This window comes from Heliconius melpomene, chromosome 19 (assembly GCF_056956725.1).
Source record: "Heliconius melpomene rosina isolate 202511_hmr_F chromosome 19, ASM5695672v1, whole genome shotgun sequence".
Lineage (NCBI taxonomy): Eukaryota > Metazoa > Arthropoda > Insecta > Lepidoptera > Nymphalidae > Heliconius > Heliconius melpomene.
In genome coordinates, this window is record NC_140407.1 from 1672035 (window position 1) to 1920346 (window position 248312).

The window sequence follows — 248312 nt, forward strand, 5'->3', positions numbered from 1 at the left end:
ACTAAATTCGCAAGTATATTCTGAAAGGAGGTTGTATATTGATTTATTTAGAACTTTAATTGTAGAACAAGTCGGCCTAACTAATCTTTTAGATATCAAGCCTGATTTCCACCACAGAGCATTGTGCGTAGAGAAAATTAAATGCTTAATATTTTCATTTCTTTAGCGGCGTTGATTTCTGCCACTCAACACGCAATGCTTTCAGAATTCGATGTAAAGTGAACGAAGTGTCCACAGTCCTGTCCAGTGATGCCTGTCCAGTGATGCCTGTCTATAATTTTATTTTTAAGTATCTTGTAATTTTTTTTATATCTTGTATTTAAGGTTGGGAGTTTCGTCGCCTAGTTTTCGTGTTGAAAAGCGGATATCATGTTTCACGCCAAATATAGAGACTCGTATGAGGGTGAGGACACGAAAATAAATCTTCAACAGAGTGGGAACCCGTTACAGTCACCTGCTTATGCCCCTGCACCACCACTAACCTCAATAGACAAATAAACAATTAAATTGGAAGTGAATTACATTAAACTGAATTAATCAATTTGTCATTTAAAATTTTAATGCTATTACATTCTAGAAACGATAAGTGCTTCAAAGTTCAAACATGTTACATTAATTTAATAATAACATGTTGTAACTGTCGTTATATATTTAAAGCAATGTCGCAGATTCACTTCCCGGTTTTGGAAGTATACACATACACGCTTTTTGTATTGTTAATTAGTTTTTTCTTATATAGAGAATCTACTGGAACAGCTTTTTTTTTTAGTTCGATCCCATGATTAAATGTAAACTATTTTCTCTATTATTTCATACAAAGAGCAGCGTTGAGTTCCGCCATTCAACTCGCAATCTCTCCATTATTTGGCGGGAAGTGGCAGGAGTGGCACAACGCTACGCTTCCCCTGCCTTATGTATGTGATATACTCGTAGCTTGACGCTGTATTTTTTTTATATTCATTTATTCTGAATTTATGTTTTGTACTATTATTTTAATTATAGTAACATTTCCTTCACTTTCATAATTGTTTACAGTTTGCAACGTGAGTTTTTAAAGTTTTTTTTAAATAATGTATTAATTATGTTTTAATAAAGTTACACACCAATTAAAAGCAACACCTACTTGGGCCGGTAGACATTTGGTCAATATCAAAATAGTGTATAATACACATTTTATTATATAATACAAATAAAACGGTTGAAGCCAGTCGCGGTGAAGGGACATAAGTGCGAATGTAAATGTGGTGGGTCGTAGGTTCAATTTCTACTCGAGGAATATTAAATATATCATATATTTAATATTTTCATTCCCTCGCTCTGATAACGGAGTGTCTTAACATTAGGTTCCCAGGTTCCCTCTGCCTACCCTGCTGTGCGAGATATAGCGTGAGGCTAAAAAAATGCTTTGTCCATACAACATTATGTACTAGTTTAAGTCATGATTTGGTTTCTTCTGATTCACGATATAAATAATATCAATACGTAAGATAAGCTTTTAAGATTACTGGTATTTGGAAAATTACTGTTGAAACTTAACTTTTTTTTATTTTTACAACTAGTTTCCCATTTTTCATTCCATTTTCGAAACATTGTGCTTAGCTTTTTTAGTTAAGTAAATCATTAATTCCCTGAAATGAGAATAGAACCCACAGCCGTTTCATCTGCAGTAAGACGCAGCACCGTTGTGCCACGACGACGGCCTCTTTTATTAATTGTGTTATTAACCCTCATTTTATTATTAATTTTACAAAATTTACTTTTCTATTTATGAACATCATTAAGATACAATTGCATAAATCAAGTTAAAAATGTCACATTAAAAACATAAATATTAAGTGAGAGCCAAGTTCAATATTACGCTATACGACTTGATAGTCGATTTTACCGACAAATGAAGTGAGATGTAAATGGGTGCCAAGTTCAATGGTCAGTCATGAAATATATTTCTAACAACATTAATTATTTTATAACAACTTAAATAGTCCTTTCTTTTTATATCTTAGGACTATAAATTGATGTCATAGATCTGACTTAAGTAAATGATCCGAATAGAATTTATTTATTGAAAAATTATAAGAGAATGATAAAAAAAATAATAGTTTCGGTTTTTTCCGTTTGTGGTGGAAAAGTTTTTGTGTTACGAAGATTTTAAAAGGGGCTTCAAATAGTTCGTGTAGTATTACACACGGCGCTGCGTGCCAGTACTGTTTTACTAAAATTGGCTTGACGCGTTACCGCGCGTCTAAGTATCTAACATATATACTATATAGAATTGACAAGGTACGTGGATTCTGTTTACATTTATGTATAATGCCTTATCGTTAAGCATTTTTTCTTTAATAATTTGTTTATGGTGATAGTGGAATTAGTAGTAAATAGTTTAAACTATTATATATTGTATGTATAATTAAGTACATATTTTTTAATATTTTGGTAACTATCATAATGTCTAGGATATATTATATTTGTATGTACTCGTATTTCAAAGGAGACATTAGTTGGATTGTTTCAGATTTGGTTATACCCTATTGAGGGTGAGATAAAAGGTACCTAATCATATCTGAAAAAGGTTACTCTATAGACCGCGACTGATGGAGTTAATTGTTTTCCAAAAATACAGTGTAAACAGCGACAGGTTGTCGGTTCGATTCCCTTTGATTTCTTTGCTCTGGTAGCGAGGCAAAAGCGTGACAAAAGAATGTCTCTAGAATTCGGCGGAAAATGGGGAGTATCACTAGGCTCCCTCTGCCTACCCTGGTACATGCGGGATGCAGAGTGAAGTTGAAAAAAGGAAATGCTTAAAACTTATAATTGTTAGATGCGCTTTCAATGCATACGTCATTATGTATATGCACTTCGGTCATATAAATTGATTAATAGTGTTTGACGTATTAATTGTATTGGGTTTTTTGTACTGTGGGCACCGAGTCACTGATATCAGAGGAAAAAATATTTCATTTATTTTATTCCTGAATACAATTTTTTAAATTATATTTATATATAATAATAATGCATTTACTACCTATTCCTTTTTAGAGCACGGAAGCTTAAAAAAGATTTATTTGTCCAAAAGCACTTTAGATTTAAATTATTTCTACATAGAATGTCAAGGTGTCTAGTTACGCCCAATGTCTGAAGTTTTCAATATAATTATTAAAGTTATATATTTTTTATTATAATGATATATATCATTGGGTCAATGTCTCTTTAATCGTTTTAACATTTGATTTTTGTATAATTTATCTCTTTTTTACCGATCATTCTCCGTTTTTACATTGTTTCTGCCACTGTCATTGTAATACAATGGCAAGGCAAGGGGTGGACTTGCGTATGATCTTTTCTCTCTTATTTAAGAGAATTGCAAAAATATGATTTTCATAATAAAATTCAATACAGAACGGACGGATCAAATTTCTGATAACCACACTAGTTATCCCAAGAATTCCGGCTCCCTCGTATCTACGTTGGCAGATTTTGAAATTCATCACTTTTCACCATTTTCCGTCTAATTTTCCGTAATTCTATTTGAAAGAAATTAGTGATATTTTTATTATTTCAATTTCATCTTAATGAAATATATGTACCTACGTCCTACATATGATATTTCTGTTCCGCCACGGTCACTATATGAAAGGAAAATTTGTTGATACAGATTAGTAGGTAATTAAGTATTACATTAAAATTAAAACGCGTCATGAATGTACGACATAATTATTGCACTATTTTTAAACAATATAGGAAACCTATTTTTTTCTTTTGTACTTTTCGTGTTACATTTTACGTAATTATATGACATTTTAAATTAAAATACATTACAGAGATAACAATCGATTAATAATTTGTCATTGAGACGTACGAAAAATTGATTCGTAAGGCCATCAAAGCGCAGTTGATGGATACTGGTGCAGTGATTGTAGGTTCGATGTAGGTCGCGTGTTCATTATTTTCTTGTTCATGGTGTACCCCGTATATAACAAGATATGCTGTGGAAGCCTCTTGTTAAGACTTTCCGTTGACTCTATTAGACGAAATCGAAACATAATATTATTAATATTTTTATTATTATATTATAGTCATTAATATTTTTTTCTTAGAGACCGTTATCACACGCAACGATTGTGGGATGAATTTCGGCTCGGGGGAATGAATCAATTTTATTGCCTCACTCTGATAACAAGATGAAACGCAGCTTTGAATTCCGTCTCTCATCGTGTAATTTCTCAAACCCATGGCGGTGCGTTTTTTCTGCCTACCCTGCTGTTGCGGGATATAGCGAGATGCTAAAAAATAATATACCTATAAGTCTGTATGTTCTTTTCCTTTATGTGACTGTTCATGTAAAAAAAAATCCGTAGGATTTCCCGAAGTTACACAATAGTGTATAATATATATTAATGATTAACTCATGTATAGCAGTGAAGTGAGGTAAAAAGAATAATCAATCAATTACTATTATTCCACCATAAATTCGTAAAACATTAATGATCCTATATATTATTTCATTAATTCCGACGAGTGGAAATTAAACCATCGCGCTTTCTGTCGCTAGGTCACAAACTCATGAGGCCTCAATTTTCATATTTAACACAATAAAAAGACAAACATTAATTAAAATGTCAATATTAATTAAAAAAATATTTTTTTCATTAGTTTGGTGTAAGAAATTATAGATTGTCACTAATTTTAATTGATCTCTATTGATATTGTTTAAAATGTTATCCTTAAGTAGCTCAAAGTCACAGTTTAATTATAAATTAATTAATTGCTACTATTTTACTTATAAAACTTCATATTTTTTACGGATAAAATTATTAAGTCTAACGTAGCGCAGTGGTATAAGCGAGTGAGTATGAGCTCTACGATTGTAAGTTCAATTCCCACTTGGAGAAATGAATTATTATTTATTTATATTTTCATTTCTTCGCTCTGGTAACAAGGCAAAGTGCGGCATTGATGTTCGCCACTCAACACGCAATGAGTCGAAAATTCGATGGAAAGTGGGGAATGGAATTTTTTACGTATTCGTATATACGGGCTATATGCTTAAACAACAGTCTTGAAACAGTCTTAAGCTGGAAAAATAAATGTTATAAAAAGTAAGTTTTTGTATTTTTAATTTTAAAAGGTTTGTTTTGTCTATTAAGTGTTACATTTCATTATTCTGCAATTTTATTGTTTTGAAGGAGTGTAACTATCAATTAGTCTCTGGTCTTCGGCAGCGAAAGCTCATAATTAAACCTTTTTTTAAAAAATTTAGTTTCAAATTGAAGAAGTGGGAAATATTTTGAAATATTTGTTACATTTTATGAACATAACTAAATATAGAAGATGTATTTCAGAGTTAAATATATTTTAAATAAACAAAATAGAAATAACACAAATAATTAAAATTAAAACTTTATTAACACTAAAAATAACACCCAAACTATCAATAAAAGAAAATCTAACATGATTTTTCAGCACTGTAACAAATATAAAGGCCAAAGAAGTTCTGTGAATGGTACGGGCGACATAACAAAGCTATATAAGTAGATTGAGGCGAGTGTGCAGGCAGTCCGCGCAGTGGCCGTTACCCGTGCATAGACTTGCAGTCGTGAAAAAAAAAAACAATCGCTTGACAGCGCGCTTCGGGGACAAAAGCGCGGGAAAAGTGAAGTGTTTAGTTGTCAGTGTTGCATTTTCGTGTTATTCTTGTGACAATTTTATTGTAAGTTATTTTTGACTTTTTTACGTTATTTTATTACTTTAAGAAAATATATAGATTTAATAGTTAAAAAAAATAAGTTCATATCATAAAAAAATAAATCTGAAATTATTTCACTAAATAGAATATAGATTAAGGAATTATGTAATTAATTAACATATGAAAAAATATTATAAAAAAACAGAAGTTATAGTTGATTATAAAATAAACAGTTAACATACAATTTTAAATTAATGATTTTTTTATTAATACGTAAATTATAATGCAATATGTACAGAAGAAATAAAATGGATTTCCTACATTTTTAAAATAGTAGAATTTCATTGGTAATGTAAGATGCGTTTTTTTTAAATATACGGTGTAGGCCAGCTTTGAGTTGCAGATGCGACTCCGTTTTTAAAAAAAATTGTGAAAAACAATAAATAATTGAAATTTATAAATAGATTTAACAAAACCAAAATCATATAACTATAATTATATTCATCTAAGTTTATATTTAGTATAATTATAGACTACACTTTTCTGAATGGCGTGGCAGTTAAAAGTAACGTAAAGTTTTAAATTGAATATAAACATTTAATTATATACAATATATACTACAAAAAATGTTTAAAAATTTTCAGTATAAATCGAGAAAATTAAAATTAATGAAATTCTTGTACATTAAAATACATGTATGTATAATTTTTGTAATAGTAATATTTGTATATATTTTTATTTATACAAATTTAAATTATTTATAATAATTTAGAATTATTGTACCGTAGCAAATATAAATCTTAATAAATAAAAGCTTTATAATTGTTTTATGCTCTAAGTTTTTTGGGCGGAAGTCAATCAACTTATGAATTCATATGTTAGACACTAAAAACTTTATTGTTGGTACTGAATTTTTAAAATTTAAATTTAAATAATGAAGTGCATTTAATAATGCACTATTACAACATTTGTACGATTCCGAAGTTGTTAATAACATGCAACGACTGTGGGTTCGATCTCCATTCGAAGTTCTTTATTTATATTATAAGAAAATTTCAAAAATTTTACATAATTTTCTAAAAATGGGGGTTTTTTACACATATTTTTAATTTTTACATTTATTTAAAAGTTCCCTCTGCCTACCCTACTACACGCGGTATACAGCTTGAATCTAAAAACCTGGATGCACTATGAAAAGCCAGCCACGTGCGAAGATATATGTATATTATATTTTATAGCATTTTTTGTTTCTTATCTTTGATATCTATCAAAAACTATAACTTATCAAAAACTATACACTTTTTTCGTAATGGACGACAAATTTATTATATTTATTTCATTCAACATTATTTTATAATTAATCTTGAATTTATTGCGATTCTGAATCAATGTCATAGTTGCAATAAAATGTTTTATGTTCTACAAGTTGAAGCTGTAAAGTAGGTAATTGATTTAATTCAGCTTTACTAGTAAAATAAGTATAGTAAGGTCTAGAAGTTGTGGCGCTGAAGTTAGGCTTTCCAAATTTATGACCACTATACCCTCAAGAAGAAAATAATCATTGGTAACAAGTGGCGCAGAGGCACAAGCCTGTGACTGTAACATTCATTTGTTCAATTTGGTACCAAGGCAAAAGTGCGCCTCAACACCCAATGCCTCAAAAATTCGGTGAAAAGTGGGGAACGGAGAGTATTAACACTGGATACTTCCCTGTAAGCACCTGATTAACTTAAACGTTTTAAATTGTCATACAAGGAAAATCCTTATTTCTAACACACTTTAAATATTCGGATATGGTAATTAGCTCTATGAAAACCATCGACGGTCAAATACTTGATAATACTGAGATTTCAATGTTTCGCCGTACAACAAATAAACGTCATGTACGAGTATACAGACGTCAGTGTGTATGTAAATATAGAATGTGTAGATTTTTTTTAAGTCGATACAGAAATTTAACCGGATCCCATAATCAGAACCTAACCAATTTTTCATAAAATTACACTTGAAGTACTATTATTACGTAAGTAGGTACCTACTGTATTATTAATAGCTTCGCCATTTTGCACAAATGTAAATAAAAGAAAGAAAAGAAAAAAAGAGAGCTACATACCTACATATGCTGATAGATATCCATCAATTTATATATTTCTGTCATCTATATATATAAAAGGACTTGTCCTCACTGACTGAGGTAAGACGCACGCACAGCCGTAACTGTCGTGCGTAGAAACGTGAGATTTGGACAGAAGTTTACTTTCGTAATCTGGACATCCACTAAGAAGGGATTTTGAAAAATTTTAACCCTAAAGGGGTGAAATAGGGGTTGAAAGTTAGTATGGAAAAATTTTTAAATCGGCACCGATTCTTATAAAATTTGAAATTCAGACTCTTAAAAGTATTTAATTGAACACGTGTTTCATGGTTTTCTAGAATTCTTTCCCTAAGGATGCAAATAAGGGGTTAAAAGTTTGTTTGGAAAAATCTTTAAATCGCCACCGATTTTTATAAAATTTGAAATTTAGACTCTTAAAAATATTTTATTGAACACATATTTCATGGTTTATTAGAATTCACCCCTAAATACGCAAGTGAAACTGCGCGCGTCCGCTAGTTTTATATATTTCTTTGATATATTTACAAAATCTAATTAATTATTCCGCATTGATAGGTTGCCTTCGAACAAGTGTACTTCTGACTAAGTAAAGAGGTTGCGACCTCACTGAGTTGCCGATTTAGCAGTTCTTGTGATCTTAGATAGCTTTGTGATGTTTAAAACTAGGGTGACCTCGATATTCTTGTCAGGGTTCCGTACTCCAAGGAGGAAACAGGACTCTAATACTAACACTCCGTTGTCCATCTGTCTGCCTGTCTGTCACAAGGCTGTATCTAATAAACCGTAGTAGTTAGAGAGTTCACATTCTTACAGATAATATATTTCTCTTGCCACTATATCAATAAAATTGGAATATAGAATAAAAAAATATTTAAATGGGCCCCCACACAACATACGCTACTTTTTGTTCATTTGTATCGAGAGAGGGAAATAATACTAAAATACTACATTCTCCGTTTTCCTCTCTCCCTCTCAGATCCAAGACTCTGTATATTGATTCGACGAAACTTAAGGCCGTAGCGTAATATAATTTATTATTATTGTTTTTTAGTCATTATCATAATGCATTGTTTAAAAAATATAGTTTAAGTATTTTACCGAAAAAACAAAATCGTGTTAATATGCAATTAATAATTATAATTTATTATAATTAACAAGGAACAACAAAAAAAAAAACTTAAACTCGAAATTCACTTTCCTTTAGCTTTATATACAAATATTTCAAGGCCGCCCGTTTTTAAAAAACCTTAGTGCAGGTAATTTTTTTTGAAGTCAAAATAATTGAAATTCTGTATTTAATAGTTTTTTTATTAGCGTCACGCTTAGTCTCGCACATAGCACCGTAGACAGAGGGGATCTAGGAACCTATTTTACACTAAGTTTTTATTAATTTAGGTATCCATAAAATATAAGGCTTAATAAAAATGATTGTTCTTTAATAGATTTAATATCACAAAAAATATGCAAGGCGAGTCTGTGGCACACTTACAACGGGTCATTAGTTCGGTGCCAAACGTAACTTACTTTAAAGGTTTCTGCTCTGCAACCTTTAGAAACGTTAACAATATATATTTTTCATTAATTACTAGCTTTTACACGCGACTTCTGTAACTGTAACATTTCATATCAATTTATTAATGTTTTAATGTTTTCGCTCTGATACTAAGGCAAAAGCCCGACGTTGGACTGCACCTGATGTAAAATAGTTCTAATATAGAGTTTCTAAGAATTTTATAATTAATATGATGATATTGAAATAACTGTAGTGAATTCCTAATAAATATTAGGTGTGTCATACTCAGTGGGAAAACCATTTAGGTAATATTAAACATTCCATGATGTTTGTACCTAGGTTCATTCCCAGCGCTTTATTGATAAGGAATAATTATAATATAATATTTACACGTACCGACACTGTTATCAGTAACTTCTATATAGGCATATTTTTACATAAGGTAATAAGTAAAGCAAAAATTTTGAGGTCAGTCCCTCGACTGGGAACAGAGTGAGACTGTAAACGCCACAGGTTGTGGGTTCAATTACCACTCGAGGAAATTTAATTTTTAATATTTTAATTTCTTGAGCGGCGTTGAGTTCCATCTCTCAACACGCAATGTCTACAAAATTCAGTGGAAAATGGAAAACACAATGTCTTAACACTAGGTTACCTCTGCTTACCCTGCCGTGGGTGCGATACAGCGTGAGTAGTTTAATTAGGTGAGTAAATTACATAGTAAGTAATTTAATTAGTTTTATCATTATTATATTCATATATACATTTTTACTATATGTAGTTCGACGATCTCATACTAACCTCTATGCTTACAGCATCCGCTTTGGCTAAATCTTCATTGTGTTTATCTTGTAGATAAAACGGATATGACCTTCTTCTTAATTCAATATTAAGTGGACGTCTGCTCGATGAGACAATGTTGGCATAGCATTCGAAATAATTGTAGAGTTCTTACGAAAGCGTCAAAAAATAATGTATTAAACGCCATGCCATCGAAGCGTAGCGGAATACGGTCGTGGCTTCAATTCTCACTCGGAGTACTCGCTCTAAGACATGTCTCGGCGTTTTGTTTTGCCATCCAACACGTAATGTCTCGAAATTTATATAAAATGAGAACACAAGAAGGGCTCTGACGATTATTACGATTGATAGGCAAATAAAACTTTACTAATAAAATAAAGCTGAAGAGTATGCTTTTTTAACGAATTGAAAAATTTTTTTTCTTTTTCTTCTTTTTTAACTATTTCTATTTAATCACCAATCTATACAATTTACCTTATTTTAACGATGATATGTGACGTTATTATGTTTTTTTGGCCATTATTTTTTAACTAATAACATTGCTTAAGGCGAAAAACAAATGTATGTACATATATAATATGCTTTTAGTACTGTACCTTCCTGGCTCAAGTACTTTTTTTATTTTAATTATAAGTATGTAAATCACGAAGTTTCAACAAGTATTAAGGGCGCCATGACAGGTATGTTATTATCGATATTATCATAATAAACTTTGGAATTATGTTAATTTATAAAGGAAAAGGAAGTAAATTGATTTAGAGTAACAAAAGTGTACTGACCCTGTCAATCTTTTAACGTACTTGTAGGGTTTTTTGTAACTATTGGTCCTAATGTACCTTACATATGATGAAATACTTTTGACGTATTACTCATGTATTTGGTTTTTATTACATAATTCATACATGAACTTTTTTATTGTGAATCAAATGCAAAGTATTAACATAATTGAAATGATAAGGAGCAGGTTTTTTTCTTAAGTCTCGTATCTCATTTTGTCAGTCATTTTCATTTCATTTGTATTAAGCTTTTTGGATATTGTTTTTGTTTATGTAAAATGTAGAGAACTTTAATGTAACATAATGTCTTATCAGTATAACATAAAAAATCTGCAGGGTAAGCAGAGAGAACTTTGTTACCCATCATTGAATTAATTAATTTCGTTTAATTTGTTGCAATAATAAATATTTAATATCTGTAAACACTATTAGCCTATGATCGATTGTTATTAAATATTTTTCTTTTGTGCTGTCACAATTGGAGGTCGCTGTTACCTTAACCTGCTATATTTTAAGTACAGTTGCAACGCTAGGTTAAATACGTATATAAAAAATATTATCATTGCGCCTATGGACAGGTTCTGACTGTCAACGGGGTGGTTGTGGGTTCAATTCGTGTACTGGGGGAAAGCATAGAACGAAGTGTTTTGTCACTATGCTCTCGTGGTAACGCAGTATCTTGACAGCGTAAAGCTAAAAAGAAAAAATAAGATTTCCCTACAATTAGACATTTCAAATTTATTCTATGGTAGACCTAGAGTGTAGGTAATATTTACATTAAGTATTTTTCTGTGTAAGAATATTTAGTTAGTAACAACACAAGGTTCCCTCTGCCTACACTACTTTTCTTGCTATATACGAAATATAGCTTGTAAAAAAAGTTAATATAATTTATAATATATAGGGCTATCAATACTTGTTCTTTATGCAATATTATTCATGTTTAGTTATTTTATTCATATATATCTAATATAGAAAGCGAAAATTCGCGCGCGCCTAAAACGTGCGTCTATAAACACGATGGTTGTAGGTTCGATTTGTGGTTCAGCTACGGCACTTATAAGACCTCAAGAATTCTGGTGAAAGTGTTCGGATTCGGAAAAAAGCACATTTCTAGTCCATAGTAAATAACAATTTAAAGTAAAATATATTTCTTAAACACAGTTGCTTATCCTTATCATTATTTGTATATGGAATTTTGAACAAAATTACGCTAAAAATTATTGCTGTGTAAATAGTTATGTTTGTCAGATTTTGGTCGTAATCGTAAAATAGCACCTTAAAAACATAATTTAAGATATACAATATGTTTAAACACTCTCATTTTAACATGATTTCGACATCAATAAAATTATGTCATAACACTAAATTATGTTATTATAAGTAAACAAGTGTTGGTAAATGTATTTTTTGGCCTTTTGGCCTCGGTTTTTTCACTCTTTGTCTAATGTAAACAGATATTTGGTTTTTTTTATTTTATTTATTTCAGCACTATAGACTTTCTTATCTTTTAAATTTATATTTTCATATCTTCGATATGGTGTCGAGACAAATCACGGCGTTGAGTTCCGCGTCTCAACACTCAATGCATCGAGAATTTCGTCGGAAAATGGAAAACGGAGTCTCTTAAAACAAGGTTTCTGCCTTCCCACTGTGTGCGGGATAGAGCGTGAAGCTGATTTTTTAATTTTTATGTATAAAATTAATACTATAAAGTTATAAACCTTGAACTGATATCTATCTCCGGATATGTAAACGGGGACGGAAATCAAAACACACAATGCAAATAATATTTGGACATGTAATTTTCTTCCTTTTGTGACGATTGTCTCCGTAATAAGCATATAATTGACATTAAGTAACGCGTATAAAAGCTACTTGTTTATAATTTTGGTATGTTGTAACGTTAGAGGCACGGGTTCGAATTCCGCTCATATTTTAGTTTATGTTTTCTAAAATAAGTATAACTCAGTATTAACCACAAATAGTTAAAGCTACTATTCCATATTTTTATCCATTAACATACATACGTACACGACGCCTATTATTATTTGTGTTATAAGCGTGGGTTGAATTTTAACAAAATAAAATAAAGCTTCATAAAGCTCTGATATATTTTTTAAAAGGTCAAATATAATAAATGCTTAGTGTCAAATATTATTAATTATTTTCATAGTATCGCCCAAAAATAACTAATTATTTGTACGTATATTAACTGATAAATGTTCTAGAAGCAGTTCTAGAAGCACATGCTCTAGACCGTCATTTTGTTTCTCATACAAACAGTTCAAATCAACCTTGTAGAATTTAATTTAATGAGATTTTTATTAAAATGTAGATAGTTAGATTATAATTTATAGTCTAGGTCTAGACTCCAGTAATATCTAGTTCGTTCGATTAGCTTCAATCACGCTCAACAAGTACAGATAAGTGTGTATTGAAATTCTAATATCATATTCAAAGTAGTAGGTAAACTGAAGGAGGCAGTGAGTTGTTTGTTCAGTAACTAACCCGCTCAGGAAGTATCCCTCAAATAGCAGGGTAGACAGAGGAAACCTAGTGTTAAGACACTCTATTCCCCATATTCCACCGAGTTTTGGAGGCATTGCGTGTTGGGTGGCAGAACTTAATGGCGCTTTGGCCTCGACACCAGATATTAGATACTATACAGCATGAGATACTATATAGGTTTGATAAATAAAAAGGATGCGTTACAAGATTTAGTAATAGACATATTTACAGTCCAGTTAATTTATTTTAACTTATAATATAAGTAAAAAAATCTGAAACTCACTCAATAATTTACTCCTTTGGCTGAAATTATCTTCCGCAGTCATATTTTGTAGAGTCGTTTCTTTGTTTTACTTTTACGTTGTATTCCGCAAATAGCAAGTTTGGCGGAGAGTATCTAGTGCTTAGACACTCCGCCCTTCATATTCCGCCCAATAAGGTAATCAATTAATTAAAAAAAAGAGATATTTAAAAAATTGTAAGCACAAGGAATGAAATATATTACCAATTTACTACATTAATAAAATTAACACCGTTCAGATACTTCATCAAATACTTCAATTAATTAAAAATTTAACTTGACAGGTTTTTGAGTATTTTTTATTTACTTCTCCATGTTATCAAATTACATATTACATCTGTTTTAAGGTTCTGTATATCAAAAGGAAAAACCGAAACTCTGATATGATCACTTTATTAAGAGCATTTATTTCGAGATGGCGTCGATGTGTCCATCTGAAATTAATACCAAGCTCGCATAGAATTAAATCGAACTTCTAAGCATTTAGGCATCAATTAGGTTATTAATGATTTTTATTTGAAATTAGCCGCGTAATCAAAACAAGTTAAGAAAAAAAACACCAAAAACTGAAAACTATTAAACATTTCATAGGAAAAATCATTACAAATTTATAATTGTAGTTCATTTCATATGAAATATGTACTCGTATGTGTGAGTGTGTGTGTGAGTGTATACGTCAGCAAACTTAAGTGTGTCAACTTTTGTAAATTATACTCGATATATATAACATACATTGACATATAATCCTGAAATTTGTACGGAACCCTTATCATGACACACACACACACACACACTAAGACTCCACAAAATATATTCATATTAGTATTATTTATATAGAATCTATAATGTTAGCAGTATGATTTATTTAGAATCTGTAGCAACAATAATAGGCAATAATTTAGTCTACTTGTGTTAGGCTCACCCTAAGGCAAAGAAACGCGAACCTACTAAAGCCTTGTTCTTCAGCCTGTAAGCTGGAAATTTGTTTAGATACAAATAAATAATAACGCTATATTTGTTGGATAATTGAATTTTAACACTGCAATGTAATGTAGAACATTTTTTTATATTAAATGTAATCGAACCCACAACTGACGCGTTTATACTTAATAACTACTTAATAATTACGTTACGTTAATACTTAAGTCCCTGAGCTAAGACGGCCTATAATTTAGAAGGTTAAGGCCTTCAAGATTTATCTATTTGATAGATGTTTCTAGAAGTCTATAAAGAACAATTAATATATTCAAAGTGTGTCCGCTCGTTTTAAACTCAAAATGCGTACAAAACGGTTTTGGCCAAATTTTGTAAGACAATTTATGAGATAGATGTGTTCACGGTGCTGTGGCAAGTGAATATTCGTGAATATGTGCGTGACTGATATGAATATGATACTCGAAGAAATTAATCATTTTATATTTTCATTTCCACTCTCGCTTGCTTTGGAAATGCCTTGAAGGCCTTGAAAATTCTCTGGGGAACGGAGATAGTCAGTAAATTTCCTCAGCAGACCCCGTTATATGCTTGATACAGCGTGAAGCTAAAAAACCAAAAAAATATTTAAGTATAGGATCAAGGTCGATCACCATGTGGCAGGTAGTGTGGTAGCTTCGAGAAGACCTTGCGGCAAAGACCGACAAAAGAACAATCAAAATAAACTATTGCAAAAATATAATGTAATATAATATAGTTAGCATGTAATTTTTTAGATCGTTGCATTTAGTTAGTTGCTCCTTTGTTTTTGTTTTTTTTTTATTTTATATTCATTCAAGGCCAGCTGTGGCGCATGGGCACATTCGTGTGACTGTAAACGCGACTGGTTGTGGGTTCGGTCCCGACGAAATGAAATATTTATTTAAATTTATATTTTCATTTCTTTGTTCTGGTGTCGAGTTAAATTTCGGTGTTGAGTTCCCCCACTCAACTCACATTGCCTCCAGAATTCGGCGGAAAGTGGAAAGCGGAGTGTCTTAATTATAGTCTCTCTTTGCTTACCCTCCGAAATGCCGGATACAGGATGAAAAAATACATTAGAATATCATATAGACTACAATTTATGTAAGAGTTTTGTATAATTTGGCTATAATATAACAAAAACTTTAAGCGGGTGAAGCCTCAGTTAGATTTCTAGAAATTATTAAAAGTATCATTGTTTTTAAATCGAATCATTACTAACCAAAGCAGTTTAATTTTCATGCCTACTTAGTTTAACATGTTAAATTTATTTTAAATAAGAATTAACAAAAGAATTTCATAATTAATGTACAAATTAACATGATTTTAAAGAGCTTTACATAAACTGTAAGTAATTTAATTCAATTTCTAGATGTTGTTTCTCGTATCTTTCTCGTTTCTCGTTGTTAATTGCTGCTTGTCTTGTATGAATATTTAATTATTGATTAAATCTTGTTTTTTTTTATTTACATTCACTTTGAGAAATATTACTTTTGCATTGAAAATGATATATGAATACATTTTTGGGTTAAATTTAAAAGCTAGGTATTTGTAAATACTTTTAACACTAATGTTTATATTTAAATAAATAAATCCAATATAAAAAAATATCTCAATTCTTCTACACCGGTTATTACATCTTCATAATTTTATCTCCCGTCCGATTTTGTTGAGTTAAAAATTAATCTCTCCTCTAACGGAGACTAGACGGAGAGATAATTAAATATATATAATTGATTATATCATCAAAACCAGCGATGTGTGGTAAATGGTGAATGGAATGTTTTAACACTAGGTTCCTTCTTTTTTATTAATAAGTGAATAACTCTGTTTATGTATTCGTTATACTCTTTACATATGAAGTGCAATAAAATTAAAACTATAATATAATTATCAAAATTAAAAGCCGGTCTTATAAAGGTGACTTTAGTATTAACTAATTATAATTCAACTTTTGTAATCTTCGAGTAAATCGTAATGGAAACGTGCACTAAGGACATGCTCGCGCACTAATGTGTTACGAAACAAATGTTTTGGAAAATTTTAGAATTTTAACTATTTTAGTTTTATTGTTTATTTAAAATATATAATACGTTCGTATAATTCGTAGCATAACATTTTTTGAAATTGTTTAGAAATATTTCTTTGATCAAATTCTTTTGATTTAAAAAAACTTATTATAATAACTCTTGTTAAAATAAGAAAAGCTTTATGCTTTTTCCCGCACAACAGGGAAGTCAGAAACGCAATGTTAAAACACTCCGCTAGGCGTAGGGATAAGGAGGTAGGGGGAGGACCCAGGTTCATGTCCATCGGTTCCTCGACAGCAATATATATGTTTACTACCAGAGTAGAAGGAACGAAGTATTAACACATTCCATTGTTTAGTTTTCCTTTACGGTCAAAAGCTGCATCACTACTCTACAACGGCCTTATAATGCTTATCTAATAAAAAGCTAATTAATCGCAATTAAAATATATATATAATATTACTTACTATTTATATTTTTGTTTAACATATTAATTACTAAATAGTCTAAGCGATTTTATCAAATACCTAAATAATATTTAATAGAAACCTAGTAACAGGAATTATGAAATGCACAATTTAAACATGTTTGCACTAAAAATATACATTTTATTTTTTATTAATTTTATTTTATTTGGTTTTAATGTTATAGAGTTATATTTATTTTCAGCTTTTTGTATGCACTTTGTTTCGCTTCCGCCAATGCGGTAATACAAATAGATAAATTTAACCCGTTTTGGTTATTAGAGCATGTCTTTATGTCTGTTAGTTACTTTTTTATATTTACATTTTAACATAGCATTTTTATGATATAAGCCACTAAATAAAATCATAAATAAATATTTCTATTTACTTCAATTATATCAAGTTCAGTTTTACGCTTTGTCTCTGCCCTGCGGGAGAGGTCAATGTAGTGTCAAAATATTCCATCTACCAGTGTCCTCCAGAATACTTCAAAGCCGCGGCTACTATACTTATATAATTAATTAAAATGAAATTAATGGAAATGAACCTGTAACTACTGTTACCCAAGCAATGTTATTGAGGTGTTTACCGAGATCACCTTGAAACCAGTATATATTACGGTCGTCAACCTTACCATTATATATTTTACGTAACTATATTAATCTTCGTAAAGCTAGAAACTTTGCTAAATATACTCGTAACTTTTGAGATTAAATCTACTTCTATTTTAAGTTTTATGATACATAGCTTAAGTACTAAAATGGAATATCAAATAGTATAAATTGGTGATATCCTGAACTATTATCTAGTTGTGTCGGACAAACATTTGTTACGTACATCTTTACATCTAATACTATGACCAAGTGACTGACGGACAACGCACAACCAAAGTAATCAAATAATAATCTAAAAAAATATTGAATAAAAAAGGTTTTTAATTTTTTACGGTTTAGGTATTATATTTAGCAAATTAAGCCCTTTTATATGGTCCCCATTTTAGTTGGGTAAATTGTAATTTCATTGTCATCGGAACCGAAGTCGTAATTCAAATGATGAAATGTCTTAACACTAGGTTCCCTCTACCTACCCTGCTGTGTGCAGGATACAGCGTAAAGCATAAAAAAGGATACAGCAGATAGAGAGAGAGAGAGAGAATAAAAAAAAAAGCTTTTAAATACATACATAATATGTTACTAAGGTTGTTTTTGGCGAGTATTTTATAAGGTGCATCTAAAGTAATATTTTTATAGCTACCGTTCACTTCCGAGAGCCCAAGGCCAAATATTGTTGATAATGTGGGATCTATTCACACACCTCATATGTTAAAGACAGCCGACAGGTCATGGCCTATAGTATTTTTTATATAGGAAATTAAATTAGTTTTGATAATAAATATGACGTAACGGCACAGGAGCAGCTTTGACTCCCGCTTGGGGTAATATTTAATATTTTCTTCCCTCGCTCTGACAACGAGGTGACGTGTGGCGTTGATTTCCGTTGCCACTTATGCAATGCCTCGAGAAAAAGTTCTATTCGTGTAACTTAATTAAAACTATGACATTTAGACTTTATCCCGCATTAAGCATGGTTGGCAGAGAGAACCAAGAAAAAGAGTCATAACACTGTAATTAACTATACATTGCAAGTTAAGTTCCTGTATTAAGAAAAAAGAAAACTTTTTTGTAATATTTTCTATTATATTTAATAAATAATAAGTGTATTTCAATGTCATTTTTTAATGTAAGGACACCAAGGCTACTTTCCAAGTCTCAAAATCAAGTTTGTAAAATATCTACATACAAATATATTATAATACTGTATACATAATAATATGTCAACCGAAGGTTTTTGAAAAGTTATACCTAAACTGTATACAATCGGTCAGACCGTTTAGTCACGTAATAAATAATACAAATATTTTATTTTCTTGATTTTAAATATAAAGCGCGACTGTAAACGCGACGGTTGTGGGTTTGATGGTCACTCGGGAAATGGAATATTAAATATTTTTATTTTGTGGCTCTGGTAACGAGGCAAAACATAGCGTTAAGTTCCGCCATTCAGTGACTCGAGAATTCCCGTTTCCTTCGAAAGTTGCTAGTTTCCCTTTGTGTCTACCCTATTGAAGTGTGACGCTAAAAAATATATTTCGACTTTATCATATATTTTTACACATGTAAAATGTCGTAAATTTTTCATATGTTATATGAAAATTTAAATATTTCATGGATTTCCCCGAGTGGGAATAGAACCTACATCCGTGGCGTCTACAGTCGCACGCTCGTGCCCCTGCGGCCTACAAATTAATTATGTAGTGTAAATATATTCACACAAATACGAGTATTATATACACGTGTTACATTTCGTAAAACAAACTGACATTGGCGATACGTTTGATGCACAGATTGTGTAAAACATCCTTTACCTTGCCGGTTACATAGTAATGCCATTAACTTTATACTACATGTTTTAATTATATATTTCTTTAGGATTGTGGGTACCTTATAATTTTCATCTGTCTGTCCGTAATCCGTATGGCCCAGTCATTTTACTCAGAGACTACGGGAGTCCAGTGCGTGCGGAATACATCGTGAAGCTAATGTTACTGGGACCTGGAAAGCTAATGTTAAGATAATCTCTTCACATTTATGATAGTTCCGTTCCTCGCTTTTCGACGAATGCTCGAGGCATTTCATATTGAGTGGCGGATCTCAACGCCGCGCTTTACCTCATTAGTACCTTAGGGTTTACAGTCACACTCGTGGCTCTGTCTGTCTGTATAATATCTTATTTAAAGTAAAATTGTATGAGAAACTTATAATATTAAGAAGCCTCGAACAACAATCAGTTACTTTGTAAGCTAATAATTACCTAATTATTAGTAAAGTAAATAAGTTCATAGAAAATGTTAGATCTAAACTACAGTATTTAAACGATTGCCCTCAAAAGTATTGAGTAACGCACGAAGGTCGGCCGCTACGTTTCATGAATTTAATGACCACTTACGAAACTTTAAACCTAAGATACATTATCCATCGTCATCTGTTTGTTATGTTAGATTAAAAAAAACATTTGAAATACATTAAATAATATTAACAAAATATTTTTTTGTAATGTTTGTGTTTATTTTCGGATAAAACGGAGTGTTGAGTTCGGCTATTTAAATTTCACTGTCTCCAAAATTAAGTTGATTCTCGCCGCTGACTGCCCACAGCCAAGTAGTGCTTGTAATTGATTTTTACTATTTACTTTAACACTATAGATATAAAGCTATCCATCCCTATAAAGAACAAAGCAACAGACTTCGCTCATATTTGATGAACATAGAGTTTAAAAAATGAATATGGTTCATCTTTTAGAATGAAATTTAATAAATTAATTCTTTAGTAATAATTATAACTTAATGCTTATCATAGCTTAATAAAAGTAATTGTTATTATGAGTTACACTCATAATTCAAATATCACATTAAAACGGTTTCCAAGAGGTGCGGGTTTGGGTCCCGCTAAGTTTTATTTAAATTGTATTTATATGTACCTATAATTGTAGAATACAAACGGGCGAAGCCGCTGGCAGGCAAGTATATAATAAAAATAATTAGTAATAATTGTTAGTGACCTAATATAGAAATCCATTATTATTATATTACTTTAGCTGATATAAATCTATTTCAATTATAAACGTTAAATAGATTGCTTTCATTTGATGCAGTTAACGGTTAATCGACCGTTTTAAATATGCAAGGCTGTACGTACGGGTAAGGCAACTAATTCAGATAATTCATATGAATAAAATATTTAATCAAAAAAATAAAGTTAAGTATGTAGGTAAAAGATATGGTGTACTATCCCAGTCGGGAGTTCCATTATTGTCATTTTCTCAGTGCGATGAGTCACGCGCTTTCTCGAAAATTGGATAGGTACCTCAAAGTTTCGAGAAAGCCTTATTTAACACTTGGTTCCCTCTGCCCACCTTGCTGTGTGCGGGATACAGCGTTAAGCTGATTCCATTTATTTTTATAAAATCACAAATAATGTAAATTACGTGTTTTGCTAGTCATGCATTTTTTACAAAATCTAAAATTTATACCCTTCAATTTAATCAATATCGATCTTTGGATGATTATCTATATATATATATATATAAAATCGAAAGGTCACTCACTCATCACGAAATCTCAGAAACTACAAGTGCTAGGAATCTCAAATTTTGCATAGGAGTTACTTATAGGACGTAGGTGCTCGCTAAGACGGGAATTTGCAATATTCGACTTCTAAGGGGTTGTTTTTGGGGTCGAAAGTTTGTATGAAACTTCGTTACTACAAATGCTAGGAGTCTCAAATTTTGCATAGACGTCACTAGGAAGTAGAGATGGGCGTTATCGTTTTTTTCCGTTAACGGTTATGAAACCGATATATGGTTTTCGTATCGATATCAAAAACGGTTTTCAGATATCGTTTTTTATCGAATTGTCAATAAACGCAAAATCATAATTATAACATTATAATATCATAATAAATATATGTATACATATAAATAAAAACTATAATCAAATGTAAAAAAAACAATATTTAGTAATTAAATTGAAATAATATTAAAATACAAAATCATATCCAAATTTCAACTTTATTCATTTATTTAGAAGTTCGATTTCATAATGACGAATCAATAACTTGTAGATGTAATGTAAGAAAACCGCCGAAACATGAATCTGTTAGTTAGTTAGCTATCGGGTATTCGCTTCATTTCTTTTACACCCGTGAAGAATATACGGATAGAAAGAGAGGTAGCGAATATCAGTTTATCAGATATTCGCCTTATCTCATCTACGCCCGTTCGGAATAAGTTAGTTAGAAAGAGAGGAAGTTAGTTTTAATATAAAATCGTTTGACGTTTCAAAAGTTTTGCGTTATTACGATTTTGTTCAGATCATGTTGAGTTTTAAGTTTTTGTAAAAACGGTTTTCTAAAAACATATATCGATACGTTATGTTTTCCTTCACATATCGGTTTTAAGTTACGTTTTGATATATCGAACTCATCCCTACTAGGAAGTAGTCATGGATACAGAAATTAATAATAACATAGTTCACGCGGGTGAAACCGCGAGCGGGCCGCTAGTTACATATAAATTTATCAAAAAAGTATCTATCTAGTAAGTTCTTAGCCGATTTCTGTAAAAGGTTCTGAATTCGACTGTATTTTTTTTAGTTACCTCACATCCTTCCGACTCGGTGAACCAATTTTGACGATAAACAAAAATTATTAAATAAGTATTTTATAATTTCAAAGAAGGACAGACCTAACACAATATCAAAGAACTAACTTGTTTATTTTATGTGGCACTGATTTTAAAATAATAAAACACTTATTTAATAATTTTTATTTAATTATACAATTCTTATTTCATTATTTTTATTTAGCTAAATCAATATAAGTATTACTTTATGTTAAGTTAATTTATTTTTGCTTTTAACTTTAGCACTTAAAGTCGGTATTTTTTTGTTAAAATTTAATTGATCAACCACACTCAGAGTTCGTATTCAGGTAACGTACCAGATTCAAGTGCAATAGCCTTGGCAGGTGACTGTACGTGTTGGTATACGAGTATGGAGTTACTCGCATTCGCTATAATCAAACGTAATTTAGCTTAAATTAAAATTTGATTATCTACAAAGTAATATAATTATTTGGTGTTAAAATATTTAGCCTTAACAAAACAATGGAAATAGCTAATGATGCTTTTAGTTAAGAAATAATTTGCTATAATAGATGATAGGTGATTATCTTAAACTTTATTACAGTGTCGAATCAGTTATCGTTTTAAAATTAAAAATTATATTCTTTCTAGGTTAGGAAATTATTTTAAAAACAATAAAACAAAAAAAAAACTAAATAAGTAAACCGAGGTGCACAGAGAATATAACTTGACATATTTTTTTGGATTTGAACCCGCTTTTATATAAGCGTTTCAACTTTAAAAATGTCAAACTTGCTATGTTAAGCTTATTCTCACATATCAAATAAACTTAAGAAAGGACGAAGGACCTGTCATTAGTTATCTATACGTATATGTATTAATTAATATCTGGAACAGACTACCTAAAATTTTATAATAGATACCTACTCCTAGTTGGTATCTATTATAAAATTTTACATGACTTTTTTCAGCTTCACGATGTATCCTGCTCCGAGTTGTCTCTGTCTATCCTGTATATAATAGGATAAAACGGAGCCAAAGCGGAAAGCGAAGCGGAGAAAACCTAGAGCGGGGTTAAAACACTTCCGCTTTCCACCGAATTTTCATGTGCCACCGTGTTGAGTGGCGGAACTCAACTCTACGCTTTGCTTCGACACCAGAGCAAAAAAATGAAGCTATATTTCATTTCCTCGAGTGGGAATCAAATCCACAATCGTCACGACGTCGCGACGGCCTCTTGAGATGACAACAATAATTAATAAATTAACATTATGGAAAAAAAAATATGCGAAAATAAAGAAAAGGCTATTATAGACTGCACTGGGTTATTCAACGGCTATAACAATTGACGTAAAAAAAAAGTGTAGCCCAGTCCTATTACATAGCAACCTTCACCCACAAAAATCTAAGAAAAAATTGAGTAATGGCGACGCTTTGTCACGCACGGGCGGTTCCGTAAAATTATTATCTTTATTGTTATTTATTATGTCACTTCAATTAAAATTGCATTTGCGTGAAAATAATTTATGTATATACCTTCGCGTTTACAGTCGCGCCCTGTCCTACTGCGACATGTTGGTCTTAATATTTTTTTTTTGCTTCACGCTGTATCCCGCACACAGCAGGGTAGGCAGATGGAACCTGCGAGCCTAGTGTCAAGAAACTCTATTCCCTCTTTTCATCGATTTTTCAAGGCATGTTAAGTGGCGAGGCTCAACAAAAAAAAATGAAAATATTAAATATTTCATTCTCTCAAATGGGAATCGAACCTACATCGGACATGATAACGCTACGCGCTGGTGTCTCCGCGCCACGACAGCGTAAAATTGATAATTTTAAAAATAACACAATTTCGAAAAAAAACTACCTACTACGCTTACAATTAAAACAAATTATGTAAATTAATTAAAAATGTTTTAAATTAAATGTAACCGATAAGATTTAACATTAATTACTAATGAATATAATGCTTATTATTTAAATTCGTATACATATATGCATTTCTAGTATATTTTTGTAAATGTTATCTTTATTTAGATTTAAATTTTAATTTTTCTACTGTTTAATGATTAATTTAGATAATTCGTAAGTCATAAATTATTTAAATTTTACGATTCGTATCGAAATCAACATATTGGCATAAAAAAGAAATAAAATAACTGACTCATATGCAAAAGAATTCTAAGCAATTTTGATTTTTGATTTCAATTTGTTCAGCTCAGCAGAGTTCAGCCAGGACGGTTTTTGAAAAATGTTTATAGCCCTAAAATAACACTGTTCATAAATGCTGTTATGCGTAGAAGAGAAGCGTCGAACTGTAATAATGATGCATCCATTTCCTTCATTCATGTTATTTGGTTCATTCAATTAATTCCCCGAGTGGGGATGGGAGGAATGAACTAAACTCAAATTCACGCTCTGACAAGACACCAACGCGGCCTTGAGTACGCGGCCGTCGCTCTGGTTTCGGACGGGAAGCGGAGAAGGGAGTGTCTGGTATAAAGCGTGAAACTATAAGAATAAATATAATAATTTATCAAAATATTTTTTTTTATAATGTAAAAATTGAAAACTAATTCTATTATTTATATTCCGTTACGTTACATACGTGTCGTGTGTATGACCTTACTGCGTTGTAATGAAAACGAGAGTCGTACTTGCACTAGGTCAGTAACCGATTACATCATTTTTCACATAAACATGGTAATCTTATACGAGTACGTGATGTTATGGTAGCGCTGGTTAGTCAATCATGTGGAAGTTTCGGTTCAAATCCAAACTTAATTTGGAAGTGTATTTATAAATATATTTCTGATGTTGACTGTCAACGCGACGGTCGTGCGTTAGGCACTCAGAAGGATGAAATATTTTCATGTCTCTGGTGGTATTCAGTTCCACAATTCAACACGCTATATCAGGAAACACTGGGCGGAGAATGGGAAACTCAGTGTGTTACCGCCTGGGTGTTCCTAAAAAGAATTACTTAAAAAAACAATTCTAAAAGTCATCGCCCCTATTCGCTTCGCTCGACAGCTTCCACTTCTCAATTGGGCGGAAAATGAGGAGTGGAGTGCTTTAACACTAAGTTCCCTCTACCTACCCTGCCACTAACTAAATCTAAATCTAACACCTCGTCTATTCTTTGCTTGAAAGAAACCGTAGATATGAAGTGCATTAAATGAGTTTATAGAACTTTAAGCAACCTTGACATTAATTAATAAGAGCATAATATATGCATTGAGGAAACATATTATCTTGTAAATTAATAAGAGATATCTGTTTTTTGTTTGACTATATATTATTCTATTCAGTATAAAATATACACCAAACTATATCGTGCCAACGAACTAAGGTGTAACTTATGTAAAACAAATATTTCTTAAAATAATTCTATAAAACTACTTTCAAGCTATTTTTTTAGTTTTTTGTTAGCTTCTCACAAACAATGTACGAGTATAATTATTATTTTACAGCATTCTTGCATATTCAATACTTTTAAAATCACGCAAATTCATTTTTTAAAACAATTTATAAAGTTCGTGCTTAAGGCGGGAATGTGAATTAATTATTAGGTTTTATAGTAATTCATCAAGGCGTTGTTTATTGAGATTCGAAATAATGAATTATGTATCGTTTCTAGGTTTTATGTTCTGAGAAACAATGCTTTTGATGATTAAAGCCATTGTTACATAGAATAATTGAATATATTAAGGTTTTTGTGGAAAAATATAGGTTTTAATCGACCAATATTATTTTATTAATATCTTTATAATACACAAGTGTTTGTATTTTTAAACTTATAGTGTGAGAGTTCAAACGAAATGATAAATCAAAATGAAAATTTTAAATATATATTTTTTTCTAGACGATAAACGAAGATAAACGCTCTCTGCGTTTATACTTATGTAAATAATTATTCACAGGTCCACAAGATCCGCTGGTTATTTTTTTTTGACATAACAAATGCAAAAAATCGTGATAAAACAAATTACGATATTAAATTACGTTCTATAGTAAATGATGTATTTTCAGAATGTTAACGCTGTTGTGAGTGCGATTCCCACTCGGTGAAATGAAGTATTTAATATTTTCCTTTCTCTGGTATCGAGGCAAGCTCGGAGTTGAATTCCGCCACTCAACACACAATGCCTGCAGAAATCAGCGGAAACTGCAGATATGAACCCACGATGCAGGAAAACCTAGTTTAGGTACCATCAGATGTAAAAAAATTGTAAGCATTTACAATTTTTTTAGTTTTGTTTATAAGTATATTTTTATTATCGTTCTTTAATATAAATTACAGACGTTAAGTAACAAAGAAACCAATTAATTAAAATCAATTTCATTATATTATTTATAGAAATAGGTAACTACTAAATAACATTCATGTAAACAGTTATTTCGTAATCCATTACTCTAAGCAAACCAAGGTTGCGACGCGTCCGTTAGAAGGGGATCGTTCCTCGACCTTACCAAATGTGCCCTTCTAGTTGTGCCTTATCTGGAATTGAATGTGCTTATCATTTAGGGCTATACACCTGTATGTATGTTCATCCAAAATTCAGCGAAAAATAGGGATTGGAGTGTCTTACCACCAGGTTCTCTCTGCCTATTCTGCTGTAAGCGGGTAAAAGAAAACTATCAATAGACTAGAATTAATTGAGGAATCTTCGAACATCGTCATTCTATCTGTCACTGTCACAAAGTAATTTTAATGGATCGATTATTAGATAATTAAGATCTATTTTTTATTAAATAATTAATTGAAACAACTGTTTTAATTGATTCTTCTGCCATTTCTAATGAACTTCTTTTTTTAATGAGAGACACGGTTTTATTAAATGCCGACGCTGGCTCTAATCGCGACGGTTGCGGATTCAATTATCGCTCGGAATTAAATAATATTTTTTGTGAGTTCTTTTATAAAGATGCATATTTTTTTTGTTTTTGAAATTTTAAATCTATATTCTATACTATAGATAATATTATAAAACATTCAAAATTCAAAACCCCCGACGCAAGACTTTCCACAATGTAAACAAACACCTATAAAAGAGTTGACAATCTTCAAATGTCACAATATATTTTCTTCAATATATATCACTAAGCTAAATTTCAAACGAAAAAAGCTATATACAAACCAATTTATCCGTTTCGCAGCTACGATGTAACAGACACAAAAACAAACAAAGACACGCCTAACTTATAACACCCTTTTGTTTTCTTTTTTCGATAATTATGTAGCTATATGTCCACAGAAATTTATATGACAACATAATTCAATAGTTTGCGTGAATTGAAAACTAATACTTTTTCTCCGAACTGCTACTGCTACAATTATTTAAAATTATTTCCAAGTGCTTAATAAAAATGACCTCTAATAAGCTAATTGTCTTGAAATAGAATTAAAGAAATACTATTACAGTGTTGACAGTAAATATAGTATTTTACAGAAGTTACTTTTGTATGATTATATATTTTATACTAATGTATAATAATTAAAGGCGTGTAATGGCATAAATCACTACCAGAGCGAGAAAATGGATTTCCATTGCATTTCCATTTCCTCGCTCATGATTAATAAATGAAAATTTTCATTATCTCAAATGGGAATTGAACCCACAATCTGCCGGCTTACAGTCTTTATTCTCTTTATACCTGATATTTGCTTTTCAAAGTACTCGTAAGTATTTATAATGACGCCACGTTCAAACGAGCTTTGTCTGTAAGCCGCGTTAGTTATATATAATATAAATAATAAGAAATCTATTTCCTGATTATTATAAGAAATAAGCTTTAAAAATTATTACTTCGTATCTAATCTATAATTAAGTATTTTAAGAAAATCTTTTTAATTTATTATTTAGGCTCCTAGATGTAAATCAGTAATAAGTTTAATTTAAATTCTATTTGATCGTCGTGGTGCAGAGGTAAGAAGACAAAGAACAAACACGTAATGTCTCAAAAGTTATGTGTAGCGTGCGGAATGAAGTGTCTTGTTATCATTGGATTCAAGCCGGACTGTTAAATATGAGGCGGTAGCGCAAGTCAAGCAGACGAAGCCGCAAACAAAGCACTAGTTGAGAAAATAAAACAATGAAACCAATTTGCATATTATACTGATTGTAAGTTATTTTAAATTATGTCGTCTTATAAGGAAGTAAACAATGAGATTATGAATTAAAAAGCTATTAAACTAAAATATTGTCAGTATATGGCATAGTCTGGGCGAGGCCGTATCGTGTTGTCGACAGTGTCTAATTGAAAACATGGTAGCGAGTTCGATACCTACGAGGGGAAAAAGAATATCAAATCTCTCAGCAACCTCCTTATGTTTCTAAATACGTAACAAATGTAAAAAAATGTTTTTCTTGTTTGGTAAGACCAATGAAAGTTTTGGGTTAGACTCTGTTTTACGAGTCGTAACGTAGGTTTGGGTTGGCTTTGACTTACATTTACTTACTTTCTTTGACTACTTACTACTTGGATAGGAAAAACTACTTTAGTTTATTTTACAAAGAAAAAGAAAAAAATAAAAGATAAGAAATATTTAGATGTTGCAAGTTATCAGTCAAGTCGATAAAATACACATTTTTGTTATTTATACTTTTTTTTATCTTAAATGATAAAACCATCACTTTGCTAAAGTAAAACATATCTGACTGTAAGCGATGTAGTTGTAAGTTCGATTCCTACTCAGAGCTATGAATTATTTTTAAACATCCGCTTTAACACGACAAAAGGATCAGCATTCAATACTGATACAATATATATCCTTGATATTACAAAAGATCAACGAGTCGCTTTAAGCACATAAGAACAGGATTCAGATAATTCTCTATTTTTATCGTAGCTTGGACATACGTACTTCATCAATTCGTACCTACGTATATAATTGTGACCTATGCGTGAGTTGAGGAAATAATTGAAAACCATTGATTTCAATTATTTTTTCCTTACATTAAAATAATGGACTGAAGGCAGAGCTTAGAGAGATTGCAAACACGGTGGTTGTGGGTTCGATTCCTTCTTGGGGTAACGAAATATACATATAATATTTTAATTACCTCCGCTCTGGTAACGAAGCAAAGGGCGACGTTAATTTCTGCCGCTCAACACGTATTGTCTCAAGAATTCGGCGGAAAATGGTCACCCAAAGTGTTATAATGGAGAATGGAGAGGAGTGTCTAAGCACTAGGTTCCCAGGTTGTGCAGGTGTGTAGGAAATAAATGCGATTTGAAATGCAACCAGTATTAATTATGAGATAGGAAATTGTTGTCAAATGCACCTAGGTATGTGACATTATTGTAAGGACTCGTAGGTCAAATAAGCAAACAATGTAGAAGTTATAGTATTGAATTATTTATAAACTAGCGGGCCCGTGCGGGGCTACGCCCGCTTGAAATGGAAATATTAATATAGAAATTGAAAACTAAAAATTCAGTCAATTCAGTAAAACACTTGTATAAAATACGAGTAACTGTTACGGCAATTAGCAAAAGTACTTTTAATTGATATAACTTTTTTATTTATGAACCGATTGTAATAAAATAAACCCTATATGTTTTCAGAAGCTTGCCAAAATCTAATAGTGAAAACCGCATGAGAGCGAGATTAGCGATAACAAACGCAAAGATAAAAATTTTAAAAATCATTGTTTTGGTTCTATTAGGTTAATAAAGGTTGCCAAAAACATTTTTTTTAAATATCTTCCAAGTACAGTCACCGACCCTCTTACGATTTTATTATAAGTATAGATGTACTAGTTAGTGTGCCACGATCTAAAACGTCTGTAAATGTTAAATATTATAATGCTATATTGGGTATTCTTATATGTTGTATTATAACCCAATATAGCATGTTGAGATGGCAGAAACAACGTAGTTACAAATTATTCTGTTTCTCCGAACCGACAGATTTTCGATTTTTGTTTTGTTTTTAAGCTCTAAATGTCATGCTCAGATTGACTGATGTAAACTGAAATATGTATTTTTTTTACGTTTTGCATATAATAATAAAACCAGTCAACACTGCAGTATATGCCTATTAATAAATGCAATAATAATAAAATGGCAACTTCATTGTTATTACTCATTACAATTATCACTACAAGACATTGCTATCTTAAAGTACATTATACTCTTCTATATAAAAAAACATATTATTTTTTTAGCTTCACACTATATCCTGCACATTACAGTATAGGCAGAATGGAACCTAGTGTTGAGACACTCAGACTGACTCAGACATAAGACAATTACTTTCCCCATTTTCCGCTGAATTCTCGGGTCAGTGCGTGTTGAGTAGCGGATTCCAGGAACTTATAAAATTTTATATTCATAACTGCATTTACTGAATAAATAAACCAAACTTATAATACAAGGATTGAGTTAAATAATTTAAAAATATTAAAAAAATCTACTTATAATAATAGCGAAGTATGTGCGCGCTTTGCTTCCTTTTGTTTTGTCTTGATGATATTTAACTACTGGTTTATTGCATCAGATTGTCTCCCATTCCTAGACTCTAAATAAACTTTTGGAATTTTAAATTAATTATGAAGCTAATCTTATAAAAATGGAGACTGTAATAACATGTTATTGGTGGATAACCAAAAAAAAAACATTTAAATTGTCTCTGGTCAGTTAAATAAAACAATTCTTTGAATAAATTTAAAATATCTAGCACGTAAAATCCTCAAACATAAAAAAATATGGTTTAATATAAACTTTTACTACACTAAGAGACAATCTAACTGTTGTTTATGTAATTAATAAATATCTATAATTTTCAATTTGCTAAATCTGCAATAAAGTCATTGTCAATAAAAATTTTAGGTATGTAATAAATCTTTTAAAAATGACAATTTTTTATCCAAATAATCTTGTTAAACTTAAATGATAAGAATATTATTGAAGGTAATAAATATATTTAACGAGGCACTAAATTCACAGCTTTACACTCTACAATAAATGACTTTGAGCTTTATTTAAAAAGTTGAGAAATATAATTGGTTTTGTATAATTTTCAAGTGTTATTACATACTTAGGTTTCTTTTCTAAATGCTTTATTGAAAATATATAAAAATTTCATCGTTTTCTGAATGTATGGCTTAGCTGGTCATAGCACTTGGACGGTTTCGAATAGGTGTGGATTTAAATTTCGCTAGGTTTTCATTTTTATGTTTTCTGAAAAGTATTTCTTATAATTAGTTCTATTAACAGTAAGGTAGATAGATATTAGTTTTAATGTGACAGCTTTAGAAAATCAAAGTATTCTACCTTTTTTCTTCATTTTTGTGCATATTTTTATTTAATTGCTCAATTGAAAGTCAGCGATTTCAATCATTAATCCGGATGGCGTGGATTCAATTGACAATAGAACAGATTTAACTTAAAACACAAATCAACGGAAGAAACGTGGAAACTTCAAGACTTTCCACCGGACTCTTGAGGCATTGCGTGTTGAGGGACGGAATTTAATACCGTACCTTGCATTACCAGAGCCAGAAAATGAAAATATTTAATATTTGATTCCAACGAGTGGGACTGGAAACCACTACTACGTTCTCAAACTCACTCTCCACGACGGCCACATATCTATATTTATAAATATTGTTTATTTATTTTAATTGCATTATAAACGTACGGAACACTTTTTAACGATTTATATCTGTTATTTATATGACTGCTCTTCGCCCTCGCCCTTCAGTGAACTGCAAAGATTACTTCTTGTAGCACAGATTACAGAAGGTAATTGATCTACTTATGTCACAATCTTGACGTAAGTGAGATGAACCTGAATACCAGATAAAACTGCAACAAACTCAAAATGCTCTTAGTACGAGTCGGACTCGCTCCCGGCATGCGAGTGCTTCCGTACAAATTTTAGGAATGCAGGTCAGCGAGAACTAAAACTTATTAATACTGACAAAATAAATTTTCGGACATATGCACTTAATTTAAAATGTACCTACTACAAATATAAGTTTCTTATTATTTCTATCAATGAAATATTATATACTATCAAGGATATTGCTTGTTGAGTGGCGTAACTTAACACAGCGATGTGTGACAGAGTAGGGAAATAAAAATAATTCGCATGAGTCATAATCGAACCTACATAATCATAAAAAATAAACAATCCGAAATTACAATAGACTTCCATTGAATAACAAAATATCTCTATTTGCATGCGGGTCGCTAGCTAGCTCCATTGTCAGTAAATAGTACCAATTACTTCATCTCGACGGACGGAGGTGCCAACTAAAAATACTTGATCTAATACTGAGTTATTCAACTATGTAATGGAAAACCAATAAGATGATATACATACAGATTTATGTTAAACTAAAGATAGGGATAGGGATGAAATAGGACAGCAATTATTTTGTTATTTTAAGTTTCTCCTGGTATCCCACAATAGCAGGGTAGACAGAGAGAACCTGCGAACTTAGTGCTAAGACACTCCTCATTAAATACTTGCGTTTTCTATTTTCCGCCGAATTCTAAGGGTATTCTGGGTTAAATATTTCTTGAAAATATTTCTTTTATTATATTAGTGCTGGAACAAACCTGTTACATTTACAGTCACATGCTTGAACCCGTAAGCCACGACTAGCCCAGTCTATACTTACTATACTTACTATGTATCTTCATTTTAAAATAATATATAGTCAAAATTACATCATTGTTAAACAATGCGTTAATAAAATTAGATTAAAGGACTAGATCTAAGAAAAGATTACGAGCCAGACGAACAAAAAATGCACAAAAAATCTATTTGGTATTCTTAGCCGTTCGTAGACTCTTTTTATTAAACTAAATATAATCATACACTTAACTGCGTTTCTAGATAAGATGAATATTTAATTGAATTAATACTTTGTTTTGCTTGAATTTAACAAAATTATGGTTATTACTTTATTACATTAAAGTATAAAGAGACATTCATTAAATATGTTCACTTAAGTAGAGTCAGTGACGATTTAAAAAAAACAAGTTTTATTTGTTAACAATTTTCATGATGATGAAATTTGATGTATTTTGATTTATTTATTTCTCTTGTCAACAGGTAAGCAATGGGTTCTATACCACGAGTGTCCGTGGTCTCCGGCAGGCGGGTCCCAGTGCCGGCGGCGCCGCTCACCAAGCATTTGGAACGTATGGGCGCCGCTGACAGAACAGCTTTAATTTACTCAGGTATTTTTTTTTAACATTTTTAATGTATTATTCGACATTTAAAAAAAAATACTCAATTATAAAACATATAAAAATGAGATAACATCATTAATAAGTTGTAACGAGCGTATAAGAATTTCGACCTAGGTCCATGAGAACGTATGGCTTAGTTGGTTAGAGCGCTTGGACGGTTTCTAAAGGGACGCGGGTTCAAATCTTGCTACGTTAAAATTTTTATACGTTTTCTAATTAAGTATTACTCAGGTATTTTACCTTTTGCTTCACGCTATATCTGTATACAGTTGGGAGGGCAGAGGCGACCTCACTAGGTCGTCCTAAGACAGGATAAAAATGAACCAAGTTGGTTTCTTTCGGCTTGACGCTGTATGTACTGTACGTACGAGACGAGTCGAGTGGCTCCCTCTACCTAGAGGGAGCCACTTCCTTTCCCCACTTTTTCAAAAAATAAACCTTAGGCTTTATAAATATCAAAAACTGATGACAACCTTATATCCATCCTCCTTCTTATCCATATTATATCTTCCTCCTCGACATTCATCCTTGATATCCTTTCAAAATTCCTTTACAAACAAGTTGATTGCGAAAATAGGGTTGTATATTATAGCAGTAATAATTTCCTGCTCTCAATTTAAACTGAGGCTAGGTACGTACTTGAACTGAAATAGGTAATAATTATTAGATATATAAATTATTTATTTACCCACGCTAGCCAGGCCAGCTTTGAAGATAATTGAAACATATTATTTAGTTCGATAAAATTTATAGATTTATTATAACTGTTAGATTTCATTAAATGGATTTTACTTTTAATTTTATCAATATTGATTATTGATGTATATAAAATGCAAAGCCCTAAAATCTGTGGAATACTTTTCCACTTTCATTCAATTTTAAGATATTTTATTCATGTACCAAAGCGGAGTATTGAAAATTAATTAAAATACAATCGTTCCACCAAGTGTAGATCGAACCCACTACAATTTTTTATTAGTGTTGTTCTACTAGACCACGCCGGCCTCAAATACATATATATTTTAATAATAAATATAAAATATATACACATATATTTTAAGTAAGTTCCTTTTTATTTACTCAGATGAAACAAGTAATGCACGGGTGAGCTACGCAGAGTTAGACGGCCGCAGCAACGCTATGGCCCGTGCTATAGCTGCGCACGCGCGGCCCACCGGTCCCAATAGTGACCAGGACTATGTTATCGCTGTTTGTATGAAGCCTACACACAAGTAAGTGAAAAACCTATTTTTTTTAGTTTCACGCAGTATCCCGCATGTAGGATAGAAAGAGGGAGCCCATTGCTAAGACATACCACTCCCCATTATAAATATTTCATTTCCTCGAGCGGGTATCGAAGCTACAGTCGCGCTTACAGTCATACGCTTGGTCCCCCTTGCGCCACGATTGGCCTCAATAAAAAAATAATATATTTTCCTTATTATTATGTAAGCCAAATCAATAGGGGCTGGGAACTGCGTTGAAAGCAACTACTGATGGGCCTGTTTCATTTCTCCGCTCTACCAAGACAAAATGTAGCGTATAATTACGATAACGATACTCCAAGAAGTATAACATATTATAATGTCTCTAATTCGTTCGGAAAGGGGAGAACGTAGTGTGAGTGGCGAGACCAGGGTTGTTAACGGCAACGTTCAAAGCTGCGGTTTGTCTGTTAATAAAAATAGAAAATAATTATCAGTTAATAGGTAAATATATATATTTAGTTCGTTAAAATGAATGTTACATTTTGACCATTTTAAAGGTCAGATGATTACTGCAAAAACTTTTATTAAAATATACTTAAGTTTTTTGTAATGTTAATGATAAAACAATTATATTTAGATATTATAGTGTGTCAGGTTATACTTCGTGGGGCATGCCTAATAACACAAGATTCTAATTCCAGGAAAATAAAAGAGTAGAATAATTTTCATAGATTATATACCACCGTTTCTATGACATTAAAAAATTGGGAAAATATATACAGGAATTTTAATTTTTCAACTAAATTCATTGACTAGTATTAGTAACTTACAACCGATATGTTAAGAAAAACATAACATATCGATATTTGTTTTTAGAAACCGTTTTTACAGAAACTTAAAACTCAACATATCTGTGATCTGAACAAAAACGTAATAACGCAAAACTTCTGAAACGTCAAACGGTTTTATATCGAAAGTAACTTCCTCTCTTTCTATGTATTGTATTCCGAACGGGCGTAAATGAGATAAGGCGAATATCTAATAAACTGATATTCGTTACCTCTCTTTCTATCGGTATATTCTTCACGGGTGTAAAAGAAATGAAGCGAATATCCGATAGCTAACTAACTAACAGATTCATATTTTGGCGGTTTTCTTAGTTAGTTACTATTTCTTCGTTATGAAATCGAACTTCTAAATAAATGAATAAGGTAGAAATTTGGATTTAAAATATGATTTTGTATTTTAACATTATTTCAATCTAATTACTAAATATTGTTTTTTTAACTTATGTTTATAGTTTATAAAGCATTTTTTATGTAATACTAATTAAATATATTTATTATTATATTATAATTTTATACTTATGATTGCGCTTATTGACAAGTCGAAAAAAAAAACGATATCTGATAACCGTTATTGATATCGATACGAAAACCATATATCGGTTTCATAACCGTTAGCGGAAAAAAATTATAACGCCCATCTCTATTAAATACTCCATAGCCTCACAGTGTTAAGTCCCTCCAAACAACAGGGAAGGTCTCAACTTCCGGTTAAAAGTGGAGAATGCAGACTGTATTGCTCCGCTATTCAGGGCTTTATCCTGAAGTGAAGCTACTTTTTTCATAATTATCTAATTTTACTTCCTTCACGCTGTATCACGCATATAGCAGGTTACGCATAGGGAACTAATCTTACACTTTTTGCCAAATTCTTGAGTTGTGTGTTGAGATTCGTTACCAAGATGAAGAAAACGAAAATACTGTACATCACACATCACACTTGTGACCACCTCAGTAATATAATATTTTTTAACTATTATTATTCTAATTAAAATACAATTTATTTCAGTACCATAATAACCCTTCTTTCCACCTGGAAAGCGGGAGCAGCGTACGTCCCTATGGAACCAACTTTCCCACAAGGAAGAATAAGCCACATTTTAAAGGACTCTCAACCTTCGTTGGTCATTTATGATGATACAGGTGCGTATTTTACCTAGTGTTTCTCTTTCTCTTGCTTGTGCTTGGCGCTACTCAACACGGCGATGTGTCTGGCTGTCAAACAGAGCAAGGAAATAAAAATAATTCACAAGAGTCAGAATCGAATCTACAACCGTTGCACTTACAGTCAGACTGTATCGTTTATCCTATTTTATATAAAAAATAAAACGTGATATAACTATTTTAGTAATCTATAAATAGTGTTATAGTAATAAACGCCCACCTCATATTATTTATTCTTATTCTTATTTTATTTAATTTTACTTATTTTTATCAACATTATTGAGTTGACATTTGTTTGAGTTTAATAGTTTTGTACTAAGAAATCGTAAGTGGAATATTTGGTTCCTTATAAAAACATATTGAGTCACTGTTCTTTTTGTTTATCGGAGCTTTTAATATGTTCATAGTACCTACTCGTATAAAGTCTGTAGTCATCTATTTAAATGTTACAAAATAATTTGAGTAATTACAATTTTTTTTATTTGTTATGCTTAGATAATTTTTAGGATTCGTGCTCAAAGTCTAAAATGTACGTTAGTCCGTCTATCACCTATATCTCATAACCGTTATAATTAGGCAGTTGAAATATCACGTATACAACAAATATAACAGTATACAGAATGTTTGTGGAGGGAGGGGGTTAATGTATAACAGAGAGACAGACAGAGAGCCTAGTGACTAGACACTATACCCGTGCACCATCCGCTTCTTAAGCGGCGGAACCCCACGCCGCACTTTATTTTCCGGAGCAGGGGAGTAAAAATAATTCGTTCCCCTCAATTGTATAGAACCCAAAACCACCACATTTTGCAGTCAAGCGTTGTAGTATTCAAGTTTACTTTAGAAAAATGAGGCTTTAATATAAATGATTATAGAATTATCCTTAATTAAATGACATATATGCTTAACTACAATGTATATAACAAGAATAATTAATGTATGTGCAATGTACATATGTATGTGGAATAGAAAAAAGATATTATCTACAATTATCATAGCTAGGAAAATATGTCTAGTTTTTCATGGAATAAAGAACTGCGTAAGCTGATTGTCGATCATTTACTTACATATATTATCATAATAAGAATACCTATGTTAACGCAAAAAATGTAGTGTTGCTATATTATTATTTCTTGCTAAGTTAAGTCTGTGGCTTCGCCTGCGTGGACTAAACAAAATTGTTTTATTGTTAAAATAGGGATTTTTTAAAAATATTTCATTGAACATTTTCATTTCTTCGCTCTGTCCCAATTTACAGTGTCTCAAAAATATTAAAGTCAACAATGTCATTTTCTTAGCTTAAGCTAAATAAATGTTGACTATTATTTTCGTTTTTGCTATATTTACATATTTTTAAAAATTATTTATCGTTTTTCATAGCAAATCCAGCAATGTTCAATGGCAGCGGTGTACCAGCTATATCATTTGAGGAGTTGTCCCTAGAAGCCAGTGCTTTACCAGCAGACAGGCCAAACGAGGACGAAGTGCTCGTCAAAACTGATGCAGATACTATTGCCATCGTGTTATATACTTCTGGCAGTACTGGTATACCTAAAGGTGAGTTCATTTTATCTTAAACTAGGAATCCGAATGTATCAAACTTATTCTTATTGTTATATTATAGCCACATTGTACAAAATCATAATATAAATTGCTACTTTGTTAGTCTAGTGTATTTTAAACAGCTAGTGTTTGGTTAATTTCGTATAGGTTTCTATTGTTAATAATCATTGGATTTCCTCAATAGACAGATTTGACGACAGGGAAATGGCTGATAGATACCTCTTCATCAGAATCATATATGAAAATAATTATTTCTAAGTATAGCTATGAGCATTTAGATCGTTTTCCTTGTGTTTAACACACGTATGAAGAAGAATTTCTTCTATGGGCATTCCAGACGACATTCAGTGCGTTTTTAATGAGCAATGAAATTCTTACAGATAATAAAATCTGAATTATAAGGTTTTAATAATTCCTCCATAATATTATGTGTATAATATTTTTCCTCTTTTAAAGATAATATTAAGTAGAACTATATAAGTTGATTGCAATTCAAAAAGAGCTAGAGTTAAGGCACTATGGTCTCCATATACCTCTTTTTTGAGACATTGCTATGATGTGTATCTTGTAACCGGGCCAAGAAATTAAAATAACTCATTCCCCTAATTAGGAATCGAGCCCACAACCGCCGCGATTACAGTCAGACGATGTACCGCTGCGCCTTCTTTATTAAATAATATCCTAATGGTGTTCTTACTTACTTAATTTTTACCTGGATGGTATACAAATAGCTAATAACGTTTCTATTCAGGGATGTCCAGGTGTCATAATAATTTTCATTTAGTGGTTTTTACGTGTATCTCTATGAAAACATAACAGTTTCCAAGCAAACCATACCAAAAAAACTTTAATGACATTATCTTAAGAAAAATCTAAACATCATAAGAATAATGACGCCATAAGCATATTATATTTTTAATCGATTCATACAACAGTACCTTTAAAACATAAGTTATTTCTTAAGAATCCTAGCAATTAGTTAACACTTCTTATTTAGTCTTATTGCCTTATAACGGTTTAATGCTTGCACATGTTCATGTTATTCGTAATTATACATCGATTTACACATTTTATATCGAAGTACTAATAGATAATAAAAGAGTACTTGGAGGCTTTCCTTGTAAATAAAAAAATTACTAGAGTCATGAAGAAGTTATACGAGATGATAATATAAATAGGCGAGGCCACAGGCCAGTCATTGCGCAGTGGTACAAAGTGAGTGAACGCGGCAGGTTGTAGATTCGATTTCTACAAGAGGAAATTCGTTATTAATTCGGCGAAAAGTAGGAACGGATCTTAACACTGGGTCATTATATTAAGGGAACATGATGTATATGTATGTATATTAATAGTTTATAGTAGATCGATATTTGTAAACATTTTTTTAATTAAATGTTTTTAATTAAATGGTAATTTAAAATAATAAATAAATATTAGTATTTAGAAAATAGATTTTGCAAAGATTCAATATTATAGATTCATTATTTTACTTGAAAAATGAGGATGATTTTTTCTGCCCCATGATCTTTAGTTTTCTGCGTGTACTTAATCATAATTTAACAGGTGAACAATTAGAATAAACATTGATTTTAAGATTGACCTTCTATTATATAATATTTTACTTTAAAACATAAGGCAGACCGCGCATTTCATCGTCTATTCTCATTGTCAAACGGAACCGGAATAAAATATTTCAAACGCTGGCAACCCCTGCTTGCGGCAGGAATTTTCCAGGCTACCCTGTTTTATAGTGTTCAGAAAAAAATAAGCTTTAATTTGATATATAATTCATTAAGAAAACACATGAGTGCAAATTATTAACATTTAGTGGCATGTTTAAACCAGGCAACCCTAGACTTGCGGCAGACTGAAAGCTGGCAACCCTTAATTTTCCAATTTCTTATGCGATTATCTTTCAAATGATGTGCGATTCATATAAAAAACGTATGGGTGCAATTTTCTCCAAAAACGAGTTACGAAAAAATGTAATTAAAGGTGATTGCGGCAGGATTCTTCCAGGCAACTCAGGTGTAATCTGTTCTACTAATCATGTATTATTCATTAATATAGGTTTAATTAAGAAAACTGATACCTGCAGGTCTCAACGGTCGGATCTCAGGTCTTAGAAAATGTTTAAAACATAAACGTAGCGAGATTTAAACCCGCGATACCCGCAAGGTATGATCCGTCTGACGCATAAAATGCGATCAAGGCGTGAACGTATAAAACAATAAAGCATAATAATTAAAAACATATAAACATAAAAAATAATGTCGGTCAGTACTAAAAGTATTTTTATTAAGATGAATAATGCTCTACGAGAAGGTCATAGTTATTAATTGCTTCATACAAATTACAAGGTTTACTTTACATTAAACTTCGATATGAATGTTACATCTTTTTTTTAATATTATTTAATGCTATTTCACAATGGACCTTGGTTTTGAAGTAAAGATGAATAACCAGGATATGTAATTATAGTTGGAGATTGATGCGTCTGAATTTATTTTTCTTTTTAGGGTTCCGGACCTAGGTACCTTTTAAGGCAAAAAGGAACCCTTATAAGATCACTTGTTGTCCGTCCGTCTGTCTATGAGTCAAGAGCATTTATCTCAGGAACACTTGGAGATATCTAATTGAAATTCAAACTATATATTTTAGATCTACCGACCTTTGTTTTTCTGAAAAAATCATATTTCTATATTTACTTATAAAAATGACATGGCCTCATATATTGTTAAGGTGTTGAGTTCCGCCACTCAACTTGTTACGTCTGGAAAAATTCGGTGGAAACTGGGGAACGTACCTACTGACTTAACATTAGAAAACTAGGTTCCCCCTGCCTACTCTGTTTCGTACTTTATAGATGTTTGGTGGAATGGTAGGCGGTTCCATACCCTAGAAGAATAGTCTTGTGCCCACCCCAGAAAATTTAAAGCCATAAAATATCAATGCCCATGGAGCTTGGATTGGATTGGATTCCTACAAACAAAATCTATTACATTTACAGTTCTTATGTCTATTTATACAATGGAGATTAAAATTACAAAAAGAACATTACAATTAACTTAATTTCTAAAACATTTTACAGGCGTACGTCTGCCGTATGCAGCGATATGCAATCGTCTCTGGTGGCAGTTCCGTAACTTCCCGTTCTCAGATACTGAGAGTGTATGCGTTTGGAAAACAGCACTGACTTTTGTAGACTCCGTATGTGAAATATGGGGGCCTCTGTTACATGGCAGGACGTTGCTTATACTATCCAGAGAGACCACTAGAGATCCCCAAAAGTTGGTTCGCATTTTGGCTGATTATCAGGTAAAATTTACATTTAATAATATAGAAATAAATAAATCAGGGTGTGGGTTCGAGTTACACTGGAGGAAATTAAATATTTATACTTATATTATTTTAATTTTACTCGCACTGAGTGAATTGAGTTCCACCACTCAGTCCAGAAGTCGGAGGTAACTTAGTAAGGTATATTAACACTAGGTTCCCTCTGCCTACCCTGCGCACATTGTTAAGTAAATAATTACATAACATTTTAAACACAAAAAGTATTTTGATATAAATATCTGTCTCCATTGGAAATCAAACTCACACCTAACTTGTGATCAGTGATTGGTCTGACTTACCTTGTCTAGCTCGTTTATTTGTTATTTTCCGCAATTTTAATTATTTTTATTGTAATAAAGATTCTTTATTATTTTATTTACATTTAATTACTTTACAATTAAAATATTATGATGTATAAATTTTTTATTCACATTATTAAATATACAGTAAATTACTTTATACTACGTATTTGCTTATATGTATGTCATGAATTACATATTTATATAATAACATAGCTACAATACCTTTTATATAGCTTCGCTATTAATCCCATATACCTAAAGCAGGGTACACGGAGGGAACCTAGTTTTAAGAAACTCTGATCCCCACTTCCCTCATAATTTTCGAGGCATTGAACTAATTTAACTACCTATTCATAGTTAAATTAATTATTCTTTTCAGATCAAGCGGTTAGTGCTAGTGCCGACTCTTCTAAAGTCAATATTGATGTATTTATCGTTGAATGTATCTGAAAGGCCCTTACAGCATCTCAAATTGTGGGTTTGCTCCGGAGAAACACTCAGCAAGGAACTGGCAGCGCGATTTTTCCAACATTTTAGTGACCAAAACGGATATAAGTTGGCCAATTTCTATGGAAGTACTGAAGTTATGGGCGATGTGACGTATTTTGTTCTGGAGAAGGCTAGTCAGTTGGAAATGTTCCCAACTATTCCGATTGGTAAGCTAATATATTATTATAATGGAACACAATTGTTATATTTACTACTAATGAGGCATTCTGTAGAGTTCCACCACTCAATATTTATCTCATATCTTGAAAACAGGCGGAGGACGAAGTAAATAAAACAGTACTTACCTACAAAAACTAATAAAACATATTTATTCTAAGGTGCACCGCTAGATAATTGCGCGGTATATCTCTTAGACGAAGAAATGAATCCATCAAGAGAGTCAGAACCGGGTGAGGTGTGGGTGTCCGGACGGAACCTAGCCAGAGGATATGTTGGGGGGCAAGGGGCGGATAAATTTTGTGATAATCCCCATGCTTCTCATCCTGGTGTGTATGGTTTTTTTAGTTCATTTTTACAATTTATTATGTTAATTTATTTAAAAACTTAGAAAATAATTATATTAAATATCTTTATTTCCATACAGATTTCGGTCGCCTGTACCGTACAGGAGATTTCGGTATTTTGCACAAAGGCTTGATCCTATTCGCGGGCAGGACTGACGCGCAAGTGAAGATCAGAGGTCACAGAGTCGATTTGACTGAGGTTGAACGAGCTGTACAGAATATTAATGGCGTGGAAAAAGGTAAAAATATTAAATAAGTTTCCCAAATTAGGGTAGGGTAAGCTTTATTCTAAGATCTTATCGTATTCAAAAGTTATAATCTAATGAATATAGTGAATGAAAATAGCATCTTAAGATCTCTATCAAAATCAACCTATGTAAAAAAAACATTACATAGTCAGTAATTACATCCACATAATAGATCAAAACGTATTTTATACATTGTTACTTATTATTATAATAGGAAAAAACTTGTTAACAGCTGTAGTCCTCTGCTACGGACTAGTGACGGGCAATCCAGAAATACTAGCCTTTGTTACTATAGAAGAAAACGCACGTCTTTCCGGACACCACATCGAGGCCGCTTTGCAGAATTCTCTTACACAATATATGATACCGCAGGTAACAGTTTTCATAATTTAGAAAATAAAAAAATCTAATAATATATTAGTTTGTTCCCATTTTTCTATCAAGAATACGTTTTGAGTAGAGAGAGTGAGTTGAACACTCTACTTTCTCTAAGGGACAGACAGCACTTGGTAGATACCTACTTATAAAATGATTAAATATATGTAAATGTTGAAGTTTAGATATAAGTTATCTTCGTTTCAAAAATTTCCCATAGAACACACTTGTATGGAACAATTGAGCATAAATTATTAAAATTTTTCAGGTAATCGTAATAGACAAGGTTCCGCTCCTCGTCAACGGCAAGGTAGACAGGCAGGGCCTGTTGAAAATGTATGAAAATACTAATAATAATGGTATGCGTATAATATATTTTTTTTATAAAATTTAAAGTTTGAACCTCAGATTAAAATCCCACTTCTTTTGTTAAGTTTTCTAAATAGGTAAGTAAGTATTTTTCTTAAAGTTTGAGAACAGAAATACATATTCTATTTTTTTTCTTATATTTTGTTTGTAAAAAAAGCTTTATATTACACATATTTAACTAACCTATTTAAGTAAAAAAAAATTCATGGTTTTTTTTTGCATTTTAAAGATCAAGCTTTTAAACAAGTACATAAACAAAAGTAATTCTGTGATATTGAGTTTATAAAAGATTTTTTTTATTGTTTATTTTATCAAAACATTTATTACATGAGATTCTCCTATATTATCTTAATAGCAAAATGTTTATATGATATATTGTGGTATAATACTAAAAGGTTTTACGCAATTTAAAATTATTTTATGATACGATTTTGATTCTATTTCTTTTAGCAACCTAATAATTAAAAAAAACTCCGTATCACACTAAGCTCCCAATTTTCAGAACTCAATTCCCCCGATTCAGAATTGAACACACACCTGTCCTGTCTCCAGACGGCTTTACGCTCTTCCCTGTGCTACGACGACCTTATTATAATTTATTCTGTTAATTAACATATTAAGTTGCTCTATACAGATAAAAATCTATAGAAATGACATTTTTTTTAATGTCATAATTAGAATAAAGAGAATAAATTAAAAGAGAGTTTAAATTAATTATCGTAATTTTTATAATTGAATAATAACACTTAATTGAAGCGGGAAACAATGCTTAGATTAAATATTTGCACAGCATAAATTAAAAGCATAAAAAAAGTTTATTTTATAATCATAATCATAGTAACAATTTTTTTACATAATCTTCTGAGAAAATTAATGATTAAAGGAAAACTACTTACTTACTAATTAATGATTAAGGAAACTTTTATATATTAATAAAACATCAAGTTTTATTATATTTTACATTGGCCCTGTAAATTCTAAGTAGTAAATTGAAGGTTAAAAGAAAAATCTTTAAATAACTTTCAATAAACTTTCAGATGATGCAGAAATCCCTCTAGAAATGGACTATACAGGTATAAGCCCAAAAGACCTAGACACAGCTCGAGTGCTGTTCGAAACTGTGGGGGAAGTGCTAGGCAGGTCGGTGCGAGGGGTCATGTCGGTGAGAGTTGGGTTTTACGAACTCGGTGGAAACTCCTTGAACTCTATTTATACTATCACTAGATTGAGGGATAAGGGATATTATATTGGTGAGTATTTGTTTTGTAATAACTTAACTTAGCTTCACGCTTAATTTCCCCCAAGTGAAAATCGAACTCACAACCGCCGTCTCGGAAGCTGTGCCGCAGCGCCACGGCTGGTTGAAATCAAATTATTTGGTTTTATTATTATAACAATGCCATGATTATTAATTTAAATATTTTTTTAGAAATCAGTGACTTCCTTGGTTCAAAGAATCTCGGAGAAGTTTTATCACATCTGACGACACACCCGGAGAACTCTTCTCATAATGAACGTAACAACTTTTCAGTACACTCTATGAGGCAGGATCATAAAGAGAGAGTTATTGAGTGAGTTTTAATATTCTACGTATTAGGGATATCTCATAGGTATCTTATTTTCAAATGCATTTCTTCATTTTTCTTAACATTCCTTTTAAATACTCAAAATAATTAATATTAATATGAATTTAAACATATTTAATATATTGTTATTAAATAATAACCTCTACACAGAATGATAGTATCTTCGTTCTACGAGAAGGCCGAATTGGAACAATTTGTACGGCACGAAATCGAACCCCGGGACTACGCCATGTGCATCGACGCCTGCTGGGAGCCGCTGTTGGCGGCCGACTTGAGTGTTGTTTTGGAAGATCGTGAGTTGTATTTAGATACATAAATATCTTAACACAATAAAAAAAATTAACGAACATTCTATTTAACTTTAAAGTTTACGTTCTATATAAACATTTTAAAAGTTAAAATAAATTACAAAACTAAATCTAAGTAATGAACAATAAATAACTGTTTATCCCAGCGTCCGGGTCTCCCGTAGCGGTCGCCCTGAACTTCGACGCGCGCGACGAGCCCGACATAGCGCTGGGCGGAGGACTCGCTAAGATCATGACTTTCCTGGAGTTTGTTGAAGGGTCCGTGAGGGATGCTGTGTTGCCGGAGGGGAAGGGTGAGTTTACATTGTTTTCGACTTACATATAGAAGGGTAGGCAGAAGGAACCTGGAAACTTACTGTAAAGACATTCCCGTTGCCCAATCTCAAGTGGGAGTCGAACCCACAAACGTCACGTGCGCCATGACGGCCACTATACTCATATATTACCTATCTATATGTATATAGATAAATTATATTGTTAATTACTCTTTCAGGCTCAATCCTCCATTCATTCATGATGGCGACAGATTCCCAACTATCAGCTCAGGACAACGTCTCCGCGATACAAGCGCTCGAACTAGCGACAGAGAGAGTCGCCAGAGAGAGGAGGTTTAAAGGAGTGTTCACTACTAATACCAGTCCTTTGACGCAGGTTAGTTATATTATTTGTTAGTTCGTTTTTAAAATTATCTAACACCGACATGACATATGGAAGAGTTTCTCTATCTCTAGCCGGACTTAATCTGTATAGTCAATTTATTTTATTAAGAAAAATATACACACAAAAAAAGGATGGACGATCAAATTCTATGGACTAATATATTTACATATTATTATATTCATAATTTTTAGCTTCATGCTATATACCGCATATAGGCAGAGACACTTAGGTATCTTGTTACCAGAGCGATGAAACGAAAATTATTTATACAATCGAATGGAATTCGAACCCACTGTCGTCGCATTTATAGTCAAACACAGAGGAACCAATTACAACTTTAAAATAATATAATAAAAAATATTTGAATTTCAACAGCAACTAGGCACGGATGTTCTCGGATTCCAAACATTACTCGACTATCAAATAAACCAATACGTCGATCCTAATGGCGACAGGACTTTTGGCCGCGCTCCCGACGATATGAGGGCGGTCGTCTGTTGGAAGCCAGTTGAATAAAAAAGGATAATATTAATAAGTTATATTACACCGTTAATGATATGCTTAGTTTATACTATATTATAAATTGGTACCTAATTTAAAAAATAATTGATATTTTTTTCTAAACTATAACTTGTGCCTCCAACAATATTTAATCTTTTTTTGTTAAAGTGTCTCATTATTGATTATACTTTTTTTCTGATTGCAAATGTCGTAAAATTATGAGTTTATAGTTATCTATACGTACCTGGATTTGGATCGGCGTTGCTAGATTTTACCTTGGAGAAAAAAGGGATTTTTAAGTAGAAAATCGAGATTCTTTCACTATAGTTATAAAATAACCTTTTGGATTACTCTGTACCTGATCTTACAGTCATGTCTTCAGTCTACAAAATTATTAGAAATTTATAAAATTTAAAGTTTAAATAAGTAGAATAAAAGTTTTCTCTCAGTAGATACGTATAACGTTATAAAATGGGGACGTCCCGCCTAAGTCAGAACGTCTAGCAACACTGATCTAAATCAGCAATATATCTACTTAAATATATTATGCTTCTTATTTCATTACTTAAGTTAAGTTTATTGAAAAGAAATATCTGCAGCATTCTATTTTAGGATAAAAGTATAGTATGAAATAATTTAAGATTTCTTTATTTTTTAAGCTGATAACTGTACAGATTTTTTTATCATTACTTAAGAATTTTTGAGTTAAAATTACAAAACTTATAATAATTGTAGTACAAATTTATGCAATATTTTTAATTTGATTTCAATCAGTTATTTTATACCAGTTAGAATTACCTCATTTATTTCGATTATACGTATATCTAATAATATAATTAAATTTCAATGTAAATGTTTAAGCATTAAAATAAATAAAAAAATAGCAAATTTTACAATGACAACAAATTCTATTTTTTCTATTTAGGTCCGTTCTATGTATTTGTTTACTGCTTTGTTTGTGCTTATAAAGCAAAATACTATTTCAAAATGATATCTACTAATACAAACTATCTGAAAAAAATATTACTCAATAGGAAATAAGCATTTTTTTTTAAATATTTTTATTTTTAAGCTGCACCAAAAACGTACCTATTCATCGTAATACAAATAAAATAAGTTTTTTTGTCAAAACTTTTACACGAGTAAAAGTTTATTGAAATTTTCTTATTATAATTGTGATAATAATAATTCACATTTAACTTATTAATAAGAATTTATTTTAAGTTTTTATGAGAATTGTGATAATCGTTTTTAGTTGTATTTAGTTTTAGTACAAACTAGGATATATTATTTCCAGTATATAAGAACATTTTGGTCAGTTTGATTGAAATTATAAGTTATTCCTAATATTAATAATTATTAAAATAATATAAGGAAAACTTTTATAATCTTATAAACATTCACGAATTAATTTGTACTCAGGCACTTGTCATTTGGAATGTCGGTAATAGACTTAAAGAAAACAAATAATATACAAATATATGTTGTAATATGTACATTATTTATTACAAAATTACATTATGTTTTATACAGGGTGGAATTGTCAGCACCACTTTAAATGATACCACAGTTTTAACTACTCTATAAAAGCCTAATATAATTCAGAAAAAAAATAATTCTCAAAAATGAAAAAGTTATTTTTTCAAACAAAATAAATTATAAAATTATCGTTTTAAAATAAAACGTCGTACGTATGTGTGCGTCACACGAAATACAGGATGGATAAAAATCGTGAAATGAAAAAAAAATTCTACGTCCAAACTGTTGAGGTACTTTGATTAATTTTTTTAGCTCTGGGTTTGAAATATTTTACCCTATATGCAGTTTCAGTAAAAGGAGCGCTGCCTCTTCCATCCTGTATATTATCAATACCTTCTAATTACTACAACCTGCGCACTTTTATTAATTGAATTTTAGTTTCTTGCCGTGTTGCCAGTTTTCAAGATTGTTTTTTGTTTTCTAATAAACAATTGGTAATTTTAATATAAAGAGATTAAAAGTTATTTATAAGAATGTGTATTGTTATTTAGATAAAAAATCTTATTGGAAAAATAACGAATTAACTTAGTCGTTAGTTGTCAGTGAAGATCTCTAGGAATAATTGTTAAATTTCTAGCTTAGGACAAAACATGTAATCTCAGTGTTGTTTGTTTAATAAATGATGAAATTACCTCATATATTTTATTTGTCTTAAATAAAAAAAAAACAAAAATATGGTACATATATTATTCAAGTAAAAATTAATACTTTATTTTATTATTTGATGGCACTTTAAGGGTAGCCATATAAATAAATAAGAACTTTTAACATTTTAATTATTTTATTCAACGACTAAAATACATTTGACTAGAAAATATTTAAATAGTGACAGACTAGAATTTCGCTACAAATTGTTAAGACATGTTAGGGCTTATAATTATATTAGTTAAAGCTAAAAGTACTGCAATAGATAAATGCTCAGAAATTTCATACACACAGAACATCTAAATCATATTATACATCAAAATTTTAACAGAACTCTGTCAAAGAAAGGTACTGTAATTAGCCTTTCTCTTAAATTATATGTTAATTTAATTTTTGTGTTATCAGAAAAAATATTTATACATTTCATAGAAGAATAAGTTTCTTACAGAATATTATAATGGTATCTATGAACAGACGCCATTTTGATTTATTTGAACGCTAAACAAATTGCAACCACCAAGGTGCAAGTCAAACTTTTGGTAAGAAAATATCATTAAATTATATAAAGAATGATGTTACAATGAATTCCTTCCTTCTTGTATAATAAACTACTGTGTGTATTCAATTCAATGGTATTTATAGAGTTTAACATAATTATCTGTGATAGTATTTATATATTTATTATTTGGTTGCCCTTAGTAAATAACATTATGTTAGTTATACTTGAAAGTCAAGTATGTATGTAATAATAACCCTTCAGAACACACATACAATATAGAGACATATTCAAAGAAGATAGACTTGAGTAGAGAATGAAAGTAGTCTAATTTTCTATACTAATTATTTAATCCTATATAGTAAACACGACGATTTTTGTTAGTAGTTTTATATATAATTAAATTAATTACTTATTAATAGTTAAGTAAATCTCCATCGTTATTTAGTAACAAAAGCGTAACTAGAAATGAGTAAAATCATTTGTTTTGCGCGATTTTAGCAATTTTTATATAAATAATACAGTTAAGTAGTTATTCAATTTTTTTTTATTGAATTTTCTAACTCTTATTACTATTGAAACAAAAACATTGCATAACATATTTTAAGTAATATTAAATTTATATAAAATTTTAATTTTCTCAAGTTATAATAAATAACTTATCAAATTATAATAAGTATTAAACTAAAATAAAACTTAAAAACAAATACACCGCGTATTATTTTATTGTATTAGCTCTGAAGCCATTTCAAGTTAAACACAGTATATCAATAAAAAAATCGTTTTATTTAGAGTTAATTTCTAGCGATAAAAACTTAGTTATTTTATAAAAAAAGTTTAACAAAACCAAGTTTTAACGGGTGGTTCGGAACCGTCAGTCTCTTGTCAAATTGGACCAACACCATATTTAGCTAATTCCGAAACATCATCAATTTCAGGCTTAATGTAATTCGTGTCAGTCATTATAGGTACGTAGTCGTCAGTGCCGTCAGTCAAATCTAATATTTTATCGCATATATCATCATATTTGTTTATATTAGCTTGATTTAGCAATTTTAAAGATTCTTCTAATGCTAAATGGGAACGAGGTTCGGGTGTATGTCTGTCTTTGTCACATTTTCTATGGTGTAGGGAGTTTGTTGAATATGGGGGCGGTTGTGGGCGATTGTAGTTTGCAGCTAAATTTGTGGTTGATTTTGGACTGTATGGGCGAGTTAGGCTGTTGTTTGGACTGAAATAAAAGAAATAGTGCATGAGAAAATTTTCACGTTAGAATTATTTTTAAGAAAAAAATCAGTAATTACTAATTTTCTAATTCTCTCTACTTTTTAACGCATATCAAGTAGTAGCAGTAGCAGCAGTAGTACAAAACAGTCTTTGAACATTGAATCCAATTAAATTTATTTTTTATTTACCCTCTGTATTCTACATATAGGGTAAGCAGAAAGATCTAGTGTTAAAACATTTTGCAAAACACATAACGTTTAGTAGCACAAGTCATCACTGTGCTGTCTGTCTTATTGCCACCGAGTTTTGTCTTTTTACCAAAGAGATGAAATGAAACTATTCATCATTAAGCAATTCATTCCGCGAAGCGGGAATCGAACCCCCAACCGTCGAGTTCACAATTAGACATTCTTTTACTGTGACACAATGTCATTGTTTTATATTATATATAAAATTATACAATAAAATACCTAATTCCCAAACTTTTTTGACTGGTGTTATCCGCTTGAGTCTGTTCAGTGTTGCCAGTGCCGTATCTGCAAATTTCTACTTTTGCTACTTTTTGAGTTCTAAAAAGAAATAAATATATATAAATTGGTCTTTCATTTCATTTATTTAATATTATATTAGCCTAAAAATGATTAATATTTCAGTTAATGGGTTTAAAATAAGACATTACTATTCAATTTAAAATATAATTAAAGTAAAATTTCCTTGTGATTGTTCTTAAAATTTAGAAACCCAAAACAAAAAAGTATTATTATTGGTTAATCAATTAAACAATTAAATGTTAGTAAAATATTATCAATGAAATGGACTAGTGTAATAGATAAAAAATATAAAAACGTTAAATATTTTAATTTACCTAAAATATTTTGTAATTGTTAACTCAGTTTAGTAAATTAAAGCTTTTTATCTAATTTAACTGTTATACTGATAGATAATAAACCTTTCCTTATATTTTTAGTGTTTAAACTGTTAATATTATTGGAATTTGAAATTATTTTAAAAGTCAAACCTTCGATTTCTATAATCTTCACAAACATGATATATTTCATCTAAAAACATTTCTGATACTGGATCACGCCTGGAAATGGTGTTTTTTTGCAAATATAATTTTCAGTACATAATTATTAAATACATACCTTATTTATAGTTTTATGTATAAAAGTCATAATTACATGAAATAATTGATAGATAGTATGTGATCAGTTTCAATATTTTATTGGAAATTTAATAATCTGTAAGAAATAAAATCTAGTCTCTTTTTTCGTTTTTTTTTACTCACTGAACATTTTATTTTAAAGTATCTAACAAAACTAATATTATTAGTAATTTTCACAAAGCCCACTTGTCAAAAAGGCCACCAGTCCACTATATCCCTGCAGTCGAGGATTGGGGTATGCTAGTTTGGCAAGTTGAATATACATATTCAGTGTGAAGATTATGCTATAACTTATGGCAACAGTTTACCTAAATCTAGGAATTCCTTAAGAAACTAACCAAGGTAATACTACTAATATGTTACTAACTCTCACCTAGCACACTTAGCACACATGGCGGCAGACAGACCACCAACACACAACAACAACAACAGCACGGGCGCAGCGACAACAGACGCAAGGCGCCGCGTCGCACTCGCGGAGGGGAGAGATCCCCTGTTCGGTGCAGTCCATGCGCCCGCGGCCGGGAGTGGATGGGTGTGCTCGTTATTGGACGGTATGGGTGTTAGGTATTCTATATGTTCTGTTGTACGTGGCTTGTATATTGTGTTGTACTGGAATGAAAAATTATAGAGAAAAAATATTATTGAATACAAAATAGATAATAGTTCCCGAATCCTATGCAGGTAGCGATGCAGCCAGGCAGGTTTGATATTTAGACATTGTAATAATGGATCTGTATAGAGGCTGTCATTGCACAGGGTCACAAACGTTTGGTTATGGGTCAGGCTCCCACTTGAGAAATACATATTTAATATTATTGTTTTTTACCTTGATTTGGTAACGAAACAGTGGGTATTGTATTAATAATACCCACTGTTCTAATTCTATTTAAATTTCGCTTATAGTTAAGTTGGTCAAAGTCAAATATTAAAGAATTCTTATTCAAACAAAATTACTTCAATTTCATTTTATTAATGACACTCTTACCAATTCAAAACTACACCAGTCCAAAGTAAGTCCGGCGTCTCTAAACAATCTTTCAACTGTCGTCCTCTTATACTCTCTAGGACAGCTTGGAAGGCGGGACAATGGCCGAACTTCTTCCCTCAACCTTTTCAATTCTGATGAAAACGGCATTGAAGAGCCAAGACGAATTACCAGACTGAGAAAAAGACGAAAATCAATCAATTTTCACATGAGTCAGTTGCTTTATTTAGTGTTATAATCCATACCTATATTATAAATTCAAAAGTAACTCTGTTTGTCTGTCTGTCTGTCTTTTACGCAATCAGGCCCAAACCGATAATTTAATTGCGATAAAATACTCATACAGAGATACTTGACGGTCTTGGGATGAACATAGGATACTTTTTTTTCTCATATTTATATTTTCGATATATACCAATATATTAAAATACTTATTAATTTGACATGCAATTTATTCCGCCATGTTAATAACAACCGTCGTAGCTAAGCAACGATTTGCAATGATTGTTGTTAGAAAGCGTCGCCCAAAATGAGCTTGCTTAACGCATTTCTCTATTGGAAACTGAATGGAAACTGAAATAAATATTCTTATAGTACAAGCAGGCGTAGCCGCGTTCGGGTCCACTAGTATTTTATAGATTTCGAAGCCTGTCGTGGCGCAGAGGCACAAATATGTGACTGTTAGCGTAACTGCTTGTGGGTTCGAACCCCACTCGAGGGAGTGAAATATTTAATTCTTTCATTTCATTACTCTGATGTCGAGACAAAGAGCGGCGTTGAGTTCCGCCACTCAACACGCAATGCCTCCAAAATTCGGAGGAAAACTGAGAACCTCAGTGTCTTGATATGTATGTTTACATCTTATCTTACCCTTCTCCATCACTAGGTTTTAAAGGTAGTCTGGCACCCAAGTCAATAGCAGAGGCGAGGAACGTCGGGTACAGGTCTTTACTGCTTTCAGTCCATAATTTTGCTCTTAATATGTCTTTAAGGCGTGTCATTCTGGAAGAAAAAATGCCAACATTTTTCCTTATTAACGGCAAGTGTTGAGAATGTCAACAATATTTCTGTTTGAATTTATGTACTACCTTATTTTTTTGGAAAACTTAGTTAACTTGTCGTACCAGCTTGTTAGTTTTGAGAAACACAAAAATTTACTAAGATCTATAAGATTTATTTTTTGATAAGTATATAGTAATAGCTTACACAATATACTCTATATTGTGTAAGCTTATGCAATTTCTGAATAAAGTAATCTTTATGGTAAATGGTAAAATTATCAAAGTTAACAGTACTTAACAATACTTACCTATGCTCGTCCAATAGATCTTCTACATTCAGATTATCGATCTTCAATTCCACTTCATGTGTCGCCATGTTTTCTTTGGGCTCTACAGTCAAAGTTAAAAGTACTCGCCTCGTTTCATAATCCTGCCTGTTTAGGCCTATTACTTCTATCTGAAATAATTATATTTTAATATATTGTTTTGATTCACCTTTACGAAGTATCCGGCACACAGTAGTGTAGACAGAGGCAACTTTCAACCTAGTGTTAAGACACTCCAGTCATCGCGTCCCGCCTAATTATTGAGATATTTAATTTTCACATTTTTCTCATTTATTTATTTATATGTTTATCTGGTTGTTGTACAGAGTGTAAATCGATCGACGGATAAACGGTGGTATATGAGTACGAGGGCCTCAGTACCTATCCACTTCATCCCCATGTATATTCAGAGAACGATTCAGAAGATATTTGGGAACTTATGAATCTTTGGAAAAATATAGGATTTTTCAAGAAATTGGCAAATATTGATAAACTCGATTCAATAAATGAAATACAAACAAACATACTATACATAGAAATTCAAAACATACAAGCAAATGCATGAAAATAGGGCGTTTACGAAAAAACTGAATAGATAACATAAATAAATGAACGAATGAGGGCATTCAAGCCTTGTACCAGAAAATGAACTATTGATCGATTCTTGTTCTTTTAGTATTATAACATATCAAATTACTACTACATTGGACTTCTACACGATTACTTATATTATTGCTATCGGAATTTAATTTACAATTGTGTATTTATAATAATCTGTTCCTGTCTTGTAACTCAATAAATAATAGGCAACAATCCAGCTCAGTCGCGGCGTAGGACTACAAGCGTATTATTGTAAACATGACAGGATATGGGTTTGATTATCCGGTATCAAAATTTAAAATATTTAATATTTTCATTTTCTTGCTCTGATAACGAGCTTTGTCTCGCACGGCGTTGAGTTAGGCCACTCAACAGTCAAGTTTATTAATGGGAACGGGTATCCTTAACATTAGGTTCCCAGGTTCCCTCTGCCTCTCCTATTTTGTGCGGAATACGGCATCAAGCTAAAAAAACGAAATAGCCACGACCACAGCGGCGGCGCCATGGTTAAAAGCTAATGTGAATATAAATAGAAAATACAAACCATTAACCAGCTATATTACTAAAACACTTACAGTGATCGGCGAGGCGGTACCCCTCGGTGGAGTACCAAATATAAATCCTGAATGGTGTCGTCCACTATAGATATACCGAAGCCAAGATGGTAGCTCCGGTTTGCCGATGAGAGACGCGTGGAAACGATATTGCTGATCAAATTCTGTTGAAAATCAAGTATATACAATTATTTATTTTTTTCAGTTTCTAGGCACGAAAACCGCGGGAAAACCGTAAAGTTGTTAAGAAGAATATTATTAAAACCAGATAAATTGTGTAAATCATAATACAGATTAGAAATATCGAGAACATAGGTTCGATGTCGACTCGGGAGTTATTTAATTTATTTACATTTTCCAGTCTGATGAGGCGGAGTGCAATGTTGAACTCCGCCACCTAGGACGTTTTCAGGTATTAAGCTTCATTCATAGATTATTATTAAAATATCTCAAGCTTGTTCTCAAGATCAATCTCACGAGTGGAGAGTAGTTATAAATACGGGGCCTTTGTGTCTGTTCAGAAAGATAACGTTTTCCTACTATAGATCATAAATATAAAAATAAATGAGTGAAAATAAAAAATGCATAGCATATATATATTTAGAGGCATTTTTATTTAAAAATTTTGTGATTTCATAATATACTTATCACTCAGCTCTGAACTTATAAACCTATGAAAAACTATTACGCGTGGGTGGGTCCAACACTGAACTTTATTTTTTGCGTAAAGACAGCTTTTTAATGTCATTGTTAAATATAGCATATAAAGATAAGAGAAGAGAAGAATCTATATATTTTCTTTGCGGTATTTCGGTGAAAAAATGTTTCGCATCGTGTGGGAATCGCATAAAAAACCTAATGAAAATTGTATTTTTTTTTTAAATAAATCCACTACATAATGAACAATAATTTTTCATAAATGAAAATATTCCAAGCAAAAATCGAATCCATAACCATAGCGTTTACAATAAAACAGTCCAAAATCAAACATGTGCGTCATACAATCATATTTATACAAAAATAACATTTTAAATAATAAAGAAAAAGAAACGTTATTAAAACATCACAAACAAAAATCACGTTAATTAGACCCACCTTGATAAGTCCAGTTAAATAAATTAGGACTTATAGGTATTGCGAACATTTCCGTCTCGACCGCATTGTACACGTGACCTAATGACGCTTTTGTAAATAATAACAAACAAAACAATGTCAACGTCATTTCCTGAAACAAATTGAAATTTTATTGAATTATACTATTATTATGCTATTATTATAAATGTGAAAGTTGTGAGGATGGATGGATTTTTGTTCTGTTCCTCACGCAAAATCTACTAAACAAATTTAGATGAGAAAGTATTTGGTTTATATATAGCTTATAAAAATAACACAAAGTACAATTTATGTAAAGATTTTGTATAAATTTGAGCAGTTCTTAGTTGTATTTCCTTTTAAATAATGAATTTGTATAACTAACGTGTATATACTAAATAATCAAAAGGTGTTAAATATAGTGTAGATATTTTATTTATTAGTGATTGCTTACCGGTAGCTGGATGTGGAAAGAAACTGACCTAATTCACAATTATAGTCAAACTATCGATTTCCATGCTAGAATATTACAGTTAAAGATTATACTGTAGATGTAGAGTATAGATGTTAGCTGTAGACAAAATAGCGAGCGCACATGAGCAGAAGATACCGGACTAACAGAGCTGCATTCAATTTGTTTATACTAAAATCATATTCAAAATAATGAACATGAATAGAAATATACTTATAATCATAATTTCGAATAATAATATATAAATAAATTACCGTTTCATACATTTAACATAAAAATCTGTAAGAAATTTATCTTCCGCATACGTTATAAGCTCAATAACGTTGGAATTTCTCGAAACGCAAATTATAAATAAAGCGAAAAAAATACATTCGTCACTAACCTGCGTATTTATTGACAAACGGTTACGATTAACTTCCCACTTATTTACGTTTACGATAAAAATAAGCGAGTACGTCCCTGAACACTGGGCGTGACGTAAAGTAGGAGCGACGTCATTGGTTAGCGACAGACTGTTTTTGTATTGAGTGTTACGTTCCGTTCTACGAGCATAGACTTAATAAATGTTTGCGTAAAAAATATTATTTAAAATGAAATATGTATATTTTTAAACATTCTGAAAACTAAGCTTTAGTTAAATAAATATATCGAAATATTTAATACACCAAAAAACCAGTAAAATAGATTTAAAATAATATTATTGTATACTATGAAGTGTTGTGTAGTTTGGACATAAAACTAAACGTCATCCATTCATTCATTTACAAATGTCATATACTTGAAAGGGCGAGGAGGGCGATTGCGATATCGGACAAAAATTGTTTAAGAGAATAAAATAATATTTATAACCATAATAATGTTATCAGCCGGATTCGCGCGTAGGGCGTTTACACGCCCATTTTGCCGAACCGTTTGAATATAATATCTTAATAAATATTTTTCGGGCGATATTGTTTTCGTTACATTTTCGGGATGTTGAAATTTAAAAAAATGGGTTCGGATAAAGTGCCGTTGTTGCTTGTGACCGCCAACGTAGGATCCATTTTCGAGGACGTAAGTATTGTCTCAATAAATCACGTAATTGTCGCCCTCACTTGCTATGCCTGACATAATATATGCCTACCTACATTATATTAATTAAACGTTGCGCATGTGACACTGGTCTAATTTTGAAACAAGTGTTTTTCATGTCATTGCACGTAAATTGCCATTTGTCACGCTCACTTAGCCAATTCATTTTTCAAACAATTTTATAAAATAGTACATTTTATAAATTTTCTGTTCCTCATTTCCACCATGTCTCACACTCATGCTTTACCTTTAAAAGAGTTGAATTACCAAGAAATATATCTTTATATAATGTGTGTAAAATCCCACTCATATTAACTTCAAAACATTTTTATTAATCACAAGTTCTAGCTGCTGAACAATTTTTTTTTGCTTAAAGTTATTATTAATGCAATCCATGCTACTTATTACTAATATATTAATCAATAATAAAAAGTAGTTCCGGAACTGATAAAATTCACTAAATGATGATATGTAAATGAAAATAATGATCTAATTTCACAAAATATTTTTAATTTAAAAATATTTTATAAATAAAAAAAATGAAACTAATCACTGACCCTTATCACATTATAAAGTAATTTGAATATATTCCCCATAACTATAATTAAATATAATTTACATATTTTATCATACATTCATTGCTTTATTTTAACATAAATTAAATCGCTTCTTTCAAGTAAAGCCTCAAAACTTTGATAACATTACTTTTTTACATAAAAATCTGCCTAATTAATAGATTTATATATAAATATGCCTTTATAATAAATCTTATGTTTTGAATTTTTATTTGTGTATCAATTTTAAGATGTCATAATATATAAACTTTTCAATGCACACCAAATGAAAATAACAAAATTTACAAAAAAATTCTAATAACAATAAGCTAGCTTAGTAAAGTATGAAACATAGTTATTTGTGAGATAAATAAAATCTACTAAACCTACAATTCTTTTAACCTTTTATTATGTTTTTGAATAACTGTTGTTGTGAAAAGTAAACCATTTAAAAAACTTTACATTTTGAATTCTTATATATTTATTTAAATTTCACATTGTATCCCACACATGACGGGTTAGAGCAGAGGAAACAGTGATAAGACACTTTGTTCCCCGCGCACAACTCGTTGTCCAAGTCAATCCGAGTCGGTGGTGAACTTACAACCATCACATTTGGAGTCAGATGCTGTATTATTTTTATAAAACAGTAATAATGTCAAGACTTTATCAACAGTCAATCAAACTTTATACAATGATTCATGCTTACAGGAAAATGAAAATAATTGCTCATATGATAAAAAAATTATACATTTTTTTGTAGTTCAACATCAGATTTTTTCCTTATTATTTTAATAGTTTTGTACTTATTTAAAAACTTTAGAATTCATTTTTGATGCAACTAAATAATTATATTGTGAGAAGTTATAGTATTAGCTGAAATTTAATAAATATTTAATCAACTGGTTGTGGGTTCAATCCCCACTCAAGGTAAGAAAATATTTATTTAAATTTATATTTTCATTTCTTCACTTTGGTGTCGAGGCAAAGCGCGGCGTTAAGGTCCACAACTCTACACGCAATGCCTCCAAAATTCGTGGGAGGGTGTAGAACGAAGTGTCTTAACCCTAGATTCCCTCTGCCTATCCTGCTGTGTGCGGGATACAGCGTGAAGCTGATTTAATTTTAATTGTTAATAAATATTTCATTTCTTCGAGTGGGAATCGAACTCACAACCTGTCGCGTTTACAGTCACTCGCTTGTGCTCCTGAGCCACGACTGGCCTAAGATTTTTTCGTTAAAAATTCTGGCATAATATGAAAGTATTACGAAAAATATATTATTTAACTATTGTTTCAGCCGTCGGTAATGCTACCAATATGGACGTCGGAGTTCCTCCAAGCGGTTTCCCGAATGGATCCCAAGTTTATCGCCTTACATTTGCAAGAAGTCGGCGGCAAGGCGTACGAGAAGTCTATGCAATATGTACAAGACTTTGTACAACGCCTCTGCGATTGCCCAGAGCTGAGACTGTATGACAAGATTAGAATATACCTAGATGAAGATTTTAGTTCGCCGGAGAAATTTACTGTGAGTAATTAATTTTATTAATATAATGGTTGATAAGTTGTTGCCTTCTTAAAGTTAAGTTTTTGGATTTTTTGCAGTAGACAGAAGAAATATTCTAATAATAATGCATACTTCTATATATATTCGACCGTAATATACAATTATTGTGCATTGATTAGTAGATCTTAACGCCGCGCTTCAGGCATAAGAGCAGTGAAAGATATTTAATTCACTTCCCCGGATGCGAATCGAACCCACAGTCATCACGTATACTTGTACAGACAGTCACCGTTGCACTACATCACAATACCTTTACGTTCTATTCTCTTTTTACGTTTATCATTAAATACTGGAATGAAATGTTTAAATATTTGTATATGTGAAATTTGAACCCAAAACGATTACGTACATAGAATTATGACACACAAGAACTACGCTACAAGGGCGTTGATATTTAGTGATGTAATACGATCGACATAAATTTTAATCTTTATAGGTAAATGCTAATTATATTATTAAGTAAAACTACTCTTTAATGGATTTTTATCGCCTTTTCGTATAATTAAGTGGTTATTTTTTTAAGCAATTATTGTAACGTTACTATAGTCTGTGGTTACGAGTGTTAAAATTATGCTTTTCGGCTTAGCTGGGAAAACAGAGAATCTGCTGTTTTGACGATCCGTTCTCTACTCTCAAGCCAATTTCGAAATAGTGGATCGTTAAGTAGCGGTACTCAACGTCGCGCTTTCTCGGAACGGAACGGAACGGCAATGGCGTAGATAATTTTTACGTGAAAAAGTTAAAATAAAAGAGTAAAAGTAAAAGAATAAGAGAGTAAAAGTCCAAATTTTACTTTTATAAATAGTAAAATTTTTGTATTTATATATTTCCCATGTTTGTTTAAAGAAATTTGTCACGAATGTTATCTATTAGGTAATATAATAAAGCCATCATGGCGCAGCGGCACAGCGACTGACTGTAACCGCGACGATAGTGGGTCGATTTCAAATTGGGAGAATAAATTGATTTTCCTTCCTTGCTCTGGTAAGAAGACAAAGCAGAGAGATGGAAGCGCTTGAGAAATTGATGGAAAATGGGAACGCGTTGTTTAATACTAAATTCTCTCTGCCCTAATAATATGCAAAGCTGCTTTCTTTTGTTTTAATATTGTATTAAGCAATACGATTTACGAATGTAAAAATGTATGCAATACTTTATGTATTGTTTGTGGTTTTACTTCCCACAAAAACAAATATTTCCCTCAATTTATGTAATTTGTTCAAAGTGTGTGGGAATTTACGTATGTTGTGTTATTTTAAACCCGATAGCCGAGTTTCCTATTTAAATAAGCAGGCTTGTCTTATTTCTTGTTTAAAGTAAGGCGATTTACGCCTAAAAATATATTTAACATTTTTAGTGATAATGCGTAACAAGTGATATTCCACACTTAGGAATAAAATAACTTTTTTTAGAAAATTAACCGTGAGATTTGAACCAGCGCCTCTTGGAAACCGTCCAAGAGCTCCACCATTAATCCATACCTTCTCATCACGTTACGTCGAAATAACAAACAGTGGATGATTTTGTGAATTTTAGGGTTTCAACCCTTATACTTTATAGGAATAAAATGTGAGACAAAAAGCGTCTCAAATGACACAGTACCTACGTCTAAATGTATGTATATGACGTCATAAAACTTGAATTTACAATTTTTTTCTTTGGAAAAGCGGATAATTTTAACTAATTATAATTATTTTTTGTCTGTTAGCAATATTGTCTTATATACTTTTTTTTAACTGTTTAAAAATAACATGAACGCCGATAAAAATCATAATCTAAAGAAAATTGTTTTTTAAGTGAAAAATATGAATACATAGCCTACATAGGAGAAGAATACATAGCCTACATAGAAATTTTCACCATAACATCTATTTAAAAAATTAAAGTCAGCTTCACGCTGTATCCCGCACACAATAAGGTAGGCAAGTGTTAAGATACTCCGTTCCCCACTTTCCGCCGAATTCTGCTAGAGTTGCGTTAACATCTATTTATAAATAAAAAAATATCATTGATTCCTCTCGAAGCGCACTGCACACCCCAGGCGGGTAAATTAACTGGAACTTTATTATAAATCTCGAAATAGAACGCGTGGTTCGATCAATAATCGTCGGCTTCAATATAGACTAGGCGAGAAACGGAAAGAGCTGTTATACCTATAGGTAGGTACGGCATATGTGCTTTTTAACATTGGAGGCTTGTTTTCTTTTGTATTAGCTTATGTTGCCATAGACATTTTGATAGGAATTTCTGTGGGTAGTTGTTATTTTTAAAAAAAAATCTAATTTTTTTTTACAACTGAAATTAGGCTGAATATTTGAAAAAATCCGGTTGTCATTGCAGAAATCTCGATAAAATTTCAGCCATTTGTAAGATTTGTCCGTCAGACAGACAAACATTTGAAAAAAACAGCTCCAGGAGTCTGTTCCCCATTTTTCATACAATTTTCGGGGCGACAATTTATTTTGAATTTAAATATTGAGTAGGGGAACTCTAGTAGTAGAAGTGTAGCTAAACACGCATTTGCTTGTATCTATGTAACCTCGTGATCTAATAAATGAAATAGTCTACTATTACTATACTATACGTTTTGAGAGTGGATGCCATAGAAATGTTGAAATCCCCACAGACGCGATTAACTTTGACTTAGTATCTCATGTAATGGGATTTAGTACAAAGAAGGTATATATTCGATTTAAGTTCATTATGTTTTCTCACCTCAAGTAATAGGACTTGAGGCCAGCCATTGAGTGATTGTAAACGCGACTGGTTGTGGGTTCGATTCCCACTCGAAGTAATTTTTTTTTATATAAATTTATATTTAAGTAGGTACGTTTGAACGCGACGTTGAATTCTGCCACTCAACACGCAATGCCTAGATGCAGAAGGAAGCTAGTGCTGAGACACTCCGTTCCACACTTTCCGCCGAACGCCTGGACGCATTGTGTGTTTAGTGGCGAAACTCAACGCCGCCCTTTGACTCGACACCAGAGCGAAGAAATGGAAATATTTTTTTTAAATAAATATTTAATTTCCCCGAGTGGGGATCGAACCCTCAAGCAATCGGTTTGCACTTTGTGCCCCTACGCCACGACTGGCCTCTAAAGTTACTAAGTTTAATAATTAATTAATTTTTGTAAATTATTATTATACTATACATGTCTAATATAAGAGTATCTAGATTACCGATTTGTGTAATTCTTAACTGTATGAATCATCCAATCATATTTCTAAGAAAGAGAGAGGCAGTAGGATGTTATATTACCATTTGATTATATTGTAATTATCATTCTACTGGATCATAAATATTTTATTAACATTATTTTATTCCCTCAATAATTGCAAACCGCATATTACCTAGGTATTATAATATTACGTGCTAGCGAGCTAGTGACCCTCTTGCGGCTTCGCCCGTTTGTGCTAAACTATTATTTATTCACTTTATTTTCTAATATATGCAGCAGATTTATAGTGACCAATTTTTTTTCAAAATGCCATTTTTTTTTAATTTTATTAATCGATTATAATTAAAATAGCAAATATTTAATTAAGAAAAGTTTACAAAAATACAATACTGAAAATTGCATTTAAATGGCTCTAGCCTTTTCTGGATTTGCGTTTGGGACACTTTGATAAATACCCCCAAAATACATCGTCCATGTACAGACAGCTATCTGTTACATATTTATTATATATATATATATATATATATATATATATATATATATATATATATATAGATGTATAGACCATGTAGTCGTGGAATGTGGAAAGGAATGCCGCTCAAAGGACCAAATAAATCCGTTATGGATGTATGACGTAAAGCCATTGAACACTCACCTTTAATGGAATTGTGCTAATTTTAATAGTTCTTTACTAAACAATCAAGAAATTATCTTATCGTTGTAAAAGCTACCTTAATACATACCATTAAGGTGCCTTATTGTTATTGATATTTTATGCACATTTATGTCCAAGACGAGTTTTATTGAAAAAAATATATATTGTAGTTAAAAAGGTATCGTAAAATATCATTCACGAAAATGCTAATGTGTCCCCACAATGGACGTCGCCTTGGCGATTGTAATTTGTGAATAATTATATAATTAAACATGTTTTTCTTTTCATTTACGTGTTTTTTTATGTAATATGAAGTTGGTGGAGAATTTAGTGAGAGATTATTGTATATTTCTTATTTCTATGTCTTTTTTTACGCTTCACGCTAAATCCTTCATTCAGGCAGAGGGTACCTAGCGTTAAAACGTTTTTCCAATTTTTCAAATCGTCTTTCTTGCACTTTGTCTACTAACCAGAACGACCTAAAGAAAATTATTCATTCCTCCGAGTAACGATCGAACCCGCAAACGTGGCGTTCACAGTCATTCTCTGTCATACAGTTTTCATATTTTATAAAGCTATATGGGTGCTAATATCGAATTCACTTCATACTTAACTTACAAAGTGTCACTTTTAAGAAATTTCTTTAATCATAATTTATAACCGTGCAATATGAATTGGTTCTGATATTACTTTCACCATACTTTCTCCGCTCTCTCCATAAGAGAAATGTATTTAGGTATCTCCTATATACATACAATAAATAAATAATTTATAATACTTTCTTTTTAGAGGAAACATAGTGTTAAGACACTACGCTCTTCATTTCCCGCCGAGTTTCGGAGGCATCTCAACATCAAAGCCAGAGCCAAGAAAACTAAAATATTAAATATTTCATTCCCTCGAGAGAGAATCGAACCCACAACCTCTCGCGTTTACAGTTGCACGATCAACAGTGATTTGTAAATACGGTACTTGGAACATGTTATACATATGTCATACACTACGAATAGTTATTTCTATTTGACAACGGAGGAAAAATCGCGAGTTAACACTAGTTAAAGATACTAAAATTGAAAATATTTACAATTACATACGAGTACTTTCAACAATGCAACGTTTCAAGGCTTATCCTGGTGTTGTTTACTTTAATCATACGAACAATAACGAGTAAATCATAATATTAATAATAATCACGAATTTGTAGAAACAATTATTATACGATTACGTTTACGCATTACTCAATTGTATATTTTATTTTGTTTATATAAAATTTATTTGTTTTTCTGTTCTATTCGTGTGTGGGCAGGTGAGAACTAAAGCTGTATATTATTATTATTTTTCATCACGCTATCTAACGCACTTAGCAGGGTAGACTCAACACCAGGATAGACCCACCAGGGTGCAGAATTCGGCAGAAAGTGGGGACAGGAAGTGTCTTAAAGGGAACAGTGTATATTAATAGTACGTTCCCGTATTCCTTCAGGATACTGCGTGAACCTAAAAATAATATAAGAAAAAGATGTTAAAGCGGCGTTGAGTTCCGCCCCTCAACTCGCAATTACTTGAAAATTGCGCAGAAAGAGATATTAGATTAAATTATTTAGATTAGCACTAGGCCTGCCTGTCATGCTGTGCGGGTAAAAGCGTGAAACCGTAAAAAATGTTAAAAAAGCACTAACTTATGCCAATTAACTACCTGCTGCAGTATTTTTATTGTCTCTACATTTAAAAAATAATTTCAATATCTCCTTATAAAATATTGTACCAGAAAGATACGGCATTTATTTTTTACAAAGAATATTAAAAACTATATCTAGGTCAGGTTAAAAACGATTTATGTTAAAATGCATAACCTTGAGCTTTGAATTATTAAAGCTTAAGACGTAGCGACATAACGTGAGACTTTTACCAAAAACAATATAAGGTATTATTACAGCTAGGTATTTAAGTAAATGTGTATATAAATTTATTATTTAAATATTAGGGACCCGCTTGCGGCTTCGCCCGCTTGAACTACACTATTATTTTTTTTCCAATCTAAATTAATTTCGTAGTCTAAGAACATTATCATTTTGAACAGCAATTGAAAGCATTGGAAGCTAAAGTTTCAGTCTATTTAATAAAAGATTTATTTTATAGCAATTTTGTCGGAAAAAATAATTCAAACTTATATATTTGTACTTTATTTACGAATGTGAACATTTATTACCTGTCCCTACTTCTTATTGATAATTACAATGATTGAATTGGTACGAAACCCTCGACGATTCCAACTCGCGTTTAGCTATTTTTTTCTGTTATACCACGGAACCTTAATTTTTATGGCAAATAAACGTCAAAAATTGCCAAGAGAGCCGTATTTTGTGTTATATTTCACGAGAGAAGTACTCTTTAATTAAAGTTCATCTATTTATAGTTACTTTACTAAGCACTTGCTTGCTGCTTCTTTAAAAGACATTAAATGTCTTTTAACGTTTTAAATTAAAAAATATATACCTATTCTTCTTTTCATTTTTGTTTGTTAACAGTATTTTTTTGTTTAAATTCATCATCCTCTATTTGAATCTTCAGGTTGTTAAATTTTTGAAAATAAATCTAATGAAATTGATAAAGGTTTATACTTCGCCCTCGAAAATTAAAAGGTTGTTATTCAATTATACGTTAAAACAAAATCTAGATATTATGTTTAAGTTTGCCTTTATAATATTTCGTAATCCGCTTTTGATCATAAACTATACAACTTTTGACTGTAAGCGCAACGATTGTCTCTTCGATTTCCACTTGGGTTAGTAATTATATTTCATTCATATTTATTTCCACGCTCTGACCGGCTAATCGGGGCGCCCAGTTCCGCCACTCAACTCACAAATATCTCGAAAATCCTACGGAAAGTGGGGAACGGAGTGTCTTAACACTATAATTTCTCTTCCTAACCCTAACCGTCACATTCCATTGGCTTCTCAATAAATAAAAATAGAACAACCATATAACACTGTAAAAAGATAAAAAGCTTAATTCATACTTTTCAATTCACATTAAATCGCTAATGACACTAATACGAAAGCTAATAAACATGTAAAGAGGAGCTTAACGCGAACCAATATCGTTATATTAATATCAGATTAGATATCGCGTTGTACGCCACGTACTGTCAAATCGATGGCTATCTTGTGTATTGGCTACTTATTAACGTTTATTTTTTAGTAAGTACGATGTAGGTGTACCTATATTACAGTAGGATTAACAAGTTGTGGCCGCCCTCAAGTTAGGCTTTCACATTTATTTTGCATAGTTCACTCGGGAAGAAAGTAATCAAAAGTAACAAAAATCCTAAAATCAAATCTGCGGAGTTATCTACACCTATCTGTAGGTCACAGCTCGTCGACCTTACTGTACTTAATAATATAATATTAACATATTATTTTTTTCTTTCATTCTAGGCATTGGGCAACATGTACTTCGCGCATTCCACACTGACCGATCTCAAGATATGGGACTTTGAATTAAAATCGTATGTAGATGTCGTTGGCAAGGAGGTAAACAGTGGCAACATAGAAAAAATCACTACTAAGGAAAAGGCGAAATTTCCACAGCATTTCTTTCCCGAGGTAAGCGAGACACGCCCACAAGTAAATTAAATAAAATAAGTTTTAATTTTTTTTTGGCGGGAATCTAGTGTTAAGATACTACGTTCCCATTATGACTCTTTTGTTCCCCCACTTTCCTCCATATTCCGGGGTCTTTGCGTGTTAAGTGGCGGATCTCAACTCGAGTGGGAATCGGGATCTTTACATCTAAAAAAAAATCTTATACAAAATTATTAATTAACCAAATTATTCCAATTTCAGTGTAAATGGTCTCGCAAAGGGTTTCTACGCACTCGCTGGACTATACGCGGCACTGCGGTGGAGTTCATCAACATACATCTGTTTCACGATGCGTCTAATTTACTGGCTCTGGAGCCTTTTCCTTCTGTAAGTATTATTTTTTTATTTTTTTTAGCGTGACGTGTACTCCGCACATAGAAGGACAGGCAGAGGAAATCTAGTGTTAAGACATGTTGTTCCCCATAGTAGTTTTTTATTTATAGGTCAACGAGTAGTGTCCGCCCTAAAGTTATATTAGTTATAGTTATAGATTTTATGACTTTTGTATATTTTACTTCCGAAAGCGCAAAAGCTCAAACCGTCTAACTTCAAGGCGGCCACGACTCGTCGATCGTACTATAGTTAGGAGTACTATAAGTAGTGGTTTTCCTTTTGAAATACAGAAACCCTAGAAAACTAATATAAAATTCTTTCTTTTTTCCCTAAGGTTTATTGTCGTAGTCGTCGTCGAGCGCTACGACACACGCTCCGCCATCTTCATTCAGATGTGAACGCGGCACCGTACTTCATATTTGGTGATTTTAATTTTAGGACCGACACAGGAGGGGTTGTTAAGGTAAATAAATGATTTTTTTTTGACAAAGACACTCTTTTCTCCACTTTTCTTCTCAAATTGCAATTTGCACGTAAACACCTTTATGTGTACGATAAAACAATGTTTTCAGAAAGTGACAGAAGAGCTGACAGCGTGCCGTCTACAAAATGGCGCCAATGTGGACACGTCGAAACTGCAATACAGATCGAAGTCGGACGATCGCGTAGTACTTAGTATCGGCAAGAAGGAGTTCTCTCATGTCGATCACCAGAAGATATTTAGAGAGCCTTGGGTGAGTTATACAAGGCATTAAAGATTTTAGGGAGATATACAGAGAGATTTACATTTATTTAGACACTGATATCCACTAATTAGAGAAGAGACTAAAAAAAAGGAAATAAGTTATATGCCATTCAAGCGTTCCCTTTAACAGGAATCGAACGTACATCCATCGAGTTCATAGTTAGACCCTGTCGAACTGATTCTTTATAACAAGGCTTAAAAAATACAAAATTTACTTTAAATATTTCAGTTACAAAAGTACGATCGTGAATTAGAAGCACTAAGATCTCACCTCTACGAGTTTCCAGTTAAATTTCCACCCACTTACCCGTTCGAGGAAGACGTTCATCTGCCCACACATTACATGAAAACTAGGTAACTCTTATATAATAATAATTATACTCTTAAGTAAGTTATAGACGGCTGCGCAAATTTAATTTTAGCATTTTTATTACTTTTGATTAGAAATTAAAGCCTAACTTGAGGGCGGTCACGAGTCGTCGACCGTACTGTAGTTACCGTTAATGTCACTTTTTTTATGCAGCGGTAAAGATAAATTAAAGGTTCGTTCACTTCGTTCTCCACTTCTCGCATTCAAATATTACCAATTTTTTACCTTTTTTCAATATTTTACCGTGTTTTGTCTACATTTTACTACAGTTTTATCATCTTTTTACCAGATGTCCAGCATGGTGTGACAGAGTGCTACTCTCTCAGTCAGCGAGACTGTTAATACAACAAGCTGACTCTAGGAGCGGAGAGAATAGACATTTGCATAGTTCTAAGTATGTATTTGCTTTTTTTATGGTATTTTTTTATTTTTAATTGTCAAACAGATATTAAGTGTCATTTGATCTAGTAATATTTATTTATTATTATATATTGAACCCTACACATCTTACGACTGTCAATAAAAAAAAATCCAATAAAAAGAAAACGCATGGAAGCGCGCTAACAAAAACAGCCTTGAAAAAGTTCAAAAATACTTTTTGTATTAAATAGTCCATTTACTAATGTACTCAGTTTTACACGTTTTCTAAAAAAGTGTTTTTTTTTCGTATGTAGGAAATCAGTATGTGATTCTGACAGTGGCAGCGGAAGAGTGTCATCATCAGACAGCAGTCCAGCGCGGTCAGCCTCACCGGCCCGGTCTCATACTAATGTATGTATAAATAAGTTATTTAAAATCAAAAAAATATTATATGATTATAGTTGTATATATTTAATGTTATAAAGCTAAAGAGTTTGCTTGGTTAACAATGTTAATCTCAGAAACTTCTGTATTGAATTGAACACGTTGTGGTCAGTCGTGACGCAGGGGTACAAGCGTGCGACTATAAACGCGACAGGGTGTGGGTCCGATTACCACTCAGGAAAATCCGCTCGGATAACCATCCTCCTCGAATTAAAAAAATGTGACGTTAATCGTGTTGATTGACCTCGCTGTGCCTGCGGTCAGAGTTACCTCCCGAGCTTAGCATGTATAAAAAGATCGGATAAATAATGATGGATTTTTTTTTTCTCACATTTTTGATCTTTCATTTATTGTTGTATTCTAATATTGGGGAAAACTGTGAACTGTTAAGTGTAAATTTGTACTTAGAAATAATCATAACACAAAAATGTTGTACTTTATTAAGCCTCCTGCTATCAATGTCTAATATAATCTTTAATTATTAAAAAAAAAAACAGATGAGTCCAAACAAAACACTAGAAAAGAAAAGCAGTATGGCGGAACTCGACGCTCTAAGTGTTCCCGGTATACATGTCAGTAGAAAGAGTATTGCTGACCCGACTAGTTTACAACATGCTATTAGTTCACGGTAAGCTATATTTGTTTTGTTTTAATGTCCTCAGATTGTTTAGCGTTGGCTGTGGGTTTGATTTCAGAGGTAAATTTTGTGTACTAAAAAAATTATTACTTCACTTAACTTTTTATGTTTTTCTTGTTAAAAGCACTGTTTAATAGTTTTATTTATTTAAAGAGTATCCATTGAATATATATTTGTATGCCTTTCCTCAAATATCCAGAATTTAAAAGACGTATATGTTTATATCGGAATGACAGCAAGATTAGGACTACCCTCAGGCATTATGCGGGGTTAGTAACGAAACTAATTAAAGTTTCTAACGCGTAAATGTGACTGCAGCGGCCTCCCAAGCAAAAATATCTTATCGGCTCAAAACTTAGGGGTTAACCCCCAACGAGATGTTTCGTTGAGTTTCCGTATTCATGACTGTTTAGCGTCTATAACAAAATATACTAACCAATTTGGAACCTTTTCAATTTTCCTCTGGACATATTTTAACACTTTTATATATATGAAGTCGGCGAAAATGGAATGCTTTACATTTTTAAATATTAATTAAGAAAAAAAATGTTGTGGATATTATTGTTAGGTGATAGGAATAATAGGAATTCAATATCGCTCTTTGATATATCATATCATATAAGTGAAGATATTTGATTATTACATTATAATTAATTTTTTATATTATTTTCTTCATCTTAATAATATATTTAAATTTGTCACAATGTTCAAAAGGAAACAATCGATTAATAGTCGACTGATAAATTATCAATTATACACTTCCTCTTAAATATTCACTCTCGAATGTTCGACCTTGATAACGTTAACGCCATACAAAAACCGACTAAATATAATTTATTCTATCGAAAAAAGGCCGCTTGTAACAATGTTAGCAACTTTTAGCGCCCCAAATAAATAAAATATTTAATTCCCTTGTGGTTTTATAATCTGTATTACAATATCCTATCCAATATAAATATACACATTTTACAGGTTTAAAAAGAAATTTTTCGGATACAAAAAACAGTAAGTTGTTGGTACGATTGTTGTGACCCTTGACTTGCCCGATAATTATATGATTGACTGAAATCGTTATATTATCTGTGTTTTTATATAAGGAATGGCCACAGACCAAATAAAAATTGAAATAAACATAAGAAATATTTTGGTTTAATTTTTCTTGGAATGTCGATGTTGTTCAGTGTTTAAATAATATATTTTTGTGATTATAATTAAATAAATTGGTAAATTTAATTGGCTCAGGCTATTTTACTGAACTGTTTTATTGCATTTTTTAATCTTTATTTGCTAATGCTGTAAACAAATTAAATAAAAGCGAAATTATTTTAATTGTTTTTGAAAATGTTAACTCTTCTAATTTACATTTTACTTTATTCAGCCAAATAATATTTTAAGTGTTGGCCTTGACTGTTTTATAGTAATGTATTGTACCTAAGTGTTTGAGCATAAATGTGTTTTTGGTTTCCACATACAACTGCCACAAATATGTTACCCCCGTTTCAAACTATACAAAAAAATCAATAATATATTTCAATAATAAGTAAATATAATTTTTCAGAAATTCAGATTCGGAAGTATCGCCAGGTCGTCGTAAGCTTGTTCGGAATCAATCTGAAGGGTCTCCCAAGGGCGGCGAGGCCTCAGCTGAACTGAGAAGGCTAGTGGACGTTCCTACCCGCCGTAGAAGCGAATATGGCGTCATAGGTGACGCGGCTTGTATGGGAGATCACAAGGTATTTTACCAAAACCTACCATTTTTTACAATTAACGCTTAAACAACTTTTGTATTGAACTACGTCGATATACTATCACTGCATGTTGGATTTTACATTGTTAAGATTTCTACCATTTTCTACCAAAATACTATCATTCGAGTAATTTGAGCAGTTGCATTTAATTATTTTTACTTTATACGGTAGTGTTTAATTACGCTGTACATGCTTAGTTCGTTTCTAAGTTAAATTTACACAATATTTATTACGAACACATTCTTTTACCAATCGAGGATATTTTTTTTCTCCACAGCCGATTTATCTCCGTGTGATGCTGCAGAGTGACCGAGGTACCGTACAATGTTGTGAAAGTGTTCCTTGTGCCTTGTGTTCCACAACTAGATTTTACTCACAAAAATTGCCCCGACTACCTACAGACCCTGACTTATACACGAAATCATTGAAATTCACTGAGTATTCATCAAGCCATCCCGATAAATTACTATCCGATGACCATAGACTGAAACGCACTAGAACTGGTTCGTTAAACGAAAAAATGTCTGGCATACCATTCGTTGAAATCACTAGCGCTGATTATTCGAGTTGTGACGGAATATTCGTTAACGATATTGACACATCACTACTCAGCCCCACGCAATGTCTCGATCCTTACACACCTGAAAGTGTAGACTCTCACTCACCTAACGCGGAAGTATCCAATGATTCAGACGATTTCAATGAAATAATCGATTCCACCACCAATATCGATGCCAATAAATTGACAAGAGACAGAAGTGTATCGCCGTCTCAATTGAAATCTAGACTAGATATGTTATTAAGTGGTAAAGAGAAAGTGAAAGATAAAAAAATGCCGGAATTAGAGAGGTTGAACAGCAGAGAGTCTTGCAAGTCGGATGGTACTAAGAGTGGGTTTTGTTGTTTCGCGTTGAAATGCTACGGGTTCTGTAGGAGAAGGGCGCGAAAAGTGAACTGTCAATGTAGTGGCTTCAAATGTTGCACTTCATAATGTTTGGACTTATAAAACGTTTGGCTTTTACTGAATAATAATTGACACTCGAAATTCAAATTTGACTTTTGAAATTTATTCCACTCAAAGTTAACTGTGAATGTAGTGGCTAGAAATGTTGTACTTCATAATTTTTGGACTTTAAAAACATTACTTTTAGCTTTTGCTAAAAAAAATATATTCAAATTTAGAATTTGAGATTTGAAATTTATTCTGACTTGAGGTATTATACTTCATAATATTATAAGGAACTATAAATTACACTTCGGCTTTCGTCGAATTTGACAGTTGAATTCTCATTTCACACATAATTTTGTGATCCAAATTTAAATTTCGAACGACTTAATTTTTATATTTTATATTTTAGTTCCAAAGCATAAGCTTGTATTGTATTTTTCGGAGCACCTAATAATAGTTAGTTCACCAAAATGACGATATGTGTTTTTTGACGCTTACTTAATGTATGACGCATGGATGTTTACTAGAGTATTAATTACAATTAAGCATGCAATATTATACAAATGTAGGTTATTTTAATAATTATTATATATAGGTTGTTCGCCTATTTCATTTTGACTAGTCTAAAGCCGGCTGTTACCGACATTTAACCAATAATGCAATTATAGTACATAATAGGTTTAAGTGTATTAAGCTGTGCTATATATGATGTAACTTTTTAATGTAAATTTGTACCAAATGGTCTTTTAATCTAGTCTTCATGTGCTCAAGAGAATCTTGAATATTGCTGTCTCTTTTCTACACTTGCAATTTTGCTATGTGTGAAAGTGACAGAAAGATTGACAAATACAAAATATTATCGGAATTAAAACTTAAATGGCAATAGATACTTTAATTTTGGTTTATTTTTAGGTTTTTAGCGTTTTAGCTACATTTTTCTTAATACAAAGCTTCGTTTTAATTTTAAGACTGCTATTTTATTGTCATTTTTATTAAAATATGGACTTAGAACTAAATAAAACTGGTAATATTAAACTCAGCATTTATATAAATTATAATAGCGACACAAAAACAAAATTGAAAATATGTACTAATATAGAAACTCTAATTACTTAATCTTAATTAACTTTAAAATAATAACTTGCATATTATTACCTGTTTTAATTTTGTTTTTTGACACTTATATTAGTAGCAATATTTTTTTCTCATAGGATTAAATTTAACACCCTTAAGTTGAAGTTATTAGAAAAAGTTTTAATATTATTAAGTTTTATTCTAAGTCAAAGCACAAAAAAGTATTTATGTAATAAAATTTCATGTCATTGGTGACATTCACTCAAGAAATAAACATTCCTCATTAAAATATTTTTTTATTGCTGTATCCTAAAAAATATATTTGCTTAAATTTTTTACTTATTATAATTTGCAATGTTTTAATTTGTTAAGAGAACATCAAACGCGACTTTTATTTTCTCTAAATCCAATGACATTATATAGAATTTACGTCCTATTAATATTATAAATGTGCAAGTAATGTGTGAGGATGTATGTTTGTTCCACTTTCACACAATAAATACTGAAAATATAGTATTAGTAGGATGTTGCTTTTTGTGTAGTATTTAGTTTTCAATTTAGTTCCAGATGTCACTATATGCTTTGCTTGTAAGTATTTTGTTGTTTTAGTTTTCACTTTGCTTTTGTGCGCTCTTCTTAAGTACTTTTAGATTATAGGGAAATGTGTAATAAATTACTGTTCTGGAATCGATGAAGTTGCAAGAATAATATTTTTTTAATTGCCCTACCGATTACTGATAGATTTTTTTAAATCTATGATTTTTGTATGCGTTGTTTTAAATGTTGTAGTGTTTCCAGAGCAAGATAATGGAAATAATTTTATTTTCCAAGCCAAAATCGGACCCACATCTGTTGCGTTTGCAATCAGAGAGCCGCTGCTTCACGACTCTATTAAACTATCAATTATTAAGTGCATATATTTATTTTAAACTATACACGTGTAACAGTTTTCTTTAATATACATATATTTCAGGTAATTTCCGCCATGAATTTCATTCAGAGACTTCTCCTAAGCACGTGACAACCGACGAGTCTGAGACGGAAGGGGAAACCCCGAACACGCGCTTCATACACTTTAATGCAACACCATACAACAATATATTTAAGGAAACCGACATATGAACAATATTATTTTACGTTCAATAATATTTATAGAACAATTTAACAATATTTAAATAATTATTCTTTTCATTTTAGTCGATAAAAAATATGTATTATTTGATACTTATTAATTTTTAATATCTTATATTATTACTTTCAATTTGTTCATTGAATTTTGAAATTAGTCAAAAAGAGATTTATTAATAGATATGTTATTCTATAGTGAAAAAAACACGAACTTAAATATGAAATGTTAAAATCATGATATTTAAATTTCGACTTCATGCTTCAAATCTAGTCAACTTTAAATCTTAATTCTTAACTAGACATTTCGACCGCTTCTAGTCTTTGTAGCGTAATTTATTAATTCTATTAATAATGTAATATTTAATATTAATAATTTATACTATAATTATCTAAAAAATATTTTTAAATGTAAAAATGACGACGATCAAGTCAGCAACTTCATACAAAAATAATGTTTGGATCTATAAGTTATTTATTATTAAAATTAGATTTTGGTCAATACTTAGCGTTTTGTCATAATAGATAGACGGTCTATGGCAAACTTTAATCTATATTAAATAAATAAAATTTATTAACTCTTATATCATACTAACAATTAATTGAATATTTTAACATAATTAAAAAATGTTTTACATTATTCATTCAAAATATACATATCTTTAGCTTATAGTAAATACTAATACATATTAGCTAAAGCAAACTCACATTTTTTATTACATAAACATTGCTATAAACTCAATTTTCTAAAATAATTTTAATCTTTCTAGAAATAATATTTCTGAAAAATCGAATTTAGTGCAAATTGATTCTTATGGTAATTTTAGCCAGTGTAAATAACACAGGGTAAGTATTTTTAAAGATAACGTACATTAGATTTTAAATAATAATCCCACAAATAACCAATATGTAAATAAATAGAACTATAGATAATATTACAAAAATACTGAAAAATATTTATTTTCGGATTCTATCTCTCTCCTATTATTATAATAGTTTACCCTTTTGGGTAATTTTTAAAATTGACTACAATTGACTACCTTGAGTTCCTAAATAATATCACTTAGACGTAAAAAAACACATTTTTTTTTATGTAGATCTGCCTTATATATATATGTATTCATTAATCCAGTCATTAAATCAAATATCTTTAAAAGACAACCACAATTATATAATTGTATCTAATTTAAATCTTAAATAGCCATAAATTAGCAAATATTTATTATTAATGTAAATAGTATTTTTTTTAATCATAGTAAAATATCATATCATCTCGTAAGTGCTTCTTTTAGTTTTTTAAAAATCATAACAAATAGCTTTCAATACATTTTATATAAAAATTATTATGCAACTAATTACAAATTAAAATTTTGCTTAATTAAATAAATATTATAATAATATTTCACATTTAAAACATATATTATTGTATATTTTGCACGTAAAAAAATATACCAACCAAATTGAGAACCTCTTTTTTGAAGTCGGCTAAAAATATATATTATAACTAGCGACCCCCTTGCGGCTTCGCCCGCTTTTACTACTGGATTATTCATATAATGTATGTTTGCAAAGCACTTAAGATAATGTGAAAATTAATTAAACCCTAATGCAACCCGCATTTTCGTAGTTTCAATAAGGATTTTCCAATTGTTTTACACAGCAAGGATTTTTTAGTAGGTACCGTAATTTTAAATCTGTGCTACTAATCTTTTCAAATACTTATTAAAATATATTTAAATGACTATTTTTAGATAGTTAAATGACATTAAATAATACATTCAACTCGAATTATCCAATACGTGCAAACGCATCTAAATCTTCATTGCTATAAAGGCAGGCGGGTTTTTTTTTTTCGAGCTTGTGGTTGATGCTGAAGAGGGTATTCTGTCCCTGATGAAAAGCAAGCACTACGTGGCTGCCTGTGAGGAAAATTAAATAGAATGCATCGGTCGGGAATTGAACTGAACTCACTCACTGAACCACCGATGCGTGTAAGGCAGGCGGGCGCGGCGGACTCGCTTGTATAAGCATAACGTCGCGAGGCGCGTTTCGCAGCAAGGATTTTTTGATATTGTAACAACTTCTAAAGTACTTATTAAAATGAAAAACAGAAAAGACAGTTTTGATCTACATTAAATGGCCAACGTAACTAATATACTTATTTATATGCTGAGAGTAAGAGATAAGTGAAACTTGACTCGATACAGTTGATGTGTGAACGGCGTGATGTGTCAATAATTAAATGCGTTTTTCTCTAAAACTATTCGCAATTTCGAAATAGTTTAAAAAGCAAATTTTATCTTTGTTTAACGTAGAAATTTAATAAAGTATTTTAAAGGATAAGGATTAATACCATTATGGAAAAATATCCCTCACAATAAAAAATATATTGAAATTACTATTTTTATACAGAAATATGATCACTACACGTTATCCTTAAAAGATAAAAATATGCTCTCGCGGACTTTTTTGTAGATCTTATTAAGAGGAACAATACTCCAGTACATTATTTTCATGTAGTACTTACCATTAAAGCAGCGCATGCGCGAAAGTGTCTCAACGGGTAGGACTTTAGACACATTTATCGTATTTATGTTAATTTACATAAGAATGTACTAATAATAAACTATATATAAACCTTCCCTGAGAAATACTCGACCTAATGGTGAAGACTGCATCCAAATCCGTTGGGTGGTTTAGAAGAAGAAGAGTTAGAAAGTTCAGACAGACACAAAAAGCGACTTTGTTTTATAAGATATAGGATTAAGTAGATAACATTTAAAAACTGACAATTTTCACAATTCTTCTGAGTTTGTTCAGCGTTTACTATTAGCATTATGTAAATAAGCAGTTGTTATTTTGTTTTATTTTCTCTTTATCTAATTTCTATATCTAGCTCTAAGTAATTTATGAAAATTGTATATAAATAAGTAAAAATCGCATTACTCCTGTGTCTCTTTACCGAGTCTCTAAGATACCAAAAATTATAATAGTCGTTTATAGTAGGTAATAAAGTGTTTAAATATTCACTATTCATAGTAATATAGAAGGACATTTTCATCATATTTATTAGTTCAAAATTCTTTTCAGCTTTTAAATATTATAAAAATAGATACTTACGTACACTAAAGAATAATAACAATAACATTATTTAATTCAAACGCTTTGTAGCTTAAAGGATTAGGACTGTTTGAATACGTGGAGACTGGATACACACAAAACAAATTATTAAACGTTGTGCTTGATTGTTAAAAGTTCATGGGTCTTGGAACACCACGCAAGGATTACGGATCTGGGGACTGGCCCCAAATACGGACGAAGACGGTATTTCATATAATCTTTAGAAATATTCAATTAATCACCTTTGCCATAGCAAATTCTAGTTATAATAATATTGGTAGTTGTAAAGTAAAGTAAAAAATAAATAAAAAATGTTTTTCAGCTATAATGACATAGTAAAATAAAGCCGTTTCTTATAAAATATGTTTAATATTTAGATAGTTCAATACTTCATTCCAATAAGAAATTTTTTATTGAGTTATATGTTATATAAAAAATCTAGTACATAAACGTATTACTTAATGATAGAATTAAAAATCACGTGGAATATCGTATTGTTATACGATCATAGTTTTAGGGAAAATTCACACTATAGTGGCAGTCGCGGTCCGTTCTCGGTCGGTCTCAATATTAAAAGAGTTCTTATATAAGAATCAATAAAAGCATTCATACTGTCATTCCGATCCAATCACGCATATAAGAATATTTCTCATACAACAATAAGAGATCGGACCAAAAAGGAATTGTAAATTCCTTCCTTGCCAATCTTAAAACTTTAATATGTAATTATCTACTTAAGTGCTAAAATCAAATATCAATAAATTCACAGTACCTACGGTATAAACATTTTCACTTCTCTTTCTAAATGTTGTTAGATATCTTAAAAATGTTGTAATACTATTAAGGTGAAGTTTGTTTGGCACGCTAATCACACACATTAATTCTATATAAAAAGTAAATAAAATATATAAAGTAATGAAATATAAAGATAATAATAAATACCTTTATTAAAATTACATTCATATAAAACATATTTCTTCTTTAGACATTAGAATCCATGACCCAAGTTTTAATAAGTACCTACATAATAGCAAAGAAATGATTTGTTTATTTATTTAATCTATTTATATTATAAATCAGAAATTTATAATAATTAAAAAAAACCTCATAATTGCATTTAAGTATATAGACAATAGTTGGTATCAATTGTTGGATTTAGATATCTACTTATGCTTATAAAAAATATTTTATATTCGATTTTTTGATGTAGCGAAACTTAAAAGTATATCTAGAAGTCGTTTAGCCAATTAAAATATTCGATAGAAATATTTTTACATAGCTTCGATATCCAAATTGTATAAATAATCAAATTTTAAATATAAAAATATTTTTTTTTACAATTAAAAACAACACAGATACTTACTTACTTACTCAATTATAAAAAAAATCATACAGCGTGAAAATATATGAAAGCCAATTTAATGTGCAGTAAAGTAAAAATCTAGATAGATGTCTATGAAATTAATTATTCATGTTTGTGGTTCCTATAAATAAATACGATTAAATGAATCTACTTAGTTGTTGTCTAATTATTAAACAATGCAAGTTTCGCAATTTCTCTAATATATTTTGCCTTATATTGATCAATTAATATATTCATGTATACTAAAAATGTATATTTTACCAACAATGAAAATTTGTTAAAGCAAAAAAAGCTTTCAAAAAGTATAATACAAATTTGTGCTTTGCCCATTTTTATTTAAAATCTGCGATCGACAAAAAAAAATATAGAAAAAATATAAGTACCAACCTACAAAAGTAATTCGGTTAATTACATCGGATGGAGGCCAGTCGTGGGTTCGATTCATACTCGAGGGAATAAAATATTGAATATTTTCATTTCTTTGCTGTGGTGTCGAGGCAAAACGAGGCGTTGAGCTCCGCTACTCAACACGCAATGCCTCCAGTAGTATGGAAAGTAGAAAACGGAATGTTAACGGAAATGTCGTAAAACTAGGCCTTCTAGGCCTAGATTCTGGAGGCATTCTGTAGTGTCAGCGAAAAGTAGGGAGCGGAGTGTCTTAACACAAAGCTCCTTCTGCCTTCACTGCTGCATGCGGGATAATTATAGCTTATCACTAGCCAAAATTGCAAATTAATTAGTAAATTCATAGAAATAGTGTAAATTCATCACTTTAAAAAGCTTAAATGTTACATTATATGTAATATTATATTAGATATTATTGAATTTTATGTAAGTTACTATGTATTTTTATCTTTCTCTAAAATATGGTCATTAGTTTGGTTTAAATGTGAATGTTATTTTTACAATTAAGATAACTATTTAATTAGTTAAAACATTTTAATGTATTATTTATAAATACTCATTAGTGGTTATTTTCCTTTTACTTAAATGAATTCTTATAACTTGTCGGTGTCTAGTCATTTTATTGTATTGTGATTGATGTGGAAATATAGATAAAATATGTTACGAATATTTGTTTTATTTTCAACCAATACCAATTATTTGAATAAATCTAATTACTGTGAAAAATTCATTAATTCTCATTCTGGTGAGAGGATTTTTTTTTGGCTTTAACCAATCTGCACTCTACAGCATGACAATACATATGCTACTGAACCACAATGATGTCATTATTTTTTTTTAATAAAACAAAGGTTCTAACATGAAATATATGTTATAAAATATCAACAATAATGTTATAAATATATATCAAAATACAAAATATTATTTTAGATTTCGTATTTAAAAATAATTATATACCTATATTATGCATTTGTATAATGGCACATTGTGGATTGTGGATACTCATACTGAGTGATTATGATTATTAATTACAAACAAATGAGCAAGTTTATTGATATAATAATTACAATATAATACTAAATATTATATACTTTTTTTTAAGTATATACAATTAAGTATTTAGATTGTAGTATTGAAATGAGCACAATTATGATCAGTCTTAACTGTTCCATTACAAAGAAATATATATTCAGTTAATTTGTAAATAGTAGAAGTTACTCTACTGTTTAGAGATTTTTTTGGACTAGTTAATTATTTTCTATAACATACTTTCAAGATGTGTTTCAGATTTGGTGTTGTCACATTTAAAAAGGTCCCTTATACATTTCATTTGTCTGCAATTTTGGGTTGCAAGTCCCAGGTACTTTTTTGCTCCTCATCACACATGATGGTCCAGAGATCTGCATATTGGATCCATGGTATGCTAATTAGTTTTTTCTCCAAAGCATTTATCTTATTTAAGTTAAAATTGGTTAAGTATTTATATTTGGGCCATCTAATATATTTTCCATATTATTTAAATCTTAAGACACATATTAAAAGAGGAAACAAAACATATTTACCCTGAATAACAAAATGTTTTAATCATTTTGATAATTAATTTCATGTCATTTAACATAGATTCTCTCAACATTATTTATATTTAACTATATTAGACAAATAATAATATTTTTATTAATTACTTAAGTAATTTGTTGACCAGTAAAACATGTAAATATTACTATAATAATAACTTGCCATTGCCAGAGTGAGATTGCTTCTGACTGTAAACATAATTGTTGTGATTTCAAATCCCACTAGCAGGATTGGGGATGCTGCTAATCCTATGCTTAGTTTTTGAAACCATGTATATAAAATGCTGCATTAGGTGTTACCAGAGCAAAGAATTAAAATAATTCATTGCCTAAATTGGATTCAAACTCGAAACCAACAAGTTTACAATCAGAAACTGTCTCACACCACCACAATGTCCCCAAAACTTCATAAAAATATGTAATACAATCTTAATATAAAAATAATAAAAATTGAAAACATTTTAGCAATCAGTCATCACAACACTTACTAAAACAATCAACACAATCTACATCACAGTTATCACCTCCGCTACCATCAACAATATTATCAGAGTCCTCACAGCAAGAATGTATACAACTGGCGATACATTCAAAACATGAATTGGATAACTCAAAAAGCCAGCATGGTTCTGGACAGCAACAGGTTTCTATAATAATACTATCGATATCTTCAGTATTATCTACTTTCTTTTTATTTTTTTCATCATTTTCCTCCTGTTCTTCTAATGATGCGTCATTAATTCCTGTGTTTACGCCTTCGTTAGTTGGCACGATGTTGTACATTTCATTTGGACGCGGTTGCGACGTTATTGCCGACATTTTTTGCGTATAAATATAATTTCAACACAATTAATCTCATATATAATTCGGTCCAATGTTTTATGTTCATATATCTCTTATCATTCTAACATGGTTGTGTAAACACAGAATGTATATATACAAATTATACGTATTTATAAAACAAATGTACACTTTTTCGATTACAAATAATGCATTTTAGATATTATCCAAACACAACGGCTATTTTGAATTTTAAAATAATTAAAATGAGTTAAAAAAAAGCGCACGACTAAGAGTGAAACTTATTATTTAAGTTTGTTTGAAGTAGACATGGGCGTTACGTAGCGTCACTAGTTTCAGAAACTGCTTACAAGCCAAATCACGGCATAACTAGTTTCGGGCTGTCGTCGAAACTAGTGATTGTGATGATTCGGAGCTACGCGGTGATTGTGAGCTACGCGGTTATTCGAAACTACATACATGTTGCGTTGTGGTTATGTGTCTGTACACATAGCCATTATTTCACATACGTAGTTTCATGAGAGTAAGCAGTAACCACTAATCAAGTTACATCGACACTAGCACAGTTGTATCTCGCTCTATTATAGTACGTACCGCAACAAAAAAGAGACGAGAATAGGCGAATTTGATTGATAAGCTACAAACATCGTACTTTTTTGTATTATACACCCAATGAAACGAAAAAGCGATTCTAAACTGTAAATGCAGAAGTTAAACTATATTATTTATAGTTTTATGAAAATTCCAAGAAAAAACCATATTATTTTTATTAGCTACATTGACACTTATGTAGTTGCATCTTGCTCTATTTTAGTACGTTTCGCAAGAAAAAAAGAGACGACAGTAGTTTAATATGTATGCATTAATGCAATTTGATCGATTATTATTTTATATCGATAATTAAAAAATAAATTCTGCCTCGACACCAGAGCGAAGAAATTAAAATATAAATGTAAATAAATATTTAATTTCCTCGATTGGGGCTCGAACCCGCAACCGTCGCGTTACAGCCACGCCCTTGTGCCGCTGCGCCACGACGGTGGATTTTAACCAATTCCGAGTTTTTTTTGTTTAGCGTGACGTAGCTTTCCTAATGTTTATTATTTATTAAAAGAGGTTCGGTTACAATGGCTTGCGACGTTCACTTCACACTTGTATATCTTAAGCACATTGGGATTTTTTATGCGATCTACTAACACTTTTAAGAATTCCGAGAAACGAGGTTCGCTACAAAAAATTGAGGCGTAAACCCATCACTTAATAGAACTTGTTACATGTTGATAATAAATTAGCGCAAAAATCTGAATTTGATGTTTTTAATGATTCCTTACGTTTGTATAAAGCTCAACAGAAAAAATATTTTATATACGTAATAAAGAATCCATAACTGAGCTTACAATTTTTATAACTTTTTTTAAGATCTTAATTTTGGTTTTGTATTTTGTTATTTTTTTTTGTTTTATGTTTAGCTATATAGCAATAGTGCAGGCTGCTAAAATTAATTACTTTTTAAATGTTTTTAATTTTAAGTCTTTTATGCAAACAAAAATTCTGAAATGGTCAGCGAATAAAGGCTTTATTTATTTATATTCAGTAGTAAAATTTTAAAATTTAATTTTAATTCAAATACTAGATAAATAAATCAACTTCACGCTATTTCCCACACACAGCAGGGTAGGCAGAGGGAACCTAGTGTAACACTCTGTTACACTAGGTTCCCCACTTTCTGCCGAATTCTGGAGGCATTGCGTGTTGAGTGGCAGAACTCAACTCCGCGCTTTACCTCGACACCAGAGCGAAGAAATGAAAATATTAATTTAAATAAATATTTCATCTCCTCGAGTGGGGATTGAACCCATAACCATCTGGTTTTTACCTCAAGTTTGGTCTCAAGTTTCATCCAATTTTAAACCATAATATTTTGCTATTACGTGTCAGTTTCGCGTTTATGTTTTTTTTTTGTATTTTTAAATTTCTTTTTCCATTCTGTAAGTGTAAAATTATTCCCTCTTTTTGAATGTATTTTGTGTGTAAATTTTTTGTTTTCACTTAATTTGGAATTTTAATTTCACTCCGTAATTAAATATATCAATCAGCGAAAAAACTATATAAAATTCTATATATTAAAAATATATAATATAATAAAGTGTGTATAAAAAAATATATAAAAATAATTGTATATAAAATAAATTAATAAATAATTACATTTTAGTAGCAAGATATTGTAATTTAACCTAAAACGTTTTCAATCATAACTATTAAAGTAATCGTATTAAACTTACAACGGCTTATGAAGTATTTGTAACTAGTTACAGAAATAACTAGTTTCTGAAACTAGCTACGCGTAACCCCGAAACTAGTGATCACCGGTTATGCTTAAAAGACGTTACGGCCCATGTCTAGTTTGAAGCACAATTAAAGTTTATTAGTCGAACTTTCAAATTTAAATAAACTTTTATGACTTTAGCTGTCAACGGTGCTGCCAGGGCTGCTACATTTTTTTATATCGCTAATAAAATAGTTTTATTTATATGATAAGCTTAAATTTATTTTTCATACCGATTTGAAATTCCTTATCTTCTAATAATCAACAGCACAAATATTAGCCAGTACAATATACACATTTAAAATTATAAATATATATATAAATTTATTAGCTTTTATAAAATAAATCTTAAGGCTTTCATTTATGTTTATTATTTTGTAAATTAAATTAAAATATAATATAATTAAATGTTTGAAATTGCATTTTTTTATTTACATGAATGTTAAAAGGACTGAAATTTTATAAATAAAACGAAGCAAAAAGAAGCAGAACCATTTTTATTTTTTTTATCAAGTTTTATTTTCTTCATAATAAATAACATTTCTAGGCGATTCTAAGTTACAAGAAATATTAATAAATGCTTATTTATATTGACATTCGTTTTGATCAAATTACAAAACCTACACAAAAACTTTCAAGGCACTAAACACACTAATGTTGGTACTATTTTTTTATAATAACACTAACGATATACATATTTTTGTATTAAAAATTCTTATTATACCAGTGATAAAACAGTATGTTCATTTATCAATTGACTGATAATAAAATTAAGTAAATAAATGTCTCACTATTAATAATATTTCGTCAGCAAAAAGTTAATTAGATTAGCTAAATAATTTGTAAAGCATAATTTTATTTTGTTCACTGCCAAAAAATCTCCAAGATTTTAAAATAAAACTTAACCTGACGGTTTAAATTATAGTTTTATTAAGGTTTTTTGACTGTAATGTAATAAAACAAAGACAATTAGTAAATACGTAAAAAAGGTTTATAATTAAATATTGCTTAAAGAGTATGTTGGAAGATAGGTAAAATAAATTTGGAAGAACATGATTTTAATAATTGGGAGTTTGATAAAGACATGAAATAAATAATCGAATGTTTTTGATAAATATTCAAAGATACTTGATTGAATATTTACATAAAAACTATTCTAGCATTCTATTTGTTCATTAAATCCGAAGAAATTATTTAAATAATTCAATAACAAAGTTTAAACACATATTTTTTGTATTTCATTATTATGAAGTTAAATTTAAATACGTATTTAATTATAGTTCTGGTAAATTGAGCTAAGATTTACTAATTCTTAAAGCTAGCAACACTGGTGTAATACAATTTTATGACAGTAGGTTGTGATGTAAAAAAATAATGTATAAAATGTTACATATAATTTTAATTATAAAACAATTACGATAATTAAAAAATATAATATATAAATCTCCAAGCCAATTTTACAAATTTAAAATTAATAATATTTTTTTAAAGTGTAGACTAAAACGACATTGGTAATTACAGAGTAAAGTAAAGTAAATAGAATTACATTAAATTTATTAGTGTTTTTTTTTGTATTTATTTGTTTTTTCTTTTATAATGAAATTACAAAATATTAATGTTATGTGAATACAAGTCTTTTCCAGTCTTTAAGCGATAAGCTATATTGCTTTATATTTTTGTTTTTTTTTTAAACAGTTCTCATATTATTAAATCAATTAAAAAAATAATACTTCAACTTTCTTTTAAAACATTTACAAAATATTAATTTTATTTAATAAGAGATTTAAATTTTTTTATACAAAAATTAAAGTTTCAACTAGCATAATTCAAAAAGAGCCCTTTTAAATATTAAATACGAAAAAAATATTATTCATCTTTTGGTTGGGACTATCCTTTGCCTTTCTTTTACTACCCACATGAGTTATCTTATCGGGCTTGTATTTTCTTTTATCTTATATGATTAAGGGAATCAAAATTGTCATAGTAATTCACAATAATTTTAATATAAATTTATTTATGTTATGTAAATGCCTTTTTTATTTTAAGCAATAAGGTTTATTGTTTTATAATTGTTGTTTTAATTTAAAGAGCTCTCGTATTCATTTTATAAAAAATATCGATAATTTTTCGAAGACACTGAATACTTTTTTAGAAACTATTAATATTTGAATTATATAATAAAGAAACTAAAAACCTAATTTAATATTAATTATTAATCTTTTGGTTGTGACGGACTATCCTCTGCCTTTCGTTTACTACCCGCATGATGAGTTCTCTTATCGGGCTTGTATTTCTCCCATCTTTTATGATTAAGCGAATCAAAATCGTCACAGTAATTCGCAATATCTTTTAAATAAGTCGATAGATGTAATAATTCCCTATCTCGTTCCCTGTTCAAATGGGCTTGTCTAAATGGTCGTATTTTTAGACCACTCTTTGGATTCATAATGAAATTTCTTCTTATATCGTCAAACATTATTGTGTTTCTTGAACTGTACTGTGGGTACTTACCCCAAATTACGCCGAGTGGTTTTACCTGTTAATAAATATTATTAAACATTAGTTATTAGTTCTATGATTTGTTTTTACCTGTCAATATTTGATTTTTTTATATTATACTTTCTAACCTTTTAATATTTTAATTCCACACTTAGAAAAGAAAAATATTTTGATAGGAAAAGTATAAAAAAATAAATTCGGACGCTGATTAAGACCGTCCATAGACGGTTACCGGGAGGCTCGGCTTCAAATTTTTATGCGTTTTATAAAAAAGTAGAGATTTATATTTTTTTAGCTGTATGTTTTTGTCTGTACGTAGAACATTGAAGTCAGATCCGGGAATTTTTGATGATACATATTCCTTTCGTGACACAATAGATACTTTGTGCATTGAATAATAGACCAAAAAAAAAAAAACTTTATTGCATTATCTAAATATTTTCCATGTTAAGATACTCTTTGCCCCTCTTTCTGCCCTGCTACAAGATATGAAAATAATTAATTCCTACAGTGTGATTTAAATTCACAATCATCAGATTATGTCCCACACAATGGACTCTCTATAATGTATAGTCTAAAAAACTTACATCAATAGTCCCATACTTGGCTGTATGCACAGTGATCATAGCCAGATAGTCCAAATAGAACATAATCTTATAGTCCGGGTGCGTTGAAACACCCAATAATCTCATTTTCTCCTCTATCCACTTCATTCCTGTCGCAGACCATATGACTATGTCGTAGTCCTCGTATGCAGATGTTAGGAACTCGTGGAGGAACGGCCGCATTAACTCGTAACCTGGAAGTTAAAATATAAATAAACAAAAATTAAATAAAATCCAATAACTTCATTCAAAATTAGAGAGAAATTACAGAGGCCGTCGTACCGCATGGCACAAGCGTGCGAATGTAAACACGACTTTTGGGGGTTCGATTTCTATTTGTGGATATTTTATACTTTCATTTCCTCACTCTGGTAACCAGCCAATCAACTATTCAGCACACAATACCTCCAGAATTCAGGGGAAAAAGGGAAACGCAAAAGTCCTTGTAATGGTATGATAAAATGAAAACAATTTTTCACCTACCAGTTTCTGCTACAGATCTATGGTCAAACAGTGTGTAGTCTATGTCTAGTACCAGAAGTTTCTTGCCTGGCCGTGGCTCATTTAATATGTTTATTTTATAATCTTTCACCCTTTTGTTTATTTTTGTTAAATATATCTGCAAGGGAATAATAATGTTTATATAATCTTTACCAATAATACCAAACCCTCCAATAGATGTTACAACAACTAATCATTGAGAGTGAGAAAGTGTGATTCACAATAAACATAGATGAAACAAAAGCAGTGACAAACAGCTCCAAAATAGTAATAAAAGTCAACAATCAAATAGTAAATATGTAGATAAGTATATCTATCTCAGCCAAACAATTTCCCCATACCAACAAATGTCTAAAGAAATACAGAGACGAGTTAACAACAGTTGGTCAGGATATTGGTTGGAGAGATGGGGAATAAAAATACTATAAAAAAATTACTTCCTGATTTTCAACATCAACCTCTTCCTCCTCAATATCTAGATCATTGATAACCTCGTCGCCCACATCTGGTTTTGTTCTGGCACCTTCTATTGCCTCTTCCAAAGAACCCATCATCATTATCTTAAGATTTGGCTTCAGATTCAGATCTGATAAAGTGCAGTTGTCTGTAGCCACTTTACCTGTATTTTTTGTAAGGAAACAATAATTTAAATCTAATCTTAATTTTGCCACTGATAGTAAGATGTCTCTAATTCAGAAACGAACATTTGAATGTCCTATCATTAGATTCTCTCCCCATACTCTGCTATATGAGGGATAAAACTTATGTGGTATTAATAAAAAGGTAGTAAAAAATTGAGGCCAACAAGGTGCAGAGCATCACAGTGTTTGAATGAAAGTTTATTTTATTACTAATGTTAAGTAAATTTATTTTTCTAAGTTCATGTTATACTATGATATTTTTAGTATAAATGAACATTATAATTCATATTAATATATTATTCAATTGTTAGTTACAGTATACACTAATCAATAAAGATATACTAATTTATCTACTTTGTATTTTAAATATACATACTGAATTTGTTTGATTAACGACAATAAACCCTTCAGTTTGTGTTATTGTTTTTATTATTTGAAAAGCAGTTACTTACACGGTGTATTGTTATTTTAAAATAATTCTACTTTGCTCTAATTATTTTCATTGTAATCAAAAACATAGATCTTATATAATTATATTATTAAAAGTTATCGAAAGTATTTAGATTAATTAAAATTATTTACCCTGGAACTTAACATTAAGGAGTTTTTGTCTTTCCGGTCGAACCCCAGTAGCATTTTCGATTGCGATTTTTAGCATTGCTACCGAATCCGATTGCGATAATTCAGGTATTTCATATTCCTTTCCATTCCACTTAACACTCATCTTAATAGGATTGTCGTTTAAATCACACATTTTCCATTAAAATAAAGAAAGAAAATGAGAAGTGTGGACGTATAGAAAGTGGCATGTGACACATAAACAAAGCAAACTAATTTTGACGTTAGGGAATAGGGATGCGCTTTTTACAATTATAGTATCGATTTCTTCCCTTGTTGATAGTGATTTATCGTTAATAATAATTATGAAAGATGTTTATTATTAAATTAAATTTAAAATATTAACATTTGGTCGATTTGATTTATTTTAATCACAAATATTATGTAAATAATTATTACGATTATTTATATCTTTATTGGTATAAAAAATGTTTTTAAATGACAAAAATACCTAAAACACTCTTGTCAACGTAAAAATGAATAACTATATTTAAATTTGAAATATCAAACTTAAAAATACGTAACATAGATATGCAATAAATAAAACTAGTATTTTTATAAATGTATATTAAGAAAAAATACTTCAAATAATATAATGTGGTGTCGTGGGACACGAGGTAGGAACGAAGTTCCTTCGGCTAATGTAGAATCGACACAAATTGCAAAAAGAGTCGTGCTCAATTTTATGTAGGTTTTCTTGATATTTCTCTTAAATTTTGCTGATTAGTTTTTATTTAAGTACAAGAAAGTATTTAGGAAATTCAGTATTTTAGGAAATAATAAATTACTTAAAATAAAAAAACATCGTAATTCAAATTATCAACTAAAAAAAGAAAGAGGGAGAAAGAGAAAGCTATTATACACTACTCGTCTGTGTATGCGACTATCGCGCCTGCGCACGGTTTTATTCCACGCATTTTTTCTTACGGTTTTACTATCACATTTTTTCAGTTCGGTCACGCAGCGAAATCCCTATCCCTTCCAAGCCTGCCAGTAACTTCGTTCCAAAATATTTAACAAATAATAATTATGAGTATATCTATAATTTAAATAAGTTTTATTATTTAGAGAATACAAAACTTAAATGAATAAATAATTAATTTTTAAATGTTATTTGATGTAATGTTCAAATCATAGTTGACATCTAAAACTTTTGTTTTAATTATCTCTTTGTATACGAACGCAGACTTTCGGGGCACTCTTGTTCGATTTAGAGCAGAGAAGTCAACCTCGTACAAACCAAACTTAACACTGAAAAAATAAAAAAAATATATATCTTTTATTAAAAATAAAAAAAAAATATATATTATATATATCTTTAAAAAGGGTATATAAAGTGAAAAAACATGGTTATAAATTACCTTGCCTAATATAAAAAATAAAAAAAAAATCTTACGTGTATCCTCGAAACCATTCAAAGTTATCCATCAAACTGAAAACTGTGTAACCTTTGATATTACACCCTTCTTCAACCGCGTCTAGTAAAGCGTCGAGATAACTTCTTAAATAATGAATTCTGTCATTATCGAATAACCCTCCGGATGTGGACCAGCCGTTTTCTGTTACATACACTATTGGATTATTATATAATTTCTTGATTTCTATTAAAACTTTCCTGAAACCCCATGGTACTTCCTGGAGGAATAAAATTCCAATTAAAAATGAATTCTCAAAAATGAAGATTCTCAAAATATACAAATACACAAAGTTAAGTTAAGAATACCTGTAGCCAAGATGAGTATGCTTGAGGCCAAGAAGAATTTTTGATCAATTGTATATTCGAAGCATAATTATTATTCAAAGTCATATTATATTTGGCCATCTGGATTGTTTTTCGATGTGCTATTTTTGTTGTATATGTATTTAAGCCAAAGAAATCTGATGATCCTCTTATATATTCCACTTCATCTCGAGAAAAACTTGGGAGTAATGATCTGCGAAAGCCTTGCGCTAAGCTTTTGTTACCTATATTATTTTTCAGTTCTTGCGGGAAGTCGCCATCTTTTGAAAAAATTGGACTGATATACATGCCCCACTGTAGAAAGCAAATTTAAAAACGAAAAAGACAATTAATTACGAGATGATACCATAATATAATCAACAATATATTTTAAACTTACATATGCTTGACGAATATAAGATGCCGCTTCTTGATCCTCTTGAGAGTCAGAGGATGGCTCGATCCAAGTAAAACTTAAAGATATGCCGACCGATCCACGTTGTGTACTCCTATAGTGTTCATCATATAAATGATATACTTTAGCGTGGGCAAGCAAAATATTCTTGGCGCAAAGGTACGTAGCGATTGGGCCCATATTTAACAGAGGGGCTTTGCTGCGAGTGCCGTATCCTTCATAGCAAATCTGTTTTGGCTCATTAATAGTGATCCAGTGTTTAACTCTGTCGCCAAAACTATCAAATAGCACCTTGGCGTAATCTTCGAACCAGTCCACAATAGCTGGGTTCGTCCAGCCGCCCAGTTTCTGCAACCCTTCAGGTAAATCCCAGTGATACATTGTAAGAAAGGGAACGATATTATTTTTAAGCATTTCATCTATTAATTTGTTATAATAATTTATGCCAGCTTGGTTTAAGTTATCAATGAATCCATTAGGAAGAATCCTAGGCCACGATACAGAAAAACGATAAAAATCCAAGCCCAATTCTTTCATCATCTCGACATCGCGCTTATATAGGTGGTAAGAGTCAGACGCAACGTCAGCAGTACTGCCGTCGATTACAGCAGAAGGTGAATGCGTAGCAATATCCCATATCGAAGGACCTTTGCCTGAAAAAAATACAGTCGAATTGTTAAGATCCTTTTCTTACAGAAGTCAGTTAAAAAAGTAATTTATTGATTTTGTTCTGAAAATATTTAATATTTCATTTCGTCGAGTGGGAATCGAACCCACAACCTGTCGGGTTTACCGTCACACACTTGCATCTCTTCGTTGCGACTGGCCTTTTATGCAATAATTATTGCAATAATTATTTAGTATTATCTTTTTTATAATGTTTACTATTGTATTCGTATATATAATTATGTTTATTTAGATATAGTAGACTATTGGCATATTTATTATTTAATAATTAAGAAGAAATTTCATATAAAGAGAATAATTATGTTTTTATTACAATTATTACTTTCAAGACTTCTTGAATCAAAGTAAATTGTCCTAAGTAAAACTAATTTCGTTACACTCAGAAATAGATTTCCTTTAACTTTTGTGTAGGTACATAAACGGCCACTACTAGTCTTATCTAATTATTCCAATAAGTTCTGTTTATTTATTAATAAACAAACAGTTAATGACGTATAAGCTTTTAGACAATTATCCTTATTGTGCCATGAAATATAAATAAATAGTCTTAAATACGTTCACATACGAGGGTATGGGAATCGAACCCGTAACCTGTCACGTTTACTGTCACGCGCTTGTGTCCTGACTGGCCTCTATAAGATTGATATGAAAAAATATCAACCAATATAAAAGTCTTACCGTCTTCGTTCCATGCTCCTTCGTTTTGGAAAGCGGCAGTAGAGGCGCCAAATTTAAATCCTTCAGGAAATTTTCTTATAGCATTTTCTGTTGACGCCTTTTTACAGCTTAGTAATAATAAACTATAAATAAAAATAACGACTTACTTTATACAGATCCTTATATATATAGTTGATAATTTGTACTCGTTGCACTACTACTTTTTAACCAGATAAAAGAAAATATTGCAGTATAAAAATTGACCGGATCAAGAATCGAATTCACAATCATCACGTGCGATTAGACACGTTTCGATGGCAACAGTAAGTAGTTCACCATATATAAAAAAAAACTTTTTAAATTCTCATTCTTACCTTAAAATAATACGACCCATTTCTTAAATACAATATAGATTAATAACGATGTGGGTAAACAGTACAATTAATGTTCTAAGTTGCAAAGCATGTTTCAACTTTAGAATTATTATAGTGCAATGGTATTTTCTATTTGGCAGTATTATTTTGCAGAAATTGTCTATGCCTTTGCACTATGAACAAAATCATGTATTGTATGCATGTATTTATGGCTTTAGGCGTGCTTTGTTAATATCACTTTTAATGGAGAACATATTTAGAATCAGATTTTTTATTATTAAAGGTCTGGACAAAGTAGGTATATTAATTTATAAAAATATTGATTAACGTTTATATTTCCAAACATAAACAGATGTTTTGGTAGAGTCTAAGAAACGCGTATTTACGAGTAAATCCATATAGGTATATTGTATGAGAATTATTTTTGCATGTGAATAAATTAACGAACTGTAAAATATCTTAACATCAACAATTTTTTTATATAAGACAATTTAAATAAAAATGTCTACTAACAATAATTTGTTTTCAAATTTTATTCAAAACCATTTTCAATATTTATAGGTTCAATTTGTTTTCATTTTTCTCGATATCTTCGTAAAATTCTTTGGCCTCATAATTCATGTCCAAACGTTTAGACTTAATGATCTGTTTGTAAACGTACGCCGACTTCCTCGGAGTTCTGGGACGGTCGGGATTTGTAAAATCTACTTCGTACAGACCGAATCTCTCACTGTAAAATAAAAATGTAATTAATATTTCATATTTAATTGATAATATATCCAAAATTGGCGTAAGTCGGTTATAATAAATGCCTCTAGGCGCTAAGGGACACAGCAGGGTAGGTAGAGGGAACCCAGTGTTAAGACACTCCGTTCCCCACTTTCTGCTAAATTCTAAAGGCATTGCGTATTGAGTTCTGCCGAACTCAACGCCGCGCTTTGCCGCGACACAAGAGCGAAGAAATCGAAATATAAACGTAAATAAATATTCCACTTCGTCGAATGGGAATCGAACCCACAACCCTCGCATTACAGTCACACCCTCGTGCCTCTGCGCCACTACGACGTCAATAATAATTATTTAAGCTTAAAATAATAACCTATATCCTCTAAGCCATTCAAAGTTATCCATAAGGCTCCAGGCAGTATAACCCTTTATATTGCAACCTTCATTTACAGCATCTAATAAAGCATTCAGATAGTTTCTCAGATATCGTATTCTGTCATCATCTTCGAGACCTCCGGCGGTGGACCAGCCGTTCTCAGTCACATATAATGGTGGATTGTCGTAAAGCTCATTAATTTTTAGCAGAAGTTTGTGAAAGCCCCAGGGTACTTCCTGTGTTATATAGAAATAAATATATTAAATAATTACAAGGCTAGTAAACAAGTTATTTGTTGTTGAACATATATTTTCAATATTGGAGACTTGTATCATATTTAAATTAAAAAAAAGGTAACAATATGTGTTTAATCGTGGAAATTATTACTTTTTTTGTCACATAACTCAATAAGATTTATCTTGCAAGATCGGAAAAATTCTTGCTTGAAGATTATTGATGAAGATTCTCAAAATATATATCCTTGAGGGTTATTGATTCGAAACATATTTAAATTATATTAACTTCTCCATTCCGTCGCGTTGAGTTCTTGCACTCAAAGAGTGGGCGGTGTGTGGTGAGCAGCATATTTTAACACTAAACTTGCCATGTCTATCTTACTATATACAGTAAGCTTTAAAAATATGTTTACTTAATTACCTGTAACCAAGAGGACTCAGCCTGAGGCCAAGCATCATCTTTGACAAGAATAGTACCCATATCATCTCTATACGATGGTACCGCAAACATTCCTTCAATAGACTCGTCTCTGTAAGCTAGTTTCGTTGTATAAGAGTTGAGCCCGAAAAAATCTGAACTACCTCTTATAAAATCTATTTCAGAAGGAGAAAGCTCTGGTAATCTCGATCTGGGAAAACCTTGTTCGAGACTTTTAGCGGCGATATTGTTTTTAAGCTCTTTTGGAAAGTCGCCTTCTTTAGAAAATATAGGATGCGCATACTGACCCCACTGAAATAAATAATTTTTTTAAATAAATATCATTCTGTTAAAATTTAAATCATATTTGGTATATATTAGATGAAGTTTTCATAAATATTTAATTTAGGTAATGATTATAATATTACGAATAACAACTTTATACCCCAATCGCACAGCGTAAAATGTATTATAAATATTCTCACATCAAATTGTATAGCATTAATGGCAGCCTGTTGATCTTCAACCGAATCAGATTTTGGCTCGGACCAAGAACAACTTATTGATATGCCAATCCAGCCACGCTGCTTCTTTCTGTACTGCTCTTCATATAAATGATAAGCTTTAGCATGAGCCAATAAAAGATTCTTAGCACACAGATATTCACCGATTCCCGTCATGTTTAGTAATGGAGCTTTTTGATCAGAGCCATAACCTTCAAAGCAAACTTGTTTCGGTTCATTCATAGTGATCCAATATTTAACTCTATCCCCAAAATTGTGGAATAACACTTTTGCATAATCTGCGAACCAGTCAATAATAGCGGGGTTCGCCCAGCCTCCCAATTTTTGCAGCTCTTCTGGCAAGTCCCAATGGTACATGGTAAGGAAAGGCTGGACGCCTTTTTTGAGCATTTGATTTATTAAATTATTGTAATAATCTATGCCAGCTTGATTAATATTATTGGGTAAACCTTTGGGCATTATTCTAGACCAGGCTACGGAAAATCGATAATAGTCCAAGCCAAGTTCTTTCATCATCTCCACATCACGCTTGTATTGATGATAGGAGTCAGCGGCGACGTCTCCAGAGCTCGAATCGTATATGGGTGATGGTTCTATATGAGTTGCGACATCCCAAATTGACGGACCCTTGCCTGAAAGAATTTAGTTTTAAAAAAAGTTGCCTTAAGACAATTATATAAGAGCTAACTAGAGGTTGTTATGGGGCAGTGAGATTAGTTTATGAGTTTGGACATTCAAACTTTTTTTCATATTTTTTCTCTTACGACAAAGAGCAGAATTGAATTGTAACAGCATAACGTAATTTGGTTCTGTCGACTCTGATATGTATACACTTGTCAAGCGTGAACATTTCACTAATAAAAGAACAAAAATTAAAGCTATTTACTTAATATACAATATTATCTACCTATAAAAGGAATAGAATAACTTACCATCCTCATCCCAGCCACCTTCAATTTGGTAAGCTGCCGTGGAAGCCCCAAACTGGAAGCCTTTGGGAAATTTTCTTCCGGAACTTTCAGTGCATGCATCTCTGCACGCTAACGCCAATATCACACTGAAATTATAATATTTCGATTAAATACACTTAATATCACAATATAAGCTGAAAAGATTTTTCCAATCAGGGGGTATAAGTAATGAAGATACTGTTAGAGACATCAAGTCCACTCGTGGCGCAGGGGCGGTCACTGTAAAAGCAACTGGTTGTGAGGTCGAACCCAACTCGAGGAAATGAAATACTTATTTAATTAATATTTCCATTTCTTAGCTCTGGTGTCGAGGCAAACAATGCTTCCATAATTCGGCGGAAAGAAGGGACGGAGTGTCTTAACACTAAGTTCTCCCTGCCTACTTTGCTGTGTGCGGAATACAGCGTGAAGCTGATTTTTTATTTTTTTCCTAAATACATTTAACTATAAGTTAAAGTTCCTTAAGCTGACCACTGTCACCGGTGTACTGTAACTGATCCGGCACATGTGTGACATTACAATGTCACTATTAGTTATTAAGTACTAACACTATATATTAAGTTTTATTGTATTATTACTAACATATATGGATCGTGTGTTGTCCGAACAATAAACATTTTTTTTTTTATTTTTTTTTTTATTTTTTTTTTTACTGTCACCGCGTTCTAATTTTCATGCTGAAAGGAATGACTGTATTCGTCTACCGGGACAAAATTAAAATGTTGCCAATAATAAACATTAAATACATATTTAAGTTAACAAATAATATAATAAAATAGTATAACGCTTTACTTATACTTTTTACTTGATTTTTTACATTCAATCGAACTATCTATTCTCATAAAAACACTCCACGTGGTTTTACTTTACTATCGTATTAAAAAGCTTTAAGACGCTGATTTTTTTATATTTTTTATCACGTGCAAGATGCTACTTACTGGTCTTGCAAAGATTACGTTTATGCCATATAACGCCCGATGTTAATAATCAATCCTAATCCATAAATTGCAACCATAGATTGAAATAGACAGAGATGGAGGACGGCATGCAGGTTAGTGATTGGATAGACATGTCAAAAAATCCTAGATTGACGTTAACTGGAGATCGGAGATACATTATTAACATTGGGCGTATCATAATAATCTCGCTTATCTCGATTATGTCATTGATAACATACATCTACTTAATAGTGACAGCTACAAATCGATGGATATTGATTGCACACAAAAATGATATAATGTAGGCCGTCGTCAAGGACAGAAACGTATGACTGTGGGAAATCAAAGATCGATAATTTTCATTTCCTTCCTCTGGTACGGACTAACGGGAGCGGAATCGGAATCCAGGTGGATCGGAGTATTTTACCACTAGGGTTCCTTCTGCTGTTGTGTGCGGGTTACATTTTATTTACTAAATATGAATGTTATTTTGTAAATTTTAAATTTTTGCATTTATTCATTACATAAATCCTAATATACTCGTTATTATTAACCTTTCAATTTACTAAGAAAATATAAAAGCTATATATAAATAAAATGTCCTAATTTAGATTACCGCATTTTCCATAGTTCCTACACATTAACCGGCGACCATCTCTGGGCAATTACCTGTGGTTACCCAGAGATGCATCCCGGCTGATGCGTCACAGTAAAAGATTTGTATATTCTGTTAGGGGCCTCTACGTGTTGGACCTGTGTCCCCACGCAAGCCTTCCAAAGGACGGGGTTCTTTTGAACCCGTGATTTATGAAAGAGAAACATAATAATAATAATAATAATAATAATAATTCTTTATTGCTCAAATAGAAAATAAATAAAAATAATACAGTTCATTTAAAGATACACAAATGTGCAATAGCGGCCTTATCATTAAAAGCAATTTCTTACAGGCAACCATAAAAAATCAAGAAATTGATTTTTTTTAAAAATGCAGAAAGGTGTAAAAAGTATTGTTAAAGAAATAAAATAATATATAAAAAATATAAAAGAACCCAATAATTTTATTCTTAAACATACATAAATACGTATTCGTCCTGTCTAAAAGCTTTGTATTCGCCAAAGCTTTTGGACAGGACGAATACGTTTATATACTAGTTAGTTTGTATTAACTTTTCAGGATTTCAATCCTCCAATTCGTGGTACAAACTTCAAATTTCAACACAATACCAAAAGAAAGGCGATCACGGCTCAACGGAACAACATTTAACTGCATAAAGGTTTAGATTAAGGAGTCCGATATACACTCAGGTATTTAAAATTTATTTAAATATCTCCAATTCAGAAGGAACTTTTCCCCGAATGGAATATATTGACGCTGCATTTTCCACCTACCTTGCTATATGGGATAATCGTGAACCAAAAATAATGAAATATGAAAGTAATTATTGGTAGAGTTAAAAAACAACCGAAATATAATTATAATTATATTTTTATTAACTTATTACTTTCTAACAATAATTACATTCATATTTCTATTGGGTATTCTTCATTTCATTCACACATAGATAAAAATAAATAAGAAACGTTACCTGCATAAAAGAATGCGTATCATCATGCTGCCCGGTACCATCAGCACTAACACGAAAACATTCAGCCCACCTGTAGACTACCTGCTGAATCAGCATCCGAGATAAACCAGATAAAAATATAAGACAAATTAAACTCTTGTCAATGAAAATAACATATCATTTTAATTCTGAAAAAGTGTACAGTCATAGTAGATATATGTAAATACGAATTTATAGACAAAATATTAAATAAAAAAATTATAATATTAAAATAATAAAACATATTTTCAAATAAGATCTATATTATACCTACATTAAATGTTAAACAAAATCAGGGGCAATAATATCAAACAAACAAGCTGTACAAAACAGAAAGATAAAATTATATCTATTTTAAGTCTTTATATGTTTTCAATCATCTCTTATTTTCTATATTTCCCCCGTATGTTTACACCTGAAAAAAAAGTTATGCTAGTTATTCGTTCTTTACGTGACCTTCCTCCAGTATCATTGATACCGTGGATCTGTGTTTTCGAAGGCCAGTCGAGGTATCCTCCTGCCTCTCTTACCGTTCACACTATCTCCATAAATATTTATTGCCATTCTTTCATCTTCTATTCTCTCGTTATTGCAAATTCGATCAGTTAAACTAACTTCGCATGTCCTACGAAAAGAATATATCTCCACAGCAAACGTCTTTCTTTTATTTTTCTATTTATTTATTTTATTATCATTATAATGGTAGTAAAGTCATAACGTAAAATATTTGGACAAGAAAATTGAGACACAATGTAGGTACCTACATATATATCGAATTATATATTATGTAATATATCTGGATCTATTTAAGAAAATTGAATATAAGAAATCGGCTTTTTTAGAAAAAAAAAACTGTTAGGTACTAAGAAATATGTGATACACATATAATAAGGTTTAGAAATTTGTAGTTACACATTTAAAGTGCATCTATCAAGAAGTACCACAAAAATATATTTATTGCCCAGACAAAGTCAGGGCGCGGGGCCTTATTAAAATACACAGCGTGATCCCCTAAGTTACGTTTCAGTCTTTGACTATTTGGGTTTTTTTGGTCAAATCGTTATTTACAACATATAACTAAATGATAAATCAATGATAATATTATTATATCACCATCTGTGACGTATTAATATATTTAAAGTTAAAGCTTAAGTCTTAAGGGCATTCGAGAGATCACGCTGACTTGCAAATGGAAAGTCCATCCACCTTAATAAACAAAATATCCACCGTCCACCTTAATACACCTAACAATTTTTAACACGTTACAAAATAAATAAAATAAATCACGCTGTATCCCGCACTCAGCAGGTTAACGTCGCGCCTTTGCCTTTAAACCAGAGCGAAGAAACGAAACGTTCAATAATGCATTTCTCCGAGTGGCAATAGAGTCCACAACGTGTGAAAGTAAAAAAAAAAACAAAATTTTTATATTACATACAGTCTATGTACCTATCAGAAACTGTCTTCCATTTAATTTTCTTTAATAAATTTCTCTATTTTTTCTCTCGTCTCCTTTGGAATAATTCCTTATAACTTTCCTTTCTTCTAATGGACTCCACCAATCATTGGTTGAAGTACTAACATCACATAATTTACTTCTATCAGGGACTATATCTTTATTTGTATCTTTTTTATTGTTTGTGTCAAAATTTTTGTATTTAGCTTTCCTTTTAATATATTCTACAATGCACCAGCTGCAAACTGTTGTATTTGTTTTCGAATCAGTTAATGAAAATTTACTGGATGATAATTTTTCAGAAGATGTTTCAAAGTTAACTTTTTGATCAAATTCTGAAAATAATACACAAATACGATATCGTAGCGCAGTAAAGCAGTAAAAAGTCCTAGATTTCCGGCCAAATTTTTTGTTACTAAAATTTCTGGGATGGGGTGACACGACTATTCTATCTACATATTTTTAATCGTATAGGTATCTACATATTTCTAAAATCACTAGCCATGTATACCTTTGAATTGTTTAAATAACGGATTTACATGCATATCATCTTTTTCATTTGTATCGTAGCTGAGATCCAGACATCCTCCAATACATTGACACGAACTAACAAAAGTCAAATTTTCAATATTTATATTTTTAGACGTTAACAATTCATCCAAAGTTTTTAATATAGCTTACCGCGACTTCTGTAGTGGGAGAGCCATGGCACTTTTGTCCGCTGTAATATAAATCAAAATCATCTAGTATTTCCAATCAATTTTCAATGAAGTTAAATAAAGTAGCCGCACACAGAGGTGTCAATTTTAGTTTTAGCATTAAAATATATATGTCATAAATTCACATTTAAAATTTAATAATTATATCAATGACAAAAAATATTATCAAACCATTTTGATAATCGTACCTGTTTTTTTCTGTTTTCTATTTTTTCTATCATATCTTCTAATAGATAAAACTGATGTGAGCCAAATACAAATTTCCTTCATAAAAGGCAACGGTGTCCTTACGCTGTTAACGAAATATAAAATTACACTTTCGAATAAGAATGTAATCAAAAGAAAATAAAAAAATCTTTAAAAACACTCACGTTTTGTTTTCAATTTTCCTAAATGTTCTATAAGATTGTTCTTTTGAAATATTATCGGAATTAAATCGGAATTTATTGTTTCTATCATAAAATGAATCTATATTCACATTACTCTGAAAAAAAAGTTGCATTATCATAGACCCATAGATTTTCTCGATTGGACTTATGAGAGTGGTTTTTAATAACCATTTAAATTACAATAACACACCTTGTATTCAATTTCATGACTCCCAGATCGTAATTTTGGTAGCTTTTTGGCGTTTTTGTATTGTTTAATAAAATTTTCTTCTGTACATAAATATGTCTTATTATATCTCATTTTCCTACGCTTAAGATTTACTTTATTTGGAACATTTCGACAATAATACAACTTATAAAACTTTCTAATTTTATTAATTTTATATCCCTTAAATTTCCTGTATTTGGCATGTGTAAGTCTTTTTCTAATATATTTTCTTTTATTACTATTATTATCATTATCGATATTATTAGAATTTGTACTAATAGGGCATTTGTTTATTGGTTTGAATTGTTTATACGATCTCTCAGGATTTTTTGCGAAAATTAATTTAATTTGAGATCGTGTTCTCATACGTTTCTTCCCGTGCACAGTAGAAACTTTTATATATTTCTTTCTTAATATTTTGGAATACCTTTCTAAAGGTAACATTCGTTTATATAATAATTTAAATAACCCTCTAAGCGCTAGATTATGTGCCATTCTTTTCTGATGCTTCATTTTAACTTTTTTGCGCACTAAAAAAATCTCTAGGTTTAATACTTTACTACGTGTTTCTTCTTTATCATTAGTCAATTCTGTGTTATTATTAAAATGTGTATCTATTTTCGGTGATTTACTATCATTTGATAATTCACATTGTACATTATACACATTTTTCCGTATATTTTTCTGTAGTTCTTTGAAGCTATATTTATCTCTGTGCTTGGTGTCGCCCTTAAAAATATAAAGAATATACATACTTTTCTAGTTGTTCTATAAAAGATTCAGAACAGTTTCTGAGTGTAAATGTGAAGGTTGCAGGTTCAATTCGACTCAGAGTATTGATTTGCATTCCCTGCAATGGTAAGTATCTTTGATCATATTGCAATTTGAGATGCTTAAATGAACTGATCGAAGAAATGAATGACTTTCAGCAAAGAAATGCATTGCGTCGGTTATGAATTTTGAAATTTTATGAAGTTCCTTAGTTAGTTTAGTTATTGCGGAAGTTAGGAAATATTTCAAAAATAAAATAAAGTTATTGCACCTTCTTGCTCAGGATCTGAATTTAACTCTAAAGTGATCTTGTTAAAAAAAAGAAGAATAATCATTCTAAGAGCCTTGTAATGATTACCCATAAATTACAATATATGGGTTAGGGCGTTTTTATTCAAATAATACGATAGATATAATACTTACATCGATATCTCTAATAGAACCATAAGATAAATTCATAAGTGGTCGATTACAATTTCCGTCTGAGTCATGATGATTTAATAAAGATTGACGTGACGATTCACGTCTTTCACCACTGTCATTTGAATGAGATGAACCTTGGTGTTTATTATCTTTTCTTACGTTTTTCTTATTAATGAGGCTTTCTTTTTCGCTTTCCTGGAATTAATTATATAGTGGTGGGTACTTGCTAACATTTATATGTTAGAAACATAATAAAATTTCATTAAGACTTCTTCTTCTTCTATTTTATTAATGCTTACCTTCATATTAAATCTGTCATGTTTATTATCTTCTTCGTCATCAGTGCCACTATCGGATGAGCCTCTAAAACAATTATTATATTTTTTAACAAAAAAAATCGGCTTCCACCGGATCCCATAGTCAGAACCCAAGCAAACTCTTATCAACCGACTCTTGAAATTTACCTTTTCCAATAAAACAAAATCATCGAAATCTTAATTATTCGTCCAATTGTGGCACACATAGATACTTAATTCAAATTAAGGACTTATGTGATTTTCTCATAGATAACATTGTCAGAAATGGACCAAATTAAAATAGAAAGCACACGGAAAGCAAGCAAAAAAAAAAAAGAAAAACAATAGTAAGATGTAGAGCTTTTATCATACTTTTCCAAGCTGACGTCACTAACGTCTCCATACTCAGCTGGTGACAGGCATATCGTACACAAGCGGCCAATATCTGTGAAGCAACGCACGCAGTACACACCCGCACAATTAAGTGTTTCACAACTGGAAAAAATAAAATATATTAAAAAAAAACAAAAGTGGATACTAGTCTTGGCACAGCGGCACTAAAGTGTGACTGTAAAGGCGACAGGCTGTGGGTTCGAATCCCACTCTCGGAGAAATGAAATATTTAATATTTTCATTTCGTTCGTTCGTTTTCGTATAGAAGCTAAACTTGGCGTTGAATTTGTCTAAAAAATATGGGAATGCGCAATGCAGCATGGAGATAAAAAAAAATAATTTAGACGTTTTGTAAAAAAAATATAAAGGCGTTATAACCTTGTCAGCTTAGTGTCGGTATCAGTTAACTCTTCCAAAGTGTTACATAATAAGCATTGCTTCGTTTTAGTGCTACCAAAAACACGCTTAAAGCACGAGCATCTATAAAAATATATATAGTTTTTTTTAAAAGTTAATTAAAAGCATCTGTGGTAAAATTAAGGTTCTAAAATTTTACTACGCAGTTAGTCAATCTGTCGGTTAATTAGATATTTATAAACCTAATAAATGTCGTCATTATTGTTTTAATATAATTTAGGTATAGGCTGCGAATTCATCCGCTTCATTTTTCATTTAGGCAGCAAAAATGTACTCTGATGAGTAACTTTGTTTTGCATTTTCTTTTAATAATTTAGCTATATGTAACTAATAGTTTATTTAGAAAGTGTAGCACATAAAGCGCTTCGCTAGACAAAACTGAATAAATAAAAATATAATATGAAAATTGGTTTAAGAAAATATTACAAATTTTAAATTCTTGGAAATTGAACCAAAAATATTTGTTTTCTTCTATCAAGTCCTCTTTATAGCGAAGTTCATTATTACCATCGTTAAACATTAATATTGTTCATTTTTCTAACATTTTTTGTTGGTTTTAATTAAAAAAATTAAAACAATAATCAGAAAGGTAGATAGACTACTACATAATACAAATGGAACTAACGGCACAACAGAATTCATCCAATATCGGAATGTGAGGTGCTCTTGATCTGAATACTTGTGTTCGCGGTGAAGCTTCCGACGAGCTAGTTTCATGAAGCTGCCTGGAAAATGGAAGCATCGACTCGATTGTATCTCTTCACGTTGTTGCTTATACTTATAAAGCATAAATAAAGAAAAGATAAGAGAAAGAGACAAACGTGGCACAGGGCCACAGGTAGTGGGTTCGATGCTCACTCGAGGAAATATTTGAATTGTTTCGTTGAGTTCCGCCACTCAACACGCCATGCCTATAGTGTTCAGCGGAAAGTGAGGAACGGAAGTCTCTAAATCGGAATGGAGTGTACCTATTAAAATTAGGTTCCCAGGTTCCGTTTACATACAGCGTGAAGCCAAGAAAGGGATTATAGGATACATCACATATCATACCTCTAGTCCTCAATATATGATTAAAAAGCCACAAAGCTCTTGCTTTAGCTCTATCCGGTTGATAATGTCCCATAATAACATGCCGTAGCCGGAGACCGTACGGCTCGAATAAGGCGAAAAACCATAATAGTATTATTAATATACCTAAAGAGGAAAAGAGAAAAATGCTATATTTTTTAATATATTTTGTTACTAAGATTCCGTTGTCTGTCTGTACGTCGTCGCTAATAAAACCTATAATAGCAACTGTCATAACCAAGCTTAGCATTTATTATGACTTCAAGGACAACCATAAAGGTACCTTAATCGATATACATATTATTTCAATATTGGCTCGCAGAAAAGCTTTTCACGTGTAGAACATGTATATATCCTCAACTATAATGATTATTGTAGTTGAGGGGTTTGTTTCGTTTAAAAATTCTAATCAATGAAAACGATGAAAAATGAAAAATTCTCTCTTAAAGAAAAGATTAGAAAGAAGGAGGAGAAAGGAAAAAGAGGGCCAAAAAGGAACAACAAAGAAGGTTATAGGAATATAGGTCAGTCGTGGTGAGGGCTCTGACCTGGCCTGGCCTGTTATTGTGTATCCGATTCCCATTCGAGGAACTTTACTTTGAGTTTATTAATTTCTTATTGTTTTTTATTTGCTGGTGATTGAAATAAATAAATTATAAAACATATTACCTATATGCATATATCGTTGTAAATCAGGAGGATGAGGTTTGGGCAGGCAAGATGTAGGCGATGGTGTATTAGGCAGCAACGGTAATATTATAGATTCTATTAAAGATCTGATAAAATCAGCAACCATGCCAGAACCAGTCACTTGTATACCGATATTTGAGCGATCAGCTGGAATTTATTTATTGTTTATTTATTTAGGAATTATAATTTAGTTACAAATTAACCAAATCATATTGTATTGTATGGAAAAAATGATTAATTACAAAATATAATTAAAAAAAAAAAAATGTGAACAACATACCATTAATAAAAATCGGTTCACTGACTTGACAGTTACAAAGGACGAAAGAAACGGACATACATACAAACACATGTGTTAAATATATAACCTTTCTTTTGGGCTTCGACGCAATTGGATAAAAACGCATTTAATTCAAAAATAACAATCTCTATTATATCTCAAAATTGTAGGTATTTAGTAAGAGTCAATTACAATGTTAGAAAGCAAAAGAAAATTACTTACATTTTGTTGTTTTCATGTTCCCTTGGTACCTTATCGTTATCAACACCCAGTATAGACTATAATCGGCCACCATGTGAATTAAAAGTTTGAAAGTGGTTATAGCCATGAACACCATGGATCGCGTGAGGTAAACCTTCTCAGACGCCACCAAATTGAACGAAGTGGTCTAAAATTACCATAAATACACACATATACGCTGCAGTTTAAACAGAGGGAACCTTTAAACCTAGTTTTAAGACACTCCGTTCCCATTATGACATTTCCGTTTACCCACTTTCCGCCGAATTTTGGAGGCATTGCGTGATAAGTGGCGGAACTAAACGTCGCGCTTCGTATCTATTATACATGGTGTGACGTTGAGTTCCGCCAATAAGCTAACAATATTTCTGAAATGGATAGAGACTGGACAATGAAGGGATATGTTACAAATTACAATACAGTGAAGACAAATGAAAGTTTTTGTTTCACCTGAAAAGTCAGTATTATAAATAAAAATCGACTTCTAGTGATATCTCACTATCGAATCTCGAATCTACAATCATAATGTGAAATACCAACTACTATGCCATAAAGTTCTTCGACATTTCTATTTCCAAGGAACGAAATCGTAAACAGCATAAATGAATGTATCGAATTTCATTGTCGAAAGCTTCCAGTGGAGCTTCTAACTTTCTGAATGGAAGGTAAAGTTGAGCTTTTAGAAGTTCTAAATTTAAGCTTTTTGCCCCTCGCTCGCTATTTCGATATTCTATATGCAATGTGTTACACAATGGCTCGGACTTCATAGGGCAGTATGCTAAGCGGTCTGTTATTATTTTAATTGGTTCATTTGTATAATTTTTTTAGATGTTAAAAAAAAATTGTTAAGCCATGATGAAATGTATAAATATATATAAAATAAAAAGCTACTACCATAATAGCTTCACGCTGTATCCCGCACACAGCAGGGTAGGAAGAGGGAACCTAGTGTTTACATAGACGACTGCTATAAAAAAAACAAAGTAACTAACACAAATATATTTGGCTTGTTCCCGTTTATTCAATGGTAGCACTGTCTCCCGTCTTTCCCTATACCTCTTGAAATCTAACTCTCGCAGTTCCTTGGTCACGTAGCGGTTGTCGAAACGGGACCTTGTTTCGAACATATGCTGATAATATTTCGCTCTAAAATTAATAAATATCTACTAAATATTCTCATATTTTTTAAAACTTTTTTGAAGTGAATGATTTTTTTTAAATATATAATTTTATATTTTCTTTAGTCTTTACGCAATATTAAATATTTCATTTCCACCGAGTGGGAATCGAGCTCACAACCGTCGTGTTTACAACCTCACACTTGTGCCCTTGTGCACTACGACGGCAACCCCTAAACTCACTAAAACTTATCATCTTATAATAGTAGTTATTTTCGTTGTTTTCTAATACTCTGCTTATTTTCTGTTATATATTCTTCCTTTAATAAGTGGCGAATTCGAATAGCCAACCAACGATGACATCATAATCTCTTACCTAAAAATAATAAGCAACAAAAACAAGCTGGTGACGCAGGAGCTCCAGGACAACCACGTCAGCAGGGGATCAGCCTTCTTCCGTATGTCCGTCACCAGGCCGGCGGCTATCGGACTTGCGTAAGAGTCATTGTTGCTGAATATATGAGTGTGGTGAATATCGATTTCAATGTTTAATGTTTTTTTAATACGAGAGATGAAATTGCGAAGTTCTGAAAGATATATAAAATATTTATGAAAATCACGTGAGGTTTTTACTTAAATTGTAAATTAACTTTTAATTGTTTCGCCCCCTTGGTGAAATGGTAATAATTAAGAGTTCCACCACGGAACATGCAATGCCTTTAGAATTCGGTGGATAATGGGAAACGGAAGGGGTTTAATGGGAACGGTGAGTCTTAAACACTAGTTTCCTTGCGCCTATCTTGCTATGTATGGGATAAAATTTAAACTGAAAACTAATTATATTATTTGAATCGCACTTAATCTTCACAAAACACAACTTGATAACAAATGAGGTAAATTTTGATGTTCGTACATTAGAATTCACTATAAAACTTTTATAAATGAGGCTTCTTTTCTGTACCACTCACTTTTCTATAATAGTTATCTATTATATTAGACTATTCTACCTAGATAAAAAAATTAAAAAACCTTACTTCTCTTCAAAGTAGCAGAAAACGAAGCAGTCGCATAATCGGCGACAACACAAACTGTATCATATCCAACATGTCGACATACACTTTCGGCAACATGCGATTCGTTGAAGAGCCGAGGTATGTCTCCTAATCTTTGCCTACAATTTGAAACACCCTGTAAAATGGCTGACAGGCATCGATCGTGAGGTGTACCAAATTTCCTTTTACAAATTTCAGCTATTTCATTAAGCCAAGTGAAGGATGACTGGATGAAGTCTCCTGAAAGGAACGTTTTTGGTTTTTACGTGACTTTTATTATTTTTTATGTGATAGAGAGTATTGCTATAGTGACTCTTATTTCCGTCGTTCTTTAATTTATGATGAAACTAATGTGGTATATAAAGATTTTTCTAATTATAGGACCCGTAGTTGTAGGTACAGTATGGGTACTATATTAGTAAACAAAATTTTTTATTAAAGAAAAACGAAAATGTAGAGTAAAATTAATGATATACAAGCCGTATATCAAGGTTGCATTTATACATTATTTAGTCATGCAACGTCAATATTACTGGAACTTGCAAATAAAACTATTATGCAATTAATTGTTAATCGATATGCGACAACGAATATGCCGCTGTTCTACTAAAGTTGTACGCGGAAATATGAATGCTGAAAAGCTGAAGAAATATTTACCAAGTTGTTAATAGGAAAAGGGGGATTTTCTCACATTTTTTTTTAACAAAAAATCATTTTATTCTTAGGTAGTAATTAATTGGTGGCCACCGTCCGCAATTTTTTTTAAAAAAAACCTACGTATAACACATTTAGATTTTAGACATGATATACAGATAAGTATAAACTATCAATGAACTATTTACGAATAAATAAACACAAGACACATATCACCTTCACGCTGTATCCCACACACAAGTGGGTAGGCAGAGGGAACCTAGTGTCAAGACACTCGGTTCCCCACTTTCTGCCGAATTTTGGAGGCATTGCTTGTTGAGTAATAATAATTAATGAAATATAGATAAAATACAAACCGATATTGGTAACAATAACACTTATCCTCGATACAATTCTATTCATTTCGTAGGCAACCCGTTTGATCCTATCCATGATCAACTTTATGGGGCGTTTCATGGCGTTGAAAGGTTTTTTCACGCTATCGCTTATTTGTCGAACACTTATTTTTATTTGTTCCTGAGGAGAAATTTTCAATATAAAAACTAATTAAAGAATTTTTAAAGGTATGTTGTGATGCAGTGACACCAGTGTGCCACTGTAAGCGCAACAAGTTGTGGGCTCGATTCTCACTCGAGGAATGGATTCACACAGCATGAAGTTAAAAAAGTTGTAAATATAGTATAAGTTAGGAACTTATTACTTATAACAATTCCAACTAATTTTAATTACATCTGGTAATATAGTGGCTATGATTAAATGAAAAATATTTATAATCCTAACCAAGCAAAATTATAACCTTCAACCGAGATAAAGAGGACCGCTCCATCATTACCTATATATATATATATATATATATATATATATATATATATATATATATATATATATATATATATATATATATATATATATATATATATATATATATATATATATATAAATGGCATGCTTTCAAAAGTTTTTGCCTTCTATATCAAAATCATTTAATAAATTGTAGTTCTAATGCCTTTACTCCCTTTATATTTCTAGATGCTAGGTTTTTTTCATCAGCCTATCGCCGTCCACTGCTGAACGTAGGCCTCCCTCATTAAGCGCCAACCATCCCGGTCTTGGGTTTCTCGCATCCATCCGGTGCCAGCCACCTTCTTTAAATCGTCCGTCCATCGTGCTGCAGGGCGTCCTACACTACGCTTGCCTAAGCGCGGTCTCCACTCTAACACGTATCGGCTCCATCGACCGTCGGTACGTCTGGAGACATGGCCGGCCCAGTTCCACTTCAGCGTGCTGATTCTTCGTGCAATGTCAGTGACTTTGGTTCTCTGGCGAATCGCTTCATTGCGGATTCTATCTGCCAGAGAAACTCTGAGCATTGCGCGTTCCATCGCACGCTGAGCGACCTTGAACTGGTGTACCAGCCCTACGGTGAGTGTCCACGTTTCGATGCTAGGTTTGCAAATATTAAATTTAATATTATTTGGCAAAGTTTTGAGACGCTTACTTATTAAACTGTTAAACTTAGGTCTCAAACGCGCATAGACTTTTATATATGAAATATATATGAAAGAAAATTCTAAGTTGAGACTTGGTTTCGTTTCAGTTTTAATAATATCAAATTCAATAATTTTATAGTTCAATTGAGGTCATCGGAAACTGATGAATAGCGTTTGAGGTTTTGGCATGTGTTCGGTCTAATATTTTTATAGACGGAACAAGGCAAAGCGTACGGGTCACCTGATGGTAAGACCAGAGGAGCTACAGGCGCGTTGCCGGCCTTTAATGTGGAGATAGACGCGGTTTTTTGAAGGTCGCATCGACCTGAAAACACTGCTGCAGGCAGTTATTTCATTCCGAAGTTGGGTGGCGCGTGGAAGGAAGATCCTAGGAACGATCTGCACTCGAGGAAATTACCTATTGTCGCATCCCCCCTTTGGCAAAAAATTCTGACTAAAATTTGACAAATTTTATACTATATTTAATCCTTACTAATTATTATATTTTTTTCGCTAATCTAAATAGTACTTACATTACTTACAAGTAAACCTTACAAATTTTTAATAAATATACATAAGAACTGTGACTCCATCAGGCTTAATACTTTCCTTGAATTGTAAAATAACTTTTGTTCTAACCAGTGGTTAAAAGCACGAACGTTACAAAAACAATGACAAATATACTGTTAATAATTGTAGATAAGATCAAAATATTGTAGTGTAAGGATTGTTTTAATTTTTCTTAAAAGAAAATAATTGAGTACTTAGTTCTAGAAGGAGAAGCCATCATGTCGCCAGTATAAAATAAAATAATTTAAACTTTAAACAAAAGCTAACTATGAGCTTAACTCACTGTGTTTATATAACAGGTTCGAGTAACTTTATACGTGTTGACAGTTTCTACTAAAAGCTTAGGTAAAACAAAACAGGTCACCTAGATAGACCGAGAGGTATTATTATTAGAACTATATTATAGGTAGATACAGGTTAATTTATTGTGCACTTTGGATCTATATGGCTAATATTTTTTATATGTCTACTAACATAATGCCGTAGTGGCGCAGTAGCAGAGCATTAAACGTTATAGTTGTGGGTTCGATTCCCTCAGGGGAATGAGTTATTTTATAAGTTCCTTTTATTGTTCTGGTAACAAGACGAACCGAGGTCTTGAGCTCCACAACTCAACTCGCAATGTCTCGAAAAGTTGGGAACGGATTATCTTAACACTAGGTTAATGCGGAATACAGAAATGAAAATATTTAAAATTTTATCTGTCTCCTGAAATGGATTCGAACCAAAAGTATATACCTAAGCGAATACTAACTCCATCAAGCCAGTCTTAACTGTACCACGATAGCCATTTTACATTCCTATATAGATTGTATGAATATAGATTATATATATAGATAGATAGAAAAGAATATCACAAAAAGCATTATAATATTCTTAACAATAAGTTTAAGCACAGAACAAACCAAAATCGTATATCTTGACAACTCTGTAAATAGATATCATACATTATTGTTTCAATTTTACAGAAAAAGACAAACAAAATAAACAATCTTTATAATAATCTTTAATTATACCTATATTAATATATAAAGACTATTTAAATATTCAAATAATAATAATTATACCTTTAGATGCACGTAGAGTCTAAGAAGTATAGTTTGTTTGCACTGTAGAGCTATCTTATGCTCATTTAAAATTTAATGGGATGAAAGAGACATTTTTACATTTAAAATGTAGAAGTAAAAAGTCTTGATAGTCGACGACGCGACGCCATCGCACGAAATGTAAACATATTTAAATTTTGTACTAATGTAAGGAACAAATTATTATATGCAGTAAAAATAGCGTTATACCTATTTTAATTACAATATTTTGCTTTTTTTATGAGATCTTGTTTTTACAAAAAAAAACTGTATTAATAAAATGTAATTACGTAGTGTCTTAACACTAGGTTTCCTCTACCTAAATCACTTTAGGATATAGCGTGAACATAAAAAACTGCTTTGAATGATAAGTATTTCAATTCAATTCTACTAACTTGACTACAAGCCATGGATTCTGTTAACACTTCAGAGTTCCTCAGCGTGTTAGTGGCGGGGCCGGTGAGGATCAGCACCAGAGCGTAGCACGTGAGGGTGTAGCGTCCGACGCGGGAAAACATTTGCGGTATAAGTAGAAACACTAGGCATCTGAAAATTAAAAGACATATTTATTTTGAAATTTTTAATGACTATCGTAGAATAGTTAAGAAAATCTATAGTTATTTGAACCCAGCGAGGATTTGAACCCACACCCCATGGAAAGCGCTTCAAGTTTCCAGAGTCTGTTTTGGACGGACGGACAAATTCTTATGTTGTATAAATACGTTTTTGTAAACAATTTTTCATTCTTATGCAGTTTAGAAACATATGGAAATAACTTACATATTTTAATGCAAAAAAAGTATATTTTATAAATTTTTCAAGTATTTACCATATATTTAATCATTTTTAACGGGTAATAAATAGTATAACATTATTAGAGTATAAAGTTGGTAAATTATTGAGTCATAAGAAATATGTCGCATAAAGTAAGGTATAACGTGCAAGCGCAATGCTCAATGCTCAATGCGTCCCGTTAATTTACTGCATTTGAGGTCAAGGTTCTGTTCCTGTTGTACTAAATTGTCGCTTAGTGCCGCGATCACGTTCACAGGATATTTTTTTAAGGTCTTTGTTTAAAAAAAATTGTCAAATGAAAGGTCTTATTGCTGCTGAAAAGTCTAGGACTGACTTACTAATGTAATAAAAATGAATATCGCTAAATAGACAAAGAGTGGAATAACATAGAACCACGTGCTTTACACCTACCATAAGAAAACGTTGAATAATATAAAAGAATAAGAATGTATACTCCTAGTATATTTTTACCTTATAACGTAAATTCAGATTTCTTCAAAACAAACGTTTTTACTACGTTCAAAAATTTAAACCTATTACCGACATAATACCTACATATACAAGACATCTCCGAACCACTACATAACGTTACTGATATAACCATTTTATCATAGCCTTAGGTATATTTTATTACACCCGTTGAGAACCTCTACCCTCCCTCTTTGATAGCGTCTGGGCGCATAACAATAAAATTGAACGACGATTTTACTTTTAAGTACCCAGCTTATATGAAAATCGTGAGAACGTTAAAGACGGTATATACATCGATTAAGTGTTTAATAAATAATTCTACAGCTTTTAATCGAGCTATTGTAGTCATCATAGAATTACTTCATGCTATGATATTTATTTTATATGTGTTGTATAATTCAAAATGATAATATTGTTAGATTTCAACAGTTGTTTTTCTCTTTTTTTCATTTGCTGTAGTTAGACGCCAGGGTAGACAGAGAGTACCGGGGAACCTAGTGTTGTGACACTCCGTTCTCATTGAGACACTTTCGTTTCCCACTTTATGGAACTCAGTGTCGCGTTTTGCCAGAGTGAAGAAATAAAAATATAAAATATTTCATCCCCCGAGTGGGTATCGAACCCACAACTGTCGCGTGTACAGTCGCACGCTTGTACCCCTGAGCCACGCCGATATCAAATTTATCTTTATTTGAATTCTAAATTTTGGGCGATTTAATTGTCATTGCGTGCTTAATAGCAAAACTAGGAACTGGGAAGACACAAAAAGAGATACAAACATTCGGAATCGAATGAATGACAATCAAAACGATCAGGCCGTTCTTAGAAATGAGCAAACGACGGCAACATCACCTATATACTCGTACATACATCGGAATCGAATGAATGACAATCAAAACGATCAGGCCGTTCTTAGAAATGAGCAAACGACGGCAACATCACCTATATACTCGTACATACATACATAAGTGTAGTACAACATTTTATATTTTTTAATTATACCTACTATTTCTTTAATCTACTAGTTTAAGTCGCCAAGTTAAGAACTACTTTTAGATTACAAATGGCATTTTACAATCCATTAAACGACGTTTTTAAGTAGCTTAATAGATTTTTTAATTTACCAACTTTTAACCATTTACTGAGCTGAAAACAACACAATATCCCAAGAAATAATCTTAACACGTTTTAAAGGACCCAATTATACCAATGATTTAATAAGAACGAAATTACCTGATTCTCCAACTGAACGCGAGCCCCAGCGTGAGTAACACGCCAATAATAGAACTCATGACCGTTGCATGTAAGTACGATATCGACAATTGGTACACAAAGAATATAAAGCAGAGGTATGTGAGCGCGATGCCGCCGACGAAACCAATTGCGCTTTTTATAAATAAACTTGGAAAGGCATGTTCTGATTTCAGATAAAAATATAGATTAGAAACCGACGAGCCATCGGGAAAAAGTTTTCTTAAACGACCTTTAAAACGTCTTTTAGTGTTGTGCCCGTAAAAACGCCATTTTTCCATCATTGTTTTCCTTGGTATTTCCGTTTTAGATGTCAGTATGGAATTAATTTTTTCATTTTCATATTCCTGTCTGCATTGTTCTATTATTCTCGCTTTCCAAATTGAACTAAAGTACGCCATTCTTATAATAAAAACTATTATGGTAGCATAAAAGCACTTGGGTCGTGTAAATGTTAACGATCGTGGAAGCAAATTTTCCAAGAAAATATGCAGACATTTTCTATTTTGTTATTCATTTCGCGTGTGAGCCTTTCAAGTTATTAATTGTATGTTGGCTGTACTAATCTTTACGGCTTATTTTTTTAAGAGGTTGTTTATAGCCAGTTATTTATTTTTACATATTGAAATATTTCTAGATCTAGTATTTATTTCATTTATCTATTAAAATATCTTTGCGTTAGTTAATGCGAAACATTAATAAATGTATTTAAAAATTTACTTAATGACAAAATCATTTTTATTTAGTCTTAGTAGAAAAAAGAAACATATACAAGCAACAAGCATATACAATAGAATCGAGTTATCTACTGATAAGTGGTACATTAAAAAACAAAATTACATTTTTTGATATATTTGCTCTATTGGAAAATCAGGCGCATGTTTTCCGAAATAAAAATAACACCATGTTTGCTTCTATCATAGTACCTAATATGTAAGAACTACTATAAACTGTTCTATCAATATCCCTGAGTGTTTATTTAACATTGAATAACATGACTTTGTTAAGTTAGTACAGTGAATAGCATCTTTAAATTGAACGCACCCCGAGTTCTAATAAGGATGTCATCTGTTGAGAGAGAAATCACCTGAGAACTATAATAGAGGGGTATTGACCACCAAACAAAAGTTGTTGAATAAATCAATTTAAACATTAAAACAAACGAGCCTATCTAAAGTTCAATGACTGGCTGGAAATTGTCAATATAAAATAATAAAATATGCTCACTCAGCCTGCTTGCGGATCTGCGCAGGGTGTTCATTCATAAAACATGCGCAGAACACTGCATTGCTACAAAATCAACTTCACTCTGTAGACGATCGGGATAGCAATAGGTGATATTAACATTAATATTTAAATTATTAGTGATGCCAATGCGTTAATACGTTCGTTACATGTTTTAGTGAGCAATACTTACAAAAATGTTCAGATGATCTTAACGACGTTTATGCGTGAATATTAGTGTGTGGACCAATTCAGAATCGTTGAAGAAACTGTAAGTGAATTATATATTTTTTATATCTGAATTTATTTTTGTGCGATTGGGATTTACTTAGAATTGTGAATTTTGATGTGATAAATAACATATATATATATAATAAAAGTGAAAATTTTCCTAAAATGTAGCAGTCATGATTTTCCAAAGTGTTTTTAAATTAATATTTCTATTGTCACTAACATTCATTCTGAATTTGCAAAAGAATAAATGTATCTCTTAATTATTTTATAAAAGTTTACATAAATATAGATTTGTACGGTACCCCATTCTTAAATTTATACAACTTCTTAAAATGGCGTGAAAATGAACGCATTATTTTAAATCTGTGATATGTGATCGCGCCTTTTAATTGTCAAAATTACCAGCTGTTTAAGAAATGTGAAGTTATTATTGTTTATACTTATTTGACGGCTTGATTAAGAAATTATTTAGGACTATTTAATTAACATTATGTTAATAGTTTTTATTGTGTGTAGATTTTAAATAAACAATTTTTAGTATGTCTATGTATAATTATTATAAATATTTAAAATATTCACCATTAACAGGTCACTTTAAAAATGTTGTAATTTAATTAAAAAATATAAAAACAATTTATAATTATTGATAAAATAAATATAAATAATTCTATTTATATATATATTATTCTATTTATTATAATTTTGGGTCATAGTTAATGAAGTAAGAGTAATTTTGATAAATAATCTTGTATAAAACAGTTTTGTTATTTTTTACTTATTAAAACTCACTGTCAGAACATGTGAGTTTTCAGTTCAATCCCCTCTTAGGGGAAAGCTGTGTTTAAATTACAAACATAAATTTATGCTTTTTATTTAATGTTGAAAAATGGCAATAACAAGAAGCCTAATAATCAATACATCATTTAATATCAGTTAATGATGCAATGTATCTGTTGTATAAACTGTTGCTTATGTTTTAATTCTATACTGTTTATTTAGTTTGACAATTGAATTTGTTTCAACTTTAGCAATATTTAGAGCTATTATGATTCATAATGCCAAGACAAAAATGTTAGTAATTACAACTCTTGTTTATGTATTCTATATTTTTAAATAATAATAACTTAGAATTTTTTTACTTAATAGGCAGTGTGTCTTGTGAATCGCAGTGAATATGCAATATCACTATGTATATTGCATATTCACTCCGATTCATAAGACACAGTTCCTATTAAGACACTTCCATTTCCCACTTAATATTTTATTACTAAAATTTGAAGATATTAATTATTAGTACTTATTTGCAAAAGATAGCCTAAATACCTTTTTAATTATTTATTTAATGATTATCATAATTATTTTAATGTATTGAAAATAGTAAAAATGGTCTTTCAGTTTGCATTTTTGGATTAATTTTCATATGTGTAATTTGTTGTATTATTTTCTTTTCCTCATTCTGATAACGACAAAGTACCGTTTTATCCACCCAACATGCAATTTCTTGGAAATTGGGCCTAAAATTGGGTGACTTTTAAAAGTTGACAAATTTAAATTTTGTGAGTGACACTTATTTAGAATGAACAACAAAAAATAAAAGTGTTGTGTTTGTGGTTCTGACAGACGGAGAACTAAGTGATTTTATAAGAGTTCCCTGTTTTAGAGGTATGGAACTCTAAAAGTCCGACAGAGTTTATATTATAAATAATTAAACATACTTCTGCAGAAAATGGACAACGAACAGCCACACCAGGAGCTGGTCAAATGCGTGGTAGTGGGCGACACGGCGGTTGGCAAGACGCGCTTGATATGCGCTCGCGCGTGCAACAAGCACGTGTCGCTGTCTCAGCTGATGACCACGCATGTGCCCACCGTGTGGGCGATAGATCAGTATAGAATTTATAAGGATGTGAGTTTGATTGTTTAGAGGATTCGTTATAAATACGTTTTTGCTTGAGTTTAATGTGTGGACAGGTTGATGACAGTAGCGAAAGAGGTATGCAGAGAGTGTGGCGTTTGGCGCTCCGTTCTCTGGATACTCCGCTAGGGATCAAGCGTGAAGCTAATAAATTAACATTGACTTGACAATAATTAAAAGCTATTTAAAATTAAAACTATCATACTGATGTTACCTGCTATCACTGATACTGATGTTACCTGCTAATGTGGTGGTTGAGAGTGCATTCAAAGGAATGTATTTTTTCTGTAATATTTAAGTTTAGATGGTCTGATTTTGCCATATTATCTTAGACAAACCGTAGCTTTGGACCGCGAACTAAAACTTGGAATAGACTGAATATGGATCATAACACTAAACTGTATCTGCTTATATTATGCATAATGCGGATTATACGTAACTAAGAAACATAAGTATTTCTTGTTTACTGTAATATTTGTTGTGTTTCCTAGGGTTTAGAAGCTAACCAACTAATAGCACTGCTCTATCCTTTGCCTTTAGTCAATAGTTGACGAGCATAAACTATTAAGAAAAATTAATATTAAGTGTTTAACAATTTAAACATAGCAACATTTTTGACGCCATGGTGGCGCAGTTAGCTGTGGATTCAATTCCTACTCACGGTAATGAATTAGGTATTTAATATATTAATATGCTCGCTCTAATAGTAATAAGACAAAGTGCCGCGTAGAGTCCCACCGCCCAACATGCAATGTTTTGGAAATTGGACGAAAAGTGGAAAACGGTGTGTCCTACCACTAGATTCCCTCTGCCTTCCTTAATGTATGCGGAATACAGGTTGTAGTTAAGAATAAAATAGTAGTAATAGTATATTAAAATATTATAAGTAATTGTTTCAAGGTGTTAGAACGATCATGGGAGGTCGTAGACGGGGTAAATGTCTCGCTAAGACTGTGGGACACGTTCGGAGATCACGAAAAAGACAGGAGATTTGCATATGGAAGGTAACAGTAATAGTATTTTTTTTTACTAAGATTTAAATGATTTTGTTTAGTTATTTGACTGATTAAACAAGATAAATTTAATTATAATATTTATGGTAATAATATCAATAAGTTACTTAAATAAGTATTAGGATTTTTAGTGATTAAAAAGACTTATATATTTTTTTCTATTTGGTATTTGGTACTCAATAATGTTGTTAAATATAAAGCTTTAGACAAAAGCAACTCAACTTCAACCTGCTCTTTTGGAATCGATTAACATAGAATGATCAATTTCATAAAAAGCCGTCTAAAATACCTTAAGAAAGGGCGAAGTAATCTCATTATTGACGACGACTTCAGTCTGTGGCTCTATCTGAAATTTATTGAAAACAATAAAATTTATTGGTACTAATATTTCATATTAATAATTTGTTATTAATCAACACTAAAAAAATAATTCATATTCATTCTTAAGCCTTAAATATTTTCCAAATAACCACAAATAAGATTTACAATAGCAAATATACAAAAAAGGTGTCCATTATAACACATATTATTATAGATATTATTACATAATTCTATCGTAACCCAGCACTTGTACGGTGTTATTTCAGATCTGACGTCGTGTTGTTGTGTTTCTCGATAACTAATCCTATATCATTGAGGAACTGCGGTGCCATGTGGTATCCTGAAATACGGTAAGTTCTCTCTCTTAACCTATTTTATTAATATATTTCACTTCCGTCAAAGATCTCGGTCTTTTGCTTCCGCGAGGACACTGCTCCGACCGATTATTGATTAATTAATTATTAATATTATAAATGTGAAAGTTTATGAGATGTATTGATGTTTGTTCCACTTCAGGTAAAATCTACCGAACGGATTTAGATTAAATTCTACAGTAATATGGCTTATACAATTACATATAGGCTTCAATTTATGTAAACATTTTGTATAATTTAGCTATAATATAACAATTAGATTAAGCGGGCGAAGCCGCGTTTGAATCACTATTTGTTAATAGTTTAGAATGTTGTGTACGGCTTTGATCGTCGTAGGTTCGATTTATATATCAATTTCATTATACAAACTAGTAAAAGACAAATTTCTTTATATGATTTTATTATGCATCTATGTGTAAATTCTTAGTGCGCCCAACTGTGCATCCTGGTTGAAAATTAATTAAAATCAAACAAAACTTGTCTTGAAAATATTGTTACAATAAAAGACGATTTTTCTAATAGGCAGTCAGATATTCTGTTGCCGGAAACTAGTGCTCAATTTTACATTACAGCATGAAGGATAATGAGCGAAATTACTATCTATATGAGATTTAATATCTTTCACCATTTTTATAGGGTACTTTAGGAATAAGAGTTGTTTGGCCTATCAAACTGCTATATTATATGCCTCCATACTGTTTAAATATACATTATAACATATAAGTCAAACAAACCTACTTAAATTAAAAATATGTCTCAAAAAATATTTTTTTTATTTTTATAGACGATTTTGCCCAAACACACCGATTTTACTTGTGGGATGTAAAAACGATCTCCGTTATATGTACAGAGATGAGACATATTTGAATTATTGTAAAGACAGGAGTCCTTTTATAAGGTAAGACTTAATTTGTGTTTAACATTTACTACTGGAGACTAACTTTTATTACTCGAGAGTATTTATAAACACAATAAAATTTATTTAAAATATGTAATCTTGGAAAACTAACCTAAATTATTTAATAAGTAATGATTTAATTGGTTAAGCATTTTAAAATTTGAGATGCAAATATATTATGAACATATAAGGCAGTACAAAGTGTCTTAATCCCCATTCATTTTATTTAGAAAATGGATTCTTTTTTTTTGGATTTTCTTATGTAGAGTAAATGACTAATTTTGAAAATAAACATTTATTTTCACATCAAAGAGCACCAAGGAAAAGCGACCTAGTAATGCCTGACCAAGGTCGCGCCCTAGCGCACGAGTTCGGTATATATTACTATGAAACATCAGTGTTTACATATTACGGAGTGAATGAAGTATTTGAAAATGCCATACGAGCTGCTTTGATCGCGAGACGACAGCAAAGATTCTGGATGACGAACTTAAAAAGAGTTCAAAGGCCGTTGTTGCAGGTGAATGAAATCATTCATTCATCATTCATCTATTCACTCATCAATTATTTATTAATTCATTTTTCATTCAATCATTCCGTCATTTACTCATTAGTTGTAATGGTTAATATGGTTTTAACGATTTTGCTTATATTACTATAAAGTATCACTATTTCCGTACTATGGATTGAATTAAGTATTTGAAAATGCCATTCGAGCTGCTTTGCTTGTGACAACACAGAAAAGATTCCGGATGACAAATCTAAGACGAGTTCAAAAGCCATCGTTAGTGGCATATAAAATTATTCATTCATCAATCACTAATCAATTAACAATTGTTTTCGTTTTTTATGCATGTATCCTATTATTTATTCATTCGTCTTAAAATGTTGCCACACTTAAAACGAGTCCAAAGTCCATTATTATAGGTGGATAAAATTATTTCACTGATTCATCCATTCACTTATCAATTAATCGTTCGTTCTTCCATTGGTTCATATTAAATTTACTATTAATAAGTTATTCCTTCATATATATTGGGTACATATTTGCATTTTTGTTGTTTAAAGATGCGGCTTTGGCGAAAATAAAAAATACGTATGAAAATGCTTCTTTATAACAAAATGAATAAATAATAATATCGAAGTTATTGTTTTAGGCTCCTTTCCGACCTCCAAGACCTTTAGAACCCGACGTGGTGGTTGCAAATAGTGCTTTATTAGACAACATGGCCGTTTTACTGCGTCAACAGGTAAATAATAAATACATTTAATTAATTAGTTTAATACTAACAGTTGAGACTGTCGCGGCGTAGTGGAATAGTGGCTGACTGAAAACGTGATGGTTTTAGGTTCGATTTCCACTCGAGTGAATGAATTATTTTCTCACTCTGGTTAGAAAACAAAGCGCTGCTGTGCGATTTAGTAATTATATTTCTTTATTACTTCTTATAAGAGTTACATATATATTTTTTAGTATTTCACGGATATGGTTATAATATGCGGCGCCAAAGGTTTCCCCGTGCACAGATTCGTAATGGCGGCCGCGTGCGAGGCGTTCCACAGATTGTTGACAACAGATTGCGTCAGTTTGTCCGCTGAATTGGCTCGAAGTTCCAGTGAGAGTAGTATGGTGAGAATATAATTATTATAATAAGCTTTATTTGAGGCGGTATTTAAGAAGAAATATTTAATATTTTCATTTCTTCTATCTGGAAACGAGGCAAAGGCTATCCTTGTGCTATGCTATCATTATGTTTGGCAACTCAACACACAATGCCTCAATAATTCGGCGGGAAATAGGGAATGGAAGTGTCTTATTGGGGAATGGAATGTCTCAACACATGGTTCCCAGGTTCCCCTCTGGCCTTCTCTGAAAGTAAAACTTCAGACTATGCTGTATCGGAACAAAATAATAGGTAAATTGATCTACACTATCACCCGTTTAGATTTGTCTATTAACTGCCAATTACCCTGTATATATCAGTACATTTTTATTAATTAATAATTTTGAAAGTCCTTATAAAGGAATGTCTGTATAGAGAGATCTAATTTCAATAAAATATTTAAGGTAAGCAGCATGGGGGAGGCGACTGCAGGAGATTTTAATGAAGACACTGAATATCTTATCAGACAAGATCAGGCTAAACAAATGAAGTAAGTAATTATCACTTTATTTTCACCAGCAACTTCGCCCTCTTGTTCAATTGATCGGAATGACTAAGAACAATCAGTAGGTACAGTGGTTTACATAGACACGAAGAATTTTAATAGCCAGTATAGCCTTCTTCGATGGATGGACTCAAAAATATTTTTTGAATTCGAATCGGTCGCGGTAGTTCCTAAGATTAGCTCGTTTAACTAAAGAAACGATTTAGCTTTATAATATTAGTACAGACTTATATATTTAGTTTCAATGTAATTTTAATTTTCAGAGTACTAGATCACATAAAACGCCGCTCTTCATGTCAAATTTTACCACTAAGCGACAGTTGTAAGAAACCGCCGGACTTATACAGAGAAGTCAATCATCCAGCGATTATTTCTATAAGAGTTGTTAAAGTAAGTACTTAATTTATAACAGAATCTAGTTTTGTGATACTTTGTAGGATAATTATATAAGCCTACGTTCGTACGTAAAAAAAATTGAGTTAACATTGTCTTACAAAAGCAGGGACATAAAAAACCAACCCCCGAGTGGCAATCGAACTCTATAATATATATAGGTTTTCAACATAAATATTTCATTTACAGTGTGACAAAATCCAACACGCGACATCAAGAACACAGACTATAGTAACAATGAGTAAGCTAATATCACAAAATGTGATGCAGGAAATTATTAACTTTGCGTACACGGGCGTTATAGATGCAACCGCGTTTAAACAACAGGTGAGTATTTTCTTATATAAGGCTTTATAGCTTATCGTCTTCGCCTATTAAATTTTGGATGTTATTGCGATGTGTGATTTGCATATATTATCTGTGGTGACAGTGACATGTGTCAAATTGACTAGTTATGTGAAATTTAAATTTTCTTTCGAATTTACAGTGTCTATCTATGATCATTGACACTAATACTATTTGTATAATGAATTAAATAATATATAATTGTTAATGTTTCTTAAATATAAAATATTTTGAATATGTAACAATAAAGAATAATTATCAGGGACTTAGCAGTCACTTCCAAATAAACTTCTTTCCATAAAAAAATGCCTGAAGATTAATTAAATATGTTATGTATTACTTCTTTAATCATCAGAGAATTTGACCGCAGTCGTTGCGCAGGGACACAAGCGTGCGACTATAAACGCGATAGGTTGTGGGTTCAATTCCCACTCGAGGCAACGAAATATTTAATATTTTCATTTCTTCGCTCTGGTAATGAGTCAAACGAGGCGCGACGTGCAATGCCTCCAGAATTGGGCGGAAAGTGGAAGTGTCTTAACACTAGGTACAACAGCTTAAAAATATCCAGTATTATAATAAAAGTATTTCCTGAAAAATGTCAAATTCTATTACGCGCACCTGTATTTCAATCATTAATATGATAATCACAATATAATCCAAAACTTAGCTTTATTTATATTTAAATAATATATTATTAATAACTTAAATATCCTTCGCTTCTATATAGCTTCTAGAAGTTTCTAATCTATACCCCTATTGCTATATCTTAATCTATTATTATTATTATTAATATTTTATAATGTAACAATTATAATATTAAATTTAATAAAAAAATATATAATAATAAATGAATAATGTGTTCTGCAGTCCGCTGCGATTGGATTACTACTGGTAAATGTCATACTAATAAATAATTCATAAATCATAATTATTAATTTTCCATCATTATTTTAATTATTATTATTTATTAATGAAACATTTAATATTGTATATAATTTTTTTATATATATATATCGTATTTGCCCACGAAAGCCTTTCTTCATTGCACCTATCTTTTATTATTATTGTTACTAATATGTAATGTTATTTTTTAAATTATTGTAAACTGCGCACGCGCGTTCTATCGATTCATGTTTCATCACTTTTATTGTATATGTAATTATTAATATTTATTGAATTTTTTTAGAATGAATAAATTTGAATCTTTGCCAGAAAATAAAACATATTTTCTTATTTTTATTGCATATTCGAAATAACAATTATAAAACTGAATTGAACTAAACTATTTTTCCTATTTTTTTGTTATGTTTATATGAAACAACTATAACAGTCATTTATTTTTTTGTAGGATTTTTTTTATTATTTTATTAATAACAATATTTTACAGGAAATACGTCAAGCGGCAGAATTACTTGGTTTCCATGAATTGACAAAATTAAGTCAGTTCATACTTGACCAGCATTTGCTCTTCGATAAAGGATTTATGCATCAGTTTCATTCGGTATGTTTTATTTAATTATTTTTAGCATCACACTGTGTCCCGTACATAGCAGAGTAGGCAGAGGGGTCCGTTCCCATTAAGATATTTCTGTTTCCCACTTTCCGCCGAATTTTCGAGGCATTGTGTTACCAAAGCGAGGAATAAACATATTAAATATTTCATTTTCTAGAGTGGGAATTGAACCCACAACCTCGTGTCGCGTTAGCGTCAATAAATAGTGGTATTTTTTACAGCCAGATAGCCAAAAGTATATGTTGGTCTATTTGTCTCTACAGATATTACATCCATAACATCATCGTACGCTCCTATACCTCGTTTTTTTCATAAAAAAAAACTTAAAATAATCCGTCTCTCTTTGCAGCCGTTTCCACAACGCCTGCGCGACATGTACGTGGAACACAACCTTTTCTCGGACGTGACATTCGACCTGGACGACGGCATGCAGCACGCGCACCGCGCCATGCTCATGGCCCGCTGCGACCCCATGAAGCCCATGTTCCAGGGGCACTTCAGGGAGAGCACGTCCCGCGTGGTGAGACTTGTGTACTAGAGTACGGCCGACGGGTCGAGGCCGCCATGAAGTTATATGTGGCCGCGCAGATTTGATTTTAGGATTAATCTTACGTCGCTTGGTCACACCACCTCGACTATACTGTACATGTAGTTTGATTGTTTGTTTTTATTTATTTCAATATAATATCATCTGCTTATAACATGAACTTAAAACTATTATAATATTTTATTTTGCACTCTCATTCTATATCCCGCATATTACAGGTTATGCGTATTTTTAAGATATGTATATGAGTGGCGAAATTCAACGTCGTGCTGTATCTTGTTACCAGAATAAGAAAATGAAAATAATTTGTTCCCCCAACATCGAACACACGACGCCCGAACTATATACTATATATGCAAACAAATATATCCCAAAATGTAAACAAAAATATGAATACATAACCTTTCTTTCAGATATCATTCCCAGGTGTAAAAATGTACGCATTCCACATATTCCTATGCTACATATACTCAGATAAAATATCCGCCGTGGAGCCGAGTAGGTGTTTAGAGCTTCTAGAACTGGCAAATAGACTGTGTATGAACAGACTGGTCAATTTGGTGGAAGCCAGGGTCATCGATACTCTACAGCATCAAGATAGGTGAGAATTTAGGTATTTTTGTTTTCTAGGGTAGGCTTGCAGTGTGGTCTTTTGGAATCGGGCCAAAATATACTTTTTTTACGTTACACTATATCCTCTATATGGCAGAATAGGCAGAGGGAGTGTTAGTGTTAAGACATTTCGTTCTCCACTTTCTGCCCAATTTTCGACAATTACATTATGTGTCGATTAGTGGAACTAAACACCACACTTTGTATGGTTACCAGAACGAGTAAATGACATTATTTTCAGTCCCCCGAGTGGAAATCGATCCCATATTCCTCGTGTTTATAGTCATATATTATTCCTTAGTATCATAAAACAATATGGTATAGAAATAGACGTAAATATCTAAAGTACGAAACATTTTGTGTCTGAACCATTTTCACGTTACATATGTGATACGATCACTAAAGAAAAATATGTAAATTATATTGGATTTTTGTAGATTAAGAGCCTTAATTAAACTTTTCAGACTGGGTGAAGATGACCAAGTTGTAGAGATAGCACTATCGTTGCTGGAACCTGTTAAAGTAAGCATAAAAAACATAAATACTATTTTTTATAGATCGTTACAAAAAAATATTTTATTTATCCTCCTTCTTTATAACTTGGACGCCATTATGGCGTAGAGGTGTACAGGATGAAGACATTTGTATAGATTGTAAACAGGATGGTTGACATGTGATCACATGTGTAAATATATAATCACATGCGCGGATGTGTGAATATGTGTGGATGGGCGATCATATGTGCGGATGTGTTAGCATGAAGGTGCAAAAGAAATGTTCTGCTCATATCTATCGCTAATTTCCTCTTCGTGTTCTAATGCTTTTGTCTATACACAGCTACACAACGCACACAACCTGTCGGAGTGGTGCACGTGGCGGCTGTGCGGCGCCTACGACCGCGTGTGCCGCGCGCGCCACCTCAGTGCCGCCTCGCGCGACTACCTCGCCGACAACCGCTGGCCGCCCGTGTGGTGAGTGCAGGGGGGGGGGGGATATAGCATATAACTCAAGGTGTAAGCGTTCCCAAATTTAATTGTACTTAATAAGATGTGTTTAGGGGGTAAAAGACATTTGGATGTGTGTTTTACATGTTAACAATAAATTAAAGTATTTTATTTTTCTCAGGTATGTTAAAGAATTCGACTACTATCAAAAGTGTGTGACGGAACAAACCAAAGAGCAGAAGGAGATCAGACCTAATACTTCATTGCAAGCGAGCCAGCAAACCGGATGCTTATGTTTTTCTAGTGAGTATTCATCTTTTATATTATTAATCTAAATCTTAAATTAATTTTTAAAAAATTTAAGGAATCCGTTTGAATTAAGGAATGTTTATAATATTTGTAGTTTATCTTTTCCTAATAATAAAAAAGTTCCTCGTACCTATCGTTCCATATCATCATAACTCATTAAAACTTTGCATTTGTCTGAAATTATCTGAAACAAGATTCGGTTGCGGACAGTTCTTTATTTCGGATAACGGATAATTGCGGTTACAGTTTCTTTTGATTTTTAAATAACATTTAAGAAAGGAACACTGATGAAACTTTGTATTAAATATAGCGTCCAAATTCATATTCGATTTTTTGACAAAAGAGTAATATAAAATAAATTATTTTAAACTTAAAAATTAATTGTTGTTATAATGAATATATAATGCTACTTGTCAGGCAAAGTGCGTCGCGAGAGCGTTCCGGCGGACGCGACGACGGCGCTGTGCCGCACCGAGCCGCAGCAGCCGCCGCCGCTCTGACATCTGCCTTACTGGAGGTAATGGCAACATGTATACACACACACACTTAAATTTATAAACTCGCTAAATCAGGCCATTAAAAAAAAATATAAACTCATATATTACAAAAAATAAATGAAAAATGCATAACAACGATACTAATAATACTAATAATATGATACTAATAATACGATACGAGCGCGAGATTCTCTGCGAGATGTTTTCAAAGATGCAGGTATTCTTACAGTTGCTTCCCAATTTATATACTATAATATTCTCTTTGTCCGACAAAATATACATTGGCATAGTAAACATAGTGACAATCATACGATAGAAACGAGAAATAAAGATAAGATTATTACTCCAAGTTTTCGCCTCCAAAAAGTTAATAAATCTTTTATGGGTCTGAGCATACGTGTATATAATAAAATTCTACAGTGTATTCTAGATTTGCCACTTCCAAAATTTAAAATATCAGTAAAAAAAATTCTAACAAGTAAAGCTTATTACACTGTTCAAGAATACTTAGAGGACAAACATGTATGGAATTAATGTCTATTGATTGTAATGCAGAATAGCTGCCAGCTAATGTAACAGATTGTGATTGTACCATTGATTTTGAAAAGAGCAACTGTTGAGTTTCTTGCCGGCTCTTCTCAGCAGAACTGCCTTCCGAACCGGTGGTAGCTTTTTGTTCATATGTTCATTCGACGATTCAAAAGTGCTTATTATAAGTTTATTTGAATAAAGAATATTTTGAATTTGAATTTGAATTATATTAACACAAAAAATATACAACTAGACATGTAAAAATGTACATCTAGAGTTTCGATACTGAATACACAATGTCTCTAAAATTGAACGGTGTGTGAGGAACGGAGTGTCTTTACACTAGGTGCCCTCTACCCACCTGCTGTGTGTAACGTAAAGCTGGAAAAAAAATAATTTAGTGGAATATTATTATATAATTTCAGATCGCTACGATTCGCGGTTCTCCTGCCCGTGTCAATGTGCTTCATGAGTACAATACTGACTATACTCGTACTGTTCCATATTTACACTTGAACGTGTATTTGTAAAGCAATTACATATAAAACATTAACTAACGAGCACAATCTCTTAAATATACTTGTTATTATATGTCCTTGTTTTTGTCACATTCGTTTATTATCTATGGTGTTTTAATTTTATATTTAATCAGTTATGTTATTATACAGTTATGGTTATTTTGTTTTTATTAAAAAAAAATAATAATAGATACTCCTGTTAAACATCCAATATATTTCAATTCATGATATTTATAAAATGCCACCTTTAAAAAGATTCTTTACAGGTTAGCTATATTTATGTATAGATTATATTCCACCATTATTTAATAAACCAATGTGATAAATTGGTTTGGAAATTGTATCCAACAAATGGCGAAAAAAATATGTCTGAGAGCAAGATTGACTCCATATTACGTATATTTTCGATTTTATTACATAAGCTAGTATTATTACATGTTATATATAAATTGTATTTTTTCTACGTATTATAGTTTATTACTTCTGTTTATATATTTTTTTTGTGAATGATAGAAATTGTAATAAAATGATAGAATTGGGCAGTAATTAATAAATCATTTTATTAAGTAAAATTTTAACAAATATTAGCATATTTTACATTTGGATATTTGCATTAGAATTTTTGCTTTATTAATTACTTGCTTATATTTATAATGATAGATAATATTTTCTGCTGGAAGAAAAATTAGTAATGAGTCACACCAACGTTTTTTGTTATTAGCATATCTAAAAAATAGGTAGTTTGAGATGGAGAAAAATGATTTTATTTGTTTTCTTGTTGTGTTTATTTGTTTTCAAAAATGACTGAAATAGTGAACGTTAAAAGACAACCTTCAAGCAAAATACGACCGCGAAAAAAAATATCATTATTTGCACGAGTTCGCGCAATTGCAGTAAAATTTCTAGTAATATTTTTATGTATTGGTGTGACTTACAGTGGGAGTTATTATTATTTTATTAAAACCTGAAATAAAATGGTCATGTAACTTTTTCAATATTTTATATTATATGATGATAAGCTTAACATTATAATATATTGCTTCGTAATAATATGTATGTAATGTTAATTTAAAATGATGTCGTAGTAAGTAATGTGACCGAATTTTAAAATAGTCATGCACTATTTGCTATATGTAATAAATACCTCACGTTCAAACTAAATAATTTATTAAAAAATATTTTCTTTAATAAAAAAATATAAAAGTTACAGTTCAAACAACATTCATATTAAATATGGCTGCATAAGCCTTAATTCTTGCCTATACACAAATAATTTTCTGAAATATTTCGATGGCACTATTTTAAATCTACATTTGTCCCGTATAACGTTATACACTACATAGAAATTAAATTTAAATTGAAACATATTTACACAATTCATATTTTTATATGCCATATTTCATTCATAGATTGTAAATTTGAAATTACATTATGATTAAGTTTAAACATTTAATGAAAATTGTGTAAAATATTGTTTGCCATCTGTATAATAATCTCTTATAATATATATATATTTTTTAAATCAATGTTAATCTCAATATTTATTCTCTGTTATGTATTATTTTTTATATATTTATTTTATTTAAGTAGTACTGTCAAGCTATAAAAATATTTATGATAATAGTTGACTGTCCCATTATTCATTTTAGAATAAAAAAACGCAATACAGTTTAGTATATAAGATTTCTTATATTCAATTTTTACAATAATTATATACTTTTGTATGTGCTTGTACGTTTGAAGTAGATATATTTTGTAAATAAATATATTATTTCCATAAGTTGCTGTAAGCTGTAGCCGAGTAATGCAATGTGTAGTCTGTGATAGGTTAATATCAGATCTGTGATTAGAAAATTGTTAACATTTGGATACCAAAGAATTATTTTTTTAATCTGTGGTAACTAAGCAATATATTAAAAAAATGTCCTTACACAAGGACACGCAGATTAATATCGTCAGATAGACAACAAAATCCTATAAGAGTTCTGTTTTTTTTTCTTTTGGAGTATGATACTATACTAAATAATAACCATGACTAATTAAATTGAAAATTAAATACTTATAAAAATGAATCTTTTTTTATTTTATTATATTGTTAACATGATAGTCTTTAAAAACACAGTTTTTAAAAACGTTTAACTACCACAGATTGAAAATATTCGATGACGCTTGAGATTTGATTGTTAAAGTAATTATAATTTAGTGTATAAATTAGCTTTAAGTATATTATTGAATTATTTCTAAACTATATGTTATATTCTTTCTTGCATAATCGATTAATCGATTTTGACTTACTTTTGGATATTATATACACTTGTGTTCCAGTATTTCTGTTTTCTACACGCACAATGCTAAAATTTATCTATTACACAACTTTTCTTTCTTTTCTCCTATATCTTGAGCAATTATATAAAAAAATAAATACTTTTTACAAATTGTGTGCTGTAGGTGTAGAACGTCAGTAGAGCCGAATATCTAAATGGAATTTATCTATCTTTTATATTATTTAGAACTAGCACACTAAATATGGCGCTGTATATATTTATAAAATATTTCCAATGCTACCACTACTTTAGTAAAGTAGACTATTTTGTAAGTAAATTTATGACTTCTAAGAATTCGAAGTACAAAATCACAATTATCCTCTTTCGCTATAGATTTTTTAAAGCGTTGCACATTCTTAATTTATTGTTTACTTAATAAATAATGGAAATTTCGGTCGTGGCTAAGCGGTACAGAGTCTGACTGAGAACGCGACGGTTGTGAGATCGATTAGTACTCAGAGGAATGCGTTATTTTTATTTCTTCGCTCTGGTAATATGAGAAAGGGCGGCATTACATTCTGTCACTCAATATGCAATGCCTCAAAAATCCCCATGCGTCTGGGGAACAGTGTCTTAAGATTAGGTTCCCTCTGGCTACCTGTTATATGCGCCATACAGCGTGAACCTAAAAAAAAGTATTTTAATCTAAATATATTAATAATGTGCAATGTTTAAATTTACAATTCAATCACCATATAAATGCTGCGTAAAAACAAAAGTCTGTTCTATTTTCTTACACTTTATTGGGTAAAAAAAAATAAAAGTATGATCTCATTGACAGTGCACTGACAATCAGGGTTACTCATTAGGTTCGAGTTAGACGAAACCATATATTTTAAATGAATTTATTATAAACAGCTCAATATTGAATATAAAAAATCGCAATAAATATATCATATTAGCTGTATGTAGATTTATTATTTATTGTATTTTTTGCGTTCTTACTTTAATAAAAAGAAAAACGGAACCTTATTCCTTTATTTTATTATTCCTAAGATGGGAATTCTACTTGAATGATTAATTGAAATATAATTTTCGTGCACATATAACATAACTTAACGTCACTCTGACATTTGAAATTTCCCGCCATTAATGACAAATATTTTATTGATAAAAATATATATTACAATGTATGGTTTCGTTCACAGATTTCGAGTAGAATAGATGTCGTATATTTAATTATCATATTGGTTTAATTATAAAATCCTTTTAACCGTTAAGTATATGACAATATAATTTCTGTACCAAATTAACGGAACCGCCTCAAACTGTAAACAATAAAAGAAAATTATTATCTAATAATTTATTGATTTCAAACAAATTCACAAAAAGACAAATTGTTTGACATATATCAAAATATGAATAATTAAAAAAATATATTTGTGTATTTTTTTATAGCTACTGCCTATCCTGCTATGTGCGGGATACACCGTGAAGCTGATTTTTTTTTATTTTAAAATATAAAGGAACAAAATATATCTTTTAACTATTCAGCACTTAGCTTAAAAACGTTTTTAAACAATGTTCAATGAAAATACGATATCTATGCTACTCTAAATGTGTGATTTCGTTAGGGATTTTAAAAATTGCTTCAATTACTAGTATTAGATTCTGTAAAGGAATTTATTTCAGTGGATAATTAAATGATAGTCGTAAAAAAAAAGAAACACGGCCCTAAGTATTTAGGATGTGTTAGAAAGCACTAGTTCTATATTTTTATAAAACATATATTAAAAAAAGTAGTTGTGGTACTCGAACTTGCGCCTCCCAAAAACCGTCTAAGACGTGGGTTCAACGTGGTGGGACGTGGGACAGGCACGGGTTCAAATTCCGCTACGTCAAAATTTTTAAATGTTTTCTAAAAATATATTTCTATTCTTAGTGTGGAATAAGTTTAAACGATAAAGAGCACTAGTTCTAGTTATTACTTAAGCCCTAGTTGAGCACAAATTGTCCACTGGAATACAAGTTCTATGCTAATTTACTCCTTTAGCCTAGGCGCCCTAGTATTCTAGTGCATAATTAAAGTACCTAACGTATTTTGCCAATATTCACTGTCGGTCAGACAATCTGCCATTTTTTACGTACCCTTAGATTTTAATAAGTGTAATAAATCTATGTGTAATGGATCTTTTTTTGTTTTATTATAAACCATCTTTTTATTTAATAGTGTACCTTTTTCTTTATTAAAATACTAGCGGACCCGGACGCGGCTACGCCTGCTTGAAATATAAGAATATAATTTCTATAGAAATATAATTTCAATAGATGAAATGCTAAAAGTGACTATTATATTTATTTTCATAAGGATGAATATCAAAATGACGCGGTAACGAACGCGGTCGCGTAGCGACGACGGTTGTTATTAACATGGCAGAATAAATTGCATGTCAAATTAGAAAGTATTTTATTTTATTAGTATATATGTGTAATGTAATATTATATAGCCTATAGCACTTCTGAAGAATGCAGCTTTCATACAAAACAAAAACAAAGTAAAACGATCCAGTAGATCCAGAGATCTTAGCGTTCAAACAAACAAACAAACTCTTCCGCTTTATTATATTAGTATAGATTTAAAATTAGAAATTTATTAGAGATCAAAATCGAAATTTTGATTTCACCAAAAGCTGGCAAGTCTAAAATTCTAATAGAATTTCATAAAATTAAGTTTTTGGGATAGCTATTTGTTATATTATACTTGCATGCCATAAATTAAGGTCATTGCAAGCATGATGTTGTGGCCATAATAGAAAGAGCAGAACAGAACAGATGTTGTGAGTTCGATTTCCACTCAAGATAATGATTTATTTTTATTTTTCCACTCTTATATGTTGAAAAGTTGCAATGTAAAGTGCCACTCAGCAATCTATCTATGCTTAATGCAACTTAATTCAAGTTGAGCACATAGCAAAGAAATAAAAGTACAAATATAATTAATGTTGTTTTATTGACAATTCAGGAATGCCTCATAATAAAAATATTTTAGCACAAAACAGTTACAGTTTGTATATTTTAACTTGGCTTGCAATGATCAGTATATTCTTTGATACATCAAATACACTTCCTGGCCAGATACAAGGCAAAAGTATTCAACCTGTATTGTGATTGTTTTGTATTTATGTCAAACAAATTTCCACTTGAGATATAAGATTTATTCATTAATTATATTTTTATTTCCTCCCCAGATTTTTAGTTGATTTCCACCACTCAACATACAATATTTTAAAAACTGAGTGATGTATTCCCCATGCTGTGTCATTAATACTAAGTTCCCTTTCTCTCCAGCTATATGTGAGTGAAAATATAATTAATTAAGAAAGTTTGTAGTATTTGGTCAAGTAGTACATATTCCATATTTAGCTAAATACAATAAAAGCAGCCATATAGTAACTAATTATTCATTGCAAGTCTAGTATAAACTTTTAAATAACCTTGAAGATCATTCTTTTAAGCTTTTACATATTGTATTTTTTATCATTTTTTAAAGTATGTTGTCTTAACTTAAAATTAACTAAGCTACACTATAATGGATGACCCAATAGTTTAATTTCACTTTTAACTTCATCATACAAATCTTTGTAGTCTTCATGTTCTTTGACGAGTACCATGATGCATCCTCTCATGGTGCCCATAGCTGAGCCAATGTCTTTGCGACTTGGTGTGTAACAATATGGTACATCTTTTTCTTCGCAAACTCCTGGTAAATGGCACATGATTTCTATTGGAGATATGTCACCGGCAAACACTACAATGCTAAAAGCAATATAATAATATTTGTTTAGATATATCAGTTTTATTATTGATAATATATATTTTTTAAATATGACTTTTCATAATTATATTTTAAGTCTTTTTTACATAATAACACACTATTTGGAAAGGAATTTGAAGGCCTCAATATGAATTTGATAGTTTTTGTTGTTTGATTTTTTGGAAAGATTAATGAGGCCACATGTTTTTAAAAAGTTTTTTTTTAAAAAGAATAGTTTTATGTTAAATTTTGAATAATTGTCAATCAGACGTATATTTTATTTGATATAACCTCTAAAACTTACCCTTTTTCGCCTAGGCGTAACTGTTTCTGAACAATCTTTAGACCATTCCTGATGTAGTTCTTATGTCCACTGGACTTTTTTATAAGTTTATATATTTTTTTACTAAGCTTCTTGGGTGCCATGGGCTTAGCAATAACACTGCAATGGTCTACTTTGTCATCATAACTTTGAGGCTCTGATTTGATACTGACATCACCCTGTTCCTCTTGTTCTACGGGTTCCTGTTTCACTTTACCCATTTTAACTTTTAATAATATATATTTATTTTAATTTTAATAGTTGTTAGTTGTAAATAAAATCTAACCCCACGTGCAACAGCAAGTAAACAGCGTGCCGTAGCGTTCACAATTTGACGCGCAGTTTGACAAATTTGACATTGACACATGACTTTAGACAAGATGTATTTTTTTTTATCACGCAGAGTCAAAGCTTTTGAGGATAATTTATTAAAGGATTTTTAAACATTACACATTTAAATTAACACACCTATTTTTCAATATTACACATTTTTTTTATATATACAATTAATATTATTACTTAAATTTCTCTTGTCTTTATTTGTTTAAAAACCCTGATCAAAGAAATGTCAATATTAAATTATCAAGACATTACTCTCAACCGTTGTCATGGAAACGTTGTTAAGTCAACAAAAATTGAACGCTCAAATATTGTGCTAATTCATGTTTTAATTTATCTTACGATGTGTTATTGAGTAGGCTAACACAAGACATTTATCTAGTCAGTTATTAAATATGGTGAGTGATTATACTATAATTTTATCTATAAACTAAAGAAATAAATAAAATTACGCAAAAAATTTAATATTTTTAGGGTCTGTTAAGTATTCTTAAGAAATTACGGTCAGGGTCAGAGAGGGAGTTACGTTTACTTTTACTTGGCTTGGACAATGCGGGCAAAACTACGCTACTAAGGCAGCTAGCGGCTGAGGATATATCGCATGTTACTCCGACAGCCGGCTTCAATATAAAATCAGTTCTATCCAACGGTTTCAAATTAAATGTTTGGGATATAGGTGGCCAAAGAAAGATAAGGCCGTACTGGAGGAATTATTTTGAAAACACTGACATTTTGGTATGTTAAAAAATATGTAATATGTTATCTAGAGGTTTTACTATTATTGTAATAAATTAATTTCATATACAGTCATTTTGACTGTTTGAATTTATTTTCCCAAGTTAAGATTGAACCTGCATCCATGGCTTTTATAATCACAATCAGTACCACTGCACTTCTATGGCCTTATAAGTATAAATATAGAATTTAATTAAAACATGCCTTGCATATTAATTTTTTTGAAATACCTATATGAATTTAAAATTTCTTAATATTTTACTTTTTTCGTTTTTATAATTTCAGATATATGTAGTAGATTGTTCGGATCATCATAGACTTGAAGAGACAAGTTTAGAACTGGCAGAACTGCTACAAGATGAGAAGTTACGAGCTGTGCCTTTGTTAGTGTATGCAAATAAACAAGACTTGGCCGCAGGTAATATTTAATAAGCATAAAGAAATTAAATTAACTATATTAAAATTCATTTTCTACTTTTTGTATTGTTTGTGTATTCTTATAATTTTTAATTGTGCTCTCTAAAGTAATTTTTGTTAAAATTTTGTGTGAAATTTTGTGTGTGTAACACTCTTGTACCGAGTGCCACAACAGTGTCCATTTTTACTAAATGTAACATAATTATATAATAGATTATATATATTGATTATTGTTATTAATAAATGGTTATATAATAACAATTATCTGTAATAAATTACAGCTTTACCAGCAAGTGAAGTGGCTCAACACCTCGGCCTCCATTTAATTAGGGATCGCACTTGGCAGATACAGGCCTGTGTGGCCGTTGACGGCACTGGAGTGAAGGTAAAGTTGTCTTGCTTCATGCAATATGCAATAAATAGCAGGCAGAGGAAACCTAGTATTATGACATTCCATTTCCTATGCACCACCCAATTTTAAAGACATTGCTTGTTGATTGGCGAACTCAATGCTGCTGCGCTTATTTTAATTATAAAATGTATGTATGTTTCAAATTATAATTTTTACAAATCAAGGTTAATTTACAATTTTTTTCATGTTTCAGGAAGGCATGGAGTGGGTCTGTAAGAATATTCCTGCTAAGAAATAACACATATAAATCGTAATAATGCTAAAGTATATGAAAATGAACACCAATAAAAAGTGATTAAATTCAAAATTAAAAATACAGTAAATAAATTTAAAAATGCTATTCCATCCAACAATTGTATGGTTAAAATTGAAACTATTAGTTCAGTTTCAATTTTAATATATGATATATTTTGTTCTTTAATATATAATTTATAAAAATATTTTTTATATTGGCAAAAATTACACAAAAAAAAACAAGCAAATTTATAAAAATAAAAAAAAATATAAAGATATTATATTAATTATCCGTATTTAATGTTAATACAACGCACAATCTAGTCTTTAGTTTTTAATTGTATTACAAATTATATTTTGTTCCTGATGGACAATGGATCTCTTTTTTTTGTTATAATTCTTTATAGAATAAAAATTATGCTTTTTAATTTAATTGTTTTATTATTAAAAAATGATCAATATATTTCACTTATTATAACTCACTTTTCATAATTATTTAGAAATTCCTTCCAACTGTAATTATATAAATAAAACGCAATTGCAATATAAATCTCATTTTATTTATTTAAGTCATAAATGCCATATCTAAAACATAATTATATTATAAAATATTTACAAAGTAAAATGAAATTTAGACTTTTAAAAATTATAGAAATGATAGATAAAGTAAAAGATATTGCAAATTAATTGCAGAAATATTTTATTTATAGCACCATATCCAGCAAATAATTTCTAAATAATTAAAATCAGTCATACTTAATTATATATATTTTTTATTTTAATTATGTTGCTAATTAGTTATATGAAGGCATAAGGCTGAACAAACTCTGAAAATGATACTTTAAACTTGTGAAACTTTGAAACTTCATATAGATATTAAAATTTACAAGTTTTAAGCACTAATGTGTTGTATTTCTCTCAGTAAGTAAAAGTTATTAAAAAAAATATTTTATTATTTATCTCGTCTGTGTCTTTCCTCGTCTATATAATATGTATGCTACTTATAATTAGTAGTGTTTTTTAAAGTTATTTTTATTGATTTATAAAACTTATATTTAATTAAAACTCTAATTATTACAACAAAATATTATGCTTTAAGTAAATTAATTTTAATACATTCTTATATTAAATATATAATTTTATATTTAAAACATAATTTCTTTAATACTTTAAGGATTTACCTACTAACGTTTTTTTTACTACTTATTAAATAAAATCATTTTACTATAAAAAAATAGAATTCTAATAAAATGTAATACATATTTTGAATGTTTAAGTACAATCATAGTCCAATTATTTTTTTCTATAAATATTTAAATATTAATAAACTAATATTCTTTTTCTTCTTTTTTACCTTGTCCAAAGAATTTTAAAACATACATATTAAAAATATTATTTTAAAAAATAAAAACTAGCCATAATAGCCAGCAAATAAAAAAAAAGAAATAACCAAACCATACTTATTAATTATTGCATCTACTTAAATTAATAAACCAAATCACAATAAATTATAAGAGATTTTAAAATTAAATATATTTTTATTATAATTCATTGTGGTATACTTCTGTGGTTACTTTTAGTTCGTGTTCGTGGAATGAAGCGCAGTCTGCTGGATATTTGGCCTGGAATAAAGAATTACAGATTTTATTTAGGTTTTTTATTTCACGCTGTATCCCGCATATAGCGGGTTAGGCAGGGGAAACACTAGAACCTGGGAATTTTGGGTTAAAACACTCCTTTAAGACACTTCCGTTACACACTGTAAGTTGTCTTTGGCTACTCTTTTATCTGCGTGAAGTTGTTAGACTTCACTTTTGAACATTTGAAGCCTTTTGCATATATGGAAATACTCAACCCGAAAATTATAAAAAAAAATATATAAACATTAAAACTAACATTAAACTTAACTATCAAATGTTAAAACTATAATAAAACTTAAAGCATAAGAAAAAGATAAAAACAACTTACATCGCAATTAACGTCACTCTGTATAGCATTATATAGATCCCAAAATCCTTTGCCGTGTTGATAGCTTAAGGCGGCTGACGCGGCCAAACTACTTAATTTGGTTAAACCTGCCTTGAAACCTGGAAGACCTGGACGATATAGAAGTTGTCCAAATTGGTTAGAAGATATAGAAATAATTATTATTTTAATTGAAGATATAAAGCATATTATATGATATTTTTGTCGTAATATTTGTTATAGCTTAATCATACATCATAAACTTTGGCTACGTTCGGGTACTAAAAACACATGTAATGAATATACCTTTAAATTCATTAAATGTGTTTTATTTTTTATTTAGCCGAAGCCCGAATTTCTTAAAAATAGGTCTTACATATTTTTAGGGAACGCGGGTTCAAATCTTGCTACATTTCGATGGTTTTTATTTTGTACATGTTTGAAATCAAATATATAGTAATAGAGCAAAACATAGTTAATGTGCCTAACATAAAAAATAGCTTCACATTGTATCCCGCATATAGCAGGGTAGGCAGAGGGAATCTGATGTTGATATACTCAATTTCCCACTTTCCGTCCAATTTTCGAAACATCCCCTAATGGAAATCGAATCCACAACCGTCGCGTTACGACGGGCTCTACAATCTATAGTATCGCTTAAAAAAAGGTATAAACAAAGAAAACCACAACCAACCTTGCTTATCTCCATCATGGTGCCTATTCACCAGACACATCAGATGTTCCATGCAATGTGGGTTCCTCACAGAGTGCTGGTAAGCGCGGTAGACCCTCAGCACGGGCTCTATCAGCTCCAAATTGAGGGTGTCCGTGAGGCGGTCCGCGATGGCGGTGTAGTCGGCGCGGGACGCCAGCTTCATTGAGGCGGCTTTCGCCATTTTTAGTGTTTGCTGTGGAATTTTGTATTTAGGTGTGAGTTATAAGTATTTTGTAATGTGGGAATTGAACCTAAAACCATCGCGTATTGTTTATCATGTGCCAACTCTGTAAGGTGTCGTAGCGCGTTACATTCGTAGCACTTCGTAGCACAGGCTTTATGGTCATCAACTTAATAAACCTTCCATTTTAAACTTGGAATAAATCAGAATTCTATCTAAGCTTCTAATAATGCCCAAAACCGCCAATACGTTCAATATTTATATGGAATTTTTGTTTGAGATTAATATGAGATGCTCGAACAAGAATAAGATAATAATAATATCTGCGAATATTACTTAGTTTGCATTAAAAAAATCACTAAAACTAATATAAAAGAATTAACAGTTAAAATGATTCAAATAATAATTAAATACCTTCATATATTCAATGGCAGGTTTCACATATTCGGAAACGTCTGTGTCCATATCAAAGAATCTTCTAGAAACGTAATTTGCCAATTTCGTTATGGACTTCTCAGGGCTCTTGGTGTCAAAATGCAGGTTTTTGGGCAAACCTTGTGAGTCTAAGAAGCTGTTTACTATAAATTGACCTGATGATACATATCTGAAAGAGATTGTTTCAAATAAATTAACAAACACATACAGTATTTGACTGTAAACGAGTGTGTGTCGGTTCAATTCTTATTTGGAGGAATAAATTATTTTAATTACCCCCCTCGGTACAACTAAGTATTGGTTTTAATAAATAAGGCTAGATATTTTATTAAGCACAAATATCTAATAATAAGTAATTGTTATTATATTCATATATGTATGTATAATAACAAATACTATTATTAGATATAAGTAGATATTATTATAATATTAGCATCTTTCATATTTGTAAACAAGTTACATCGTTGGCATAAAATTACAGTTTAATCCTATTAGGCTACGAATATATATTAAGGTAATATATTCTTCTACTCATGTAGATAAATAGTTTCTAAAAAAAATGTATAACTAAGTGTATCTGTCAGGTTATTTCTTATTTTCAAGTATTTTTCTTGAAGCCAGTATTGGCGCACTAGAACAAGCGTGAGACTGAAGAAGCGACAGGTGTTCAATTCCCACTCAAGGAAATGAAATTATATTAATATTTAATATTTTCATTTATTAATTTCTGCCACTTGACACACAATGCCTCCAGAATTCGGCAAAAAGCGGGGAGTGGAGTGGAGTACGAGACGAGACACGGCGTGAAGCTGAAAGAAAAACTTCTTTTCAAAATATACAAACATCCTACCTTTGATAAACTTCCGGCTTAGCAACATGCACTACGGTTTCCGTCAAATAATTCGCCACCGCCTTAATCCAGTGTCGTCTGAAAGAATGGTTCTCGAAACTCTTGAACATTTGCTCAAAACTTATATTGCCATCAGGACCAACAAAGGCTTTGGTTGCCCGTTTGAGTCCCGACTTTTCCCAAACAGTTCTTCCCAATTCAGAATTAATGAAAATATCCCAGTATAAATGAGCTTTCTCCAAGAAAGGTGGTAGAAAAGACGAATGATCTTTGTGGCTGTCAGCCCGTTTCTGACTTTCCTCATCAGTAAACGAGCTAATCGTATTCATTACTAAGGGCAAAATGCTTGCTGTATTCTTGTTTCCTAAGAACCCTGATGCTAAGCTTAAAAGGCTATCCATATTAAAATCATTCGACTCTGTCTGTCTTTTTTGCCTTTGATTCTGGTTTTGGTTGTTTGCCACCATTTGCTGTGCGAACATAGACACCATGGAACCGACGAGTGATGGATCGATCTTGCCGTCCTGACCACCCAATAAGCTCCCCAAACCTATAAATTGAAATTAATGGTCAATTATCCCGATATTTCGTTTTTATTGCTAAAAAAGGATTTTTATCAATTTATTTCAATTATTAAACCATTTGTTAAATAAACTGCGGGTAATGTTAACTGGTGACAGGTATTTAAAATTGTAATAAAAATATACTTCTTTAGTAAATCTAGAACTAATCATGATCTAGATATATCTATATTTATATTTTTTAGCTTGAACCTTCATTATCCGTTATCGAACCCATATGCGTCGGGTTTAGTGACATGCTGTGCCGCTGCGCAACAGTGGTTTGGAATTCTCAAATAATAATAACTTAATTCAATGTAGCTATTGTTTAATTTGTAAAATTATCATAAAAGGTTCACATCTATCATTAAAATTTCTGATGTGGCAGTGTAACGGTAGCTACTTTCACCAGTTACATGACAAATGCCTTAGTTAATAATAGTGATTTGTTTATGTTCACGCACCAGTTATTTCGCTGTTTTAGTGAAATACATTCTTTACTGAAGTAGATCAGAAAAACATAAAAGATTTAAATTTACAAAGCCTTTTTTGAAATATAAATCACATATATTGAATTTAATAAAACAGGTTCTCGGTTTTCTCACATAGGAGGATAGGCAAAGGAATCCTAGTGTCAAGAAACTCGATATCCCATTTTCCGCCCAATTTTGAAAACTCTTTATCTCGTTAAATTTAAAAAAAATCATGTCCCCGAGTGGAAATCGAACCCAAATCAATCCCATACATAAATAATTAAGATGATACTAAAAGGATATCTTACCAGACAGCATATCCGCAGCTCCTGAGCCATCTTGCCCGAACAACGATCCTATATTTTTACCAGCATCTCCTTGAACGAAGTTGCCCACAACATTCTGGAGGAAGGATCCAGCCAAGTCCATCAGGGGGTCATTGTCATTACTCTCCGTTAATAGGGGTAAAGTGAAAATCTGGCACAACACTAGTACTAGTGCGTAACGCGCCATTTTGTAACTGAAACAAAAAAATATAAATTTTATAGACGTTATGTTGTTTTACTGCTTATTGGAAAATAAGAATGTAAGAATTATTATGGTTTTATTATAGCTTTTTTTAGTGAATTGAAAAACGTAAGGATTATTAAGTTTAGCTAAGCAAGCAAGCTATAATGATCATATTTTAGTCCCGCCTAAAGGATTTGTTCTTATTTTTATAATAAATTTACTTAGTCTTTTCAAATAAAATTTAGGTTCAACCGTCTCCATAACAATTGCCTAGCTCAAAGCTCTGAACCTCAATGTAAAAAAAATATTTTTTTTCAAAAATGTATTGAGATGCCGCTGTCAATATATATATATTTTTCCATAAGGTTCTGTTCTGTTTTGCATAACAAAGAAAAAAGTACATAAATAACGAAAAAAACTAAAAAAAAAAAACAGATTCAGCAGGTTAACATTCTCAGTCGAAGAAATGCCAATTTGTATTATTCCAGCCAGTCTGATTAAGACAAACTGCGGCATTGGGTTACGCCATCAAACACGCAACGGTCCAGAATGGAGTAATTTGTTACTAGGCTCCCTCTGTCAAGCTACCGAAGTGTGGTGGATGCGTGACTATGAAATATTAGCTTTATATTGTTTATTTTTGTTTGGATTATGTAGTAATAAGATATTTTTTTTAATTTAATTTTTTTGTGAAAAAAAGATTTAGAGGCAAGGCGTGGCGCAGGGGCACTAGCGTGCGTAAACGCCACAGGTTCTGGATACGTGTCGCACTCGAGGATATAAAATATTTAATATTTTCATTTCCTCGCTCTGGTAACGAGGCAAAGCGTAGTGTTAAATTCTTCTACTCAACACGCAATGCTTCCAGTATTCGGCGGAAAGTGGCAAGCGGAATTATCTAAATATTAACGGAGTGTCTTAACACTAGGTTCCTAGTTTCCCTTTGCCTCCTTTCCTATGTGTGGTATACAGCGTGAAGTTGAAAAAAATAGATTTTTTGATTATTTCCATTTATATATAGGTAAAATGGGTACGTATGTACTTGTGCATTATAATATTATGTTCAGCTTATCGATTTCCAGTCTATTTCTCTCTGAATCTAAAGATACTTAACCCGATATATGTGTACCGGTAACAACTCTACATTAAAATCGGTACACATCAAACTTATTTCTAACTGTAGAATACTTAAAAAGTAATTAGCTTTACAAAATCGATTAACGAAAAAAGTTAAACGTATTTCTCTTTTAAGACATCAATAACTGTCGAAAACAGGATAAAGAGTCAACTAATTGAAAGTAAAAAGTAAATTCTTTCGGCTCTTTAATTAAACATGAAAATAATTTGAATTTTCTAAAAGGAAAAAAAAATGTCTGAGTATAATATACTTAATTTAGAGAGTAAATTGAAACTGTAATTTTATCTATTTTCATTACTAATAATAATTGATTGACGGAGGCAAAGAGACCCTAGTGTTACTTAAAAAGAACATAATTCATCCCTTGTGAGCGGAACAACTTAAATAAAATTTAAAAAGATAAAAATTATATTCTGGGATAAAACGTGAAGAAAAAGAATAAAAAGATTTCTCTGTTCTTCTTACATGAAAAATGAAGTTTGACCTGTTTTTAACCAATAAAAATCTCTTATTTTTACTGAGTAGATCGATATGGATATTTTTTATTGAATAGGGATGCCAGAGCTGAATTACCTTAATTTACTTTTTACGGTAATTCAGCTCTGGCATCCCTATCCCTTTTTTTTTAAGTTTTCATTATAGTCGTATTATTTTAACAGAAATATAAAGAATATATAACATATTATAAAACACGCTAAAATCATATATTCATAGCACATTCCTTGCAGATGAATAAAAGATGGGTAAGATCTGCTTCACGCTCCAACACTGCTAGCTATGAATTTCGCCACTCGTACATTTTTATCAGTGAAATTTCGATTCCAATGCATGCGCGCTGCAGATATATGAAATGTAGATACAATCTATATTGTCTGTTAAGTGTAAATCAACCTGAGACTGTAAGCTCGACGGCTGTAGGTTCGGTTCTCACTTGGGGGATTTTATTATTTTCATTTTCATGCACTAGTATATACAGAACGTGGCGTGGTGTTTCGCCAACTCAATACAATGAATACAAATCGAAAAAAATATGTTTTCGTCGCTTAAAATTTCGAAGTTCTGTAATGCCGCCTTGTGGAAATAATTTTATTTTATGTAAAGTCAACGACATTTTTTACCAAACAATGGCACACATATATCATCATTATGTATTTAAATGATCTTAAAATTGTTACTTTCTAACAATCATCTTGGTAATAAGTGAAAAAGTAATATCCGACTTTCGCGACCCGTTTAAGGTCGGCTTCACTTTGTAATGAGAATGTCTTCATCATATACGAATGAGTAAGTAAAGGAACAAAATTATATTACGGATGTAATTTAAAATTTTATTATTATAAAATATTACTTAATATTTTATGTCTTTGGTGTCTGTCAATTTAATCAGCAAAATTACATTAAATGACTAGATTTTAACAACGGCTTCGCCTGCATAGTCCAATGTATCTAAGTAGCTAAGACAAGAAAACTTTTGAAGTCGCATTTTCGTTGTTCGTTATTATTGCTTGATATTTTAATTTCTTCGCTCCGGCAATAAGGCAAAAGTGTTGCCTTGAAAAAGTTGGCAGAAAATGGGGCGTTCCCCACACACTTCGTTAAGTGTGTCAACACTACGTTCCATTTTTGGTTGAAGCTGATTTATTTATTTTATTTTATATATCCCAGTTGACCTACATTCTTGAAATTGGTACGGAACCTTCGGTTGGCGAGTCTCACTCGCACTCAACCGGTTTTTTGTTATGTTAAAAAAGTTAAACAGTAAAAATCATATAAAAACAGGAACATCGCCCAAATGTGTAATTTTAAAAGAATCGATTGCAAAATATCGAACATTACACATCGAGTTTTATCTGTCTTATTAATATTTTATCGAACGAACGAGCTACCGGTATTATTTACCGGTTCAACGAGTTCGTGATAGCATCTATCATTTTAATGTTAGTGCCAATGACACCGAAATGCATACATTTTGGGCAAAAAAAATGATAATTTTGTATAATTATCTTTTAATGTATGGAATATTTCACGCCTATAGCTTACCTACATACATATGATTAGTGGGTTCAATTTTAATAAGTTTTTATAATATTATTATATACCTATCTAATATATTTGGTATATGCTATATCTATATATATATATCTGGTCGTGGTTTGTTTTGGTCATAGTGCGGCGTTGAGTTTCGCTACTGAACACGCTTTTCTCTTTCTTTACCTCTCAGAAGTAACTATTTATATTTTTTAATCCAAAAAATATTTACAGCCTATTTCTTTATCTATCAAAAAGACATGAGACATGATTCATAAGATTTCGCAGAATATTTCACAATAAGCTAAAGGAATTTGCCTAAAGAATTCCTTTTATATTCTGTCAGGTAAGTGAAATTACGGTTTCGACATAGATTAGATAGTTTTTTTTCGTTTGAGATGTTTAACGTGAAATATCGATGAATCACATAAAGGAGTGGAATTTTTGCCAAGAACCAAACCAAATAGATAGATATCGGGGACCTAATTCCTTTTATGTAATAGTTTTCTTTTATATAATAAATGTATTTTGATATTTAGTAGTAAATAGCGACCTGCTCGCGGCTTCGCCCGCTTGAAATATATAATTATGAATTTACTAGTCTGCATTATATTACTTTCATTTTCTTATAATGTTTTTTTCTGTATCCTAGAGCCTAGTGGTGAGACACTCTGCTCTCCATTTCCCTCCGAATTCTAGAGGCATTGTTTCTTGAGTGGCGGAACTCAACTCCGCGCTTTATCTCTACACTTGATCGTAGAAATGAAAATATTAAATATTTCCCCTGAGTGGGAACCGAAATCACAATCTGTTCGTTTACAGTCACACTCTTGTGCGCCACGACTGGCCTCATATTATATCATTTTAAAAACAATATAGAAGAGTAGAGTGAACTCTACTTTTTGATAAAGAAGGTTAAATATAAAAAGAAGTCTATTCTCTATACAAGCAGTTACCAAATTATTTAATTTACTAATGCTGTAATAACATAGAGATCAAACTGAACAAACTTCCGAAACAAATTTCAATAAACTGTAGATGAGTAATGATTAGGGCACACAGTGTATAAAACTAAATTAAAAATTAAATTAAATCAGCTTCACGCTGTATAACGCACATAGCAATGTAGGCAGAGGGAACCTCATGTTAAGATTCTCCGTTCTCCACTAAATGATAATATATTTAAAGATAAATATTGAATGTTATTGAAATTAAAGTTGTTTTCAGCTTCACACTCTGTAATCTGCACCAAGAAGGTAACACTAGGTCTCCCCTGGCTACCGTGCTTTGCGCAAGCTTATTTTTGTAGTAATAATTAATATTAATAAGAAATATAATAATAATAATTTGTATAAGGATTAAAAGAGAACGCATAAGTTTTAATAAGAAAAATGTACTAAAGTATAATATTAAAAACAAATTCTCACATAACCAATAATCAAAATTAGCATTTTCATTTAAATTGAATATACTTACAAAAATTACTATACAATTGATAAAATGTAAATTGGTGGGAATTTTCGTAAATGTATACTGTGCCTAACTTCATAGCGGTATAGTGTGACGTCACAGCAGGTAGGTCGTTGCCTTTCCACCTGACCGCTATACCAGGTTACCGTTTTACCGACTTGGGAAAGATGAATAATGTTAGATTGTATGTAATTGAAAGTATATGTTGTTTTTTAAATAACACCTGTAGTGAGGCCATAGCGGCGTAGCGGTTGATTATTTTCAATAGTTGTAGGTTGAATCTCTATTCTAGGAGTTAATATAGTAGATATACATTTCTCCGCTTTGGTAATATAAGGTGTGGTATGGACTAACGTCATTCAAGTTATATTCGTGACATCTTGACGGAAGGTGGGTAAAGGAGTGTCTCGATATTAAATTGTCTTTGACTTGATAGTCAAATGCAGATATAGTGATGCGTACATTTACAAAGATATGCTTTAGTAGAGTATAGCATTATGTAAAATAGGTAAAAGCCGTCGCGGCCCGGTGGCACGGCGTCTGGTGAAAACGTTTGTTATGAGTGTGGGTTCCAACTAGGTTAACCGAATATTTTTCTCGCTTTGGTAACAAGGCGCGGCGTTAATTTCGGGATTAAATAAAAAAAAAATAGCAATAAATATCTTCATCCAATGTAATTACTTTTAAGTAACAGACTGTTCCAGTAATAAACAGAATAATTATAGCAATAAAAAAATAAAAAATAAAATGCACTTTTAATCGCTTTTAAAAGTCATATCAGTCCCGAGTTATTGGCACACTTAAAAACTTATAAAAATGATGACCACGATGATGGTATTAAAGAGGTAAATAAAACGCAAATCAGAGTTTTAAATCGACCTATAAAACTTGTAATTGTAATACATAAATTATTATTTTTCAATTTTATTGTAGAAGCATAAAATAATGACAATATATTGCATTGTTATTACTTTTGGATATGAGAAACTAATTAAAGTGAATAAAGAATGACTAATATAGTACAGTATGTGCCTGGTAACCTAGAAGTTGTCAAGTTTTTTTTTGCTATTTCTCTGTACAAAATAGTTGTATCTAAATTAACTAACAGAGTGATTTATTATAATATTCTCTCTACATACTTCATTAGTGAAGAAAATATAACTCATTCTTGACCAAAACCATTTAATTTTTTTGTGCAAACGATTAAGATTAAAAAATAATACTCCCAAATAACAAAATATTGATAACTAAAGATATGTCATATCTCATAGATAAACTTGTTTTAATTTTAAAATAAATCCGGATATGATAAATCCTTGTACTAAAAGAGCTAAATAATAAAATTAAGTTCTAATTGTGGCTATAAAGTTTTCAGGAAAGATGACAAGACTGAAGACACCATCTCTAGCGATAAAACGTCGACAGTAAAAAACAGATTGAGTGTGATAGTATTAAACAAAATTGTCTATCTAAGTACTTTGTTTATTTACATTTTATAAATGTATTAGCGAAAAATATAGATAATGAGCGTTTTAATGCAATGGTTTTGGGTTCGATTCCTACTTGGAGAATGACTTAATTTCATTACGTCGTTCCGGTAAAATGACAACACGCGGTGCTGAGATCCACTGCTCAACATGCAATGTCTCAAAAATTAGGTGGAAAGAAGGGGGAATCAATTGTTAGACAGCGCAGTGTTGAGTTAAATCACGTAATGGTTTAATTGACCTGATTGTAATAAATGTATGGAATGAGATACAAAAAATATAAAATATGTATAATTAAAGAAATGTCTCCAAGGCGCAATTGGGACGTGTCTAACCGCTACACGCACGCAATGCATTTTATAATTTTCTTCTACAGATGTTTAGGTTACTGTGTAAATATTATATTTTTATATGTACAATACACGTAAGCTATCTATAGTGGAAAATATGAAAAAATAAAACGGAAAACGAACAACTTTCTTTAAGAAATAAAAATGGTAATTTTAAAAATTATACCAGTTTCATATACTTAGTACTTTTTATATACCAATTTACTTACTTGTTGACATGGCAGTTTTACGTATCACATTATCAGTAGTTTTTGAAATATTGGGCAATATTTCAAAAACTATTGAAACAATTTTGATCAACTAGTTGGAGTAAAAAAAAGTTGGTAAAGTTTTTCTTAAGTCCATAGTCCATAAAGCATGTATTTTATAGTTTTTACTTATATGAACTTAAAAAATTAAATAAGCATGTATCCAACTAAGGCCGTCTTGGTGCAGTGCGGCAACGTGTGACCGTATACTCGAAAGTCGTGGATTCCGTCCTATACCGGGGAAATGATTATAATGATATTCATCAATGATAAGCGATATTCGTGAGTGATGTTTGTAATAGGCCACGTTCAATGTTTCGAGAGAATAATGATATTTTGACTACTAATAATTTCTTCTTTGAGTTAAAGTTATAGTTGTGACACAGACACTGATTTTACACTTTCATTTTAATATTTTTTCAATTCGAACCAGTAAGTAAATCAGTAATTAATTATTTATGAATAATGGCGAAATGATTAGTGCTGAACTGGCACGCTCGGAACGCCATAAATAAAGAACAACAACAATGAATAATAGACATAAAAGTTAAACATTTTTTAAATATTTACACGTGTATGTATCTATGAATACAATAGTATGTATATTGGATCATTAAAAATATACTTCTTGGTTTTTAGTACCTGCATACTTCAAATACTCAACTCGTGAAGCATTTGAAACATTCAAGTCCATACTTAATGGTTATTAGTGGATATTCCATTGTTTTTTTATACTTCATATTTTATCAGAATAGTTAAATTATATAGTACATAATAGATTTAAAATATACCTCGCGAAATGTTTAAGTTATTTTTTAGCTTCTACATTCCTTAAATGTAGAGGATAAGAAATAACTACATTCTTTATATGTAGTAGATAAGAAACAAGTAAAATTGTCATAATTAAAATAAAAATTGAGACTTACCCGCAATATTTTCTACTTTTTAGTTTAAATGATTCACAAGCAATGAAAGTCGTAAAAAGTAAGTATTTAGTCTATCATATAAAATAGAAAACTGAGCACAAGTCACGATTCATGCACCGGTACATTTGTACCACGTAATCACTATTTATTTTAACACAAATACTAAATTAAATTATTAAATTAAAACAAAAAAATAATCCAATAAATATAATTATATTTAAATATTACTAAAACATTAAATAAAACAACTAAATATCACTGCATTTAAGTTCAATAGTATAGTAGTAGTTTCAAAAACCGAATATTCTCGCGGCGCGAGCGTTTGTACACGTTAGTATTCTCTCTTCGTGTGAAGTCAACACTGAGCCACTATCTTTATCTCTGTTACTTGTATAGCGTTGTCTTGCTCTTACATTCGTGGCTGTCATGTCCTTGACTTTGATAGAAATAAAGTACCGTTGTTTTTTCTATCTCTTTCTTATATTGTTATAACGGTATATGTTAGAGAGGGATGCATATGTAATTATCGAGTAGGCTTGCTGTCAATGACCGAAGGCTTAAAGGATAAAAATATGAAATTTACTGTTATTTGGAGTCCTTTGACCTGGTTATTTTATTTTTTTTAATGCACTTAAAGCCTATGGTCTGCATTTATATTTCCTTATAAAAAATAATAAAAGAATTCTAATACTCATAAAAGATTTTTGTTATATTAAAACATTTTTACTTTGAAACATTTATTTTATACTACTATGAAAAGAATGAAGAAAAATATTTCCTTTCTTTAATTATTATAACACCTATTTTTCACACCATCTCTTTGCTTTAAACTGTAACTAATGTATATTTAACGACTTAACTATGCTTAGCAAAAAACTATGTTCCTATACGAGTTATATTTCTGTAATGGTCGGTAACTTAAGGTAATTAAGCATTGTCAGTATTATATATTAAAATTAATCAATATTTTCTGCGGCTTTGCTTTAAACATGCTTAAATATTTTAGCTAATGTTTAAGTTAACAGTTATAAATATGTAAGTAATAGTTATGTACATGAGGCCATCGTGGCGCAGCAACACAAGCGTGTGAGTGGTTGTGGCCTTGTGGGTTTATTTTGCTCTATATCTTAAAATATTTTAATTTTAAAATCACAAAAGCCATCAAAATAAACTGATTAAGTCTCATTTTGACAGAATTCGTTTGGAAAAATACTTTAACAAATGTCTAAAATTTAAAGGGAACAAATCGCAATGGACGGAGCAGCTGGTATTTAAAAAGTTAAAGGGACGAGGGACCGCTTTGCTGATATTGTCGCCTACCGGACTGTCTCTTAATTGACAAAATCAAATTAAGTGATGTGACCCACATTTCCATTTTCCAGTTTCCACAGATTAAAATAGGCTGTTCGAATTAAATATTTACGGGATGTTTTGTTCAAAATTTATAAACAAAAATATTTTATTTATAAGTAAAACAAATTTGAGCGAAAATTATGCTGATAATATTATATGAAATAATTGCCGAATCTATTTAAATATAATTATACTAACTTATGAAATGTTCTATACAAAATGACAACTTAATAATACAATATACAGTAGAATATGGCGCATAAAATTTTTATTTCTTGTCTTTAGTTTGGCGGAATGGCGCACAAAGTGTGTCGTAAATGCTTATGTCTTCAACGTTTTGTGGACGTTTTTATTTCCATCATCTTTTTATTTAATGTACTAAAGTATTATTTCTTTTTACTGTTACAATTTTCTTTTTGGGAGAATTCATATTATACTATGGTATGTTATGATTTTTGAAATAAGATGCAAATAAGTAGTTTTATGAATTTAGGGCTTAAACGAAATTGAGGCGATCGCGTTGAAGCGGCACGTCTGACTGTACGCGCGACGGTTGTGGGTTCGATCCCACTCGTGGGGATAAATTACCTCGTTCTAGTAACAATACAAAGTGCGACTTTCAGTTCCAGCATTAAACAGGCAATATCTCTAAAGTTTTTCATGGAACTGAGTTTTTTTATAGTAGGTTTCCTGTAATTACCCTGCTGTAAGCATATGCTGTAAACAGAGTGAGGCAATAAGATAATTAAAACATTTATATAGGCGACAGATTTATATAGGAAACGCTATCCTGAGGTAAGGCACTTCCTCCATTTCTGTAACATTTCTAGATGTTGAGTGGCGGAAATCAACCCCGCTGTTAATCAGAAAGCTTAACTTAAATTTGTATTATTCTTGCATATATAGGTAAATAGACCGTACGTCCCAAAACGAATAGAATTCTTGCAACTGGTAGGTACTTTACATTGATGAAAGTCATCAGTTTTTTTATGGTTTTGTAAACACAATCGAACAATCGATTGAAGTGGTCATTTGGGTGTGCTTATTGTGAAAATGAAGGTGTAGCGAGCGCGTTTTAAGAAATGTTTATTAATAAGGTATATTTCTTTTGTATTGTAGTAATTAATATTAATAAATTGATTCTATAATTCGGCTTCCATTTGACAAAATATTTATATTTAGATAATTTTAGAAGAAATAAAAATAAAGTGGCGCTGAGGCACAGTGTAGGGCTGTAATCGCAACGTCGTGGGTTTGATACTGCCACGCAACACTTGATGCCTTAAAAATTAAGCGGAAGGGGGAAACGGTATCTTAACACTAGGTTCTTTACCTATCCTGCTAGGTGCGGGTTACAGCGTGAAGGTAAAAAAACGCTAATGTGTTTAAGATTATTAAAAATCTTTGCATTTCCATACCTACATATGTCTAAATATTATCATTTAGTTTATTATTGTTATAGGTGCATTTGGTAGAATGTTGCTTATAAACAGTTCAAATCAAGCCGATTAAATATAATGAAGATCATTCAAGTAAGATTTATGAACATACACACACAAAATCACTGTTTTAAATAATCATTCGGGTTGTTTATAACTTTTTTATCAGTTGAGTGGCAGAACTCAACGCCGCGCTCAGTCTCGGCACTAGAGTGAAAAAATAAAAATATTAATAAATAATAATCGAACTCGCAACCTGTCGAGTTTCCAGTCACATGCTTATGCCACTGGGTCATAACGATCTCTTATAATAACTTTATTTAGCTAAATATATTTAAAAACATAATATAATCTGTTTTTCAGATATTATGTATTATACAATTAAGAAACACATTAGTATCATGTTCTCTCGCGATCGGAGAGCATGACCTATCCCAGAAAGGTATCCACATCACAGATTACTGTCCGAAGATAGGTGTTTGTGAGGAAGGCGTGCATGTCATGTGCCTTTATTATAACCCGGTATGTAAATAAAATTCCTTATTCTTATTATTATCTATTATTATTTTAGCTACACGCTGCATCCCCCGGGGTAGTCAGATGGAATGTGGGAACCTAGGAACTACTTATTTATGTAAATAATATAATTAAAATTCTAATGTAAACTAATTTCTTTAAGTAAGATTAAATGTTCACGTTGTATCAGGCACACATCACGGTAGACAGAGGGAACCTAGTGTTAAGACCTAGTCATGGCTAAGGAACATCAAAGAATGGACTGGAATTAAAAACGCCGTAGATTTAATTCATTTGGCTAGGGACTAGGGCTAGGGACCAAGTATGCGAAGTTGACTGCCAACCTTCACTAGTTGGAGAGGCACTTTAAGAAGAAGAAGAAGAAGTGTTAAGACACTGTGTGTGTGCCGCTGTGCCACAAAGGCCTCCATAATACTTCAACATCCTAACCCCATCCTCTAACAGGATCGTGTCATGGGACCTACTTGCCACAGCGTGGTTCACCTCTCAATAACACCAGAATACGCTCAAATATTTCTCAGTGTTATTAATAAGTAAGTTTGTTAATGTATAATTAATATATTAATATTTAAATATTATTTAAGACTTGTGTTATTATATTTGAAATACATTAAAATTCCGTATAAAAAAAAATAAAAAAAAATGTAATTACTGATTATACTTTACAATAATTTTTTATATTTTTCAGCTTCACGCTTTTCCCACATTCAGTAGGAAAGGCAAAAGGAACCTAGTGTTAGGACACTGTGTGAGTGTGTGTATCTTGAAAAATTTAACGTCTAGCAGCGGAACCCAACGCTGTTCGTTGACTACCTTAAAATTTAATCCTTCAAGTGGGAATCGAACCCATAATCACCGGACGTATGCTCCGCGCTTAAAAATGATTATCATGCCTATTTATAACAATGTGTGTATGTTTTGTAGAATTAGAAGTAGAGTAGCTAAAGGCAACATAAAAGGAAAAGATGATGTTCTCTTGCCACAAGGTTACGGGATCTACAAATTGGTGAGTAAAAATATACCACACAATAAAAATATAAGTATGAATTTTAATTATTCTTTTTTCCCTGCTCTTGGAGACAACCGCGGCGTTAAGCTCCTCCACTCAACACTCAATGTCTCAAATATTGGGAAAGTCGAGAACTCAGTTTGTAGAGTGAGACTAATATGTATTTGACATATAGTATTTTGGATTTAAAATTTTAATCACGAAGCGGTAAAGAAATTGAAAAAAAAATGATTTTGATAATTTTTCACGTTAGGGAATGTAACTCCTACAGCTCCCTTGCTGTAAAGGTAACCTTGCTGTAAAAAAAAAGTTTCCTTCCTTGGAAAGTTTAGTGAATTAGAAAGGATTTTTCAAATATTTAACGGAAATGGAAAAAAAGGGGATTTGAAATTTTAGTTTTACTTTTTTTGTAGGAATGGGATGAAGAACTTGCTACGTTTGCACAATTATGGGCGAACCAATGCGTGTTGAAAAGTGATTTATGTCATGCCACAAGTAAGTATTATTTATTTGATTTTATTATTTGCGCTTTAAAAAAAGATGTGGTATTTTAATTTCACAAAGTTTTTAATTTTTTTAATATATCCCGTATATTATATGGTAAGCGGTCTGTGGTTACGGTTAGAAATGTATCCGTTAAAAGTAAAAGTTGTTTCATTTACAATAAATAGTATACTTACTTACATGGATATTAATTTCATAATTATGAGAAAAAAATATGATAAATAATAATATTTCTGGAAAAAACTTAAAAGAAATGCTAAAGTATGATAAAAGTCTGTTCTGGTAATATTTTTGGAAATAATGACTGAAATCACTTCTAAACCCTATATTAAAGTGTATCAAATAAATATTAGGAACATTAGGTATGTCTATACATTATTACTCTCCACAAAACCAATTTTATCACGGACAGAACGGAATAAAAAAAACAAATAATCTATAATCCATATTGTTCTTTCTTAGGAAAGTTCTCCGATCCGGGGCAAACACTGGGCATGATCCGCTTCACGATAGACGATTGGAAACCAATAAATTCGCTGGACTTCTCAAACTCAACCACTTTGACTGCGGATAAAGTGAAATATGCTATTCTAACGGTCCTGGAGGCTTGGTACAATCTGAAGAGCTATATTTCTGAAGACAATATTAGGAAACTTGATAATCCGTAGGTTTTTAAGGTTTTTGTGCTTTTTTTCTTGTAGTTTTAATTTTGTTTCATTTAGTTGTAATCCTCAGAGGTCGTCGTGGCGCAGCGGCAAATCGTCTATGTGTAAACGCGGCGGAAACGGGTTCGAATACATTCGGGATTCGGGAGAATCTATTATTTTCATTTCTTCTGGTAACGAGAGAAGGCGAGACGTTGAGTTCAATATGGGGAATGGAGTGTCTTAACACTAGGTCCCCTCTGCCTTCTCTTCGTTCCTCATGTTCCGTCCACTTCTTTAATTTTCCATCGTCTTCTAACATAGTATCAGAGTGGAAATCGAACGCACAACAACGACGTCAAAGTTGACAACGACGACGACCTCCCAACATTATTAACTTTTAAACATTTACAATGTTTTAATGTATTTTATAATTTGAACATAGGCTTATTTCTTTATTACATACTTTTCACATATTTTTTAAATTTCAATATATTTATTTTTCAGTGTAAACCAATTTCCCTATCTAGTGTACGGTAAAGTGACGCATATAGGCTGCGGCCTCTCGGCCTATAGAGAATACGCATACCACAATGGTAAAGCTGAAGTTAATTATAATGTAATGTATTATTTTTTTTATTTTCTTTTCACTTCGCTTCGCTTCGCTTCACGATGTTTCCCGCATATAGCTGGGTAGGCAGAGGGAACCTGGTGTTATGACACTCCGTTCCTCACTTTCTGCGGATGTTTTGAGGCTTTGTGTGATGATTGGCGGAGGTCAACGCTGTGCTTTACCCTGGTACCAGAGCGAAGAAATGTAAATATATAAATAAGTCATTCATCGTAGGGGGGATCGAATACACAACCGTCACGTTTACAGTCACACACTTGTATCACTTTGTACCACGACGGCCTTAGCGTGTTTTAATTTTATTAGTTGTATTTTAAATAAAATTATATTTAAAATATTTAAAAGTTTTGAAGACAATAACAACCATATTCAATGACACTTATCTAGCATTATATTAGTATATTTATTTATAGTGATCATTGATATCGTTATTATTTAAAGAAAATAGTTTAACTTTTTTTAAGAACATTTTTTTTAACGTTTTAAGAAAATTAAATGTTTTAATTGGTATTTTTAATTAAAACAATACAATAATATAACACTAAATATCTCAAAATAATTTAAATAAAATAATTATTTTAGTCAATACAAATAGTATGTAATTTCTCATCGCGAGCACAAAAAGGCACTTCAGTGTACAACACTGACCCGCCAACGCAACCAGGCTACACTGTCAAATGTGGATGCCCAATCGGATATGATGAGGATGAAGATTGTCTATGCTATAGAAGTGGAAGGAAATTGAACACTGGTAAGTTTTTTGTTTTTTTTTTAGGTTCATTAAGGCAAGTAGGAAAATCAAGACGATGGAAGGCCGAGGGAACGTTAACGTCGCGTGTGGTTTTGTTACCAGAGGGTAAGAAATGAAAATAATTTAGCGAGTTTTTTTATCAACGTTGCGTATTTAGGTACGAAATATAGACTTTCAAAGGCAGACCGCCTAAGACTGAAAAATAAGTAGAAAGTAAGAAAGTGTAAAATAAGACTAAGAAAAAATATCAGTACGATAATATAATTAAGTATTTTATTTTTATAGTATTTACATGTAAAGATAGAAGAGAAAGCAGTAGATGTGAGCCACCTGTGGTGGTTCTACCAATATTCCATGTTGAAAATGCACCTGAAAAGAGGCTCAGGTAATTGTTCCTTGTAATTAACTTATATATTTTTTTCACAACTGTTTTTATAGTAAATAGTTAAGTAACTAGATGAAATATATATATTTAAATTTATATTTCCATTTCTTTGGTCTGATGTCGAGGTAAAAGCGCTGCGTTGAGTTCTGCCACTCAACATGCAATGCCTCCAGAAATCGGCAGAAAGTAGATTACTGAGTTTCTTAACACTAGGTTCCCTCTGCCTACCCTGCTGTGTGCGGGATACAGCGTGAAGCTGATAATAATAAAAATAGCTATTAATAATTAAAATTAAAACATTTAAGCTCCATATACTACTATATACATGGGCTTAAAGGATTTATTGTAAAAGGAAATAAAATAAAATTTTCAAAATTATTGTATCGAAAAAAATCCCTATTTTTGTACAGTGTCTGTGTCGAGTCCCATCATTGACGTTAAGTCAGTCTGTCATGTCAGTTTTTTATTATTTTCCAATATTTACAATGAAGGTGCGAAAATGGTGGACACGGTTAACTCGTATAAATTGATTTAGGACATGGCAAAATTCAAAAAAAGGAATGAAATACCCTAAAAAAACACTTTAATGTTAAATGAGCTATTTCTGTTAAGTTAAAATGATGTCCATGCATAATTCTTTTTTTTAGGACAAAGAAATTAAAATGTACTTGCAACTTTTGTTTTTTTGTAGCATATACTCGTAAAAACGAAATATTCTGTTCTGTTGCTATAGAGGTTGAGCACTCATCATTTTGCCAATGTTATGTAGTATTTTAACACTATAGAAAAAAAGATAATGCTATACAATAGAGAATGCATGGTAAAAAGAGATGCAGTTAAAATACTACCTTCTTAAAAAAAAAACTTTTTTTATTAGCACTACTCTACTATTTCTAGCTCCATGGTTTTAATTAAGTCATTAATTAATGCGTTAGCTGTTAAGTAATTATGACGTAGTGTGAAAATCCCTAATTTTATCAGGACGTCCCTACTAATTTTGTTAACAAATTAATAATGTACATCATAATATTATGATTAAAGCTAACTTTTTTAATGTTACAAATTTTTCCAAGTTTTTTGAGATCAATCGGGGCATTTCGTTTCCTCTGGTGTTGAGGCAAAGCGCGGCGTTGAGTTCAGCCACTCAACACGCAATGCCTCCAGAAAAAATCCTTCTAAGGCCCTCTTTCTTCTTTGACTTTGGTCATGTTTAATTAATAATATTTCAGTGCAATGTCGAGAAAATTTCCTATGGATGTCAGAACAAGGCGTTTTGATGTGAAGCCTAATACGCAACCCTTTAATTATGAGAGAAATCATCGTGCAGAAAATCTCGTAAGCACTTTATTACCTATGCTTTGGTAAAATGCCTGCAATGCCTCTAGAATTTGGCGGAAAGTTGGGAAATGTGGAAAGTGTCATAGATGCGTGTAGTGAGCGTGTAGCTCTTTGCTTTGCTGTTTATGATTAATAATAAGTATGACATAAAACCTTAAAAACGTAAAAAAAAAAAAGATTTATCTTTTAGGACCATTAGAATTTGTTTCTAACTGACAGAGTAAATTTTTTCCTTATTATTTCAGAATCATTTCCCAAAGAAATACAGTATATTTTCCAAACCACGTACATTTGAATTGCCATTACGGAGAACAAAAGTTTTAAATGAAAATCACATACAATACAAAAAAGATGTGGCACCCCGTAAAGATTTCACCGAAGCCCAACGTCTCGCATCTGAATACATAGAAAACAAACGAAACCACTCACTTCATATTGAAAAATCTACTGAAAATCCGAAAACTGAAGGTACTAACTTACCCGATTATTTCAATTACACAAATAAACCTTTAATTGAAGAGAACAAAAAGAATAACTCCGAGGGAAATCTTTTAAGCTTACTAGATAAATTAGAATCACAAATCAAAAATATACACTTTGATAGAAACAATAAAGATATATTTGATAGAAAAATTCGGAAAATATACAATGTTGTTTTAGGAAAATCAAATTTGTTTCAACATAAAGCCAATAGATTTGCAAAAAGCTTCAACGAATCAGACATTGTTGAAAAATATGACAGATTATTAAACAAAAACCATTTACATGGTGAAAATCGCTTAAATTTCAATAAAAAAATATATCAAAATAAAGATTATAATCGAAAAATAAATAAAAATTATAAATATAGAATTACTTATGTAAATGATACAAAATTAAAGCGTAACTTTGATAATAGAAGAAGCAGTAGGAGAATAACTAAAGAGGATGTAATAAGAAAAGATTTATCTAAAAGAAATGACCTTCCTCTAGGTAATGATAGACGAGGGTTTTATGAGAATAAGTTTCTTGATTTGCAAAGAAAAATTGATTTGCAAAAACGCAATCGATATAGACACGGTGTAAGTATTTAAGTTAATGTTTTTTACAATTTTTTTTTAGTTAAGTTAACCAAAATTTTAGTTAACATTGAAGTGCTAGCCTAATGGTTCGTTATTTTCACAACTAAATCTGCTATACACATTTTGATATATAAATATTTTGGTATATGCTAAATATGTTTTCAAAAAGTAAAAAAAATATATTTTACAACGAGTGATACAAGTGACTATAGAATGTGCTCGGAGCTATTAATTGTAAGAGCCTCAACTAAAATAGTTTAATAGTAAGCTCTGAAGAGTTCCAATATTGAGGTCCTGGCTCCATCATCACACCAGATTGTTGATACTTTACTCTTTCATTTAATAATATATTCATGTATGTAGATTAATTTAATTTTAGATGTCCGAAGATAGAAGACTCAGGCCGGTTAGACCAACAAAAATGACAAAAAGTTTTCCTGATAGGAAAACTGAAGCAAAGGAAGTAATTGACACTTTTTACATGCCAGATCGAGCGAGATTTTTACACGGATTTTAGTAATACATAATAATATCACCTTAAGTAATTTTAATTTTGTTTAAGTTTCAAACTTAATTTCTTCTCTTTTGCGCCACGGCTGGCCTCTAATAATAACATAATAATTTTTTTTACAAAATGTCTGTACTCGCTAAAATAATTTGTTTTAAATTATATTACAGACTTACCGAAAACATACTTTTTATTCGATAGATAACAAAGAACACGGCTAATGAGATAATGTTATCACATTATATTAATAAAGTAAATATTTTCGCCAAAAGATGTTTTACTTTAGAATTTTATGGGTTCTAAGAATTGTCTTAATTTATGATAATCCAATTTAACTAGGGCAAATTCGCGATATCGCTTAGATTTTATGAAGTAATCAATATGCATAGCATATAGCAGTAAAATAAAGTATTTCGTTCCACCTCCACTTTCCTCCCAATAACCGAGAAGTTATTAAGTGGCAGAACTCAATGTCTAAGGGTTTCTAAGCAGAGAAGAGAAAAAAAAATCCCCTAGAATCTAGGGCCTAGATCGTTCCTACATATACTGAAAAATAAACAGATAATCTTTTGTCTTGTTATCAATCTACGTCTATTTTAGCATTTCTACGTTTCTAAATATTTAATTGTGATATCTATATAAAAAATTCGTAAGCTACTTAATTTTAAAATTTCGTTATTTGGAGTGTAAAATAAAAGAAAAGATTATTTTTAAGATAAGACCGCATTAACAAATAATAAAGATGTTCCACTTAAGAAACGTATAAAAGGGTAAAACAACTCGTTACCTGAGTATTACTTTGATAAACGCATTAATAATGAAGTTTCTTAACATATTGCTATTTGTATTCATTTGTATTATGCTGGGTGTGACTTCCGCGGATCCAAGATGGAAATTTGGAAAGAAAATTGTAAGTAAATTTGATTTTTAACATTTAAATATGAATTTGATTTTTTATTTTCAAGTGTTAAAAGACTCCGTTCCCCCTTTTCTTTTCCCGCCATTGCGTTTTTTTTTTTTCATTTATTTCACGACCATTAAGTGCTGCGAGTCTTTTTAATCATCAGCAAAAATGTTGTGTAAAAAAAAAACAAAACACTGAGCGAACCTTGTGTTAAAACTCAAAGCTGTCCTTTGTCATATTAATTATCAAAGCCAAAAAAAATAAAATAATAAATTTCTCCGAGCGACGATTGGTGCGTTTTATACGTATTTAAAAAAATATATACTTTCGTGTTTTATTAAATTACAGGAAAAACTAGGGAAGAGGATACGGAATAGCGTCGCTAGTGCTGGTCCAGCAGTCGCTGTAGTGGGACAAGCCGCCTCTATTTATAGGGGAAAATAATTCTTATAATTATTATTATTCATAAGTTTTTTTATACGAATAAGACTTGCAAATATATACTGTAGAATATTTAATATTTTTATTACATAATACTTAACGGGCGTATATATTCATTTTGTATGAAATGAACTGTAGGTACATATAAATTGTAATAATTTTTATCTAAGGAATACATTTAAGTTAGCGTGTTGAGTGGCGGAATTTAACGCGACGTTTTATTAAACCAGAACTGAGAAACGAAAACAATATTCAATAATACTACAAACAGAATTACATATAGATATTTTTTAATTTAATAACATTTGAACCATTAGGTACATTTACAAAACGGAAGTGTTAAAATAACAAGCTGAAATGTTGTTAAACGATTTTTACGGTGGAAACAATGAGATTTCATAATAAATGTAATTTTAGTATTTTCGTTCCTTCTTTTCAAAAATTCTGTGTTAATTTTTTTCAATCAACAGCCTTTTGTTATGAAATATTTTTTTACATTGTTTTAGTTATTTTTTTGGGAAGAAATGAATATTATTTTTTGTTAATATTAAATGAAGTGAAAATGAATTGGGTTTATATAATTTTGTTTGTGAAGCTTTGCCTGCAATGTTTTTACACAAATTGTAAAGACATACAAGTGAGTGAGGTTGTTTAATAATTAATTTTCTTTTTTAAAAGATTATTGAGAAAAACACAAAAAAAATGTTTATTTCTACATTCTCGATTGGCTATCAATAAGTTTAAAAAATACGAGTAGAAATTGAATCCACTATTAGCCTTAAGTGGGTCGGTCGGTGGGCCGCTGCGCCACGGTTACTTAAGATTTACTTACCACAGATTATAAAATAAATTAATCAAGTTATTTGTAGATATTACAGAATTTGCGCACTTTATTATACCGTGATAATAATACGTTAGAAGATCAAAACCTGAGATTACATGAAAGGGTAAGGGCGTTTGTTAAATATATGTATCATTTTCATTAATTTTGTATTGTAAATAAATTGTGTCTGTAACAAATACTATTTATTTTATTTTGCAGTAACAGATTGCAATTGGTAAGAAGTGATACTTGTTTGACTATAAATATGACGGTCGTCAGTTCAATTTCCACTTGGGAATGATTTATTTTCTCTGCCTCGCTCTGGTAACAACACAAAACACGTTTCATTTTCTTTATCAGAACTATTTTTTTATGGGAATTATCAAAATCAAACTATTCTTTTACAAAAACAATTCAATTAGGACTTTAGTTTTAAAAGTTCTAAAAAATTTCAGTAGTGTCAGTCCTAAAGTAAGTTACCCTTAATTAAACATTTACTTACAGGTACCACGTCACTTAGTTTTAACTGTAACTGAAGACACATTGTCACGCGTACTGAAGCTAATTAAACAAAAACACCCAACTTTAAATAAAAGGGATAAAACGTCCAATTTTAACAATGCAACGATGAACAAATTAAAAATTAAATTGAAAAAATATTTCCAACGGAAGAAAACGCGAAAATTAAATTATAAACGTAATATTGGAAAAGATGTTAATAAAGCAATTTTGATGTAATATATTTTTAATTTAAATGCTAGAGGCTTTGTCCCTATTTCGCTTCGCTCGCCAACCCTCGCTTTTTTCGCTTATTGTTATGATAAAAAAAATAAAAAAGTACAATGACGTGGTTTATTTGTATAGTAGAGTATAACCCACACAAAACTGCTTAAATACCTTACATCAGAGCAAAATTTTATAAGTTTCTAATAAGTTATTGCAATTTTCTTCTAAGTACACCAAGATCTCTATCAATATAATACTTAATTTCTTCTTGTTGGTGCGTTGAAGCGTTGAAACCTTATTTGCTTGAATATTGTTCATAACAGGACTTGTATTTGGATAGACAAAGGGAACCTAATGTTAAGATTCTTCGTTCCCCACTTTCTGGCGAATAGAGACTTTGCATGTTAAGTCTTGAATTTTTTTTCCCCCGAAGAATCGAACCCACAATCGATAAAAAAATATTAACAGGAAATTAAAAAACCTTTTATTTATCATTCATTTTAATATGTACAATAATATCTACAGGTTTCCTCTTAATGTCACTTTCTAAGGACCCAGACATTTTAGAATCGTTTTCTCTAAGAGTTGTTTTAATGAATCTCTTATTATCAAGAAATTTTGGGCTCTTTTTTATTTTCTTCTTGTGTTCTTGATTTCTATTTGAATGTTGATTGATTGTGTTTTTATGTGTAATAGTTTTGTGTTTATTTTTGCTTTTCCTTCGTCTATATTGAGGATATTCAACTTTTTCGTTCTCGTAACTGGTAGCTTCAGATTTTAATCTTGAGTTCTGAAAGATATTAGATAAATATTTTACAATTGGCCAGCCGTATTTTGCTTCAAGACTAAAAACTTCTAACGTCTACGTTATGGTCACTATAACCAAAACTAAGTGATTCTATAAATATTATATTATACCTTAAGATGTCTTCTTTCAACGCTGCCAAACATAGATCCTAAAGGTAAAATATCTCCATTTCTGGCTTCCACCTGGAGAGAAGAACATATATTAGAATAAGACAAAAAATTGTAAGATAGGAAATATGTACCTAGATTAAAACCAGCTTATTACACTTAGTAAGAAAAAGCTCTTGGTAAAAGGCACATCAAATTATATATTGTGTTATCATAGAACTCACAATTGTACCATTTTGTGGTTAAAAAAACTTTTTTTATTATCCCTCTCTTATATGGTAGGACTTAGTAGGCAGAGATAACAGCACGTTCAAACTATTGCTAGTGTCTAAGCTACGTTGATGCTTGACTCAAGAGACCGTAATCTATGCCAAGCTTACCAGAGCGACAAAATGAAGAAAATTTTTTCCTCCAAATGGAAATCGAAGCCACATCCATTGCGTTCACAGTTTCAAGCATCACGATGGCTTTAAAACACAAATTGATATAGAAATAAAGAAAAAGACTTACTCTATGTTCTGTAAAGAATATATCCTGTAGAATGACCAGAGCGACCCCATGTATAACCATGTATAGCCTCATAGTCATTTGTAAGTCCAAAACAGTTCCGGCAAGTGAAGTTTGTTTTCTAAACATCTAATAATGGTGATGAAGTCGTAAAACAAAAGTGAAAGTGTTTTACGGCTCCCCCTAGTTTGTTTCTCGTTAACGCGTAAACTTTTTTATTTGCTGTATATTGTTATGTCTTTGTCGATTTGTAAAGAATTATCGGATTTTCTTGTTTGCTATTTAATTTTTGGGTGTATTATATATTTTGTAAAAGTATTTCAACTGTGAAGTAGTAATAGTAAAGTTTAAATTTAATTTATAGCAGCGTAAAAAGTATACATCTGCCGTGAATCTAGAAGCCAGAAGGGCTTTCATTATGTTGCCATACTTAAAAATATAAAATGTCTCCAATATAAAGTTTTTAGCTTCTCTAGGTCTTCATTAGCAAGGTGGTCAAGGAGAATATAGTGTCTGAAAACTTCATTGTTCACGACACATTGCGAGCTGTGTTGCCGTATTTAAATCCGCTAAATTCGTATTCAAAAATCTTAATCATATTCACGATTTTCTTATTGCATGTTTAGTAAATTTTTGACAGAATATTGTGGGTACATAACATAAACAATATTACATGTTCAAAAATTTATTAACGGTATAAAAAAATAATTCATTAAAGTTTTAGACGAAAATTTCACAAAAATTTTAGCTTTTGAGGCCTTCTATGGTTCCACTTAGATTTCAAGTAAATTGAGGAAATTGAGTCAGGCTTGTAATCAGAACCCTGCAATTATAAAATAGATGTGAGTTGTTATATTAACATTTTACACTTATCAGATAAACTATTAGGAAAATTGAGAGGTCCATAGGGAACAAATTTATTCGATTAATGAATTAAGCTTGGATTGAATTAAACTCAGATATATGAATTAAACTTTCAAATGTTTTGTAATATAATATGGGAATTTAATTCCATAATTTTTAAATGAACTGTACGAAATTATTATGTATCTACTCAGTATTAGGACTTCGTTACATTCTAAAATAAATAATTGATGACGTTCTTACATCATTTATGTTATTTCCAAAACGCCGAATTATTTTTACTTTGGGTTTATGTTTGAAATAATTGGTACTGCGTAAAAGTTGATCTCTATTTTTATTTCGGGAAATTGGGATTTCTCTTCTTTTCGTTAAATAAATCATCTTTCTGGCAATTAATGTATTTTGATCGAGTGGTGCTATGCTTAGTATATTATTTTCTTTATTATTTAAATAGTATTTATTTCATCACGGTCTAAACGTAAAAAGATATTATTATACTCATCTATTTTATTGTCATGTTCATTATCTTGTATATTTAGTGCATTAGTCGCGTTAAATTTGTTTGATTTGTTAACGAAATTGCCGTATATATTCTTAATTTTTTTATCGAAAATATCTTTTTCTTTGTAGCCAATGTGAAGGGTTTTTGCTTCTTCTTCTAATTTATTCAGTAAAACCATTAGTCTTCTATCAGAGTCATTCTTAGATATAAATTCAGATTTATTTATTCGATTTTCTGATGGATTTCTCAATAAAGATGTAGAATTCTGGTTTGCCTCGTTTGCTTCGTATTGTTTTATTTCGGTATTATTGTAAAATACTTTTATATCGTCTCTATACATATTATTTATAGGATTTTGATACCTATTATCAAAATAATTATTTAGATACTTACCAGCAAAATCTATACCAGGTTGGAAATTTTTCCTATTTCGAAAATATGAAGAAACAATGTTTTCTATGTTTGAAAAATCTCTTCTTGGCAATACATCTGTTCGAATATCAGGGGAAGGTCTGTTATAACGGGCTCTTTGTCTAGGCAATTCAAAGATGGGTGATTTTGCGAATATGCTTGAATTTGTACGATAAGTCTACAAATAAAAGTAATTATTATTAATCTATATATATAAAATCGAAAGGTCACTCACTCATCACGAAATCTCAGAAACTACATGTCCTAGGAATCTGAAATTTGGCATAGGAGTTACTTATAGGACGTAGGTGCTCGCTAAGACGGGAATTTGCAATATTCGATTTCTAAGGGGTTGTTTTTGGGGTCGAAAGTTTGTATGAAACTTCGTTACTACAAATGCTAGGAGTCTCAAATTTTGCATAAACGTCACTAGGACGTAGTCATGGAGACAGAAATTGATAATAACATAGTTCACGCGGGTGAAACCGCGAGCAGGCCGCTAGTATTATATAAAAGGAGGATATCTTTCAATACTTTTCTCAGTAATATAATAATCAGAGCTCAATGTATAATTTTGATATGCAATGCATAATGTAGCGGCATTTGGCGAGCCAACCCCCCCCCCCATATCCAAAATGTTAGCATAGATATTTACAAAAATACTTTTACCTTAGGCTGAAAGATTGACCGCCTTCGACCCATGTTAAGCTGATATCTCCTAACATCTTTAAAATTTCGCCTGCCATCCATTTCACTAAAACCAATTAACTTTTAAAGATACAGTTTTTTTTACAAAACTTATAGAATACGAAAAGTTTATAAAAAATAATTTTAATATAAAATACCTGGTATTTTTACTTGGTGGCGGTTTGTCTTCCACTGTGAATATAGGTAGAATAACGACGTTTGGCATGCAATTGCCATACTTGCAGTTGCTTGGGTTCATTGAGGGGCTTGAGTTGCTATTTGTTGCTGAAGAAAACAAAATATTATATATAATATATATTCATAGTATTCTTTAGCTAGCGACACAAAAATGGAATTGACACGAAAATTAGTGCCGCCTTCAACCTATAGTTATATAAGGGCGATGATTGTGGTTTCGATAGATATCGAAAAGATTCGAAGAAAATATTTGGTTACAAAAATATTTTCAATTCTTCATTTTCATAGAAGTGTTGCTTCTTTATAATATGTAGTACATTTGTGAACATTAAAAATAAGAATATATATTGTAAGGTATTTTATTTCTATTTCTCAGCTCTGGTAATAAGATAAAGCCCACCGTTGACTTCCGCCATTAAACGTGTATTGCCTCGAAATTCGGGTAGTAGTGGAGTACGGAGTATTTCAACACTGTTTTCCTCTGCCTACTTATAAGTAAAAAAAACTTACATTGTTCTTTCCCATTCTCATAGCATAAACAACTTTCATCTTCATTATATCCCAACGGGCATCCGCACTTCTTACTGTAGTCGTTTCCTGTGGGGGGCTCCATGTTATATATACTTTTTCCTTTCTCTAGACGCGTTGATAGGTTACAGACCACACGTACTGCCTAGATTTATAAAAATGGTCTAAAGCTAGTTAATTAATTAATTTTCTACCTAGCCGAGTGTTAAAGTACTTTAGCACTTTAAAACTAGGCTTCTATAAGCGTGAAGCTATATTTTTTAAATAAATACGATGGATTTGGACAGAGATATCCTATTATTAAAGTCGTTCTGTTTATCAGTTATAACAATTTTAATTTTAGATGGTTTGTTAGATGGCGGAGCCGACCATAGTTACCATCACCTAAGGTAAAATGAAATTTCTCGATTAGAACTTGAACCCACAACCATGAAAGAATTAATGGCCGTTTTAAATAATTTAATTAATACATACATTAACGTTTTTATAAATGCTCAGGGTAATGGCCGTAAACTTGAAGGCGGACACGCCACATCCTATATGTGTAGCAGATCCTTGTATAATCTGGAGAAACGGCGAGTCTCTCACGTAATCGTCCCTGCAACATTATAAGACGAAACACTTTTCAAGTTCAAGTGTTTCACACTAAACACAAGTGCAAGAGCCATAGCGTTGCATTTGGCTTGCAATTTATACAAAACAATTTCTAGGCATATATTAAATTTTAATAAATGCAGGATTATGGGTGAGAAAATTTCGTTTTGTATATTAACTTTTGGAGCGGTCGAAGCTGTGCCTGGGACTTGCAACTGAAAGTGAGCGGCACCGAGCAGTGCCTTAACACTAAGTTTCCTCTATCTTTCCTGGTATGCAACACAATAAAAACTAAATAAATTATGCTTACCATATCTGTCCTCTCAACACCGATTCTAAGTCATTAATTGAATATTTTAGCTTGTACCAAAAATTTAAAGTAGATTCTATTCCGTATTTGACCTTTTCATGACTGAAACCAGTGTAATTGAAGCGGCCTGCCACAGACTGTGGCATCCAGTCCATGGTGAAGAAAGTTGCGCTACGCACTTGTTGTGGGTCGGGAAATCTCTCTGCGAAGAATATGGAGGGTAGTTTACAAAAAAAATCTAACAATAATAATTAGCAGTGGTGGGTTTCTTTAGTAACTTACTTGTTGCTCTACAATTGTCTCCAGCTAAAATACATTGATTGGCCCATATTTGAGCAAACGTCGCTAGTTCTTGGTCCCATTCCTGAAAAATATGTTTAAATTATAACTTAATCTAAAAGTGTGTTTGGTTAAACGCGTTAATCTCAGAAACTAATGATTGAAATTGAAAAATGATTTTTGTGTTATTTATTGACGATGTACGGTCAGATATATCGAGCACTTAGGCGTATGTATCGAATATTTGGAATCAAACTTTTTAAATATTATTTAAGGATACTATATATGTCTTACCAGTTTAAATATACCGTAGCCGCGTGGAAGTGTAATGGTACCCAGTGGTACACCTCTGGCAATTCTACTTCTTATACTGCAAAATAAATAATATAAAAAGAAATACCTATATTTAAATATACTGAAAATTATTATTGAAAAAAAAAAACTAGTACAATAAACAGCTTCAAAGATAGGCAGAGGGAACCCAGTACTAGGACTGGTGGAATTCAACGCCGCGCTTCGACCACTCCGACACCTTCGCCATCAGGACGGGTAAATGAAAGTGCATTAAATATAATCCGGGGATTCCCCCGAGTCGACTTTGGGATACCATCATCATCATCATCATCATCATCAGCCTGTCCTCGTCCACTGCTGGACATAGGCCTCTCCAATGGCACGCCACTGAGCTCGATCTTCAGCTCTTCGCATCCAGCCGCTGCCCGCCACTTTACGAATATCGTCACCCCATCTAGCTGGAGGACGTCCTACATTACGCTTGCCGAGGCGTGGTCTCCACTGTAGAACGCGCTTACTCCAACGGTCATCGGTTCTGCGGCAAATGTGACCAGCCCATTGCCACTTCAGCCTGCTAATCCTTTGGGCTATGTCGATAGCATTGGTTCTCTGTCGGATAACTTCATTTTGAATTCGATCCTTCAGAGATATTCCAAGCATAGCCCTTTCCATAGCACGTTATGACATACGGAGCCGAGACGTGGACACTGACAGTGCGATTGGTCCACCAGCTTAAAGTCGCTCAGCGTGCTATGGAAAGGGCTATGCTTGGGATACCGCCTGATTGTAATCTTTTTTTGAACTCACAACCGTGACGTTACAGATGAGACGGTATCCCACTGTGCCAATGGCTTTAATTACATATAAAAACTTATATTTGTAATTATACTTTGACTTTAAAAAAATATTTACCCATTTATTGTTTTTAATATATATTCTGCATATTCTTTTGTCATGGTTACATTTTTATAATTTAAACAATCGTGTGATATTTCTCGTTTCTGGAAACAATTTTTAAAAATCCGGAAAAATAACAATTTTTAATAAAAAAAACTTACTTCCACCCGCTCTATAGTCAAAACCTCATGAAACTACCCTTGAAGTGTATCCTTTTCAATAACAACAAAAGAATCATAGATATCGGTTGGCGTGCTATTGAAATATTCGTCTGTTATTTATCGAGTCGCAATGCAAATTTAAGACTTATGTAATTTATTTATGGATTACATTGTCAGAAATGGACCAAATCAAAATAAGACCACGCGGGAAGCACTAGCTTGCAAGTAAAAAATCGAAATTGTCGAAATCGCTTCACCCAGTCAAAAGTTCTAAGGTAATGAATATAAAAAAGCAGTCGAATTGATAACCTTCTCCTTACGGAAGTCGGTTAAAAAACATTGAAAATTTAATCATTTTTAACACTTATTTGCGGGATACAGAGTGAAGCTGACACAAAAAATTAACTAAAAAAACCATAAATTTTGTACGTCAAACGATATTCATACATTTTTTGATCTTCGTATGGTAAGCAATTAAGGATTGCCTGCAAGATATCACCAGTAATGTATTAAACTGGCGTCATAAAGCGTTAAATAATATATTTCTTATAACATTCTAAAACTGTTATTTCACTTTTAGGAAAGAAAAATATTTTAGTATTTAAGTATTTATAGAAAGAGCAAATAAAATTATTTAACTGACCGGGTCAAAATGTGTGCACAACACGTGGGTACCTTCTTCACAAGTTCCTATTTTTGGACAATAATCTCTTATGTATAGGCCTTGCTGGTCGCCCACGTCGACCACAACTGAACATTTTACATATAGAAATGTGAACCATATTTGTGTAAACTGAAAAATAATAAACAATAAATATATTGGCCGTTATGGCCCAGGGGCACAATAGTGTGACTGTAACGCGACGGTTGTGGATTCGATCCCCATTCGAATTATTATCTATATATATAAAATCGAAAGGTCACTCACTCATCACGAAATCTCAGAAACTATAAGTGCTAGGAATCTCAAATTTTGCATAGGAGTTACTTATAGGACGTAGGTGCTCACTAAGACGGGAATTTGCAATATTCGACTTCTAAGGGGTTGTTTTTGGGGTCGAAAGTTTGTATGAAACTTCGTTACTACAAATGCTAGGAGTCTCAAATTTTGCATAGACGTCACTAGGACGTAGTCATGGAGACAGAAATTAATAATAACGTAGTTCACGCAGGCGAAGCCGCGGGCGGGCCGCTAGTTTATTAATATTTTCATTTCTTCGCTCTGGCGGTACTCAAGGAAAAAGCCCGGCGAGTTCCGCCACTCATTGGGAAGCGTAGTGTCTTAACACTCGGTTCCTTATTCCTCCCCTTCTGCCTGCGGGATGTATCCTGCACACAGCAGAGCCAAGTAAAAAAATTGCATGTTGGTAGACTTAAAATTCTTCTTTTTTGTTTTTCCGACTGTTATTGATTCCCACTCGGGTAACCAATATTTCAACGTCGTCGCTGTTGAAGGAAGACAAAGCGCGGTGTTGATTACCGCCACTCAAAATTTGAGCGTCAATTGGGAAATGGAATATCTTAAAACCAGGTTCCCTCTACTTACCTTCTATGCAGCAAAATCGTAAAAAAAAATCGTGACAAATATTAACATGTCTCTGCTGTGGTACCCATTAGATATTTTTTATTTAGTTTCACATTATATTCCTCATATAACAGACGGGTGGGAGAAACCTAGTGATAATTCACTCCGTAATAGGATACCGTCCGCACTTATGACTTATTTTCGAGACATTATGCGGATCATTAGAAATCGAACCTCCAATCCATTCATCGCGTTTACAATCAGAAACTGTGCCTTCTACAACCACCACAATTATTTAAAAATATTATTTTAAAATCACCTGAATTATATTCTTCATTATCATTTCATTTTTGCTGTCCAATTATAATCATTCGTTCATATTGACCGTAAAATTCAAACAAATCTCGCAGAAAACTTGATAAGAAAATAAGTGATATTGGAAATTTAGTTTCACGCAAATTGAAAAGTAACAGTTATTAATGCAAGGAATGTTGCAAGCTATTTTACAGAAATATACTTTTGTTTGTATGTTTTAAGGCATTTAGGTAGTTAAAAGAGAGAGAGAGAGAGAAGAAGAGAGAGAGCTTACTGATATTAAGTGTTAGCTTGCATATCTTATCGTTATATTTAGAGAAATAGGCCATATGCCATAGGTATGTAAACATTAGTCTAAAGGAGAACTTTGCTTGTTTTTTTTTAATTATTATAATTTAACTAAATTAATTAATTAAAATAATAGTAAACTGTGAACAAATTCGTAATATAAATAGCTCCTCTGTACTGTGACCATTTGAGAATAATAAATATTTTAAATTTTAATATACGTACTGCTCATGGACTTCAAGACGCAACGTTTAGGAATTTCGAGAAATCTTCTCTAATCCTTATTCTACCCTCCCTTATCTATCTACATGCAAAAAATCAATTTCCGGAGTCCAATAGTTTCGTTTGTACGCTTTCTGTCAATCACTCACTAATTAAAGAGTTGTACACATATTTTACATTTTATTTTTAGAAAATAATCACACAGTGTGTATTTATGTATATCTATAGCAAAATTGAATTTTCAAAGAAACGAAGCTCACTCGAATAAACGCAATTAGTGCTATTTATTAGTTATAACAAGCATTACAATTTAATTGACACTTGAAAACTTTACGGCTGTTTTCACAATATTTTATTATTGAAAAAAAAAATATATATATTTAGACTTATCAACCACGTGTCAAGAGAAGTAAAAATTTAAAATTTTGAAAAATTTTATAGAATTTGCAGTAAAATAAAAGGATTTTTCGAAACAATGATGTTTGAAATGGTGGTTTTAAAAAAGAACTGATTTTACTTTAATTTTATTTGTTGATAGAGTTATCATTTTACTGATTTTGGAGTATTGTCAATATATTTGTACCTCTTAAGAATAATGGGTAAATATTCAACCTTTGTTTATATTTCATTAATGATTTCCTTTCTTAATTTCTCATACTTTTGAAGAAAATTATGCGAAGGTTTAATATACATTATAAAAGGGTTCCTTAGACTGAAATCTGATCCATGAAATGCTAAGATGTTTCTCTTAGATTTCCAAAACAGTGTATGTTGAGTGGCGAAACTCAACGCCGCCCTTCTTCTTGTTACCGGAGAGAACATATAAAAATAATTCGTTCTACCGAGTGGCACACCCCCAAATGTGAGACGCTTTGCCCCTGCGTCCATAGCGTCTTTTTATATCTGTGGACAGTTATAATACTTCGAACGGGCATCGAATCCACAACCATCGCCAACCTCCCTACGCGGTGACGGCTTCTAATATTCAACAAAGGTAGGCGTAATATTATTTATTCATTATACAACCCCGATTGACCCACTGCGTCGTTTGAAGTTCAATGTAAATATTTGTGTATGTCTGAGCTTAGGTGATTTAGTACCCTCGAGGGTGAGCATACTACTTAGTTTGGATTATTTGCGTACTTTAATTTACGTTTATTGGAAAGTATTTGATTGGTTCTGTATTTTTTTTTTTTTTTTATTTATATATAGGTACTATTTATTTGTTTATTTTTATTTATTTTTTAGTATACAGCGTGAAAGTAAAAAAAAATATAATTGTACTTTTATAACATTATCTAAATAAAGTATAGCTATTGATATTCACCAAGCATAATCTATAAAAGAGCAAAAAGGATCCATTTCTTATCTTTTAAAAACTTTCGAAATAGAATTAAAAAAAATATAAATAAGTAGTACGAGTCCTAAAAACGATTAGGCTGCCATTTGATTAGCTCTGCCTAAACAAGCCTGTTTTGTTCTTAGAACTGTAAATATTTACTTTATTCCATATTTCAAATTGCTTACTTCTTGCTTTTACTACTCTAGTGTTAGACTTTTGGCAGTAATGTTTCTTTTATTAATCGTATTTAATGTTTTGTTGAATTTTACTGTAAGAGGTGATTCGGTACAGGTTAAGGTTAGTTACTTGTTCTTAAGATGTATAATATAAAATGTTATACAGACAGATTGATATCGAATTTAAAAATTGGCTGGATAGATTTAGAATAAATATATATAAATGTAAAATCTTTTCTTATATGTCTAAAACCAATTAATACTTACCGTCGTAGTACAGAAGAGTGTTTGTTTGTGTTATGCGATAAATATGAATATGTATCAATTTAAATTATTACCGTTTCCCCGCTCAAGTAAGACAAAGCCCTGCGATGAGTTCTGTTCCAATTGTCTGTTCTCATTAAGACACTAATGTCCCCCTTTTCTCATAAAGAATATTATGTTTTTATCCAGGATACGTCTGCTTACGTCAACGTAGAGAAGAATGTTAAAAAAAATGAAGGCGCGCTAAGTTTTTATGCCGCTATTAATAGTAATACAGTAAGTTTTTGTTATTTTTTTATAGCTGCATCCTGTATTCTTTATATAGCAAGGTAGTCAGACAAAACCTAGTGTTAAGGCACTATATGGTATTGTCTCCAAATTGGTATTATTTTGTTTAAAAAAAAATCAAAAAAATTTTACAAGTTGCTTCATTTTTATTCAGATTATTTGTTTTACTTTCTGCTTCTTTTTTTAAGTTTAAAAAAAGGGAAATATTAAAATAAAGTTACTAATTTTTTTTAATTTAATTTTTATTACTATATAATACTTGTTGGTTTAAGAATATTAACCATGATTAAGCATTTAAAAATACACATTTATCAACTTTAAGTGATATTAAATAGTTTCAATTTAGATTATATTTAATTGAAAAGTTCAGTTGAATTGAGGCCACCATGGCAGTGTTGTGGGTTCCATATCCACTTGGTTGAATAAATTATTCTTATTTCTCTGTTCAGATGAGATGTCGGACGGAAAGTGGAAGCGGCATTTTGAATATGTAGAGTGGCTGCTCTACATATTATGGATTTAAATTTTCTTGAATCATTTAAGATTTACGCATAAATCTCTTTTGTCCGTATTTTTGAATATCGACCACGTTCGCTATCTTCAATACCATTGTAATTATATAAATATTCATTGAGGCATACTAGAGTACAATGGCTACAGTATCTTATGAATAGGCTTTTGAAGATTGGGGTTAAAGGAATTAAATGAGATATTGTAGGGCGTGGTTACTTTGGCTATGTTAGCTAATATTGGCTTATAGTGATTGATGTACCTATATATTTTTTTGTAATTGAATTATGCAATATTTCCATTGCAGTAGGAGTCAGGGAGTGTCTAACACTAAGTTTTCTCTGTCTACATATATTACATCTATATGCGAGATGAAATATTAAAGAAAACAAAAAAAAGCCACAAATTTCTTAGTCGTCTAACTCGTATTAGGTTATTTTTTCTTTCGTCCTCCGTTGTGTAGTAAAACCTGGCTTTAAGCATTTTCCAATTAAGCAAACGAAAAATGTTGTTTTTTTGTGTAAGAATATGTTTATAGTTTTAGGTGATAAATTATGATAGATGTAAATAAAATCAAAATTCATTCTATTTCAGTCACCAACAAATTTAATATATTTCGAAAAAGATGTAAACCAAGTGAAAGTACCAACAAACATATATGAAGAGCACAAAAAGAAGAAAAAAATGAAGAAAGCGCCAAAAAGAACAATACAAAAGATAATAAAGAAAGGGAAGAACAGAAGTAGAAAGATTTACGTTCGTCCCATGACAAGGATACCTACTGTAGCCACTCAAAAATTCGAATTGCAGGACAGCGATGGTAACTATGAAGAGAGTACAACAGAAAGTCACAGACGAAGATATAGGAAATATTCTAAAATACCCAGATATCCTATGCCATTTCAAAAATTTCAAAGGAATTCCTTTATCAGAAATAAAAGAGAGTCTGATAGGAAAAATTTGTATATAATTAATGATTTAGATGAAGTGGAATTTGTTGATAGGGGTGATGATTACGATGTTGTCAAAGCTCATGTTGGCAAATATTGGTAGAAGTGAGAGAGTTGTAAATTGTATTTTGTGAAATTGTATATGTCTTCTAATAAATGCTACGATAATTTTTTGGAGGTTAAAACCTAAAATTGAAGTCCATTCTAATTTAATAATTTGCAAAACATAATGGCTGAAGAGAGCGATTTATTTTATTATTTAGAACTTGTCCATCCTTAGGCAAAATATATAGTATTTTATAAATTAGGTTACTAAAAAAAATATTCACCTTACTCTACTGAGAAAATGTATAAAAAGTAATAGCAGCAATATTGAAGTGTATCTCATCATATTTCTAATTTTCTTTCCTTTCTTGGGCTTAAAAATGAATAGAATATTTTTGGCACTGCCTTTGTATTTATTTAAAAGATAAAGACGCAAAAATATTGTTTTAATTAAAAGACAAATCTCAAATTTATTTTCGTTTATTTAACAAACAATATTTACAATTAAACATTACTTAAGAAGTAAATAATTATTTTTTCAAAAACAAAAAAATATGGCTTATCATTAAGAAAATATTTAAATAAAATAGATTCTATTTACATATGAGTATCACTTATAAAGTTTACACATGTTCGCTAGTACGCGAATATTTAAAAAAAAAAACGTTTTATATATAAACGTCTACTTATTCTATTATTATAAAAATCTTTTATCTTTGTTTTGACTTAGATTTTTTCATTAACTTTAAGAACATAAAATATATTTATTATTAATTATTTAAGTTCTTTTGAATGTGTGGAGCTACGTTAAGCTCCGCCATCCATCATGGGCGGTGCGAGGGGAACAGACTTAACACAAGGTTGCCTCTGCCCACCATGCGGAAAATTTTTTATATTTTGTTTTCAATAATTATGCTGAAAATGAATTTCCACAATTTTCCGCCTGTTTTTATAAACTACATACTAAGGAAAGAAGGAAATAAATAATTTAAATATGTTCCTTCTAGCACTTATAGTGACATTTAAGCAGTTTCCGCTTTTATGTCTTCAGCTCCGTTCTTACTTCTATACTCCCAGCCTTGGTATGCCAGGTCTTGTGGGCTAACATCATGCTCCCTGAATGCAACGCCGTTTGAACCATATTTGTTGTAATGGTTCCCCTGGAAAAATAATTACGTTGAAATTTAATGTTTTTTAAGAATTAAGTATTTTCAATCATGAGAAAATAGGTAGATACTGGCTACCGAAATCCATGCATTCAATGAATGAATTAAAAACCCTAGTTTCGTAATACTAGGTTCCTTCTCCCTACCCTGCAACAAAAACAAGTACTTACAGCATAATTCTCATAGTGTCCATATTGTGATGGTCCATGTCCTTCCCTGTATGGACTCAGTCCGATGCCAGCAGGTGAGTATTGAGGGCCAGAATAGTGATTGGAAGAGAACGGTGATGTCAAGTTAGGCTTACAGAATTTAAAATATCCGATGACACCTGGAAATTAAAACAAATGTGTGATTTCCTGTACATTTTTAAAATGTTTTAAAATTTATATAATTAAGGGTCGCTAAAAAAATATTTAATATTTTGAAGATTGGTTAATTTGCATTTAACTTAATGAATGTTATGTTTTTTATAAATATTTTAAAGTACAATAGTATTTTTTGATAAATAATAATTGAGAGGTAGACGAAAATGTGGAAATTAATCTTAATATCCAGAAATATGTACTTAGTATGTTATATTTTTTGCTTACAATTTTATAGAAAAATATAAATTATAAGTAATGTTCAAATCTGTAAAGTTCACAAATCTCACCTGGCACTATAAGAGCCATAAATCCTAAGAATTTCTTGAAACTAGCAAGCCCAAGTATGAGAGGCAGGAACAACAGTAACTTGAGCTTGAAAAGCTTCAGGATCAACAACATAGGAATTATAAGCTTCTTCAGCTTGTGGCGACCTGTGAATTTGTGAAATATAATTAATTAATATTACAAAGAAAAAGATGTAAAAATACGTATAGGTATTTTATACAACTTTTATATATTTTTTACATTTATGCATTGTCTTACATACAAAAGGGTAGTTGTTGTCAGAACAAGAAAATGAAAATAATTCATTCCCCCGAGTAGATATCATCACATTTTTATGTTATTAAGTTAGACATCAAATTGAAAATGACAGACTTATTAAATGTTTTTTTTTAAAGTTGTTCCATACATAGAAAATAATACTTTTTACTTTTTAGAAAAAGTATAAGAACGCGGAGAAATTTTAACCTGTGCCTCTTGCCACCCTCTGGCCACTAAATCATAAGTTCTTATCAAGTTGCCTCGAAGTTCTTAGACATTACAGCTTATATTTGGCCCACATATTTTTAAGCAAAAATTGAATTAAATACTAACGGAAAGGAGGTGCCTTCTTATCTTCAATGATGTCAACTTCATCAGCGATGTCATCAAGGAACCTTGGAGCGATAATTCCATTCGATGTCACATCATCGTCGAGCTGCATTTCTAGAGCGGTAGATCTTAAAAACCTATGAGAGAAATATAAAATGGTAAATACTTTATAGCTTATAAAAACAGAGTAAGCAGATGAAACCTAGTGTTAAGACACTCTGTTCTCCACTTTCCGCCATTTTTCGAGATATTGAGAGGCTGAACTCGTGGTTTGTCTTGTTACCAGAGTGAAAAACGAATATATTAATTAATTTATTCCCCCGAATGGGAGTCGAACCCACAGCCGTCGCTATGACTGTAATCACTCGCTTGTGCGCCTGCCCCACGGCAGCCTTATATAGAATTATGAATACTTTTAAATATTAAATATTTAGTTGGAGAAAATATATTAAAAATTCGTGAAAATTCAGTGTAAATTCGAGTATATTAAAAATTTTAATATCATTCTACCGAGAATTCAAAAGGCGAAACTCGCTTTCTAAGATTTTAAATTACCAAAAATGTTTCAAGTTATTTTTTCTGTATTTTTCTTTCTCTTATTTCGCTGTGACGGCGGTAAAACATGTATTTGTTTAATTAATATATATCTCTGGTATCAAAAGTTATATGTAAACTAGTGAAATATCACTCAGTTCTACAATTTTTCGTTAAAATTATGAACAATAGAGCACAGTATACCTTTCAATTTTCCTCATGCCATATTTGACTAGGGCATCCCAATCGGAGTCTTCACTTCGTGGCTGAGAGCTGAACTCTGGGGGTTCCCTGGACAAAGCTCTTGCTTGGGATTCCACTTTACGTAGAACAGCGTTGTCAGAAAGTCTGAAAATAAATCGTCATTAACATTTAAATATTTATTGTAATAAAGGTAATTAATTTAGATTTTTAAGTAGAATCTGGTGTCATAGAATCTAGAGTTTAATACTCGATGGTTGTGTATTCGATTACCATTCGGGGGAATAAAAAAATATTTGAATTCTTTAACACTATTGTCGCGTAGTTGTTGCGAGTTCGATACTCATTAAGGGAAATAATTGGGGTATTTATATAGTTTAAATTTTCCCGGTCTAATTAGAAAAAAATATAGGATGAAAATTCTTCTGTTCTCAATATAAATTTTGTTCAATATTTCCAAAATAATATTAACTTACTCGTCAGTTTATTTAATAAGACACACTATTGATTTTTTTCGATTAAAGAAAAGACTTTTCTCCAAATATACTGTTCTCATTCATTTTCTTTATTAAACATATTTTCATGTAAACTTACTGGTAAGCCTGTTTGTCAAAGAAATCGTCGAAAGACCTCAACGCTTGTGCTTTGAAGCAATCTGCGAGGTCGCCATTGATGCATTGCTGAGTAGACTTCTGAATGTACGGGTCCTGGTCTTCTCCTAAGCCTATCCAGTCTAGAAGACCTCTGCCTTGAGCTTGTGGCTGGAATAGAAATAATATTATATTAAAGTTTAGTTTATTTAATTTAAAATTAAAATTAGCTTCGATAAACATTTCGATATTAGTAAAGTAAAAAAAGAAAATATCTAGAAGGTGCTATGGTATTTTAATAAGAAGGAGGTTCTTGGTTCGATGCCCACTCGGGGGAATGAATTATTTTTATTTTCATCCCGAGAAAAAGATTTACTCACAAAATGACTATAACGGAAATCAACTAAGTATCGCATGCTTACCGATCGTCCATGATCTTCATTAAAATTCAAAGATCTTCCATCAGTCTCTTGAGGAGGCTGATCAGGTAACCTGATCCCGCCTTCCCCGTTGGACTGTATCGCGAGGACCGCCGCTATGGCGACCATCAACCATCGGGCTCGGTTAAGCATTTTTATAGCTTAATGTATCCTGGAATTAAAGATTTTTTTTGTTTAATTAAATATATAAATATCTAAATACGATAGTTTAAAGTTCATATTTTAATCAGGTTGAAGGAAGAAGGTTTTATATTAGACATTTTTTTTATGAATGTATCTTTTTTTTTGTTGTCATAGAGTATTTATATAATGAAATGCAAAATAAATAGAGTATGAAGAACAATATGCAAATGACATAGTTGATTGCAGATATATTTTTTTATTTTAACATTTTTTACACGAAAGCTACAGCTTGGGTTGAAAAAGGAGAAACGCAGTATTTTAATACTAAATTCCCTCTGTCTACCCTGCTATATGCGGGATTGATTGTGAAGGCAAAAAATAAGGCACATTTCAAGTACATAAAAATACGAGTGTAGTAAGTATCTACATATTTATGTTTGTTTATATGAAAAATGGAAAAATAACGAGTCTCAAAGACCGTTTCCGTTTCTAAGACTTTTTATTTTAGATTGGTATTGAAAATACACAACAACTGTCCACAAATAGATACGAGTATGCAGTAGCGGTTTCCGACTTTTACTTGGCACTTTCGCGCGTGGCTATCCGTACCTTAGTACTGTACAGTACGAAAAAATCGTTTAAATTTGTGTATTTGATTTTATACTCTATTATGTATAGTTTTAAGAATTATGTTTCTGTGGAGTTATTTATTTTGTTTTTTTTTTATAGCTACACGCTGTTTTCCGCTTCTCACACAGTAGGCAAAGGGAACCTAGTGTTAAGACACTCCGTTCTGCCGTCGGGTTGTGAAACTCAACGCTGTGCTTCGTCTTGTTATAAATGCTAAAAAAAGGAAAATATTTCTATTTCCTGGATTGAAATTGAACCTCAAAATTTGTGTTTACAATTGTGCTGCTTTTAGCTAAAGCCCTTATCCTGCTGTTCTACGACATCCTCATATATTTTTGAGCATTAAATAAACAATTAAGTAATAAAATTATTAAATGTATTAAATAATTAGTATTTTTGATATTATATATTTAGATACCCCTCTGTTCTTCATTTTAAACTTTACATTGGTTGAATGACTTCAACGTGACACTAAGCATATACAAATTGGCAAATTATTTTCAATACAAACATTGCCTCTAAATGGATTCGAACCTACCAATATTAGTCAAGTTACTATAGTAAAAAATGATAATAATTATTACATGGATTTGTATATAATGGAAGAAAAATTACCTTATATTAAAAAATATATTAAAACTAAATCTATTATTATATATTGACCATACCATTTCCAAAATAATATTCCAAAACATATTTTCACAGTAACTTTCAAGTAATTTAGGTTAAGTTTCAAACGACTCGTTCGTGCGAAGGATACGCACCGCGATGGCAGACTGCGCGTGAGTTAGTTGACTACGTAGAGTAAGACCATAGAAGCGATAGTGTGGGAAATTAGCTGTTTTTTGCAATAAATTTATATTTATTTAGTTTTTTGTGGAAGAGGTGATTGTAGGTTCAAACACCAAAGTGGGAAAAGCAACTTTGGGAAATCACAGTACATTTTCTTTTTTTTTGGATTTTTCCCTTTATTTGTAATGTCTTTTGGAAATTTGAATGGAAAAGGCCACGTTTATTACGTGATGACCCTATTTTATTTTGTGAATTTAAGTTTGAAGGAAATCGATTATTTCATATTAAAAAGACTGTATGATTTATTTAAGGTTTCTTATCTTTACCACAGCTCTCTGAAACTAGAGTTGAGTTTCTCATCATTAGATTTTTCGCTAAAGTTTAGATTTTAAAATTTAAAAAAAACAGTTAAGTGCGAAACGGACTCGCCTATCGAGGTTTTATGGTTTATTATTTAATCCTAACAAGATTTTACCCTTTTTTTTAAAGCCACAGAAATGTCTTAAAAGAAACAGAATTTCTTAACATTAGGTACTCAAGTTTCCTCGGCTTACCCTTCTATGTGCGGGATATAGCGTGAAGTTACTAAAAAGATTTTATCCTCTTTTTCCAATAGTATAATGAAAAAAGTTATTTTGTGTAGTACACAAATCAAATCAAATGGCACATCTACAAAATAAATCTTTGACTAATGTTGCGGAAGTGGACTAAAAGCACGAGTCGAATATAAAGTTTGACATCACTTTGGATTGTTCTAATTAAGATGCAAGTTGCATAGGTTTTTGTTTCGTTTATATATAATTTTCTTATTTTATTGACCTTAACCATTAACCCATTGACCCTGATCAGGGTTATAGGGGGCATTCGAGGGTCTTTCTTAGCACTCTTATTTCCATAATTTTATTTATTTTCATACACACATCAGGGTTGGGAACCTAGTGTTAATATATTTCGTTCGTTTTGTACCTACCAGAGCGGAGAAATGAAAATATTAAATATTTCATTTCTTCGAGTGGCAATCGAACCCCCAAATTGTCGTGATCTGCCAACATGATTTTATATAAAAATATACGTTTTCTATTATAACATAACATTAATTTTCTTTATGTAATTAGTTATTTAATCCAGGTGATAAAAAGATTATCATTCAACAGAAAGTAAACATTACGACAGCACTACACTTTTTACTACTAGTTTTTACCATGTTTTGATAAAAAAAAAACTCAACAATATAGAAGCCGTCGTGACACAGTAGGTCAACGAATCACCGTGGGTTCCATTACCACTCGGGAAAAGATTATATAAAGTTCAATTTCAGTTTCCAGCCCTAGGTAAGCTAAGGTAAGCGCAGCGTTGAGTTTCGCCTATCAACACGCAATGTCTTAAATTCGAGCGGAAAGCGGTGAACGGAGTTTTTTTAGCTTTAGGTTCCCTATGCCTACCCCATAATTACGTGGTAAAAGGTGCAAAGCTAAAAGTGTAAATATGAATGGAAGTAATGGTGTCATACGTGATGCAATATACTCTGTAGCCTCTCTAGATAAACGGACTATCCAACACAAGGATCCAAGAATTCTTCAATTCACACAAGTAGTTCATAAGATTGACTCGTTCAACCAAACAAACACTTCAGCATTATAACATTAAGTATAGAATAGATAAACAATCATCTTTCAAAAATCCCGAGTAAAAGTAACTTAAAAGTAAAAAGTTTCTAAGGTTCTTTGTCGGTAGCGTTCGAACTGTTACATTCATAGAATAAGTAATTTTTCAATGTATATGAATAAGATATTTAAATCTTTTAGTTCTTTGTTTTCGGGTGAGGCGTACTGGTGCCGTATGTATGCTAATAACTTAGGTCGTTATACGTGATTTATTTTGTATTTGTACTGTACTGGATTTACTAGGAATTCGAGAAATCAGAAAGATATAAGTAGGTATAAACATTCATAGCATTTAAAATATTACATAAACAAACAAATATTTTAAGTAACCAGTATCAAAAAATAATAGAAATTTATTAAAAAAATAATCTGCTTCACTTTAAGCTTCACGCTGTATTCCTTACACACGTAAGTAGAGGGAACCTCGTGTTAAGACACTCCGTTCTCCATTTTCCGTCGAAATTTGGAGACATTGTATGTTGAGTAGTGGAACTCAACCCCGCGCTTTGCCTCGATACCAGAGTGAAGAATTATTTCTTATAAAGAAAAACATTTCCAAACAATGAGACAAGCGACATACTCTAAAGTAGGCCAGAGGACAATGTTATATGACGCTTATATAATACTGATTCATATATACAGGATAAGCTTTCTCTAGTGCAAGTACCGTTATAGCCTTACACTTCTAAGTAATTGTAGAATATTAATGGATATTAAATATTTAAAGCATTACATTTGAATCAATAGGCTGTAAACGCAACGGTCGTAGGTTCGAATCCAAAACCGTCAATTTATATTTTCATTTAATATTAATTTACAAAGTTTATAGAAGTATTTATGTCTAACACGTTCTAGATTAGATCCATACATACAGCCCTCTTTCTATAATAATTATTATATAAAATTATATTTAAGTAAAAAAAACGAAAAGAAGATAAACATAAATCGTATAAAAATATGGTAAACCTTCAAAACTTATTAAAATTAGGTAGTTAAAGAACTTACCTTTAAAACTTATTGAACAATATCTAGATCACGTCAATGCACTGTACGTTTCAAATGAGAATGAACCCACGTACCGTCGCGCAAGCTTATATAATAACAATATAAGAATTGCATAAACTGCTTCGTTCTGCCTTATGAGAATATTGCTGTCACGTTAGAATTTCTACTTTATTACATTGAGATAGAGTTCAAACTTAATATTTTGTTCCTGGGAGTTTTACGTCAAAATGGATCTTGTTGCATTTGAATTTGATAGCTTAGCTCAAAATAATAAAGTTTAATTTTATGTGTTAAGTTATTTTAGTGAATCAACACCTAAGTAACAGCTGTGTCTGTTGATATAATATGAACTTTACTACATAGAAATAAAGTTTATTATTGCGAATTGAAAATTTAGCAACAAACGCCTTGGATTGAGTTAACGCAACTTTGGGATATCCCAGTTGATGTTTTAAGGCTATGTTAGTGTGGAAACAGTTTTTTATTAATTCATATTAAGATACAATCCAACTGAAATTTAAATAATTTTCCAGCTGTAAATAAGACATAGACATTAAAAAAACTAAATAAATGAACATTCAAAGTTCCAAATATTTGTCTATTGTTTATATTATAGGAGTCACTATTCTACCGGTTTCTTACCTGAGGCGTAATTATTCTTGTCATAATGCTATTTACGTTTTTTCGTAGTTTCATTCAATGCTATAATATATATATATATATATATATATATATATATATATATATATCTCATGCTTTCATCCACAATAATCAAAAGGGAAATCAAGAAATAAAATAATAGTAGGAATACAAAAGAAACAAGTCTATTTATTTATTTTTTTCAGATTCAAGCAGTATTCCGTATATTTTTTAATTTATAATAAAAAGCCGCTTCCACTTAACACATTCGATTATTGTATCCTGGTAAGGTTTTCATAACACGGTACGTTGAAATACGGATGTTCCTGAAACTTTTCGGATTTATTTTGAAATTCATCCTTTGAGATTTGGAAAAAAATATGTAAATTTCACCATTTTTGTATTCAAATTGTGTGGAAAATATGATTTTTATAGAAAAACCGATATAAAGTTTGGACTTCGGTTAGTCCCTAAAGGGTAATTATTGTATGTATTTGAAAAAAGTAAATAAGTTACATCAAAAGTAACTTGAAGTAATATCAAGTATATTCTGAGATAGGTTAGCGCTATAGCTTGCACGGTTAAGGAACTTCTTATACGTTATATAAAAATATTCTTTTCTATAGCTACGTATCAGTAGTTCCTGAGATTAGTGTGTTAAACTAATTAAATTCACACACACACACACACATACTCTTCACGATGTGTATGACAGAGAACCTGGAAACCTAGCGTTAAAACACTCCATTCCTCTTAGGACAGTTCAGTTTTCCACTTTCACCCCTTGTGCCTTCGGGCCACGAAGGCGTCAAATAAAAAATTATATATTTCAAAATACCCCCCCCGAGCTCACACCGTGCTTGTTTAGAGGTAAGTCTACCCTTAACAAGTCAATATTTATACATGTATAATTAAAGTCAAGGGTATTTAAATATACAAGAATTATATTAAAATATTTGTTGTTTGAACCCTGTGTTGTGTTTTGGGTACTAATTAGAATAAGATTTATAATTTGTTGTAAAGATATTATTTATCTATACTAATATTATTGAGGCCAGTCGTGTATAAATACATATTCCAATAAAAAAAAACCTATATTTTTTTGAAACTCAATTAGTAATTCCTAAGATTATCGCGTTTAACCAAGCAAATTCTTTAGCTCTATATTATTTTTATTTTTTTCCACAGAGGGAACCTGGGTACCTAGTGCTCAGATACTTCAAATTCTGAAGGTATTGTGCCCCAGTTTGCCTTGTTACCAGAGCGGGGAAATGAAAATATTAAATATTTTATTCCTCGGAATGGAAAGCGAACCCACGAAAAAAATATATATTTGCATATATTTTGATAGTTATTAGAATTCCTATATTATTTATATGAAGACTACGCATTTCTAATACTGATGAATCATCTAGCTTTTAATTTGACATCTTATTCGAAGCAATCATGACGAACCCGCGTCTTGGTTTAGTTTACTTATCCCTTTATTAAACTGTGAATACCTAACAACGAGAATTCTACTAATGAGACTGTGAGGTTTTAGTACTTAGCTTTGAACGTTTCTGTTATATTATAATATTTACTGAAATTTCTTTAATACAAGCTAAACGGCATTTCTTCGTTTATGTGATTTATTTTTAGGTTCACGCTTTATCCCGTATACAGGACGGTAGGCAGAGGAATGGTAGTGTTAAGACAGTTCATTCTCCACGTAAAAATTGTTAAAAATCTCTGTAATCTAAATACAGCACGTATTCACGCATTTTTCATATTTAATGGATAAGTCAAAGATATTTACTTTTACAATATTCGCGGGGTTAGGGTTTGATCTCGACTGAGGAATTTTTTTTACCGCTCATAGCAGGGTAGACAGAGGGAACCTTGGAACCTAGTGTTAAGACACTTCGTTCACGATTCCGATACTCCTGTTCTCTAAATATTTGTTACTTAATAAATTATCTTTCAATATTTATTATATTGTAAATAATTTACTTATTTATAGTAAAATTTGTCTTATTCAAGAATAATTCCAAGAACAATTAATATCTAACTTTACAACAAATAATTAATTGGCCGCGTCCTAACCAGCTGTCTTCGATCTTTAAGTTTTGGTTATCTACAAATTGTTATCTGGAACTATGATTTATATAAATGTAACTTTAATTTGTTTAATATATACTTTTCATTTATAAATATTAACTTTATTAATTTGAGACTTTCGTGGCGCAGTGGCAAATGGTGTCATCGTAAATGTGTGTTTTGAGTTCGGTTCCACTCGGGAAGAATAAATTATTATTTTTTTTTCCTCTCAAATGCATAAGAATTTAATTTTTAATTAATTATTTTAATTTTCTCATTTATAATAAGACAAATAACTTCGTTGAGTTCTTCGCTACTTCTCACGCAATATCTTGAAAGTGTAGTGGTGTGTGAGGATCGTGTCTTAACACAAGGTTTCCTCTGCTATATGCGGGATACATCGTTAAGTAATACAAAACAAAAATTAAATACGTAACTATGATCATTCATTACAAGCGGAAAAATTATACTGAATACATTGTCGCGGTCTAGTTAAACCAAATCTCGACATTACGTTCCACTACACTTAAAGAAGATTTATTGTTAGCGGATCGAGAAAAGCGATGTTCCTTTTTAGGGTTCCATATTTCAAAAGATGAAACGGAACCTTTATAGAATAAGTTTTAAATATGGGAGGTTTGTTCTACTTTCACCTAACAATTACTGAACGGATTTAGATGAAACTTTACAGTAATATAGCGTATATATGAGAATAACGCATAGGCTATAATTTATGTAAACATTTTGTATAAGTTAGCTTTAACATAACAATACGTTTAATATAACAAAACAATAAAACAACAAAACACTTTATACAAACGTTGTATGCACTTTATACAACGTATGTATGTCGACAGAGATATTATGGTAGTGTAGTGTTATATTTATTTTATAAATTTAATGTATTTTTTATATATTATTTTTTAAAAAATATTAGCATTTTCCACTCCTTCTCTACATAAACTATAACTGAGCCAAATTTGATACTCCTCCATCTGCACCATTTTCAAAAAAAGGAAAACAAAGATTTTGCATTCCGTTTAATAAATAGAGATATATATTATTTATATAACCTTGACAAATGCCTCCAGAACTCATCAGAAAGTGGGCAACGGAGTGTCTTAACACTAGGTTACCTCTGCCTACCCTGCTGTGTGGGGGATACAGCGTGAAGTAGATTTATATGACCTTGACACATGAGTCGACGTATTAAAAAAAACCCATAGCGATTGAGCCACTAACCGAAAAACATAAAATGTTACCCAATATTATGCACCGCGGATTTAAATGAAGACCAAAATTTACTTATAATTATTATTGCTATAATCAATCTTAATGCTATTAAATAAAGTTTAAATTTATTTGCACTTAAAAATAGAGTGTTTGTACGAATTCTTCTGCTAAATTAAATTTCGACTGTATCATTAAAGAAATAAAGTTAATTTTGCTTGTATTTATTTCAAGAAAGGTCAACTTTCTACTAATATGAAGAAGAGGGGCAAACCGGATCTCCGTCTACATTCACTATATTTGGAATAAAACGTTTTGATATTTATTTGTTTATTGTAATAGCTATCTTTATGAGTCATCTGTTATTCTTTTGTCGAGTATGAAAAATAAATAGCTTAACCGTACTTTTTTAATTATACTGTATCTACATAAAAATAATGCTTATTTACAAGCATTATTTACGATCTAAAAATAAAAAAAATAATAATTAACTTCACGCTATATCCTGCACACAGCAGAGAGAACCTGGTGTTGAATCTGTGACACTCCGTTACCCACCTTCCTTTTATTTTGAAATAAATATTCTGTCGCGTTACAGTAAGTGTGACTGTAACGCGACGGTTCTGGGTTCGATCCCCACTCAAAGAAGTCAAATATTTATTTACGTTTATATTTCCATTACTTCGCTCTGGTATCGAGGCAAAGCGCGGCGTTGAGTTCTGCCACTCAACACGCAATGTGAACGGAGTGCAACTTAGGTTACTTTAGGTTCCCTCTGTCTACCCTGCTGAGCTTATCTGTTATGTAAGAAAGTATCAAGATGAACGATTTTCGTATTACAATATGTAAGAGCTAAATAGTCAACAATAGGGCCTTGTTGCATCTTTTACAGGTGGCAGAACTAAGACTCCTGCATCCGGGATCTGAACTTTTAGGACATCATTTTAAAACGTTGAGCTTCACACGCTTGGCTTAATGTGTCTCCCGCTATAGCCGTACTTAGCTTTTAGCTTTGAAGAAATATGATTGTGTAAAGATCTATTAAAATTATCAGGGCATTTGTTTATTTTTTGTTAGTTTTTGGGGTGGGTGGGCACTAGACTCTTCTGGAGTGGGCCCGAGCCCCCTCTATTCCTACACCCACGTCTTCTGCACGCATCAGATTTCTTTAAGTTCTCCACTTTTATCTCCTACTCTCTCTCTCACTTTTCTCCATTTTAGAGATATCAGAAATCAAATTTACTATATTAGATAGCAGAACTCAAATGCACACTTTGTCATGTTACCAGAGTTAGAAAACAAAAATAATTTATTTCCAGAGTGGGAATCGAACCCACAGCATTTACTATTAGACGGTGGGTATGCTTCTGCGCCACGAAGGCCTCAAAATTGAATTTCAATATTTTATACAATTCGAAGACAGATAATTAGTACAAAAAGACTTCATTAAAACTAAACTTGCTATATAATTAAATTCTTTTTGAAATAAATTACAAAGAGAACTTACTATTTTACGTAATTTGTAGATAATAAGTACATTTAGCTCTATTTGGAAAATTGAAAATCTTTTCAGAATCTTCTTTTATATTCTTTTAATATATTGGAGTAATCGAGCTAAAGCAGCGTCAGTATTTTTCAGTATATACACTCCTCAGTTATCTCCATTATAATGAAAATAGGTATAAAATAAGTAAACACTAATAAATGGTAAATGTTTATTTCCATAATTATAGCTATACAAATATGTATGTAATTTAATAAATACAAGCAATAAATTAATTTATGGGCACACTTTAAATACGTAAGGGAAATTCCACATATAGCTCAAAAACATTCACACCAACCTATCATCTAAAGGAAAATAAAAAAAAAACTAAAAATACAAATAAAATTATTGACAAATAATGAAAAAATAATAAATATACATTTCATTTGTCTAAAATTTTAATTTTTAGTTTAGTGACTTTTGTGTCTTCATGCTGTATTTTGTTAGTGACTTCATGCTGTATACCACAAATAGCATGGCAGGCAGAGAGAATCTAGTGTTTACCGACACTCTGTTCCCCTCGCACCACATAATTGTAGAGACATTTCGTATTTGAACGTATAGAACATATAACGTAAGTATTACGTTATATGTTCTTATAAAAACTTTATTTCGCTTATTTAGTACAACAATGATGCAATTGCACTTGAAAAAACATGAATAAATGCGAAAAGAAAGTAATTGGTGAAATAAAATTATAACAATGTTAATAGAGTTAAATAAATTCGTATATGCATATTATTATTTCTATTTTTAATCTAAAATAAATAATGACACACTTTCATCTAACACACAATAAATTACAATCATACAATTCTATAGAAAAGGATTTTTTATAAAAAAATAAAACTTATGTGTATCTAATTATATTATTTACAAAACTTTTAATTTAATTCAATTACACTTATAATAACATTTATTAGAAAATTATACAAATACCCTCATTTTATTATTAATGAATCGTTAAAGGATATACCTATGTTCCATATAACACATTTTATTATTAAAAATTTAAAATAAATTGTAATTTAAATTTTAAATAATTAACTTTAGTTAGGAAGCCACATTGTTTTTTTTTTTTAATTTAAAATAAGCAACGACTTTTTTAAAGTTCGGATGAAATTTTTCCTCGTTCAGGAACGTCGCGTCGTACACCTGAAACAATATTGTGTTAGCGTTATAATGTAAAGTTATTTTTATTAGTATTTTGTTGTTAAACTTTATTAGAATTATGGTATAATAATTCTAATAAAGTTGTTATTTTCTTTGGCTTAAATTTTTAAATAATATTTTGTGAAGTCAAATGACACAATTTTGTTATAATTGTATTTGTCAAGATAGTTGTTGATTTGACTAATAATATAAAAGGCATGGAATTAGTAGTCGGGATTCATTCCTTGCCTGAGCCTCGGCAAATACACTTACTTTACGGCACAGTGGTATCTATCAATAAAGTGTTGGAACCGAATGGTTGTTTCTATTATTAACCTGAAGAAGCTTTTAGTTCAGAAGTGGCGAGTGTTTCCACGTTAACACATCAAGAGGTTATATTAAGGCCAGTATCAATTATTTTTTATTATCTTTATATTAATTGAAATTAACAGTATGCATTAAGATACCTATGTACAATAGGTACACATATTGTTGTTTTTTATATACTTATTTATTTTGTAAACTGATACAACTGGGTGTAAGTTTCAGATTGAGTCACGAGTGTAAATTGAAATTATCATGAAGGTATAAGAAGACGCAAACGTGAACGTGGGCCAATCTTGGGTCGTAAGCTGAGTTCGCGCTCGTCTAGCAGATACCGATTGAGATGGCATCATCGAGCTTCGAGGTCACCTTTCGAGCGAATTGCAGTTAAGGCCACGTAGCAGTCACGAGCGACGAAGAAGAATGTTGGTGAGTGAATCATCTAGTTCTGATAGTGGATGTGGAATAAAAGATACGACTCCGTTCGTACGAAATAATATTAGCGTTGATAAAGAAGTACCTACATTCATAAGAAAAGAAGTAAATTTACGAATAACAAATGATCAGAAAAAACAAGAAAATAAATAACAGTGGCGTAAGAAGGTTAAAAGAGCGCGAGATTCTCTGCGAGATGTCTTCAAAGATAAACCCGACAAAATGAACATTGTCATAGTAAAAATAGTGATGGACATACGATAGGAACGAGAAATAAAGATAAGCTTGTTACGCCAAGTTTTCGCCTCCAAAAAGTTAATAAATCTTTTATCGGTCTGAGTATACGTGTATATAATAAAATTCCGCTGTGTTCCAAGTTTGCCACTTCCAAAATTTAAAGTATTTGTAAAAAAAAAACAAAGAAATTCTAACAAGTAAAGCTTATTACACTGTACAAGAATATTTAAAGGATATACATGTATGGGAATGTAGTGCAGGATAGCTGCCAGCCAATGTAATAGTAAAATATACCATTGACTTTCAAAAGAGCAACTGTTGAGTTTCTTGCCGGCTCTTCTCAGCAGAACTGCCTTCCGAGCCGGTGGTAGCTTTTTGTTTATATGTTCATGCGACGATTCAAGAGTGCTTATAATAAGTTTTTTTTAATTAAAGAATATTTTGAATTTAATAACTACAAAGTAGGTGACTACTAGGTGGTTGGGGTTCAACGCGATATTAAGATTAAAAATGGTAAATAAAAAAAAAAAAGAACTTGTAGCAAGATTATAAGGATCATACCTCAATTACTAAAAGTGGAAAATATCAAGGAGTATTTTCAGTTCATAAAAATGTTTCCTTGGATATCTTATAATCGGGATCGGTTTAAATGATACTGATGATGACTTGATTGACTCGGTTGACTAGTCTTTAGATTTAGAGGTTTAATTTTTGATGTAGTTAATAGTAGATGCGCAAGTGATGAAATTGAGCAAGGAAAGAAATTGAGCAAATGTTGAAATTAATAATGAAGTTTTGAATGATTATGAAAGTTGATAAAGAGTGTAGGAAGAGTTTATGGTAAAGTTGATAGTTTTAGTGATGGGATAAATAATTGTGAGGAGATATGAATCTCCTCATGTTGAGTAGAGATTTAGAACATGAAAATGATTATGAGTAAGTATAGGTGCCCATGAGACCAATAAGCCGGATGAGTGCATCTAGCTAGTGCATCTAGCTTACATGATTATCTGTACACACATGAGGCCGATAGGCCAACTAAGGAGTGTAACAGATATTGAATTGAATATGATAATGACCATGATTATGATAAATAAACAATTGTGAGGTGATATGAATCTCCTCATGTTGAGTAGAGATTTAGAACATGAAAATGATGATGAGTAAGTATAGGTGCACATGAGACCGATAAGTCAAATGATGAGTGCATTTAGCTTACATGATAATCTGTACACACATGAGGCCGATAGGCCAACTAAGGAGTGTAACAGATATTGAATTGATAATGATAATGATAATGATAATGATAATGACAATGATAATGATAATGATAATGACAATGATAATGACAATGATAATGACAATGATAATGACAATGATAATGATTTAGAATAGTTTAGTGAGTAAGAAATTGATGTAATATGATTTTAGTTTGGGTGTACATGAGACTGATAAGTCAAATGATGAGTACACCTGGCTAAAATCATAACCTGTTCACACATGAGGCCGATAAGCCAACTATGGAGTGTAACAGATATATCTGTGTTGTTTAAGTTTTTTTTTTTCTCTTTTTGTTATAATTATTTAATTGTATATGTAATTGTAGGAACAATTAATTGTAAGATGGCCGAAAAGATTAAGTTTTATATACATGAATGTCTGTTTAAATTTTGGTTATTTTTTTTTTCTCTCATTTTTCGAGGGGACTCGAAGGTAAAGGAAGGCCGAGCTGTTAGCGTTATAATGTAAAGTTATTTTTATTAGTATTTTGTTGTTAAACTTTATTAGAATTATGGTATAATAATTCTAATAAAGTTGTTATTTTCTTTGGCTTAAATTTTTAAATAATATTTTGTGAAGTCAAATGACACAATTTTGTTATAATTGTATTTGTCAAGATAGTTGTTGATTTGACTAATAATATAAAAGGCATGGAATTAGTAGTCGGGATTCATTCCTTGCCTGAGCCTCGGCAAATACACTTACTTTACGGCACAGTGGTATCTATCAATAAAGTGTTGGAACCGAATGGTTGTTTCTATTATTAACCTGAAGAAGCTTTTAATTGAGATTGATGAAAATTACTTTACTGAAGATTTTTAAGCTTGGAAGTTAGCATTTTTTAAACTTAAAATTGAATTTTATGACAGGGTTATAAAAACGTGAAATATTTAAAAATAATTATTTCCAATATAAAAATATGGGGATTGTGTGTTCAATTTCCATTAAGTTATTTTTACGCTTCGTAAACCAGAGTAGGGCAATTAATATAATTTCCACTCAGGGGAAAGAAATATTAAATATTTTCATTCCTACACTCTGATAACGGCAAAGGCAAAGCGCGGCGTTGAGTTCCGCCACTCGCAATACCTCAAGAATTTGTCGGAAAATAGAAAACGGAATGTCTTAACTCTACATTGGTTCCCTCTATCTACCCTGCTCAATAAATGTACGGGATACAGAGTGAAGCTAAAAAACAAATCCCTTAATTATTATTATAGTAGAATACATTGCTTATATAAAGAAAACTAAATTTTCTTTTACAAATATTTATCACCTATTGTAATAATAAATAGTAGCCAAAGTAATTATATTTTCTAGTACTGTGTATTGGAAGACTAACGAACCTGTATTTTTATCTCTCAATCGATTACTATCTAGGGAACGATCCTAAGTAAAGTATTCGTTTGGGACTTTAATAAAGAAATAAATTTAGCATTAAGAAAAAAAACAATTTCATTTCTTATTTATATTAAAATATAAAAGGTAATGTAAATATAAAAGAACTTTATGAAATTTAATATACACGATTACCTATTTACACCCGTAAATTTTTAACATTAATATTATAGTTACGCCGAAATTTTTTTAAAACGCTTTTACAATTCGAATAAGATATGTCTCGATTCCATTATAGTCTTCCATTATTATTGTAGCGGAAGTGTCTCAATGGAAACGGAGTGTCTTAACACTAGGTTCCCAAATTCTCTCTGTCTATCTTTCTACGTACGGGATACACAGCGGAGCTCAAAAACGTTCCATCTTTACTTATCTAAAATACTAATCTATTGTAAATCTTACAAAGATAAATGAAAAAAATATTATTAGCCAAGAAAATACCTATATTAATTCCTCAGTTTCCTAGCAGTCACCAGTTTATTGATATCATGGTAAGCAGATATCATTGTATGGGAGGGTGTCGACACAGAGCACGCTGGGTGCGTCTGTATGCAGTCCTCGCCCTCCTGTCCTCGCCTCGCTGCCCTCATGTAGCGGAAGAAACGGAGTATCTCTGGGTTGTCGGACACTGGGCGACGTAGTTCGTTCAGTTCTCTGTGAAAATAATACATTTTAGAATAGAAATTTAATAAATATTTAAAGGTTTTTAAGTCATTTTTTTAAAGTGAAAATATAGCAATATTTAGCTCTACATGCTTTTACAAAAACGTGATATTTACAAAGTAAGTATATTACCTAGAAAGGATAAAACGGGACTAAGGCTAAGGACTTCGCTTGTCTGTATTTCATGGACTGTGATAGTAATACAGTTAAAAAAAATCACAGATCTTGTATTTTTTACGAAAAAACAAAACTATTTAAATATTTTAGGGGCCCCCATACAACAAATTTGATTTATTGTGGTTTTTTAAATAATATTTAAGTACGAAATCCTTCGAGCGCGAATTCGACTTGCACTTGGCCGGTTTTATTTTAAAATATTTTGAATCTATATTTACAAAATCAAAACATATTTCAGTAATATTAGAACATCATTCTAAATATTGTTTTAATCCTTTTACAATATATAATAAATCCAAGCTGAAATCACTGTAATGACCCTTGTATCGTAGATTAGAACATGACCTACACACATAAATAGGTGCATTATGTAATAAATGTATGGTTCGCTGGCAGGCGTGCTTCACTCGGCCTCACTTGGAAATATGCTGAATTTCCACATGCATACAAATATTATTAGACTAGTAATTTATATAATAGAAAAGTACCTATTGGTATAATTTTCTCATTTATTTTATACAAGCAAAACAAGTGCGGCTTCGCCCGCTTAAAGATATTGTTATACTCATATTATCGTCAAATTATACAAAATTGCACATTATGTGTATATTGTATAACCTCGACCCTGATTGTGTAAACTATTAGAAAAGGTCTAAATGAAGAATTTTAGAATCTAAAGGTTCTAATTTAACACATAGGTATATCTTTATCCTACTTTTATCTGATTAGATAAAATCGAGCGTTAAATCCCTCCACCGATAACAATTTCCACTAAAACTTTCCACTAAATTTATCTCAAAAAAATAACATAATGAGGCCAGTCGTGGCGCAGGAGCACAAATTGTGATTGTGAACGTGACAGGTTGTGGGTTCGATCCCCGCTCATTCCCACTCGAGGAAATGAAATATTTAATGTTTCCATTTTCTTCGTTCTGGTGTCGGGGCACAGCGCGGCGTTGGGTTCCGTCATTCAACACGCAAAGCCTCTAGAATTCAGCGGAAAATAGGGAACAGTGTGTCTTAATATTAGGTTCCCTCTGACTACAGAATACTACTAATTAAAACAGAATCTAACAATTTACCTGCTCAATTGTGCCGATACTAAATTACTGTAGGGTGCATATTTGGCGGGGCTGTTGTACATGAGACAAATGAGCTGCTCCCGGCACGACTCCAGCTTGACGTCGCTGAGGCTCTGACCGCCGATCATCGTGCTCTCGTCTGTCACCGTATCTGAAGGTACTAGTCCTGGAATTAATGACGTGAGTTTAACTTATTTATTTAGATTTTAGATTATATCAGTATTGTCAAATTGGCTTAATCAAATTAGCTTAGGAATGACTGACTCTTAGGCTTAGGGATAGGAAACCGTATAGTTATATAGGGATGGTCCAACCAAAATTTGTTAATTGTAGAGTATGTGTATGTGTCTAAGACATCTAAATTTGGGTCAACATATTGCGGTGTTAGGTTCCGCTGACTGCACGCAGTAAATTAAGATGGCAAAAACTGCAGAACAAAGCGACTTTTCACTAGGCTCTCCACACAAATTACAAAATTTAATACATCAAAATAAGTACAATAACAAAAAGCTGTAAGAAAATTTATAGAAACATTTTAATTCACAAGGCTTCTGATAAAATGCAAAAATGAAATTTCTCTCGGGACTTACTACACGTTCATAGAATTTATAACAGTCCAGTGATAGCAACAATAAAAATAGATAAATTCTTAGTTACTTGTTTAGACTAAAATGAATGAGTCGAATTAAAGCGAAAAAATTTCCAGAAAATTTTACATTCCCCTATAGTGTTTTTAAATATAATAATTTATTTTTAATTTGAAAATGTACTATAGAAATATTTATTCTATTCTTTCAAGAGATCACCGTGTTGCAGGCTGGGCTTTAGGTTCGATTTCCACTTGGTGAAAGCAAGTAAAAATAAAGTAATACCAATTATGATTTCTTATAATATGTATTTACGTTCTTGTAGTATATTATATTTAGTAGCTTAATAAAATATCTTAATAAAAAATTAACATTACAAAGAGTTCGCTTGATTGAACGAGAACATTCAAGTAAGTACTCGACTTATACAGGTTGGAAAAGGCAGCGCTCCTTTTACTGAAACTGCATATATTTCAAACCAAATATTAAAACCCAAAACTCAAGAAATTAATCAAGGTACCTCAACAATTTACTGCAGGTTTACTGATTATTCTCAGATACATGCTTTATTTCCGGTATTACAAATAAAAGGGTAGAAAGAAAGGATCTAGCGACCAAATCTGAGATATTGCATCAAGAGAGGCGAAACTTAACGTCGTGCTTTGTCTTTATAACTACTGTTACAGCTAAATCCAAGTTGAATTTGAGGTAAAAATATTTGGAATTAGTGAGCAGTGATACAGTAGTGCGCATTAATACAGAAAAATATTAGATTAGATTAGATTTTCCATACACAATACCCCATATTGTCTTCTAAAACTTGGTAATGATTTCAAATCGATGCAAATATTATCAACCAAAACCATAGAGACGATTGCAAGAATGTGCAAACAGTTTTAAAATGTCTTATATATTTGTGTTTTCAGCTATTTTTCAAATTGACTGTAATTTTAAACTTTGCCTATATATAAATAAAGTCTATTTTCACTCACCAAGTCTAGCGAAGATGCCATCAAGACGAGAAAGCAGCGGTGAATAAAACGGATCGTAATTGCTCAGAATCATAGAAGATGCGGGTATTTTCTGGAATATCTAAAAATAGTACGAAAAATATTATTAAGTATAAATATAGTAATACTAAAAATCATTGAATAACTATTTTAGACACTTAGAAAATAACAATTTTCTAAGTGTCTAAAATAGAGAATGAGGCTTTTGTAGCATAATGGCTTATCGTCCTATTGTAAATGCGACGCGCGACGGTCGTGGGTTCAATTCCCACTCTAGCGAGCAACAAGAAAATACTTCCTAAAGTGTTTTCCTGTTATCCCTTCTGGTAACAACAAGCCAATTCACGATAAGCCATGGAACGTCTATAGGTACATACAAATATAAGTTTTTTCCAGCTGAGTTTGAACCTAGAACCAAATAGTACCCTAATAGTCGTCTCAGCTAGACTATATTAATAAAATATTATAAGCGCTAAGGTTATTATTAAGGTCGATCTGACATAATTGCTTGATTGCTCCTTAAATAAAATATGAACGACCGTCTGGCCAATAAAAGCGGCGTTAAACCCATAATTAATATGATCTACGGTATATTGCTAGAATAATTAAGCTATTAAAGGTTACCTTTAAAAATATGTATTATAATTCAATCGTCGTTGATATACGTCAAAATTATTTATTGATTGTTACAACTTGAGTTCTCTTTGTGTTTTTTTGTTTTAACTTCACGGTAGAGGGAACCTAGGACTTAGTGTTAAGACACTGTGCTCCCATTAAGACACTTCCGATCTCCGAATTTTGAAGGTATTTAGGACTTGACGCCGTAGTTGCAAAAAAATTTCGTTTCAAAACATTGTTTAAATTTGTACCTACTTATTTTTCTTTTAATCGTTTAAATAAGTCTCAATTGTTACCTTATAATTGTTGCTTGTAGACATTTGATTTTTATAGTAGCTGTTCTTGCTAGGCAAGTAAGATACCTTTTGACCGCCGACTCCAAAACTGTAATATATAAATAAAAATATACTTTCTTTTCAGAGAAAGATAAGATTACCTATTATGAGGTTGTGGATTCGATTCCTACTCAGAGAAACGAAATCGTCGATAAAGCGTGAAGAAATCAATCAAGAATCAAAAGAAAAAAGAAACTCTTGTCTGATCTCTGTCTGTGATCAGAGATGTCTGTCTGTCGATCTCTCTGTCTGACTCTCTGGTTCTGTAATGGACGGATCATCATGGAATTTTCAATGGGCGAGTTTATCTCAAGTTTTTTATTAGCACATACACAAAAAGGCAAATAATCGTGCTGGAAAACTAATAAAATCCAAGTTTTTAGAGGACAGTTTCCAGAAAATCAGTTCAATTTGATATAAGTATGGTAAATAGATCAATCAAATTATGTAAAGTTAAGGACGTACATTCACGAACTGACAGGGACAAATTGACGAAGATGTAACTTTTATACTGAAATTGGATCAGATTATATGGGATAGGATCTTCTCTACGTAGTGTCCGTTTGTTACAAAACACTGTAAGTCTACGATTTTTTTGTAAATAGATTTTGTAACTGCGATAAGAGATTTTTTTTACATTCGTGTGGAATGATTTTTGTGGAGAAAAAGAAGAATTCATTGTGACGTCGAACACGTATGAGTTTGGGGGTTCAATTCTCATAGTTTGTTTATTGTCTCACTTTGACCAGGTTGACAAAGTGCAGTATTGAATTCTTCTTTACAACACTCAATTCTGTAATTCTTGCGGAAAACGGAGAACGGAGTGTTTTAACACTAGGTTATTTTTGTCTGTCTTGCTACAGGGGATAAAGCGTGAAGCTGAAGAATAAAAGTATGGAACATATAGTTCCATAATTACTCCCGTATTTTTAAATAAAATATATCCGAACGGCTAAATCACTTCTTTCTCAGTTCTCTATCTTCAATATATTAGTCATGTAAGAATACTCCCATATAAGAATACTTCTTTTTTAAAGAACAAAGAAGTGTTAATTTAAAACTTAACACATCATCACATTTAATATTTCATAAAAAATACCATTTTTACATCGTATCCTATATTAATAATTCAAAATATATATATAAAATTATTAAAAATAAAACAAACAAAATAAAAAAAAATACTATAAAAACTTCACTTCCACTAATGGAAATAAGTAACAGGACTAATATTTTCTGTCATTTGGAAAGTTTTCACGCGCACTTCGCATCTCCGACCGCGTCCCGACGGGATTCAACTTTTTTCAGAGCGTCCGCGAAATGTAGGCTATGATCGTAAAACATACAGTATTTGTATACGTTACTTACAAATACATAAATATATTATACTAGTCGTCGTCTGCTACTTTGTCCACGTGGACTTTAAGACTTATAATAAACGTAAGAATTACGAGAAACCTTCTCTTAGAGCTTCCTAATGCTGTTTAACTGCCAAATTTGAAGTTTCTAACTCCAGTAATATCGTCTGTATGTTGTCTGTAAGTCACGAACAGCAATGTATAATTTATTTTATTATAATTTTTTACAGCAATGTATAATTTGTTCAGAGGAGCAGGAAAAAGTAGCAACAAAAGCTTCGAATCAAAATATGCCTTCCGGGGGTCCTTATGCTTTTTACGACGTGACTTTCCTCGAATATAATTAACTGTGTTCTCGAAGGGCAGCTGAGGTCTCCCTTCCCCTCTTTTACCTCGGAAGGCTCTAGCATCATTTATATTTTTCTTCATCCTATCATCACTGATCCTCTCAACGTGACAAAACTACCGGAGCATTTTCTTTATTATTATTGCTTTAACATTTTCACTTTGACTTACGTCATTCTGTTTATCCAGTCACTATACACTATATAGTCTACAATTTAGAACAAATAATGTATCTAAAACGGTATTAGGTGGAACAGCGGTCACATCTAGTCATGGCGTCATTCTATTGTTTACCATTTATAATATGCAAAGAAAAATAACTAAAACCTATAAGAAGAATAAAATAAATCTTACCGTGACATATCAATATTAGAAACATCATTAACGTCGTTAGTATTCCCATATAATTCATCCTGATATGCATACGTCGCCGCCTGATTGGTTTCGTAACCCATGAAGTCTTTATTATCGTTGTTATAGGCAGTTTGATCGTCCCCGTTGGCTGGCGGATAACTTGCTTGGCTGGAAGTCGCTGATATTTGAGATATACCTGAAAATTATTATTTTTAATTTTAATATAAATCTGAAATAAAAGATTCATTCCAGCAAGAAGAATATTAATTTAAAGTTAATTAAAACAAAGAATTTTAGTTTTATTTGCAGATTCTACGTAAAAATTACATACTAACTAGAATATAAATTTGAAGCACTACAAATCATGATATTAATTATAGCACTATTAAAATACAACGTTTTTAATATTCATTTAAGAAATTTAATATCATAATTATAATTTACTTTTAATAAAAAATTAAGCCTTAGATACTCGCAATTCGAAGAAGTCTTTAATGAACTTAACAAAAAAGTTCACCCACTAATAAACTTTAACATTAAAAAAACACCCTGTACAAATCAACTTGTTTGCCTAAGATCCTTAAAAGTCACGAATTCCCCACAGTGACATAAATAGCTTCGGAAATTTTCGACTTTGTAGTGATTTAATTAAGGCATACTTGGACTCACCTTTGCCCAAAATTTTGCCGAAACTCCCCAATATGCTCGGCAAAAACATGGCCAGCAAGATGCTCTTGAAAACTTGAGCGCCGATTAGAAGTGGTAAGAAGAACTTTTTGAGACCGAACGCTGAAATTGAAACTTCAAGTTATAGGTACTATACTTATATCTATTTTATTAAAGTCCTCAGCTATAAAAGAATAGTTGAGGACTTTAATAAATACTTCAATCTGTCTGAGTGACTATTTCTATCTTCTATTTAAAAACTTATTATTTTAGCAGGAGCGGGACTGTCCATCGTTGGGACTCGTGGTTCGTATTGTGTTATTTAACTTATTTAAAGCGCTTATTATACTATTTTATAATAGGATAAATTACTTACGATTTTGGAGTGAATGAGATTTTAAGATTTTAGAGTGAGAAAATGAATTAGAAATAATTTTATTTAATAAAAAAAAAATTTAAAATTATAAAACTGTTTTGTTTACTAAACAATACATATTATAATTATATTAGTTACGGGTATATATGTGATTTTGAAGTAATTTCTCAATAGAGCGTGAGATAATTGTTATGAACTCTTCTCAATGCTTATAAAAAGATAAGATAAGATATGTTTTTCGTAATCCAAAAATTATCTAATTTCTCTAATAATCCTAATTTATTTTATAAACATTATTTTGTATCTATTTCATGATACAGTCTAAAGTATCCATTTTGATATATGAAATTTTACGTTGCAATTATACAACTTTCATTAGAAAAAAATTATGACTTACATCTAAATCCGATTAGTCGTGCAGCCTTTGGAAGATTGATGGACAATATATGAGTGTCGATAAAGTTTTTTACTTTTTGGAACAGTCTATATTCATAAGTGTATGAACTGAACAATGCTCTTCCCACTTCATTGTTCTCATAATTTTCTTTGGGTCTAGTCTTATTCTTATTATCTATCGCCTTAATTTCAACACCATCAAATAGTTCGTAGCTATTTTGCTTCAGAGCTTTATCTATAAATTTCTCCAATACATTTTGTAGCTGTTTCTCCGTATTATTTGCAAATACATACTTTTCAGAAAACCTACTGACTGTATCTATAATATTGAAAAGAAAGTTGTTTTCTTTTGGAACTTTCTGTTCAGTGTTGATATTATTTAATTTATTACTATTACTAAATTGACAATTATGGCAACTCGAATCTAATTTATTTTCTAATTTATTTATGTCTGCTTGGACAGAGCTATCGATTTGACTTAATTTTTCTTTCTGTACAGTCTGACAGTTACCTGTCACGATAAAAAGAAATATATATGTCGTAACTAAGACAACGTTTTCTGGAAGCTTCCATCCTTTTCTTCTAGATAGCTTTTGTTTTGATTCGTATGGGTCCATGTTGTGGTGTTATTTTCAAACTTCATCACCGCAAACTGGTCTTGTATTCTCTTTGGCCAATTTCATTCATTTATTGATGTGGTAACCTGAAACAAATAAGATAATGTTATCAAAATATTAAATTAAGAATTATTGGTTCTGTTACTTTAAACGAATTTTAACATTATAGGTATTTTTTTTATATTTTCAAGCTAATTTAATAATTTTAAACATACAATAAAAGTGTCTTGAAATTAAAGATATGCAAACAAATATACATCTAAGATTAATTTGTAACCAGAAGTCCAACTTTATAACTTTACTTTATAATTAGCCTTTCAATAGTAAAATATGTGCCATATTTTTAGTCGCTTTTCTACTAAAAAAATTCCAAGTGTATTACAATTTTTTTATAGAAAGTTCCAATTGCGTAACCAAACTGTTTTCTAATAAACAGAAAAGAATGACGTCTATACTATGACAATGTTCGCACAATTGTTATTACCATTATATGCAACGAGACTAGTTTCGCTTAAGCCCCCATTTACAAGGTTTTCTAATTATATAAAAGTTGATAATTTATAACTTTTTAGTTTTCCAATACATGTTTTTCATATTTTGCGCCAATACAATAAGATTAAGAGGCCAATAGTGATGCAGAGGCACAATAATTCCCATCCAATATAATATTTAATAATTTTATTTTCTTGCCCTGGTAACTAGGCAAAAAGCACACCGTTGAGTTCCGCCACTCAACCGAATCCAGAATTCCATAATTCCACGTTTTTATTGTATAGCAATAATTATTCCTGACATTTGATATTTAGAATTATTTTTTAATTAATTCCATCACTCGTTTTCTATAGGTCCGTGTAATAAAAATAGATCGTAAAATCGCTAATGCAGTCATTAATGCTCATTTTTTACGCCATATATGCATTTATTGCACATTACTGTTGAATAACATATAACATTTTATGAGACTTTTACTGAAAACCAAGTAATAAAAGTTATAATATAGAAATACTCGTATATGCAGAATATTAGAGTGCAGACATAATGGTATATTGATAAGATGGAACGGTGGAACGTATCTATAAAATTATTAAGCCATAGCGACTGACGCTCGTAAGTCGTATATATTTTTGTCATTGATTATTCTATGAGACCATAGCAGCGGAGGCTTTCGCTTTGTTGGTAAAACAAAAAACGCAGCGCTTGGTTCCGCCACTAAACTAACTAGAAAGTTGGGAAAACGGAATGACTTAACAATGGGTTCCTTCAGTATTCTCTGTTACGTGCAAGAAAAAACTACTACTAATTCTAGGTTAAATGTCTGATGATAAATCGTCAAATAAACATTTTTAATGTTACTTAAGAGAGTTCAGAAGATAGAAGTAATAAATATAAGATAGAAGCAATAAATAACGTCAAACAGTCCTTGTATCTTTTCATAGCGCTTTAGAATAAAGTAAAAAAGTCAAACAAATGAACTAAAATGGCAATATCGAAAAGCTTTAAGCAATTCTGAATCTCCAGCTGTCAATATGTCGACAGAATAAATTATTTGCTCGAAAACATTTTCAGTTCGTAATAATTAAACTAAATTATTTCTTGCTTAATGCTTCAAGATGGCTGAGAATTTTGAAATTCAATACGAATTAAATATTGCTTAATATATTTGTATAAAATATAATATATACATTTCAAATACTTTTAAAGTTCTCATGTATGCGTGGCCTTTTTTATATTTTCTATTATTAATCGTTTTAAAGTAGTATGTAAAGGACTTTTAACTCAGTTTGAAAGGTACATCAGATCTCTTCATTTTCTAGTTTTATTACATCAGCTGTTACTCGCGACGTTGAGTGATGAGAATTTTGATGCTTTTACTAGCAAATTTTCCAAACATACACATGTTACTTATACTCGTATACATATGTAAGCATATAATTCTGTAAGCTTTTAACTTTTAAGGAAAATAAAAAGTTTATTTTATTCAAACTACAATATATTTTTATAAATTAAAAATGTTGTGTATACTGTTATTAAGAAAGCTTGCTGTCATATTGCACTGAAGGATATTTATAAATTTTCAGTTTATGAATTTTTCTCTTTATTTGTATTGTAAGTTTACTTTTCTTGTCAAAATTCGGAACTGTAGGTCCGTGGGAAGTTCCCAATAGGTTTGGATTACGCAGAGAATTTCATATAACATGTAGCAAAACAATGCATAAATGATTTTGACAGAGGGATAAGACATAAATAGACAACAAAGTGATCCTATATGGGTTTCACTTTGAGGTCAAATATGCAGTATTCGCAATACGGACAAAAAATAATCCTTTTCTTTGAATTGGCAATCGAACTCACAACCAACGTACTTACAGTCAGATTTTGTCCCAAGTCGCCAGGATAACGTCAACTCTACTCTACACTCTACACTATATAAATATACACATTTTTCGAATTTAAAGAAAATGGAAATTTCCTAAGCGAAAAGAAAGTTATTTTTTCATACTTATTTAAACCCAAACTTAATTCACATACATTAAAATACTATAAAAAACTTTCAAATAATTTCATTTATTAGTAAAAAGCGTGATATATCTTTCTATATTAGCTACTTTACAACGCAAATACCATTTGCCTTATTCACGATCTCATTAATGTTAGATAAGACGTTATCTAGAGTGAGTAAAAGTTGCATTAGTTACCGTATTAAAGTTTAATGTTTTAATAAGAGAAAGGGAGGGTAGATTATAGCAATAAATAGTTTTATATTGACACTTTAACTCAACTAAGCCTTAAGCTTAGTAGAATAGTTTAACAACGGAACGGTTGTGAGTTCGATCCGTACTCGAGTTAATAAGAGAGTGGTAAGATTATGCCCTGGCAAGAAAGAGAGCGTAGAGTTCTTTTACTCACATTACCTTGAATTCAGATGAAAACCGGACAACACCAAAAACATAAAACACAGGGCAAGCCAGGTCACTAAAATAAAATATTTTTCAATTAAATATTATCCAGAATGAAAATCGAATATACAACGATGTCATCGTGTAAAAAATAAAACGTTTCACTGTGCAGCAAGTGTGTAAACAGAGAATGTAATAGCTTAATTAAAATATGATCGATCATCTTTCCCATTTTTGGGTAATTAATCATATTTATTCATATACAAGATACATTTAAAAATTTAATAATTTATTCGATAAAGTAATAAATTTTTTTTAGCCTCACAGTGTATCCCGTATGTAGTAGGAGGCAGAGGAAACCTAGTGTTAAAACACTCCACTCCTCACTGGAGTGTCAAGATATAGTATAGGAATAGATATAATATATAAGATGTGTTAAGTTTATTAATGTTATTTATCTTTTATCTATTTTTTTGTTGTTTTTTTTTTTTTGTGTTATGTATGTATGGTTAAATTATAAGGGTTGGTATAGTAGTTTAAATTAATGTTACTACATTAATTTAAACTACTATACCAACCCTCACAGTGTATCCCGTATGTAGTAGGAGGCAGAGGAAACCTAGTGTTAAAACACTCCACTCCTCACTGGAGTGTCAAGATATAGTATAGGAATAGATATAATATATAAGATGTGTTAAGTTTATTAATGTTATTTATCTTTTATCTATTTTTTTGTTGTTTTTTTTTTTTTTGTGTTATGTATGTATGGTTAAATTATAAGGGTTGGTATAGTAGTTTAAATTAATGTTACTACATTAATTTAAACTACTATACCAACCCTTATAATTTAACCATACTAAGTAAAGAGCGCTTCTTGCCTACAAACTCACGAGTTTGGCAAGAGATTTTGTATATATTAAGATTGTAAAATAAATAAATAAATAAATAAAAAAAAAAACTTCCCTGAATTCTGGAGGCATTGTATGTAAGGCAGAGAAGAAATAAAAATAATAGATATTTCATTTCCTCGAATCAAATGGGAATCAAACCCGCAACCTGCCGCCTTTACAGTGACACGCGACTGGCCGCACTAATATACGTAATTATTACAAACCACATAACTTAATTATTATTTACTATATCATTATAAACAGCTTAGCTTATATGTTTAAGAAATAGCGAAAGTGCCAATTTGTACGAAAGGAAAATCTCCAGGGAGTTCTAATTTACCAGCTGTCAATCAATTCTTTGATAGTTAATTCGTTATTCACGATAGAAATTTGAGATTCTTTAATCGGAAAGTTGTTTTGGTGTTGATCGCGTAATAACTGCCTTACATTTTTATAGCGTCACGCTGTACCCTGCATGCTGCAGGGTAGGCAAAGGAAACCTAGTGTTAAGACACTCTGTTCCCCATTTTCTGTCGAATTCTGGAGGCATTGCATGTTAAGTGGCAGAATTATGGAAATATTAAATATTTCAATTCCTCGAGTAGGCATCGAACTCACTACCTGTCGCGCTTATAGTCACACTTTGTGCTCCTGATCAAAGACTGGCCTCACATGTCTGTTAAAATCTATGATTTTTATTTTGTATTATTTCGTATTTTAAAAGAGCGAATAAATGATCATAGCTCCTTCTTCTGAGTGGGAATCGAAGCTATAACGATGCTTTTACACTCACAAAGTATACCGTTGCGCCATAACAGCCTCAGATTTCACCCTAATAACCTGACACAGCATGTACGAACATATAATAACAAACATATACATTTTATTAACTCCAAACCTACTTCACTTTATTCCCTTAGAAACTATAGACTTGACAAAACTGACTTGTATCGTAAAAGATTTATTATCTAGACTTTCAATTTATGAATCAGAAAAGTCATATTTCCATTCTTTTTTCCTTTTTACATTTCCATTTGGGAAATTCAAAATGACATATTTGGACCCTTGTCGTCTTTTGTACTTAGATAAAAGGAATATTGACACAGACATCTTACTTTCTTCTTACATATAGAGGTATGTGAAATAAAATAAAATTGCGCTTGTAGGTTTGATTCCCATTCGATGGATTTTTCCGCAAATAATTTACAATGTCATAAAAATTATGTTATATGTTAGGTATATCTAAAGCTCTTTTTAGACGAAGGTAAGAAGATTAGATCTACAATGTTAAATGTCAGTTCGAACGGTTCAGATACCAAAGATACCGTAGATTAGTCAGTGACCTTTTAATTTCGTATATATAATATAGAAGATATGTAGATGTTATCGTAGTACAGTGGGGCAGTGTATGAGTAAATATAATAATTGTGGCTTCAATTCCTGCTCGGGGGTATAAATTATCTTATTTTCTCTGATCCGTAGATAACGTGTGGCATTAATATCCGCCATTCAACTCATAGTGTCTTGAGTTCCGGCGGAAAGTGGAAAACGGAATTTCTTAACACTAAGTTCTCTATCCAACAAAATTTCCGTATAGAATTTAAATAGGCAATATTCATTTACCCGAACTTTGTCCAATTTTTCGTTACATTTCGTACGCGTCGTTGAACAAGACATTTAATTTTACGAACTGGCTACACCGAATTCTTCCGAACCACTAGTCAATAAGCCGTTGAAATATAGCAAACAATCTTTAATTTTTTAATATTATCATTTTTATATTTTCTTAGTATTATAACTTAGTAGAAAATTCATTCGTATATGCGGATTAAGGCATGAAATTAAATAGGTATCATTATAATCATCATCATCATTGCAACTTTAGTGTGCCCTTTGGTGCCCAATGGGCATCGTCAGGTTCCCGCCTTCGAAAAACCTTTTCAGGCCGCTTCTCCTCGTAAGTATTTCCTCGAGTAAGAATCGAACCACAACCCATACCGGCGTAACTGTGCCTACTGCATGACAATGACTTAATTCAAAGTAAAATTATATTTATTATATTTGCCTGAAATTATTAGTCAAAAGTTTTTAATACAATAAATTTATGAAGTAATAAAATGAATGTCCATATTTTTCACGTTTCAGTGAAAATTAAATTATTTCGACAATTTTTCGTAATACGCTTCAAGTTTTCGACTTTTATTATTGAGTGAGTATTGTGAAAGTTTTAAGAAAAATCTTTTTGATATAATAATTATTGGGGTGTAAAATTTTACTTTTTAAATTTTATTAAAGTGAATCGAAGTGACAAGCCTAAGACGGTGTCTGATTTCAAACGCGATTATTGTTTGTTCAATTCAAAATTAAAAAATAATCGGGCAATGCTTCTCTGAAATACTATCATAATGTATATGTAGAAATAGGGATTTATTATTTATATCTTAAATAAGACCAGGCCAATATTATTCAGCGGCACAAGCGTACTACTGTAAGCGCGACGGCTGTGGGTTCGATTCCCATTCGAGGGAATGGTATATTTAATATTTTCTTTCCTTTGCTCTGTCGAAAATTCAGCAAAAAGTAAGGAACGGAAGTATCTTAATGGGAACAGAGTGTCTTACACCAGGATTTCAGGTGAAGAGTTTGTACGGTTGAACACGCAAGTCTCAAGAACTAATACTAACTAAACCGCTGTTATAGTTTTTAAAATTTAAACCCTGAAGCATAAAGAATTTACTCCTCTATGTTATAGCGTCATTATTTATTCAGTAAACATCAAAAGTCGTTTTACTGGAAAGAAATCTTAAAGAAGATCAAGTAAAAGCAATCTTTCGACTACGAAAGAAATTTGCTTAGAAATAACCTGAATCAATTTCCTAGGTCCGGATATTGGGACTATTACGACTTTTTTCCTTAAAATCTATAAATAAATGTTATTTTGTGGAGTCATTTTTACATCAAACAGTGAGTGATGGAGCGATTTATCGATTTTAGATATTAGTGATGCTCGCTTAAGAAGAGATAGTGTTTCGTTTTTCCTTTTTAGACATAGTAGTCGTTAGAAGAAAAATATTTTTCTTTGGGTTTGATTTTTTATTTTATTCATTATTCGGGAAACGCATATAGAGTGAGAGAGATAGAGAGGGTAATCGCAACCAATTGAAATTTTATAAATAACTAGCGGACCCGCACGCGGCTACGCCTGCTTGAAATATAAGAATATAATTTCTATAAAAATATAATTTCAATCTAGATGAAATGCTAAACGTGACTATTATATTTATTTTCATAAGGAATGAATATCAAAATGACGCGGTAACGAACGCGGTCGCGTAGAGACGACGGTTGTTATTAACATGGCAGAATAAATTGCATGTCAAATTAGAAAGTATTTTAATTTATTAGTACATATGTGTAATGTAATATTATATAGCCTATAGCACTTCTGAAGAATGCAGCTTTCATACAAAACAAAAACAAAGTAAATCGATCCAGTAGATCCAGAGATCTTAGCGTTCAAACAAACAAACAAACAAACAAACAAACTCTTCCGCATTATTATATTAACTAGTGGACCCGGACGCGGCTACGCCTGCTTCAACTATAAGAATATTTATTAAATATATTCATGAAATTATTTTCAATTCTCAATAGAATTAGTAAGAAAATATAAGCTCAAATAATCAAAAAGAATAATAAGTAGATACACATTATTAGAAAAAAATATCTGAGTTATTGAAATGAACTAACAAAAGGATTAAAAGTAACTAAAGGATAGGTATTCTTAATATTAGAAAAAGTACCTAAAGTTTTCCGTACGTGCGTACATAGATATCGACTCTACGAAATAACTAAACATTTCTCTCTATTAAGTAGGATAATTTTAGCGGGCAATATCAAATAAAATAAGAAGAGAATCAAAGTGTATTTTAAATTAATTATAAACAACAAATAAAGTTCGAAAATGTATGAAAATTTATAAAACCGTCAACGTCATCTGCCCGTTCGCGTCGGATATACTGAGCCGCCCGTAGGCTAGGTCATTTGGAATCAGTGACATCTCCTTAATTATTTATTAGTATGTTATACAGTAAACTATAATTTCAATCTAGATAAAATGCTAAAAGTGACTATTATATTTATTTTCATAAGGATGAATATCAAAACGTCGCGGTAGCGGTCGCCTAGCAACGACGGTTGTTATTAACATGGCAGAATAAATTGCATGTCAAATTAGAATGTACTTTAAAATATATTAGTATATATGTGTAATGTAATGTTATATAGCCTATAGCACTTCTGAAGAATGCAGCTTTCATACAAAACAAAAACAATGAAAATCGGACCAGTAGATCCAGAGATCTTAGCGTTCAAACAAACAAACAAACAAACAAACAAACTCTTCCGCTTTATTATATTAGTATAGATTAGTATAGATATTATCACATATATCACAATCCAATGAAGTTACTTTAAAAGATTAAGTTTTCATGAATTAGAGTACATGACACACACATGAGACGCAGGACATATATACACACTAAAAACATAACCCTCTTTTTGGGCCAACTACGGAGTTGGGTAAATACAAGTAACTTATACAATGTTTTTTTTTATCATTTACATAGTATTGTGAAATCGAGATAAGAAGGAAGTTTTTTTATCATTACAAATACGTAGGCAAATGATCGAGCTGAGGTTGATTCACACAATGTATCCCCCTTTTTATTTATTTACTAGTGGACCCGGACGCGGCTACGCCTGCTTCAACTATAAGAATATTTATTAAATATATTCATGAAATTATTTTCAATTCTCAATAGAATTAGTAAGACAATATAAGCTCAAATAATCAAAAAGAATAATAAGTAGATACACATTATTAGAAAAAAATATCTGAGTTATTGAAATGAACTAACAAAAGGATTAAAAGTAACTAAAGGATAGGTATTCTTAATATTAGAAAAACCTTTCCGTACGTGTGTACATAGATATCGACTCTACGGATATTTTTAGCGGGCAATATCAAATAAAATAAGAAGAGAATCAAAGTGTATTTTAAATTAATTATAAACAACAAAGTTCGAAAATGTATGAAAATTTATAAAACCGTCAACGTCATCTGCCCGTTCGCGTCGGTCATACTGTGCCGCCCGCTAGGTGGCTAGGTCATTTGGAATCAGTGACATCTTAGTTAGATCTCTTAGTTATTTATTAGTATGTTATACAGTAAACTATAATTTCAATCTAGATAAAATGCTAAAAGTGACTATTATATTTATTTTCATAAGGATGAATATCAAAACGTCGCGGTAGCGGTCGCGTAGCAACGACGGTTGTTATTAACATGGCAGAATAAATTGCATGTCAAATTAGAATGTACTTTAAAATATATTAGTATATATGTGTAATGTAATGTTATATAGCCTATAGCACTTCTGAAGAATGCAGCTTTCATACAAAACAAAAACAATGAAAATCGGACCAGTAGATCCAGAGATCTTAGCGTTCAAACAAACAAACAAACAAACAAACAAACAAACAAACAAACAAACAAACAAACAAACAAACAAACAAACAAACAAACAAACTCTTCCGCTTTATTATATTAGTATAGATATGAAAGTCGTGGGAACTTTGTAAAAGTTTTTGCGTTGAAGAGCTGTGGAGAGTTTGGACTTTTGCCGTCCTCGATAAATTAACTATCCAACACAAAAATAGTCTCAATTCGAACTAGTAGTTACTGAGATCAGAGCGTTTAACCATACAAGCATTTCAATTTTATAATATTAGTGTAGATTTAGGTACTATTGGCATATCGGCTTAAATTTCAAAATATATTGGATTAAGGCAAGCGATATACGAATTCTTATCAATAAAACTTATCGGCGAAGGATTTCTTCATATGACCTACTTGGCTATAACTTTCTTTGTAGTGTGGTTTAAGTCATGAGTGAATTAGTACCTATAAGAGTATATTGGAGCCCAGTCGTGGCGGAGGGGAACAAGCGTTACTGTAAACGCGACTGGTTGTGGATTTGATTGAGAAAATTATATATTTAATATTTTTATTTCTCGCTCTGCTAACAAGACAAAAGTGGGGCGTTGAGTTCCAGCACTCAACACGCAGAATTTGGCGGAAACTAGAGAACGGAAGTATCTTAATGGGAACAGAATGTCTTCATACTAGGTTCCCAGGTTCGCTCTGCCTACGCTGCTATATGATACAGCGTGAAGCTCTCTAAGAAAAATCTTTAGATTATTTCTGTCTACCATTATAAGAATGCACTAATATATATATTAGACAACTAAAATTTTAATCAACATCTAAAAACTTCCCACAGTGATTGATACAAGTGAAACAATTTTCTGAAAATATTGATATGAAAATAAAGATTAACCTAATATACTTTAATAGGTAGATTGGCTAGGGAGTATCAATTGTAAGTGCAAATATTGAGTATTAAAATTAATTAAATTTTCAGCTTAAAGGCAATGTCTGTTAAAATTGAATATCCATTAGCTTCAATTTTATTAAATTACGGTTAGAAGGATTCGTAGTAAGTTCTGAACAGGATGCTGAAACATAAATTTTGACTCAAATATAAGTTTCGATAAAACGATAACGTTGTAGGTATAACTTTGTCGAAATATCTTTTGATTCATAGCAGCGTATGCTGCTATGAATCAGAAGATGATAATGATTATTTTTCTGGTTTATTTAGGTAATTTCAAGTCATAAAAAATGTAATAATTGACTTTACAAAGTGTTTTTGTCATCACCACTTTAAATGAAACCACAGTTTTAACAACCTAATAAAAACCTAATACAATTAAAACAAAAGAGATTTTGCCAAGAATGAAAAAGTGTTTTTTCAAACAAAATAATTAATAAAATTGTCGATGTAAAATAAAACGCCATTTGTTAAGAACGACACACGCAGACATAAACCTGATGTAAAAATCGCTAACTCTTATGTATTGGGATGTTGTTTGGAGAAACGTAGGGAGCAGTGCTAAATAATGCAAATATGACCATGGCTTTCTATTATGTGTGCATCCTGATTCAGCTTTCTTTATTAGTATTGGATATTAAAAAAGGAAAAATATTTAAATATGTAAAAAAAATATACTATAAGAACATGAGTTCTAAAAAACTTTGTTTCACCCCACTCATGAAATCCAAAAAACGGATTGATCTATAAAACTGTAAAAGAATTTTCATAATTAATCGTCAGCCTCTTTTTAAAAATATATTAATATAAAAACAATGATTACATTAATATTTACAGTACTAGTAAAAGAAAAATATGACCTAAGAATAAAGATATTACATGTTTTACTAAATTAATATAAAAATCCTGCTAAAAATATATGTAGAAAGGTATATTTTTAATTTGACGAGTAAACTGTAAATATTTTACCTCGTGAAAAGCCTCGATATAAATATAACATAATAATTCCAATTTGTCAAAATATAATACTTGAATAACCTGATTGCTATCTCCGTTCTTACAATGCGTCGTTGATTACCTTTACAATCTAGAGCAAATCATACTCCATAAGTCGTTAAGCCATTACATGCAATTTAATCAGTATATTTGAAAATGTATGTCATTTCCTACATTTATTATGTTTCTTTTATGTTACTTTCATAGGTTTTTATATTTCTATAATAAATGATAGGGTTTGAAAATATGGTTGTTAAAGGCACGTTAGTTCGTTACGTTTTTAGTAATGTTGACTTTTTTTTTAGCCACACACTGTATCCGAGAGAGAGAGAGAGAGAGAGACAGAGAGGCCATAGTCAAGACGCTCTATTCACAGTGTAATACCTAAATTTGACACATGGCGTGTTGAGTGGCGGAACTTAACGCTGCTCTTTGTTATTCTAGAGTTCCTACAACCATTGCGCTAACAGTCAAATGATTTTTTACTAGATCCTATAAATACTTCAAAAATGGCTTCTATACATTTTTTGTAGAATTTGTCATTAAGCAATAAGTATGTGGAGAAAGTATTGACCCTGCATCTTAACCTTGGGCAAGTGAGACCAAAGTAAACAAAATAAATAACAGATAAAACATGACCTACTCTTACTTAGCATAATGTTGAAGAAAGAGTAGGCCATATTATTAATTGTCTTTAAGTACTAACTTTCATTATAATTTATAATATTTTAAAATGTATTTCCAGATTGGTATAAGTATGCTGCTAGTGAAGACATTTTTTAAATATATCAGCGTTCCAAAAAAAAATATTAATAGGGTCCCTCACCTCAAGATGAAACAAAATCCTTATAGAATCACTTTGTTGTCCGTTTGTTTGTCCATCTGTCAAGAACGTTAATTTTAAGATTCTGTGGATTTTTCAAGCTGAAACTAATATCTAATATCCAGGTAATTTAAGGGCAGATTACAGAAAAAAATAAAACATATCTAAGTCGAAGCAATCCTATGAGTATAAATGAATATAAATATATGAGTATTTATGCATTAGTTTTGCTATATTTTGTATAAAATTAACCGTGTAATGAAAACCTACAATTATTAATCAATCAGAGAAATTAAAATTTATAGGTATTTGGATAAATCCTAAAGCAGTAAAGTCACATTTAAAAGCTACTAGTATACAATATAAAATTTATTTTATATGAATAACATAACTGAAAATGTAACATCAATTGCACTGCGGTAGCCAAAACGCTATTGTGTCTGAGCTTTATGACAATTGGTTTCTCACATAAAATTTAATTACTTTATATTTTTATATGTAAGTGAGTGGCTGTAAGCCAATTTGGTTTTAAAAAATTTAATAAAGAAATACGCTCTATAAAGGAATTTTATATGAAAAAATAACATCCAAAATTTTCACATTTTCATTTACATTCTGCACGTATTATACGTATCACGTATTATATACAGCTTCATCCTGTACCTTGTACACAGCAGTGTAGGCAGAGGCAACTCAGTGTTATGACACTCCGTTCCATTTTCCGTCGAAATTCTTGAGGCATTCCGTGTTGAGTGGCGGATATAAACGCCGCGCTTTGTCTCGATACCAGAGCGAAGAAATTAAAATATTGAATATTTTCAATCAAACCCATAACCTGTCGCGTTTACAGTCGCATGCTTGTGCCCCTGAGGCACGACTGGTCTCTATTATCTGATATAAGGATTAAATGTAGGTTGTTTTCTCTTCTATCTCAGTATTACTAGGCTAGCTTAGTATTCTCCAGCAGCTTAACTAAGCATTAGGTACTAAGCACCTGTACCCGATACTGGCGTTCTATGGAATGTTACATTTATTTTAGGGTTAAGATTTCTATACACCTATTTACTTGCGACTTCGCCCCATGGTGAAGAGAAAACAACTAAATTACATCGAAGAAAATTAACAAATTGCCTAGTTTTATAATTTTGCATGTGGAATCAGTAGTTCCTGATATTAGAGTGTTCAACCAAACAAACTCTGTAAAATTTAGATTAGTAAATATAGATATTCGAATGACAATGTCGTTACAACGTAGTTTCTACTTATGTAACTGTATCAGGTTGCAGTCTATTATAGTATCCCCAGTGGAATTAGACAAATTGCATTGTTGGTTGGTTTCCAACACAATATATAATGAATTAAAAAAAAAACAAAAAGATATGCCTGGGTAGATCAGTTCAGTTAAGTTCTTCAGTAGTTTTTACGAAACCCATTTTGACGAAACTAGACCTTTTCCCTAAGTTGGGATATTAATTATTATTTTATATTTGTAGCCGTTATATTTTTCCATTTTATATTTTCATTTCCTCGTTCTGGAAACCAGACAACGACCCGAATTAATTACCGCCACTCATTTTTCAAAAAATTGGGTGGTGCCTAGGGAACGGAGAGTTCCAACTCTAGTTTCACTCTATGTATAATCGGTTATACGCAGGATACAGTGAAAAGCTAAAAACAGGTTTTAATACACAGTTAACAAAGCGTTTAAAAACTGAATAAAATTTCAGTGAGTGAAAGTGCAAGCATCTGTATGCATAACGTTGTACTGTTATCGAAGCGAAGGAATTTATTTTCTTTTTTATTTTCTACGATGCCGATGTTGTTATTGAAATGCTTAGTTACTTTACATTTCTTTTATATATATATTTTCTTTTCTTTTCTATTTATTTGTATAGTACTACGTTCCCTACGGACCGCGCTTTGTCTTATTTGCCAAAAAGAGAGAATGAAAAAGTCTTTTGAGTGGGACTCGAACCTACAACTGTCGCATATAGGTACAATAAGACGCTGCGCCGCTGAGCTATGACTACTTAATTTATACAATCAATTTTTATTTTACAGGCAGAGGGAACCTAGTGTTACGACACTCCGTTCGCCAATTTCTGCTGAATTCTGGTAACGTTTTGTGTTGAGTTGTGGAACTGAACGCCGCGCTTTGCCTCGACACCAGAGCGAAGTAATAAAAATATAAATTTAAATTTCCTTTCCTCGAGTGGGAATTGAACCAACACACCCACTGCACCACGACTGGCCTCAAAACTATATATTGTATAACCATTAAAACGATTATATTATAGTAATTCCAATCACGATGTAATGTAGCTTAAAGTTTATTAAGCGTTAACGTTATTAGGTGCGGGTCATTTACTATGATGGATCTGTTTAGGAGTTGAGAATAAATAAAGTTACTAGATTTTTCGTGACTAGGTCATACGAGCATAATGTTGTATTAGGTCATAAGAGTGTAATGTTAAAACATAATATTTCTATAGAAAGATTGAACTATTACGAGTGTCTAGCTCCTAATTTACTTGTCAATGTCATAGTTATCTTTTCTGCTGAAGGCTGTCTTTCGTATATAGCAATAAAGACACACCGTTCCCCGCGCCACCTTATATTTTCAAGAAATTAGGTGTTGATTGGCGCTATTCAACGCCGATTACCTTGCTATGAGCGGGATAGTGAAAATAATTCAATCTCCCGAGTGGGGATCAAACTTGCAACCTTTGAATTCGTTTCACACAGTCTCGTTGCGCATTATAGCCCCAACCTTCACCTTTTGAAAAATATTCAAATCCTCGCTAAGAAAGTAAGAACACTATATTTTTCGCTATATATCCTTCAGATTAATATTTTACGGGCTGGATTGCGGAACCTAGCCCCGTATTTTGTAACTGGACCCTTAATTTATATAGCATCTAACTTTAAATAGTTAAATGTTGTTTGCACGAGTGTCTACTTGAGACTCAGTCGGAGGATATTTCCAAAGTTTCTATCTTAACGAAATTACTTTTGAAGAGATGCTTCTGTCTCTTAAAGCGACTTTCAAATTATAAGTACTTAATATTATAACAGTTACACAAAAGTAATTTCATTCAACATAAAAGGAAATAGAAATTGTAAGTTATGGAGGAAATTATGCACGAGCTACGAAAAATTCGAAAAGATTTAGATGAACAGAAAACCGCAATAAAAACAAATGGAGAAAAAGTGACTGAAAAAGTTACGGAAAATATAAACTGCATATTGGAAGATAAGTTTAAACTATTTAACGAAAAATACGAGCATCTAAGGGAACAATGTGAAAATCAAGAAAAAAGGCTTTATTTTCTAGAAAAACAGGCAAGAAAAAACAATATTGTTTTTTTCGGTATAAAAGAAACGGAAACATCATATTATAACCTAGAAAGTCTTATAGTGAACTTTATCAAAGAACATTTCTCTCAAGAATTGGATTGCAGGGATATTCAAGAACTTAGAAGAATAGGCAAGAAAGGGGCAAGACCTCGTCCAATTATTGTCACTTTTTGTACACTCCGCATAAAAATTGATTTGTTTAAAAATAGAAATGCATTAAAAAATACCGACTATTACATTACGGAAGATTTCCCACAAAATATTTTAGAGAAGAGGAAAGAGCTACAAGAACAAGCAAGAATTGAAAGGGAAAAGGGAAACCTTGTAAAAATAAAATACGACAAGCTTGTCATAAGTGAAAAAAACAAAACAGCTGGCAGTAACAAAAGAATGCTTTCAACTTCGCCTGAAGACAAAACCACAAAAGGAGCTGAAACAAAAACAAATACACAGGCTAATAAGAAAAATAAATCACAAACACAAATAAGAAGGACTTCAAGCCTGTCGGAGGGTATTATAAAACCGGGGATGCTAAATTACCTGATTAGCAAGAACACAAATAACCCATCAGACTTGCAGCAAAATAATAACGTTAATATTTAGCAGTTACCGCCTCCCTCCCGATATGTCAACACAAAACAACCACTATCAGAACACAACACTCATCTTCCAAGCCGGCTGGTCACCGTGGAAGAGCATGACCGAAACCCTCCAAAAAATAAACTGACACCCATAAAGAAGGAAAAAAATGTAAAAACTAAATTAATATATTTAGCAACATATAATGTTAGATCTTTATTATCTTATGAACGATTACTGGAATTAGACGAAGCAGTGAAAGAAATAAAATACGATGTAATAGGACTATCTGAAACAAGGCGAGTAGGTACCAATATAGAAGAATACGAAAATTTTATATTATGCCACGTGGGCCACACACCAGGCCAATACGGAGTAGGTTTTATAATAAACAAATCACATAAAAACAATATAGAGAGCTTTATAGGTATAACAGAACGAGTCGCAGTACTCAATATGAACATTCAAGGATACCTTTTCTCTATTATACAAGCATACGCACCTACAAGCAATGCAAGTAGTTATGAAATAGACGATTTCTATAAAACAATCGACAATGTTTTAGACACCACACATAAAAATATTGTTTTAATGGGAGACTTCAATGCGAAGATTGGGTTCCCTAGACCAGAAGAACATCTAATTACAAAACAATTCGGATACGGAATTAGAAATAATAGAGGGCAACAATTAATGAACTTTGCATTAGAGCATAAACTGACTATAATAAATACATGTTTTAAAAAAAAGCCAAGCAAAAGGTGGACGTGGAAATCTCCATGCGGAAAGCACAAAAACGAATTAGATTACATACTATCAAACCAACCTAGATTATTTCAAGATATTGGTACGATGAACTTAAACTACCCCTCGGATCATAGAATAGTTAGAGCAACTCTAAAACTAACAAAACAAAAAAAGAATAGATTGTGATAGGGAAATTGTAAGTAGTTATAATTTTTTGTTTTGTGTACTTGTTTAAGTTATTATTAATCTCTCCTTGCAACTGGCGGGTACTTAACTAGTCAATCAGTAAATCTATTATACAAATATTTATTTATTTCTACTTTCGTTATTTATTATTGATTTATTTTTATTTTATTCATATATCTTATTTTATATTTATAATTCTTATTTATTTTAATATTTATATTTGTCTTATATATTTTATATATATATATATTTTTTTATAAAAACATATATGGTATATACTAATAAGTTATGGCTAATAGTAATGATGAACCTGACGATTCTTTTTTGTCCCTTTCTTCCTCTCCTAGTGGATCGAGTAGTACAGACAGCTTTCTCAGTATTCCCACATTAAGTGACACCATTGATAGCAATTTCTCAGACGTTCTGAAAAACTTTAATGTCATTCATATTAATGCACAAAGTATTCCTGCACACTATCCAGATCTTCTTACTTCCTTTAACAATAAAAATATTCATGCAATATTGGTATCAGAGTCATGGTTAAAGCCATGTCTGCAATCGGTTTGTTACTCGCTCCCGGGGTTTCATTTGATTCGTAACGATCGTATTGGCCGCTCCGGAGGCGGAGTTGCTATATACTTACGCTCCCACATTGCCTTTAATATAGTTGACCAGTCGCAGCACCAAACAGGTGGTGGCCCAGAACATCTTTTCATAGAGGTAATTTTTTCACACACAAGGGTCTTGCTCGGAGTTTACTATAGTCCAAACCTTACGATCGATTACTTTCCATCTCTTGAAACCCTGTTGGAGCGTCTGAAGCCATTGTACAACCACACAATTTTAATGGGCGATTTTAACACATGCCTATTAAAAGATGATTATCGTGCCTCCCGTCTAAAGTCAGTGGTTACTGGTGCCAATTTGCATATACTTCCTCTCGCTGCTACGCACAATTTTCCAAATAGCTTACCCTCACTTCTCGATTTAGCTTTCGTATCTTCTATTAATCATGTTGAAAAACACGGTCAATATCCTGCTCTGGCTTTCTCTTACCATGATCTTATTTACATATCGTACAAGATTAAACCTCCTAAGGCCAAATCAAGAATTCTTCTGCGACGCAATTTTCGTGGTATAGACTGGAACCTACTGCGGAGAGACGCAGCTGCAATCAACTGGAGCGATATTTCAAATTTTAAAACAATTGACGAACAAGTTAGTACTTTTAACTCCTTACTGTTGCATCTTTACGATTGTCATGCTCCTCTACGTCCTGTTCGGATGAGACATCTTCCTGCTCCCTGGCTTACTGAGGATATAAAAGACCTGCAAAAAAAGAAAAATATGGCAAAATTACGCTACAGATCAAATCCCTCTGACCAAAATCAACGTAAATATAACAAAGCCAGAAATCACTGCAATAGGGTGTGTCGAGACTACCAACGACGCCATATTCATAAATCTATAGTCGAAGAAGATGATTCTGCTAGAGTATGGAAATTTCTTGAATCCATAGGAGTAGGTAAAGCACGCAGAAGCGTTAATCCTCAGAATATAGACTTAAATAAGCTCAATAAACATTTCTCTTCTTCAAGTAACATTAATGATACTGACAAGCAAAAAACACTCAAACATATCACTGCTTTTACCTCTTCTAACGCTCCTAACTTCTTCTTTAGTCAACTTACGGAAAGTGATGTTAAGAAGAATATTGTGGCTATCAGCTCTGACGCCGTTGGAGCAGACGCTGTGAGTCGTAATATGATCATCCCTATTCTTGATATCATTTGTCCTATCCTGACTTCCATGCTTAATTTCTCCCTTGAGTCCTGTGAATTTCCTTCAGCATGGAAAGAAGCTCAAATTCTTCCTTTACCTAAAAAGAATAATCCCACTTGCGATAGCGATTACCGTCCAATTTCAATTCTTCCTTTCTTATCCAAAGTCCTCGAACGCCTGGTGCAAAGTCAACTCACATACTTCCTTTCAAAGCATAACCTTCTCAATTCTTTGCAATCCGGTTTTCGTCCTGGTCATAGTACGACTACAGCACTCATAAAAATAACTGACGACATCCGTACTGCTATGGATACACAACAGGTCACGGTGTTAGTGTTGCTAGATTTTAGCAATGCTTTTGGCACTGTAGATTTTGACTTTATGCTTGCCACCTTAGCTTCTTTTAACATATCTCCTAACGTAATTGACTGGTTTCACAATTACCTGCATGGACGCCGTCAACGTATTCGAATAAATGATTCGTACTCGGACTGGTCTTCAGTCAATGCTGGCGTTCCGCAGGGTGGCGTGTTGTCTCCTCTTTTATTTTCACTTTTTATTAATAATATTTCCCAACATATCTCTTCTCTCTACCACCTATATGCAGATGATCTACAAATTTATTGCCATTCCAAAGTGTCTGAACTACCTGCGGCGATAAATTTCTTAAATAACAATTTATTGACTATATCTAACTGGAGTAAGACTTTTGGACTGCAGTTAAATCCAATTAAGACTCAAGTAACAATCATCGGTAGTCCAAAGCTTATGTCTAGATTTAATACGTCCTCTTTACCTCCTATACTATTGAACGGACAAACAATACCGTACAGTAAGACTGTTAAAAATCTTGGCATTATTATTGACCAAAATATGTCTTGGGATCCACAGATTAGTGAGGTGAGCAGGAGGATGTTTGCTTCGACTGGTTATCTTTTAAGATTGCGTAATTTTCTGCCTATACCAACAAAAATTGCGTTAGCACAGTCTCTCCTTATACCAATTCTTGATTACGCTGACTCATGTTACCCTGACTTAAAAGAAGAGCAACTTAATAAGCTTGAGCGGCTACAAAATCTTGCGATTCGGTTCATCTTTGGATTAAAAAAGTATGACCACGTCTCAGAGTTTCGAACTAAGCTCAAGTGGCTCCCAATCCGACTTCGCAGGAATACTCGTATTCTACATCTTCTTTACTGTGTACTGTTTGATCCATTGACCCCACCTTATCTAAACTAATAACTAAACTCTGGAATGATTTACCTTTGAATATTAGACGGGCAAAATCATTACCTATTTTTAAACGTTTATTAAAACAATATTTTCTTACTTTCTGAGCTTCTTATCTTTTATTTATTTACATTTTGTTTATACTGTAAGCTATATATGTGTACTATGAATGTATGTATGTATGTATGTTTGTATGTATGTATATGTATGTATTTATGTATATATGTATGGATATGTTTATATATGAATATATATATATATTTTATTATTTTTATGTATTTTATTAAATTTATTATTCACACCCCCAACCCTTTCCTACGCTTAACGTCCTATGCCTTAAGGTTGCCTGGAAGAGATCGCTGTTTTAGCGATAAGGCCGCCTCTTGTACATTTCTTTCTGATCTTGTTTCCTTTTCTTGTGTTATATTTTTGGGTGTACAATAAAGAATATTATTATTATTATTATTATTATTAATAGAATAAAATACACAAATAAACATACAAATCAACTAAAATATGACGTAGAAGTAACGAAATACAGAGAAAACCTGTCTAGTATGCTTTCATCATCTTGTCATGGAAACCTATCAGTACAAGCATATTATGACAAGATCACAAATGCCATTACTAAAAGCTTAAGTTCCGCAAAGCAAAAAGGACGAGGACACAAGCACCACAAGGTGCTGTCGGCACAGACGATAGCTCTACTGCAAAAAAGAAAGGAGTTACAAAAAATCAAAAACAAGTCGCGACCTACAAGAAATAAGCTCAGAGCACTCTTTAAGCTAGTAAATAAATACATACGGAAAGACTATGAGAGTTATAGACAATGTACTTTAAAAAAACATCTATGTTCCACTGGAAGCACGAAAAAGTCCTACAAACAACTCAGAACAAATAAAACCTGGATAGAAGGGTTAACGAACTCTGGTAAGAACGTTATCAAGCGGAATGACATTATCACTACGGCAACCGTGTTTTATAAAAACTTATATAGTTATACTCCATCAGCCACTACTCAAAGCACCTACACCCATACAACTAAAGATGATTGTGGAATCACTGTCCAAAAAATAGATGAAATAGAAGTCACAGAAGCAATAAAAAAGTTAAAGTTAGAAAAATCTCCTGGCTCAGACAATATCACGAACGAAGCTCTAAAGTTAGCTAATCATATACTGGCCACACCACTCGCTGAACTATTTAATTTGATTTTGCAGCATTCTAAAACTCCAAAGCAATGGTCAGAATCTAATATAATTTTAATATATAAAAAAGGCGACCCTAAAGATATAGGCAACTATAGACCTATAAGTTTACTACCCAGTCTGTACAAACTATTCTCTACCATCATAAATTCAAGAATCAGCCACGCTATAGAATCAAACCAACCAGTAGAGCAAGCAGGCTTTAGGAAAGGGTATTCTACGGTGGACCACATACACACCTTAGAGTTAATTATAGAGAAATACCGTGAACAACAGAAACCATTATACCTCGCATTCATAGATTATAAAAAAGCCTTCGACACTGTAACTCACGATAGCGTTTGGAACAGTCTGACAGATCAAGGGGTTAGCGAAGTATATATAAATGTTATCAAAAATTTATACTGTAATTACATCGGTAGGATAAAACTAGATAGACTGGGCCCAGGGTTCTCCATAATGAGGGGGGTAAGACAGGGCGATCCTTTATCCCCAACAATATTTATAGCCATATTAGAAGCTATCTTTAACAAGCTAAACTGGACAAATTTTGGCATAAATATACAAGGAAAGATCTTAAGTCATTTACGATTCGCAGATGACATAGTAATATTATCAGAGACAAGTTCACAACTGCAACACATGATTGAAACTTTGCAAGTAGCTAGCGCCAATATAGGACTTGAAATCAATCCCACTAAGACAAGGTTAATGACAAACAGCTTTAAAAAACAAATAAACATAGACGGGAACCCACTAGAGTATGCCAATAATTATATCTACTTAGGAAAAACAATCAGCTTCGAAAAAGAAAACAATGAAATGGAAATTGATAGAAGAATACAAAAGACATGGAATAAATTCTGGAGTTTGAAGGAAATCTTCAAGAGTAATATGCCTACGAAGCTCAAAACTAAAGTCATGAACTCCAGCCTACTACCGTGTTTGACATACGGATGCCAAACGTGGAAATTCACGGCAAGTGTGAAACGAAAAATCACCACATGCCAGCGTGCTTTGGAAAGGAGTATGCTCAAACTAAAAAAACTTGACAAAATTCAGTGCAGAAAAATAAGAGCTATAACAAAGGCTACTGACGCTTTAAGCTACTCTAAAAGGCTAAAATGGAAATGGGCAGGCCACATAGCCAGGCTTAGAGATGATAGATGGGCTCACAAAACGACCATATGGAGAGGCCCAACAGGAAAAAGGGGCAGAGGAAGACCATGTACACGGTGGGAAGACGACATAATAAAAACCGCTGGCTCCAATTGGAAACAAATAGCACAGGATAGGGAAAAGTGGATATATTTGGAGGAGGCCTATACCCAGCCTGGGGACCTTGCCTAATACTATATTTAGAAGGAGATAAGAACATTAAATTAAGTAAATTCTTGTAAATATTTATTATAAATTGAAATTAAGTAAATATTTATTATAAATTAGAACTAAGTAAATATTTATTATAAATTAGAATTAAGGCAACGGTCAATAAAAGGCTTTTTTATTTTTATTTTTTATTAATATTATAACATATTTAATTATTTAAGAATATTTATATAATTATTATATTGAGCCAGCCAAGCAGTATGTATTGTATTTTCTTTCTTTCTCGTTCTTTTATTAAGGTGAACGAACACACGAAAGTGATTGTACGGTAAAACCAAATGTCACAGAGTAATTATACAGAGTGTTTGACAAATGCTCTATGTCATTAAAATGTCAACTCGGAAAGCTCATACATGTTAGTAATTATTTCGTTTCATTAATTTCTTCTAATTATACGCTTCGCTGATAACTAATTGGAGCAAGCTTACTATGTTTACCACTCTTTCTTCATATAAAAAAATATTTGACATAATAAAGGCCATGGGGATGGGGGGCAAGCATGCGACTGTGAACGTGACAGTTGTAGATTCGATTACCACTCGGGGGAATGAAATATTTAGTATTTTTATTTCCTCGCCACGTTAGCGAGGCAACGCGCGGCGTTAAGATACGCCACTCAACACGCAGTGCCTCAAGAATTTGGCGGTAATTGAGAAACGTGTTGAAGTGTTTTAATGGGGAAAGAAGTTTCTTAAAATTTCCTTTGATTATCTGCCTAAATACGGACATGTATAGCTAAGAATGAAAATTTAAGAAATTAATGACATTTCAAGGCGTAATAGAGTGGTGCTAAATTCCGCTACTCAACAGGCAGTGTTTCGAAAATTTAGCAGAACGTTCGGAATGGAGTGTCTAAACACCAGTTTACAGGATACAGCGTGAAGCTACAAAAAATAACAATTCTATACAAAGCTTACACTAGTACAAAGTTTGTACTAGTCACGTTCCAAATGCACCATGCAATCACAAATTTAAATAATGGCACATTTCTCTTAAATAAGTACGTAATTTACACGCTAAATGAGCAACCTCGAGTGCAGTGACCACAACTGAATAATCCAGTAGCCAACTAGTTCTGACCGTGAATGATAACTATATACATTTGTAAGTAGATTAGTAGGTACAGTTTTTATCTATAATATTATAGTTAGTAAAGAGGCCAGTCTTGGCGCATGGGACAAGGTATGACTGTAAACGTGATTTTCTTTGCTCTGGTGTCTAGGCAAAGTGCGGCGTTGAGTACTGCCGCACAACACGCAATGCTTTAAGAATTTTCCAGAAAATGGGGAACGGAGTGTCTTAAGGTTCCTTCTGCCTATTCTGTTATGTGCGGGTTACAGAGTGGCGCTAAATAAAATACTTAAATATGGCTTAAAGCAATTCCCTCAGAAAACCTTTTATAAAAAGTATTTTTTATTGAGGAAAAGAAAATAATGGGACCGTCCAAACCGTTTATTATCTATTCCGTTCCATTAAGTTATTGTGTATTCTTCTAGTTAGAACTGTATTTATTAGTGATTATATTAATTTAAATATAAGAAAGATATAGCCAATATCTTTCTTTACATTATTTAATAGGAAAATGAGCATTTTCGTCTTTATAACCATAACGTGATCTTACAATCTGAGTGTGACGAGCTTTCATTCTGTTTTTTTCACCTTCACACTGTATCCCGCAAATAGCAGGATAGTCAGAGAGTAGATAGAGTCAAGACACTCTTATCTCTGCTTTTAGAGATTGTGTATGGAGTGCTCTCAGACGCTGTGCCACGATGTCATCATCTTCATTTCCTAGGAATAGTAAAACGTAACCACGTATTTAAACAACCGTTTTAATAAATGTTAGGGTTAACTTTCAACAATTTAATTGTTGAAAGTTAAATGGAGTTTAGTACAGGGAGTGTATATGGCAAATAGCATATCTTTAAATACAGGAGAGATTAGAGGTCCGTCGTGGTGGTGGTATTACAAGTTATGGGTTCAATTTCCACTCGAGGAAATGCAATATTTTTTATATTTATTTCTTCGCTCTGGCAAACTCTACAGTTCCGCTACTCAAAACGGAATGTCTCCAGTTTTCAGCGGAAAATATGGAACGGAATTGGAAACCAACATATTCTAACTTCAAGCATTTCTTTCTATAGAAATTTAGATAACTTACAACCATCGATGGTAATCACATACTTTATAGGTTTGCCACAACATAAAATCTTATTGACAACAGAACTGAAATAAAACTATAAAACAAGATAAAAACAGGTCAAATTTTATTGTTCTAAGGCCGCCTAGCTTTGGGCGATAAAAAGATACGGGAAACGTTCTCGTCGAGAGATTCAATAAAGATCGAAACATGAATGTTGGGAAAATCGTTGTTTCTCATTGTAGTAAAATGAGATTTTATTTGATACCTAATAGAATGAATGTTGGTAATTTGATTGTTTATTAGGGGTTTTGTTTTAGATCTAAAAATTAATAATTATGTACTTCTGTTCATACGATTAGCGTGAAATAGTAAAAAAGAGAAATTTTACTTGTTCTCTCGATATATAGGAACGTGAGTATAAGTCATGAAAGAATTATAATAAATTTACGAGTGGTGAGAAAGGCAGAAGGAGACTTCAACTAACTTTCGAGGTCACAGCATCGATGATACTGGAGGATGGTCACGTAAAAAGCATGAGAATCGCTCGTCACGAGGAGGCACTTGCAAGAGAGGTTGATGACAGTGAAATGGCGAAAGAGGCAGTAAAATATATTTTACGTTTATTTTTTTGTAAAATATTAAAAATCGAGTCGATTCCGAATGAATTATTTCTATTTCCCCGCTTTGAACAGACAAAATGCGGCGTTAAATTTTGTTCTCCCTTCTATATATATACGGTACACCGTATAAAGCCAAACATTACATAATACTCAAACAAAGAAAACATATATTAAAAATACATAAATACATATTATAATAAAAAAATATATGCATTATTCAATCATAATAAAATTAGACATGCAATCGGAACTCCAGGCCGGCGAGGCGTGACGTACAAGAGTGAAAGGTGATCGCGAAACAAATGAACGCAGAGTATTGGAATGTCGAGGAAAGTGAGTGAAAAAATATGTATAAAATTGGCGATGGACATGGAATGATGAATCAGCCTCTTAAAATTCCTGAATTAGTAATATTTTAAGTTTTTATGGATTTAGAGAAAGGATGTTAGTCATGAATGCTAATTCACTTTCCTTATAGACTTATAACATGTAAAAACCTACCTATCTGCCTTGTAAAATATTTTTTAGAACAGAAAAACGTTTCTGTTGCCACATAAAGTAATAAAACATATTAAGAAAAATAAATAAAAATTGAGCGACTGTAAACACGACGGTTGTAGGTTCGATTCCCACTCGGTGGAATTAATTAATCTGATGCGTTGAGTTTCTCTTTTTGTGTATTCTGATACACTTGGCACAAATATTTTTTTTGAGAAGAGTTTTTTTAGCTTTACTCTTGAGGACTAGGTTTCCTCTGCTACTTGACGGGAACAGTATGAAGAAAATGATAAGATTATTTCATGCCATCATTAAGAAATACAAGGTTTCTATAGCTATTTTAATGTTATCAATCTACCTTATGTTTAACAATTGATCCATCCATCGATCACCTTTGGGACACAACTCCCGAGATTCCTTTGTATTTAGATCCGTCTGAATGTAAGGTTCTGTTAGCTATGACTATCGTAGATGATAGATCAACATATGGACCTATTGCTTACTTCATCAAGTGCACGAAGGAAATTGACAACAATTACTTAATCAAATCAATTTATATGTATCAATTTATATATGTGTCAATTTTTAGTAAATAAAAAAATATATCTTCATATTGTTCTTTTTCTTCAAAAAGATCACCACGTTTTTCACTTAACGAATGATTTAGAGCGTTATTTTAATTATTTTTAGTAGTATTTATATATACTTTATCCTTCCAGTATCAAGATATTATAAATATAAAAATGTCGAATTTTAAGCCCTAACTCTATAAGCCTCTCGGCTCTCGTGGCGCAGTGACTGATAACGCGAAAGTTGTGTTGTCCGATCCACACGAAGAAATAAAGCTGAGAATATCAAATATACTATATGTCGTTACTTACTAACAAAGTAACGACCGACCTGCTTGGACTATCTATACAGTTTTTATTTACAAAACAGAATTACTTTTGTGTTCTAATATCATTATCATTCAATTATTTAACAGCAATTATATCACAGCATTTTATAAATATTTTTTTATATTATAAATCGATTGAAATATAATAAACACTAATGTTAAGGGACGCAAACAAAAATGACTAGAATGAAATAAAAATGAATATATCGTATTTTACTTTCTTTAATTATTATTAACAACGATACAAATATGTAGACAAAAGGAAAATTAAAATCCAGAATGTATACGTAAATGGTAAAGAATTTTTCCTTTATATTATATTCGCCTTATTTCGATACAAGGCGTAACTTCAAAGAAAATGCGAAGCTCAAATAAGTACTGTATCAAAATTCCATACTAAGTGGGATATTAAAAAAGAAAAATACGTATAGAATTATTACGGCACTTGAGAAATATTCTTCTAACAAAACCGAGATGGGAAAAGACAACGTTCTTTTTATATGAAAAAGTAGGATGGTACTCGTAACTACAAGTATTTGTGAGTTGGTTTAAAGCTGTCGTGGCGCAGTGGCACATTGAGTTACTGTAAACACGACAGTTGTAGATTCGATTCCCACTCGGGGAAATAAATTATTTTTATTTTCCGTTCTGGTAACAGGAAAAAATGAGGAGAGAAGTGGCGATGAGAGAAGTGTTTTACGAGTCAACACTAAGAGCGCGTGTCTTGCTATGAAAAAATATTGAATTGTAATAATAATTGTATAATAACTATTATTTTTCAACTTTACACTCGCCTGAAAAGAAAATTAAAGAAAATACAAGAGCTAAAACACGCCTTGTATAATAATTATGTAAATCTCAGCAACTTCCAAAATATTTGTCTGCAATGTTATTTGTAATTACTCCAAACATAATAGCAACACCAAACCATTCACAGTCTAAGTGGGGCCGTAAAAAAGTGCCGATCCTCCAGAATTTCCCGACTTAAGAGCTTAAAGCTAAAGTACACTCATTCGCTCAGTGACCTTTCTATAAATTTTATATTGTTCACACTAACTTATAATACTAATACTGGTACTTGAGTTCGAGCTCTTGGTCTTGATACATTGATATTGTAGTTGATTTACGATTTCCATTAAAACAATATGTTTTTGTCATTTTCAATCAATTTATTGGTGGCAAAAACAAAAGTCGACCTAAAGTAAATACTTACTAGGTATACTTCTTGATACATATTATTTCTGAAGCGTGGAATAACAGCTCAAAAATGGTGAAAAAAACATTATTTTAGAAATCGTAATCAAATAATTAATCCAGCTAAAGCCTAGTAAAAGATTGAAAGTGGAAAAAAAAGTAGTTATCTATACGCATTTCAGACATTTTGCGAAGTAATTGGAGCACCACCTTGTAATATATAACAGTATCATTAAACCTTTTACCGAGATAGGACGTATAAACGCTTGTTGTCGATCGATTTCTAATTTAAAAGAATCGTTGCCCTCTTAACCGATATCTTCGATGAGAGTGCTTTAATTTGCTTACTTTATATTTTTACTATATTTACAGGCAGTTTTTTGTTATCATTTAATAAACATAATTTCTGGTGGTGGTGGGATCCCGTATTCAAGGGGTAAAATAGGACCCTATCAGCTAGCGAGCTCTGAATGGCAATGTTTATATTTAAAGGAATTAATTCTATTGATTTTTTTGCTGGTATGGTCCATACAAATTTCCGCTAAACATGTTATCTGAGCAAGAAATTCTACTTAACTGTTGAGTACAGATAAGAAACCTAGCCTGTAATTCCTAATTCTAAGCTGACATTTTCTTGATAACAAGATACCAAAGCTTGTAGCTTGTGGTTTTTGCTCGACCCGGACTTATAATATAGGACTGCGATATAGTTGATATTTTCGAATGAAACAAGTAAAAAAATTTAAATGGCACAGCGGCACGATAGTAAATACGACGGTTTTGGGTTCGATTCCCATTTGGGGACATGATCCGAAATTTTAATTTCCTCGCTCTGTAGTGTTATGTTTCGAGGTTCGTAAGGCAAGGTCTCGAAAATTGAGCAGTACATGGGGAATGGAGTTTCTTATTACTAGGTTCCCTCTGCCTGCCTTGTTACAGAAGTGAGGTAATTATTATAAAATATTTCTGCTTCCTAGTGGGAATCGAACTCACAACCGTCACGTTTCTCTCTGATCTGATCCTTTGTCACAGCGCGACAAAAGCCTCAAAACGCAAAAAAAAAATAAAAAAACTTGAAGTAATAACATTTCACAATAAAATATCAAAATTTAATCTACTATGGTATAAATGGTCACATTACTAGGACCGTTAAAGTGCCATAAAGCTAGAATCAAACTAACCGGACCATTTTTAAAACGACTAAAATGCTGATAAGATTTCGATCACAAATATATCTTTCTTTTCACAAAGCAGTGTTTTTAATATATAGTGCTTTAGTATACATCAGTGAAGTGTGATTGTGAACGCAATTGTAGTAGGTTCGATTTTCACTCAGAAGAATTAAATATTTAACATTTTCATATCCTCGCTTTGGTAACGTGGCAAAGCGCGGCTATGAGGTCCACCAGTCAACACGAAATGTTCCGAGTATTCGACGGAAAGTGGGGAACGGAAAGGTCTTTCTTTTACGAATTATAACGTTTTGGAGTGAAAAAATCAATTATTATCATCTCCGTTGTTATCTGTAGTAGAAAAACATGATAAAAAAATAACGCTCATTGAAGACAATCTAATCACCTACTTTGGCAAAACAAAATGACGGCGTTCAGTTCCACTACTCGACACGAGACACTGTCACGAATTGGGACAGTAAGTAGAAAACTGAGTGTCTTGTCACTAGGATCCCTACCTATCTTGCTGTATGCGAGATAAAACGTGAAGCTAAAAAAGCAATTCCAGAGCAGATCTCAATACACTATAAACGCTAACGTTTCGATCGTTCCGCCAGGACGCTATAAAGTCTAGATGGTAGAGCCATCTAACTTATTGGCAATTGAACAAGGTGCAATAAAACGATAGGTTAGTTGCTTGTTTGAATTTGTTAACCGATTACCTACTATAAAGAATGTTATGTGTTTCAACTTTTAAATAAATAATTATTAGTTAAGATTAAAAGTAATAAAATTATAATTTCTATAAGCGATTAGATGTTCGCTAGGGATAAAACCTTAGATTCAAAATTATGTCTGATTTTAAACGTCATTAAACTATAAAAAAAAAATAATAATAATAACATTATCATTTCCTCCGTTTCGTTTCGTTGAGTTCGGTCATTCAATGCGCAAGGCCTCTAGAATTTAGCGGAAAGTAGAGAACCGAAATTTAGCACTATGCTTCCAGGCCTTCTCTGCCTACCTTGCTATGAGCGAGAACCAGTGAGAAGCTTAAAAATCAGGCATTCGCGCTTTGAATTGCGGAACTGAACGCCGCTGTTTGTCTAGCCAGAGCAGAGGATTAGAATTGTCTTCAAAGCAAGATGGAAAAAACATTTTATGTAAAATAATAATCTATTTTAAATATTAGTAATTAAAAATTTGGGATTAGCGCTCAAGGATTCCGTGATAGGATTATGTATGAAATTGAACAAAAATGTTCTTATAATTTATACAAAACCTTCTTTAAAAGCACATGACGAGTTTCTCACGGAATTTATCCAGCGATTAGCTTATACTTATCTATATGTTGTACATATAAATAAAATTGAAACGTCGAAATGAAATATATATTTTTTTCATTTTCTAGGTACTCGACACGTAAAGCCTCCAGAATTCAGTGAAAATTGAGAACGAAGAGTCTTAGCATTATGTTTCTTCGGTCTTCTCTGTTATTTGGGGGTAAAGCGTGAAGCTATTTATAAAATTATACATCTAAAATTGTAACAAAACTTTAATTTTCGATTAGGTAAAATGCAATCGTGCAACTACATTGTTTAAAGAATAAAGAATTTTTCTACTTTTCTCTCCGAGATTGTTGCAGTTGGACTTTAGTTTAAAGGTGCAATTTGTCTTGTTGAAAGGATCGCTCTGCAACATGAAATGCAATTACTAGAGTTCAAGACCATACACGTTCTTTACTCTCTACCTGTTTGTTTTTTGTGAATAAAATATTTAAAAAAACTTGGGGCTGTTGAGTACTTTTTAAATTACCCGTTGTCACCATATATATATGTATGGATAATTAGGGTTTCTAAAACTAAATATTAAATATCCTTTATGAAACGAAAGCTATTAAAAATCTGTCGTTACTACTAAAATGTACTAACAACAGGCGCGGATTCGAGTCTTGCTGCGTAGATTTTTTTGCATTTTAAAATCTGTAAAATCTGGGAACGTTATTTAAAATTACTAGTTTCATAGTGAAGTCATGTCAACACTCAATAGAAAATATAGAAAGTACTCATATGAAATCACCGGTTTTTGTCAAATGGATCGAGAAAGGCACAATGCAGAACATTTAGTGCACCCAAAGTGCCTATTATTTTGGTCATGCCCTGATGGACGCTTAGAAGAACGAAAGCCAAGCTAGTACGAATATGACTCTTGCCTTATAAATATATGGTATACTAGCTTTTCGCTCACGACTTTGCTCGCGATGCTGTCGATTTTTTTATCACATATTTTATCGCGGCAAAGAGCAATCTATAATCGTCCAATATAAATAAACTTTTTTTTTTGATTCACGCTGTATCCTGCAAATAGCAGCGTGGGTAGAGGGAACCTGGGAATCTACCAATATTTTCAAGTTTCTTACACATGTTGTTCCATAACCAGGGATTATCTATTCATGAGTCACTGCACTTTCTCTTTATTCTTGTGATTCAACGGAGTAACCTAAAGCCACCTTACATAGTTATTTATGAGTATTATAAATATAAACATTCTTATTTCAACATTTTTAGAGTTTTACTCTGCACTCGAGTAAGGAAAACACTTTTCTAGAAAACATATAAAAATGTTAGACGTCCAAAGGCCTAATCGTGATTTTTGGACGAATTTGAAGAGGCGTGAGTTCAAATTTATCTTATTATTTTTTTATATATTCTTAAACATTTGAACTTATTTTTTAGACCCATTTTTTAGCTGTATCTGTCTGTCAAGCAAAAATACGAGGAAAGGTCAATATAGCTGCTGACACTATCACTTCAACTTTAATGTTAAAAATTATGTAAATAAATATAAAATGTCAAAAAGTAAAAATAAAAATAAACTATAAAATAATAAAAAGCGCAATAGTAATACGGACGTGAACTACTAGAGTGCTAGTCTTACCTATTTTCTAATACCGGTTCCAAAGGAATTAGACTAATTACATTATCCGTTGTTTAATGTAGTTTCCAGCTAATAATGTTTGTTCGTCACGTAGTATTCATTATTTTAAACTTACTTACTTACTTTACTTACACTGTGTTTGTGAAAGAGACATCGTATAAGAAAAGAAGTAAAATAAGTAATATTTTTTTTAGCTTCACGCTTTATTATGCATATAAAGAGGGAGATCGGCAGAGAGTAACTAGTGTTAAGACACACTGTTTCCCTCTTTCTGCTAAATTTTCTAAATGTTGCGTATTAAGTGGTGGATCTCAAGACCACGTTCTTCTTGTTACTAGAGCGGGGAAATGAAAATAATCTATTATCCCTCAGTGAGAATCGAATCCGCAAGCGTAGCATTTACAGCTGTAGGGTCCAATATACATAGGAATTTATTATATTATCATTATTTTATAATTTTTCTGGTAATTACCTGTCATTTCTTCAAATACATATACATACATATATAAGTAAAACCAGTAGAAATCCTTAAATAAATGTACAGAACCCTCAGCTAATTAGATAATTCATCCTTAACCACAACCAAAAATTTAACATTATAATTACCAAAAAAGGGTTCCGCAGCCATATATTTTGTGAAAGCACCGACACGCTTTGCCTTTGAAATGAGGAAAAATGTTAATTCGAAAAACCGGTGCCAAGTGGGCCAATTCTGTTGACCTATCCGTTTCTGGCTCTTTGAAGCGGTGGTCGTTGAAAGTTGCAAATAATCTTAATTTTATAATAATTTAATTGCTTGAAGTTTCGAGGGAATGAAATATTTAATATTTTCATTAAATCACTCTAGTAGCGTTGAGTTCCGTCACTCAACTCACAATGCCTTAGGAATTCGGGAAAAAGTGGTAAACGGAAGAATTCGTTGCTCTAGTAGAGTTGGTAATAGTATGTTACCGTATGGTAACACTAGTTTCCTCTGCCTACCCTGTTATAAATAAAATTATTGGAACTTAGAAGTGGTGTTCAGTACGACACATTCTAGCAATATCTAGACTAACAAACCAATTAAATGACTAAGTAGATTAGTAGACCAGCTTCTAACAACTCATTATACTTTATTAGGTAAAAAAATATTATAAAAAATGAACATATAAAATTATGACTCAAGCGTCTGCACTCAGAAATATGAATTAATGTTAAATTTATAATAAATCTTACGCTTGTAATATTTATATAGGGGAGGTTGAGAGAGAGAGAGAACCAAGTATCAAAATATTCCAAATGAACATCGAACCCAGCCTAGAAACACAAAAATATATTAAAAATATAATTTTAACCTTTATAAATCAGGGTTAATTAGCCTGACGTTGTTGATATATCGCTTTTCAGCGTTTTCAGTGACTCATAATCCCTTTAATCTCACTTGGCTCGAAAATATCACGTTTTCATATACGATGTGATATTTCTAACAAGATTTTGCAGAAGATTTATCTATATGTTATCCTCTAAAAGGTAAAGATTATTTGGAGTTCGTTTATTTTAAATAAGGTGAATGCCCTGTCGATGTTGATAGTCAGTTTACATGAATATTAATTAAGGATTAAATTTATTTTGAGGGGTTAAATCTTGGTTAAATAAATACCTATATATAGTAACTAATAGACAAAACACTTTTACAAAAACTTTTAAAGAAAGACTTTTACAGAAGATTTCGCGAAATTTTCGCCGAAATCACGATTTTACAATATAGTTTCATAAAAAAAAAAGTCTCAAAGTAGTAAATGAACCTACGACCTCAGCCTGCTTAACTAAGCTAAAGTGGCTACAATCAAAAGCAATATACATATAAAATGTTAGCAAAGAAATAGCAGAATATAACTTTACAAAGGTTTCAACATGCTCAAAAACATTCATGTAAAGCATTTGGCGAGTCCACACTCCTGTACTGCCAACTTATAGCATTAGTTTTGGTTTTCTGCCAAATTTTACTTAGTCGGGCTTGCTGTTAGTATGTTTTTAAATGTATTAATTAATAAAAACGAGGCCAGTCGTAGCACAAGCGTGCTACAAGTTGTTAGTTCGATTCCCGCTCGAAAAAATTAATTATTTAATATTTTCATTCCTTGGTTCTGGTGTCGAGGCAAAGCGTGGCTTTGAGTTCCCCTACTCAAGACGCAATGCCCCCAGAATTCGGCGGAAAATGGGGAACGGGTGTTAGCACTATTTTTCTTCTGTCTACCCCGCTATGTGCGCGATATAGCGTAAGACAAAAAATAACATTTTTTTAATTTTTATATGACTATACCATACATACAATTTGCTTAACAATTTAGCAATTATAGATTTTTCTCTATTTAGCGAGTAAGCACATAAAAATATTTTTTACATACGATAATTTTAAACATATACATTTTACGTTTATTGTTTCATATTACAATTTATTGTTACCTTTTATATTATAAAATACGGCTACAAAATTAAATTCCCAGAAGATATGCTGTAATCAGACATGCGAATAAATTTTATCATACTATATTATGAATTATATGATAATAAAATTAACTTTTCGTTAAGGTTAAATTAACCTTTTGGTGAAGTACTTAGCCAATTAGAATCTTGATGACGTTAATAATAAATTTGATTCTTACTCAAGGCACATAATATTTATTTCTATTTTATTTTTGTATTTCCAAATTTATATTCTGCATTTTAGTGTAGGTAGTACTGGTGTACTTTATATATATAAATTAAAAATCTGTTAAAGTAAACATCACAACTCACAAAACTTTCTTTTAACAGAACAAGCTTGTTTGAGTTTGTTGACTGAATTAGTCTTAATTCAGGATCAAATAGTCGTGTGCCACTCAAATATATTTATTTATTTAAACTTAGGTCATTTTGTTTCGAGGATTGCCCATTTTAATATTAAATTTATGTTATTCAAAGTGTGAAGAATTTTAATTTAAATAATATTAGCATAATATGTTTATTTTAAAATTAATAAGTAATTAATCATTCTGTTGTTTTTTTTCCACGTGACATTAAATATTCAATCTTTGGTTAAGGAAAGAAAGGAGTGCCTTAACACTATCTTTTCTATGCATATTGTGCAAAATATGAAGTTTTTTTCAGATTCGTTGCATCCCGCACGTAGTAGTGAGCCTAGTGTTAATACACTCCGCTCCCCACATTACGTCGATTTCTGGAGGCATTACGTATTGAGTGGCGGCAGAGTGAAGAAATTAAAATATGAAATATTTCATTTCTTCAAGTGAGAATCGAACCCACATCTCGTGGCGTTTACACACCTGTGCCCCTGTGCCACAACTGTCCTCAGCTAAAAAATCCTAGCTCTTTAATAATTATTTAATTTTTTTTTGCTTTCATCGGAAAAGTTATAATTTTTCAAAGTAAAACTGTTACACTATAAAGAAAGTAAAGTTTTTTATTAAACTCTTAAAAACTTAAAATTAACCGTTTACTTTAAAAGTTCTTATCTAGAGTATAATTTCAAACAAAGCTAAGGAGGGCACATTATACTAATGCAACTATTAAGAGGCTAATGACAGTCCGCAATTCACTTTTACGAGATAAATAACAAAATTATCTTGTTTTTTTTTCAGTATATATATTTTGGAATATATTCTTTTATTGGAGTTAAAATGTTAGTTAATTATCTTTGTTTTTGTAGCTATTTTTTATATAAATATTCACACATTCTAATCAGAGCCAGTCGTGGTGCAGAGGCTACGGAAGTGTCTTAAATACTAGTGGGAACCTGAGTAAGGTTCCCACTTCCTATTCTGCTATATACGGGATACGCGAAGCTAAAAAAATATCTACCAGCCACATTTTTTGAGCACGATGTCGAGCTTATGAAGATAGAGCATGTACATAGAGTATATTATATGTAATGTTGGATTTCTTATCTGTTTAGTACTGACACTAGGCGAAAGTGTAAAACGGAGTGTCTTGACACTAGGTCCCCCGATATACCGGAGATCTGGGCCTTCCATACTACAAAAACTAGTAATGGTAAGTAAATAATATTACTCAAAGAATATAAATGCAATATTTTCAACTTTAAAGAGGTAATAAGTATAATTTCTAAATATGATCCGGACTTGCGGCTTGCGGTGAGGCGTGTCAGTGTGTCATAGACAATGTATCTGCTATAACAGTTATGAAGTAAACACTAAAGATATTTATATAGTCATATGGTACGTTCTCATCATTCATGTTCTATAGAAGTTATAGAAGCCTCTTGTTAAAGGTAGAACCTAATTAATTATAACAGAAAACTTTTTATTGACATGGTGGGCGTGAATTCGTTTTCATTTATTTTAAATATTAAACAAATATGTATATTAAATACTTTGGTTTCTTTAAAGTGTAATATTTGCTTTTAATGTAAAATGGTGTAAAATCTTGTTAGCTTATACATAAATTAAGAAAGCTAATTTGCAAACTGTGAGCAGAGAATCACTAAGAGAGTTTTCTGCTCTATCAGAATAAGAAAATTTTGGCAATGTAGGTAAATATTAAATACATTTGTTTCAGCCTTAGTGTTAGGACACTCCGATAGTGGCAGAATTCCATGCCCTATTTTACCTCGACACCAGAGCAAAGAAATGCTAATATGAAATATTTCATTCCCTCGAATGACAATCGAACTTCACTAATTCAGACTATTCAACAAACAATTGTGTTTAAGCGGGCGAAGCCGTTAGTACAACAATAAAAGCAGATCAAAGGCAACGATTTGTAATCTACTCCTAACTTCTATTGAAACTACAATAATTTAATTAGAAAATCGATCCCCCAACTTCCATCATACATTTCAATACTATCAAAGGCATTCACTGTACTACAAAAGACAAATTACTATTTTAATAGAGCAACTAGTTTTATTGGCATAGTTCTATAAGCAGTTCCGAGTAAATATTGGTTTGTATCTCAGAACGACGACGACGATTTAGTGAGGATAAATGTCGAGTAAATATAAAGAAAACATTAAGATATTTTTACTATTTCTAAGAGGCCCTCGTGGCGCAGTGGCGTGTGACTGTAAATGCAATGGTTGTAGGTTCGAGTCCCACTCGGGAGGCTGAAATGTTTAATATTTTCATTTTCTCGCTCTGGTAACGAGGCAACAGTGTGGCGTAAAGTTTCACCACTAAACACACAATGTCTTCAGAAAGCGGAGAGTGGGAAACGGAATGTTTTAACACTAGGTTTCCAGGTCCCCTGAAACGCTGCAATTCGCCTTATATACTTTATCAGTGTTTTGTTTTAGTACTCCCTAGTACTAATTTCGAAAAACCCTTATGGGAACCGGGAAATACAGGATTTTACGTTTTATAGTCCATAATATTTATAGGTAAACCTAATTATATACATACTATACTTAGAAGCTTTCACTTTTAAAACACAATTTTGATTTAAAACCAGCTTCTACAATGCAACCCCCCTAAAGCAACCAGCTCATTAAAAACTAAATAAACGTATGTAATATAGAAAATTATCGATAAGTATTAATAGCTATAGTAATAACAACAATATCAAGCGGAAGATGGAACCCATTTGCCAGAGGAGAAACTAATCGTCGTTTACTTTTGCAAATCATTACCGGATCTTCAAACAGAATAAATTTGCAAGGAATGACGTAGCATTTTACTTGCGATACTATATTTATAATGATGCCCTCAATATTACTCCAATCAATTAAATTAAGGTAAATAGGTTCACGCCGTACAGAGGAAACTTAGTGTTAAGATACTCCGTTCTCTCGCTGTTAGTTCTTCTCGCTTCTTCTCAGATAGCAGGGTAGACAGATTGAATCTAGTGTCAACACTTACTTCGATTTCTGGACATTCGGTATTGAATGGTGGTGCTTAACGCCGCGCTGATATTTATATAAAACAGAATAGACTTACAGCAATATTACTGTTAAAATATCGCTTTCGAAACAGTTTTTATTCTCCAAATTTCACTTTAATTAAATCAGCTTCACGCTGTATCCCGCACATAGCAGGGTAGGCAGAGGGAACCTAGTGTTAAGACATTCCATTGCCTGTCGCGCCTACAGTCACACTTTATGTCCTTGCGCCGCGACTCGCCTCTCAGATAGAATTTAGGAGAAGAAAATAAACAATAAAACATAAAAACTACAATCTGTAATTTTACTTTTATTATTATTTTGAAGGTTTTAAGACTATTCATATTAATATTTCTTAAAACATATATCATGCATAGATAATACATATACTTAGAAAGTTGCTGTGTATCCATTTTTCGTATTTATTATAAAAGGAGGCGAAAGAAACGTATATTATATGAAAAGTGTGTCATTGGTTTACAAAAACAAATATGAGCGTATGCTCTAAAATGAATAAAATGTGAAATTTACTGTTTTTCTACGAAAAATGCTATAATTAACTATTTTCTAAGTAACACTTAAAATGAACAAAAGGAAAATTTTAAAGAATGTATGAATATACTTACATATTGCAACTATTTAGGATATCCATATTAGGGCACTCTCACCAAAGAAAATTAATCCAAAACAAAAAAAAAATTGAAATCTAGACTTAATTTCCAGTCAACACAATTTTTCACAGCACTTTCATACAAATTACAACACAAAAAACACGCAAAATAAAAAAAAAACCGTCACACAAAGTTGCAAAACAACTATCTCTCTGCACCGTTTCTTTGCCACTGTCACGGCCGCGGTGTTTCGCGTCTCCCACCAAGAAGCACTCAGGTCAAATAAAAACTAGAATTACTCGTTATTTATTTTAACTAAAATTAAAATCCAAATATTAATCTAAATTAGTACATCTAATATTAATTTTAATTAAAAATTGTCATGCGCGTGCGCATCGGCCTTACTATTAAAACAAAAACGACAGACAGTATTAAATAATTTAAATAAGAGAACAATATGAGTGAAAGTGAAAAGTTCGGTTGCGACACTTTTGACGCAATAATAAGCGACGAATGTATTGAATGAAACGTCAATCGACCCAGATAATTCACTTTCGAATGATTTTGCGTCAGCGAATCGTGTTTTTTGAGGAATAACCATAGTCGAGATGACTTTTTGAACGAACGGTTGAAGGCTTTATAGAATGTCGTTCATTCTATACGGCCTACACTTGACTCACTAATTAATTAATAATAAATGTAGTTATTAATTAATTATGTAGGCAAGTGCAGTTCATTGTTTAGTTCTTTCATTCATAACCATGAATTTGTCTCTTTTTATTCTTACTAATAAAAAAACTAACAACATTTCCTCAAGTGGGAATCGAGTCCATAGCTTGTCGCGTTTACCGACTGCGCCACCACTGGCTTTATGATGTACACATGTTTCTAATTTACATTTGCCTTTAAATTCTATATAGGTACCAAAACATATAAATTCTTAAACAAATTTGATTTATCTATTTGGAAAACAATTGTAATTGACAGAGCACTTTGCCATACAGAATTATAAAAAGATTACTTTTACCGTTATCAACCTTTCAATCGTCGTTATTTCCTAAAAATAAAATAAATATATTCAAAAGTACTACGAGTCGAGTTTTAATAGTACCACCTTAGTTCAGAACAGGTGAATGCACTTGACCGTCAAGAACGAGTAAATTGCGCGAGTCTATTGCCTTTCTATAACACTTTATTACTTTAAACTGCTATTCATTTTATTTTTTTATAACTAGAAATTAGATATGGTTTGGAATTATGTTTATGTAAAAATAGGTTTATATAAAAAATATATATAAATTGTTGGGAAAAGTTATATTTAAGTTAAGAAAGGTCTGTCTGTATACATGTTCATTCAATGCAAAGTCTAAGCTTCGATCTTTCTACATGAGTGTTAACGATTAGATACCGGAAAAAACTTTTCTTCTAGTTATTTACTTCAAAATGTAGGATAGGATAAATTTATATTTAGTACTTAAAAATATCACAAAAATAATTGTATCGCCACATGAATTGGAAATTTTAAGGAAAGTGTAATCTTAGTCGTCGCAACCATAGCAAAGAGCGAGATTAAAAGCGAATCTGCCATCTAGGTACAAATTAGAGACGTTTCTGTAGACGCCCAAAATGAACTAACTATCTTATAAAAATCAAGTAAGTCTTATAAAAAAATATATAAATGTCAAATTGGTCTTATATACCATAACTAGTGGACCCGGACGCGGCTACGCCTGCTTAAACTCTAAGAATATTTATTAAATATATTAATTTCAGTTTTCAATAGAATTAGTAAGAAAATATAAGCTTATATAATTAAAAAGAATAATAAGTAGAGACATATTATTAGAAAAAATATCTGAGAAATTAAAATGAACCAACATAAGAAGTAAAAGTAACCAACATAATTTTTGCCAGCAATAACAAATAAGTAAGAAGAGAACCGAAGTGTATTTTAATTTAATTATAAACAGCAAATAAAGTTCGAAAATGTATGAAAATTTATAAAATCGTCAACGGGCAGATGACCCGTTCGCGTCGGTCATACTGTGCCGCCCGAAGGCTAGATCATTTTGGATCAGTGACATCTCCTTAATTATTTATTAGAATATTATACAGTAAACTATAATTTCAATCTAGATAAAATGTTAAGAGTGACTATTATATTTATTTTCATAAGGGTGAATATCAAAATATCGCGGTAGCGGTCGCGTAGCAACGACGGTTGTTATTAACATGGCAGAATAAATTGCATGTCAAATTAGAAAGTATTTTAATATATTGGTTTATATGTGTAATGTAATGTTATATAGCCTATAGCACTTCTGAAGAATGCAGCTTTCATACAAAACAAAAACAAAGTAAATCGGACCAGTAGATCCAGAGATCTTAGCGTTCAAACAAACAAACAAACAAACAAACAAACTCTTCCGCTTTATTATATTAGTACTAGTGGACCCGGACGCGGCTACGCCTGCTTCAACTATAAGAATATTCATTAAATATATTCATGAAATTATTCTCAATTTTCAATAGAATTAGTAAGAAAATATAAATTTAAATAATCAAAAAGAATAATAAGTAGATACACATTATTAGAAAAAAATGTCTGAGTTATTGAAATGAACCAACAAAAGGATTAAAAGTAACTAAAGGATAGGTATTCTTAATATTAGAAAAAGTACCTAAAGTTTTCCGTGCGTGCGTACATAGATATCGACTCTACGACATAACTAAACATTTTTCTCTATTAAGTAGGATAATTAGCGGGCAATATCAAATAAAATAAGAAGAGAATCAAAGTGTATTTTAAATTAATTATAAACAACAAATAAAGTTCGAAAATGTAAATGTAAATTTTCAATTTATAAAACCGTCAACGTCATCTGCCCGTTCGCGTCGGTCATACTGTGCCGCCCGCTAGGTGGCTAGGTCATTTGGAATCAGTGACATCTCCTTAATTATTTATTAGAATGTTATACAGTAAACTATAATTTCAATCTAGATAAAATGCTAAAAGTGACTATTATATTTATTTTCATAAGGATGAATATCAAAACGTCGCGGTAGCGGTCGCGTAGCAACGACGGTTGTTATTAACATGGCAGAATAAATTGCATGTCAAATTAGAATGTACTTTAAAATATATTAATATATATGTGTAATGTAATGTTATATAGCCTATAGCACTTCTGAAGAATGCAGCTTTCATACAAAACAAAAACAATGAAAATCGGACCAGTAGATCCAGAGATCTTAGCGTTCAAACAAACAAACAAACAAACAAACAAACAAACAAACTCTTCCGCTTTATTATATTAGTATAGATAGATAGGATTAGGGCTTATAATAATTAGTATAATGAAAACGTTGCATTTTGCTTACAACTTTTCTAAAATCTTACAAATTATACCCATAACTTGGTAAACCCAAAGGTAAAGGTTAAATATATATGTATAGTATAGGATAAATTTTAAATTAACTGAACAATGATTGATGTAACAATTTAACTTGAATCATTATTTAATCTTAAAATAGCGAGTGAAAAGCCTTAAAAGTAGGTTGACCCAGATTGTAAGTGAACGCTTCTGCTGGTCTTATTTGCATGAAATATTAATAGATTTCAACTCATACCAGTCCAGAATGGAATTTTAAATATTTTCCTGTTTGGAAGATCCTTAAGCGTATAAACAATGATGAACTAACTTTAGTAAATATATATTTATTTATTATTTACGTTTATATTTCCATTTCTTCGTTCTAGTGTCAAGGCCAAGCGCGGCGTTGAGTTCTGCCACTCAACACGCAATGTCTCCAGAAATCGGCAGAAAGTGGGGAAAGGAGTGTCTTAACACTAAATTCCCTCTGCCTATCCTGCTGTGTGCGGGTAATATGAAATAATACATTTTTTAATTGGTATCGAACCCGGACATCACAATTGCAGACAAACTTCACAAAACTTCCACCGCAGAATAATTGTAATTTTAGATTCGATCGCCTGTTCTAAGGGTAAATGCAGATAGTCGAGTGTGGTTTACTTACAACATTATATAGCAAATTTTGTACTCCACGTGGAAACCATTTCAATGGAATTTTGAGAAAGGGCAAAGGAAAGCGAGTTCAGGCAAAGTGTTCTCTCATTTATTCACAAGAGAGCCGCATTTTTTTAAATTAAATAATAATCGGTTTAATGTGACTGTAAAGGCTATGGTCTTGGGTTCGATTTCTATTCGGAGGAATTAATTATTTCTTAATATTATTTTGAAAGGCTGAGTTTCGGCAATTTTCCTCTACGATGCAAATTCAAATCAATATACTGTAAGAAAATAATATATTCATATATATTTGTATATATTTTGTTCTAATTCCAAAGCTATTCATACTATTAGGTATATCTCACATCAGTCACGGCACTCACGTCCATTTATAGTATGAGGGATAATATCAGCCTTTTTTATGAGCACGAAATTTTATCAAAAGTAACCAAAAAAATGCTATAAAAAAGTGTAATTAAATTGAACAGAAATCTCTATCTATGCCGAGTTTTGAACCAGAGCGTGAAAATGTAAATCCAATCCAATTCCAATCCCCGAATGAGAATCGAACCCACAATCGTTGTGCTTACAGTCACGC

The 248312-nt window shown here is 31.4% G+C and overlaps 17 protein-coding genes and 1 long non-coding RNA gene across 28 annotated transcripts; 7 read left to right on the forward strand and 11 right to left on the reverse strand.

Annotated features, from left to right (window-relative positions):
* The first annotated feature begins 5552 nt into the window (after nucleotides 1–5552).
* e (nonribosomal peptide synthetase ebony) lies at nucleotides 5553–49214 on the forward strand. The gene is made up of 17 exons (XM_085202918.1): nucleotides 5553–5707; nucleotides 33423–33550; nucleotides 34647–34794; nucleotides 36625–36758; nucleotides 38160–38336; nucleotides 41434–41660; nucleotides 42363–42639; nucleotides 42811–42978; nucleotides 43077–43235; nucleotides 43477–43616; nucleotides 43888–43978; nucleotides 45026–45238; nucleotides 45418–45559; nucleotides 45725–45867; nucleotides 46029–46175; nucleotides 46376–46533; nucleotides 46918–49214. The coding sequence occupies exons 2-17, from the start codon at nucleotides 33430–33432 to the stop codon at nucleotides 47056–47058; spliced, it is 2586 nt and encodes an 861-aa protein (XP_085059044.1). The 5' UTR covers nucleotides 5553–5707; nucleotides 33423–33429; the 3' UTR covers nucleotides 47059–49214.
* A 126-nt stretch (nucleotides 49215–49340) lies between these two features.
* Nucleotides 49341–57660, reverse strand: Scgalpha (sarcoglycan alpha). Of its 5 annotated transcripts, XM_085202921.1 has the most exons (11): nucleotides 57531–57577; nucleotides 57131–57247; nucleotides 56680–56809; nucleotides 55606–55748; nucleotides 54413–54561; nucleotides 53974–54105; nucleotides 53104–53278; nucleotides 52489–52727; nucleotides 51969–52037; nucleotides 51421–51519; nucleotides 50491–50954 (listed from the first exon to the last, which is right to left on the reverse strand). In XM_085202921.1, exons 3-11 carry the CDS (start codon nucleotides 56804–56806, stop codon nucleotides 50609–50611), a joined length of 1479 nt encoding a protein of 492 aa, XP_085059047.1. In that variant the 5' UTR covers nucleotides 56807–56809; nucleotides 57131–57247; nucleotides 57531–57577; the 3' UTR covers nucleotides 50491–50608. The 5 variants fall into 5 exon arrangements, with proteins under 5 accessions (XP_085059050.1, XP_085059047.1, XP_085059048.1 ...); XM_085202922.1 differs by lacking the exon at nucleotides 57131–57247 and having other exon boundaries at nucleotides 57531–57660; XM_085202923.1 differs by lacking the exon at nucleotides 57531–57577 and having other exon boundaries at nucleotides 57159–57278.
* Nucleotides 57661–57932: 272 nt separating this feature from the next.
* Nucleotides 57933–77118, forward strand: 5PtaseI (inositol polyphosphate-5-phosphatase A). Of its 2 annotated transcripts, XM_085202571.1 has the most exons (13): nucleotides 57971–58201; nucleotides 60073–60303; nucleotides 67620–67787; nucleotides 68028–68153; nucleotides 68494–68622; nucleotides 68732–68893; nucleotides 69134–69258; nucleotides 69564–69668; nucleotides 69949–70045; nucleotides 70576–70706; nucleotides 72274–72448; nucleotides 72741–72777; nucleotides 75460–77118. In XM_085202571.1, exons 1-13 carry the CDS (start codon nucleotides 58121–58123, stop codon nucleotides 75606–75608), a joined length of 1716 nt encoding a protein of 571 aa, XP_085058697.1. In that variant the 5' UTR covers nucleotides 57971–58120; the 3' UTR covers nucleotides 75609–77118. The 2 variants fall into 2 exon arrangements, with proteins under 2 accessions (XP_085058696.1, XP_085058697.1); XM_085202570.1 differs by lacking the exon at nucleotides 75460–77118 and having other exon boundaries at nucleotides 57933–58201; nucleotides 72741–73594.
* Nucleotides 77119–85680: 8562 nt separating this feature from the next.
* Nucleotides 85681–90278, reverse strand: Ublcp1 (Ubiquitin-like domain-containing C-terminal domain phosphatase 1). Its single transcript, XM_085202573.1, has 5 exons — nucleotides 90029–90278; nucleotides 89243–89424; nucleotides 88788–88923; nucleotides 88287–88498; nucleotides 85681–87736 (listed from the first exon to the last, which is right to left on the reverse strand). The coding sequence occupies exons 1-5, from the start codon at nucleotides 90198–90200 to the stop codon at nucleotides 87413–87415; spliced, it is 1026 nt and encodes a 341-aa protein (XP_085058699.1). The 5' UTR covers nucleotides 90201–90278; the 3' UTR covers nucleotides 85681–87412.
* Nucleotides 90279–90670: 392 nt separating this feature from the next.
* Nucleotides 90671–94048, reverse strand: LOC146528262 (myrosinase 1-like). The gene is made up of 6 exons (XM_085202572.1): nucleotides 93918–94048; nucleotides 93565–93686; nucleotides 92185–92852; nucleotides 91788–92099; nucleotides 91461–91699; nucleotides 90671–91315 (listed from the first exon to the last, which is right to left on the reverse strand). The coding sequence occupies exons 1-6, from the start codon at nucleotides 93935–93937 to the stop codon at nucleotides 91168–91170; spliced, it is 1509 nt and encodes a 502-aa protein (XP_085058698.1). The 5' UTR covers nucleotides 93938–94048; the 3' UTR covers nucleotides 90671–91167.
* Nucleotides 94049–95003: 955 nt separating this feature from the next.
* LOC146528263 (myrosinase 1-like) lies at nucleotides 95004–100277 on the reverse strand. Its single transcript, XM_085202788.1, has 5 exons — nucleotides 100192–100277; nucleotides 97130–97254; nucleotides 96159–96829; nucleotides 95677–95985; nucleotides 95004–95255 (listed from the first exon to the last, which is right to left on the reverse strand). The coding sequence occupies exons 1-5, from the start codon at nucleotides 100275–100277 to the stop codon at nucleotides 95004–95006; spliced, it is 1443 nt and encodes a 480-aa protein (XP_085058914.1).
* On the reverse strand, nucleotides 97130–115950 carry LOC146528264 (uncharacterized). Its single transcript, XM_085202789.1, has 21 exons — nucleotides 115532–115950; nucleotides 113428–113578; nucleotides 110244–110403; nucleotides 109216–109473; nucleotides 108558–108768; nucleotides 108056–108209; nucleotides 107046–107211; nucleotides 106523–106690; nucleotides 105836–105979; nucleotides 105411–105510; nucleotides 104747–104848; nucleotides 104348–104470; nucleotides 103979–104042; nucleotides 103680–103874; nucleotides 102468–103214; nucleotides 102260–102372; nucleotides 102077–102180; nucleotides 101851–101890; nucleotides 101681–101775; nucleotides 99696–101504; nucleotides 97130–97254 (listed from the first exon to the last, which is right to left on the reverse strand). The coding sequence occupies exons 1-20, from the start codon at nucleotides 115948–115950 to the stop codon at nucleotides 101194–101196; spliced, it is 3825 nt and encodes a 1274-aa protein (XP_085058915.1). The 3' UTR covers nucleotides 97130–97254; nucleotides 99696–101193.
* Nucleotides 115951–116636: 686 nt separating this feature from the next.
* Nucleotides 116637–134362, forward strand: RhoBTB (Rho-related BTB domain containing). Of its 4 annotated transcripts, XM_085202925.1 has the most exons (21): nucleotides 116637–116883; nucleotides 116953–117044; nucleotides 118731–118913; nucleotides 119823–119926; nucleotides 120523–120606; nucleotides 121415–121528; nucleotides 121841–122048; nucleotides 122686–122778; nucleotides 123003–123158; nucleotides 123597–123682; nucleotides 123961–124087; nucleotides 124280–124417; nucleotides 125306–125329; nucleotides 125826–125939; nucleotides 126301–126471; nucleotides 126912–127099; nucleotides 127575–127632; nucleotides 127948–128081; nucleotides 128236–128357; nucleotides 128781–128880; nucleotides 129817–134362. In XM_085202925.1, exons 3-20 carry the CDS (start codon nucleotides 118734–118736, stop codon nucleotides 128861–128863), a joined length of 2184 nt encoding a protein of 727 aa, XP_085059051.1. In that variant the 5' UTR covers nucleotides 116637–116883; nucleotides 116953–117044; nucleotides 118731–118733; the 3' UTR covers nucleotides 128864–128880; nucleotides 129817–134362. The 4 variants fall into 4 exon arrangements, with proteins under 4 accessions (XP_085059051.1, XP_085059054.1, XP_085059052.1 ...); XM_085202926.1 differs by lacking the exons at nucleotides 116637–116883; nucleotides 116953–117044 and adding an exon at nucleotides 117407–117595; XM_085202927.1 differs by lacking the exons at nucleotides 116637–116883; nucleotides 116953–117044 and adding an exon at nucleotides 117924–118078.
* Nucleotides 134363–135164: 802 nt separating this feature from the next.
* NHP2 (NHP2 ribonucleoprotein) lies at nucleotides 135165–136651 on the reverse strand. Its single transcript, XM_085202929.1, has 2 exons — nucleotides 136292–136651; nucleotides 135165–135989 (listed from the first exon to the last, which is right to left on the reverse strand). Exons 1-2 carry the CDS (start codon nucleotides 136528–136530, stop codon nucleotides 135758–135760), a joined length of 471 nt encoding a protein of 156 aa, XP_085059055.1. The 5' UTR covers nucleotides 136531–136651; the 3' UTR covers nucleotides 135165–135757.
* A 254-nt stretch (nucleotides 136652–136905) lies between these two features.
* LOC146528267 (ADP-ribosylation factor-like protein 3) lies at nucleotides 136906–138752 on the forward strand. The gene is made up of 5 exons (XM_085203236.1): nucleotides 136906–137046; nucleotides 137123–137383; nucleotides 137669–137801; nucleotides 138082–138185; nucleotides 138406–138752. Exons 1-5 carry the CDS (start codon nucleotides 137044–137046, stop codon nucleotides 138448–138450), a joined length of 546 nt encoding a protein of 181 aa, XP_085059362.1. The 5' UTR covers nucleotides 136906–137043; the 3' UTR covers nucleotides 138451–138752.
* Nucleotides 138753–139767: 1015 nt separating this feature from the next.
* Nucleotides 139768–152129, reverse strand: LOC146528268 (uncharacterized). Of its 2 annotated transcripts, none has more exons than XM_085203470.1 (7): nucleotides 151783–152129; nucleotides 143934–144145; nucleotides 142593–143142; nucleotides 141722–141911; nucleotides 141106–141319; nucleotides 140415–140533; nucleotides 139768–140068 (listed from the first exon to the last, which is right to left on the reverse strand). In XM_085203470.1, the coding sequence occupies exons 2-7, from the start codon at nucleotides 144136–144138 to the stop codon at nucleotides 139988–139990; spliced, it is 1359 nt and encodes a 452-aa protein (XP_085059596.1). In that variant the 5' UTR covers nucleotides 144139–144145; nucleotides 151783–152129; the 3' UTR covers nucleotides 139768–139987. The 2 variants fall into 2 exon arrangements, with proteins under 2 accessions (XP_085059596.1, XP_085059595.1); XM_085203469.1 differs by having other exon boundaries at nucleotides 140415–140542.
* Nucleotides 152130–154652: 2523 nt separating this feature from the next.
* LOC146528269 (uncharacterized) lies at nucleotides 154653–162233 on the forward strand. Its single transcript, XM_085202791.1, has 12 exons — nucleotides 154653–154667; nucleotides 154938–155096; nucleotides 155556–155644; nucleotides 156036–156117; nucleotides 156534–156615; nucleotides 157087–157288; nucleotides 157776–157887; nucleotides 158482–158650; nucleotides 158936–159035; nucleotides 160265–160370; nucleotides 160619–161434; nucleotides 161814–162233. The coding sequence occupies exons 1-12, from the start codon at nucleotides 154653–154655 to the stop codon at nucleotides 161949–161951; spliced, it is 2070 nt and encodes a 689-aa protein (XP_085058917.1). The 3' UTR covers nucleotides 161952–162233.
* A 5335-nt stretch (nucleotides 162234–167568) lies between these two features.
* LOC146528270 (uncharacterized) lies at nucleotides 167569–173851 on the reverse strand. The gene is made up of 11 exons (XM_085202793.1): nucleotides 173828–173851; nucleotides 172627–172776; nucleotides 171838–171926; nucleotides 170926–171001; nucleotides 170635–170716; nucleotides 170353–170554; nucleotides 169923–170046; nucleotides 169431–169593; nucleotides 168881–169007; nucleotides 168018–168049; nucleotides 167569–167906 (listed from the first exon to the last, which is right to left on the reverse strand). The coding sequence occupies exons 1-11, from the start codon at nucleotides 173849–173851 to the stop codon at nucleotides 167569–167571; spliced, it is 1407 nt and encodes a 468-aa protein (XP_085058919.1).
* LOC146528271 (uncharacterized) lies at nucleotides 168026–168785 on the reverse strand. The gene is made up of 2 exons (XR_014879110.1): nucleotides 168705–168785; nucleotides 168026–168213 (listed from the first exon to the last, which is right to left on the reverse strand). It is a non-coding gene; the product is annotated as an uncharacterized LOC146528271 (long non-coding RNA).
* Nucleotides 173852–175900: 2049 nt separating the features above from the next.
* On the forward strand, nucleotides 175901–178225 carry LOC146528272 (uncharacterized). The gene is made up of 3 exons (XM_085203615.1): nucleotides 175901–175966; nucleotides 176305–176391; nucleotides 177508–178225. Exons 1-3 carry the CDS (start codon nucleotides 175901–175903, stop codon nucleotides 177964–177966), a joined length of 612 nt encoding a protein of 203 aa, XP_085059741.1. The 3' UTR covers nucleotides 177967–178225.
* A 147-nt stretch (nucleotides 178226–178372) lies between these two features.
* On the reverse strand, nucleotides 178373–186370 carry Osi2 (DUF1676 domain-containing protein Osi2). Of its 2 annotated transcripts, none has more exons than XM_085203753.1 (8): nucleotides 186292–186370; nucleotides 182060–182228; nucleotides 181642–181808; nucleotides 181051–181194; nucleotides 180316–180449; nucleotides 179727–179870; nucleotides 179245–179402; nucleotides 178373–179068 (listed from the first exon to the last, which is right to left on the reverse strand). In XM_085203753.1, exons 2-8 carry the CDS (start codon nucleotides 182207–182209, stop codon nucleotides 178931–178933), a joined length of 1035 nt encoding a protein of 344 aa, XP_085059879.1. In that variant the 5' UTR covers nucleotides 182210–182228; nucleotides 186292–186370; the 3' UTR covers nucleotides 178373–178930. The 2 variants fall into 2 exon arrangements, with proteins under 2 accessions (XP_085059879.1, XP_085059880.1); XM_085203754.1 differs by lacking the exon at nucleotides 186292–186370 and adding an exon at nucleotides 183499–183616.
* A 6073-nt stretch (nucleotides 186371–192443) lies between these two features.
* Nucleotides 192444–243839, reverse strand: Osi24 (Protein). The gene is made up of 9 exons (XM_085203215.1): nucleotides 243699–243839; nucleotides 204581–205282; nucleotides 203811–203930; nucleotides 203142–203337; nucleotides 201046–201133; nucleotides 200114–200213; nucleotides 198535–198700; nucleotides 197054–197266; nucleotides 192444–192940 (listed from the first exon to the last, which is right to left on the reverse strand). The coding sequence occupies exons 2-8, from the start codon at nucleotides 205194–205196 to the stop codon at nucleotides 197059–197061; spliced, it is 1494 nt and encodes a 497-aa protein (XP_085059341.1). The 5' UTR covers nucleotides 205197–205282; nucleotides 243699–243839; the 3' UTR covers nucleotides 192444–192940; nucleotides 197054–197058.
* Nucleotides 220384–221217, forward strand: LOC146528275 (uncharacterized). The gene has a single exon (XM_085202794.1). The coding sequence runs from the start codon at nucleotides 220384–220386 to the stop codon at nucleotides 221215–221217; it is 834 nt and encodes a 277-aa protein (XP_085058920.1).
* Nucleotides 243840–248312: the final 4473 nt, after the last annotated feature.

What these genes read in the sequence shown, in the direction of transcription:
- e (XM_085202918.1), top strand. Translation starts at nt 33,430, where the DNA reads ATGGGTTCTATACCACGAGTGTCCGTGGTCTCCGGCAGGCGGGTCCCA. An exon ending in CACAATATATGATACCGCAG is followed by an intron (nt 43,617 to 43,887) that starts GTAACAGTTTTC and finishes AAAATTTTTCAG; the next exon opens with GTAATCGTAATAGACAAGGT. An exon ending in GGATAAGGGATATTATATTG is followed by an intron (nt 45,239 to 45,417) that starts GTGAGTATTTGT and finishes ATATTTTTTTAG; the next exon opens with AAATCAGTGACTTCCTTGGT.
- Scgalpha (XM_085202922.1), bottom strand. Translation starts at nt 56,806, where the DNA reads ATGACGTTGACATTGTTTTGTTTGTTATTATTTACAAAAGCGTCATTA. An exon ending in GTACCGCCTCGCCGATCACT is followed by an intron (nt 54,562 to 55,605) that starts GTAAGTGTTTTA and finishes TAATTATTTCAG; the next exon opens with ATAGAAGTAATAGGCCTAAA. An exon ending in ATGTGTGCTAAGTGTGCTAG is followed by an intron (nt 52,038 to 52,488) that starts GTGAGAGTTAGT and finishes CACCATTTCCAG; the next exon opens with GCGTGATCCAGTATCAGAAA.
- 5PtaseI (XM_085202570.1), top strand. Translation starts at nt 58,121, where the DNA reads ATGTTGAAATTTAAAAAAATGGGTTCGGATAAAGTGCCGTTGTTGCTT. An exon ending in ACACATTACATGAAAACTAG is followed by an intron (nt 69,259 to 69,563) that starts GTAACTCTTATA and finishes TCTTTTTACCAG; the next exon opens with ATGTCCAGCATGGTGTGACA. An exon ending in CTTGTATGGGAGATCACAAG is followed by an intron (nt 72,449 to 72,740) that starts GTATTTTACCAA and finishes TTTTCTCCACAG; the next exon opens with CCGATTTATCTCCGTGTGAT.
- Ublcp1 (XM_085202573.1), bottom strand. Translation starts at nt 90,200, where the DNA reads ATGTGTGATTTAAACGACAATCCTATTAAGATGAGTGTTAAGTGGAAT. An exon ending in CCTTAATGTTAAGTTCCAGG is followed by an intron (nt 89,425 to 90,028) that starts GTAAATAATTTT and finishes CAAAAAATACAG; the next exon opens with GTAAAGTGGCTACAGACAAC. An exon ending in TAGATCTGTAGCAGAAACTG is followed by an intron (nt 88,499 to 88,787) that starts GTAGGTGAAAAA and finishes TTTAACTTCCAG; the next exon opens with GTTACGAGTTAATGCGGCCG.
- LOC146528262 (XM_085202572.1), bottom strand. Translation starts at nt 93,937, where the DNA reads ATGGGTCGTATTATTTTAAG. An exon ending in ATGGGTCGTATTATTTTAAG is followed by an intron (nt 93,687 to 93,917) that starts GTAAGAATGAGA and finishes TTTTATTTATAG; the next exon opens with TTTATTATTACTAAGCTGTA. An exon ending in GAATGGTTTCGAGGATACAC is followed by an intron (nt 91,316 to 91,460) that starts GTAAGATTTTTT and finishes TTATTTTTTCAG; the next exon opens with TGTTAAGTTTGGTTTGTACG.
- LOC146528263 (XM_085202788.1), bottom strand. Translation starts at nt 100,277, where the DNA reads ATGGCAATAAATATTTATGGAGATAGTGTGAACGGTAAGAGAGGCAGG. An exon ending in TTCGAAAACACAGATCCACG is followed by an intron (nt 97,255 to 100,191) that starts GTATCAATGATA and finishes TTATAATTTCAG; the next exon opens with TGTGATATTGGCGTTAGCGT. An exon ending in TTAATGCTATACAATTTGAT is followed by an intron (nt 95,986 to 96,158) that starts GTGAGAATATTT and finishes TATTTATTTCAG; the next exon opens with TGGGGTCAGTATGCGCATCC.
- LOC146528264 (XM_085202789.1), bottom strand. Translation starts at nt 115,950, where the DNA reads ATGGCGTACTTTAGTTCAATTTGGAAAGCGAGAATAATAGAACAATGC. An exon ending in AACAAGCCAAATATATTTGT is followed by an intron (nt 107,212 to 108,055) that starts GTTAGTTACTTT and finishes TGGTAATTTTAG; the next exon opens with ACCACTTCGTTCAATTTGGT. An exon ending in TCATATATTGAGGACTAGAG is followed by an intron (nt 105,511 to 105,835) that starts GTATGATATGTG and finishes TCCATTTTCCAG; the next exon opens with GCAGCTTCATGAAACTAGCT.
- RhoBTB (XM_085202925.1), top strand. Translation starts at nt 118,734, where the DNA reads ATGGACAACGAACAGCCACACCAGGAGCTGGTCAAATGCGTGGTAGTG. An exon ending in TTCAAAGGCCGTTGTTGCAG is followed by an intron (nt 122,049 to 122,685) that starts GTGAATGAAATC and finishes TTATTGTTTTAG; the next exon opens with GCTCCTTTCCGACCTCCAAG. An exon ending in GGGAGAGCACGTCCCGCGTG is followed by an intron (nt 126,472 to 126,911) that starts GTGAGACTTGTG and finishes CCTTTCTTTCAG; the next exon opens with ATATCATTCCCAGGTGTAAA.
- NHP2 (XM_085202929.1), bottom strand. Translation starts at nt 136,530, where the DNA reads ATGGGTAAAGTGAAACAGGAACCCGTAGAACAAGAGGAACAGGGTGAT. An exon ending in TTACGCCTAGGCGAAAAAGG is followed by an intron (nt 135,990 to 136,291) that starts GTAAGTTTTAGA and finishes TATTGCTTTTAG; the next exon opens with CATTGTAGTGTTTGCCGGTG.
- LOC146528267 (XM_085203236.1), top strand. An exon ending in TAAACAAGACTTGGCCGCAG is followed by an intron (nt 137,802 to 138,081) that starts GTAATATTTAAT and finishes AATAAATTACAG; the next exon opens with CTTTACCAGCAAGTGAAGTG. An exon ending in TTGACGGCACTGGAGTGAAG is followed by an intron (nt 138,186 to 138,405) that starts GTAAAGTTGTCT and finishes TTCATGTTTCAG; the next exon opens with GAAGGCATGGAGTGGGTCTG.
- LOC146528268 (XM_085203469.1), bottom strand. Translation starts at nt 144,138, where the DNA reads ATGGCGCGTTACGCACTAGTACTAGTGTTGTGCCAGATTTTCACTTTA. An exon ending in AGCTGCGGATATGCTGTCTG is followed by an intron (nt 143,143 to 143,933) that starts GTAAGATATCCT and finishes TTCAATTTATAG; the next exon opens with GTTTGGGGAGCTTATTGGGT. An exon ending in CTGCCATTGAATATATGAAG is followed by an intron (nt 141,320 to 141,721) that starts GTATTTAATTAT and finishes AAAATTCCACAG; the next exon opens with CAAACACTAAAAATGGCGAA.
- LOC146528269 (XM_085202791.1), top strand. An exon ending in TGGAAGGAAATTGAACACTG is followed by an intron (nt 158,651 to 158,935) that starts GTAAGTTTTTTG and finishes TTATTTTTATAG; the next exon opens with TATTTACATGTAAAGATAGA. An exon ending in GCAATCGATATAGACACGGT is followed by an intron (nt 161,435 to 161,813) that starts GTAAGTATTTAA and finishes ATTTAATTTTAG; the next exon opens with ATGTCCGAAGATAGAAGACT.
- LOC146528270 (XM_085202793.1), bottom strand. Translation starts at nt 173,851, where the DNA reads ATGATAATGAAGAATATAATTCAG. An exon ending in GCTACGGTATATTTAAACTG is followed by an intron (nt 170,717 to 170,925) that starts GTAAGACATATA and finishes CATATTTTTCAG; the next exon opens with GAATGGGACCAAGAACTAGC. An exon ending in GCATTTATAAAAACGTTAAT is followed by an intron (nt 169,594 to 169,922) that starts GTATGTATTAAT and finishes TTATAAATCTAG; the next exon opens with GCAGTACGTGTGGTCTGTAA.
- LOC146528272 (XM_085203615.1), top strand. Translation starts at nt 175,901, where the DNA reads ATGTTTCTTTTATTAATCGTATTTAATGTTTTGTTGAATTTTACTGTA. An exon ending in TAAGAGGTGATTCGGTACAG is followed by an intron (nt 175,967 to 176,304) that starts GTTAAGGTTAGT and finishes GTTTTTATCCAG; the next exon opens with GATACGTCTGCTTACGTCAA. An exon ending in CCGCTATTAATAGTAATACA is followed by an intron (nt 176,392 to 177,507) that starts GTAAGTTTTTGT and finishes ATTCTATTTCAG; the next exon opens with TCACCAACAAATTTAATATA.
- Osi2 (XM_085203753.1), bottom strand. Translation starts at nt 182,209, where the DNA reads ATGCTTAACCGAGCCCGATGGTTGATGGTCGCCATAGCGGCGGTCCTC. An exon ending in ATGAAGATCATGGACGATCG is followed by an intron (nt 181,809 to 182,059) that starts GTAAGCATGCGA and finishes TTTCTATTCCAG; the next exon opens with CCACAAGCTCAAGGCAGAGG. An exon ending in TATGGCTCTTATAGTGCCAG is followed by an intron (nt 179,403 to 179,726) that starts GTGAGATTTGTG and finishes TTTAATTTCCAG; the next exon opens with GTGTCATCGGATATTTTAAA.
- Osi24 (XM_085203215.1), bottom strand. Translation starts at nt 205,196, where the DNA reads ATGGACCCATACGAATCAAAACAAAAGCTATCTAGAAGAAAAGGATGG. An exon ending in CTACAAGCAACAATTATAAG is followed by an intron (nt 200,214 to 201,045) that starts GTAACAATTGAG and finishes TACTATTTTTAG; the next exon opens with ATATTCCAGAAAATACCCGC. An exon ending in TGGCATCTTCGCTAGACTTG is followed by an intron (nt 198,701 to 200,113) that starts GTGAGTGAAAAT and finishes CATTAATTCCAG; the next exon opens with GACTAGTACCTTCAGATACG.
- LOC146528275 (XM_085202794.1), top strand. Translation starts at nt 220,384, where the DNA reads ATGGAGGAAATTATGCACGAGCTACGAAAAATTCGAAAAGATTTAGAT.